The sequence below is a fragment of the Apodemus sylvaticus genome, chromosome 1 (assembly GCF_947179515.1).
Source record: "Apodemus sylvaticus chromosome 1, mApoSyl1.1, whole genome shotgun sequence".
NCBI classification, from domain to species: Eukaryota; Metazoa; Chordata; class Mammalia; order Rodentia; family Muridae; genus Apodemus; species Apodemus sylvaticus.
Genome location: NC_067472.1, coordinates 24101501 through 24389858, shown reverse-complemented (window position 1 = coordinate 24389858; position 288358 = coordinate 24101501). Strand labels below are relative to the sequence as shown.

General features: G+C 43.7%; 3 protein-coding genes, 1 long non-coding RNA gene and 1 other non-coding gene across 9 annotated transcripts; 4 read left to right on the top strand and 1 right to left on the bottom strand.

Moving 5' to 3' along the window:
• Positions 1–19611: 19611 nt before the first annotated feature.
• LOC127687709 (uncharacterized) lies at positions 19612–33036 on the bottom strand. 4 transcript variants are annotated; one of them, XR_007978489.1, is made up of 6 exons: positions 32689–33036; positions 32097–32301; positions 31088–31598; positions 22435–23971; positions 21924–22124; positions 19612–21827 (listed from the first exon to the last, which is right to left on the bottom strand). It is a non-coding gene; the product is annotated as an uncharacterized LOC127687709 (long non-coding RNA). The 4 variants fall into 4 exon arrangements; XR_007978486.1 differs by having other exon boundaries at positions 21924–23971; XR_007978490.1 differs by having other exon boundaries at positions 21924–23971; positions 31088–31527.
• A 72264-nt stretch (positions 33037–105300) lies between these two features.
• On the top strand, positions 105301–248822 carry Exoc6 (exocyst complex component 6). Of its 2 annotated transcripts, none has more exons than XM_052186626.1 (22): positions 105301–105464; positions 128906–129077; positions 130108–130155; positions 130316–130406; positions 132218–132263; positions 137632–137836; positions 139194–139349; positions 142857–142925; positions 146093–146176; positions 148289–148335; positions 148469–148589; positions 150479–150550; positions 153627–153724; positions 158819–158924; positions 161771–161880; positions 163546–163657; positions 164799–164933; positions 177123–177302; positions 199902–200043; positions 213382–213455; positions 246374–246486; positions 247639–248822. In XM_052186626.1, exons 1-22 carry the CDS (start codon positions 105364–105366, stop codon positions 247769–247771), a joined length of 2415 nt encoding a protein of 804 aa, XP_052042586.1. In that variant the 5' UTR covers positions 105301–105363; the 3' UTR covers positions 247772–248822. The 2 variants fall into 2 exon arrangements, with proteins under 2 accessions (XP_052042586.1, XP_052042575.1); XM_052186615.1 differs by lacking the exon at positions 105301–105464 and adding an exon at positions 119335–119440.
• LOC127676690 (U2 spliceosomal RNA) lies at positions 162858–163053 on the top strand. Its single transcript, XR_007976127.1, has one exon. It is a non-coding gene; the product is annotated as a U2 spliceosomal RNA (small nuclear RNA).
• Positions 248823–250448: 1626 nt separating the features above from the next.
• LOC127685235 (cytochrome P450 26C1) lies at positions 250449–258104 on the top strand. The gene is given in 6 exon segments (XM_052182190.1): positions 250449–250683; positions 251200–251424; positions 251889–252164; positions 253688–253843; positions 255552–255875; positions 257727–258104. Coding segments are annotated over 6 exon segments (1563 nt in total). The 5' UTR covers positions 250449–250479.
• Positions 258105–262674: 4570 nt separating this feature from the next.
• On the top strand, positions 262675–266249 carry LOC127677346 (cytochrome P450 26A1). Its single transcript, XM_052172434.1, has 7 exons — positions 262675–262924; positions 263117–263341; positions 263602–263892; positions 263971–264129; positions 264759–264893; positions 265431–265583; positions 265845–266249. The coding sequence occupies exons 1-7, from the start codon at positions 262736–262738 to the stop codon at positions 266184–266186; spliced, it is 1494 nt and encodes a 497-aa protein (XP_052028394.1). The 5' UTR covers positions 262675–262735; the 3' UTR covers positions 266187–266249.
• The last annotated feature ends 22109 nt before the right edge of the window (positions 266250–288358 follow it).

The following is a 288358-nucleotide window of genomic DNA, read 5'->3' as shown; positions in this document are numbered from 1 at the left end:
AGGCTAATGTCACATGTACACTCACCCCAAAACAAAACAAAATCTCAGTTCCCGCCCTACCCCCAAAACAGAATTGGATCATGAAATGAGGTTCAAAATAGTTAATAGTAGCCAGTTTGGACTGAAGAGATGGTTCAGTTAATAAAGAGCTTGCTTTACAATTCAGGTCCTTGAATTTGATTCCCAACCCCACATGAATGAATGAGGGTGGAGACTTGCACTTCTAATCCCATTGTTGGGCTTCAGAGACAGTGGGTATTTCTGGCCAGCAGATCAGCCTAACTGTTGAGCCTCAGGATAATGAAAGACTTTGTCTCAAAAGAGATGAAAACAACACCCAAATCTGTCCCTATTGCCTTCACACGTGCACGTACATGAGCTTGCGTATAAATGAACATGACATGCATTTTAAAAAGTAGTCTGGAAGCTGGATGTGGTGGCACACACCCTTAGTTAGCCCTAGGACTTGAGAAGCAGAGGCTGGAAGATCTCTGTGAGTTCGAGGCTGTTACTCAGGGAAATATTGTCTCAAAAACAAAAACAAACAAACAAAAAGTCAGTCTGGGTGATGAATACCTAACAAGCAGTTAGAAAAGTCCTTCCAGGCCCAGTATACCTCAAACAAACAACAGACTAAATGTTGTTATTCAATTCACAAATGCCAGTTGATTGGTTCACGTTAATCCTAGCCATGATTTAAATCAAAATGGGCAAGTGACACAGTGCCCTTCAGGGTCCTCCTGTCATCCCTTTGAGATCTACACACTCTATTCCAATTTACTCTGCTTTCTAGAATCTCCCTTCCTCGAGGGCCTAATTTTCTATGGTTCCCAAAATTCTTGCATAGCCTGCTTGACCTGTGATATTAACAGCTCATTGTAGCTTACTTAATTTGAATTCTTAGTTCTAAGCACAAACTCGGTAGCATACTCTGAGTCTTAGATCCATGACTCTATGTGTGTGTGTGTGTGTGTGTGTGTGTGTGTGTGTATGTGTGTGTGTATTGGAGGGAATTGGAAGACAAAGGTTATTATTTTTCAAACTACACGTACAATGGTCAGCTTTAATTGTCAACTCAGCAGAACCTATAATTACTTGGGAAGGGGGTCTCAATGGGGATTGTCCACTTTGTGTTGGCCTGTGGACATGTCTGCATGTCTTAATTGATGTGAGAACACCAAGCCACTGTGAGTGGTACCATTCCCTAGGTAAACTGGGCAAGAGTGGGGAAATCAATGGGTGCATTTATTTTTCTCCGTTTGTGACTGTAGATGTGATGTGACTAGCTGTTTAAGTTTCTGCCTTGACTTTTCCACAGTAATAGACTGACACCTGGAAGTGTAGGATGAAATAAACCCCTTTCTCCCTTTAGTTTGCTTTAGGTCTCATCGACTCCCATTTAACGGGTTTTCTTTACACCAAATAACTTTCAAAATACGTTCACCTTCAAAGAGAACTCTACCCAATGACTATAAGCTAGACACCAGCATGACTCATCATAAACAGAAAGTAATCATAAAAAGAAACACAATGCAAATAAAATAGCATTCCTCCACTCTAGCTGGATTCCCCGGGGAAATCTGTCCGCTGGGAGCCATAGCGTGTGCCTGGGTCCTGCTTGGGTGGCAGAGGTGGGAGAATCACTTATTTTGTTTCTAGGAGTTTGAGATCAGTCTGGGTTAGTCTCATGGGAAAACCATTGGGAGAGAAAAAGGGTTGCTCTTTGTTATAAAGTAACCGGGTGCTAGATTCAGCAGCACATATGCAAAAAATTCAGTAACAGAGAGGATAAACAAAGTCCCTGGGCAAGGAGAGCATGCAACTTTATAAAGTGTCCTTTTGCTCTAACTCTGATAGACTTTCAGCTCCATATGTAGCTAGAGATGACCCTGAATTTCTTTTTTTTTCAAAAGATTTATTTATTATTATATGTAAGTACACTGTAGCTGTCCTCAGACACTCCAGAAGAGGGATTCAGATCTCATTATGGATGGTTGTGAGCCACCATGTGGTTGCTGAGATTTGAACTCAGGACCTTTGGAAGAGCAGTCAGTGCTCTTAACCGCTGAGCCATCTCACCAGCCCAACCCTGAATTTCTGATTTTCCTGCTTTTAATTTGTGATTACAGGTGTGAGTCACCACAATATCAACATTTTTTTTTTGAGACAGGTGTAGTTGTGACTGTCCTAGAACTTGCTCTGTAGACCAGCCTGGCCTTGAACTCAGAGATCTGACTGCCTCTGCCTCTGAGTGTGGAAATTAAAGGTATGTACTACTACCTCACCTGGCTAATATCTACATTTCAAAGTTCACCTCAAAATTTATGCCCAACAATGTCAGATATTTTTCTACTGGCTTAGTACAAAGGGACCAGATCCCAAGAGATATCAATCTCTTGATTTTCTGTTAACACACGAATGCCTATATTGATCCATTACTGCACAAGTACCCACATTCCACACATCCAAGGTCTAGAACCCTGAGGATGGTCCTTCAGTCAGTCAGACTGCTCAAATCTCTGCTGCCTGACCCCAGTGTCTAAACCACTCCCTTCCTTACTGGTTTTTGGCTTCTTAAATTCTCTCCTGGTGCTTTGGACAAGTCTTGTGGTCTTAGTAAACCACCTTGCCTGCCACGCACTCCAGTCTGCATACAGGCAGACTTTTATAGCATTCCTCCTAACTTCTGTCTCCACAGACTTCCTTCCCTCATCTCCAGTTCAGAGATGGATAAGCAAACTGGTCTCACAGGCTGTCGCAAGGATTAAGTGAACCAAAGAGAAATAGTGTCTTGCACAGTGGTCAACAGTGCTCAGTAAGGAGCAATGGCTCCTGAGAGCCACTGACATATTAAGTCTGACCCCAGTGCCAACTCTTTTCAAATGTTCGGGTCTTTTAAAGTATTATTACATTAATTACGTGTGAGCTTAGGAGTGAGCGTGCGCATGCCGCAGTATAATGGAGAGGTCAGAGGATAACCTTTGGGGTTGGGGTTCCCCTTCCACCATGATGTGGGTTCCCAGGATTGAATTTGGTGGTCAGGGTTGGTGTTGATTTATTTTTCGGAGCTGAACCATCTCACAGGCCCTAAAATTCTTGAGAAAGGCTCTCAACTATGTAGCTCTGGCTGGCCTAAAACATACAAAGGTCTGCTTGCAGGGATTAAAGGCCTGCACCACTATGCCAAGCATATGTTCTGTTCTTAAACCACCCCCTTTCAGCCTTGCTACACACCAACGGCTCTTAAAGATGCTGCCGAGCTATTGAAACTCCTGAAACTCCTGATTTGTGCTAGCTGATTTTCTGGAATGCCATTTGTGGTTGCGCAAGTCATCTCAGGCCTGCATTAGCTACCACAGTCAAGTAGTTCTGAGAGAGACTATTTGGAGAAACATCCTAGTACTCCTACCTGCCCCCTCCCCTCCCCTGCTTCTGTGTTCTTGGCTTCATGGAAAGATCTTTCCATTTCCTCTCCTATCTGACGTGAGCAGAGAGGCAGCTTCTAAGAAGGGATATGCTTTACGTCCTGAGGGGCCCCGAGCCGGGGGCCACAGACTCACGTGGAAGATTCAGTTCCTTCAAGTATCATCCCTTGCTTGAACTCCGAGATTCTTGGAAGCTAGGCTCCTCCCCCTAGAAGAAGACATCCAAGAGAGTCCTCTAGTAGCAGGAGGCAAACATTCTTTTAAACAAATTTATCAGTTTACCACAGCGTAGTGGTGTTGAGCTAGCCAGGGTCAACAGGCAGCAGTCAGTCCTCTGTTGTTTGATTGCTGAGACGCATTCACGAAGAAGAGCCAAGACAAGTTTTTGTTGTTTTAGGGTTGCTTTGTGTGTGTGTGTGTGTGTGTGTGTGTATTTGGGAGGTGCTGATGAAGCTCTTTTTGTCAAATCTCCCTGGATGGTTGCCCATGTGAGTGGACAGTGTTTGACTTATCTAAAGGGGCATTGGTGAGGAGGCTTCTGGGCCTGGGATTTTTATCGTGACGTCACCGCTTACGTAGCTGCTCCTGTTCTTCGTCTTGCTTCCTTTCCCCTTTGAAAGGCATGAGGACATAGGCGAGTGAGTGGGACCCCTGAAGGCGATGGCAGGAAGAGGAGACACCGTGGTGAGTTGAGTCTGAGAACACTGCTTATTGTAAAGGACAAAAGTATCTAAAAACACTGAAAAGCTCTTCAGTGGACAGTCACCATTTTGGGACTTCCTACCCCAGTGGCACTTGGGACTGGACAGCTCTGTTATATGGGGGGCTGTCCTGTGCAGGTAAGATGTTGATTCTTTGCCTAGTGATACCAGAAGCCCCTCTCCCCATCTCTAATTATGATAAAGATCTTTACATGTTGTAACATGTTCCCTGGGAACAAAGTCTCTAGTTGAGAAACAAATTCTAGATGTACAATTATGAATCTCAAATAACGAAGGATGGCTTTCTCCCCAGCTTTGTCCATGACGTCATTTAAGGTGACTGAACTCTGACCTCCTCTGGGGATCTTCCTCATGGATGGCGCTGCCATCTGACTTTCTGAGTAAGATCTTCTGTTTGCACCGTCCCAGAAGCACTGTAGCTTCTCTTTTCTCCTCCTTCTCCTCTTTCTTAGTCTATGCACACAACACTGTTCTGAGCAGCCATTCAAAGATAGCTTAAGGATCAACACGGAATTCTTTTTCCCTGATGTCTGTGACTCTTTGGATGAAATCCAGACAAAATTTTTCTAATCATCCCAGAAGAAAATGAGTGCTTTGTTTCTTCCCTGGGGTCTTACTATACTGCCTAGGCTAGCCTTAAAACTCCTGGGCTCAAGTCATCCTCAAGAGTCAAACTCCTGAGTATTAGGACTAAAAACATATGCCATTACACCAACAGATAAGTATTTTTTTCAATTGAAAGAGAAATCTAGGTTTGAGAAACATCTGTGAATCCTGAGATCCCCAAGGAAGGAATGGCAGAGTCACTAGGTTAACGATAGCTCCGGTGCATGGTACACTCTCCACCGATGCCACGGGCACCATTCCATCCAGTTCACGCTGTCACCACTTTGTCGCTGAGGGCACAAAGGTTTAATGAAGTGATTTATTTAAGTCTCCAGAGCTGAAGAGGCAGCATGAAGAGTTGAACGAAGGCAACATGACTCTCAGGTGTACTTTGACCCCCCCCCCAATCTTTTAGCTGTAGTCCTTAAGGGATGAAGGGTCCCGACTGAGACCTGAGCACAACGGGAGGGGTGGCTTTTCAGGAGTTCTGAGAAGGCATTGGCTGAGTTCTGAGGCTCCAGCTTGCAGTGTCTGGCCCTATGCAAATCACCAAGTGAATGTGGTCCCATTTCTGTTTCCATCTGCCTTAGCGAAACTGCCGCTGCTTATCGGGGTGGAGTATTGCTTTCCCAGTTTAGAAAGTTAATCTACTGAGGGCAGCTGAAGTGAAGAATATGGTTCAAGAGGGTGACCCAGCTAGCAGGTGTTGGGGGCAGAAGGTGGGGGTGGAGAAGGGAGGGCGCAGAATTGAGAGAAAGTTGAACTTTTGAATCATTTAGGAACACGGGGTGGGGGGAAGGGGAGGGTGGGAGAGGAAAAGGGGTGGGGAAGAATCCAAAACCTTTGTAGCACCTACACCTTAGCTTTTCTAAATTCTGTTTGAGGCTCATTTTGTATTTTCAATAGAAAACCAGAAAACCATAGTTTCTAGTTTTTTGGTGGTGAGCGTGCACGCACGCACGCATGTGCTCAGCTCCCCCCCCCAAACAAAACAAAAGATTCACACAAACTTGAAAAGGACCTCAGCATCCTCCACCACTGCAAAAGTAAGCGTGTGTCAGAAATAGAGAGAAATGGGGAAGAACCAAAATATAACCCACAGTCCCACCACCAGCGAGCCTGTCGAGTTCTTGTAAGCCTTATTCTTGCAGGCCACAGAGACAATCTTCACATAAGTCACCATCCAATAATCGTGTTGAATAAGATGAGAAAGAGGAAGGAGGAAAGTCATCGAGCAGGTCACCAAGAACAGGTTAACCTCGGTGCCAGCTGCTGTCTCGAGGTTCATGAAGCAAAATGTTATTTACTAAAGATGGAGCTCCCACAAGGTCCCTTCTTCAGAGACTGTGCCCACTCCAAGCTTGGAGCAATGCCCCCATACGTCCTTGGAAAGCCCCGCACCCACCCTAGAGTTCCCTCTAGGAAGCAATCATCCATGCAGGCTTGGACACACTCCTAAAATTTGGTCATGGGCAGGGCCTCAAGAGCACGGTCTTCACAGACTTTCAAAACTCCAGCATCCTCTGGGACTCATCCTTCCTGGGCCATCTGGAAGGCCATGTTTCTAAAGGCAGAAGGGGGATGAAGTCCAGCAATCACTAGGGAATACTGGATTATTCTGAAATATGTCATGTGTCTACCTTTGATTTGGCTGCTATATAACTCAGTGGTGAGTGAGTGTGTGTGTGTGTGTGTGTGTGTACATATACATGAATATATACTTGTGCCATGTGGCTTAAATTTTTGGTGGGGCTTTGAGAGGAGGAATCGTTATTCTCTCTCTCTCTCTCTCTCTCTCTCTCTCTCTCTCTCTCTCTCTCTCTCCTCTCTCTCTCTCTTTTTGGTTTTTTGAGACAGGGTTTCTCTGTATAGCCCTGGCTGTCCTGGAACTCACTGTGTAGACCAGGCTGGCCTCAAACTCAGAACTCCGCCTGCCTCTGCCTCCCAAGTGCAGGGATTAAAGGTGTGCGCCACCACTGCCTGGCTGTTATTCTCTTAAAATGAGTTATTTTATTTTATTTTTTATTTCAAAAGAAAAATCCATCAACAGAAAACCCAAAATGCCTAAGGAAAAGAAGACCATGGGAAGGTTCCTCTAGCTTCTCTGTAGTGAAGAGCCAGTGGCCGTGGGAGGCAGATTCTCTTGCTTGAGAAAAAGCCCAAGAATTTGGCATCCAACAGGCCCTTAGTCCCCAACGGACCTTACCTGCTGTGTCAAATGGCCACTACACCTGGGTCTCCTCCCTGGCTGGCTGAAAGAGTGTCCTTGAGATTCAGTTCTTATCCCTGGCTTGGGGCCACCAGGCACCTACTCAGCCTCCCGAGCTGGCCAATAAACTCAGGCCAGAAGAGAAGTGACTCTGGTAAGAAGTCACCTGGCGGCCAGCATGGTGTAGTACTGTCCTCACCTCAGAGAACCAGAGGCTGGCACCTGCAGGAGTGTGCCTTCTGTCTGTCTGTCGGTACTCCTCTGCCTGCGGGTCCACAGCTGGGCTCCCTGCTGCATCCTTAAGGGGGGATCCAGAGGCAAATACCTGGGGAGTCAAACACCAGTGCTGGTTGAAGGCTCTCTGGCTAAGCTGATTGAAGCTCTTTGAACTAATACACTAGGTGTGGGGTTACACGCCAGTCACCCCAGCATTTGAGAAGCTGAGACAAGAGAATGGTCACAACAAGGGCAGTTTCAGTGATAGAGTGAGACCCCCATGAAAGAAACCAAGGAACTCAGAAGAACAAATAAAGTAACAGATACAATAAATTTTGCTGCCCCTAGGGAAGGTGAGTGTGTCTAAAATCTGTGCCTTGCACTGCCTGCTGGGAAAGGAGTCAGGGTAAAGGGCCTGCCACTGACTTGGGTTAAGTGTATGTGGCTGAATTATCTGTGTGCAAAATAATCAAAATTATCCTTTACGGCCAAGCACACAGCATGAAATGGCAGCATGAAAATTAAGCCTCTCTCTAACCTTATCTGGTTTTCCAGTTCCCACACCCAGAGGCCGCTACTATATTGATTTCGTGTGTATCCTTGTAAAGAAGTCCATTCATATACAAACATGCCCCTTCTGTCTGCTCTCTGTGATCAAAGAGCTCTCTAATGGGCACCTGGGCCTGCCATTCCCCTTTGAGGCTTTTCAGCAGATTGAGAACAAACAGGATCCCCAAGGTGCTCCCTCTTCCCCCACTCACTCCCACACCCGTGTGTGCACACACGCGCGCGTGCTGAGGATAGCCTTGAACTTCTGATCTTCTTGTCTGCACTTCCCCAAATGCTGGGATTTCAGCCATGGACCTGAGTGCTGAGGGCTGATCTTAGTGTATGCTAAGCAGGCACTGACCACTGAGATACCTCCCCAGCCCCTCTAAGGCATCTGTCTCTTTAGTCCTGAACCACCCAGGCACTCTGTGTCCTTCCTTTCTGTAATTCATCTCTTTTCAGGTCTCAAAGGAGCTGTCTCTAAATGTCTTCAACACTATCAAAGCCTTTCTTTGAAGTATCCTATGCAAATTATAGTGTTTGCATATAATGGCATATGCATTTGTGTGACTAGTCCAACTAGATTGAGTGTTTACTATATGCTGGACATTGTGCTGAATGCTTTGCCCATATATTGTCGTCTTATTTTCTCAATAACTCTACCAGGTGACATTCTTAGCCCTATATTAGTGACAAAACCCAATATAACTTAAGTCAGTTTATTCTGTGTCCCTCAGGTGGGTATCTGGTATATAAGGCTCATGTTTAAAAAAAAAGATTAATTTGTGTGTGTGTGTGTGTGTGTGTGTGAGAGTTTATGTGCACTCTGTGCATGGAGATACTCTAGGAGACTAGAGGGAGTTAGATCTCTGGAACCAGAGTTACAGGCATTTCCAAGCATTGGGAACTGAACCTTGGTCCTCTACAAGATCAGTGTGTTCTCTTAACCACCGAGGCATCCCCTGGAAGCCCAGGTTCTCAACGATAAAACATTGCTTGTCATAACTTGAATCAAACTTCCTTTCTATTGCCTTTTTTTCCTGCTTGGTTCTATGGGTTTCAAGAAAAACTGAAGAATTGTTTTGGTCTAAGGTATGAATGAAATGATTGTGGAAAGGAAGCTATTATTGATGTGTTGGAATGGCAGTTCTCGTCTGGACAGACCACACCAGACCAAAGCAGTTCCACATGGCACTGGTTTTTTGGGGATGGGGTGGGGTGGAGAACGGAGACAAAGTTGGGAAAGAAAGACAAAGGAAAAAGGGTCAAAGGTGAGGTAGGGTCTGCCTTTTATTTAGGTTGTGACATGCCCTGCTCACAGGTAGGTGTGGGAAGTGGACCCTGGGAATGAATGTGGTTGCCATGGATGGAGAGGATCTGCCAAGCTGGTTCCCGATACCAACAATTATTCCCTTATTAAAAAATCAATTCCCACATCTTTAATCCCAGTGCCTGGAAGACAGAGGCAGGCGGAGCTCTGAGTTTGCAGCCAGCCTGGATACAGAGCGCGTTCAAGCACAGCCAGGGCTGAGAACAGACTCAAAAGATAAAACAAAACAAAACAGAAATCAATTCGAGTGAGCTGACAATGCCACCCAGGTGGTAAAGGTGCTGCCAAGTGCAACAAGCCCAATTCAGTGCCCAGGAGCCACGCAGTGGAAAGAGAGAACTTATTTCTGCAAGTTGTTTCCTAACCTCCCTCCCCGCCCCCCACCCCGCCCTGAATACACACTGTCAAGTACATCCCGCCCACCCATCCCCAAATACACAGGTAGACAAAGATATGTAATAATTTAAGAACCAACTCTACAGCCGTTATTGAGACCTTTATTTATTAATCTTCACTGGGATCGGGAAATAACTGTGCATCAAATCCACACTGTCCTGGTCTCGTAGATCAAAGATGAGCCCTGTTGAAGCCATCTTGCTTAAACATTCTTTCGTCTCTTGAGCTGAAGTTGTGGATTTAGAGTGAAAGAATATGGAGCAGCACTCAATAATTGCAGTCCCTGCCTGGACGCCAGAGCGCCGAGGAGAGGGCTCCTTCCATCTTCCCAGCCTACTAGGTGGCAGAGCTCCTGGCACCTCGAGGCTTTGCTGACACTGAGAACGGAAAGACTGGGTGCAGCATAGGAAACATGCATGATGGCTCAGACACAAGCTTTACAACGCTGCACAGAAGACTTCCTGCCAGTCCCCAACTGAAAAGAATGGGAATTGGTGACAGTTTCCAGCTCGCTTATTTCTTAGACTTCATTTCTAGAGTTATTGTGTTTAGTCAACTTACAACGATGAAGAAAACAATACCACCTGTGAAGCCCTCAAAGAATAAACCCAGAAGGCTTCCGTACAAAACACACTCACTGTTTCAGTTTTGCATACAGAGTATTAATAGCTTCCCCTTGGCGAGCACACACATGTGTAGGCGTTGTCCTGGGTCGTTTGCACACACGGCTTTGCTTTATTCTCTTCACAGCCCTATAAAGTAGGAATATTTATCTCACTTTTATGCAGAGGGATGCTGGTAGTTGCGTTACCTAAGGTCATAGAAGAAGTGGTAAAAGTGGGCCTTGAACATGTGCCCGTTCAAATAACCACCATCTCACCCATGTCTGTTTCGGATGGAAAGATGTGTTCAGCCAGGTATGTCTCCTAACCCACAGCCTAAGTGTCAGGCTATACTGTTGTTAAAATATTTCCACACCTGGTGTGGTAGACCGTGCTAGCAGTCTCAATACTAGAGGTAGGGTCAAGAGGCTCCTAAGTTTAAATTCCAGGTCAGTCTGTGCCAGATGGTGAGACCCTGTCTTAAAGGAAATAAAGGGATGGAGGGGTGGGGTGGGGCTGGGAATGTAATTCATTGGTAGAGTTTGTCTAGCTTGGACTAGCTCCTGAGATTGATCCTAGTACTGAGAACAACCTTTTCTAGTCTCCTCTAGGTTGGAATTGTCCTTAGTTTTTTTTTTTTTTCTTAAATGTCAGCTGCTCTCATCATATGTGACTGACTATTGGGAATCTTCTTCTTCTTCTTCTTTTTTTTTTTTTCTTACTCAGTAACTTATGATTCATGCTCCTCCCCTCACAGCTGGCCATAAAGAAGGACAGTAACCAGGAACAAGAAGGTGGGGCATCATGGGATTTTGGAGAATCAAAGATCCTCACTTTAAGGAGGTTAGAGAATAGCATTCTGTAGAAAGCTGAGGTGGGAGTAGGGGGCTCTGGGTTATGGCTTGGATCTTATATGTTCCCCAAAGTCCCATACACTAATGACTTGACTGACTGCACCCCTGGGAAGTGTGGGACCTCCAGGAGGTGGGGCCTCACTGTAGGAAGTTAGGTCATTAGGGGTGTGGCCCTTGGAGGAGTCGCTGGAACCCTAACCCCTCCTTTTTACTCTTTTATGGACAACATGAAGTGAACAAAATTCCCCTGCCGCGTGCTTCTGGCATCCTCAGCGTAACCCTGACATCTCTGAAACTGGAATCAAAATAATATTCTTCTCCTTGTAATTTCTTTACTTCTGGTATCTTATTATAGTGACAAAAAAACCATCAGAACACACTCCAACAGGCGATGGCCACAGTCCAAAGATCACAAGTATCACCAGGACTTATTTTTCAACTTATGTTCAAGTAAAATAATGGTTTTGTTAAAAAAAAAAAAGCATTTGTTAAAAAAAATGCTTTGTAACAAAAGCATTTGTAAAAAAAAAAAAAAGGGTTTGTAACTCTTAGCTAGCATTGGATTTTCTTTCACCTTTTAATAGGAGGAGCCTATATGCACCCCTAAATTGGCTTTTTATAAGACAAAGTCACTGAACTCACAGCAATAAAACTCATATTTGTTCTTGGACCTTACCATTTGCTATTTTAAGCACTTTATAGATGTTCTTTCCTTTAATTTCACAATCAGCCGGTGAGGGAGGTCCTGTCATTACTGGCTTTTTACAGGTAACAAGTCAGAGGCTTTCGAAGGGTACAAAGTTACAGTTACCGTCCAGTGAGCTAAGGTGCAACAGGAGAAATAGAGGTATCAATGCCCTAGTACATGCTGGCATTTCCTGAAGAGTAGGTTTTAGATTTTTTTTTTTAAACACATGCTCCATCCCCTCCCCCAGGCACACACAACTATGAAACAATAGATACATTGATTTGTTTGACTATAATCATCATTGCATTATGTACAACAAAAAACATATGTCAAGCCGGGCAGTGGTAGCACACGCCTTTAATCCCAGCACTTGGAAGGCAGAGGCAGGTGGGTTTCTGAGTTCGAGGCCAGCCTGGTCTACAGAGTGAGTTCCAGGACAGCTGGAACTACACAGAGAAACCCTGTCTCGAAAAAACAAAACAAAAAAAATAAAAATAAAATAAAAAATAAAAAAGAAAGAAAGAAAAAGAAAGAAAGAAAGAAAGAAAACATATGTCAAGACGTCACTCTGCACCTTAAAGAAAGGCAGCAAGAAGGAGGCAGGTATGCGAATTTCAGACCTTCACCTCTCCCTCTGCTCCTCCAAATCCAATTCCAGTCTCACCCCCACCTCCCGGACCACCTGCCGACACCTCCCCCTCCTCTGCTCCCACCTCCAGCTGATCACACAGATCTCCTCAGCCATCTTCCTACTCATCCTGTTATCCTGGCTCCCAACTAGCAGGTTTTCTCTGGAAACCCACCAGCCAAGCCTGCCACCGGAGCAAGCAGGCCAGTGAAGCAGGTAAGGGAGCTTCAGATTGTCACTCTCCATCCCCTCCATATCCAGTCCCCAGTCTCATCCCCCCAGGGTTGTAGCTGACTACATGTTGTGGTCGCCTTATTCTCTGTCTCTACTCTCAGGAAACTAAGAAGATCCTTGTGGAACACCCTGCTTTCTTCCCTCCTGTGAACCTCCCCAGCTTCCCCCAGTCCATCACCATTCAAAGGTGTCAGCTCCCAATACCTAGAAGCACATTTTAACCAGAATCCCCATTGACCACCCCTATCAGGATCAAAGAAGGATGTCTTACCAGGCAAAACACATCTTTCACACCCTCCTAAGAACCAGAGAGGGCAATAGAAACCAAGAAGCAAAACACCTACCCAACGAAGACAAGACCAGATATCAGCACCTAGAATTATAGACTTCCCAAACCTAGCTGCCTATATACCAACATAAAAATACAGTCAATAACAGCCAGGATAATGTGTCTCCACCAGAACCAGCAACCCTACTGTGACAGGCCCTGAGTATTGCAACATAGCTTAAACACAAGACAAAGACCTTAAAATAGTCTTTATGAATATGATAGATGTCCTTAAAGAGGAAATTAATAAATAGCTTAAAGAAATCTGTCAATAAACACATGCACGCATGCACAAACACACACACACACACACAGACACAAACAGGAAGTGAATAAAAAAATTTTAAGATCTGAAAGTGAAAATAGAATCAATAAAGAAAACCCAAACTGAGTAAAATATGGAAATGAAAAATTTAGAAACTTGACAGTAACCTCAGAGGCAAGCCTCATCAACAGAATACAAGAGACAGAAGGGAGACTCTTAGGCATTAATGTTAGGATGGAAGAAACAAAAAATACCTCTGTCAAAGAAAAATGTTAAATCTGAAAAAAAAATCCTCTGCAAAAAACATCCAGGAAATCTGAGTAATTATGAAAAGGCATAAACTAAGAATAATAGGAATACAGGAAGGAGAAGAAATCCAGGTCAAAGGCAAAGAAAATATTTTCAACAGAATCACAGAAGAAAATTTCCCTAACCTAAAGAAGGAGATACGTGTCAAATACAAGGAGTACAAAGAACACCAAATAGTTGGGATCAGAAAAGAATTCCCCTCAGCACATAAAATCAAAACACCAAATGCATAGAACAAAGACAGTATTAAAATATGCAAGAGAAAAAAGACCAAGTAACATAAAGGCAAACCTATTAGAATTACACCTGTCCTCTCAGTGGAGACTCTAAAAGCTGGAGGGCCTGGGGAGATATTCTATAGACTGTAAGAGACCACAATGCCAGCCTAGACTACTATATCCAACAAAACTTTCAATCACAGTAGATGGAGAAAATAAGATATTCATGCTAAGCCCAAATTTAAGCAAAATCTATCTATGAACCCAGCCCTACAGAAGATGATAGACAACAAAAACAAACAACCCCCTTTAACCTAAAGAGGTTAATCACACCCATGAAAACATGAGAAACAACAACAACAAAAAATCCCAGACCAGCAAGTCAAAAGAGGGTACACACACACACACACACACACACACACCACAACAAAATCACAGGAATTAACAAACACTGATCATTGGTATCACCTAACACCAATGGTCTCATTCCCCAATAAAAAAAAAATCACACCAACAGAATGGATGTGAAAACAGGATCCATCCTTCTGCTGCATCCAAGAACCAAACACATCTTAACATCAAGAACAAACATCACCTCAGGGTAAAAGGGTATGTGTGTGTACACTGTCCCTCTCAGGACACACCAGAAGAGGGCATCAGATTGTATTTCGGATGATTGTGAGACACCATGTGGTTGCTGGGAATTGAACTCAGGACCTCTGGAAAAGCAGTCAGTGCTCTTAACTGCTGAACCATCTCTCCAGCAGGGTAAAAGGATAAAGATATTCCAGGCAAATGCACCTAAGAATCAAGCTGACAAAAAGACTTCTGACAAAAAGACTTCAACCAAAAGCTACTTAGAAGAGATAGAGAAGGACACTATGTATTCAAGGGGAAAAAAATCAACCAAGAAAACATTCCAATAATATCTATTCACCAAACACAAGGGAACCCAAGTTCATAAAAGAAACACTACTACAGCTTAAATCACATATTGACTCTCACACACCAGTAGTGGAAGACTTCAATACTCTGCCCTCATCAATACACAAGTCATCCAAACTAAAACTGAACAGAGAAATGTTGAAGCTAACTGATTTTAAAAGCAGAATAGGCCTAATAGATATTTACAGAATATTTCACTCAAACACAAAAATTTATACCTTCTTCTCTGTACCTTAAGGAACTTTCTCCAAAATTGACCACACACTTGAAAATAAAGCAAGTCTCAGCCGGGCATTGGTGGTACATGAGTTTAATCCCAGCACTCGGGAGGCAGAGGCAGGTAGATCTCTGAGTTTGAGGCCAGTCTGTTTTACAGAGTGAGTTCCAGGACAGCTAGAACTACTCAGAGAAACGCTGTCTCGAAAAACAAATAAACAAATGCAAATCTCAACAGATACAAGAACATTGAAAACAACATCCTGCATCCTATCTGACCACCACAGAGTAAAACCGGATGTCAACGACAACAGAAATCTTACAATTGAATGGGAAATGAACAATTCACTAAGGAATGAAAAATTGGTCAAGATCAGAAAGAAATGAACTTGATTTATTTATTTTTTTAATGTGCATTGATGTGTTTGGCTGGCATGTGTGTCTGTGTGAGGATGTCAGATCTCCTGGAACTGGAGTAACTGTTAGTTGTGAACTGACATGTGGTTGCTGGGATTTGAACCCAGGTCCTCTGGAAGAGCAGTCAGTGCTCTTAACCACTGAGCCATCTCTCTGACCAGACCTTTTCATTCCTGACAGGCCGTGAACATCACTACCCATTTTCTGTCCCTTATTGAAACATTTGTGAGCAATAACATCTGATGTCACAACAGAGTCTCCCAGAACCACGTGTTATGGGGCAAACACAAGACAAGCATGCGTGGTAAGAAGCCTCGGACAGAGACATCCCTGGGAGCAGAGGAGGGGACCAGCACTGGGTAGAAGCATAGACATCATGGAGAGGAATTTTCAGCCATTCAGCTGGTATATGCTTGGTGACAACAAACACAGCTACCACACATCTGAGAGTCAGAGACTTTTTTTTTTTTTGCACAACTTGACTTTTGCACTTGGTAAATCAGTTTCAAAAATCAAACAAAACAATAGCAACAACATGGAAATCACGTCCATTTTGTAACAGAGGAACTGCCCTGATATGCGATGGACTCTTTCCTGGGCAATGTTTTGGGCTTGTTCTGCTAAGGCTATGAAGAAGATCTAGCCTCTTGTCTTTAGTTAACTTACATGTTAACTACACTCGTCCTGCTGTCGCCATGGAAATCACACTGTTGCCATGGACAGAAACAACTGAAGGAAGGAAGAACTCGTTTTGGCTTATGTTTTAAGAGGATTTTGGTCCTTTTGGGGAGAGGAAGGCCTGGTGGGGTAGTTCATATCACGGCAGTGGGAATGTGTGCATGAGGTTACATCATGGAGGACCAGCAAGCCATGAGTGCATCAGGAAATAGGGGCTGGCTGTGGCCTCCAAAGACCCAGCTCCAGAAGTCTGCTTCCACTGCTAGGCCCCTTCTCCTAACAGTTACACATCCTCCTGCAGTCGCTCCATCAGCTAGGAAATAAGTGTTCAAAGCGTGAAAACAGTAGGAGAGATGTTAGAGTCAGTCATAACAACCGATAACAAGAAAGAGTGGTTTGGTTTTCCAGACCATGATATCTTTATTTATAAAGTGCTTATGTGTCCTACAAAGTTTTGTCTTGAAAAATTTACATCCCTCCCCCCCTCACCCCTGCTCCCCACCCTCCTTCCCTCAGCAAGGCAGAGAAGAGTGGCCGGTCTCCTCCACTGGAATTCCTGGCACAGAGGGATTGGCCACTAAACGTTTGATGACCTGAGTTAATCAAGGCGATGACACCAGCTGAAAACTAGTTCCTCCCGTGAAGGCATGTCCTGTTTGCTATCATCTTTGCTTCATCCTTCATCAACTCTTGTGTGTGTTACAAATGTATCATTTCCTTGCTGAGAAAACCTCTCCCCTCATAAATGATTTCACCTCTTTTTTTTTTTAAGAGGGTGTGGTGCTTCGAACTCAACCAAGAACTTTTCACATATGCCAGGGAAGCCCTCTACCACTGAGCGCTAGCTACCTTGGTTCATTCCTAGTACTCTTGATTAAAAATAATTACTATTATCATTATTATAGGTAAGTGTGTGTGTGTGTGTGTGTGCACGCGCACACATAGATTGGAGGATAATTTATGAAGTCACTTCTCTCCTTGCACCTTTATGTGAGTTCCAGGGTTGGAACTCAGGTCTTCAGGTTTGCACCTTGAGGGCTATACTGAACATCTTACTGAACTCTTGTATTGCGTTCTGACTTCTTAGCTCACGGCATAGTTGACCAATGGAGAGTCTTCCTTGTTCTCTTCCTAGCTAAACAAGTATCTGCATGAAGAATGGCAAGGAAGCTACCCACTCAAAGAGAAACACTTCTAAGCAACATGCCTTAAACACGTTCCCAAGTTTCCTCCTGAGCCACCTTCCTGAAAGGGGATTCTTAAGACCAAGTGTGAACGGTAACAGGAGCAATATTTCAAGGCAGAAAGCTCTTCCACATTTGATTTAAATAGATAGAAATGAGTTACAGATATACCGACCACCATTTATTTGATGGAATACTTCCATTTTTTATTTGTTTGGCTTAGAAACACACACACACACACATACATACACACACACACACACACACACACACACACACACACACAGATGCATGTAAACACTCACAGAGCCTGCATCTTTGAGGTACAGAAAACAAAATCTAAGTTTGAGAAGTGATCATTCCCTTGTAAGCTTCTAAGATGAGCTAAGCTTTGGAATTGAGTTGGCGTGTCTGCCTGAGGCAGCAGTGTAGTACACACTCACAACGGGCCTGCCTTGCTCACTACCAGAGCTCTGGCCGTGCTCGGGGTTGTGCACACACCCTTTTCAGAGCAAGCATCTCTCCGAACCTCGTAAATCTGGAATGTTCACAGTCCAGGTCTGGTCAGTGAGAGATAAGTGGAAGCTTCCTGTGTGGGGCGCGTCCAGGAAAGCTATTGTTTTCTTAACAAAACGAAGAGTGCAATTGGCACATGTGTTCTGTCCTTTACACTTCCGCTTCTTCCTGCCTGGAAATGTGGACGCTGTGAGTGGGGTGCCCCCCCCCCCCCCCACTGTGGAGGAAGAGAGCCAGGCACCAAGAGTGACTGGGGAAAGAAGCTACAGGGTGGTGTGAGGCCTCTTCCTTAGACGGTGTCTTCAGTCAGATTTGAAGACTTTAGATACAAGAGAAAAACTAAAGCCCTCCTCAATGAAACCCATGGGTCAGTTCAATGTATTCCTAACCCACACAGGTAGAAGAGACAGGAGGAGATGACTATAGGCTTCAAGAAAAACAGCATACCTTTGAAGATACTGAGAATCAGATGTGCTATGCTACAATACCACTAGGCTTTGGACCATCTAGATTTTGTTAGCAGTTTATTATTTTCCTCCTCCTCTGCCATTTCCCTTTCACTTTTCTCCTTGCCTGATTTCTTTTTCCTTCTGTAATTCCAAATTTTGTTGACCAGCTCTTACAGAATTCATAGGCCATAACCACATAGCCAATCTTTCTGCCCTCAAATGATTATATATTCCTTAGTGTCCTGGATAGTTTTTTGTCAGCTTGACACAAGCTAGCGTCTTCAGAGAGGAGGGGGCCTCAATTAAGAAAATTCCCTCCCAAGATCAGATTGTAAGCATTCCTGTGGGGGGCATTTTCTTATTCAGTGATTGATTGAGTGAGGGCTCAGCCCACTTTGGGTGGTGGCATCCCTGAGCTGGCGGTTCTGGGGTTCTATTAGAAAGCAGGCTGAACAAACCATGGGGAGCAAGCCAGGAAGCAATGTGGCTCCATGCCCTCTGCATCAGTTCTTGCCCCCAGCTTCCTGCCCTGTGTGGCTTCCTACCATCCTGACTTCCTTTGAAGATGCACAGGGACGCGGAAGTGTGAGCCAAACAAACCCTCTCTTCCCCAGGCTGCTTCGGTCATGGTGTTTCATCATCACAGCAATGGAAACCCTAATGAAGACACTTAACATACTTAGGGCATCAGGCCAGTGGCAGGAGGCACAGAGAAGTCAGCGAGAACATGAGTGATGCTGGTGGTCAGGGCCTGGTCTTCGGAGGTTGGAGGTTATTTTGCATTTGGAGCTGAGGTTCGATCTGAGTCTAGAGAGATGGACGGGAGTTTGTTTTGGCAAAGGCAGTGGATTGGGTGAGAGGCACACACAGCAAGCGTGGGACGTTGAGGCTGTGGGGCATGGCACTTTTAGGGAACTGAAAGCTGTCCCCCTGTGACAGAAACACCGAGAACAAAGAGGTAGCACAGAATTGGTCTGGGGTGGGGGCAGACGAGGTCAGTTTGTGGTAACTGTGTGTGCCTATATCTTAAAGACAACGGGAAGCAGTGGGAAGTACCTCAAGATTCCAAACCTGACCATACGCGAGATAAAGAATCCAAAAGCCAAGCCGTCTAGCCTTCTAGCTGTAGTTTATATTGAGTGAAGGGTGTGTGTGTGTGTGTGTGTGTGTGTGAGAGAGAGAGAGAGAGAGAGAGAGAGAGAGAGAGAGAGAGAGGGAGGAGAGAGAGAGAGAGAGAGAGGAGAGAGAGAGAGAGAGAGAGGGAGAGAGGGAAGAACCCACTGAAGACTATTGTGAAGCAAGAATAAAACAAGTTAGATGAGTGGAGGGTTGGGCTTCCAAGTGGACAGAATGACTTGGTGAAGGGTTTTGGAGGCTGAAAGCGCAAGCTACACAAGGACATCAGGCTTTTATCCACACGGATGGAAAGAGGGCAGCGATGGAAAGGTCTGCGCAATTGGACAGCGGAAGGTTGCTCCCCGGAATGGGGAAAGGCAGGGAAGTGGGGAGGTGACTGCAGAGAAGACTCCTTAGGTTTCACAAGTGGGGCAGGGCACAAGCTGCAGGCAGGAGACCACGGATGATCTATCGGAGATTGGTTGCATTCAGAGACCAGAGCTGCTCAGCCAATTAGCGTAAGTAAAAGGAGGCATCGCCAGCCTCATGGTGTGCAACCCTCCAGTCCATTTGGTCCTTATCTATCAATCTGCCTCTGCGTCTCTCTCTCTCTTCCTGGACCCCCCTACACACACACACACACACACACACACACACACACACACACACGTTAGTTTCTGCATGCCATTTGCCAAAGTTAGTGGGACGTTTGGGCTGCCGTGTGTGGTAGCATGAATGAGAACGGCCCTCACAGGCTCAGGTATTTGAATACTTGATCCCCCAGTTGGTGGAACTGTTTGGGAAGGATTAGAGGGTGTGGCCTCATTGGAGGAGGTGCGTTGCTAGGGTGGACCTGTGCCACTTCTGTACCTCTGCCTCCTATTTGTGGATCGAGATGTAAGCTCTCAGCTGTTCCCACCACCATGTCTTTGCTCTAATGGAATGCAAACTAGAAGCCCCAGGTTAAACGCTTTCTTTTATAAGTTGCCTTGGCCGTGATGTTTTACCACTGACCCGAACACACTGGATTTTACAGCTCCAGAGCCCACGACCATGGGGCAACCTCTTTGCTTGTCATAATAAAACGCCATCCCACTTTCTGGCGACAAAATAACTCCAAAGCAATTTTCTAGTCACAACCAATATAGTTGACACAACAAAACCCACCCACTTGGTGTTGGCAGGAAGTCCTAATGTTTTAGATTGTGATATTAGAATCAAATAGACCAGGTCGTAAATACTGCGAAACTTTGAACCATGTAGACTCTGTTGGTGTTTATTTGATTATTTTCATTTTCTGCCATTTCCCTGTTTCTTGCTGCCCCCATCCCTGCTTTACTCTTCCTTCCTTTCAGTATTTGCTGGATAGCATCACTCACATTCTTTCTACATTTGTTCAGTAACAGGTTATTATTATCTGTTGCCAGAATGAGGACAAGGACCATGTTTATCTCATCTCTTGGTGTGTCTACTCCTGTCTAATAAATTACCTCAGAATTTAGTGAGTTAAGACAACACCAGATGACTCAAGCCAAAGAAGCAGATGCATCCATGGCTTTGCTCAGCAGGCGTTAGAGCAGAGGCCTCCTGCAGCTGGATGCAACCAATACAGAAATTCACAGGTAGCCGTTATGCAGAGTGAGAGATCTGGAACACTCAGCTCTAAATGGGATGTCTCCATAAAACCCCTCCCCTCGGGGCTTAGAGAATCCCTTGAAGAGGTGGAAAGAATTTAAGAACCAGAGGGGATGGAAGACACCAAAAAAACTAGGCCCTCTGAATCAGCTGGGCAAGGCTCATATGAGCTCACTGAGACCTCCTCACAAGGCAGCATGCACAGGGCCTGCACTGGTCTGTACCAGGTCCTCTGTGTATGTATTATGGCTTCCAGATTAGTGTTGTTTTGTCCTGAGTGCGAGAATGAGTGGGTCTGTTTCTTGTGCCTTCTCTTGGGCTCTTTCCCCTCTGTTTGCTTGTTTTGTCCAATTCCAATGTGTTAGCTTTTATCTTATTATATTTTATTTTATTAAACAAAGAACCAGACATTCAATAACCCCTGTAGGTTGGGAATTGTTGGCCTGGGTGGTTGTGCCTTCGGGGTCTGTCATGAAGTCAGTCAAGATGTTGGCTGAGGCTGCAGGTATCTGAAGGGCTTCCAGGATGGCACATTTTCGTGCTGTTGGATTACCACATGGCCATGACCACAGAGCTACTTGAGTATCCCTATGATACGGTAACTGGTTTCCTTAGAGCAAGTGGTTCATTACTGGGAAAAGAGGAAGATGGATTCCTTGACTTTTATGGCCTATTCTCAGAAGTCAAACATGGCCTTTGCTGTATCTGCTTGTCAGGAGTGAGTCATTAGGCCTGGCCAGCATTGAAAGGAAGAGGAGTTAGGCTCTATTGTTTGAAGAAATGATTGTAAAATATTTTTAAAATGTTTTTTAGAAACTACCACAGCTGTTCTGACCTCATTACTCAGGACAGTGCCTGCCAGCTACTGGATGTTTATTAGTAGTTTGTAAAATATCAGCCTTTCTCTTAGATTTTGGTACTAGCAATGGGACAATGGCCCAAAGGCAGATAGTTACAGTAGGGAATTGTCACTTGAGCTCTAGTGCCTTTCTCACAGGTCCCAGCAGGAAATGGCTTGAGCAGGCAGAGATGTAAACTGTTGTTCTTCAGGTCTTGACATAAGCTTGATAGAACTCAGAGAACTCCTAGGGTCTTGAGAATAGATAAGGCTAGTGAATTAGAATTCTACCTCCATGTTTATAACACAAATCTGTAATTATTATATTGGGGCACAGATAATTTACATACCTACTTTACATATCCCTGAAGACTTGTGGTCTCTGGCTCAAACAGATCCAGGTTAGAGCGCGACACGCATGCCGTAGCTGGGGAATGGAAGAAGAGGATGCTCCAGAAAACTCTCTTTTCCTTCCTTGTGATTCTCTTTGGCATCTTCTCCTCAAGCCTTGGCTCAGCTGCTTATGGTGGCCCATATCTGTAATCCCAGAACTTGGGGGTAGAGGCAGAAGTGTCACAGTTTGAGGCTGCCCTCAGCGATGTGAAACCCTTTCTCAAAGGGCAAGCAACCTTAGTCTTCCAGCAGTCATTTGCCCTCACCATGAAGTAGTTACACAGAGACAAGCATGACAACATGCACCCGTAGCCACAACTACATAAGCTTAAATAGAAGGATGACTTGAGATCAGGGGTTCAAAGTCAGCCTGGGCAACACCTCGAGACTGTGCCTACGGAAGTAGGAAGGGCGGGGAAAGAACACAACACAGTAATCCCGCACTAACTCCATTTCAATTCCTCTTACCTTCCACAGAGTTTTGCAAAATTTGACTTTCTTCTTCCTAGCCATCTGGTTTCCACTTGTACTCTTATAGCCTGTTCTTCTCAAGGCCGCCGATGACTCCATTACCAGAGCCATTTTTTTCTTCGTCACACTTGTCAGCTGTGACCTTTGAAGGTTTTTGGTTTTGTTTTCTGACTTGGTGCTGTCACATTTTTCTGGCTTTCTCCAGCTGCTGTCACTGGAGGTCAGAGGAGGGAGTCGACGGGACTGTGCACTTGGTTCCTCCGCCTTTAAAATCCTTGCCGGGATCTCTGCCTCCATCCTCCAGTGCTGCTCTCTGAGCACATGCCTCTGTTCCAGTTTTCTCTTTGTAAGGACACCAGTCAGAGTGGATTGACCCTTTCCCGAGAGCTTTGTCTCAGTTGATCGATGCCGGATTCCTTTTTCCAAGTAAGTCCATGTGCTGACATTCTGAACGGTTATCAAGCAACCTTCTAGACTTCGCTTTCCCTCCATCCTGCCCTTGGTCTCTGCTGAGAAAATTCACCTTTTATATCACCTTTCAACTGAGGATACCCAAAGGCTTTTTGCCTGGGAATTTTGGAGGGACTGATCTAGTAGCCCAATCGATAATATTCAGATGTTTTTAGGCCCCTTTACATTTATAAGGATCAAACTGGATTTATCTTTTCCTCAGAGCTGTTGTTTCTCATGAGTCTTCCAGCCTCAAACTGGTCCCATGGTTCATTTGGCTATGGGGGTCTAGCTCACTGCCACCACTACCACATCTTCTTTTCTTCCTCCTCCTTCTCACCCAATTCTGTTAATTACACTGCTTCATAGCTACTACATAGCTCTTTCTCCTTTTTTCCCCTGTTGTCACTTTGTGCATTGATTTTTCATCCCTTTTAGCTCAGATTTATCATCGTCATTGTCGTCGTCATCATCGTCATCATCATCTTACACAACATTTCACAATGTAGTCCTAGCTGGACTCACACTCAGCAAACTTCCTGCCTTGGTCTGCTGCGCTCTGCCCTACCTGGAGAGTAAGAATTATTACGACTAATAATGATGACAATAGTCAGCCTTTATCGTGAACTTAGTGAGCAGCATGTCCTTACATGAGAGCCTTCTTGCTTTTGCCCTTTTCAGTCCATCCTGCTGGTGTGAACGTACAGGCCCCTTGTCCGACGTTGAGTGTGAGAGGACACTGACAGAGAGCACGTGGGGAGGACGGGGTCTATTTGGTTTACAGGTTGCAGTCCATCATGAAAGGAAGCTAGGACAAGACCTCAGGGAAGGGAGAGAGGTGCAGACTGTGGAGGAACACTGCTCACTGGCTTGCTTCATCTGCTTCCGTTTAGCCTGCTTTCGTCGACTACCAAGGACCATTTGCCCAGGGTTGCAATGGCCGTAGTCAGCTGGGTCCTCTCCCATCCATCAGTCATCAAGAAAAATGCCATGCAGGCCAAGCTGACAGAGGCTGCTCTTCAACTGATATTCTCTTTTGCCAGATGTGTCAAGTTGGTGACCAGGATTAACCATCATACATCCCCTGAAAGTCAGATGATCAAGAAAAATAAATTTATCTTTTTCTCTATTATTAAATTAATGATTGATTAAGACTTTTATTCCATCTGATGGCAGAAAACACAATTTTATATAATTTTGAGTAAACAAATTCCCAAACTGATTTTTTTATTAAGATGTTATACATCTGCAATTTTATGTTATAATAATTGAGACTATCAACACTTTTTGTGGAAGCATATATTACAGTGTATGAACTTTTGGCCAACTCATTATTTATGAGATCCTACAACAGTTTCTTTCATCTAGCCTTTGTGAGAGATTCTTATATGTCAGTCTACTATATATTCCCATATAGGAATTGTAAATAGGAAGTACATCATAAAGTTTGATAGGAGGGGCTGGTGAGATGGTTCATCAGTGAAGAACACTGAATACTCTTACAGAAGACCAGGGTTCTGTTCCCAGCACCCACATGACAGCTCACAACTGTCTGTAACATTCAGATCCAATGCTCTCTTCTATGGGCACTGCATGCATGTGATACACAGACATACATGCAGGTAAAATACCAAGATGCATAAAAAAATCTCAAACATTTTTAAAGCTGGATAGTTGTTAGTCAAGTTGTGTTTTAAAGAGTTTGTGCCAATTTGTATTCTCAAGTAGCACATTAAGAGGCTCATTTCCTCACATCAGCACCAATGGCGGTTGTCATCAAACAATAATAGTTCCCCTATTTTGTCTCTGTTGTATTTTTCTAAGTATGGATAAGAAGATCCTTTTTAATTATGTTATCTTATATTATAATGTTCCCTTGCTTTTTATTCTCACCTATTGAATTTAATAGAAATATTTTTTTTTCATTGAGATAGACACCACTTTCAGGAATTTGGTTTCTAATTACAATTTGAGACAAAATCATTTGGAAATTTCAGGTGGAACTTTACCTAAAATTACTATCTAACCAGACAAGAGTCTAAACTAGCGCTACCATAAAAAATATAATTGGAACTTTGAATGCAAAATATTATATGCTATATAATCAACATATAAATGTTAATGAGACCTCTTTTCTTTATACTCTTTGATATGTTTGTGCATGTGTGTGTGCAGGTGTGTACACCTGTGTGAGAGTGTGCCATCACTCTCCACCTTCCTGCTTTGAATCAAGGACTTTTACTGAATCAGAAGCTTGGTGTTCCTGCTTTATCCTGGACAGCCAGTGTGGCCCTGGGATCTGCCCATCTTGCCCCCCCCCAATGCTGGGCTTATATGCACACACATAACCATAGCCCTGCCCTCCTTTTTATGTGAGCAGGGAAGATTTGAACTCAGATCCATGTTTTCACAGTAAGAGCTCTTATCTACTGTTCTCTCTCCAGCTCCTCCCCTTCTGCTCAACTCCTCCCATTCCCATTTTGAGATTGGGTCTCCTGTTGCCCTCTAACTTGGATGACCTTGAACTTTTGATCTATCTGACTGCTTGTCCCCAGGCCCATTTGTATCCTATGCTGATGAACAAACCCAGGACTTTTTCTTACATGCTAGGCCAGCACGTGGCCAATGGAACTGCACCCCAGATCGTTATTTCTTTTCTTATAAATTTTCTCAACCACTGAGCATTTAACACAGCCACAACTCGAGTGTTCAACAGTCCCAAGTGGCAAAAGATAAGGTGGCGCAGACTGGCCGTTCTTAAAACCTGGATAGAGTAGCCTGGGGCATGCATAACAATTTGCGTGTGTGTGTGTGTGTGTGTGTGTGTGTGGGGGGGGGGGGGGTTCCTTTTTTCTCTCTAACCCCCCACCCTTGCCCCCAGGCAAAGTTCATTGCCTTTTAGAGAGGAGGTACTTAACCAAGGTTTGTTTTTCTAATGGAGTTATTTTCATTCTGTTGAAAGTTTCAGTACTTGTTTTATGTAGATAATGGCTAAAATACCTCCCTGCAGCCAGGAATCATTTTGTTAGGTCTTGAAACAGAAAACCATTCATACATTTTACTTTGTTTCTCTGAAATGAGAGATGCTTTAAGAATGTGTTTTCATAAGATTTGGCAAAATTTTTATCTCACACAATAGCTCCTTCCCTCATTCTTTTTGGAGGATTGATGGGTGGATGAAACTTGGAACAAAAGAGCTGACAGTGGTTAAGAAGATAGCAAAACAATGTGGTTTGAAGAAAAGGCTTCAGGGAAGTGACACTGCAGAACTCTAGCTGTAGGAAGTGTTCCCTCTTCAGAGGATGCTGGGATTTATGTTAATTAAGAGTGGACGGAGTCTGAGAAGACTGACAGTCCTGTAGGTACTCACAGGCCATGTTAGAACTGGACTCCTCCAGGTGGTATTTCCTAGGATCTGCTGCTCAAGGTTTGCCCCAACAAGTCATCTCTTAGGCAAATATTAACCCCACTTAACTTTCTCTGATATTAATGCTCCAAAACTCATTATTTTAGGAAAGGAAAAAGATGTTCTGTAAACTATGCCACTTTTTTATTTTTTTTTTTTGACAGAGACTTACTTTGTAGCCACTGCTGTTCTGGAACTCACTATTAAGAATAGGTTGGCAGTCAGGCGGTGGTGGCGCACGCCTGTAATTCCAGCACTCTGGGAGGCAGAGGCAGGCAGATTTCTAAGTTTGAGGCCAGCCTGGTCTACGGAGTGAGTTCCAGGACAGCCAGGGCTATACAGAGAAACCCTGTCTCAAAAAAAAAAAAAAAAATCCAAGAAAAAGAATAGGTTGGCATTGAACTCACAGAGATCTGCCTGCCTCTGCCTCCTAAGTACTGGGTAATACTTGACTTTATGTTTTTCTTTGAGGCAGGGAATTGCTAGCTAGCCTGGACTAACCCTTAACTTGTGATGCTGAAGACAAGCCCCACACTCAACCTGTAAGTGATTCGTAACAAGATGTGAAAAACCCTTGTTGTGTGTACCTTTTGCTACCCTTACCTAAGCTCTGAGAAGACTGCGCTACCAGCCTGGTCCAGAGAATATTGGATTTGCACATGAAAAACACTGACACACTTGTTACTCACTTTCAACTTGCCCTATTGGCTCAGTTGCTGGGCATTATTAATCCCCTGCGGCTAGCGTGCCCTCCCCAACACTCTTAGCTCAGCACCCTAAATCTGTCCTTAGCTGTGGCTGCTCAGTTATCTGTACACTCAGCACAATACCTCATCCTCCTGCCTGGAGATATCTTTACTGACAAATCAAGAACCAACTGGGAAACAGAACCTTAGCATCAGAACCACCCCTACAAACCCTTTTTAACAAAAATAATTCAGTTTGGACATGGAAGCACTAACGGATTAGAAATATCTGCAGAAGCCGGGCAATGGTGGTGCATGCCTTTAATTCCAGCACTTCCGAGACAGAGGCAGGTGAATTTCTGAGTTCGAGGCTAGCCTGGTCTATAGAGTGAGTTCCAGAACAGTCAGGGCTACACAGAGAAATCCTGTCTTGAAAAACCAAAAAAAAAAAAAAAAAAAAAAAAAAAATCTGCAGAAGATCAGCTGGGAAAACCCCTCAAACCATTGGGTTCAGTTGAGTTTGCTCTTAGAAGCAGGCAGCCAGATTGTTCACCATGGACATAGGGAGATCTAGGATCCAGATCTTCCAACACCTGTGTCAAGAGTGTTCCTTTGTTAGAAGCAGAACCGTGTTTATCAAATACTGGCTGATAGGTGATGGGTTAAACACTTTTCACAAATTTCAACAACTTAAAAAAAAAATCCTAGCCAGGCGTGGTGGCACACACCTGTAATCTCAGCACGTAGGAGGCAGAGGCAGGTGGATTTCTGAGTTTGAGGCCAGCCTGGTCTACAGACTGAGTTCCAGGCCAGCCAGGACTACACAGAGAAACCTGTCTCGAAAAAAAAATCCTCCAAATAAAAAGCATTTTAGGTTTAGAGGAAAAGGCATGACTCTATCAAATTTTCTGTTGGCATTTTCTTCAATTTCCCAAATAAAAGTGGCCACACAAGATGGTCTCCCATTTCAGATTGGTGGTCTCTGCCTGGCTGTGTTTTGAAAGCTAAATAAGCCTCAATTCACAACAAAAACCTCAAGGCATTGTAGGTAGTTAAGATTGGAAATTACCTCCCCAGCCTACCTTCCTTCATTTCTGTTCATTAATTATTTCTCTTTTCTTGTTTATTCTCTCTTGCCTTCTTTCTCTCATCTCATTTATTTCCTTTTTTTCTTTCCTCCTTCCTTTCTTTCCTCCTTCTTTCCTTCCTTCCTTCTTTCCTTCCATCCTTCTTTCTTTTCTTCCTTCCTTCCTTGCTTCCTTCCTTCCTTCCTTCCTTCCTTCCTTCCATTCTCCCCACCACCTCCTTTTCTCTTTCAGAGAGTGTGGTATTAAAGGCCACTTCTGTTGAGACTCCAAATGTTTTGACTTATGAACCATGTGGGGACCTGGACATCATCTAAAGCAGTGTTTCTCAACCTGTTGTATCCCTTTTGTGGGTCAAATGACCCTTTCACAGGGGTCACATATCAGATATTCCACATGCTAGATATTTACATTATTATTCAAAGCAGTAGCAAAAATCACAGTTATGAAGTAGCAACAAAACTTGGGGGGATTACCACAGCATGAGGAACTGTGTTGAAGGTTGCAGCATTAGGAAGGTTGAGAACCCCTGCTCTAAAGGGAAGTTGAGGCTCAGAGCGGGTAAAGGATTGTGCTCTAAGGTCAATTGAATAAACTTCCTCGATCAGATCAGAAAGCTGCTGTGAGGCTCTGTGGAGATGACTCAGTGTTTGCCATTCAAGCAAAAGGCCCTGAGGTCAATACCCAGAATCCTGTAACCAACCTTGGTTTGTTAGTGCATAGTGGGGAACAAAGACCTGAGCATCCCTGGAATTTGGTGAGCAGTCAGCCTCATTATCAAGTTCCAGACCAAGTGAAAGACTCTCTCAAAAACAGGGTGGACAGCTCCTAAGAAATGACAGCTGAGGCTGACCCCTGGCTTCCACTTGTGCACACTGAAATGTGTGCACACACATCCAACACACATGTGCAAAGCAACCTGAGCAGCAATGGTAGTATGGCCTCTGTAGGTGTCGGGCCTTTTGGCTGTTTGTTCATTCTCAGTCTTTAACCTTCCTTGAAAGTGTTCGGGGGCCACTGGTAGCAGTCTTGGCATGAAAAGAAAACCTCTATTCACACTCTGCGATTCGGAATCCCTTGAGGTGGGGGACAGATTGCCTAAGGGCCTCACACAGAATACATTCTCAGGGATAGAGGGGTCTCGACTTGGGAATCATAGCAATCCACAGAGAAAACTCAAGATGGTAGTGCTCGTATCAGGATTTGCTTTTGGACACCCAGGTTTCTCAGGCTTTCTGGGAAAGCATTGCCACAATTTTCTAGCACAGTGGCTTCAACAGAGGAATCTCCAAAGGTATAATACAGAAGCTTCACCGTCAACAAAGGCAGTCTCTGCAGGAGACTGGGGGAAGGCAGAATCAGACCAGGGCCCTTTCTGGAAGCCTCAGTGAGAGGGTCTTGGAGGCAGGGATGGACCAGAGGCCTCTTAACAACCTGTGCAGACTGTCAGCTCTAAGCCTGGGCCTCAGGCTTCGACTTAGACATTTGTTCTTCAGAGACGGCTATTTGATGTAGAGCATGACCTGGGCTAAGACAGCGTGCTTTCAGGCTCACCATTACTTCCCTTGTAGAATGGGAAAGAATGGCTCCCATGACACCAAACTCCTGCCTAGATGCAAGACTGCTATAACTCTCGAATCACATTAAAATAATAAAATAACCTGTCATTGAATTGCTTCATTTTTATAGCCCTACATTTCCCCCCCATCCTACCTAGAGGTAGACTTAACCTTAGTGGAAAACTTTGATGTCCTAAATTCCTGGAGGAATTTGATTTCAAAACGAAGGACGTCGAAGCCGCTGCATGCTTTTTGGAAAGAAGAACACCAAGAGAGGTAGCAGACTTAGTGGGACACAGAACTGGGAAGCTGGCTCAAATGCGGGCAGTGAGACAGCCTGCCTGGCACCCAGGAGGTATAGACAGGGGAGCAAGCTGGCTGGCTACATGAACTGAATTAGCAAGCTCTGGATTCAAGTGAGAAACCAGACCTCAGTGTGCAGTATGGAGAGGGATCAGGGAAGATACTCTGTCAGTTTCTGATCTCCACATAAAGGTGTGTGCATTTGTGGAAGCACATCAGAACACACGCACATACACACACGCAACCAACCAACCATACATACATATATACATACATACATACATACATGAACACATCACACACATTTAAAAAAGAGGAGAGGATTAGTGGAATGTTCACCAGATCTTAAGACTAAACCCCAGTTCCTACATGCGGTCTACAAGTCCTGTGAGCCTTGGCTTCTCCGGACTTTCCAGCCTGGTGACATCCCCTCTGTCTCTTCATTCATTCGATTCCTCAAAGGCAGAGACTTTCCCAACTTTCCCTGTCCTGTCGTAGTTTGTCCCCTGCAGCTCTTTGCTTCTTTCTTAGCTTGCCTAGAGGATTCAGGCCTGAGCATTGATTGCATCATAGCTTAGGTCTCTGCTGGCTCCCTCATCAAAGGCAGACCATTTTGTCCTTTTCAGAGACTGCATAGTGTTTGGGTTATACATTTATTTGTGATTTTACCCTAATGTTTGTCTCCCTATGTATGCTGAAAAATTCTAAATTTTTTGTTTAGATTTTTTGTTTTCTGTATTCACCACTATTTCCTGGCACATAGTAAGAACTCAGTGAGGATTTGCTGTGTAGGGGCAGCAGAAGTTACTTAGTTGGCAAGCTGAATTTGATCCCCAGCATTCAAATAAAAGAGCCAGATGTAGTGGCCTGTTTGTATTATCAGCAATGGGGAGAGAAAGAGACAGGCCACTGTGAGACCTTGCTTCAAAAAACAAGGTAAAAGACATCAAAGGACACCTGAGGTTGACCTCTGGTGTTTGCACTCATGTATGGGCACATATACCCGTACACACACATGCCCACGAACACAGATACACACATATGCAGAGATACGGCACATGTGGAAAAAGTAGCATTAGTACTGAAATAAAATTAAATGAAAAAAAAGTTAGGTTAGTTAGTGAAGGAATTAGCGGATGTGTTAGCACATTCTCCACTTACTGGTTGTTTGGTTGTTCTGAGATGTGGTCCTGCCCTCTGTCCCAGGCTGGCCTTGAATTCGGATCCTCCTGCTTTTCCCTCCAGAGAACTGGGATTCTGGATGTTTACCACCACACCTGGCTTTTACTGGTTGTTTATATATGACACAACATACACAAATACTCGGTGAAATCGCCCCTTTGACCCCATTTTGGCAATGTGGAATCTGCTATCAGTCTCCAGGCAAGTTGGCATTAATTCCAACATGTGTTTATTTAGACCAAACAGGCCTCTTTAGTGGCTCAATTAAGAAAACCACCTTGTGGTGTTCTTGCCAGTTCCTGCAGCCTTGGTTCCATCCGTCTGAATTTTTGCTACATCTCGGTGAAGTTTGTGGGGCCAAGAAGTTACCTGAGACTCAGCTCTGATATCATTAGGAGAGGAATCTTGAGCGACTCTGCCTAGGATTTAAGTTCAAATCAATCGTACACGCAGTTACCACAGGGTCACCCAGCTGTAATCTGTTTTGTTGCTGGGACCACATGAAAAAAAAAAAGAAATTATTTATTAAGGACAGAATAGTTCCTTTTGAATTCTGTAGCAATCATGCCCAGCTCTCCTCTCTCTCTTTCCCCTTCCAGTCCATGGAAAGTGTTATCTCAGACGGCTTTGTGCAGGAAGTCGGGTTTATCACTTCCGCACAGTTGCAGTTTGTCTAGGACTTAACTACATGCTATCAGATTACATCAAAACGTAGGCCTTTGTGTGCTTAACTCATCAAAGGCGACGTAGACCCTCAGGACCTGCTATCACTTCGCTGCATACGCAGCCGTGTAGCAAAACAAAGCCTATCTAAACAGGACGTGCCCTTTCTGCCTTGCAGGGGCTCTGCAGGCTCTGGGCTTGCAGCGGCGCTGGGGGCTCAGGTGTCTGCCCCGTTTCACTTCTTGTTTTTATATTTATCTCCTCTTAGAATTGCTGTCATTTGCCTGATTGTGTTCAAGGAAGGAAAACCCAAAATACGACTTACCAGGAGAGGAGGCGAGATGACGGCCGGTCCGCAGTGTCGGTTGTGCCGGCAAAGCTTTCCCTTAAGGTTAGGGCTCTTGGTTCTTAGTTTGGAGAATGGAATCAGTGAAAACCATCAGGACTTGTGGAGCCCGTCGCCCTGGTTTGAATCCTGGCTCCTCTACCGCTCTCACTGGTCCACTTCTCCCGTCTTTCCTTTTTTCCAACTGAGAAATGGAGGTAATTATAACACCCATTTCATAACTTATTTGTTTGTTTGTTTGTTTATCTAGCTAGGGCCTTATGTAGCTGAGGCTGACGTGGAAACCAGTATGAAACTGAGGATGACGCTGAATTTTTGACCCCCTGACCTCTACATCCTCGTACTAAGATCACTTAGGTTGATTTTAGTTAAGAGAGAGTCTCACTGTGTAGCTTGGACTGGCTTAAAACTCAATATGCACGTTCAAGTCTAGACTAGCCTCGAACTCAGAATCTTCCTCTCCCAAATTCCCAAGGGACAGACAACAGTCATGCGACCAACACAATCAGCGCCCTACCCCCCTGACACAGAATAAATCACGTACAGCCAAGAACATGTGAAAAGTGCTTACAGAGAAGGCTTCCTCGGGAATGGCTGCGACATTGTAAAGAACAAGTATGAGGTGTCCCAAGCCCACAGACTGGGCAAGACTGTAAGACAGAGCTCTGGTCCCAGGCTGGATACGCTTCTACCTCTCATGACCCATTACTAGCTTCTTCTTTTATTTTTGTTTTTTTGAGACAAGGTCTTGCTCTGCAGCCAGCTGGCCAGGGACCAGCTGCTGATATAAAACTTGCAACAATCCTCCTGCCTCAGTCTCCTTAATGCTGGGATTAGAAGTGTAAGCTGCTATGCCCTGGGTTATTTTCTTCCTTAGTAGTTCCCTCTTCCCTCTTTAGGACAGCTGCCAGATGCTGCCTCTATTGGCAGCCACAAGAAGCCAATGCAACTGTGAAGTAATACTTCTGCCCCAGGCTGGCTCCACCCTATTGACCAAGGGTTTTTTTTTTTTTTTTTTTTTTTTTTTTTTTTTTTTGTGCTTTGCCTAAAAAGGAGTTCTCACCCAACCCTGCTATAGTGGGAAATGGCTGACTGCCCTAGAGTTTCCGGACCCAGAGCTCTTTCGGGGGATGGAAATGGCGGCACAAGTTTTTCACTTCAGGGAGTTTGAGGGTTCTGCCTGGCAGTGGTTGTCTAATACGAAGCTCCTTTCCCAAAAGCAGATGTCAGAGGAAGAACTCCATTCTGTACAAGATCCTCTAGCTGGTGTCATATGATAAGGCAGTCTTAGCAAATATTTGCATGGAGGAAGTTTGACAATTTTCATAGGCCTTTGACCGGAAAGAAATTGAAGTTACACCTAAAAACCTGAATGCTTTAGAAAGGTAATTTTTGTCGTTTTCAACATCCAAGCCCATCTAAAATGGGATATTTAAACAAGTCTCATGCCTGTTGCTTCCTCTTCTTCTTTCAGTTGCTTTGATTGGTGTTTGTTTGTTTCTTAGAGTCATGGTCCTACGATACAGCCCAGGCTGGTTAGAACTCACTGTGTTGCCTAAGCTGGCCTTAAACCCTTGACAAATGTCTTCGCTCAGCCTCCCAAATAGTCAGATTACAAGTGCAAGCCAACACACCTGGCTTTTATTTTGTTTTGTGAGTATACAGTCACGTCTGTATACACACATTCAAATGTATGTGGGTATATATGCATGTATCTGTGTGCATGCGCAATGCATGTATGCATGCACATGTGGAGGCCAGCTCTGAACTGAAGCTTAGCTTTTTGCCTTATTTATTTATTAAACAGGATCTTTACTTTCTTTCTTTAAAAGGATCGCCTAAGCTGGGCGGTGGTGGCACACTGGGAGGCAGAGGCAGGTGGATTTCTGAGTTCAAGGCCAGCCTGGTCTACAGAGTGAGTTCCAGGACAGCCAGGGCTATACAGAGAAACCCTGTTTTGAAAAAACCAAAATCAAAAAAGAAAAAAAAAAGAAAAAAAGAAAAAAAAGATTGCTTTTAGTTCTAGCACTTGGGAGGCAGATGCACCCAGACCTCTGAGTTCAAGGCCAGCCTGGTCTACAAAGCTACTTCCAGGACAACCATGACTACACAGAGAAACCCTGTCTCAAAAAACCAAAGAAAAAATATTTTTTACTTGTATGGTTATTTTGTCTGCCCATATGCAGGTATATATTTGTGCATATATGTACACCATGTGTGTGGTGCCCTGAGAGGCCTGAAGAGGGCGCTGGAGCTCCCGGAACTGGAATTAGACGGCCGTGAGCCACACAGCAGGTGCTTAGGATGAACTCTGGTCCTCATTCTCCAGCAGCAGCCCAGGGTCCTGCCTCCCTGCTTCTTTATGTGGCGGCTACTCGCGGCTCGTTCACATTCTTCATGGCTTCATCTCAGGATGTGGGGATATCCCTCTCCTGGGTGGACCACTTCCGAGCCGCCAATCACCTCCGATTAGTGCGAGCTGGTTCTGTGTGCCAAGTGCCTTCCGCTTGGTTTACATCTCTGCCTGGCTCCTTGGAGGGAGCTCTTTGGCCATTTTTAAATTTTTCGCCCGTAGATGCTGATTCCCCAATTTCTCCACAACGGCTACAGAGCGAATCTCGTCCCACTCTCAGACACCACAGAGAATATATTACCAGTGTCCGGGCAGAACTGAGTGTTCCCTTGTCTGGAAGGACTTGGGATGTTTGCCTGGAGCCCTCTTACAGTAGTTGTAAATGCTGAGTGCAGGAATCCGCATTTCCCGTAGACCGATATTAAAAATAATCTTTTCTAATTACAGAAGTTATAAAATGTGTTTTATTAACACAGATGCCTACCTAAGCACAGAAATGTAGAAATTTTAAAATTTGTTGCAGGAGTGGCGCAGTGGTAGAGAGCTTTGCCGGCTTGTACAAGGACCCGGGTTTTGTTCTCAACACAAGAAAGGAAGGAGGGAGGGAGGAAGAAAGAAAGGATAAAATTCAAGGTTTTTACAGTGACATCAAATGGTAGTTATTACATACTGTTCCAGTGTTCACCAAAACATCTTACTGTTTTTAAAAAAAATGAATGAAGCCAGGCCTTGGAGACTCTCACCTTTAATGCCTTTAATACTCAGGAAGCAGAGGCAGGGGGATCTCTGTGAGCTGGAGGCCAGCCTCATCTACAGAACGAACGAGTTCCAGGACAACCAAGGTTACATGGAAAATCCCTGTTTGGAAAAGCAAAACAGACAAACAAGTGGAACAAAAAGCTAAGACAGCTGGTTCAGATGCTCTCCTGAAACCTGCATGTTTCCTTAGTGGTCCATCTAGGATGATGGTAAGACAGCAATACAGACGTGTTTGTCCCACTGTTTCCAGTCGCTCCTCCAGCTTATAGAAATCCCAAGGTATAATGCACTATACATTACTTACATAGTTTGCTGCATTAGACTTTAGACTATTTCAGTTTGGGTTTGTTTTTAGTGTATGGGGTTGGATTAACAAACAACGCAGTACTGAATATCCCTGTGCAAACATCATTTTGCTCATGTGTTAGAATTTCTGTAGAATTGCTGTCATTGTCCCAGGATGGCCAGGGCTACATACACAGAAAAACCCACAAAAACAACAATGACAAAAAGCAAACAAAACCAAAATAAAGGATGTACATTTTACATTTTAATAAGCTTTGCTGAACTGGGTGCCCATGTACCCTTTTGCAATCCACACAAAAGTCCAACAGGTTTTGCTTCCCCAAACACCTATCAGCATTGATATGGTCCAGTTTTATGGAGTTTAGTGTCATTCATGTTTCTTCTGCTGTTGGTAAATCTGAGTGTCTTGTTTTTTTGTTTTTGTTTTTGTTTTTGTTTTTTTTTGTTTTTTGGGGTTTTTTTTGGATTTTTCGAGACAGGGTTTCTCTGTGTAGCCCTAGCTGTCCTGGAACTCACTCTGTAGACAGGCTGGCCTTGAACTCAGAAATCCACCTGCCTCTGCCTCCCAAGTGCTGGGATTAAAGGCGTGCGCCACCGCCACCACTGCCAGGGAGATAGCTCAGGGGGTAAAGGTGCTTGCTCAGCAGGCCCGAGGGCCTGAGTTCGATTCCTGAACAGGTAACAAGCCAGATTCAGTAGTTTACATCTGTGATCTTAGCATTCCTATAGTGAGATAAGAGACCGGAGAATCCTTAAAAGCTCACGTATACAGTGCCGCAGCAGAAACGAGAGACTTTGCTCAAAAACAAGGTGGCAGTCTCTTGGGAACAGTTGTTCTTTGAGCTCCACACTTGCGCCATGACATGCAAATTCTTGTGCCCCTAAACCTCCCCACACCAAACAAATAGACGTAGGAAAATATTTTTTTCTTACTGTCATATAGGTGTTAGCTGTCACCTTTCATCAAAGAAACTTCTCTTTGCAGGAAACAGGTCTCTTCAGAAAGCCACCGCTGGTTAGAACACAGAAAACAAACAGACAGACAGACAGACAAACAAACAAACAAACTGGTCAAGGGGTGGACAGCCCTAGTGGACAAACCTACAACATAACTCCTAAACCTAGAGTTTAGGGAACATTACAGGAGCGGTAATAAAAACAGTCTGAGTGCCAGAGGACCAGGACGTCTGCTGTGAGGTCTCAATCTCTTAGAAACAACAGGGATACTTTACCTGTGATAATACAACCATTGTGGTTGTTTAAACCAGACCTGAACAAGGACAACACCAAGGGGGAATCTCACCATGCCCTACATGGGGAGATTAGACAAAGAACAACAGGCAACTAAGGACTGTTGGGAGTGGGAGAATTAACCTTTGCCAGGGATGAGCCCCTACTTGATTATCCAATACCAAGTGGTCAGTCTGGAAATCAGGCCTTTCTACAGTCTTTTTGAACACAGATAGTTTGTTATTGTTGTTTACAATGGCAATATCCCAAGAGGACACAGCTGTGCAAGTAGCCAGCTTCATCAGGTTTAGCTTCTAGAACAGGCAGGCCTCCTCAGTGGGTGAAAAGCCTGGGTAATCACACCTAGGGCATTTTCTTGTCTTTTATCTGCTGGACTCTCTGTTCATTCTGGTTCTTGTCCTCGTTGAGAGCTGAGTCTGGGGGCATAGGCCTGTGAGCCCACCTACTTGGGATTCTGAGGCAGGAGGACACACAAGGTCAAAGCCAGCCTGGGGGAATTTCTTGAGACTCTGCCTCAAAATAAAAGGCAGAATGTGGGGTTTGGTGGGGTGGAACTTAGGGATGGAGCGCTTGTTCCCGATGTGTGCTGCCCTGTGTTAAAGACAGGGACGGGGAGACGAAGGAAGGGAGAGAGAAAGAGAGGAAGGAAAAGAGGGAGAGAGGAAGGGAGGGAGAGAGAGAGGGAGAGAGGGAAGGGGGAAAGAAGGAAGGAAGGAAGGAAGGAAGGAAGGAAGGAAATCACTGAGCATAGCTCAGTGGTAGAGTTGTTTGTCAGACATATACAAAACTCTGGGTGACAATCCAAATCCAGCATCCAGCACACACACACACACACACACACACACACACACACACACAGAGAGAGAGAGAGAGAGAGAGAGAGAGAGAGAGAGAGAGAGAGAATGAATTAAAGTCCAGGCTTTCTTTCTTGATTCTGACTTTAAATGAAAACTGGTTCTTGCAAGTTTTTAGTGTCTCTCTTAATTTCCAAAGTATTTTTCCTCTGGGTTCAGGATAAACCTGTCCTTCTTGACTCTCTGACCACCTTAACTTTTCCATTTCAGACTCACCCTCCAAACCCATAGACTCACTGGTGTTATATCTGTGAGCTGGCCCTGTTCTGCCAAGTGACTGACTGGTCACCAGCTAGTGATCTGGCGTCTTTTCTCATCCCCACCCTTCCCCACCAGTGATGCCTTTTCTCGGTCACTTGGACACTTGCTTTGCCTAAATATTCTATTATATCCCCCTTAATCTTTTTTTTGGGGGGGGGGTTCGAGACAGGATTTCTCTGTATAGATAGCCCTGCCTGTCCTGAAATTCACTCTGTAGACCAGGCTGGCCTCGAACTCAGAAATCTGCCCACCTGTGCCTCCCAAGTGCTGGGATTAAAAAGGTGTGTGTCACTACTGCCCATTTATCCAGTTTTAGGGTTATTTCCTTTTATTGTCTATCTCCTTTGCTAAAGCAGAAAAAAACTAGTAAAACACCAACTCTACAATAACCTTTAGAATTCCTTTATGGAAACGAGGGTCTGAGGCCCTTTCGATGCACTGGGACTTTGCTTATTGTGGATTATGTTCTCATAGTTATTAAGGACGGAGACCCGAGAGGACTGGGATGGGAACCAGAGGGAGAACCACTCTCACGAGCTGAGCTGGGGCTAGCTGGGTATTTGTTGTCCCTATCACACTCCAGCTTGCTTTGTGATTTTTTTCCATATATTTTTATACTTTTTTTTTTTTTTTTAAGCAGGAACTTGCTCTATAGCACATGCTGGCTTGAAATGCCTGGCTTCGCTCTCGGCACCGCCCACTCGGCCCCGCCCCTCGGCCCCGCCCCCTCGGCTCCGCCCCTCGGCTCCACCCCCTCGGCTCGGTTCCAGGGATTCTGGGAACCTATGGATGAGCCGCCAACCTATCTTTGCTTTTGCTTTTGCTGAGGTATATTCACTTTCCTTGAATCCTGCTTTGTTTTGCTTTTGATAAACGGAAGGGACACGGACTTTGGACTATAAACAGACTCAGGTTTCAACAGTACCTTTCCAGGTACTGGACATGAGTCCTTGGGCAAGTTACCTTTTCAATTTTTCCCTCCCAACATCGGAATTTTAGAATATAAAGTGTATTTGTAAGGCATGGTGCTTTCTAGAGACGCCCAATAAGTTTCCTTATTATTTTCTTCACACCTCTGACTTCCTTACATTCTTTCTCTGGTCACTTCCCTCTTGCGATAGGGTTTGGATGAGTCAAGATCCACTTAGACTCTTTGAAAACAGCAGTGTCTTTCTTCCACCTTCTCAATGTAAGGTGTCAATGGGCCGCACCTGCTGAAAGCAAGTACTCTGTGCAGTCCTAGGGTAAGTGCTCCTTCACCGGAAGGAGTGACTGTGACTGTGTCTAGAGACATGCTCTTAGAACCTGGAGGCGTCGTTGAAGCCAGCTGTGCGTGAAGTCGGTGCAGCAAAGATAAGCAATTTGGTCAAACCCACAGTGGAGGATCTGTAACTCTTAAGGCTTCCACTTGGCATTAAAGTACTCTATATTTGTGTTCTCTCTCTCTCTCTCTCTCTCTCTCTCTCTCTCTCTCACTGCCCCTCCCCCACTGTGCATGCATGCTCGCGTGCGAGCATGTATCTGAGCATGTGTGTGTGTGTGTGTCCGTGTGTGTGTCTGTACATGAAGATGATGATGGCACTGGGTGTCTCCCTCCATGGCTTCCCCACCTTTTTGTTTTTTAAGACAGTCTTTCATTGAACCTGGAACTCACCAACACAGCTGGACTCACCAACACAGCGTCTTTCCAGGAACGCTCTTACCTCTGCTTCTGAAGTGCTGGCTCTGATGCCACACACCCTCATGCCAGGCTCTTCATGTGGGCACGGATGACCTGACCCTGTGTCTTAATGCTCGTGCAGTAGATATTTTGTCGACTGAGCCATCTCTCCAGCCCCGAACAGTTTTTGAATCGAGGCCCAATTTATATAAGATAAAATGAACTATTTTTTTCGATATAATTTATTTACATTTCAAATGATTTCCCCTTTTCTAGCCCCCCCCCCACTCCCCGAAAGTCCCGTAAGCCCCCTTCTCTTCCCCTGTCCTCCCTCCCACCCCTTCCCAGTTCCCCATTCTGGTTTTGCCAAATACTGTTTCACTGAGTCTTTCCAGAACCAGGGACCACTCCTGCTTTCTTCTTGTATCTCATTTGATGTGTGGATTATGTTTTGGGTATTCCAGTTTTCTAGGTTAATAACCACTTATTAGTGAGTGCATACCATGATTCACCTTTTGAGTCTGGGTTACCTCACTTAGTATGATGTTCTCTAGCTCCATCCATTTGCCTAAGAATTTCATGAATTCATTGTTTCTAATGGCTGAATAGTACTCCATTGTGTAGATATACCACATTTTTTGCATCCACTCTTCTGTTGAGGGATACCTGGGTTCTTTCCAGCATCTGGCAATTATAAATAGGGCTGCTATGAACATAGTAGAGCATGTATCCTTATTACATGGTGGGGAATCCTCTGGGTATATGCCCAGGAGTGGTATAGCTGGATCTTCTGGAAGTGAGGTGCCCAGTTTTCGGAGGAACCGCCAGACTGCTTTCCAGAGTGGTTGTACCAATTTGCAACCCCACCAGCAGTGGAGGAGTGTTCCTCTTTCTCCGCACCCTCTCCAACACCTGCTGTCTCCTGAATTTTTAATCTTAGCCATTCTGACTGGTGTAAGATGAAATCTTAGGGTTGTTTTGATTTGCATTTCCCTAATGACTAATGAAGTTGAGCATTTTTTAAGATGCTTCTCCGCCATCCGAAGTTCTTCAGGTGAGAATTCTTTGTTTAACTCTGTACCCCATTTTTTAATAGGGTTGTTCAGTTTTCTGGAGTCTAACTTCTTGAGTTCTTTATATATATTGGATATTAGCCCTCTATCTGATATAGGATTGGTGAAGATCTTTTCCCAATTTGTTGGTTGCCGATCTGTCCTCTTGATGGTGTCCTTTGCCTTACAGAAACTCTGTAACCTTATGAGGTCCCATTTGTCAATTCTTGCTCTTAGAGCATACGCTATTGGTGTTCTGTTCAGAAACTTTCTCCCTGTACCGATGTCCTCAAGGGTCTTCCCCAGTTTCTTTTCTATTAGCTTCAGAGTGTCTGGCTTTATGTGGAGATCCTTGATCCATTTGGATTTGAGCTTAGTACAAGGAGACAAGGATGGATCAATTCGCATTCTTCTGCATGCTGACCTCCAGTTGAACCAGCACCATTTGTTGAAAAGGCTATCTTTTTTTCCATTGGATGTTTTCAGCCTCTTTGTCGAGGATCAAGTGGCCATAGGTGTGTGAGTTCATTTCTGGATCTTCAATCCTGTTCCATTGATCCTCCTGCCTGTCACTGTACCAATACCATGCAGTTTTTAACACTATTGCTCTGTAGTATTGCTTGAGGTCAGGGATACTGATTCCCCCAGATTTTCTTTTGTTGCTGAGAATAGTTTTAGCTATCCTGGGTTTTTTGTTGTTCCAGATGAATTTGATAATTGCTCTTTCTAACTCTGTGAAGAATTGAGTTGGGATTTTGATGGGTATTGCATTGAATCTGTATAGTGCTTTAGGCAAAATGGCCATTTTAACTATATTGATTCTACCGATCCATGAGCATGGGAGGTTTTCCCATTTTTTGAGGTCTTCTTCCATTTCCTTCTTCAGAGTCTTGAAGTTCTTGTCATACAGATCTTTCGCATGTTTGGTAAGAGTCACCCCAAGATACTTTATACTGTTTGTGGCTATTGTGAAGGGGGTCATTTCCCTAATTTCTTTCTCAGCCTGCTTATCCTTTGAGTATAGGAAGGCCACTGATTTGCTTGAGTTGATTTTATAACCTGCCACTTTGCTGAAGTTGTTTATCAGCTGTAGGAGCTCTCTAGTGGAGTTTTTTGGGTCACTTAGGTAGACTATCATGTCGTCTGCAAATAATGATAGTTTGACTTCCTCCTTTCCAATTTGTATCCCTTTGACCTCCTTATGTTGTCGAATTGCCCGAGCTAGTACCTCAAGTACAATATTGAAAAGATAAGGAGAAAGGGGGCAGCCTTGTCTGGTCCCTGATTTCAGTGGGATTGCTTCAAGTTTCTCTCCATTTAGTTTGATGCTGGCTACCGGTTTGCTATATATTGCTTTTACTTTGTTTAGGTATGGGCCTTGAATTCCTGTTCTCTCCAAGACTTTAAGCATGAAAGGATGCTGAATTTTGTCAAATGCTTTTTCAGCATCCAATGAAATGACCATGTGGTTTTGTTCTTTGAGTTTGTTTATGTAGTGGATTGTATTGATGGATTTCCGTATATTGAACCAACCCTGCATTCCCGGGATAAAGCCTACTTGATCATGGTGGATGATCGTTTTGATGTGTTCTTGGATTTGGTTGGCAAGAATTTTATTGAGTATTTTTGCATCGATGTAAAATGAACTATTTTTAACCATACAGTCTGGTGCTCGATCGCATTTGTCTGCCCTCACACCAGCTCCTGCCAATCACTAATCTACTTTCTGTCTTATTGGGTGACTTTTCTGGATACGTCACGGAGAAGGAAACCATGCAATGTCTGTTCCTGTGGCTTTGGCTTCTTCCACTTAGTTTTTGGTAATCAATAAAAACTATTAACAAAATTCAGGTATTATAGAGGAGCAAAATGAAGAAATAAAACATTCTGTAGTGTGCCCTTCCCAGCCTTGAGCAGATATTTTCTAGCCTTGAGCAGGCTGAACAGACCAGAGCGCTTGCCACAATGGGCCTTAACGACCAAGGTGGAGTCGGCTGCCTCAGTTGCACATGCAAGTTCCCACAGGAATTTAGAATAGACTGCCCGGATGACCTTGCTTGCAATGTAATCCAGTTGAAACAAAAGATGGGTCTTTGGGCTCTCTCTCTATAAACGCAGTGCTGAATATTAAACTTGAAGCTGTGATCAGAACCTTGCCTTGGCTTCATTCCCACCCCCTCATCTCTTTTTCATTTCCAGCCCCCCTTTCAGATAAACCCAGTTTGTCCATGGCTGCTGGAAGGTTACACTGTAGTCTCACTGTTTGCAGTGTGGGCTGTGTCGCTAATGCCACAACCTCCTGTATAAACAGGCTGACACAGTTTGTCCTCCCACCGCCACCAGCTTAGTGGTTCAGTTAACACTCTGTACACAACTTACTTTGTTGATGCGTGTAGGTTGCATCCTTCTCTTTAGTGGAAATGTAGGGTTTTATTATATGGGGGTGGTCTAGGTGGTTTGATAAACCTATAGATGGATATTCTTTCTTCTCTTCTTTCCCACTTATTTGCTAAGTAAAATAATTTGCATCCTAATCTGTCACATGTTAGTGATCCTGAAATCCTGCTATTGGGGAAATAAATGTGAAAGGTTTGTATTTTAGGATAGTGCTGTATGATAAGACTTTCCTCAGGGAGACACAACACACACACACACATGCAACACACACACATACAACACACACACACCACACACACAACACACACAACATACACAACACACACAACACACACACAACACACACACATGCAACACACACACAATACAACACACACACACACCACACATACACCACACACCACACACACACACCACACACACACCCCACACACATACAACACACACACACACCGCATACACACACACACCACACACAACACACACACAACACACAACACACACATACAACACACACACACACACCACACACACAACACACACAACACACACAACACACACACAACACACACACATGCAACACACACACAATACAACACACACACACACCACACATACACCACACACCACACACACACACCACACACACACCCCACACACATACAACACACACACACACCGCACACACACACACACCACACACAACACACACACAACACACACACAACACACAACACACACATACAACACACACAACACACACACAACACACATACAACACACACATACCACACACACACACATCATACACACACACACATACACCACACACACCACACACACACCACACACACACCACACACACACACACATACCATACACACACACACACACACCATACACACACACACCACACACACCACACACACACCACACACACACACCACACACACACACATACACCACACACACCACACACACACCACACACACACCACACACACACACACACACACACCACACACACACACATACACACACACACACACTATCCTACAAGTTGGCCTTTGGTGGTATCTGTACTTTGGTTTGTCATGGACTCCTCTGTGGAGCAGGGGTGGGGTGGGGTGAGGTGGGGTGGGGTGGGGTGGGGTGGGGGGAGTAGTTGTGTATGTATTGTCTCCTCCCCAGGAAAAAGCCTGTTGCACCAGTTAAAGCTCAGTAAACCTTGAGGCTGTTCCTAATTTGAGATCCATTTGTTATTAGAATCCAAGCCAAAATCAAGGCAGTGCTGAGTGAGAGATGCAAAGTAACAGCCCGAGACTGATAATTAGGAAGCCTTGACTCCATTTTCTCCTTCACCAATGGCTGGATCTGGGCCTTTGGAATGCGGTTCACTGGTGAGCTTGAGTTGACTGAAATCAGGTCTGCGGGCTGGGTGGTCAGTGTGATGTTAGGCTTCGGTTGATATCATCACTCATGTTACCCTGATTCTTCCTCGGCCTCAAAAGGACTGGCTCCCCTGGAGCCTGCTGTGGCACAAGCCCTCCCTCCCTCAGTTGTATCTGATTGATGTTGAGGTAGTCACTCGTGACAAGTCAAGTCTGTCAAAATCTTTCTCTAGGACTTCTGAATGTGAACCACAGAATGTATGAACAGTTCCTCTCTTGTGGTGGGAGACTGCGAGAAGTGAAACTTGGTAGCCATTGGTAACTGTGTTATCAGAGTAAGAGTTACTAACGTGGACAGGACAAAGACTGCCTTCCCTGCCCTGTGGGGAAGTAGTCACACAAAAAGGAGCAACCTCTAAATTCGACATTTGGATTGTATCATGCGACAGAATCAAACATATTGGGGGGGAAAGTGAAACTTCGAGTCATTTCATGGGTCAACTTGACTACACTCGGGATGCCGGGATACTTGGTTAAGTATCATTCTGGAGACCGCTGTGAAGGTGTTTATGGGTGAGACTAACATTTGAATGGATACATAAGCAAAGTAGCTGGCCCTCACCCAGTGTGAGATGAGGCCGGAAGAGAACCAAAGGGGCAGCTTGCTCTCATTGCCTGCATTAGAGCTGTAGTGCTGGTCTCCCTGTCCCTTCAGACTTCTTCTCAGACCAGGAAAGCACTCACGGGCCCTGCCAGGTCTCCAGGTGGCTAACCTTTTCAGACTCCTTAAGTGTGTCATTGCTTCGGCAATCTCCTGTCTGTATGACCAGCACTCAAAGGCAGAGACAGGATGGCGGGGTGTTTGAGGCTAGCCTGGGCTACATAGTGAGACCCTGTCTCACAAGCCAACAGCCTGTAACTCAGTGGCAGCACTTGCTTGGCTTGAGCACAGCGTTTGGTTCTGTCTCCAGGATTGCCAGTTGAAGGACTATGGGTGGCTTTGAGTCTTCGAACACATGCTCTTCCTATGTTAAACTTCATCTTTCCTATGCCACACCTTTAGTATAAAGTACAGTTTGGCTGTAATGTGGCACCAAAGTTTTAAAACATTTATATAGTTTAAGAAATGGTTTGGGGGGCTGGAGAGATGACTCAGCAGGTAAGAGCACTGACTGCTCTTCTGAAGGTCCTGAGTTCAAATCCCAGCACCCACATGGTGGCTCACAACCATCCATAAAGAGATCTGATGCCCTCTTCTGGTATCTGAAGACAGCTACAGTGTACTTACAGATAATAAATAAATACATCTTTAAAAAAGAAATGGTTTAGACTGGAGAGATGACTCAGCAGTTAGGAGCACTGACTGCACTTCCAGAGGTCCTGAGTTCAATTCCCAGCAACCACATGGTGGCTCACAACCATCTGTAATGGGATCCGATGCCCTCTTCTGGTGCGTCTGAAGACAGCTACAGTGTACTCATGTACATAAAATAAATCTTAAGAAAAGAGAAATAAATAAACGTGTAGTCTTATTCATAAATAAGACTACACATCCTAAAGAACAGTTTTTCTCTTTCCTCCCCGTACTCCTGCCAGAACTATCCTTCCTTTCTGAGTGATTATGGTGGACTTTCATTACCACAGTTGTGATTGCCAACCTGACACCCTTGGGAAGAGTAAACCTCGTTTGAAGAACGGACTCTATCAGCTCGGCCTGTGAGCATATTTGTGGGGGATTCTCTTGATTGATCACTGATATAGGAGGACCCAGCTTGTTGTGGGTGGTCCTAGCACTGGGCAGGTGGCCCAGGGTGCTGTAAGAAGCTTCTATGGGGGAGCAAGTCAGTGTTCCTCTCTGGTTTCTGTTTCAGTTGCTGTCTCCAGGTTCCTGCCTTGAGCTCCTGTCCTGGCTTCTCTCAGTGATGGAGTGTGACCTGGGGGCCAAAGAGACCCTGTACCCCCACCCCTGGTTGTTTTTGGTCACGATGCTGTAACAGCAAAGGAGCAACAAACTAGGAGAGAAACTGGTACCTGGAATGTGAGGACCCTGAGCATGCTGAGCTTGGGGGAATTGTGGGAGGAATTGTGGGAGCTTTGGACTGGAGAAGCCATTGAGTACTCAGCTTAGTGGCTGCTTTGTGGGAGCCAGGAAGATGCGGACATTGAGAGAGATACTGTTGACGGAGGCCTGTGAAGTTTCAGACAAAAGCAAAGCCTCTATCAGGGCCATTTGCAATGCTATGTTTGAATTAAGAATCTTTAGAAGTGAAACCATTGCTTTCTGAGGCAATTGCTATCGATTAGTTGGCACTGAAAAATCAGTGATAAGAGAGCAGCATCACTGAAGTGAAATCGTCTAGGATCTTATTTCTTCGGGATCAGGCACAAAAGGCGTGCTTCAGTGGGGCTAAGCCTATGGCAGTGGTCTTGGTAATGTGTCTGACTGACCCACATGGTGCTGGCGTTGAAGGGATGAAGGAGTCACTGAGAACAGCTGAAGCTTTGCGGGATTTGGCAGGGGCGGGGTCCTAAAGAGAGGCCAGGAGGCCAGGAGGCCATTGGTGAATGTGCAGCCTCTGTAGTCGAGGAGATGAGGGTATTGGAGATGCCAGTACTATGGGGTAGCCATCAAGGACAAAGGCAAGGTGTGGTTTGGAGCCAATCTGAGCCTACCAATTAGCTGTGTGCTTTGGGAGAGGTGAGTTTACCCAAAATCATGCCTGGCCTCAAACTCAGAGATCTTCCTGCCTCAGACATTAAAGGTACCACCTGCCTCTGGCATTAAAGGTACCACCACACCCCGGACTGTGTTCCACATAGTGATATTAATATAAGACCTGGGGACATGGGAAAAGTTCTGGCTTTAATAGTGATGTGTTCAGGTGTTTATCTACAGAGACAACAGGAGATCCCTTGAGCACCACATGTGGGACACGCATGCATGCTCGCACACACATGCACATATGCATGCAAGCATGCACAATCTCTTAAAGTCTTATGAAAACCCAGGAGAGGGCTGTGAACATAGGTCAGTTGATAGAGTGCTTGCCTAGCATACCCGAGGACCATGCACTGAATGGAGGTTCAATCCTCAAGACAATACATAAAGTCGCCCCCCAAATTTTATAACAAAGATTTCCATGCTTAAAAGAGAACTCATTTTCCGTGGCTGCTTAGGGAGAAGAAAGCCCTACTTAAAAATAAAAATTGGGCCAGTGAGATGACTCAGTAGGTGAGGGGGTCTGCCCCCAAATCTGATGGTCTGAGTTCAGTCCCTAGAATACACACGATAGAAAGAAAGGGCAACTTCCGTCAAGTTGCCCTTTGACCTCCACGAGGATGCCATGGCACAATGCTTCTCCCAAATAAATAAATAAGTATAAAAACTAAAAATAAGAATTAAGCTAGCCAGGCGGTGCGCATGCCTGTAATCCCAGCACTCTGGGAGGCAGAGGCAGGAGGATTTCTGAGTTCGAGGCCAGCCTGGTCTACAGAGTGAGTACTAGGACAGCCAGGGCTACACAGAGAAACCCTGTCTCGAGAAAACCAAAAAATTAAAAAAAAAAAAAAAAGAATTAAGCTGCATGCGGCGCATATTTGTGTAATTCTTGCACTTGGGAGGTGGAGGCAGGAGGGCCAGGGGTTTAAGGTCACACCCTCTACTACAAGGTGAGTTCAAGGCTAGCTGGGACTAGGTTAAACCTGTCTCAAACCTCCAAACAAGCTGGGTGTGGTGGAGCATGCCTTTAATAATGCCTTTAATATTAGCACTGGGGGAGGGGGTCAGATGCAAGTGGGTCTCTGAGATTTCCAGGCTAGCCTGGTCTACATAGCAAGTTCCAGGCCTGTCAGGGCTATATATTTAGAACCTATCTCAAGTGAACAAACAAATCTCCAGTATGTATGTATGTATGTATGTATGTATATATATATATATATATATATTTATTTATTTATATATATCCATCATATATATATATATATCCATCATATATATATCCATCACATATATATATCCATCATATATATCCATCATATATATATATATATCCATCATATATATATCCATCATATATATATATCCATCATATATATATATATATATATATATATATATATATCCATCTGTCTGTCTGTGTCTGTCTGTCTGTCCGTCCATCTGTGTCTGACTGTCTATCTGTCTGTCTATCTGCTGATGATTATGTGCTAGACAACATAGCCATAGACCAAGACACTCCTTTCTCTTCTATTGGTCCAACTCTGAGCTTCTACAATCTTTCACTAGGAACTTAAAAAAAAAATAAAGTTCTCTCCATGTAGCTATAATTTTAGCTAAGGTTGGCCTGAAATTTTCTATGCAGCACAGGCTGACCTTAAAATTCTGATCCTTCTGCTTCTACCTCCCGAGTGCTGGAATTATAGGCATGAGCCGCCACATTCCACTTCCCTGGGATTCTTCCCAGCTGCCTATGGTACTCTAAGCTTGGTGTGCTCTGCTTGTAACTCTTCTATGACAGACTTACACAGCGTGTCCCTCCTTCTGGTTAAGTTAGCACAGACCCTAGCTCCAGCGGAGAAAAGTGACTGGATGCGTTGGGAAACCGAGGGCAGATGCGCACTGGGGCTTCACATTGGGGCTTCGTTGGGGCCCGGTTCTGCTGTTCCCGCTGCTGTTTCTGTGAGGCTGGAGCACTGCAGATGAACAGTCCTCTGGCTGGTGGAGGGAAGAGGTTCCCAAAAGAACTTCTGACGAGAGAGCTGCGGCAGGTGGGAACCTGTCCCTGTCAGCAGGAGCTCTTCCCTCTGCTCTTCCCTCTGACCTCCCCACAGCCTTGGCAGCGCCCCGCCTTTCTTCCTGATCTCTCCCCCACTGGATCCCTTAAGTGCTACTGAACCTGTGTCTGACCTCTCCCCCTAGATTTCCTCAGTTCCTTGATTTAATGAGAATCTTTAAATGGAGGAGCGGAGCCAAGAACAATGGCACGGAACACCTGTTTCCTGACCTTTTCGAACTCAAGGACGTGGGACAAGGAGTTTCACTACAATCAGCGAAGTCCGCTCTGACCTGCGGTTGTGTGCTGGGTAATCCACCTTCCCCGCCTGCCCTGGGTTCTTCCTAATGAGGTCGTTCTGTCCATGATATTTTGTTGAGAACAAAAATTAAACGTATTGGATTTTATTTTTTCTTTTGTGGCAGGATTACCACATGGCTTTTAAAAATTGTCTTGAATTTGAAGACATTTTGGGAGAATATGTTTTATATAATTATGATACTTATTGAATTAAAATTATATAAAATTTTATAGTAATGTTGCTACTACCATTTATTAAGCAGCAGTAGGTGTTATATCAAGAGTTCTTACATTATCTTATGCTATTATTCTATTACACAGATCATATTAATTAGCTTTTATTGTATGAGTGTTATCCTTCTAAACACCCACACACACACACACACACACACACACACACACACACACACACAGAGTTTCATTTAATTTCTTCAACCCCATGGCAAGGGTAACATTATCATCTCAATTTTGCAGATAATGGAGCTGAGGCTTAGAGACAGGTGTTAGTCTGCTTTGGAGACAGTGAGAAAAAATACAGGCAGGGACTTATAATTAACTGAATTGATTTTTCTCATAGTTTTAAAGCTAAAAGTCCAAGCCAGGGACTCACTGGCTCCTGACTTGGCGTCTTTTCACGCTTTCTTGTTTCAAAGACCTTATTCTCTGCCAGGACAGCTCTCTGATGCCTCTTTCCCTTCTTATAGGCACATCAACACAATCCTACAGCCCGCATTGACACAGGGTCTTACTATACGACCACGGCTGGCCTAGAATGCCTTCTGTAGCCCAGACTGGCCTCAAACTCACAGGATGGCCATACCTCTGCCTCCTGGCATGCTGGGCTGGAAGGCAGGAGCCAGAAAGCGCAATTACACATTCCTTTTATGTAAGTCTTTCTCTTTCTGTTTCCGTTCTCCAGAAAGCTTCGTCTTGCTCACTGGCTTCTCACTAGCTGAAGCAAATGGAGCTGACTTTGCCCCTGTAGACTTCTCCTAACATCTGGCTTCTGCATCTCTTACGTGGTCAGAATCCCTGGGAACCCGTGCACATGAGCCTCCAGGGTCTCACTTTTGGCGGACCTTGGAATCTGTGTTTTAATAAGCACCCTTCATTCCAGTAATATTTGGTATCTCGGGGGACTGCTCATTGGTCCAGGTCCACCTGGTCTAGGTGAGCTCGAGGGTGAAGAATATCAAAACTACGTGTTCTCCCATGGTTGTCCCTGACTCCGTCTTTGGAATTCTTGCTTCTCTGCTCTAGTTCCATGATTCACAACGAGTTACTACTACTATGTCTGGTTCTGGGGTTCCCCATCCCATTTATCTTGAGGACAGACAGATGCAAGATGTCCTTAGCCCTATGCCACGGTGACACATGCTGATTGTTTCTAGCTCCTATGATTGATTTCTCTGCTGCTATGAATTGGCTCACACCAATTATGACTGCACAGTGGAAGAGGCCCATGGAAGTTGGTAGGTATGCTCTTAGCTGTAGACGCTGGGTGATGTGCCATTAAATTATTATTATTATTATTATTATTATTATTATTATTATTAATCTTTTGGTTTTCATACAGGGAGTCTGTCTGTGTAGCCATGGCTGTCTTGAAATTCACTATGTAGACCAGGCTAGCCTTGAATTCAGTGATTCTCCCTGCCTCTGCCTCCTGGGTGCTGGAATTAAAAGCCACCATACCAGGCTTAGTGACCTTAATTTTTTTTAAATTTTTAAAAATTTTTTTTTGGTTTTATGGATTTGTTTTTTTCAAGACAGGGTTTCTCTGTATAGCCCTGGCTGTCCTGGAACTCACTCTGTAGACCAAGTTGGCCTCAAACTCAGAAATCCGCCTGCCTCTGCCTCCCAGAATTCTGGGATTAAAGGCGTGAACCACCGCCGCCCGGCATGACCTTAAATTCTTAACTCAGTACATGGCTGTGTAATTTAAGTCTCTTTGGACCTCTACTTTTTGACCTGTAAAATGGGTTGGGAATGTTTGCTGTATGAATACCAAAGAGCAGAGAAATGGGATGCATGATGATACAAAAGTACATCTCACCTTAAGGGTGTGTGCTATAAAGAAACATAATAAAATTAATTGTAGTAATGGCACAAATGATAAGATTTGAGTATTTTTAATAAGGAGATAAGTCCCCCCCCAGAAGTCTGCATGTAGAGAAAGAGCAGACGGGGAAGGCAGTCTTTGTTGGAAAGTTTTGTTTTTTTTTTTTTTTTTTTTTTTTTTTTTTTTTTTTTGGTATTTTCGAGACAGGGTTTTTCTGTGTAGCTCTGGCTGTCCTGGAACTCACTCTGTAGACCAGGCTGGCTTTGAACTCAGAAATCCACCTGCCTCTGCTTCCCAAGTGCTGGGATTAAAGGCGTGCGCCACCACCACCCGGCTGGAAACTTTTAAAAGTGTTAAAACTTTCATGGTCCAGTAGAAGCTGACCACCTGCCACGGAAGAGGAAAGCCACTCTCTTAAATATAAAAGGAAAAGTTAGCTTCTCCTGTTAGTCCTTCCTCATGCGCGGTGCTTGCTAAGGGCTCGCCTCTAGATCAGTGGTTCTCAACCTTCCTAATGCTGCGGACCCTTTAATACAGTTCCTCATGTTGTGGTAATCCCTAACCATAAAGGTATTTTTTTTTTGTTGCTATTTCATAACTGTAATTTTGTTACTGTTATGAGTCGTGATGCAAATATTTGTGCTTTCCCGTCGTGGCCCCTGTGTGACCCACAGGTTGAGAACCGCTGTTTTAGCCTGCTAAATTAGAGACCAACTTCGTTCATGCGCTAGGTCGCGTACAATAATAGGAGAAAACTGGATACAGAGTTCTGGTGGTCCTCTCACACTGGTAGGCAGAGCATTGGCACCGGGCTCTGTCTGCTGTGAAGAAGGCTCCAGCTCTCACACTAGTGCCACTGAACACAAGGCTCCTTAACCCAGCAAGGTGCTATCTTGGCTTTCTCAGACCTGGATCCGCTCTTCCCGGATGCACCTGCTGAGGGCGCCCTCTAGAGGTCGACCCGCTACTCTTGCTGCATCATGTTCTGCCTTCAACAGCGACAAGCTACACACAATAGGGTTCTGCTGTATGTTGTGGGTGTGACCTGCATTTGCAATACTGAATTTTAACTGTGTCACAAGATTTGAAACAGGCCTTTCCTGAGCCGGTAGTGTACAAGGGAAATGCCTTGTAGATAGGACTCACAATAGGGATATCCTCTCTGGAATACCCTGATTGGGGCAGCAACATTTTAGAAAGGGCAGACAGAGCTTTGAGGTATTTTAAGAGAGAGATTAACACGTATTGTAGAGGCGCTAATCACTGAACAAAATAATCAGGGTCTAAACTATAAGGTGTTAACGAAAAGATTAGAGAGTTGGGGTGTGAATATTCAAAACTGGGGATGGGGACCCTGGGTACATAACAGGGGGGGGGGGAACTATAAACATAAAAGCCTGAGGAGCTGGTGTCCCGGGAGCAGGGCTCGGGAGTTATCATTAAAACTATTAAATGCCAAGTTCTGGCCCAGTGCTAAGTTTGTATCAGGCACACAATAAATAAATATTAAGTTCTGCCACCTCTTTTGTTTATTAAAGTTCATTGTATAGGATATTAAGAGGACCAGAGAGAGGGAAAAAAGTGTTTCATTGTTATTTTAAGAAAATAGAGGAGAGTCTAGCTTGTTTATTTATTTATTTTTATTTATTTATTACAAATTTGAGGAACAGTTTGCCTGTAGGAATGGGTCACTCCCAAGCCAGGAGTTTCTAGAACTTTTACAATCGAGGCCTGGCGTAGCTCAGATTATTTTCACTTTCTTTTTTTGGAACAAGTCAGAGAACCCAAATAACCCAGGACGGAGAACTTGAAAATGAAATCAGAGCACAGGAGGAAATGGTTTGATATCCAAATCACCAGTGCTGTGTGAAAACCTAGACGGTTTTCTAGGAAGCTGGCATTTGCAGAGAACACAGTAAGAGGGCGGAGAGGAGGGCAGGCGCAGGAGGAGGCTTCTGGGAGTATGCGGAGTTCCAAGAACTCCGGGTCAGAAGAAGTCCAGATCAGAGGTTTAAAAAAAAGAAGTGAACACTGTATTCAGTTAACATGGGGGAAAGCCATTTAGGGGCTGGAGAGATGGCGCAGCGGCTAAGAGCACTGACTGCTCTTCCAGAGGTCCTGAGTTCAAATCCCAGCAACCACATGGTGGCTCACAACCATCTGTAATGGGATCAGATGCCCTCTTCTGGTGTGTCACCAGCTACAGTGAAGACAGTTACAGTGTACTTACATATAATAAATAAATCTTGGGGCGGGAGCGAGTAGGCTGGAGCAAGAAGGAAAGGAGAATAAAAAGTCATTTAAATTGACTAGAGCAGTTCAGAGTTGAGAGCTTGTCTTTCTTGTGGCTGAATTGAGGAAGTGGAGGGCGGGAACATTTACTGGCCTTCCCCAGGGCTATTGAAGGGCAGGGAGGGGTAATTGCTGACCTCTGTTGGAGAAGCTTCTCTGGCCTAGATTGAGAGCAGTACTAATCTATGGGAACAAACCTAAATATTTAGAAGCAGTTTGAGAATGTGTCCATTTAGTAAAACATCAGAAGAAGGTTCCCTTAGGGCCCGTGACCTTCCTATACATGGGCTTTTGATTAAGTTTACAGTACCAAGCAGGAATTCCCTCTAGTAGAGCAGGCCTCAGATCAATCCCATGTGGTTGGTAGTCCCCATAACAGTCGTACCACTGTTTTACCAGTAACACATCCTGCCTGGGATGTCTGTATTGTAGTATTCAGGATTTGCTGTTGGATACCACCGAGGGTGTTGGAGTGGGTGTGGCCTTGTGTCACTGTGGGGGCGGGCTTTAAGACCCTCCTCCTAACCACCTGAGAGCCAGTCTTCTCCTAGCAGCATTCAGATGAAGATGTAGAACTCTCAGCTCCTCCTGCACCATGCCTGCCTGGATGCTGCCATGCTCCCACCTTGATGATAATGGACTGAACTTCTGCCTGTAAACCAGTCCGAATTAAATGTCGTACTTATAAGAATTGCCTTGGTCATGGTGTCTGTTGACAGCAGAAAAACCCTAAGACAGCCACCTTACCTTTACTCTCCTGAGAAATAGCTACTGCTATCATTGTAGGGTCCTTAGCTCCAGCTGCCTGCTTTCATGTGTATAATGCTATGCATACCCAGAAGGGCAACTTTGATATTTCAAAACAAGTTAAGTAAGGGCTGGAGATGTAGTGCAGTGGGAGAGAGTTTACCTTGCACACTTAAGGTCATGGGTTCCACTCCCAGTAGTGCAGAAAAACAACAACAACAACAACAACAACAAATCAGTGACATATATTTCTTCCAATCTGCCTTTCTTGTTTCAACCTGCCAAATTATGACTTTCGTGGACAGACTTATCAGCCTCATTTTTTTTAATACTGTCCTTAGTCTATTTAGCCATCTCATTGATGGAGATTTAGAATGTTTTTAATTTAGGACCATTATTGTGAAAAAAACAACCTAAGAAAGTCTTTTTCTAATGATGGAAATTATATTATTTTCAGAAAGGAGATGGCATACCTCTCAGAGTTTGGAAAATTAAACCAGTGGTTTAAACAGCCTGCCTCTGATTTCTTCTGACCTACACCAAATCCCTAGTGGTTCTCAAAGTGAGTTGTGACAAGTATTATTTGCTAGGGGACATGGTGGCTTTTCATGGGGTTGAAACTAGAGTGGAGGCAGAATAGAAAATGTTGTTCTCTGTGGCTTAGGAGAGATAAAAGAAGGCGCAACACTGACATGGGGGTGGAGTCACGGGGGTGGAGTCATGGGGGTGGAGACACGGGGGTGGAGACTCCTGTAGTAGAGTGCTCCCTGCTTGCCCAGCCAACCCAAAGCCCTCGGACCAGTACCTGCATCGCATAATCCGGGCGGAGTGGCCCAGGTTAGTAACCTCAGCTTTAGGAAGCAGAAGCAGGAGAATGGCATGTTCAACATCTGGCTACAGCATGAGTTCAAGGCCAACCTGGGCTACATGAGAATGAAATGAGAGAGGGAAATTAATAACAATAATAATTTTATTAATTTTTATAATTATATATAATTGGCATTATATATAATGCTGTAGAATTACTCAGCACTTCAATCCTCTACAGGTGAAAGGAAATAAATAGCTCATATCCACTGTATTAAGTCCACTCTGCACCACTATACTAAAATGTTGTTGTTGTTGTTATTATTATTATTATTAAGCTATGCGGTGTGGCTCATGCTTTTATTTTGTCGAGATTTATTTATTTATTATATGTGAGTACACTGTAGCTGTCTGCAGACACTCCAGAAGAGGGCGTCAGATCTCATTACAGATGGTTGGGAGCCACCATGTGGTTGCTGGGATTTGAATTCAGGATCTTAAGAAGAGCAGTCAGTCCTCTTAACCGCTGAGCCCTCTCTCCAGCCCTCTAAAATTATATTATTTTAACTTAGAAAAAGGTTATTTTTATTCATGGCTCAGAGGCTAGATCTCAACATAGGACTGCCTGTTGCAGTTCTGCCTCTGGAAGACTACATATTATAGTAGAAGTACATGGTAGAATAAACTAGCCAAGTCAGGAGCTAGGAAGCAAAGAGGAAGAGTGTCAGAGTCCCATAATCCTCTTTGGGGACACGCTCCTATCAGCTGAGGACTTCGTAGTAAGCCCCGCCTCTTAAAGGTCCACAGCATTTTCCAGTAGTATTGTTCTAGTTTCGTTTGTGTTGCTGTGATAAAACACTCTGACCCAAAACAACTTGCGTAGCGAAGTGTTAATTTGGCTTTAGTTGAGGTCACAGTCCACCACTGAAGGATGGCAAGGCGGGAACAAGAAGTGTTTTACTATTTCACACAGCAAAATCTATGATCTGGGAACTCACTCACATCCAAGTAAGTACCGCAGAAACCGTGGAAGAATGGTGCTTGGTGGTCTGCTCAGGCTCTGGCCTAGCCAGCTTCCTTATACAGCCCAGGACCACCTTCCTAGGGAATGGCCCTGCCTACAGTGGGCTGGGGCTTTCTGTATCAATTGACAATCAACAGAGCAACCTGCTCTGGGCAATCCTTCCGTGGAGCCTCTCTTCTCAGGCAATGCTATGCTGTATTAAGTTGACAGTTAAAGCTCACTAGGATACCTGGGCATCAAACGTTTAAAGCCCTTTGGGGATCCTACTCATATTTAGGCCACTGTACCCATTGATGACAGTAACAATAGTCTCAATCCTTGTAAGAAAGATCTGTACTTTAAAACATATATAATAAATTGATAATTCTCTATTCTCTCTGTCCATGCATTTAATACATTCATTGCCTGGACCACTGAGCTCAGTGAGTAAAAGTGCTTGAAGTGCAAGCTTAAAGACATGAGTTCAATTCCCACATCCTACGGTAGAGGAATTAAACTGACTTCTGACTTCTGCAAGAACACCATGGCACCTGCATGTCTGCACACACATACACACACACACACACACACACACACATGAACTGATAAATAAAATTAAAAATAAATGTAATGAATATGTACTATAGGCCATACACAGGATTAGACTCTGAGCATGCCAAGATGGATTTAAACTTATGATGTCTGAGGATTATTCTAGAAGGTTTTGCAGAGTCCTCCCTTTCAGCTGTTGTGCAGGTGTGCAGCAGTTAGTGGGGTGATAATGTGAGAAAGCCTTGTAAAAAGGAGGCATTTCAGGGTCTACCTAATATAGCATTTACAGACAGACCTGAGTAAAATCTTACAGAAAGGTTCGAGTCCACTTAAGGGTGACAGGAAATGAAAAGTTCGCTTTCCCTCAAATCTTATTCCTAAGGCTTTTTAATTAAACAATTAGTATGTATGTATGTATGTATGTATGTATGTATGTATTTTTACTTTTTAAGAGGTCTCATTCTGTCACCCAGGTTGGCCTCAAACTCATGATCCTCCTGTCTCAGCCTCCTGAGTGCTGGAATTAGAGGTCTGTACCACTAAGCTTGGCACTGAGTCTGGAATTTATTTTTTCCATCTGTTGCTTCTGTCCTCTGTGACCAATCCAGGCCATGAGGATTTTTCTCATATCACAGCACAACTGCCTTTCACTTCAACTCAGAAACGACCCCAGCGCGTCAGAGCCTCACAGACGGAAACACTGCGTCTCTTGTGTGAGCCAGGGTTCCAGCAGAGCGGAGAGCGTGATTGGCGACTTCCCCACGACAACATTTAGTAAAACCACGTGCAAAATATGTACTGCAACCAAGTAGGTAGTGTGCCATCATTCTATGCCAAGACGTTTTTAAATAGATTCCCCCTTCTTCCTCTCCCACAGTGACCACACAGGCCTGGCACCGACCCAGAATGCAGTTTAAATTAGTGAGTCATTAGGCTGTGTTAAGAGGGCTAATCTTGTGTAAAGCTCCTGCCGCCAACAAAACAGAAAGGCTTTCGTGACCACAACTCATTTTAAGGAGAGAGTAAACATTTTAGCTGGGGACAGTGCCCTAATTCAGCAGGTTTTTCTTTATGTCCGAATGCAGTGTGCCGGCCATGAAGAGCGACTCAGAAGTCATGACCAAGAAGATCATTGTGCAGGGCCCTCAGGGTCCCCCGTAAATTTCTGCTGGTGACCCGAGAGCCAAAGCTTGACCACATCGCCAAATATTTGTATTAGGTGTTCCTGTGTTTAACACACTAATTAGAAAGATGGTATTCTTTGACTCCCTCTCACATCATTGGACTCTTAATCTCTTTCTAGAAACGACTGCTGGATAAATGGAAGCAAGGGCGTGCTTTCTAAAGAGAGACTTTACTGTGTTGCAATAAATCCAGGGACTGGGGACATTAATGCACCTGAAGTGCTCTTAATGTGTCTATGGTGGAGAATCATCCTTCAGGCCCTGTTGCAGAGAACTTTACCTTGAGGGTTATAAATCCTTTGATAAATGACCCTAATGGGAAAAGCTTCACCAAAGGAAACTGGACTCTAAACATAGGTAAGTTCATTGGCCCAGAATGGAGACTTCAAGGCAGGTGGGAAGCCCTGATACCTCAGGGGATAAATTCACAGCATTTATCTCTGGTGAGGCCAATGACTGGCTCTGAGAGGTATCTAGGGGAAAAATAAGACACCAGTGGGTCTCCCCATTCCCAGGCCCTAAAAGAATGCATTTCTCTTTCTTTTCAGTTTATAATCCAGAATGCAGTACAGACAGCAGAGCTAGAAAGCTCCTGTCTAAAGTGAGTTCTGAGGGCTGGCGAGGAAGCTCGGGATAAATCAAAATAAAGCAAACACTTCCAGGGTGAAGCTTGTTCCTACCAGGATCTTTGGTAGTGATGACGGAGGTAGGGAAGTGACTTCACTCAGAACCTGTATTTTAATTTTTAAAATATTATCTATCATAATATTAAATATATTTATTATAATTCATTTAACTTAAAAATAGTATTTATTGTGTTTTAAAATAGCAACAGTTGGGCAGTGGTAGTGCACACCTTTAATCTCAGCACTTGGGAGGCAGAGGCAGGCGGGATTTCTGAGTTCAAGGCCAGCCTAGTCTACAGAGTGAGTTCCAGGACAGCCAGGGCTACCCAGAGAAACCCTGTCTCGGGGGAAAAAAATAGCAACAGTAAGATTATTTAATGTTAACACAGATATCTGGTGAAAATAGATATACTTTCCACAATAACAATTTGTGAGAGGAGTGTTATTTATTTATATATATTTTTTGCAAATATCTTTAGTATCTGTCCTGACAGACAACAGGTGGTGCCTCCTGTTGGCACTGCATTGACCCTCCAGTGATAGGCTGTCTTGGTAGGAAGTCTACTTCTAGACAATTACAAAGTTAGAAAAAAAATTGGATTTTTTAAAAAAAAAATGTAACTATGTGTTTGTTTATTGATCGATTGATTGATTTTGGTTTTTTTTCGAGACAGGGTTTCTCTGTATAGCCCTGGCTGTCCTGGAACTCACTCTGTAGACCAGGCTGGTCTCGAACTCAGAAATCCGCCTGCCTCTGCCTCCCAGAGCGCTGGGATTACAGGTGTGCACCACCACCACCTGGCCCATGTGTTTATTTATTCTTATGTTCATTGGTGTTTTGCCTGTGTGTATGTCTATGGGAAGGTATAGGATTCTGCCTTTTTTTGCAATCTACCTTTTTGGTTTTCTTCCCTACCTCATCTCTGTCTCCAGAATCTTTTCTCCTTGGCTTTCATAATTAGATGGTGCTCCTGTCCAATCACAGCCCCTCACATTCCTTTCTGTTGCTATGCATTCTTTCCCCTGGTCCTAACCGGAGCTCTTCTAGAGTTTGGACCTTGGACTAATTTCTTTATTTTCTTCCTGGTTTTACCTGAAACGCTGCCACAGTATCAACCTTCACCTTCATGCTGATAACCCTGGCATCCATATCTCTAGCCCTGACCTCTCGCCTGAGTTCCTGCCTCTTATCTCTGTCTGTCACCGCTGGAGAGTTCTGCCTGGATTTCCCACCACCTCACACCCAGAGCTGGCTTCCCAAACTCCTGCTTATGAGGAAGGCGTGTATGTCTATGTGCATGTAAGAAAATAGAGCACACCAAACACCCAAGGCTCATAGAGAGCCCATGCACGCCTACGTGAGACTTGCCCTTACTTCCACTGCAAACAGCAGTGCCACGTTGTAACTGCCTGCTAGATGTCAGAAGCATCACACCGATGCCTCAATCAATCCTCAAGACAATCTTGTACTATGGGAATTGTTTGTTCTTTTACATGACAAGGACACTGAGACATGAAGAAATTCAACAGTTTGACCTATATTACACAAACTACTAAGTGGACAGACTGTGACTGTCTAGCCCCACGCTCGAGTGCTTTCCATTCCAGTCACGACTACCAAAATACTTTCATTCACAGTTAAATTTCCTGAACCACGGGGGAGGGGCAGCAGTTAACTCTAGGAGTTTTTGGCATTTGGTGGAATCTTATTTTTATAGACAAGGTTTACCTATAATAATAGGTGGTGACTGAATGTGAACGCTTTGGATTCAGCAGACCTGGGCTCTCTCCGACTGCATGTTCAATGAAGTATGAACCTTCACCTTCATGGGAGGAGGATTATCCATCTGTAGAGTAAAGACACACACATCTGCCCCTCGGGAGTATTGGAAAGAACGAATGAAATACCATTTGTCGGTAATCAACCCCAGTTGTCAGATGTGGCAGTGTACTTGTACCCTTGTAACTCCAACCTTCAGAAAGTAGAAGCAGAGGATAAGGAGCTCAAAGCCAGATCAGGGGGTAGCCTTGGGTACATGAGGCCCAGTCTCAAAATCAAAACCAAAAACCCCATCCTAACTATTTGGGAAGAGGAAAAGACCTTTGGGAAGGCAGAGGGAGAGTATGTGGGGGGCTGACTGTCAAAATGCCTGGTATATGTATATGAAAATGGCATGATTCGGTATAATTAATACATGCTAATAAAGAAATTGAAATCTGCCCCAAATATCCATCCACTGATAAGTGTCTATATGGGATATGCCATATCCATATGATGGAATATTATCTGATGATAAAAAAGAATGAATTCTGTGTGGGCCTTGACAATATGCCAAGCAAAAGAAGCTAGGCACAAGGAGCCATATTTTATTCCATTTCATATCAAGTTCTCAGACTAGGAATAATCAGTAAGATCAGAAAGTAGGAGGTGGGGCTGCTAATTGGGGGTGGAGGTGATGAGAGGACTATGAAGGCATATGGGCTGTTGGCTGTACAGTTCTGTGCATCTGTTAAAGTCCATGGAAGCATGCACTATAATTGGGTGAAGTACGTGGAATATGAGTTACATCTCAATAAAATGGTTAAGGAGCAGACTGAATTGCAAATGTTCCATCCGTCACTGATGTTTAACCAATTCTTATTGGTGACGTTTCCTCCCTTGCCTGGTTTGTCCAGTGCCAATCGGACATTTGTCCCTTCTTAGGATGTCCTGACTAAAGCTCAACCGTCCTTCTCTGTCTGCCCTTGTTAAACATTTAGTGGGCTAGATCTGCAGTCTTTTAGGATGTTTGAAGATCTGGGGGCTGTCTGCCTCCTGCTTCTTATGTTTTGACCTCTGTTTGGACCTGGGCTGTCTGGAATATGCTGCTCTTCAAGCAGGTGGCCATCCCCTCCCCTCCCCTCCTAATCTACAGCCACTTAGGGGACATAGCAAAAGGGAGACATGACACAAACCTGCTAAGTACCCAGATGTATAGCTCTCACTTGGGTGCTGACAGAATTTACTGAAGTGGGAAACCATTGGTTGAGAAGTCTTCCAGAAACAATTGACCTTTAAGGTATAAGAACTTTTGGCAGATGGGGGTTGGGATGTGTTACCAAAGGCTGGGATTGGGCTTCCCTTCTTCATGCCCTGTGGATCAAGCATAGAGGACATGCTAAACTCTGGGGTATTTTTTTTTTAAGCATTAAAAAAAAATCTGAACCAGGTGCGGTGATACATGCCTTTAATCCCAGCACTTGGGAAATAGAGGCAGGAAGGTCTCTGAGAGTTCCAGGCTAGCCTGAACTATGTATTGAGTTCCAAGACAACCAAGGCTACATCATGAGACCCTGACTAAAAACCAGAAAACTCCACAAGATTAACTCCAGCCCTGCAGGGGCTTATAGCAATGGGTGGTTGGACACACAAAAATTCCTAGGAATCCCTGAATATAAGGAAACTTGGATGAAGGAGTCTGCCAAGGATCTCAGAGAGCTGATGTGTGGATTTGTAGGGAATTTCCTGTTAGGAGGTGAGGCAGCAGGCGGCAGGAAGTTTCAGAGGTTGGCCTTGGTGTCCACTGTGAAGCAAGGACAGGTGGTTCTAGGCCCAGTACAGTGGGCTGAGACTGCTGGTGAGCAGAGGCTTCGTGGCCATAGTTCTGAGTTTTGTATTGAACAAAGTATGTTTTCTATGGAAGCAACCAAAGCTGAACATCCTCTCCATTTCTCTCAGTCTTGCTGTCTTCTCTTGAACGCTAGCCTTCTTCCTTCCTGTACTTTCGGCTACAAGTCCCTTCTTGCTTTGATTGAACTGTGAGGCTGTGTAAGCCATGATTCCTTAGATCCTGGACTTGGAGATTCAGAAGGGAGGAATACTTTCTCCAATTTGTCCCTCAGAGAAGGAAGCCACATGACAGCTCCCTGACCACGCGGCCGAGATTGCCAAAATCACAACCAATACAATGTAATGCTGGTCCCACGGATCAAACACGCTGATTGACTACCTCTACCAAATGTTCACTTTGATCTTAGCATTTTAAAACATGAGCCTGTTAGTTGGGAGGTAAAGATTGCCAGGCATAGAGGAAGATCTTGATTTGATCTTCAGCAACAAAACAAAACAACAACCAAAAAAAAAAAAAACCAACAAAAATAATTCAGATATGAGTCTCTTATCATATCCTTACAAGTGTTCCCAAAGTAGATACACATCTACAGAATTGTCTATCTGTGAAAGATTGAGCATGTCTTCCTGGGGATGCATAAAATCCCTTTGCAGGTGATTGAAAGAGCATAGAAATGTGGATGACATATTCAAATAGACTAGCGTATTTTTAACTGAGTGCTAGTCAGATAATTACATCTACAATCTGTAGGCGCAAAACAGAAGATTGTGGCCCCCCAAACAAAAAGGGCAAGTTTGTTGACTGAATTAATACTCATTTATCATCCTTTTCTGTACTGTATTAGTATCTTTAACTGGCCAGTCAATCATAAAAAAATTCAACTCTCAGTAAATCTTATCAGTCCCCAAATAATGGGACCTGTGTTTACAAGCTGCTGATTGTGTCCAGTCTTTGATAAAGACTACAGACAGTCAATAAACGCGGAGACATTTACATGGCTGGTAGGAGCCTAACTCAACTATCTAATCTTTAAGAGACAGCCAACACAATGAACTCCAAACTTAATCCCTTCAAATACTAGAGAGACAGGTTAGTGCTTAAACTGAAACCACCCTGCCCCGCAGAAAATACCCATTAAAACTTTTCCCTTTAACTTCCAGAAAAGAACCCTGATTGCAGTTTGTTCTCTGAAGGCAGGTCTTTATCACCCATGTACAATGATTTCTAGAACCCAGGCTTGGGAAGGGGAATGGCTATTTAACTGTTGGATGAATGACCTCTGCAGTATTTGACAGGAACTTTAAAACTTGATAGGAACATCTCTCTTTTTGCAGAAACAAAAACACATTGCTTTCTGGTTTTACTTGTCTTAGTCAATCAAGCAAGTTTCCATTTGTTCAGAATTCCTGGATATTAGTACCTTATTTACTGCTTGGAGATTCCTAAGAAGAGGCTGGACTGAAAGACTATGAATTAGCCCGATGGTTCACATTATCTAACAAAGGAGAAAAGTTTAAAAATCCTGGCCAGACGCTTTGAAGAAGACAGGTTGTGAGTACTTGAGTACAGAGACATCCATTTAGATACTGAAAGAAAATTTGAGTTTTCCATGGTGGGAGAGAGGGAGGGAAAGAGAAAGACGGAGAGGAAGGGGGAGGGAAAAAGGAGGGAAGGAGGGAGGGAGAGAAAGAGAGAGAAAGAGGGAGAGGGAGGGGAGGGAGGGAAAGAGAGAGAGAGCACAGGAGAGAGAGAGAGAGAGAGAGAGAGAGAGAGAGAGAGAGAGAGAGAGAGAGAGAGAGAGAGAGAGAATTAAAGCATGTTTGTACAAGCGCTCTTTTCGGTCCTCCAGAACTTTGAATGCCCATTACACACTGCTGTTGTCTGGAAAAGCCAGGCCTGGCCTCCCACTCACTGCTTCAGCTGAGACGCTTAGCTTTGTCTTCCCTCTACACGCTGAGTAGAAGGAGGTTTGGGTCATTACTCCATTCCATGTCCTGGGCATAGAGGTAATCAGGAAGGCTCAGCCTTGTTACCCACGGAACTTCTGAGATACTGGGCCCGAGAGCAGAGCCACACCGTGGGCTGCAGAACGCTGATGTTCCGTTCCCCACCGGTGACGAGGATCTTCTGGCTGGCCTGGCCAGACATGCCAGAAAGCACACTGGAATCTTGATTCTGCGGATTAAAAAATGGCAGGAAGTTTACAAATGTCCGGAGTCCAGGAACACGGCTTTACCTTTCAGGTCAGCAGTGGGAAGTCTTGGATGAAGGCTGACATGCTCATTTTTGCATAAACTTTGACCTGTTAGGCTGTCAGTAAGGGGCAGATTTGGTGTGAGGAGGGATGGTTTGGGAGACACTGACCCACATTCCTTGACCCAGCTCTGGTGCCGCCGTCACCCGCGGATACTCCTTTCCTAGCTGGAGTCGAGCCTTTGGCCCCGTGACCCTGCTCATCTGTTGAACTAGACAGAGCCTTTGCTCTGGTGGACTTTCTCTACCCCATTCCCACAGCTGGACAAAGTGCGACACAGCACAGAGCCAAGCTGGCTTTGTTTGATTTTTTCTTTTGTTTTCTCTCTCTCTCTCTCTCTCTCTCTCTCTCTCTCTCTCTCTTTCTCTCTCTCTCTCTCTCTCTTATTTTGTCTCCCTTTTCTCCCCTCATCTACAGAAACTGCTTTTGTAAGACAGCAGAGTTTTCCATCCTGAGGTAGCCTGAGATTTGAACCCACTGTTAGGATAGGGAGTAGAAGGACAGACATAGTCTGATGACGGTGTCCCCCCACCCCCCCCTACATTTCCCCCCACCCCTCCACCCCCCCATCCCTAAGCCCTAGCCTGCTTTAGTCACATCTAGAGGTGTTTGAGAGCCTTCTTCGATTAACAATATAATTTGTATTGAATAGAAAATTTGGTATAAAAGTAATGAGACTATTTGCATAGGTATCCCCTAAAGATAAACTTCATTACATCCAGGTTCTGAGGATGAAAACATTGTTACTATGCTTCTTTTATTTACTGAGATGACATCATCGCCGCCACCACCATCATCATCACTGTCACCATCAGACATATTTCTGTGAACACAACTTCAGATCTCTACAAAGACTTTGAGGCCTGTTACCAACTCCACTACAAGAGCAAGAGAACCAGAAGTCTTTCTGAGGAATCAAATGTGGCCGACATGATGCTGACTTCAAAGTAAATGATACACTAAGTTTAGTCTTCATCTTTTTCTATATTTGGACTTTTAGAACTTATTTTTAAAATCGTATATATGCACGAGTGTTTGTGTGGAGGGGTGTGCACACGCGTGCAGGTGCTCACAGAAGCCAGAAGAGGGCACTGGATCCTCCAGAGCTGGAAATAAGAGGCCACTCTGAGCTGCAGGATTGCACTAAAGGGTTCTCTCTACAGTTGTGGTACCTGCTCTTAGCTGATGAGCCATTTCTCAGCCCTGAGGATTTGGTTTTTTTGAGACAGGGTTTCTTTGTATAGCCCTGGCTGTCCTGGAACTCACTCTGTAGACCAGGCTGGCCTCGAACTCAGAAATCCACCTGCCTCTGCCTCCCAAGTGCTGGGATTACAGGCGTGTGCCACCACCACCCGGCTGAAATACAGTCTTAAACCTTAAATTTCACTTTCACCTCCAAGGCTATTAATTGTAAGCCTGGTTATAAAGAGCGACTAGTTATAGGTGTGGAAAATTGGTTGCAAAATATTTGTTCTGTGAAATTCGGGCCAGGACATGTGGACACGGCTCACTTTTAAGATGAGTTTTGATTGGTGGAAAGAGCACGTCCCTTCAAGTGCTGCCGCTCACACTAGCTTAAACAGTATATATGTTTTTCTTAACTATTTGAGAGTTTCCTATAGTGTATATTGATCATATTCACCAATCTTCTTACTAACTCTTTCAAAATCTCCCATCTCGAAATGTATATGTATATATTGTATGTGTGTGTGTATATATATATATGTATATTATATGTATATATACCTATATATTGTATATGTGAAGATATATATACTCCTTGTATATGTATATATTTATTTATTTACTAATTTAATTATCCATCAACTCAGTCATGTGCTGTTCGTTTATTCTTCTGGGTGTGACGCCATCCCCTGAAGTGTCACATTGGTTTTGGAAAGCCATTTAAACTCAGCGTTTGTTGATGGCATGGGAATATCGTGGAGAGTGGGCGTCAGGGCTGTGGAGAGGAAAGACTGAGGAATGAGGAGTAGGCTTAGTTGACATTCTACAAACACTTGGGCGTTTTGAAACGTGCTCTCTTTCTGCAAAGGTTACTGTCAAAATACCACACTTCCTTCGCAAGCCCCTGGATGCCTGGGCTCCGATTGTTTTAGGATGTGACCAACTTTTGTGGAGTTGAGCTCGTTGGCTTCATTATTCCCTGCAGCGTTTCCTCCACACTCATTGATTTCCATGGCTACACGATGATTGCTTCCTGAGAAACAAAGGAACACATGTGTTTAGAAGCGAAAAGGAAGTATACGGATCACCTATTGAACCTCAGCCCCGTAGAGCCCGGTATAAATGGAAACTTTTCTTTCTTTTGTCGTGTGTTTGAAGGGAAAGGATTCATAACAGCCATTCTCTTAAGTTTTATTCTCCAATTGTTGTCCTTGGGAGGGGCCAGATTGTGTCAGGGACTGCAAACCAAGCTTACTCCCACAAGTTCTGTGGGATAGGCTGTCCGCAGCATCAACATTTCTGAGCAGTGGCCGATTTGGAGAAAGCGATAGCGGGTAATGGGAAACTTGAAGAGATAAAGGGTAGTGAAACCTAGTGTGGTCAGACATGTCTGCAATCCCAGCATGCATAGCGCTGAAGCAAAAAGATCATATTCAAAACCAGCCTGAGGTATTGTGAGAGCTATCAAAAAAAAAAAATCAGATAACTAAGTACCCAGTTAACAAATCAACCAAAAGACAACAGCATGGTGCAGGAAGAAATAACTCACCATTTAAACTGATTTTATTTTATTAATTGATGATATCAACAAACATTCACAAAGACTTTCATGTAGGAAGTTCTGTATCAAATGCTCTGAGGACAAAGGTAAAAACACCTAGAGATGAAAAAATTTTGCTCGGCGTAATGGCATACACCCTTAATCCCAGCACTCGGGTGACAGAGACAGGTAGACCTGTGTGAGTTCGAGACCGGCCTGGTTCAAGGCCACTCTACAGAGTGAGTTCCAGGATACTCAAAGCTACACAGAGAAGGCCTGTACTGAAAGAAAGAAAGAAAGAAAGAAAGAAAGAAAGAAAGAAAGAAAGAAAGAAAGAAAGAAAGAGACAGAGAGAGAGAAACAGAAGAGAGGGAGAGAGAGGAAGGAAGGAAGGAAGAAAGAAAGAAAGAAAGAAAGAAAGAAAGAAAGAAAGAAAAAAAAAAAAAGAAAGACAACTTTTAGTTTAGTATTGCAGATACAGCCTCTGAGTCTTGTCTAAATCTTCCTTATACAATTTGGGACCTGTAATGACTTTGAGGAGGGGGTCAGGGCTGTGTGTAATGAGCCTTGAACATGCAGAAATTCATTGACTGAGTAGGCATCTAGAAGCCCATTCTGAATAACAAGATTTGCATCTGCCAATGCCTACAGACACTCAGGTGGGGGCCGGAGACAGACCAGGGCTTGGTGGAGACCGACTTGGAGAGGGAGAATCCGGTGAGTATCTCCATGTTGGGAATATTGCTGTTAGCAAGTGGGTGTTCAGTGCATGGAGAGGCCTTTAAAAAGAGAGGAGAGGGAGCCTGGTGTGGTGGCACACACCTTTAATCCCAGCACTGGGGAGGTATAGGCAGGTGGATTTCTGTGAGTTCTAGGCTAACCTGGTCTACAAAATGTTCTGAGACAGCCGGGGCTGTGACATAGAGAAACCTAGTCTCAGAAAACCAAAGGAAGAGAGAGAGAGAGAGAGAGAGAGAGAGAGAGAGAGAGAGAGAGAGAGAAGAGGAAAATGTACCAGTTCAACTTTAATTCTGGTTGGATGGGATCATGGAAATATTAGGAACAATAAAGTTCGGAGCTTAAGGAAGAAAGAAGTGCAGGTGAGAAATCTAGATTCAGGACTTGCACACAGGGAACATGAACACGCAGGAATCTACAGTAAGGAGGAAAGAAAATTTAAGAAAGAATTTTAAATCCTTGGGAAAACAGCTACATTTATAAAACAAACTAACAAGAAGTAACAAGAGAAGGAAACTGAGGAGACAGCAGGGAGCTCCAACAAAAGCCACAAGCACACAGTAGCCATCTCTGCCATGGCATAGCCCTTAAGTGCTTGTTGAAAGAATGTCAAAGCAGAACAGGAAACTTAATCAGACCCCTTTTCTACTCATGCTTCCCCCCTAGAATTTGTAGCTATCTTTCTAATGTTGTTCCTATCCTTTGTTCCCAAGGATAAACTGAAAAAAATGGGCGATTTCCTCTGGATTGTGTAGTGAAAGTTCACCCTTGTCAGGTGATAAGGACTTGCCCTGTGCTTGTGCCAGGCCAACAGTACTGGTGTCAGCTTTGGTCGGAGAAGCATCTTTTCGTAGCAGTGACAGTAACTGTGGAGACCCACAGCGATCAAAGTATAAAGAAGAAATGACTGTTGGATGTCGGGCCATAAACAAGTAGTCTATATCATCTCCTCAAGGCCCAGGGGACATTCTGGAAGTTGGGGTGAAGAGACTGCAAAAGCCAGAGGAAGTGTGGGGGCGGAGAGAGTGGTGGAACTCTGGGGATGACACGTCTCATGCCCTTTGAACCCTTAAGCAGCTGAGATCACTTGCAGAAGATCTCCACAAGATTGGACCCATCAACACCTTAGCATGGAAGAGGGAGAGGCTCCTGGGACACCCCCACCCAGTGAACATTTATACAGAATTAATGGTTGACTGGGGAGGGACATTTCTAGCCGTGTAGCCATTGGTCTGTGTTGAAGTCCTGCAAGCAAATCCTTATCCACACTTCTATAAATATTCCCAGTGAGAGAGATGGTTTGGGAACACGCACACACACACACACACACACACACATACACACATGCACATGCATACACACACATATATGCACACACATACATACACACACATACATACATGCACACACACACACACACATACACACAGAAGAAACACATGGAAGTAGAAGGAGGCAGAGCTAGTTGAGAAGAAAGAGATAAGATTAATGAGCGTGGGAAGGGGGGCAACAAGATGAATGACTAAGTTTGAAAAGTAGAGAACTGAACATAGGAAATAACTGCACCTGAGTTTTATCTCCCCTCATGTTCTTATGGGTCTCTGACTTATTTAAAGACTTGGACCTAAGGGCTTTAAAGATTTATTTATTTATTTTGTATAAGTACACTGGAACTGTCTTCAGATACAGCAGAAGAGGGTGTCTGATCTCATTACAGAGAGAGCCACTGTGTGGTTGCTGGGATTTGAACGCATGACCTTGGAAGAACAGTCAGTGCTCTTAACTGCTGAGCCATCTCTCCAGCCTGACCTAGGGCTTTAAAGAAACATCTACAGTACTTATTTCAGAAAAACAAGGGAATAATGCTACTCATTGGAACAAAAATAAAACGTCTCCTTGGGGTTGAGAGATGGATCTGTCGGTAAAGTGAGATGCAGGCAGAATCTGAGTTAGGATCCCCCACACTCATTTAAGAGCCGGGTGCAGAGATGTGCATCTAACATCCTAGCACTGGGGATGTGTGTATGGAGACAGGAGGACCCCTGGAGGTCATTGGTCAACCAGTCTAACTGAAAGTTTCAGTGAGAGACATTGTCTCAACAACTAAAGCCAGGGAGATGTCTCCTCAGGCTTCGAGCGACACTTAAGTTTGAATCTGGCACCCCTTGTGTGGAAGGAGAGAACTTATTCCTGTAAATTTTGTCCTTTGATCTACACACACACTCACACACACACTCACACACACACATGCATATTCACAGACACACACAGATACACACACATACACATGCACCCACATGCATGCACGCACACACACATCCACACAGCTCTTTTGATAAAGCTATCTTCAATGGTACATAGTAGCAACTCATTAAGTTGTAGTTTAGAATTGACTAGCACTTCTATGGTGTATTGCTTTTCCTGGTACTGATCAGAAGACTGCATGCAGTTTCATTAGTTTGCTGAATCTCTCAACAGATTTATGGGTATGGTCTGGTATGTAGAAAAGGAAACTCCAGACACAGAGATACATACTAAAATCCACATAGCCAATAAACATCGGAGGCGGGATTTCAGCCCAGGCACTTCAACATTAAAGTCTCTAACATAGAACAGTCACAATACACAAATGCTCTGTGTGTTTGTGCTCACACATGCACACATATGCCTGTTGTGTGTGTGTGTGTGTGTGTGTAGCTCAGACTGGTCTCAGACTTTCCCTTCTCCATCCCAGCCTCCTGGAAGCTGGGATAGCAGGTGTGTGCTACTACCATGTCTGCAAAAGTTTATTCAACGGCTGGCACCCGACTTCATCTCTTAACAGTTTGCTCAGTGCCTAGGAAGAAACCTGCATTGTGCCTGTGAAATGAACCCTCCTCAATGGGTATCTCTTGGCCATTGTGGAAGCTGTGTTTGTGCTAAGCCCTATGATAAGCTTGATACTTATTTACACTAACAGAGCTCATAAGCACACAGGGAGCAGCTTCACGGTCCACTTCTTCAGCCTCATGGTCAAGTAACTTCACAACCTTGTCACAACCCTTCATTCACAAGCTGGAGGAGCTCAGCGCTTGTGGGCGAGGCCAAAGGGGATAGCCAGGAGCTCCTTGTGTAGATAGTCCATACCTTAGTGGGCCACACCTACCTCAGAGGTAACTGAGAAACAGCTAAAGCAATTAGAAAGCCTGGCATGGTGGTTCACGCTTGTGATCTCAGTACTTGGAGGGTGGAGGCAGGGGGATCAGGAGTCCAACATAATCTCCACCTCTATAATAGGTTTGAGGTCATTCTGGGTTACAAGAAACACTGTCATAACATTAAAAATGAAAATAAAATGTAAAGCAAAAAAATAAATTCCTATGTAACCATTTAAATGATCCAGTATTCATACTAATAAAGTCCTGAGAGGTGTAAACTGAGGTGAAAACCTGCTGGTGCTGTGAGAGGACTATATTTTTTCAACTATATACAAAATATCTAGTTACAAGCCTGATTCTACAGCTACAGGGCTAGCTCTTTAGAAATCTCTTTTTAGTTGGAGAGATGGATCAGCAGTTAAGAGCACTGACTTCTCTTCCAGAGGTCCTGAGTTCAAATCCCAGCAACCACATGGTGGCTCACAACCATCTGTAATGGGATCCAATGCCCTCTTCTTGTGTGTCTGGAGACAGCAACAGTCTACTTACATATAATAAATAAATAAATCTTAAAAAAAAATAAAAATGGAGAAATCTCTTTCTATCTGTGTCAATCTGCAGAGGTAGTCTCCCTTTCTCTTGAGCTCCTCCAAACCCAGGAGGGCTCCTGAGCTCTTTCCTAGAATAATGCTGTTGTTCCTGTGTCCTGCCAGCTGCTTCTCTGTTGCTCCTGAAAGCCCCCAAAGAAGAAAGTCTCTTCCCCCTTCCTCTTCCCATAAAGGCTCTTCCAAACTGAAATAGGGCTCTATCAAAAGTCCAATTGCTTATAAAAAGAAATCTCTAGCTCCCTCACTCCACCCCTACACCATTGGCAGGCTGAACTATGTCACTGTTATGGTGGTGTGGTGGTGGTGGTGGTGATGTTGTTGTTGTTGGTGGTGGTGGGTGTTGTTGTTGTTGTTGTTGGTGGTGGTGGTGGTGTGGTGGTGGTGGTGGTGGTGGTGGTGGTGGTTTGGTGGTGGTGGTGGTGGTGGTGTGGTGGTGGTGGTGGTGGTGGTGGTGGTGGTGGTGGTGGTGTGGTGTGGTGGTGATGGTGGTGGTGTGGTGGTGGTGGTGGTGGTGTGGTGGTGGGGGTAGTGGTGGTGGTGTGGTGGTGGTGGTGTGGTGGTGGCGGTGGTGTGGTAGTGGCGGTGGTGTGGTGGTGGTAGTGGTGGTGGTAGTGGTGGTGGTAGTGGTGGTATGCTCCAAGTGAAATCTGTAGGGGCAGAACTGTTTCGCCTTTATGGTGGGGTAGCCTCAGGTCACCCAGCTGACTTTGCCTCAGGTCCTAGAGCAGAGACCAGGAGACCACAAGGCCTCTCCCAAGCAACTTGCCTTAAAACAGGCAGGAGCTTTCCTTTCCTTAGCATTCTTATCTAAGGAGGCTTCCGGAGGCACACCCAAACCGCACCTCTACAGCACATCTGACAAATGTATTATCTATTTTAGCTTTTATACTTTGCTAACAAATAGGCTTTCTATGTACAAGAATTAAAAATCCTGTCAAGCAGAAGGGGCTACGGACCAAGGACTGCAAGCAAGGATTGCAAGCATGGCTGCTTTCTTGAAGGAAACGGAAATTCAAAATGGTGGTTTGCAGTCACGCTAAGGAGCATTATGTTTTGTATTGTATATTATGTTATCGAATATAGCATATATAATATCTACCTACCTACCTACCTAAAGGTAGCTATAAGTCTATCTATCTATCTATCTATCTATCTATCTATCTATCTATCTATCTATCTATACACATGTGTATACACATGTATATTTAAAGTTCAGGGGTAGATAAATAAAAAGTAGCAAGACTACTTTCAAAATAAATGTCCAAAAAAATTTCCCCATGTTATACACTCTGAATGAGGATATTTTACAGTTAAATAACTCATATTTAATAATATTCAGTATCACTTACGGAAGAAAAGAATTCCAAATCCATAAAAATAAACCTGATGAGGCTTTGTCTTTTGATTAATGTTTTTTTTTCCAACCCAGCAGGAAAACATTTATTAACAAAAGTTTTGAGAACAATAAGGCAACTGGAGGTTATTAATATGAAAATAGTGTTGATTGTTTCTTCTGAAGAAATCTCCCTGGGCAGCCCGTTTCCTGAAAAATGACTCAGCAAAACCGCCAAGAAGAGCTGCTGGTGTTCAATACAATTGTTAGGTCAGGCTTATTTCTTATCTATAAAGTCTCCTTTTGATAGATGACTTGGATTTCTTTTCAGTGAGGGGCTTTGGATGGAAACGATTTCTAAATGTAAACAAATGGCTTTGGTATTAAAAGGAAAACATTTCCGTTTGTTTAGTACTATTTCCTGACTCGGTGCTTGAAACTATTTTCGATGGAATTGTTTGGTTTCAAAAAAAAATGTGAAAGAGAATGATTGTTTAGAATGAAGTGTAGAAAGGAGGGGTTCCACGGCCCTGGGCAAATGGCCCAAAGAAGCAGGTGTCCTGAACTGTGGCTTCCATGCAGAGGTCCCTCTGATCTTGTGGGAGGAAGGGAGTCTTTTGCACTTTGTGTTACTATAGGTCTTGTTGCACGTCCTTAACTTCCCAGCTCTGTGGAGGAGATCTAACGGAGACCAAACGATGCAGAGAGCCATTGCTTAAAAGACTAGAAAGGTCTGATGTGGTTTCTAGCGATAGTTTACTATTGCAAATGTAAACAATAGAATGAGTGGCCCACGCTGAGGCGTATCTGTAATCCTAGCGTTGGGAGCCTGAGGCAGAAGGATTCTCCAAAATTCCAGGCTACTCTTGGCTTCATAGCAAGTTCTGCCTCTCTGAGATAAAAGAAACTCGTTCTTAATATAAATTCATGTCAGCCTAGAGAAATGGCTCAGCCGTCAAGAGCACTTGTTGCTCTTGCAGGGGACCCTGGTTTGAGTCCCGGCGCCCCCATGGCTGCCGGCAACGATCTAAAACTCCCTTCCGTTGAGGAGCCAAAGCCCTCTTTTGACCCTCTCACACACCAGACACGCGTGTTGTACATAGACATACACAAGCAAAACACTCACATGCATAAAATAAACAGAGACATGAGCAAGATGAAACTTTATTAAGAACAGAAACTAGTTTCGGGAATAAACTGAGCCCCACGCTCCCGCCTCCGGGTTAAAATAGTTATTGGCTGCCGTTTCCTCTGGTTCTAGTAGATGGCCTTATACGCAAACCGGGTGCACTATGTGGACTCAGAGAACATGAAATTATAAAGGAATGGTGGAAGGGAGGAGAGGGGAGGAATTCAAGGATGGATTTGGGCAAAACACATTATATCAGTGGTTCTTGACCTGTGGATCGCGACCCCTTTGGGGGTCACCTGAGACCATTGGAAAACAGATATTTACATTATGATTCATAATAGTAGAAACATTAGTTATGAAGTAGCAACAAAACTAATTTTATGAGGCTGCACTGTGGACATCCTGTCACACTACAGCTTCTACAATGAGATTTTTTTTTTCTTTTGTAGGGTAGGGGCGGTTTGCAAGAGCAGATACAAAGGGTTGGCAGATGAGTGGCTTGAGGTACAGGATGTGAAATTCACTAAGAATCAATAAAAAATAATAAAAATGGTTTAGGGTCACCACAACATGAAGAAACTGTATTAAGGGGTCACAGCATTAGAAAGGTTAAGAGACATTGCATTATATGCATCTACGAAATTCTCAAATTAAAAAAAAAAGTAAATTGTAGAACGTTTTTTTAAAAGTGCTGAAAGATGGCCACTAGGTGGTGCTGTAACCAAGCTCTGTGACCACAGACTTGGCAATTTGTATTGATTAATTAAAAAGTGGAGACCACCAAGTCTGGCTTGAAATTTTTCAATGAGAAAAGCCTAAAATAAATTGAAGCTATATAGAGCTCGGGTATGTATTTGGTGAAGCTATTTCTATTCTAGCAATTTCTTCCACTGAGAATTCAGATTGAGGGAAGGCTATTGTAGAAAAGATTTGAGCTGCCTCTTAAAAAGTTTAATGTGTGTACGTGTGTGTGTGTGTGTGTGTGTGTGTGTGTGCGCGCGCGCGCGCGCGCGCGCGCGAGTGCATGCATACATGCCTGCCTGTCTTCAAGAAGGCTTTATATCCTCTGGAGATGGGGCTATCATCGGAGGTTATGATCCATTTGACATGGGTACTGGTAACCAAACTCTGGTCCTGGTCCTCTGTACAAGCTGTAAGTGCTCTTCCCCCCTCCCCGCCCCCCAGGAGACATGTCTGTCCTGGAACTTGCTCTGTAGATCAGGTTGGTCTCGAACTCACAGAGATCCGCCTGCCTCTGGACTGCTGAGATTAAAGGCATGTGCCACCACTGCTGGCTGCAGGAAGTTCTCCTAACACCAACCCATCTCTCCGGCCTTGAGTCTTCCTTTAAAGAATCCCAGATTTGCACTAAAATGGACAAAAAGAATAATCATAATGAATACTGACATTTCAAAACGTTACTGTCAGATTAGGGAAAACTTATCTATTCAGTTGAGGAGCGAACAGTCCTCGTGTTTGTTTGGAGCCAGTGCTGAGTGACCACTCCTGCTCAGCCTTCCACCATGTGTCTGCTGCACACTGAGTATCCCGCGGTGTGCTCTGAACCGGAAGAAGTATTGGAACAGCAGACTAAGGAAGATGGCAATGAATTTCTCTGTGAAACAAGAAACTGTAAAACAAGAAACTTTGTAAAATAAGAAACTTGTCTTATAAATCGAGTAAGGGGCTGGAGAGATGGCTCAGCGGTCGAGAGAACTTTCTTCTATTCTAGAGGGATCCAAGTTGTTCCTAACACCCATATCTGGTGACTTACAGACTCCAGTAACCTCTAGTTCCGGGGAATACAATGGATGCTCTCCTCTGTCCTCCCCAGGCACCCCACACACCCAGCGCACACATAGGCACATAAACACCCCCCCACCCCGTTTAAAAAAATGATGAGAAGTTGTAACAGTTAGCACTGACTCTTAAAGGTCTAACTCTCTCCTAGATGCATTTCTAATATATGACTGAAAGCCGGATCACCCTCACAACTGTTCTTCGCTGTTAGGGTACCCACCTTATAGATAAGAAAAGCAGTTTGGGAAAGGTGTGTGTGGGGGGCTAGACAAAAGAATCTAGGTGTAAAAAGGCTCAGAGACACATAAAACCATAGCCTACCCCAAGGAGCAGCTGGGCCGAACTATCAGGAAGACGAGAGCATTAACAGAAATGCTAGGTCTAATGTGCGTTTGTGAAAAATCTGGGGAATTATGTCAGAAATTAAGGAGAAGAGTTTACAAAGTTCTTATCATTTAGACATTTTGATTATTTTAACCTATGTGTATGCAGTTTTGAGGTACTTTGGGATATTTTTGAAGTATTTTATTTTCTAAAGGACTGTGGGCATATAGTGAATTGCGAAAACGGATCAATTGAACCATCACAAACCTCTCACAGTGCAATATATGCTGATGATAGGAAAATATAAAATGGCTCCAGGGGAACACACAGACTTATGCCATAGCTCTTTGCTTAAAGAACGGACTTCCAAATACCAAGCCAAATAAATAATGAACCATATCTCCTAAAAGTAATATAATGCTCTGCAGGTTTTTTAAAACCCAATTAATATCTTGAAAGATCTCCTAATGTTGAAATCCTATCAGTACAATGCAGCTTTTAACTATTTTACGTTAGATAGCCTTTGTAAGACAAACTGTGATATCACAATTAAATATTTATTAGTTATCCATTACTTACAAAGCACCGTGGGCTTCTGTGTCAAGATTATTTATTGAACAAATATTTATTGAGCACCTGACTTGTGCTAGTCACTCGGCTGAAACAGCAAAACAGCAGGGCCGATCTCCATGGCTACCCTCGTCTGAGGCAGGCATCCCCTTGGTTACCTCTGCAGGCACACTCGCTTCCCAGGACACGCCCTCTTGTACCTTAAGGATCCCTGTGTTCATCAGCGTCTTTGGATGGGATTTAACTGTAACCTGCTATAGTATCAGAAAGAAGCCACTCGGTAACCTGCAGGCCCAGTGGCCGGCCCTTAACACACTCTCGTGTCGCTTGAGCTTCGCGCACTAAAGCTGCAAACCCCTAACTTAACCAGTTCTGCGTGTAGGGCTCGGAGGGCTGAGTGAAGCCGATGCTCCGGCTTCCGGTCTCGCTTTGGGCACCGGATATCCCGCCTTCTGTTTCTAGCATTTGCCTTAGGATGCCTCCTCTAAGTGAGGATTTGTGACTATTCGCTTTGCTTAGACTAACTCCTCAAGGTGCTTCATTTAGGAGGATTATGTCCTTCCTAAGACTGAAAAATAATATTTCATTGCGTGCTTATAGCCCGTTTTAAATAGGTTCATTCATTCGCATGCCAGCGGGCTTGAGATCTGCTCTTCTGACATTTTATTCCTTCCGTTTTCATTGCTCATTTCTCCTGTTCAGGGGAAACCATCTGAGTACGTATTTTTTTTTTCCTCTTCTCATCTGTTTGTCTCTTCATTTATTTACCAGACAATTATTTGTTGACGGTCCTCTATGTGTACAAGTAAGTGTAGGTACTACGAATATATCATCAACAAGCAAAGAAGAAACAAAACTTCGTCCTCGTGTATCTCACAGTTCAAGGGAGAAGGCAGACAAGATAGTTGAGTGTCCAAAGCTGGAGAACCTCTGGTGATAGAGGCGGGAGAGGAGAGTCACATCAAACGTGACACCTTTGTGTCCAGGAAAGATGAGTCTGGAAGGAACGAGCCAACTGAACACCAGATAGAAGCTTCGAGAAGGAGCAGAAGCCAAAGCCAGGGAGTGGGGTAAGTCGGACCCACATGAAAACTCGGAAGCTAAGCAGGAGGCCAAGGGAGCCGGGCAGCAGGCATGGAGACTGGGGCAGAGGTGGGTGAGTAGGGTAGAGGGTGAGGCAGTGGTGGAGGAGGAAGATGAGTCAGGCCGGGCAAGCAGCAGGAGGTCTGTGTCATTCCGAAAAGTGACATAGGCATTTCATGCAGACATAACACTTGAAAGAACATTTGTACAAGGACTAGTCTCCACTAATGAATTTGTGTGTCGCATCTCTCTTAAAAGATGATACATGTGGGCTGGAGAGATGGCTCAGCAGTTAAGAGCTCCGACTGCTCTTCCAGAGGTCCCGAGTTCAATTCCCAGCAACCACATGGTGGCTCACAACTATCTCAAAAGGGATCTGAGGCCCTCTTCTGGGGTGTCTGAAGAGAGCCACAGTGTGGGCAAATACATAAAATAAATAAATCTTTTTTTAAAAAAGGATGATACTAAGAAAAACCTGCCATGTTGAGTTTTGTCAACCCTAAAAATAAATTTAATGGGGGTATTGCCTTTTTTCTCTGACCTCTGTACTGCTTGCTGTTGTGGTGGTGGTGGTGGTGGTGGTGGTGATGATGATGGTGATGGCGATGGTGATGATGATGATAGATATCCAGGCTGTCCTTAAACTCTTTACATAGCTCTAAAATGAACTTGGGGGCTGGAGAGATGGCTAAGTGGTTAAGAGCACTGACTGCTTGTCCGAAGGTCTTGAGTTCAAATCCCAGCAACCACATGGTGGCTCACAACCATCTGTAATGAGATCTAACACCCTCTTCTGGAGTGTCTGAAGACAGCTACAGTGTACTCACATACAATAAATAAATCTTTAAAAAAAAAATGAACTTGGACTTCTCATCCTCCTGCCTCCACACGCCTGAGAGTTGGGATTAATGGTGCGTGTTGTCACCACACTTGGTTTACGCAGTACTGAGAATCAAACTCAGGACATGCACATACTAGCTAGATCCAGTCTCACTCTGTAGTCCCGGTTCTGGACCTCATGTCAGTCCTCCTGCCTCTCCTGTCTCTCTGGGCCAGGATGGCAGGTGTGAGCCCCACAGGAGGCTTTCTGTTCTATGCCCAATATGATGACTGTAGAGGGGGAGAGTTGGGGTGTACAAGTTTCTTAGAAGCTTCCGGTCACGAGCTTTGGTGTGTGTCTCTGTTCACGCCCTTCTCTCTGAAACACCCTCTTCCCTTTCCCTCCTTCACTTGGCCAGCAGTCTGGCTTTGAAGCTCTGAGATGTTATTCTTTCTCCTATCTGCTCCCAAGGCTGGCTAGGTGCCCTCCTCTGAGCTCCCACAGAGCAGCTGGGGAAGTCTCTTTCATAGAACTGATTATACTGTATAAAACAATGTCACTTCCAGAAGGGACTGAAAGTTCTCAGGGGAACAGCATCTATTAATATGTAACTGTCCCCAAGTGGGTATTTGATAGTGGAAATAATGAATGTTCTCAGGTTTGAGTTAAACTGAGGGACTTTCTATTTTCCCTTCTAATGTTAATGGGTTAGAGTTTTCTTTCTTTACTAGCCAATACTCTAGAGGTGAATTAAAATATCACTGAAATGATTTCCGAAGCCATTTTTGCCACTTGCTGACTCAGTAGTCCAGGGCAAGTTACTCAGTTTCTCTTTGCTCATTATTTTAAATTGCTCTAAAATGAAGTTAGTGATACCTACCTCCTGGGCCTAGAGAGATGGCTCAGCAGGTAAGAGCACTTGTTACTTTTGCAGAGGGACCAAGGTGACCCTCTGTAACTCCAGATCGGGGGTGGGGGTGGGGATCCAGACAAGGACGCCAGACACACACAGAGTGCACTTCCATACATGCAGAAGAAACACTCACACACACAAAATAAAGAAATCGAAAAACATTTTTTTTTAAACAAAGACAGATCACACTGTTAAAAAGCAGAACAAATCGGCCTGCTCTTGCGATGCGAGGGCGGGCGGAAGATGCCCAGAGCCCTGGGTGAAAACTAGGATAAGCAGGTAAATGACGGGGAGATGGGAAGATAGAGCAGCGTGTGCGCCACGAAGAGAGGCGGAACTGGAGAGTCGAGGGTGGAGAGAAATAGTCTGATGTGAGCAGCCAGCATGGCCTCCTGCCGTCATGGTGAGCTCCAGACCATGCCGCCCTCGAGGACCATGCCTGGGTCTGTGGCCTTGCAGCAGTGAGGGTCTGTGGCCCATGATTCCCCCAAAAGGCCATGCAGATGTCCCTGGTTTGGGCCACCGCCCTCTGGGACCATGTCGATGTTTAAGGGCTGTGTAGAGCCGGCCCCGCCCCTCACCAACTGTAGCACTGGGAAGATCTTCCCCCTCCCCTAGCCTGGACAGCGCAGTAGAGCTGGCCCCGGTGGTGTGGGTGAGGGAGAGCCAAACAGAAGGGTGAGGGCAAGGTGGAGATCTGGCCCCACCCCATGTGGTCTAAGGGAACAGCGGTGAGCTGCCCCTGCCCCTTGATGGGGCAGTGCTGGAAAGCGGGCCCAGATGGTGTGAGCGAGGGAGAGCTAGTGGGCCGACTAACTCAGCTACCACCCAGATCCAGCTCTAGGGCTTCGAGGTGATCCGCCCCGACATCTGCACTATCTATGAACCACTGGAGCATGGTTCTGCATAATCCGCAGATCCAAAGCTGCAGGATCGCTAGACACAGGGCAACAACAGTATATCTGCGAGGAATACTGGTGAGCATCCAGTATTGACAGTGTAGCAGAAGCTACAAGAGGCCTCAAACCAGACTGATGCCTCACTGCAATGGACATTTGTGTGTAAAGCTGTTTGGGCAAAATGGTACTGTGCGACACACCATGACACACCGCGCTTAGACAACAAGACTTTATTATTATTATTATTATTAATTTATCTTATTATGACTATTTTTTAAAGATTTATTTATGCAAGTACACAGTTGCTGTCTTCAGATACACCAGAAAATGGCATCAGATTCATTTACAGATGGCTGTGAGCCACCATGTGGTTGCTGGGAATTGAACTCAGGACCTCTAGAAGAACAGTCAATACACTTAATTCTCCAGTCCAAAATATATCACATATGTGGCTCGTATGGGGATCGAACCCGAGACCTAGGTGTTATCAGCACCATATTCTAACTGAGCTAACCGGCCAGACTATTTTTTTTAATTTTATTTTACTTGTTTTCTTTGGGGGAGGAGTTTATAAGGGCAGGGGGTGGATACAGAAGGGTAGGAAAATGAGTGGGATTGGAGTATGATGTGAAATTCACAAAGAATCAATAAAAAGTTTAAAAAAACCCAACAAAGCAAAACAACAACCCACAGTTTTAGGGAAGGTGTGTGCACATGTGTACATGGGCCTGTGTGTCACGGGGACTATTTGGATAGAAGAGAGTAAAAGCAGGGAGGGGTGACAAATACCTGATGTGTCTGAAAGATGAAAGGAGACAGAGAAGAAAGGAGGATATGGAGAGCTGAGCTCGGCCCAAGACAGCTTGCCCGTTAGCCAGAGAAGACGCCAGGAGCGTGCGTTCATGGTATCAGAAGGTCAAACGCTGAGTTTCATGGGGAGGGAATTGAGAACAACAGGGCACCTGCTGAGCAGATCTCTGAGTGTCAGGGCACAGTGTCTGGTGGGCACAGTGTGACCTCATGTCAGAGGTGAGAGATAAATGACACTTTGTGACTTATGGACAGCTGCTGTTAGCTGTAACATGATCCCATCCCTAAAGCTGGGCCAGTCCCCCACTCACCAAACGTCCCGAAAAGCTAAAAGTCATGCTAGATCCCGGACTCTGAACCTGTTCTAGATTTTCTTGAACTTTTTCTTGCTTGATAGACCCTCACCTCAGTGCTGACCTCTGAGTTCTAAGTGCTGGCCATCTGGACTTAAAAGCTCTCATCACGCCCTTCAGAAGGGACCTTGTCACTTCTTATTGTTTTAGGACTCCAAGAGCACTTTTAGTTATGATCCAAAGTATCCCAAATTTAGTTAGGCAGCATATCATATACCCAGATATTTGATGGAGGTGAATACTATTGTATATGGTATTGATTTTGTATTTCATTTCTTTTTTTCTGGCTTTTTGGGACAACTTTTCTGTGAAGCCCTGGCTATCCTGGAACTCATTTTATAGACCAGGCTGACCTCAAACTCACAGAGATCCTCTTACCTCTGCCTCCCAAGCACAGGGACTAAAGACATAAGCCACTACCACCTGGCTTTGTATTTCATTTTTAAATTACCACAATATGCAAATATATATTTGAAATTTACCTAAAAATCTTCCACAATATGCAAATATATTTGAAATTTACCTAAAAATCTTCCTGTATTCATTCATCTATCTAGATTTTTTAAAAATATAGAGAACCATATGTTTTCCATATAATGCATTTTTTTTCTTACCATTCCACATAGTTTGTATCTTTGCTATATTGCACTGGGATAATTTTTAATAGAACTAGTAATTAATGTTTTTTGTGAACAGAGAAGCCAATGTTTGACATTTGTTCAGCAAACACATCATCATGGGCTTTTGCATAGACTTTTATTTGTAAAATAGCTGAGTTCCTACTGTCCTTTATGAATCCATAGAAACATATAAGGTCAGAATTACACAGAATGAAACTCTGACTCCACAAGATTGAGTGGAACTCTGTTCCGGGTGATATATGCTTAAGTTGGGTTGCCTTCTTTGGGAACCCTTCTTCTTCCAACTGGGACACCCTTGCTGTGTTCCCAGATGTCCCCAGATGTTCCCTAAAGACTTGCAAGCTGTGGGTGCAGCCCCTGTGCCAGTGAAATCGTGACAGCCAAGTCTAGTCGTGATGGGGACAAAGGGCCAATGGAATTTTATTTGAAGAGCTTGTTTTGCCTTGTTTTAAAATCTAGAGGCCTGAGGGCTCTTAGCAGACCAACAAGACAGAGACTTAGTAACAGAGAAGGAAGAAAAATCCCCAAGCAGCCTCAGGAACAGACACGGATCCAGAGTCTCACATCCTGATCCTAGGACCACATGAACTTCCATCAAGTATCAGGCGTCCTCCTAGGGAGCATCAAAGGCAGAGACAGCACCGTACTGAGAATACAAACCACACTCAAGAGCAGCCCTGATGCCCAGACATAGATGCCAGGTGCAAAATGAGCTCAGTGATACTTCTGGAGACTTTGTCTCATAGTGCTTTGTCTGGCCACCCTTTTTAATCTTATTCATCTTTAGCTCATATCTTATGGTTTTGATTTAGTGTTTTTAGGGCATTTCTATGTGTGCATCTCTGCATCTGTATGTGTTTCTTCTTTCTTCTGCTTTTTCTCTGGTTCATATTCTCTCTCTTTCTCTCTTGTCTGTCTTTCTCTTTGCCTCTCTCTCCTCTCTCTGCCTCTCTCTTCTGATTGTTTTGTCCTTGTCTGTTTTTTTTTTCTATTTGTTTTCTACTGAATGAGAGAAAAAAAAATGTATGTGTATTTGTGTATTTTGGGTAAGTGGGGAGGTGGGGAGGACCAGGAAGGAGTTGGGGGAGGGGAACCACGATCAGAATATGTTGTATAAAAAGCTACTATTTTAATAAAAATTAAGTTTATATTAAAAAGAAAACACTGAGGCTGGAGAGATAGCCCAGTGGCTAAGAGCAGGGACTTCTCTTCCAAAGGTCCTGAGTTCAATTCCCAGCAACCACATGATGGCTCACTTATAGCCATCTATAATGGGACCTGATGCCCTCTTCTGGGGTACAGATGAAGCACTCGTATACATAAAATACAGAAACAAATAAACCTTTAAACAATCTTTAAAAAAAGAGAATGCAATAAACAGTAATAGACACACACACACAAACACACAGACACACACATTGGAGACAGAACATTCCAGCCCCACACCTTTTTTTTTTTTTAAAGTGGATGTCTTGGAATATGACTGCTGAAAACTTTCCATTTTCTCCTTTTCCTTTCCTTATTTGGTGAATTTGCCATCAGCACATCATTCGCACAGGAGGTTGTTTTTCTGACTGACTTGTGGGAGGAGAGCCTCTTCTATTGTTTCAGTGTGAGTGAGTGAGTGTGTGTGTGTGTGTGTGTGTGTGTGTGTGTGTACACGCAGGCACTGGCAGGAAGTGAACTCAAAGAAAGTTCTAAATAAAAGGAAGATGCTGGCCGGGCTAGTGGAAACAGGAAGTTGTTGCTTATGTCTTCTGTAGAGTAGAGGAAAGTATGGGGTGGAGGACATTCACTTCACAAGTGGGAGGAGTGAAGACAGTGGAGTTAGAGAGGAGGGATGGTGGGGGAGCACTGCGGAGAAAGTGGCGAGCAAGCCAGCAGCTTAGAAGACCTTGACTGTTAGGGTGGGACTGGCAGCTCCGGAGGAGACTGGTGGACCTGGGCGGCAGGCCCAGGGTTGTTCCATAGTATAATTCAAGGCTGCAGTTACTACAGAATAGTGGTTTGTTAAATAAACTGCTTGACACTTTGTTTCTCAAGTACTCTATTTAGATCAGTAGGATTTTGCATTAAGGACTTATGCCAATGTCCTAAACTCCCCTCTGGTGGATGTAGCAACATGTAACAAATGGAGAACTGTCACCTTTCTTCTCAGGACTCTTTTGTAAGTTTGAAAATTTTGGATAAGTGTTTTTTTCACAAGGTCTTACTATGTAGCCAAGCTGGCCTCAAGCTTTGCTTCTGCACGCCCACCCCAGCCCGGGATGCTGCCTCATGGCTGGGCAAAATAAAATCCTGACTGTGTGGGAGACGAAGCAGTTTTAAAACCGTGTGGTGTTTAAGGCAGGATCTGCCCTTTCAGGTGTATGTTTGTGGCTTTATCTATGTATGTGTTCTTTGATATTCATATGTAGTTGTATGTGAATTGTATGATATTTGTATTCGTATTTGTATGTGTTCAATGTAATATGTTAATGTATGATAAGAATGGCTTCTCATCGGATGCACTTTCTGGTTTTAATACATTTACTTTGAAGTTGTCATATTTTGCATCACTTAGACCAACGCTTCCCTACAGAGCAAAAGTAATTTCCAGTTTTCACATTCATTCATTCATTCATTCATTCGCTAAGCATTCCTTAAGCATCTATTATGTAAAGGATGTAGACAAATATAACTGAGATGGCACCTGTTCATGAATAGTCTTAAGATGTGGTGCAAGGTAAGAGCCTTGCATACCGATGATCCAGGTGAGAGGGTCTTTGTTTTCTGTCTCTGGAGGTCATTATTACTCCATGCTATGGGCGGAGCAGTGTTAGGCACATCCTCCCTGCTGTGGAAGGAAACCAGGACTGAGCTATTGGTGGTGATGGAAGAGCATTGCACGAGGCTGCTACTGCTGGCCATTACTCTGCGATTAAGAACAGCGGTCAGCTTTGCTCTTGTGGGCTGGCTAGTCCAGTCTGCATGGGCAGCCTCCATCCAGCCTGTGATGGCCGCATGAAAATATGTGCTCTTCTCTGTAGGTGTCCAAGGTAGGGACGGCTCTATTCCATGTATCTCTCAGAATGTTTTTCTCGGATGACCAAAAAGATGCCAGAGAGCTAGCTGGGTGGTGGTGGCCGAGGCAGCTGTGGTGGCCCACACCCTTAATCCGGAGCACTCTCTCTCTCTCTCTCTCTCTCTCTCTCTCTCTCTCTCTCTCTCTCTCTCTCTCTCTCTCTCTTGTTTTTTAGTTTAGTTTTGTTTTTTTGAGACAGGGTTTCTCTGTATAGCCCTGGCTGTCCTGGAACTCACTCTGTAGACCAGGCTGGCCTTGAACTCAGAAATCCACCTGCCTCTGCCTCCCAAGTGCTGGGATTAAAGGTGGTGTGCCACCACCACCACCAGGCTGAAACCCCATCTCAAAAAACAAAAACAAAAGCAAACAAAAACAACTCCCCCCCAAATGAGACAAACAGGCAAGAAGGCCTCGGGGCTGGAGAGATGGTTCAGCAGTTAAGAGCACTGACTGCTCTTCTGAAGTCCTGAGTTCAAATCCCAGCAACCACATGGTGGCTCACAACCATCCATAATGAGATCTGATGCCCTCTTCTGGGGTGTCTGAAGACAACTACAGCGTACTTACATATAGTAAATAAATAAGCAAACTAATAGCTTCATATGAAAGAACATCGTTCTCATCTCTTTAAATACCCACCATCTACAAACCTAAGGAGAAACTCAGAGTTGGGGAAGACCAAGTGCAAAGGCCTGTTTAGCTTTTAGGGTTACACTTTCCATGCATAGTTTTGGATATCTAACTCCAGTACTCTTTCTTCCTTTCTGTGACAACCAGCATCCCAAATCCTGGTATCTTCATGTTCTTTCTTCTCCTTATTAAAAAGAAATCTGCAGAAAGGATCCCACCCACTCCCCCTCAGGGGAGTAAGCATTAGGAGGAGGTTTAAATCAAATAGAGGAGCAAGGAACCGACTATCCAGAGACCTCAAATATCGTACTTCCTAGGACATCACATTCTTCCTAGACAAGTTGCCTCCCGGGGCTCATCAGCCAGGGCAGAGTTTTCATGAATAGCCAAGAACATATGTTAACATAAGCATTATCGCAAATAATGTCATCTATTAGCATACATAGCATTTAAAGCACGTCATGCCAAATTAAGTGTACATAATTAATTTTACGAGGTAATGGCTCTGATTTCATCTCAGCGTTGCTGTCTGAGAGAAGTAAGCGAGCACAGAGCCAGCAGTGGGCAGGAGCTCACTGAACTGGGTCAAGGTTAATAATAAGTAAAATGTTGTAAGTAGAGACAAGACAGTGACAGCTGTGCAGCATTCTTGGCGGCAGGGACCTTGGGCATGGGGACAGGCAGTGGGCTTGGTTTTTGCTGCTTCTTTGGGTGAACAGAGAAGACTCACAACAACAGCAGGGAAAACACCATTCATTGTTTACGTCGTAGTCATTCCCGTATAAAGACAGATGTCTACAGCAGGGCAGCCAGGGGTGGAAGGAGACATGTCGGAAGAAGACACAGAGCGAGCCTATGAGAATGTTCTCGTGGAGATTCAGTCTTTCGAGCTGCCCATCGAAGCTACTTTAAGGTAGGGTGCTTTTATGTTTTGCAGTTTATATATATATATTTATCTTCATTTCTCTTTTCCATTTTAACTTTCTCTCTCTCTCTCTCTCTCTCTCTCTCTCTCTCTCTTTCTCTTTCTTTTTCTTTTTTTTTTTTCTTTTTTGGTGTCCGGAGACAATCTCACTCTGTAATTCAGTTTGGCCTCAGATTTATAGGTATCCTTTGCCTTGGCCTGCTGAATGATCCTGCATACCTCCAGCTTTAAAATCTGTAGATTTTTAGAGGCTCTGAGATGATCTGTGTATTCCTTCTTTCCTTCCTTCCTTCCTTCCTTCCTTCCTTCCTTCCTTCCTTCCTTCCTTCCTTCCTTCCTTTCTCCCTCCCTCCCTCCCTTTCTTTTTTTTTTTTTTGTTCGTTCAAGTTTTTTTGAGACAAGGTTTCTCCGTGTTACAGCCCCGACTGTCCTGGAACTCGCTTTGTAGACCAGGCTGGTCTGGAACTCATAGAGATCTGCCTGCCTCTGTCTCCCTAGTGCTGGGATTAAAGGTGTGCGCCACTAAGCATGACCTCTTGTATGTTTTCTTAAAATAACAGAATAAAAATATTTATTAAAAAATCCTAGTTCTCTACATACTAGGTATCAAAGTTTCTTATTTCTTCAGATATTATAAGAATCAACCTACCTTCTCTTTGTATTGTGTTTGTTTCCTGATGCATGATCACAAAGATAAAAAAATCCAAAAGACTCTTAAGTGACTGAATGTGACCCAATATTATCTCCTTATAGATATTTTATTTACATTCAATTGTTTTCTGTAAAATATCTCAGTGGAAAAAAAAAGACGAGAAAACTAGACATATCATTGGATCCAGTTTGTACTTGGGTGGATCTGAGTTACAGAATAACACAGTAGAATGTTTGCTTTGTATTGTTCTCTTGGACGTCTGGTGGTCTCTTAGCTACACGCTTTTTATTTCCATGCAAAACCTAAAAATAGCTTCTGTGGTAATGTGAGCATTCCCTTGAACAGTTCAAGCCCGGAATTAAGATGAAAAACCAAGTGTCTCTGTGCTGAAAGGGTTAGCTTTAAACATTGTGTCATCTCTGCCTGTCTGCCTGTCTATGACACTATCAGTGTGGGAACAAGATGCCGGTTGCTGCCTGTGACAGTGACAGTCAGTAAATATTTGTTGACAAATGTTTGTAGAGTAAGTGGGAGGACACTTTTTAATGTCTTCTCTTTATTCTCCAAAACAATCTATTGATTAAACGTATGTACGTTTCTGCTGTTTGTTTAAGCTTTTTTTTTTTTTTTTTTTTTTTTTTTTTTTTTTTTTTTTTTAGCACTATGTGGTTCGAATCTCTTTGAAAAGTTCAGGGCAGTGTTGGGCCCACAGAAAACGACTGTGTCTTACTCTCTTGGATTAGAGGCACTGGTTCGTGGATCAGCAACATGTAGTTTCAAAAGAACCTTCTCTGTGTAGATCATACTGTGCCCTGAACTGGCCAGTGCTTTCTGAAATGCGTGCCTTTGCTTGTGGAGGCAGTAGGCATATTCAGTTACTGCGGTCTCTGCTGCCAAAGCTGCTCAGACTCCTTGACCTCCAACCCCTGATCCTGTCCACCTCCTCCCTGTTGTCACAGTTCTGGGCCAAATCTTCAGACCATGTCCATCCTTGTGAGGCAAAAGAAAATAGGCAGTTGAAAGAAAATGTCACTATTTCAACGAAAGGAGGGAGCAAGTGTCATCGTGGTAGCAAATGCCTATAATCTCTACATTCAGGGACCTAAGCCTAGAGGATCACAAGTTCTAGGCCAGTCTGGGCTACATAGTAAGACCTTGGTCTCAAACAAAACAAAAAACAAAACAAAAACCCCTGATGATGATGATGATGATGATGATGATACAAAAACTCAAAGCAAGTACAAAAAAACAATCCTCAAAAACCAAGCATGGGAGGCAAAACTATTTTAAAATTATAAGCGCTAAGGGCAGAAAGGAAGAATTTAAATGGAAATAGGTTGCCTGGAAGAGACTAAAAGGTCTTGTCATGATGTTCTGGAATGGACAGTGCAGTCAGGGTTAGGATGCTGAGCTGTCGCTGACAGGGATCGGGACACCTTCCTGGGGGAAATGTCTGTGTGTGAGAGAGGCAGGGAGACCAGCTGAGAGTTCTCCTACTCCCTTTCCCTACCACAGGAGAGAGAAGGCAGTCTCAGCAAACACCATAAACTCCACCCCAGTCTGGTCCCTGCGTACTTTATTTTTCAGGCAGGAATTTGGGGTGCCCTGCTGAAGAGCTGTGTGACGATCAAGGCCCGGTGGGATTCGATTCTCTAGCAGGGTGAATGGAGAGATCTCGTAGGCTGACTTGTAGCTCACATGATTTCTAGCAATGTCACTTAGGGGTGGCACAAAGCAAGCCAAGACTCCTGGCATACGCCCTTGCCCCACCACATCCTACCGGAGAATGCGGCTGGTCTGTCTGGGGGTCATGAGTGGGTCCTTGACACCAGGAGACATGTAATGTAGGCAGAAATCATTGATGACTTGTCGTGCCTTGTGCCCTGCCAAGGCTGTATTACCCCCACCTCCCTGCTTCTAACTGTCCCCAGATCAAGTGCCTTCCATGCCTGCTGCCCTCAAGAGACCCTTGGGCCAGCACCTTTAGCTTTCATTTTGGAAGAATGGACAGGAACCACACACGGTTGATTTCATTCCATGTGTAAAACAAGGCACCATGAGCTGCTGCCCTGTTTGAAGGAGAGTTTAAGGAGAGAGCTGAGATACTATGTTTTTTTTCCCCTCAGGATTTGAGTTACCTGTGAAACACCCATTAAAGCTGTACAAATTGAGTCAGAGAATAAAATTCCAGGGTGAGAATTAGCCACTATTAGCCATTGTGGTGGTTAATTTCATTGTCAACTTGACACAATGAAGAAAGAGTCTGGGAAGAGAGTCCCAGGAAGGGACTGTCTAGGTCAGCGTGTGGCGGGGCCCTGTCTATCTGTGGGCGATCGCCTTGATTGTTTTAATTGACGTGGGATGCGCCCACACTGCAAGTATGTGGTTCCATTCCCTGGTTTGGGGGCCCCAGGCTGTATAAGAATAGAGAAAACAAGCTGAACTCTAAGCAGGCATACAGTCATTTCTCTTTTCTCTTGTCCGTGGGCGTGGCTAGCTGCTTCAAGCCCCTCCCACTGCAACTCTGCAATATGAAGGACTATAACTTGGAACTGAAAGCTAAACGAAGCCCCTTCTCCTAGGGTCGTTTGTGCTTAGGGATTTTTGTTAGTACGACAGAAACAAAAATAAAAAAATAAAAAACAAAACACCAAAACAACAGCAACAGCAACAACAACAGCCACAGGGATCGTGACTAAACCGAAGAGAGGTAGGGGAGATGGGAAGGAAAACCTGCATCCACGCAGGCATTGATCTGGCGCAGCCCTGAGCATCTCCAAGCAGGAATCCCCACAACCTGGCATCCGGTTCACCACCAGGTGGGGCCTCCAATTCATTTTGCCGGCCCTGTCCTCTGTTCCGGGCACACTGCACCATGCTACAGCCAGACACTTAATTTCACCGAACAGTTTCATTCCGTCAGGTTCCTTGATTTTTCCTCCTATTTCTCTGTTTGGCTTAGAACACCTGGTTCCGTGCCAGCTCCGCCTTCTAGGGGACACGACCCCCTCCTCCCAGGAGGCTTCGTGGCTGTCCCCAGGAGGCTGAACCATGTGAAGTCCTAGCTATGTTAAGAAAACTTAGTACCTGTTTTTCTAAGCCTTAACAGTCAGTAGATTTCAACTAGCATATCCTTTGTGCCAATGGTTGCCTAAATCCTCATCTTGAGACTAATAAAAAAAAAAAAAAAGGCAGCTATGGTTTTAGGAAAGGACAACTGCGTTGTTTGCAACATCTGTCTACCAAGCACATTCACACTAGAAGTTTTTGACACCAGGCCTCATCCGCTAGACACACCCTGCATGGACCGGATGTTCCCTGGGGATTCTTAAACCTCCTGTGGTTCTGCAGGTGTGTTCTTAGCTCTTTCGAACAAGCTCTGAGAATAGGTCTGAGCCAATTTGGTTCAGAAGTCAGCCTATGTTTTGGAGCTGGAGTGGAACCTCTCTGATAAGAGAATCGGGGGAGCTGGAGGGTGAAGGTGCGGGCACAGCCACAAAAGGGCCTGCAGGAGGCTGGGGAAAAATAGGAGGAAAAGGGAATTGTACGGGATGACGTACCAGAAGAAATTTTTGTAATTGTTTTGTGATAACATAATTGTTTCGCACTTGTATTCACAGACTCCCTTGGGCACGTTTCCAAAAGCTGACCGTGAAGTTTTACCAGTTTGAGAGCAAACAGGATATCATATTTCTTTGACTTTAATGTTTTTAGGAATAAAGATAACAAATACGGTTTTAGAGAAGGTTTTTTTTTTTTTTTTTTAAGCTTCAAGTTAAATATATTCCCAAATCATAACATAAAAGGTTAACTAATTAAGGTCAACTTCAGAATGTTCTTGCTGTTTGTGTTTTCAAAAATGTAAGATTTCTACTTTATTATTAACTATATTGATCTAGGTTAAGGTCTAGGTTTCAGTCTTGACCATATACATCCACTGCTTGTATGATTTTGGTTTTAAATTTTGGAACTGAGATAGAAAAGTATAATGCTGTCTGTTTCACATGATTATCAACCGTGGAGCTTAGTACAGTGCCTGCTTGGCACATAGAAAATGCTTAGTTATATACATATACATACATATACATACATACATATACATACATACACATATATATATAAATAGTTGTGTAACATATATGCTTTATTTTAATAGGTAATTTAGAGTCACAGTAAACAAAAACAACATCTTGAAACTCTGAGTACTTGGGAAATATTAAACTGTCAACATTTTAAAAATAAGTTTTTTCTTTTTTTCTTTTTTTGTTTTTTGTTTTTTTTTTTGTTTTTTTGGGGGGATTTGGTTTTTTTTTTTTTTTTCGAGACAGGGTTTCTCTGTATAGCCCTGGCTGTCCTGGAACTCACTCTGTAGACCAGGCTGGCCTCGAACTCAGAAATCTGCCTGCCTCTGCCTCCCAGAATGCTGGGATTTCAGGCGTGCACCACCACCGCCCAGCTTAAAAATAAGTTTTAAAGATTCATTTATTTAGCTTGTTTATGTATATGAGTATTTTGTTTGCATCATGTCTGTGTATCATGCACATTCCTGGTACCTGCAGGGGTCAGAAGAGGGCATCAGAGCCCCTGGAATTGAAATTACGGACAGTAGCTGTGAACAGCTATGTAGGAATTGCTGGGAATGGAACCCAGGTCCTCTGCAAGAACAAGTGCTCTTTTTTTTTTAAATTATTTTATTTATATGAGTACACTGTAGCTGTCTTCAGACACAGCAGAAGAGGGCATTAGATCCTATTACAGATGTTTGTGAGCCACCATGTGGTTGCTGGGAATTGAACTCAGGACCTTTGGATGAGCAGTCAGTGCTCTTAACTGCTGAGTCATCTCTCCAGCCCCAAGAACAAGTGCTCTTAACCTCTGAGCATGCTATATCTCCAGCCTCAAGTCATGAGAATTTTTAAAAATAATTTTTAGTCACAAGGCAGGGTACCTTGAATGTTGGTATTGACCATAGAACCTTATGAAAATCTCTTTAGATATTATCAGGCTCAGAAAGTCGTGGATATATTTGACTTCCTTGTGTTTCTGAAATTTGTATTTTTTTAAGATTTATTTTTACTTTTTAAATGTGTACATGTGTGTATCTGTGTAAACCACATGAGTTTGGGTACCCACAGAGGCCAAACAAAGGTACCAGGTTCTGGAGAGCTGGATTTAGAGGCAGTTTGTGAGCTGCCCAATGTGGGTGCTGGGGAACTGACCTCAGTTCTTCTGGAAGAGCAAATACTCAGCCGTGGAGCCATCTTTCAGCTCTGTAGTATTTTAAAGGGAGTCGTTGAGCTGGAAGGCCCAAGGTTTGATTCCTAGCACCCATGCCATCTGAGTCTAATCTCATGGGAACTGATGCTTTCTTCTGCCTCTCTATAGGTAGCAAGCAATATGGTGCATAGACATACATGCAGACCAAGCACTCATACACAATAAAAAAAGAAAGAAAGAAAAAGGAAACAAAAGAAATTGTTTCATTTATAGTGGGGCACCCTAGAGCCTCAGAGGCTTGTAGTTATGAAAGTTTTATTTTGGTTGTGTAACATTCAAGGGAGGGAGGTGTCCCTTTTAAAAATCATATGCACTAATACTTAATATTTAGGGCAATACTATAACCTCTGTCTATTCTCTAATCGGAGTTGTATATTATACTACATTTTATGGGTGTAAGATGGAATTCAAGAAAACTGTTTAGAAAAAAAATTACGGTAGATCAGGGATATATCTTGGTTGGTAGAATTACCCAGCATGCATGAAGCCATGAGCTCTATTCCCCGCACTGAGTAAGACTGGATGTGGTGTCGAAGCTGCAATCCAAGTGCTCGCTTATGTAATGAGTTTAAGACCAGCCTGGGAGAAGTGGGGCCTTCTTTTGTAAATAAACAAACCAAGCCGAGATTTAGTTCCATGCTTGGGTACTTGCATGTGTGGCCTTGGGTTCAATATATAGAACTTCAATAAGTAAGTAAATCAACAGGCGTTAAGGAAGAAGGAAGGAGGGGGTGTTGGAAAGATGGCTCTGTGGTTAGGAGCATCGGCTGCTCTTACAGACACCTCTGGTTCAATGTCTACTGAGGTGGAGGCTCCCAACAATCTCCAAGTTCAGTTTCAGGGGCTCTGATGCCCTCTTCTGGCCTCTTTGGGCAGCAGCCACACACTTGGTGAACAGATGTACTTCAGACATTCAGGCAAAACACCTAGATAGGGTTTTTTTAAAAAAATCGTTGTTTAAAATGGAAGGGAGAGAGAGGAGAGAGAAAGAGAGGAAGGAAGAGAGGAGAGGGGAGGGGATCGGAGGGAGAGGAGAGGAGGGGAGGGGAGGGGAAGGGATCGGACGGGAGAGGAGGGGAGGGGAGGGGATCGGACGGGAGGGGAGGGGAGAGGAGGGGAGGGGAGGGGAGGGGAGGGGAGGGGAGGGGAGGGGAGGGGAGGGGAGGGGAGGGGAGGGGAGGGGAGGGGAGGGGAGAAAATGGCTTGCCGGCTTTTCAGTACCTTGGCAAACCTTCGCAAAGTCGAGGCTCCTTGCTCGGAGTGATCTTTAGCCTCTCATTGCTGTTTGGCTGGAGATGCGGCTCAGTGGCCAAGCACTTGCCCAGCACTGCAGAAACCACAATGATAATAACCAAACCAACGCAATAAAAACAGCTGATGAATGAAGCAAATTTGGGGCTGATTACTTCTGAACTCCTTTGAGAACTGGCTCATATTTCATGAAAACCTGGTTTGGTTTGGCTGCAATGCCCAATTTCCTGCGATTGTTTTCCACAGTGGGGTCCTGAGTTTAATGGGACTGTGGTTCCTGTGCAAGTCTTCGCAACAGGGATCCACCCTGCCTCCAGCTTTGTTTTCTCTCTTGTACTTACAAGGAATGGCCGCTTGGGGTCACTGCACTAAAATGTGTAAGCTGGAAGCTCACCCTTGGGACTGGCTGCGTGGAAACATCTAGAAGTTGATTTTACATTTTGTTACAGTTCGAGAATGACATATCTTTTTTTTTCTTTAGTGTTAATAATGTCACATCTTCATTTGTATAGTCATAGTCATGGATGAAAATTTGTCAGAATAATATTCTATGACATAAACATGACAGAGTCCAACCATAGGGAAAGAGGAAGGGAAAAAAAGGCAAAAGGAACAAGGAAAATAGAACTATGGGAAATATTAATATCTATGAAAAAATCATATGTGAACTTTGTTACAAAGTAACTATTTTTTAAGCAATGCTGACTGTTTATGAACCCGCCGATGAGCCCATGCTCACAGTAACAGTTCTTTGTTTGTTTGTTTGTTTTGCTTTTAGTAAAGTTTAAAATCTTGGCTCTTACTGTGATACAAACCCAAAATAAGAACAATCTTTAGACATTGGAGTTCATTGTCATAAGGCTGTACTTCAATGTCCCTCACGTCACCAAAGATTTTACCTCCATAGTAGCTAAGAGTTGACAGTTCTGCTGCGCCAAGGAATGAATTGTAGGCACAACTATTTGGCCACAGATTTCCTGCTGTGATCAAAGCTATTTGACTTGAGTGATTGTCATCATTCTCAGCCCACAGGGAGCAGGTTACATTCATTTAAGAAATGGTGTGTGTGTTAAGATGGTTTATCCATGACGTCATTCATCAACTGTGTCAGTGAACAATGGTTCTGCTTGGAGGGTGGCACAGACATTAGGTGAGGGTAAGATTCTGGTTCATTGGCTGTGATGATTTTGAAAAGCATTCATCTCAGAAAAAGAGTAACTTATAAGGTCATCTTCTTCAAAACTGATGCAATAATTATAAATACCAAGCAAAACATTCAGTCTCACTCCTTGTTGTTCTCTTACAAGTCACCTCCCAAATTGTCTATGTTTCTTTTGACTGTATAAATAATTTTGAAATATGTAAGCTGTTCTGAAAACCATAGTATAGTGTAAAACCATCAAATAAATAATCCTGCTAAAAGAGAGGCTGAGATAGGAGAAGCATGAAGTCAAGACCATTATGTAGCACAATAATATGTAGCAAGACACTGTGTCAAGAACAAACAAGCAGAAAGTGTATATGCATTATACAATATTGGACATATTTCTCCAATTACCAGTTAGAGAGACCACTGGGTGACTGCCAACAAATTTCTAATTACTCATTTTTTGAATTTCAATCAATTAGGATATATTGGTAATACTAATTTTCATACTAAGAGATATTAAGCAAAAGTGATTATTACTTCCTGTTATTTTTGTTGTTAGAGGTGGAATTATGTTTGTGTGGCTATCTTCTTTTGGGGTTGTTGAAAGATTATTTATTGCTTTTTCTAGGGTATAGTTTCCCTCATTGTGTTGGTGTTTTCCATCTATTATCCTTTGTAGGGCTGGAGGTAATTGAGAGTTTTGCTGGGTATAGTAGCCTGGGCTGGCATTTGTGTTCTCTGGTGAGAAGTCTGGTGTAATTCTGATAGGCCTGCCTTTATAAGTTACTTGACCTTTTTACTTTACTGCTTTTGATATTCTTCCTTTGTTTAGTGCATTTGGTATTTTGACTATTATGTGATGGGAGGAATTTCTTTTCTGGTCCAGTCTATTTGGAGTTCTGTAGGTTTCTTATATGTTCATGGGCATCTCTTTCTTTAGGTTAGGGAAAACTTCTTCTATAATTTTTTTATTGAAAAGGGAAGTAAAAACACTTTATGATAAAATTAAAGACTTACATGGAAAATATTTCAGATAAAATAGAAGAGATCCATAGAAAAACACATTAAAATTTTCATGGAAAATTAAAGAGTAAAGTGGTAAACATGTAAAACATTGCTAAATTAATTGAAATATGAAATAGAAACATTTTATGGTAGAATTGAAGATTTAAATGGAAAATATTTCTGATAAAATTGTAGGAAAATGTAGAAAACATTTTAGAATTGAAGATTATCATGGAAATTTTATATAGATATAATAATGTAGGCATAAAAGTATTCCTAAGTTGATTGAAAGTGGAATTATAAATATTTTCTGATAAACTTGAAGATTTACATGGAAAATATTTCTGATGAAATCAAAGAACTATATAGAAAAACATGTTAAAATTAAAGATTATCATGGAAATTATACAGATAAAATGATAGGCATAAAGATAATTCTAAGTTGATTGAAGGTGGAATTATAAACATTTTCAGATAAAATTGAAGATTTACATGGAAAGTATTTCTGGTAAAATTCAAGAAATATATAGACAAACATGTTAAAATTGACTATTTCATGGAAATTTTTACATATAAAATGGTAGATATAAAAACTCTTTCTAAATTAATTGAAGGTGGAATTAGAAACATTTGTGATAAAATCAAAGATTTACATTGAAAACATTTCTGATAAAATAGAGGAAATATATAGAAAGACATTAAAATTGAAGATTATCATGAAAACTAATGCAGATAAAATGGTAGGCATAAAAAACATTACTAAATTAATTAAAAGGGGAATTACAAACATTTTCTGATAAAATTGAAGATTTATATGATAAATAATTCTGTTTGTCTGTCTTTTTATTAGGGAATTGAGTCCACTGATATTAAGAGATATTAAGGAATAGTGATTGTTGCTTCCTGTTATTTTTGATGTTATTTTTATGTTTGCATGGGTATTTTCTTTTGGATTTGTCGGAAGAAGATTACTTTCTTGCTTTTTCTAGGGTATAGTTTCCCTCCTTGTGTTGGCATTTTCCATCTATTGTCCTTTGTAGGGCTGGATTTGTGGACAGATATTGTGTAATTTTGGTTTTATCATGGAATATCTTGGTTTCTCCATCTATGATGATTGAGAGTTTTGCTGGGTATAATAGCCTGGGCTGGCATTTGTGTTCTCGTAGGGTCTGTATGAGGTTTGCCCAGGATCTTCTAGCTTTCATCGTCTCTGGTGAGAAGTCTGGTGTAACTCTGATAGGTCTGCCTTTATAAGTTACTTGCCCTTTTCCCCTTACTTCTTTTAATATTCTTTCTTTGTTTAGTGAATTTGTTGCTTTGATTATCATGTGCCGGGAGGAGTTTCTGTTCTGATCTAGTCTGTTTGGAGTTCTGAAGGCTTCTTGTATGTTCATGGGCATCTCTTTCTCTAGGTTAGGGAAGTTTTCTTCTATAATTTTGTTGAAGATATTTACTGGCACTTTAAGTTGGAAATCTTTGCTCTCGTCTATACTTATAATCTATAGGTTTGGTCTTCTCATTGTGTCCTGGAGTTCCTGGATGTTTTGGGTTACCAGCTTTATGCATTTTTCATTTTCTTTGACTGTTGAGTCAATGTTTTCTATGGTATTTTCAGCGCCTGAGGTTCTTTCTTCTATCTCTTGTATTTTGTTGTTGATGCTTGCATCTATGACTCCTGAATTCTTTCCAAGGTTTTTTATCTCCAGAGATTTCTCACTTTGTGATTTCTTTATTTTTTCTACTTCCACTTTTAGATCCTGGATGGTTTTGTTCAGTTCCTTCACTTGATTGTTTGTGCTTGCCCGTAATTCTCTAAGGGATTTTGTGTTTCTTCTTTAAGGGCTTCTACCTGTTGACCCATGATCTCCTGTATTTCTTTAAGGGAGTTTTGTGTTTCCTCTTTAAGGGCTTTTACCTGTTGACCGATGTTCTCCTGTATTTCTTTAAGGGAGTTATTTAAGTCTTCTTGAAGCCCTCTATCAGCATCATGAGATATGATTTTTAATCCAACTCTTGCTTTTCTGGTGTGTTGGGGTATCTGGGACTTGCTGTGGAGGGAGAACTGGGTTCTGATGTTGCTATGTGGCTTTGGTTTCTGTTGGTAGAGTTCTTGTGCTTGCCTTTTGCCATCTGGTTATCTCTGGTGTGGGTCTGTAAGCCTGTGTCCTTACTCTTCTGAGCTCAGAAGTGAAAGCACTGCTGGGAGATCACTCTCTCCTGGTAGGATATGCACAGAAGGCTGTGGAGTTTCCTGGCTCCCTCGTGCAAATGGCAGCGGGAAGACTTCTGTCCCTGCTGCTCCACTGATCTTATGCCCTGTGTGCTCCTAGCTGTTCCCCTTCAGAGAGAAGGTGGAGATCTCACCTCTGTGCTCAGAAGTGGAAGCACTACTGGGAGATCACTCTCTCCTGTCAGGCTGTGCACAGAAGGCTGTGGAGTTTCCCAGCTCCCTGGTGCAAATGGTGGCGGGAAGACCTCTTCTATAATTTTGTTGAAGATATTTACTAGTTCTTTAAGTTGGGAATCTTAACTCTCTTCTATACCTATTATCCTTAGGTTTGGTCTTCTTATTGTGTACTGGATTTCCTGGATGTTTTGGCTTAGGAACTTTTTGCTTTTTGTGTTTTCTTTGACTGTTGTGTCAATGTTTTCTATATCTTCTGCACCTGAGATTCTCTCTTCTGTCTCTTGTATTCTGTTTCACATCTATGACTCCTGATCTCTTTCCTAGGTTTTCTAACTCCAGGGTTGTCTCCCTTTGTGGTTTCTTTATTGTTTCTATTTCCATTTTTAGATCCTGGATAGTTTTGTTTATTTCCTTCGCCTATTTAATTGTGTTTTCCAGTAATTCTTTAAGGGTCTTTGTGTTTCCTCTTTAAGGGCTTCTACCTGTTTACCTGTGTTCTCCTGTATTTCTTTAAGGGAGTATTTGTGACCTTCTTAAGGTCCTCTGTAATCATCATGAGAAGTGATTTTAGATTTGAATCTTGCTTTTCCAATGTGATGGTGTATCTAGGACTTGCTGTGGTGGGAGAGTTGGGTTCTGATGATGCCAAGTAACCTTGGCTTCTGTTGCTTATGTTCTTGTGCTTGCCTCCTGCCATCTGGTTATCTCTAATGCTACCTGCCCTCGCTATATCTGACTGGAGCCTGTTTTTCCTGTGATCCTGGTTGTGTCAGAACTCTTCAGTCACACTGTCTCTGTGATCCTGTGATTCTGTGGTCCTGTGATCCTGAGATCCTGGGTGACCACTGGTCCCAGTTACTCCGTATAATCACATATCTTTAAGAAGCAGCTGAATAAGGTTTGCATATCTTCAGAGTGTAAAGATTGTGTACCTATTAAAGGGTTCTCCACCACAGAAAGGGATGGAGGTTGTATGTGTGGGGTGGGGTGGAGAAGCAGAAATATACCTACCCTGGTAGAACAGGTTTTTACAGCATTAAAGTTTACCTGGATGTTGCTGCACCACTCACGTAACAGCTACCAAGTGCATGCAAGGCCCTGTTTTGGCAGTGAGTGTTGATCTAGTGCCTCGAACATTGCCCAGAAGTGGAGATAGATGCTTTGATTTGTTGTTTGCCACCACAGTACGTATGGGATGGGCACAGACCCCAAGGACAGGAAGAGATGTGTGCCTTCCTAATGTTAGATCCAGAGGGCCTGCTGAAGGGGTTCTGAACCATGAGCCTAAAACAAAGACATATTCCATTTTCCTCCTCTGTGATAGCAGGAAACAGATATCACATGGTCTCCACCAGCTGAGCTTTCAGAAAGGTCAAGGCTCCAGATCTGGGAGGCCTGATGCCCACCCGTGTTGTTGTGTGTTGTTGTAGCAGTGGGTAGAAAAGAAGAACAAGTGTGGCTTCTTTTTAGTTTTATTTTATCAAAGAGGAAGTTATATTGTTGCCCTATACAGTTTACTGAAAAATACCTGGTAATTTTAGTCTCCAGTGATAGAACTCTAAACTACCCTTTATACATAGATCGTCTCTAACCCACACACAGTTTGGTGAGCTCAGGACCCTTATTTTACCCAACCCACACCTGAACAAACTGAGACTTAGACTAAGCCCTCCCTGAAGTGGAACACCTAGTAAGAGGTGACTTGGAATTTGACCCCAAAGCAGTAAAACCTCCAGACTAGGTCACCTGCTTTCTGTGTTCTCCTCCCAAAGGCTATGTTTTCTTAAGCCTGGCTATTAGTCCAGAGCCAAGTGGTTAAAGTGTAAGTTGTTGATGACTACAAGTTTTCCAAGTCAAATATGGTTCGTTTCAACTGGACAGTGAATGAGTTCCTGCCCTGACAGTCTTCCTGGTGCATCTCTTTTTCATGTATCTCTTACCTCCCTGGGGAGAGACTTGGGGTGGGTCTCTGGCCGTTAATATCCATTGCCCCAAAACCTCAGTGTGCATTCTCAGAGCAGACTGATGAAACCACTTTCATCATAGCCCACCCCACCCCCTTTTGTATTAAAACATGCAGATGAGATAGTGGACTGAGGATGTAGTTCAGAGGTATTGTTTCTAGATGACTCAGGTCTGTAGCTGTAACTGGACTCTCAGGTTCTTTACTCACAGGAGAGAAAGATGGCCGTATGAGGTCCTAGGCCTGCTGGGGGAGAATGTGAAAGACACTGGAGCTGGTCTAGGAAGATGGCTGGGGGTAAAGCGTTTACTGTGCAAGCTTAGCATCTAAGTTCGACCCTCACCTCCAACAGATGTAAGCTGGGCCCAGTAGTGTGGCTCTGTAATCTCGGTGGTCCTATTGTGACATGAGAGGTAGGGGTAGGAGAAGTCCTGGAAGCTCACAAGCCAGCTGACCTGGTGTATACAACAGTGAACGACAAAGAGCTGCCTCAAAACAAGGCAGAAGGTGGGGACCACCCACACTCCGGGTTCTTCTACAGCTTCCACAGGTATGCAGCTGTACCCATATGATCTCTCTCTGTCTCTGTCTCTCTCTTTCTGTTTCTGTTCCTCTCTCTCTTTCTTCCTCCCTCCCCTCTCTTACCCTCTGTCTTTCTGTCTGTTTCCCCCTCTCTCCTCTTTCCCCCTGTCTTTCTGTTTCTCTCTTCCTCTCTCTCTTTCTCTCTCTCTCTCTCTCTCTCTCTCTCACACACACACACACACACACACACACACACACCACACCACACACACCACACCACACCACACACCACACACACATAAGAAGGAACCAGGGGAGACCACAAATCAGTAAAAAAGAAACTGGTTCTATTATAGTTTGGCCAGACCAGGGCGAACACAAAGCCAAACTTCCTCATTTCTCGCCGGTTTTCCCATGGCAGTCTTACAACTCACAGAAGAAGGGAAGCGAAGCTTTGGAAGTATATACACTTTAGCTGTGAGATGCTTACTGATCTTCTCTGGGGGTTGAAGGGTGGGAAGTGATGAGCTTTTCCATGGCCTCCATTTTCATCATGGAGAGTCTGTTAGACTGTGAGAGTGTTAACACTTGCCTAGCATGCTCAAGGCCCTTAATTTAATAAGGACCAACCAATCAACAACCACCAACTAAGCAAGTAACCAAAACAAAGACAGAAAAAGTGTAGTTATAAACACATTTAGATTTAAATTCTTAGACACACACACACACACACACAACCTGTAGGTACTAACAGAACTATCAGAAAGCCACAGAGAGGAAATATCAAAAACTGCTTTTGATGGAGAAGTGGTCACTGGACCAACTTCCCTTTGTCCTGAACTGTGCAGAAGAATGCCCAGTGCTGACAGCCAGGCAGCTTCTCTGGGCAGGGGACTGAAAGGGGCCCAGGAAGAGGCATCTTTAACCAGCCCTGGCTTCCCAAGGGAAACATTGGAAACTGGCTTTGGGCAGATGGTGTGAAGATTGTGAAGAGGAGGGGAAAGGTCTGTGGAGCCGACGCTTGGGAGAGGAGTTCCTTGGCAGGACAGTTGCTAGCTGTAAGCTGGCCAGTTCGCCACGCTGTTCCTACTCTCACAACTGTCTTTACTCTACAGAGCCATGCATTCTAGCCTTGCCTACTCTCCAAGCTCTGTAATTTGCTGTAGAAGGAACCAGATATTTATTTCTTTGTAGGAGAGAGAAAATTTGTCCTCATTGTTTTGTGATTCAGTTTTCAGACTTCTTTTCTCTTCCCCTGAGCTGAACCTGCAAGTAGGGGGTGCTAACACCAGATAGAGCTGCCTCAGGAGTTGGAGAAGCAGTCAGAAGAAGGAAGTCTAATTTATTTTTAATAAAGTCCCATTTGCATGAATAGTCATAAGATTTATGTCCTCTGACAGAAGTCCATAAATACTGTTTCTCACAGTGAACTCTTGACGGATATGAGTGGAGGGACTTGCAGTTGACCTACACTGGGTAACTAAATACAATAGTGTTATGGTATATTTAATGCCAATGCACAAAAAGCAATTTTGAAGAAGCTACTACTAATTTCATAGTTTAAGATGGCTGTGGTGGCATATGCCTTTAATCCAAGATCTCAGGAGGTAGAGGCAGACAGATCTCTGAGTTTAAAGCCAGCCTGATCTACAAAGTGAGTTCCAGGAAAGTCACAGAGAAACTCTGTATCAAAAAACAAGCAAACAACAACAAAATAATAACAATAATACTTTCATAGTTTAAATTTCTAATTGGTACCAACACAGGGCACCATATTCTACCCTTCGCTTAGACCTGTTCAGACTAGTTTCTAACTCATCTTCAATTTTTCAGTTAATTCAGAATGACTTCAGCGTTCTTTGGTTAAAAATTAATCCCTCAGTTTTCTGTGCTATGTTTAGAATTCTATGAGGAACTATCATAGTTGTGAATTTAAAAAAAGAGTTATCTGAACTCAAGAACCTTAAGACATGGGGCAATACTGTCAATCTGAGGAGATACACTTTTTTTTTTGGTTATTCATATTCTGAAAGTACAAATAAGTGGAATTTTCCAGAGAAGGCTTGATTCCCTTGTACCAAAGAAACAGTTGAAGAGGGGTGCGGCTCTCACGGCTTTCCTCTGACTTGTAATGGGATTGGGTTCCTGGTGGAATGCACAGTCTGATGTAGTGGATTCTCTGGTTCTCCAAGCCAGCAGGCACTGACATTTCTGGGACTCAGGGGTGCAAAATAAAGAAAACTTGGCTGGAGAGATGGTTCATACCTTTAATCCCAGCATGCATGAGGCAGAGGAGTTCAGACATCTGTGAGTTCAAGGCCAGCCTGGTCTATGTAGTGAGTTCTAGGCTACCAGAGTCACGCACTGAGAAAGCCATAGGCAAAGAATATGATAGCATTTAGAATTTGCCAAAGCAAAGGAACAAATCCTTTCCTAGAATCTGGAAAGAAATGCAGTTGTGCTGCCATGTTGGCCATAGCTCAGTGAGTATTTCTTTTTTTTTCTTTTTTCTTTTTTTTCTTTTTTCTTTTTTTCCCCAAGACAGGGTTTCTCTGTATAGCCCTGGCTGTCCTGGAACTCACTCTGTAGTTCAGGCTGGCTTTGAACTCAGAAATCCGCCTGCCTCTGCCTCCCAAGTGCTGGGATTAAAGGTGTGTACCACCACCGCCCGGCTTCAGTGAGTATTTCTAAGAGATTACACTTGAGTCATTGTACGCTCTGGCATTTGTGGTAATTTGTTACAGAAATAACAGAAATTAATATAATATAGGGTAGCAGTACAAGGTAGATACCGCAGTTATTAGCAGTCACAACTGGGGAAACTGAGATAGAAAAGTATTAAGTTTTGCCTAGTGTCACACACCTGTGAAGTGGCATCGGTCAAGGCGTGTGGTTTAGGATGCTTGTCTTCAGAGGGCGTGTTCTTAGCTGTTTCTCAATATCATCTGTCAGGATTTCTTATGGGGAGGAGGAGGAAGAGAAGGGGGAGGAGGAGAAAGAAGAAGAGGAGGAAGAGGAGGGGAAAAGCTGGTAGTGGAGGCCCTGGGAAGAGAGTGCCTCTGGCAGCTGGCTAGTGCAAAGCCTGCCTGATTCACAGGGAAAGCTCAGAGCTCCTGGATTAATGGAGAGGAGAAAATTAGTTGTCCCTCAGGCTAGGTTTGAACTCTTCTCTGACTAATCTTCCATCAGTGCTTTGATCAAGACAAACTGGTTTACACGGTGTCCTAGAAATGGTTTGTTAAGCAAGACTGTTTTTCTACATGTGTTCCTTTCTTTGCTCAAGCCACCTGCTATTTCCTTCTACCTCACTGTTATCCACTCTTCTCCACCCCCCTCGTCCCCCTCCCCGAGTCCTATTCCCACCCCAGCCCAGTTTGGGTTCAAGAGCTTCAGCACGAAATCAAACGTAGCCTTGGGCCTCTTTTGTATGTTGCCAGCAAGTACCTTAGTCTCGTTCTCATTTTCCCCCTGATGTTTATGTCCAATAAGACTAACCTCGGTGAACTTGCATCCAGCAAGGGGACACGATCTTTTCAGAGCAGTCGTGGTATAGACTTTTTGTTTGTTTCTCAAAATAAATCTCAACGACAGACACACTCGTTTTTTATTTTCCTGGGAGCATTTTGCCTTTCTCTGACTTCCCACTATTTAAAGCCCATCAGGTGCACCGGTAGCTTCTATTACTGAGTGCCTGTGACTGAGGGTCACCTCCGTCCTTGCTAGGGTACCTGCAGTGCGCAGCAGCACACACCGCACTAATACGTCTCTAGATAACTAGTGGCGGGTCTCGAGGAAAGATGGAGGCGGTGGTTGTTCCCCGCCCGCCGCCGGGTCCCCGTTGTCCCCCCTCCACGGTTAGCGTTACCTCCCCAGGGGCGGGCGCCTCCCCAGGGGCGGGCCCCACCCACTGCGCCCCACCCCGCCAGGCCCCGCCCCGCCGCGCCGCGCTTGCGCCACCTGCCGCTCGCTCCTGTGGTTCGCGCGGCCCCGCGCCCGGCCGGCGCCTCCGCTTCCAGCCAAGATGGCGGAGAGTTGCGAGGCCCTGGGCACGGTCCCCGAGCACGAGCGGATCTTGCAGGAGATCGAAAGCACCGACACCGCCTGCGTAGGGCCCACCCTCCGGTAAAGTTCTCACATGCCCGGGCTTTCGGGCCGCCCTGACCCGGGGCTCCTTAGGAGCCGGGCGGGGCGTCTGCCGGGTGCGCGCGCGTCGACCCGACAGGTGGTGCGCGCGGGGGCGGGCGCTCGTGGGCTGCGGGACCCGGAGGACCAGGGCACCTGTCACCGCGCCGCCTGTGGGTGTGGCTGCCAGGGTGTCTCTGACCCGGGGAGCCGCCCCAGCCTGGGGCCTTGATGCCTCGAGGCCCTGACCCCTTGGCAGAGGCTGTCTGCTCTGTGCTGGGCACGAAGGTCACCTGCAGGTGGCTGGAGTGACTGATCCGGGTGCCAAGTTGCACGCTGATGGAAACCCCGGCGCACTGACTGCTCCGGGCGTGGGAGAATTGAAATTGAGCGGGAGACGCCAGCATCCTTCTCCCCCGCTGCGGCACCCTTCTCCCCGGGCGAGACGCGAGCGTGGGCTGACAGCCCGGGTTCATGCTGGGGTGACGATGCTCTTGGGACAGGAAGCCTTTACTTATTGACAAACGTTTTGTTGATTTTGTATTAAAATTTCAGCTTATTTTAAATGGATCCAAACCCACTCTCTTTAGGAATAATAGTACCAGTTAATGAATAGCCCATACCAGCCAGACGGAATACTTGCTGCTCCCATAGACTGGTATTGGTACAGAGCCATTAGCCATTAACACTAGGTTAGATACATCAAGGATTACGATTTCATCTTTCGCAATTAGGATGAATGAACTTGTGGTTCATTAAGGGAATTTGAGACAGATTGTGCTTTGTTAGTAGTCTTTCTTCAGGATACACTTCCTGGAAATGGAATTCTGTTTTCTCGATGTAAATGTAGATAAAATGAAGTCAGTTCAACTTGTAAATTTACTTTACCCCAGGGAGCCAGATCATCTGGTGTGTTTCTTGTTTCTTTCTCATAAACCTGACATTGATGACTGGAAACATCATTTAACCTCCTTGGCCTTGTTTCTGTATTTGTGGGGTGGGATGGAGGTTGTTTAGAATGTGAGACACCTTGCCCATTTATTCTCTACCTCCAAGCACTTACTAGGTAGGTTATGTGTTTTTTTGTTACAGAAAGTTCCTGCTATGATATGGAAAGGCCTCATTAGTATCTTTTAATTTTCTTTTTCTTTCTTTTGTTTTTGTTTTCTAGACAGGGTTTCCCTGTGTAGCCCCTGACTGTTCTGGAACTCACATTGTAGACCAGGCTGGCCTCAAATTCAGAGGCTTACGTGCCTCTGCCTCCCAAGTGCTCCCAAATCCCTCCCAATCCCAGGGATTAAAGTTGTGCATCACCAATGCTCCTTTTGTTAATTTTCTTACATGAATCTTTTCATTAGATTTTAATATACAGTAGTTGAAAATAGGAATCAGACTCAAAGAAAACTTTGTGACATCTAGATTCCACTGAAGGACCTCTCCAGTCTCATAGGACAGCTATTCCTTAACGCGTTCATGAAGCAGTTTATTTGCGATTTGGTACTGCGTTTATTTACCAGGGGTCAGGAAATGCACTTTTGCCTTTGGTAGCTGCCCAGCCAATATGGAATAGAAAATGAATCCTCATCTTGGTGTGTTACTCCTGGTCTTCAGGAGGCTGGAAATCAAGTCCCTTTCTTGGACCCTAGGAATGAAACACGTCAGGACTGGCCATCACCCAGTAGGAGTAGCATGAAGCAGAGGCTGGCAGTTTAGACATTTTTGAGACTATTTCACTATATCGCCTTGGCTGCCCTGGAACTCACCATGTAGATGAGGCTGGCCTTGAACTCACCATGTAGATGAGGCTGGCCTTGAACTCACCATGTAGATGAGGCTGGCCTTGAACTCATCCAGATCTACCTGCCTCTGCCACAGCTTGTTGAGATGAAGGATCTGTGCTACCATTCCCGTCAAGTTTTAAATTATATGTTGTATAGTTTAAGTAGAAGGGTTTTTGTTTTGTTTAGTTTTGTTTGTTTATTTTGTTTTGTTTTTTGAGACAAAGTAACTATGTTTGTGGCCTGACTGTATTCAGCTTGCTAAATAGACCAGGCTGGTCCTGAATTTGTAGCATCTTTCTGCCTGTTTCCCAACTGCTGGAATTATAGGTTTGTAGTGCCATGCCTATCTTAGAGGGAATTTAACTTTAAAATATTGTTTGAGTGTGATGGGCTGTGATCCTGACACTTGGGAGTCTGAGACTCTTACCTCAAATGAAAGGATAGTGTGCCATCCTCTTCTTTGCTGCATTGACTTTCTTAGGATGCTTGGGTGAGGTATCCCAATGTCCTGACATCCACTATGTGCAAGTGCATAGCACAGCATGTAGGGTATGGGATAGCAGGGTTACTTTAGATTCTTTTTCTTGTGGAAGAACTAGATGATAGGCAGAGTTGTGATTCCTGCCTTCCTTAGTTCTCTTTACCTCAGCAATATGGGTGTACTTCACCTAACAACCTGAGCAGGGTCTGACAGAATGAAAGAACAGAGGAAAGGGGTCCCCCCTCAAAATTATTTTTATTTTATTTTATGGGTATGAGTATTTTTCCCGCATGTGTCTCTGTACTATTTATGAGCTTGGTGCTGAGGATGTCGGATCTCGAGGAGCTGGTGTTACAGACTCCATGTTGCAAGGTACCACGTGAGGACTGGGAATTGAACCTGGGTCTTCTAGAAGAGCAGTCAGTGCTCTTAACCACTGAGCCCTCTCTCCAGCCCCGAGTTCTCCCTTCCTGTGCCGGAACATGGATCTTCTCCTGTCTTTGGATACTGGAACTTCCAGAATCCTTCAGTACTCTGAGACTTGGGTTTGAGCCCCCGTGGTTCCCAGATTTCTGATTTCCACAGAATTGTGTCCTGGTTCTGGTTCTCAGCCCGCACAGTCGTCATGGCTGCTCTTACCTTCCAGAACAAACGACCTAATTCTACACTACGTTCTTTTTTGTTGTTGTTTGTTTGTTTGGTTGGTTTTTTTTTTTGTTTTTGTTTTTTTTTGGATTTGGTTTTTCGAGACAGGGTTTCTCTGTATAGCCCTGGCTGTCCTGGAGCTCACTCTGTAGGCCAGACTGGCCTCGAACTCAGAAATCCGCCTGCCTCTGCCTCCCAGAGTGCTGGGATTACAGGCATGCGCCACCACCGCCCGGCTTACTAAGTTCTTTTTTTAAATTTCTCCCTTCCCCCTTCCCTCTTTTCCCCCTTCTCTTTCCTTCTTTCTTCTTCTTTTTTTAAAGATGGAGTCTCACTGTATTGCCAAGAATGATCTCCAACATCTTGGACTCAAGTAATTCTTCTGTGTCAGCCTTCCAAATGCCGGGATGTGTGTGTTGCCATGCCCTAACATGGCTTTAATGTTATGTGTGGTGTGTTTGTATGTGTGTATGGTATGCCGGTCACTGTGTATGGGTGTGTGTGAGTGTGTGTGTGTGTGTGTGTGTGTGAGAGAGAGAGAGAGAGAGAGAGAGAGAGAGAGAGAGAGAGTATGTGTGCGAGACTGTGTATGAGTGTGTGAGAGTGTGTGAGTGTGTGTCGGTGTGTGTGAGAATGTGTATAAGTGTGTGAGAGTGTGTGTGAGACAGTGTGTGAGAGAGTGTATGAGAGTGTGAGAGAGAGTGTGTGTGTGTGAGTGTGTGTGTGTATGAGAGTGTGTGTGTGTGAGTATGTGAGAGAGTGTATGTGAGTGTGTGAGAGTGTGTGTATGCATATGCACGGGCGCATGCCATGGTGTGCGTGTGGAAGTCCCAGAACTTTCTGCATTCCACTTTCATTTGGATTGCAGAGATTGTGCTCAGGCTGCCCGGCTTGCGCAGCGAGTTCTTTTACCCACTGAGCCATCTCGCTGGTCCTCAGTTTAATTTTTAATGCAGTGATATTGATAACCGTAATCTATGTAAACCAAAGCTTTTTGGACTTTTTGGTAAGTTTTTAAAGTGTGAAAGAGAACAAGAAAATGGAGAATTGCTTTTCAACTTTCTTTTTCTTTCTTCTGGACCCCCCTCTTTGCTTCAAACTTCCTATGTAGCCCAGGCTATCCTGGAATTCACTATAGTTTTCTTCCATCAGCTTTCTGAGTGCTGAGATCCCAAAGATTGGCCACCAACTCTGGAAAAAAAAAAAACCACTTTAAAAACACGGTTGCGTTCTCTGTCACTGTTTTTTCGAATATGATTTTAACTACTGGTTATAATGTCAATTTTTAGCCAGTGAATATGTTTCACTTCTAAACCCCTGGGGCAGAAAGCTCTCGAGCTCACAACCTTCTGTAGTTAGAAGCATCTATTGCTCCACTTTTAGAAAGTGGAGCAAACAGAGTGGAGTCGCTTTCAGCAGCTGTCAGGACCCACAGGAAGGGGAACAAAAGCATCCAGTTCACTTGTGCTGACAGTCCGTCTCCTGGTGTTCTGCTGTACTCAGCAATCAGATGATTAAATGATTATTCATTAAGTATCTAGATTTTAAAATTACCTGAAGTCTGGTAATTATTTTTAGACATGTTAAAAAGTGTCAAAATAATGATTCAGTTTATTTGAGTACAAACTTGCTGTCTTAGGGCTTTACTGCTGTGAACAGACACCACGACCAAGGTAACTCTGTAAGGACGACATTTAATTGGGGCTGGTTTACAGGTTCAGAGGTTCAGTCCATTATCATCAAGTTGGGAGCATGGCAGCATCCAGGCAGGCATGATGCAGGAGGAGCTGAGAGGTCTACATTTTCATCTGAAGGCTGCTAGGAGAATACTGGCTTCCAGGCGGCTAGGATGAGGGTCTTAAAGCCCATACACATAGTGATAACACTTCCTTCACACCTCCAAATAGTGCCACTCCCCTGGTCCAAGCATATTCAAACCACCTCACTTGCCTTTTTATAATCTTAAATATTATTAGAGATATTATTAGAGTAATGCTAACGTATGGGTCAGCAAATACATACTTAGGAAAATCTTGGTTGAATAAAATGACCAAAACCAAGAAATAGCCAATTTTATAAAATAATTATCAAACTAGGGTTGTTTGCCAAAGCTCTACTCTCATGTCATCTCGAACATTTAAACATTTCAGAGTTAATTTCTGTAGGAAGACTTTTTTTTCCAGCTAGCACATTTAATGTTGTGAAAGTCCAATTTCCTTATTTTAATGAAATTTTGAAATGTCCATTAAGTTACTTTTTTTTTTCTTTCTTTGAGACAGTTGTAGTTCAGGCTAGTTCTGAACTTCTTCTGTAACACCCCCTGCCTCCGCCTTCTGAGTGCTGGGACTAAAGGTGTGCCCTCCTGTGCTTGCCTTCCCCTGTGTTGTGTCAATTGTTTATATCAGTAAGCCAACTGGAACTGGGCTCCTTTAAATCGAGACTTCATAATGTAAATCGTCGATGGTCTCTAAAGATAAGCCATTTTACAGACAGAATCATAGGTAAAACCGTTCTGATTATAAGCTTGTTTCAGTAGCTTCAGTCAAGAGACATAAGAATCACAGAGAAAAAAGATTCAGAGAGCTAGATAGCTCAGTGCAGTGCTTAGGGACTTAAGTTTAGAGCACTAAATGACTGAACTTCATGAACTAAGGCGGAGGACAGCTAAGGAGGTCGCCTGATGTGGACCTCTGGCATCCCACAGGTGCACGTGCACAGGCGACAGGCTCATCTATGTACATATTACTGCCTCCCTCCCCACAACATACACATGGAACAAACAAAATAAAACCAACTTACTGATCCTGACACCAGACTGAGGTCCTTGGTGGATTTAAACTCTTTAACCAAATTCCTGGAAAATGTCTGCTCTTTCCTAGAAACAGCACGATTGTTCTCTCCTTTAATTAGCCAATCCATTTTCTTCACTTCTTTTACCCTTCCTGTCTCCCGACTCCACTGAGAAACTGATTTTCAAGTCTGTTCCCCACGTGTCTCATTCTTGATCGAGGCTTCTGTTTCTCGGTGCTCGGTCTTTGTTACTGGTTCCATAATTTTGAGAGGGGAAAGGTCATAGTTTGATGGAAGTAAAACAAAAACAAACAAACAAACCTACTAACACTTCAGAGCTCTCCAGAAAGTTCTATGTATGGCTGTGTTTTACGTACCGTGTGAATTCATTTCCTCCTGTGGCGCAGGCCTCAGGTCAAGCAGGGTGCCCTCCGTAACCCTGCGTCACTGTCACAGCACTAGGATCCGCTTGCCTGGCAGGTTGGCATTGTAGTTTTTAGGGTTCGTATGTAGTAGAGGTCATTGGTGTCCTGACTTCTTTTTCTGCATAGCATCTTCTGGTGCTGTGAAAACCACCTGTCAGAGAGGATGCTGCCAGCTCAGTCTAGCTTGCAGTCCATTTTTACAGCCGGCACACAAGGTGTCCTCAGTGGCAGGGTCTTATTGCCCAGCTCTGGGGGGTAATCGAGAGAAGTAGAAAGTAGCCTGTGTTGTTCTGAGGGCTTCCGGGGCTCCCTGACCACACAAAGACGGACCCCATTGTCTAATACTGGAGTTTCTGTTGGATAAGCAGTGGCTTCTAGGAACAGTGTTATCTAGAGTCACGCGGGTTGTATCTCTCTTGAATTCATTTTCTTTTTACTTATTTTTTAAATTGGCTTACAAAGTTGTGGGTTCCATGTGGCTCTTTCATATGTCTTTCAGGTCACCTAACCTCCCTCCCTCCCTTCCTGATCCTTCTCTTCCTCGGTCTCCCAGCCCCCATTCCTGACTGACCTTGTCTACCTTCTGTGTTCCCTCTTTCTGTTTTTAAATTACCAGTGTTGTCTACTGGCCACGCTCCTGGCCCCTGCCGCACAAAGCAGACTTTCTAGATTTTCTTTTCTTTTTTTCTCTTCTCTTCTCTTCTCTTCTCTCCTCTCCTCTCCTCTCCTCTCCTCTCCTCTCCTCTCCTCTCCCCTCCCCTCCCCTCCCCTCCCCTCCCCTCCCCTCCCCTCCCCTCCCTTCCCCTCCCCTCCCCTCCCTTCCCCTCCCCTCCCCTCCCCTCTCCCCTCTTCCTCGAATCTTCTTCTCCCCTTCCTCCTCCTCTTCTTCTCCCTCTCCTCTTCCCCTCCCCTCCCCTCCACTCTTCCCCTCCCCTCTCCTCTCCCCTCCCCTCCCTTCTCCTCTTCCTCTCCTCTCCTCTTTCGTCCCCTCCCCTCCCCTCCCCTCTCTTTCCTCCCTCTCCTCCCTCTCCTTTTCCCCCTCTCCTCCCCCTCCTCTTTCCTTCTCCCTCTCCTTTTCTCCCTCTCCTCCCCCTCCCCTCTCCTTCTCCCTCTCCTTTTCCCCCTCTCCTCCCCCTCCCCTTTCCTTCTCCCTCTCCTTTTCTCCCTCTCCTCCCCCTCCCCTTTCCTTCTCCCTCTCCTTTTCTCCCTCCCCTCCCCCTCGCCCTCCCTTCTCCCTTCGCCTCCCCTCCCCTTCCCCTCTCCACCTCCCTCTCCTAGTTCCCTTCCCCTCCCCCCTGCCCCTTCCCCTCCCCTTCTCCACTGGCACTCCAAGGTAAATACATACTAGTAAAGATTCAAAGCTAGGGTCCGTTTATCAGAGAGGTCTGTGGGTTTGTTCTCTTGTCTTGGGTTACGCTGCTTAGTATAACTTTCCTGGGTAATTTCACTACTGTGGCTTAGCTAAACTGTCATGGCACCAAACTGCAGTCTAAATATACTTGTAGACAGATGCTACTCTGATCCTTAGTTACAGAAGCTTCTTTTTATAGTGACTGGTAAGTGTTCGTGATGCTCTGATAGTTCAGTGCCCAGTCAGCTGGGCATACATGTTACCTGTGGTAAAGCTCAGGAAACTTTGTGGAAGATGGAGTGGAAAGGATGTCAGAGTCTGTAGATGGGAGATACTGGGAGCATGTCAGGGCTGTGCAAACATGATCTTATCGCGGCTGGGGTTGCCTGAACTGGGCCTGGACAGGTTGGACCTGTCAATAGCCCATCCTGGATTGGGAGGGGCTGAAGGACCCTACCTTTCCCTGCTGAACTGGCTACTGATAGATTCTGAGAGGACAGTTGCTGCTCCCTGTTGTGTGCCAAGTGGGAAGCCCACCCCTGAGGCCACAGAGACAGTAAAGTCTGAGGGTCGCAGAACCGAACAGAAAGGCATGGATGAGGGAAGGGGACCCGTAAGGAGGAGGGTAACAACAGGAAATAAGAAAGTATTATAGACATAGGTGAAATCATCAAATAACAAATTTAATAAATATTAAAAAAAAAACCATAAGCCAAAAACTTCTGTTCTATTAGTTGGGAACAGGGTTTATTTATTTATTTATTTATTTATTTAATTTTATTGTTTTCCTGTAGTTACTTTTTTCCCCTCATGCAAAAGTTTTATTTTTGATTTTTGTTTTTTTGTTTGTTTTTGTTGTTTGAGACAGGGTTTCTCTGAGTAGCCCTGGCTGTCTTAGAACTCACTCCGTAGACCAGGCTGGCCTCAAACTCAGAAATCCGCCTGCCTCTGCCTCCCAATTGCTGGAATTAAAGGAGTGCACCACCACTGCCCTGCAAAAATTTTATTTTTAAAATAAACTATTTAAATACAACTAATTTTTAGATTAAAATCCTTTTAATCTAAAACTAATTTTTAGATTAAATCCTTTTTGCTTTTGTATTTTGTCATAGTGTAGGAGTCTGTGCCTGTGTTAGGGAATTCGGCCGTGTTTTCTTTTGTTCCTAATATGGTTTTATTTTTATATTCACATCAGATTCTTGTTCTGTATTCCTAAGAAAGCAATGGCTCTAGTTTTATCCTATATCTCTAGCAATCCAGATGCCTTAATACTAACTAGTAAAAGTAGATTTGTTTTCCACATTGACCCCGGATGTTGCCATTATTGGGTATTTAATTTTCATACACAGCAGGACTGAGTCTGGTTTCTCTGTTGTGTTAATGTTTCATGTCTGCGGCCATCCGGCCATCCGATAAGGACTCCTTTAGTTATGGAGGCTTTGCTGTGTGTTCTGATTGATTGGGCTATCTCCACCTTGTCACTCACTGTTCTTTGTTCTAGCTGGTTGGGCTATCTCCACCTTGTTACTCATTTTTTAAAGTGGTTTCCTGGTAATTCTTCTAGGTCATTCTTCAAGTGAACTTCAGGATCAATTTGTCTAGCTCTTTAAAAAAATCTTGCGAGTATGTCTTTGAGATTGAGCTAAATTTATAGGTTAGTTAGGGAGGACATATATCTTGGCAATTTTAAGACTGTCTAGCCGAGAACGTATTTGTGATTTAAGAGTTTTCCATGAATAAATTTTAGAGTTCTTAAGATTTTGTATAGTTGTAGTTGTGTGCTTTGTAGAGACATTTTGATCAATGACCAACATACGTGATGGTGGTCCCGTAGATTGTAATAAAGTTGGCAGTTTTCTATTAATGATGTCATAGCATCATATCATGACGTTTGTGACAAGGCTGTGGTAAAAAAAATCTGCTGTTGGTCATATAAACGTGAAGCCTGTACAATTGAATATTTTATAAGTGGTTATTAGTGGTTTATTATTTATACTTTTGAATTTTATTTTATTTTTTAAAGAGATTTGTTTATTTACTATTTATGTGTATGTGTTTGTGCCTGCCTGCGTTTAGTGTACTACATGAATTGCAGGTACCTGCAGTAGCCAGAAGAGGCCATTGGATACCTAGGACCTGGAGTTGTAAAGCGCCATGTGGGTGTGGGGAACTGAACCTGCATCCTCTGGATGAGCAATACATTCATAACCCATGAACCACCCCTCTAGATCCCAGATGACCATTTTAGATTCTGCCTTTTCTATTTAAAGTTAACTGTAAGACAGCTCTAGGTCCTTTTGGAGGTCACAGCATTATTGTCATAGGAGATGACAGCTCTGTCCATATTTTTGCCCCCAAAGACCTTCCAGTGGGACAGGATGTGGAGGTGCAAGATGATTTTGATACGCCTAGGGTCAAGTGTATGCCTTTTCTTTTCGTGTGTGATAAAGGGTATTGAATCACGGACTCCTGCTTGCTGAGGATGTGGTCTACCATTGAGTTTTGTCTCCAGCCCTGTGTCTTAGGTGTCTTAGTTTCCAACAAAAAAGTAAAAGAAGAAATTAAAAAAAAAATAAACGTCTGCTATACAGCTAGACATAGACTATACAGCTGGTTTCATGTAAATAAACTCTGAGGCGGTCTCAGCACTCAGTGTCACACTCATCCAGTGATGCATTTCTTAGAGCATAGTCTGTGGCTTGGGGATATAACTCAATGAGAGATGTTTGCTTAGTATGCGCTGAAGGCCCAGGTTTGGTCCGTAATACCACTGAAAAGAAAACAAGCACAAACAAGAAAGCGAGGGAGGAGAGGATGAAGACCACGGGCCCGTCATTAAGCAGTGTTGTGAGTGTATTTGATTTTCTCTATTTTAATCGAGTCTTTTCTTATGTTTTGAAACTGGTTCTATACATACACAAGTAAGCATTGAGATGGCTCAGTTTATTCGTTAAAGGATTTTTTTCCTAGGGTGGTTCTTTTGGAAAGTGGTGAAACCTTTAGGAGGTGGAATGTGTTAGTCAGAGTTCTCTAGAGAAACATAACTTATAGACTGTATATGCATATGTACATGTGTATGTTTATAGACTGAATATATATGTGTATGTGTGTATGTATAAAGGGGGTTTATTAGAGTGGTTTATAGGCTGTGGTCCTGTCAGTCCAGCAATGGTTGTCTACCAGTCAATGGAAGGTCCAATAGTCCACAAGGTTGTATGTCTTGGCTGGTTTTCAGTATACTTGGGAATCCCCAAAAAAGTAGGCTCTAATGCCAGTGAAGGCATGGACTTGCTATTCAGAACAAGCAGGTAAAGAGACAGCAAACTTCCTTCTCCCACGCCCTTATATAAGCTGCTAGCAGAAAGTATAGTCCCGATGAACGGTGGATCTTCCCACTTCAGAGATCTCGATCTTCCCACTTCAAATGATTTAATTAAGAAAAAAATCCCTTACAGGTGTGCCTAGCCATTTGGGTTTCTGTTAATTCTGGATACATAGTCAAGTTGACAACCAAGAACGACACTTGGGGTGTAGTGGGAGGTACTTGGGCCACTGGGGACATTCCCTAGAAGGGTGCTGTGGGACCCACCTCTTCCTCTCTTGCTTTCTGGATGATGAGGAGAGCAGGTTTGCTCTGCCATGTTTTCCACCACAAGCCCATGTTTGCCACAAGCCCAAGGCAGTGACCTCTTATACTGAGCCAAACCCTTCTTTAGAGTTAATTATTTCAGGTATATATTTATAGTGACAAGTAAATAACAGAGCCACACACACCTAGACAGACACAGACAGACATACACACACAGACACACACAGACACACACCCATACACACTCTCACACACCTCTACAAACACTGGTGATGCTTGGGTGCTTCCCCCCATCTCAGTCCTCAGTGCTGGAGATTTAACTCAGGGCCTTGTGTAAAGTAGGCAAACTGTCGCTGAGCTGCATCCTCAGGCCTGGGTGCCAACGGTTTGACTGTTTCATCATTTGCAGTTAAATTGTTAAGTTTCCCCCATTAATTGTCTGGCTTTATAAAGTTACCTTTGTGGTCCTGTGATAAAATATGAACCAAAGCAACTTAAGAAAAAAGAAAGGCTTTATTTTAGCGTATGGTTCCAGAGAGGTAGAGTCCTCTTGGTAGGGAAAGCATGTTTGGCTGTAAGAGCAGGAAGCTGGGTGATCACACTTTACCCACACACAGGAAGCCAAGTATATAGACTGTATACTTACTATATACACACAAGGCTATAACCCCAAGCCCAACCCAGTGATATACTTCCTTCAGCAAGGCTGCACCTCCTAAAGATTCCATAGCCTCCCTAACATTAGCACCGCCAATGAATGGTGATCAAAGGTTGAAATGCAGGAGCGGTGGAGGCTATTTCTCATTTAAACTACCATAGGCCTTGGAGACAGTGTGCATGTGTGTTTGTTTGTTTGCTTTCTGGTGCCTTAGCACAGTATTGGAGAACAACGAATGGGAGGAAAAATTGGTTTTGCCTCCTGGTTTAAGGGACTTCAGGTCATTACGGTTTCTTAGGGGATACAAGGTAGAGCCTCTCGGTCCATTGCAGTAGGAATGTGTAAAAGCTCCTCCCAACCTGCAGGGCCGGAAGTGAGGTGCAGGCCAGAGATCATCTTCAGAGAGCCACTGCTGTGACCTACTAGGTCCCACGTGAATTAAAAATCATATTTATTTATTATCATTGTTTCTGTGGGAGGTGTCCGTGTACTACAGCATGAGTGGAGGTCAGAGGACAACTGTGTGTGGTCGCCGCTCCCTCTGACCTTCACATGGGCTCCAGGGATGGAACGCAGCTGGGCAGGCTTGTGTAGCAAGTGCCTTAGCCACTGAACCACCTCACCAGCCCTAGGCTCCTCCCCTAAGAAGTTCCATCAGCTGGGGAATCTGTGTACAAAACGTCGGCCTGTGGGAGACATTTCAACCTGTAGTTAATAATTATGCAGTTAGAAAAGTGTTTTAGCTTTTTCTTCCCATTTCTTAAATCTTAGATTTAACCCTCCCCCTTTTCTGACTTAATATTCTAATGCACAAGTTGAACACAGTACAGGTTGAGTGTTTCTAACCTGAAAAATCTGATCTCCAAAACGCCTCCCAGCCTGGGACTTTTTGAGACCAACGTAATGCCACAAGGGGGAGATGCCACACTGTGGTTTGTTTTACTTGCAGTTCTAGAAATAGTGCCGGGTTACAGTTCTGCTCTGTGCAGGTGTAAAGAAACCTAATGCATCTCATGCCCCCTTCTCTAAGACGAGTTGTCATACGTATGTGCATGTTTCTCAAAATCTGAAGGAAGACGATATCAGACCCCTTTGGTCCTGAGCACTTTGGTTGGAGCTGAGCTGCCTTGTGTGCTGTGCTGAATTGAGAGTCAGCATCTGTCTGTTCTCTAACTGCCAGGGAAGCTCCTAGTGGCGCCCCCTGCAGGACAGCTCTTGCCCTGGGGCTAGGGAAGTTTTTAACAAAGGCTGCTGAATTGTGCCCTGTGTTTTTTCTGCACCTTTGGGTGCTTGCTTGCTTGCTTCACCAGTGGTTAAATTGGCACTGGATTTCCTGTTAACTGAAACATCCCCTCCATTGCAGAACAGCTGCCTAGTGGTGGTGATGGTTCTTAATGTGCTGTGGGATTTGGTGTGCTGTGCTGTGGGCTTTTAAGGATGTTGTGTCTTGGTAAGGTGAGTTCAGTATGTTTGCTTCCTTGGGACAGTCTTTGAGTCAGTGCAGTGTCTGTTTCATGAAGCCAGACTGAATATCTCCTTCAGTCTCTGTGCTTTGCATAACCATTAATTAACTAAGCCTGCTGCCTGCAGGGTAGGAGACCTTGAGACATCAGCCCAGAGGAGTCTTTTCATTCTGTTTCTTCTGCAGTAATCACTCTGTTTGAGGCTTTCTGTCTCTAGATGGTCAAGATGTGGTCTTTTATTAAATTATCTGTCTAATCAAGCTAGAGTTAAATATAATTGTATGACTTAATAATTTGTTCAGTTTAAGTAATTCTTTCATTAGTTCTAGTTTTGGGTAATTACAGGGTCAGTCACTGGCACTCGCTCGGACTAGTGGCTTGTCTGTTGTTGATTTATACGTGTGCATTTGTGCGTGTTTGTGTATATGTGTTCGTGTGGAGGCCAGAGACCAGCGTTGATTGTCATTCTACAGGCACAGCCACCTTTTTCCTGGGTCAGGGTCTCTCACTAGTCTAGAACTTGCCAATTAGGGTGACCTGGGTGGTCAGCTAGCCCCAGGGATGTGCCTGTCTCTGCCTCTTCCCCCTGCTACTGCAAGTGTGCGCCACTGTGCTGGCTTTTAAAACGGAAGGTTCTAAGGATCACACTCAGGTCGCGATGAAGCCGTCCCTTGGCCTTGTTCTGCTGAACTTTTAAAGCCCGCCTTTTGGCGTGGTGGCGGATGACCTCCTGCCCTCCTCTCTGCTCTCCTGACTGAGGAGTCCTTCCTCTCTTCACTTTCTGGCCTTTCAGGTTTGGACCCTTTGCTTAATTGATATAATCATTTAATTGGTAAGTTTTCCTCCAGCAAGTTTGGTTTACGGCTGCTTTCTCCTTGACTGTAGTTCATATATTCTGAGCTCTCCTTTTTACTGTTTCAGAGACATTTTGCTGTTTCAATTTTGTGTTTTTCCTGTTGGCACAACAGCTCTAAACAGCAGGTTTTAAAGAGGTTCCACTCTTTGTTCTTATGGTCTTTCTGGTCTTTTTGCTGTTTCGATGAGAAGCCAACTCATTTCTTCTTAACTGTAAACAAATGTTGCTGTGAGGGACTTGGCAGAGTGTTACAGGTCAACTCTAGAGCTGTTTGGCAAAATGGGTGTTAGGTCTGCCCTGTACCACCTGGGGCTTTTGTTAAATTTTCTAAACTGTTCTAGGGAAGCAGTCTCCATCCACAAGCATTAATCTATTTATTGCTCGAGGTTTTTACATTTAAAATGATGTTAGCAACTGTTTATTCTAGAGGACAAATAAAGTGGCCGGAGTTGGGTGCTGCCCTTTCTCTCGCCCTTTGCATTTTACCAAGCAGTCCAAAAGTAAACAGGAAGAGACAGCTCTGTGGTCAGGGATGTGACAACAGGAAGGAGGAAGTCTATTGCCAAGTCTGTGCTGGCTGATTACACCTCAGCTCGCCCACAGGATGTCCATTAGTAAGCGTGCCGTGCTATTGCCCAGTGCTGGAGAGGGCGCTAATGCCAGTCACTGGAGTGTCAGCGCTGGGTACAGGAAGCAATGTTAACTAATGTTAACCAATGTTTCCTGTTCGTGGGGATCGGGTACTGTTAGTGAGAGCAAATTACAGGAACTTCACGCAGAGGAACACAAGGCAAATAAATTCAACGTCAGAAATTTAAGAAAATATCCCTTCATTTTTTGGACTTTGCTTCTTAAGGGAGCTCAGGCAAGCCAGATAAGTCTTATAATGTGTTTCCTGTTCTGGTGGTGCAGATGGGCAAAACCAGAGGCCGGGTCCCAGCACTTCTTACCTTAAAGTGGGCTGGGGTGTGTTAGCTCTGTTACAGAAGAAGAAGTTTTGAATATTTCAAATTTCAAATGAATGTGAGGAATCGGGTAGCCATTATCTTATAAAGCATTAGAACTATTTTATTAGATGTATGTGTGTTTCGTCTGCTTGTATGTTTGTGCACCACGTGCGTGCGCGATGCCACAAGATTCAGAAGAGGGCCTGGCCCCGGAGTTAAGCATGGTGTTTAGCCATCGTGTGGGTGCTGGGAGCTCCGTAAGAGCAACAAGGGCTCTTCACCCCTGAGCTTTGTCACCAGCCTCCTTATAAAGCATTTCAAGAGCACGTGTAGCAAACTAGATAAACTGTTTCCTGGGCAAACATACAAAGAATGCATGTGTTTTGTAAACTAGAAATATTTTCCAGGATTAACAAAAGAAGTCGGCTCTTGTGTTTCTATAGCCCCTCCTACAGAGTTCTATAGAAACTCTCCTTTACAGTCAGAGAATACCTCATTGGTTTGAATACCCAGCCAGTTTCAGGATACCTTAATCTTTATTTGTATTATTGTTGTTATAATAATTTTTAGCAGGACAATATTATAGATGGTTTGGGAGGAAAGCTTGCAAAATCAGCATTGCAGTCCTGGGGCTGGTTGGGACTGTTTTCCCATAATCTTCCCATGTTAATTTGGCTTTAGAGACATCTCTAGATTATCATGTGGTACTTCCCAGAAGTTTTTAATGCACAGATGACTGATGAGATGGCTCAGCTGGTGAAAGGGCTTGCGGCTAAGCCTGTTGTCCTGAGTTCAGTCCCTGGGATCCACACAGTGGAAGGAGAACCAGCTCCCTCCAGCTGTTGTCTGGCCTCTCACAGGTGCATCATGCGCATGCACACACACATATATCCCAGTGAATACATAAAGATGGAGTAGATTAAGCAGTTCATACCTCTGTTAGAAAGCTTTGGTTGTTTTACTAATCCATGACTTTCGCATCATCCACACACAGCATGAGTAAATTACAAAGTATTTGTAGGTATTCAATGCTGATCTAGAAAATGAAGCACAGTTTGATATTCAGTTCATTTAATTAAAGTCAGTGCTGATTTTTATCAGCCTTTAGTATATATAATACACATACTTTTTATACATTTATTTTAAAGCCAAATAGTGACCTTAATGTAACATTTAATAAAATTGTTTTCATATGTGTTTTCTCAGTACTATATGGTAGGTAACTGTCAGGTTGTGTGTAATAGGTAAGAGTGCCTCCTGTGCTATGCTGGCTGCTCTGACAGAAGCTTGAGTTTGGAGAATTGTGTTTATAGTTCTGTTTCACCACGTAAATGCTTATTTTAAAGTAATAAGCAACAAGATAAAAATAGCTTTAAAAAGAAAAATCTACGGGCAGTGGTGGCACACGCCTTTAATCCCAGCACTTGGGAGGCAGAGGCAGGCAGATTTCTGAGTTTGAGGCCAGCATGGTCTACAGGGTGAGTTCCGGGACAGCCAGGGCTACACAGAGAAACCCTGTCTGGAAGAAAAAAAAAGAAAGAAAAAAAAAAAGAAAAAGAAAAATCTAGCCAGGCATGTCTTGAATCTTAGCACTTGGGAGGCAGGGGCAGGTAGATCTATATGAATTGGAGTAAGCCTTGTCCAGGACAGCCAGAATTACATACAGAAACTATATGTCAGCAAAACAAACAAACAAACAAACAAAAAACAAAAGAGAAATCTTAATTTTATTTGGCTTTTATACTTCTCAGAGGTCAATTAGACTGTTGGATTGATGTACTTTGATCCAGCTGTGAGATTGCTGGTTCACCTGGTGGTGAAGAGCGCCCTCTGGTGACTAACTCTTTTTATTAAGATTTTATTTACACTTTGTATCATCACCCTTCTGAATTGAATATAAACATGGAAGATCTCACCATTTCTCAAGTAACTGAGAAGATAAAAGTATGCTAAGCAAAATTGATGTGCTCTATGAATGTAAAAGATAGTATATACAGTGTGTGGAAGGCTTGGCAAAGTTTCATGTAATTGGAGAGTTGTCTAGTGTAAAATGCTGAAGAAGCTGTCTTGAGCTGAAACTGGAAAGAAATGTAAGCTATCTTGAGGCATATGTAGGTAAAGCATCTTTGGAATGGAATGTTCCCCCCTGAAATAATTAGTTTCTTAAGCAAATGTTTTGTTAATTTAAGTTAGATGGGTCTGATATTTGTTTAGAAGGAAATAATTCCAGATCATGTGATTTAAAAAAACAAACCAAAAAAACCAAAACTAAATAAAGAGCCCTTCTCCCACATGGCCTCTTCTTCACTATTTTTTTTTTTTGAGATAGGATTTCTCTGTGTAGCAGTGACTTCCCTGGAACTCACTCTGTAGACCAGGCTGGCCTCGAACTCAGGAATTCTTCACTATTTTTAAATGAAGCGTTATCTCATTGGTTTTTTACATAGTTGCTCCTGAAAGCCCAGAGCCTTAAGAACATTGGAAAAGACTTGTGGTTTTCAGGCCCATCTCTAGCTGCAGCTCCAGGGTCTTGGGGATTCTGAACTGCTTCTGGAGAGGCAGAGCCACTGGAAGACTGAATTATTCTCAACTCATAATAGCCAAGAATGAAAACTTATGGTATCAATAAGAGTGGTATTCAGAATCTGAGAATTAAATTCAAACCTGAGATTACTTAAAGAGAAATGATAAGTAATTTCATGAATATGAAATATTAAGTGTAGGGCTGTAGAGATGGCTCAGCGGTTTAAGAGCACTGACTGCTCTTCCGAAGGTCCTGAGTTCAATTCCCAGCAACTACATGGTGGCTTAAAACCATCCGTTGTGGGATCTGAGGCGTGTGTCTGAAGACAGCTACAGTGTACCTTACGTATAATAAATAAATAAATCTTTTTAAAATAAAGAAATATTAAGTGTATATTAGAAATATACTAAGAATGGTAAGCTGGGAAGGAAGCTCGACTTGGCATCTGAAGAACTAACTGGCCGGAACGTAGCAAGCCGCCTCAGCTGGGAGGATGAAGGCGAGAGACCTGTCTTCACTGCTCGATGAGAACCGAGGATCTGGCTCGAGTGCCCTTGAGGCTGAGACTTGAAGAGGTAGCAAAGGGAGTCACGGGCCTCAAGTGGCTCCTACAGCCTTGTCAGAGAAGAGTTTGCGAAATTTCTTCTCAAAGGGGTTCTAGAGAGACTTGACACCACAAGCTGAAAGCGGGCCCGCCGGTGCCCATGGTCCCTGAGAGTGCTCCTTTGGGTTTCCAGCATCTGCGAGTCCTTTCCTTGCTAAGCTCCTCTTTTTCCTTTCTTGAAAGCAATTAAAGTTTAATAAAAGTGCATTTTTTTTGTGGTGGCCATCATAGTGTCTTTCGGCATAATGACACTGCAGACCTAGGCCCGGGCCAGCAATTTCCTGACTGTGCATCTCATGTATCAAAGTAGAGAATGAAGTATTCTGGGATACAAGAAAAAATGCTTATTTGTACTTGGAAAAAAAAAACTATAGTTATTTCAGTAAAAATAGGTAATATGTGGACTCTAGGATTAAATGCTTTGAGATTATATTTCCTTTTTGAAAGACGATTTTATTTATTTTATGTTTGTAAGTACACTGTCACTGTCTTCAGACACTCCAGAAGAGGGCATCAGATCCCATTACAGATGGTTGTGAGCCACCATGTGGTTGCTGGGAATTGAACTCAGAACCTCTGGAAGAGCAGCCAGTACTCATAACTGCTGAACCATCTCTCCAGCCCCTATTATATTTCTTTTTACAAAAAGTTTAAATGATGTTTTAAGAAAAAAATTATGTTTTGGGAGACAGTACATTTTATTTTCTTCCTAGATATTGTGTGATGGACTTATTCTTTATAGTGAAGACACAGTGAAAGAAAAAATATTGAAAATACTACAAGAATTTGTGCTTTATGATTAAAAATTATTATTACCAGAAATGAGTTCTTTTTTACATTTCTGGTGAATTAACTTTTTTAAAATCACCTTTTCTTTACCAAAATAAAACTGTAAAGTATTTCTAAGTAACTTCAGTTACAAAATGGAGCACCTATCAGAACACAGAAGCGTGTCAGCTTATCAGATTACAGTTGGTAATAAAAGCATTAATTTTCACTTCACCCTTTTATAGCATTTAGATGGTAATTTTTCTTATTTTCAACCACTAGGTGGAGTCCTATACAAATAATTCAAAAAGGCATCGATGAAAGCTAATTCTCTTGTTTAAATCCCCAAAGCCCCATAATGCTAGACAACTAAATATTACAGAGCATCTTATAGCTCGACGCTTGGCGTTGGCGTGTGAGATACAGACGGGGTGGATTCTGACTGTGCTTACAAAGTTAAGCTATGTGTAAGAGACTGCTTTTGTGCACTCCTAGTTGCTAAACTTAAAATATGGGAATAAAATCTTTAGCGTAGTAAATCATGTTTACTTTCAAATCACAAGGAGTTTTTAAAATTTTGAGTTTTGCACCTGTGTTACTGCTGTGTAACATAGAACCTTGCTAGAAGATCTAATTGTGTCAAGCACTTGAAAGGGTGACCTCGCTGTCTGTGTGTGGGGCACTGAGGTGCCACCTCAGTGGGCTGGAGCTTAGGAGCACTGGCTGCTCCCCCAGGGACCTTGCTTTGGTCCCTAGCATGGCTTCTCATAACTGTAACTTCAGTCCCAGGGAATCTGACTCGCTCTTCTGGACACCAGGGATTCTGCACTCACATGGTACACAAACATACAAGCAAGCTAAACATGGATACACATACAGTTATAATAAATGGTTAAATGTTTTCGAAAAGAAGATACCTGCTGCCTTTAGAAAAGGCATCCTGTTAGTGAATGTGGAATCCACTGGCATTTATTAGCATGCTCAGGTTTTATCTTGCGGGGTCTGTCATATTTATGAATGTGTGTGTGTTTATAGGAACTTGGTTAAACTTCTCTGTAGATATTAACAATCCTGGGAAACAGCTTTTTAAAAATGGTTTAATTCGAGCCCAGCATGATGGTGATCACCGTTACTCTCGGCAGAGATGGACCTCCGTAAAGGCCAGCCTGGTCTACAAAGAGAGTTCCCGGACAGTTGAGGCTGTTAACATTGAGAGAAACTCTATCTCGAAAAACAGACAAACAAGCAAAAACAAACAAGCAAAGTTTAATTAAAGCTGTATGTAAGTAAAATTTCTAGAATAGTATATCTTACACTGATATATGAAGCCAATATGGTAACCAACTTTGGGTTAAAAAGTGAATAATATGTCGGCTCCTTTTTCCTGCCCTCACACATCACAGGTTCAAAGAATAATCCTACACAAGTAGGGGACTGGAGAGATGGCTCAGTGGTTAAGAGCACGACTGCTCTTCCAAAGGTCCTGAGTTCAAATCCCAGCAACCACATGGTGGCTCACAACCATCTGTAATGAGATCTGATGCCCTCTTCTGGAGTGTCTGAAGACAGCGTCAGTGTACTTATAATAAAGAAATAAATCTTAAAAATAAATACACGAGTAGTTCAGGGACAGACAGTCAAGTGGGTTTTTCCGAGACGCGCAGTGTGTGTGTGGGGGAACCTCCTCCATGTCTCCTGCTCCTCATTTTGTGCGGTTTGTAACTTCATGCCGCCTAACAATTAGCCACGCCCCAGTTCCCACTGCCTATCCCTGCCCACTGGCTGATTGCCCATGATGGGTGCTGCGGTGCGCGTCGAGGATCCCCTACTGGGCAATCTCAGTCGCTGGTCTTCAAAGGCGAGCTGCCAAGGTTACCTTCAAAGGTTAGGAGGCAGCCCTGAGCGCGGCTTCCCGTCCCTCTCCATGGTGCTGAGCACCACGGCTGACCGGAGGGAGTCAGATAAAAATTATACCGGGCCCGGTAGATTTGGGGTTAAGTCTTGGCTGTGGGTTTTTTTTTTTTTTTTTAAATGTGACTTCAGACTCATGTGTTAATCTTCTTCAAGTGCGTGTCAAGCCTGGGCTGCTAGCAGAGTCTGTGCTGTAGAGGGGCAGTGAATGAGGTCATGCGTGAGAAGCACTGAACTGACTGCACTCGGACGGCATCTGTATTGCCACCGTACTAAGACAGATGCACAGTCCTGACTCCACTCCGCACCACGCCTGCCCAGCGTTTTACAAGGGTTCCTGGGACCCACACCCCAGTCCTTGTGGGGTGCTCTTACTACTGAGCCACCTCCTCAGCCCCCCGGAATCTGGATTGTGAGGGCTACTAGACTGAATATGTGTCACAGCATTGGGCTCAAATGCATCTCTCCTAGCCCATGGACCTTGAAACAAAATGGGTGGCAACCCATTTCAATTTGCTTGTCCCTAAGGGGTTTCTTAGGATATAAGATTTTCAGTTTAACCCCGAGCAGCAAACAGGGCTTTGCAAGGCTATTGCTAGAGAAAAAAATATTTGTAAGATCTTATAGTTTAATATTCCCATTATTCTTTGTGTGGCTACTGTGACGATACTGGAAGGGGGAGGCCAGGTAAAGTCACACCAGTTAGGAAGCAGTTGGTGATGATTTGACGCAAGACACGTCACTGACAGAGATGCTGGTGATGTCAGTAGAGCTGCTACATTAGAGGTGGCCAACTTAAAAAAAACATTTATTTATATAGGTGTAAGTATGTATGTACACATGCGGTGTGTGCACATGTGTGTATGTGTTCCGTGGTATAGTTGTGGATGTCAGAGAACAGTTCATGGGAATAGTTTCTATCCTTCTGCCATTGGGGTTCTGGGGTTCTAACTCAAGTTGTCAAGTTTGGCAGCAGGCAGACCTGCTGAGGTCTCACCAGCCCATCTAGTATGTTGTCAGTTACATATGTGCTCGGCTGCCTGTGTCACTGTCTGGGCTGTAGATTGGATATGCTTGTGGTTAATTATTTGTGGTTAGAAGAGGGAGAAACGTAGTGAGGGACACTTTCAGGGTGTTTGCCCGAGAAGCTAGACACGTGGACTTTACTAAGATGAGGAGGAGGATGGGAAAAGCAGGCTTGGGGGAACAGGGCAGGAATTCACTTTTGAGTAAACTGAAGATAAATGCTCATCAGGCCTTCATGTGGAGAGATTTGACTGAAGTTTGAGGCGAGGTTAGTGGTGGAATTTTAAATTTGGAAGATGTCTGTGTGTTTGTAGAAGCAAGCATATGTGTGTGAAAAAGAAGCTACCAAGACCAGACTCTCATTCTAAGGAAGCATTAAAGAGCTCAGGTTCTTAATTACCAACCCATATTGTCTCTACTGCTGGTAGCACTCAGAGCAGAGGCCTGAAGCAATACTCAGGCTTTGGTGTGTTTGGAGAAACAAAATATATAGCATATACAAACGTTTAAATTACAATACAAAATAGTATATGATTACATCCAGATTAACTATCAAGGACCACAGCTTTATCTGCCCGACAGAGGAAAAAATTACCTCACACAGGAATGATTGATGAAGACCTGGTGGCAAAAACCAGAACTCGTACTGAACCTCCTTTAAACAGGAGGGAGCGGCTGGGGGACGCAGCCGGCTCTGTCAGAGGTGCTGTGCTCACAGTCTGCGGTCTGCGTGGTCCTCGTGGTCCTCGCTGTAGTTAGCAGCGGGGAAGGCACACTGGGCAGAGAGCGAGCAGCTTCCATTTGTTTCCCTTAGTGGTATTGTGTGGGCAGTCTTTGCCCTGTTGTCATTAGTGATATCCCCTCCAGCCTTGCTGCTCCGAGCTTTTCAGGGTACAGTCCTGTGACTGGGACTCACCGCCTGTGTGGACCGGCTCACTGGCCTGTCGCTGCCCTTGGTTAGTGTTCATTCCCAGAGCCAAGGGCAAGTTCACTGCATAGTCAAGGGGCGCGCCGCCCTTTCTGTGGAGTTAGCGTGAGCTGCGCTTTCGGACCTAGCTTGCAGATGTGCCGTTGCTGCAATCTGATCTTGGACTTGAGGATGTAAACTTTGGAACAGACAGCCAAGATGCATATTCCAGTCACCAATCTTGAATTGTGAGATTCATTTCAAATGAATATGTATTTGGAAAGCAAGGGTAATAACAACATCCACCTTATAGACTTATTGGGAAGATGAAAGAGTTCATTATGTAGCTTTTAGAACATTCTGACACATAGTAAATGCTATAAAAGCCAGGAGATTCTTCCTATATTTCTTACTCGCAATATTGATTCAGTTTTGAGCCTTCATATGTTGGAGACTGGTATTTGACCCACATATCCCAAGCCTCAGGTCTTTATTCCCGGATACATAGGGATATGTTTAAAGAGCTTTTGAGTCTTTGAATATTAGCATACTCAAAAAGAAATGAAATATTTTCCCTTAAAATTATTTCTGTGGAAGTAACAACTGTCCAATTCATTTATTCAGAGATTAAATCTGTAGTTGTTGCAGAGATTGAGCTTAATAGGAAAACCTTTTGCTGTCTGAGAAGTTCATTTTAGTTTTCTTATACATACAGATCTGTATATGATGATCAGCCAAATGCACACAAGAAGTTTATGGAAAAGCTAGATGCTTGTATCCGCAATCATGACAAGGAAATTGAAAAAATGTGTAACTTCCACCACCAGGGCTTTGTGGACGCAATCACGGAACTCCTCAAAGTAAGGGCAGGTGCGGAAAAGCTGAAGGTAGGAATACGTTCGACTGCTTCTCGCCTCTATTCTCATTAAATTATATAATACTATAGTGTATGGACCATTGGGTGCACTTTCAGAAAGGAGATAGACAGTGAAGGGTCTATTTGCAGTTTCAGGGTTTTCAAACGACAATAATACAATGGTGTTAAAAGCTGTCCTCTAATGTGAAAATTTATTATAAATCATTTTCAATATAATTCAATTTATATTGAAAAGTTATTAAAGTCCCTCTCCACATTTTGCCACATCAGAGGCATTATTTATTAAACTATGTCTGGATTTGCAGTCAGAATATAAAATAATTATATGAATTGTCTTGTCTTTTCATTTAAAGTGCTTATCAGACAGAATGCAAAGATTGTGATTAGAGAGACCATCATGTGAAGGATATTCAGATAACAAGAGACCAGAGACGGCGTCATGAGGTCACTGAGCACCTCTGTTCTGCAGCTAATGAGGTTTTTAATAAATGAGAATGTGCTTCTTCATACGATGACCTAATGAGCCATTCACTATGTGGGAAAATCCACGCTGAACTTCTGCTGCAGCTGCGGCCTGAGCATGTTGCTGTGGATTGGGAGTTCTGTGTTTGATGTCCATCAGCCTCCCAGGGCTTGCATTCAGAAAGTATGAATGTTTAATTACCGTAAAATGCAATCGCCATTTCCTGTGACCGTGCATGGCACATAGACCTCATTGAAGTTGTCACAGAGGGACCAGTGGTCAATTGGGTCAGTGATTTGAATTGTTTGACAGACTCAGAAAAGCAAGTAAAGTTCAAAAATCCAGAGTAAATTTGAGAAGTTTGCCACAGAATCTGTTAAAAAGAACTGTCATAACCAATTGAAGTTAACAAAAGCTCCTTTCAATCAGAAGTCCAAGTTCAAGCTGTAGAGTTAATTTGAATTTGCGCTACTTTGTTCTGAGTTCCTCATGAAGCATGATCTGATTACAAGGGTGAGCAGTCCCGGCAGGGTGGCTTTGTCCGTGTCTGCCTAACTGAGGTGAAATTATTTTTAAGGTGCAGGTTACTGATACCAACCGAAGGTTTCAAGATGCCGGAAAAGAGGTAAGAAAGTGATGGATGGATGGATGGATGGATGGATGGATGGATGGGTGGATGGATGGATGGGTGAGGAGGGAAGGAAGGAGGGAGGGAGAGAGGGAGAGAACACAGTACATGGATGTCATTTAACTGTTCAAAATTGTCAACATTTTCATTTTCTAAGGTGATAGCACAGACAGAAGATATAATTCGGTGTAGAATTCAGCAGAGAAATATTACAACTGTCGTAGAGAAATTACAGTTATGTCTCCCAGGTGAGTCAGCCTTGGGTATCATATGATGTTTACTGTGGTAAAATTATATTTTGCTAATGCCATGTAGTTGTCTTTACTCTGGGAATTACACATTCACCGTGGCGGCTTCCCAACCAGGCCTGCACTTGTCTTCATGTTTGCTCTGGACTCTGTATTTCCAGGAGTTTTAGAAAGTAAATGTTCCCAGGTTGCCTCTGTTTCCTAAACATCTCCCTCTCCTCTCTGCATAGCTGGCCAACTGGGTCATTCCCACTACGACCCGACCTCCTGTTTGTCTGTCTGTATTTTCTTCTGCATACTTCCCCTCAGGGAGAGTGTCTTTACATTACACTTTTTTCTGGCCTTTATCTATTTGCTAATTTTCTACCTCTGGTTTTTGTATTGTTTTCTGTTTGCCACTTAACGGGTTGATTTTGCCTTGTTCACAATCTCACTTTGCTGATGAGACAAGAACACATCAAAAATGCTAGGCAGGCCTTCTCCCTTTTTGCCTTTTCTCCTGTATTTTGGAAAGACTTAGTTTTTGGTCTGGCTCAGATATTACTGGGATATCACATGCATTCTGAAGAGCTAGCCAGTAGTTTCTTTACCCGACTGAATGTTTTAAGTTGGATGTTTCCTGTTCAAACAAAACAGAGCAGGTGCATGCTGTTTCTTTTTCTTCGTATTGTCAGCAAAATGTCAGTGCCTGGTCTAATGTACTTTCTCTTTAGGAAGAAACCTAACCCAACATATGCAGGGAAGTAGAGTACCTTGTATATTGTGTATGTGATATAAATTTAGCTTAGAATATAAATGACATTGTCAACATTGTCGGTAGTTTGTATTGGATGAGATAAATGTATTGTTGTTTTCTCACTAAAGAGAATAGCTCTTCTTATAATTCATAGAAGCCTGCTCAGTTGAGTACATGGTGGACCAGGGATTTACATATTAACCTTGAATAAGTAAAATGCCAGTTTTCCAAAGGTTTCAGGGTTGAGGAACACTTTGAATGGGGTTTAACAGTCCCTCTGCCACCATTAAAGACATTGGATGAGTCACAGAGACAGTTCCTTTGTTGAAGGCTTTGTCATTGTCACTTTATAGAATAAGTCCAAGGGTGGGTGCTGGTAGAATGACAGAGAGCTGGATTAACACATACCGTAGTGGGCCATGTAACAGACAGACATTTGCACAGCATCTCCGAGCGCATGTGAGTGCTTTCCACTGCCACACCCTTCCCCTTCCCCAACCTGCCCTTTTGATGAGCAACACGAACATTTTCCAATGTGCCAGGCGTTGGAGAAGGTACCAGAGTTATACATCTCAAAGTTTATTGTTTTACTGAATAATTATATTTCTGGGGAGTTTGTAGAAGGGTCACAATAAATAAAGATTCTTTGCTGGATCCGTTTCCACTGTTATAATTCACCCCACTGTTAACATTTGACAGTTTTCTTTCTTTGTAGATTCTTTGTAAATTTCCTCATGGAGTTAGTTGTATTACTGCTGTGCTATTTACGTTGAGTCACATGAATCCCACTGTCTCCTAGTTTTCTTTCTCTAATTTCACTTCTGAAAAGAGATGTTAGTATTTTCTGAATAGACTAATTCTTACTAGGTTCCTGTCTCATTGCAGGTGTCAGTGTATACAAATGAATGTTAATGTATCTGATGTTCAATATGTGAAAATTAAATGATTTTTATTAATTTAACACATAACTGTTTTTGAAACCGTTAAGTATATACCCAGTAGTATAGAGAAGACTAATGAATGTGTTATGTCGAACATACTTTTCTTTAAAGCTAAAATGTTGTTTTTAATGCAGTGTTGGAGATGTACAGTAAGCTGAAGGAACAGATGAGCATGAAAAGGTGAGTCCGCTTCTCTGCCCTATTAAACTTTATTGGTAAGCACAGGCCAGCTCTCATGGGGCCGGTTCGCACGGGGCCCGGCTCGCACAGGGCCGGGCTCTCAGAGGCCGGGCTCTCAGAGGCCGGTTCGCACCGGGTTGGCTTGCACGGGGTTGGCTCGCACGGGGCCGGCTCTCACGGGCCAGCTTGCACCGGGCCGGCTCTCACGGGCCCGGCTCTCACGGGCCAGCTCGCACGGGGCCGGCTCTCACGGGGCCTGGCTGGCACGGGGGTCAGCTGACACGGATGGTGGGGATTACAGCCAGTCTGAGTTGTGCTTTCCTCCTTACCTCTAACCCTTTCGTGCAGTGTGCTTACCATTACCACACAGGAAAGCAGCAGTAGGCACACTTAATTACACATATCAAAGTTTATCGTTTTACTGAATAATTATTTTTCTTGTAAAAGGGTCGCAATAAATAAAGAGTCTTTGCCGCATCCGTTTCCAAGTAATATGAAGTGTATGAAGGATACATAGGCAATCCAAAAGGAGTGGACAGTGATCATTTGGTGAAGGGGAGATGACTACCAAATCTGTTTTTAAAATTAGCAATTGACAAAAAAGCCAGGGGGATCCCTGAGTCTGAAGCCAACCTGGTCTACACAGAGTGAGTTCCGTGACAGCCAGGGCTACCCAGCAAAACCCTGTCTTGAAACACACCCCTTGGAAAAAAATTGCAATTAATGAGTAGTAATTAGTAAATACTTTGAGTCATGTTTTCTAATAACTTTTCACCTAGTAGTTTGAGAACTTAATTCTCATTGAAGTTATGAAATAGTGACTTTAAAAAATGTTTCTATTCCATTCCTACTATGACTGGCTGTTTTAGTATGGAGAAGGGGTTTCAGTTTTAATCTGTTATCTTTTCTTTCTTTTTTTTTTTAACCTTTTCTTGATTGTTTTTGAATTTTACCTCATGCACCCATCCCATTCATCTCCTCATCCCTCCATATCTGCCTTTGCAACCTCCCTATCAAAATAAAACTGACAAACAAAAACAAATCTCACTGGAGCTGCAGTGTGTTGTGGTGTGTCCCACAGCACACCCTTCTGTCCACGTGTCTTTTCTTACAAATGTCCATTGCAGTGAGTCATCGGTCTGCTTTGAGGCCTCTGGCTTCTGCTACACTCTCCATACTGGATCCTCGCTGAGACGTCTCAGGTCTCCTGCTGTTGCCCTGTGTCATGTGGATTGCAGCCTTGGCTCTGCAGGACAGGCTCATCACTTGCTCCAGCACTTCATCAATGGGGTACATGTCGGGGTGGGCCAACTCAACACTCTGGACCTGAGCCTGGGTCGTAGCTGAGTTGGTCATCCTGTCTGCTCTGTACCCAGGCCACTTGGGCCAGCTCTCCAGCATTGTTCAAGCGAGGGGCGCACACCCTCAGGGCTGGCTTACAGGTGTCCCCTCCACCAGGGCTAGCTCTCCTGTGCTTCCCAGGCAAGGTACAGGCTGCTCTTCCAAGTGCTGTGGCTAGCTGGCAGCTGGCTGGCGGCTGGCTGGCGGCTGGCTGGCGGCTGGCTGGCGGCTGGCTGGCTGGCTGGCGCAGTGTGGGGTGAGCTTTCAAACAGGGAGGAGGCAACCCCACCCCCAACTCACACACCAGGAAAGGCCAACAAGGGGCAGGCAGGCAAGCTCTTTGGTTCTCACACACTCAGGGATAGCTCACCTGCCAGCCCCCTTTCCTGAGCTCTGCTGCCATTGAGGGCCTTCGGGGTTGCTCTCCCAGGTTGTCCTAGTAAGGGGTGGGGCCAGCTCTTCAAAATGCTGCAGCTGGTGAGGGGGTAGAGCCAGGTCTCCATAGCCCTCGGGTATTGCGTGACCCCAGACCATAGCCCAGTCTAGGGATGTCTGCATGGCCTTTGGTGGTAACCGTCCCCACCCCCCTACTGTTGCAGGGCCATGGACCCAGACATGGTCCTCGGAGGTGGCTTGGGCCAAGACCTCACCCTGGCCTTAGGTGACATCACAGGCTGCCTATTTCAGATTGTTCCTCACTACCCTCAAGTCTCCATCCAGCCTGCCTCCCTTCACTGTGCACACCTCCCTCTGCTTCTCTTTCTCTTCCATCTCTCCACTACTTCCTTGCTCCTCAGTGGCCTCTGGGCCTCTGGGTGTCTTCTGGGTGGGGATTGTCTTGGGCTCTGTTCTGCCCCAGCCTCTGCTTTCTTTGCTCCTTTTTCCCCCTTCTGATTATTGCTGTGAAGTCATGATTATTTAAAAGTTAAACATGTTAGCTTATTCTATTTGATGTACAGATTGGGTGCACGCCTGTAATCCCAGCACACTGGGGGGCAGAGGCAGGCGGATTTCTGAGTTTGAGGCCAGCCTGGTCTACAGAGTGAGTTCCAGGACAGCCAGGGCTACACAGAGAAACCCTGTCTCGGGGGTGGGGGGTGAAAAAAAAACCCCGATGTACAGATTATTCCCTTTTGTCTAGAGAAATCCACAGTCCTGTTTGTATCCTTGTTTGGATGCCCATTTTGTCCGTCATTTGCTTTTGTGTGCTTTCCTGCTATCTAGTAAGATGCCCAGGGCTCTCAGTGCAGTTTTCTGCTGTACCCAGGCTCCTCTAGGCAATAATAGTATTTAGACACTAAGATTGGTCTACAAGCTGGGCTCATTCCCCCCCCCCCACGTGTGTACACACACATGTACGCACACGAGCGCGCACACATGTACACACATGCGCGCACTCGTCATGTGTGTAAGTATGTACACATACATGTACACACATGTGTACACACACACAGGCACATGTGTGAGCAAGCCGATGGGCTTGCTTCTCTCCATGTGTGTTCTCTGATGTCTGCCATGGTTGATATAGGGAAGTTTGAAGTCACCCTCATTTTTTATTTTCCATTTATCAACTTCACTTAAAAAAAAAAACAGCTTGTCCTCTGTGTTCTGTGAGTTCTTCAGTCTACTGCTCTCCCAACTGAGCTATTTCAGCAAAGGGATTCTCAAAGTTCTTTTTTTGTTTTTTTCGAGCCAGGGTTTCTCTGTGTAGTCCTGGCTGTCCTAGAACTCACTCTGTAGACCAGGCTGGCCTTGAACTAAGAAATCCGCCTGCCTCTGCCTCCCAAGTGCTGGGATTAAAGGCGTGCGCCACCACCACCCAGCTCTCAAAGTTATTTTTTTAAGATTTATTTATTTATTTAATGTATGTGAGTACACTGTCACACTGTCTTCAGACACACCAGCAGAGGGCGTCAGATCCCATTACAGATGGTTGTGAGCCACCATGTGGTTGCTGGGAATTGAACTCAGGACCTCTGGAAGAGCAGTCAAGTGCTCTTAAACACTGAGCCATCTCTCCAGTCCATTCTCAAAGTTCTTTATGATGTTTTTTATTGGTCTTTTGGATTACAGTGTACGTAGGTACTTTCATGTATGTGAGTGTTTGTCTGCACCTTTGTATGTGCCTGTGTGTGTGCACTGTGTGTGTACACTGTGTGTGTACTGTGTGTGTGCACTGTGTATGTGCACTGTGTGTATGCACTGTGTGAGTGCCTGTGTGTGCACTGTGTATGTGCCCGTGTGTGCACTGTATATGTGCCTGTATGTGTGCACAGTGTGTGTATACTGTGTGTGCCTGTGTGTGTGCACTGTCTATGTGTCTGTGTGTGCATTGTGTGTGTGCCTGTGTGTGTGCCTGGGTGTGTGCTTGGTGCCTGCAGAAGCCAAAGGTGGATATTGGATTCCCTGGGACTGGAGTTACAGATGGTTGTGAACTGCTGTGTTGACGCTGGGAACTGAACTGTGGTCCTGGTTCTCTGGAGAGGAGCAAGCGTCCTTAGCTGCAGACTCCCTGCAGCTGCAGGAACCATCCTTTGACTTGGAGACTCATCCCCAATTTCTATGTGATAGGGAATTTGCTTAGAACACTGATCTCGTCCCCCTTCTCCTTTCTTGCCTCCCTCCCTCCCTTTCTTCCTCCCTCCTTCAGAAATAGCATCTTATTGTAGCCCACCATGTTCTTGAACTTAAGACCATTCTGCCTCAAATGCAGCGTAACAGACATGAGCCATGCCTTGGCACAAGGGTTTTTTGTTTGTTTCTTTTTTGTTTTTGGTTTTTTCCGAGACAGGGTTTCTCTGTGTAGCCCTGGCTGTCCTGGAACTCACTCTGTAGACCAGGCTGGCCTCGAACTCAGAGATCTGCCCGCCTCTGCCTCCCAAGTGCTGGGATTAAAGGCGTGTGCCACCAAAACGTTTTGATATGTTCCTTTTCCATTATCTTTCAGTTTAAAAGTATTTTCTAGCTTTTCATTGGATCTTTGAAACTTACTTTATTCATATATATATATATATGAATATTATATATATCTATCTTATATGATATATAATTCAACCTAAGTGTGTTGTTTCTACTTCTGAGTCCTGGATCCAGTTCATTGTGATATGTTGTCCAAGTTCCATACTATGTTTCAGTGTTCTCACCTACAGAATATAAGTAGTATTGGCTACCATTAAATTGTACTTCAGAGGGTTGAAAAAATATATTTATGGGGGCTGGAGAGATGGCTCGGCGGTTAAGAGCACTGACTGCTATTCTGAAGGTCCTGAGTTCAAATCCCAGCACCCACATGGTGACTCACAACCATCTGTAATGAGATCTGACTCCCTCTTCTGAACTGTCTGAAGACAGCTACAGTGTACTTACATATAATAAATAAATCTTTTTTTTAAAACCTGATTTGTTCCATAGGAGCTGATACATAGTGACTTTAAGAAAATACTTGTCAAATTGAAAGAAATCACTCAATAAGTGATTTTTATTGGACTTTTGAGGCATTTAGTTGTAGTTCTAATTAAATAGTAGTATGAAATTTTCTAAAAAAAAGTTAAATAAATTTTATATTTATTTAGAATGAAACATGTACTGTAGTTTTTGATGGTATGGATAGATGTTGTGATAGGAGAGATAGTAAGAAATCACCTAGTAAATAACTAAGTAATATGTTGTGACTTGGAAGTTTATTTACAGTTAAGGTATTGCAACGACTATGATGATGTTCCTAATGTTACAGATTTGGAAAGGAACTAAGTAAAGATCATGTTAGTAGAAGCCGTGGGTGTTCACTGGCAATGTGTGTACAGTGTACACAGTGTGTTTAGTGATAGAGATAGAGAGATCGAGTGCTAATTTATTTCCCTCCTGGTGCTATACGTGGATCCCAGGGCCTTGTGCATGCTAGGCACACATTCCGGCCCTGAGAACCCAGCCCTAACCGGGAGTGTCTGACTCATTACCTGCCCTTGCATAAAGTCAAAGACATAAAGACATGAACTTTTTATTTACGTTCCCCTTTAACCCCTCGCAGGTATTATTCTGCACTTAAAACAATGGATCAGTTAGAGAACGTGTACTTCCCCCGGGTTAGCCAGTACCGCTTCTGTCAGCTCATGATGGAAACTCTCCCTAAACTCCGGGAAGATATCAAAGACATCTCCATGTCTGATCTCAAGGACTTTCTGGAAAGCATTCGAAAGCATTCTGACAAAATAGGGGAGACAGCCATGAAGCAGGTGAGTGTAACAGTTTGGTTTATCCAGGGAGTCAAGTGTGTCTTGGGGTGCTCAGCTGTGGTCAGGCTTACCTACGAGCCCTGGTCCCCCTCTAGAATGGATTCTGCCAGTACTTTCTGTGGACTTAGAGCTATTTTAAGAATTTAGGTAAAGCCAGTTTAATGGAAGTCCTTGAGTCCCTCACCAGCCCAACTCTTCTTGCCTCCGCACGGTTTTATACTCATGTTTTCTAGCCAGGTGTGCCTTAAAATAAATGTCAGCCCTAGAAGTGGAAGAAATGTTTTGCTAAGGTCCTAACTGTTCCTTTTTAAAGATTGATCTTATTTTTCATTATGTGTTGCACGTGTCTGTGTGTAGGTGTGTGTGTGAGAGTGCCGTGCCTGAGGCAGCCAGAGGTGCTGCATCCCTGAAGACCCTGTGGGAGGTGGTCGGGAGCTGCCTGATGTGTGTGCTGGGAACTGAACTCTAGGCCTCTGCAAGAGCAGCCAGTGCTCTCAACTGCCGAGCCATTTCTCCAACCCCGACAAATTGTCCCTTTTAAAGACATATTAAAAATACAGTCAGAATTAAAACCCACAGTTCAATAATAAGATCAGAAACAAGCATAATAAAAGATAAAATGCAGTGTGGACGTGACAAAAGCCAATAATTGGATCTTAATCTTTTCAAATAAAATTGACAGTCCCTAGTGAGAGTATTTTAAAAGTACAAATCAGGAATTAAAAAGAGGGCATTGCTGCAAATCCTGCACCCACATTTAAATAATTAGAAAATATTGGGGTTGGAGGTGGCTCAGATGGTGAAGGACTTGCGCCTCAAGCCTGAGGACCTGAGTGTGATCCCCAGAACCCACATAAAAAACCCAGACGTGGTGTTTGCTGCAATCTCAGACCTGGGAAGGCAGCTGTGGGCAGAGCACTTGGTCAGCTCCAGGTCCCAGTGAGAGATCTCATCTCAATAAAACAAACCAAGACTTGATTCCTGAGGAAAGAGGCTTAAGTGTGACCCCAAAAGCACGTGCCCCCTCCACTTCTGACACATCTAAGAAAAATCTAATATAAAAAAGGAATATGTTGTAAACAAGTTTTTAAAAATTTTTTAAACACTGCACATGGTAATACACAACTATAAACCCAGCACTTGAGGAACTGAAGCAGAGGTCTCAAGTATCTGGCCAGGCCACGAAGCATAGTGAATTCCACTTCAGCCGGGCTAGACAGCAAGAGTTGACCAAACACAGAAGTAGGTAGATAGGTAGGTGGATGGACGGACGGATGGACAGATGGATAGTAAAGTTGGATCAGCGTTGACTAGAACCAGTTTTGAAATAATATGAATCTTGTTCTCCCGAAAATAGGCACAACAACAGAAGAGCTTCAGTGCTGCTCTGCAGAAGCAAAATAATATGAGGTTTGGGAAAAATATGCATGTAAATAATGACAGGACTCTAGAAGAGAAGAATGACATCGTATTGAAACATGCCCTTGAAGAGGAGGCGGAGAATGACGAGGAGGTACTGGGCTTCTTCCTGCCTTTATTATTGAATGCTTTCTTGTCCCACAAGTGATGTGTCTTCTATGCGCAAATTGATTTATGTTCATCAGCCCATAGTGCACAGTGGATGATCTGAAATATTAGACTATATAATAATAGACAAACAGGATATACTGCAGATTATGTGTTTATAGATAGTAGAACATTGCGGTTTGGCATAATTAGTAGTAAAACTAAATCTATTCTCTCTCTCTCCTTGTTAGTAATGGTATTTGAACTAGCTAAGACAAATTTTTATTTCATAATTTTTTGACTTTGTTATTTGGTCTGACTTACCCTACCCTACCCTACCCTACCCTATCCTATATCATATATGTGTGTAGTAGTTGTTTAATGTGCATATGAATACACAAGAACACATAGATATGAATGCATGTTTGTTCATGTAGATGCCAGAGGTGAATATCAGGTGTGTTCTTAATCATTCTCTTTATCTTAATATTCTTTTAATTTAAATTTAGTGCATGCATGCATGTGTGTGCAGGAGTGTGTGTGTGTGTGTGTACACATACACATGAATGACTTGTGGAAGAATGTGTGTTGTACAGTGGGTGTATGGAGGTCAGAGGACAACTTGGTGGGGCCGATTCTTTCCTTCCATCTCTTACATGGGCTCCAGGGATCAAACCCAGGTGGTCAGGCTTGCGTGACAAGCACTGAGCCATTTAACTGAAGCCACCTCAGGTTTTCTGATTGGCTAGGCTGACTGGGGAATGAGGCCCAGAAACCCACTTGTTCCCTTCTGTGCAGGAATTATAATTGTATGCTACCGCTCCTTAAGTTCTGGGGATCCGAACCCAGTTCCCCGTGCTTTGCGACTGAGCTGTCTTCCCAACGCTCTACCATTTTATTTCAGTTTGTATTGAGGTGCTACAGAATAAGTCCGTTTTAGCCTCTGTTAAACTTAAAATTTTTTAACTAAATATTTGAAAAAGCCATAGAGTGTATTTTGAGCATACCTGCCGTCCAGCTCCTCCCTAACACCCTTTCAACTCTCCCGTCCCTTCCCACCGACTTTGAAGTTCTGTCTTCCTTCCTTCCTTCCTTCCTTTCCCCTCCTCTTCTTCTTCCTCTCCCTTTTTCTTCCTCCTTCCCACTGAATTCAGTTTGTGTTGCCGAGCTAGTCCTGGGGATGGGACCTACCCTGGCCTGTGGTTGACCTACCAGAGATCACACCATCAGTAAAACAAGCAGAATGCCTTCCCCTCCCCCAGCAGCTATCTAATGCCAGTAGCTCCTCAGCTAATAGTGGATTCCATGTGTGCCTTCTGTGCTGGGCCTCTGTCTGCCTGGAGCTTGGGGTTAGCACTGTGAAAGGATCTCCAATTTAGGGGTGAGCACGCCATAGCCTTTTGTTCTTGGGATGTTGAACAATTGAATGGGGGAGGATATCTGTGATTAATTGTCGTCTTTTAAATTTATTTATTTATTTATTTATTTACTTATATTTTATGTGCATCAGTGTTTTGCTTGCATATATGTCTGTATGAGGAACGCAGATCCCCTGAAAATGCAGTTACATTATGTGCTGCCTTGTGGTTGTTGGGAATTGAACCCTGGTCCTCTGGAAGAGCAGTCAGTGCTCTTAACCACTGAGTGATCTCTCCAGCCTTGTTGCTAGCTTTTTTTTTTTTTTTAAATCTCCAACTGTCTAGAAATCTTGAAATTATCTTTAATTTTTTATTTTTCTATCCAAATTTATTCTTTGATCCTATTGTTTCTTAAAATTTTCACTCTGCCACAGTCATCTGCTGAGTCTGCCCTGTGTTATTATTAATATTTTGAAATGTCCACTTTTATAATTTATCTGTGTATGTTTCTCTGTGTGGTTGTGGATGCTCTGGAGGTGGCTGTGCAGTCCAGGTCTGAGGCTGAAGACAGGGAGGTCGCTGTCTGCTCTGGTCACTGGGGCAGGGCCTCTCAGTTGACCTCCGAACTGCTCAGCCGCCCGGCCGGCTAGCTCTGGAGATACCCTGTTCCCACAGTTTGAGAGGAATGCTGGGACTACCCGAGGGCTGCCACACCCATCTGGGGCTGGGATCTGAACTCTGGCCTTCACGCTTGAGTGACAAGGCAAGCAATTTATCCGCTGAGCCTTCTCTCCAGTTCCTGTCCTTTATTTCAAATGAGTGGCTTAAAAGTAGAGCTAAGGACGCAGGCGGCTCAGTGGTGAGGGGCCTGTAGAAGGCCCAATAAACATGTGTTGTAAGGCCGGGCGGTGGTGGTGCATGCCTTTAATCCCAGCACTTGGGAGCCAGAGGCAGGAGGATTTCTGAGTTCGAGGCCAGCCTGGTCTACAGAGTGAGTTCCAGGACAGCCAGGGCTACACAGAGAAACCCTGTCTTAAAAAACCAAGCCAAAACCAAAACAAAAAAAAAAAATGTATTATAAGGAAGAGGGACAACCCATGTTGCATTTCATTCTGAGAAACCCTTGAGTAGCTGAAGTTGCTTTCTGTATAGGTTGTCATCGAAGACTGTTATATTATATTATACTATACTATACTATATTATATTTAGAGGAATATTTAGAGGATGTCTGTGTTCTTTTCTCCTTTGGAGTTGTGGACGGTAGAAACAGACCATTCTGTCCTCAGTTTCCCCAGCCTGCTTTGCACGTCTCTAACTGTTGGTAACGTTAGAGTCATATGCTGGCTCTGAGTCCATTGCTTAGGGTTCTTGGGTTGTTTCCTGTTCTTTGGATCTCTCTTACTATTTCTATATTTTGTGTTCGTATTTTTTCCCTAACAAGTAAGAGTGTAATTCAGGATTTATAAGAATAGAAATATATTCTTTTTATAAAGGGATTCACAAACTTCTGAAGTTTGAGAGATTTTTATACTATTTTTAATGAATTCTGAGAAATAGTTTTTGTCATCACAACATAATGTGAATAATTTCATATATTCTAGAGGCTTCCGTGTATCTTAAAATTGATAATCCTAATTTTAAATAGCATGAGCTTTTTTTTTTTTTTTTTAATGGTACATGGGAAACAGTGAGAGCTTTTAATTTGGAGCAGTGGTGGGAATCACGATTTTGCTACTTCAGATGGAACTTTGTTCAAAGCTAGAGTGTAAACTCAGGAGTTACCTTTGCGCAAAGCAATACTGAATACGTAGCTATCACAGCCGTGCTCTGAGAGTCTACCCGGCATGATCTGTTTCTAGCTGAGGATGTAGCGCCGTGGTGGTGAGCCTGCCTGGCACCCCCTGGAATCTCCTCACAGTACAGGGCGGAAAACTTATTTTTATTTTTGTAATCTATAATAGTCAGCAACTGTAGTAAACACTTAAGGAATAAGCTATAAAAACACCAAAGTGAAATGAAATGGGGTTGCCTTTCTATGGTATGCCTTCTATGGGAGCATTAAATAAAATCATAAAATAGTCTGTGAATCACTGTCTTTAACTCGGTATTATCTCATAGTTTAACCTATCATTTTTAAAAATAGATTTATTTTTCAGGTCTTAACTGTTCAAGATCTCGTTGATTTTTCCCCTGTTTACCGATGCTTACACATTTATTCTGCTTTGGTGAGTATATGTGTTGATTCTGACCTTGTGTAGACCCAGGGCGATTGTGTACTTTTGATATGCTAAGTGTATCATAGTCTGTACCATCTAGGACTGTGTAAGCACACCCTCTGATGTTCACAGAATGACAACTTTAGTGCATATCTCACAACAGGCCTCCCAGTCTGTGAGACTGTAAGTGGAGGAGTTACCCATTTTAAAATAATCGCTTTACCGAGATGCAGTTTAGGGCTGAGGATATAGCTTCACTTAAGTGTCTTTGTAGCGTGTGTGAATCCCTGGATGTAGAGTTGGATATATTTGGTTCTTTGGTGGTTCTCACAGGTTCGTCTATGTCTCCAGTGTGTGTGATTGCTTTAGCACGGCGCGCAGTGCTAGATTGGTGGTTGTGGATTGCTTTTGTTTGTGCTTATCTTGGAGTTTCCTATTTCTCCCTCCATTTTAGAAGATGCTTTTGCTGGGTACGGAGGATTGGTTGACAGTTTCTTACTCTCAGGGCTTCAAGCAGATTGCTCCAGCCTTCCTCGGCTTTTAGGGTTTTTTGCTGAACGCTGTGAGGTAACTCTGGGTTTGTTTTTGTGACTGAGTTGGCGTTTTCCCCTGTGACTTTCCTCGTTCCTTCTTAGCCTAGAGTCTCAGCATTTTCTCTATAATGTGGCATGGATGGATTCCTTTTTGGTCATGCCGGTTGAGGCCTTCTAGTTTCTCCCATGCTTTGGTATCTGTCTTTTCATGGTTGGAGTTCCTCTTGGCTGGGATTTCCTTGAAAGTGTCCTCTGTGCCTCTGGCTTGCCCTTCAGGTCCTCCTTCACCGTGGCTGTTCAGGCTTGTTCTTCTGACCGTGCTTGAGAATTCGGGAATGTTCTGGGCATATTTAAGTTTTATTTTTTTCTTTATTGCTGTTTGAGGTTTTCTCAACCTTATCTTAATGCCCTGTGCTCTCTGTCCTGCTGCTGTAGTCTGTCTGTCCTGAGCTCCAGTCTGTTCAGGGCCACGTGCTCTCTGGCCTGTCTAGTCTCTTGGCGGCACGTTCCACTAAGTTACTTGATTTATTGAGCTTTTCATCCCGTGAGTTTATGTTTGCTTCTTTCCTGACTTCTGTTTTTTTGATGAAGGCTTCATTCATGCTGCTGATTCGCCAGCCCCAGGTTAACAGCTTCGCCTCACCCGGTGCTTGCCGTAACCGTTTGCTGAGGTCATGGTCCTTGTAAAGACATTCCCATGAAGTATTTGGCACCTCATCCATTCAGATATTTGGATCCATTTTTTTTTAAGGAATTATGGCCTTCTAGAGAAGTCATTCTGTCTTGTGTCATAGCGTTTCCATATCATTTCTGTGCCATGGTTTGTGTATTTGTTGATATTTTTTTCCTCACCACTGTTACTTTATGGAAGTCTTCTTAGTAGATAGCCTTCTGGCTTCATGATCCCCAGTAAAGGACATTTTTTTTTGAACATTATAATCTAATTAAATCACGTATAGAGTTTGAAGTGACAAGCTAATATAGTAAAGTCCTTATTAAGCTGTTCCGTTCCAGCCGTGTGTAGCGTGTACACGCTCGTTCTCTGAGCACTCAGAAGGCCCGGAAGAGAGGGCTGCAAAGGGGAAGCTATGAGGGCTGCCTAGCAAGATAGCGAGGCTTTGTTAAAACAAAACAAAACAAAAAACAAATGGTAGAAAACTTTAGAACTTCATGTCTAATAGCAATAAACATTAAATATTAAAAACCATTGAATTAATAATAAAATGTTAACCTGAAAAAAATTAAGAAAGAAATCAAACATATTTAGTATTATAAAAATGTAAAAGATATTAATTCTGAATACAGATGTGTGTTTTTAATCTACTCATTATCAGAACATAGCACATGTTTATGCTATTTGGATCCATTAAGAACTAATGAGAATAATTTATTCCTGAAGTAAAATAATAATTTTAACACCTAAGTCCTTGTACTCTCTAGAAGAAAATAAACATCAAAACATTTTACATTAGAAAATTCATTTGGACAAAGTATGCTAAGTCAGTAAAGTTGTGTAAGGGCGGTGAGTCGGGCTGTTCAGAAGTGAAGAGTGAGTGTCAGCGGGGTGGGGCGCTCCTTGTACGTGTTCTGTGTAAGTGAGGCCACAACACTTTGTTTTAAAATTCTAGCACTTATATTATGCTTCATGTCTCATCTTCTACATTTGTTCAGACTTTTAATTAAACACTTTCACTTAATGTTTCAGGATTAGATAATCAGTAACATAGCTACTTTGTAGTTCTCCATAGCTGGAGCATAAGAACATTAGAAGGCTTCCCATAGGAGAGACAATTTTTCTGCATTATGAATTTAATTTCAGATGACATTTAAAAGAGTAATGGTTTTGTAGCTACTTATAGAAAATAAATCAACTTTTTCTGCTGAAAATTTTTTTCTATCGTTAAATTTTCTTTTTTGTTGTCGTCGGTGTTGTTTTGGAGTCTTAGATGAAGAGGTGACAGTGACTCCCAACTTTATTTTTAACTGAGAGGATTCTTACTAAGCAGAGAGGCTGCGGTGTATCCGTCTGCGTACTTGTGTTTAGCAAAGCTCGTGTATTTGCTGCATGGTGCTGTGGTAGGGAAGTATGAATTGTTATAGAAAAACTGGAACTGACCTGCGTTGGGACACTAGGGAAAGCTTTCTTCAGGATGAGACATCCGGGAGGGGTCGTGAAAGATGAGTGAACATGTCATAGAGACAATGTGAGCTGGGACCCGCCCACCAGGGAGAGCACATGTCAGAGCTGGAAAGTGGACGACGGATGGGGGCCGTGCCTGGAGAGAGAGGCAGGCTATAGTCTGACAGGCATTTTCCTTATTTAACGACTCTAACTGAGGACCATGTTTTAGTTGGTCCTCCGTGAGAAGCCTGTAAAGGTTAAGTGGTAAATTAGGAAAATGTTTAATTGTTTGAACTTTATTTTCGGTAACTTCCAAATAGAGTTGCTACTTTTGAGCTCTCATGCCAACCCCTTTTTTTTGACCTCCAGTATGAAATGTCATCTGTCATTTACATTCCAGTTTGGAAAAGGAACGTAAATCCTAGAGGATGAGGAGGGAGGGCTGTCTCAGCGGGGGCAGGGAAGGGATGGAGGGAGGTGGGAGGGGCCATCGCGATCATCATTCTCCTGATGTTCTTTAGGGTGATGAAGAAACATTTGAAAATTATTACCGGAAGCAAAGGAAGAAGCAGGCACGCCTGGTTTTGCAGCCTCAGTCAAGCGCGGTGAGTGTGGTTTCCTGTGTCCCGCACAGTGCTTGCACCTGCCTGTCCCTGGCGTTAGTTTTTTGAGGACAAATCACTGCTCATCACATGTAAATATTTATTGAACACCTACTACTTCTAGTCATTGATTTAGGTGCCAAGTATACACTAGTGAGCAAAACTGGGCCAGGCTCTTCTCTCGTGAGTTTACATTCTATAAGGAAAGACAGACACTGAATTAAAAACAGGTAAGCAAGCAGAATGTCAGGGAGTGACAACTTGTTTCTGACAATATGGGAAACTGTACGCTGTGATTCTTTGTCACATTGAATGAAACAACTAAACACAGTGGACGGACTGTTTCTTTGTATTTTTATTTTCAGTTATGTGTATGTGGCTGGGGTAGCAGAGGCCAGGAGAGGGCATTAGATCCCCTGGAACTGGAATAACTGGTGGTTGTCTGTCTCTTCATAGGTGCTGGGAACTGAACTCAGGTCCTCTGTGGGAGCAGCAAGTACCGTTTTTCTAGCCTCAGGATAGACTTTGTAAAAAAAAAAAAAAAGAGAGAAAAGAAATAGATTTTTCTTAAATATATTGAGGATCTGGCAGAAAAGTATAATTAATCCAGAAACTTTGGCTGTGGTGACATTTACATGACTAAATGTGTTTGTAACTCACAGACACTACACATGCAAAACCACCTCAGAACCCCCATCTGCTGTGACCCCAGTGAAGGCAGAGGCCCAGGTAGCTTTGACGAGGAATGAGTGCAGTGTGTGTGCGATAGGAGAGTGAGTTCTGAGTAACACAGGGTCAAGCCTCCAGCCCTGCTCACTGAAGCAGGAAGTCACGGCCTCAGGGCTTGAGAGAACTGGTCACATCACATCCACGTGCAGAGGAAGAAAGCAGTAGATCCAGGCATGCCTGTGCTCTGCTCCCCTTCTTTTAGAGTGAATGAATGAATGAATGAATGAATGTGAATGAAAATCCAGGCCTCAAGTGCCCACTTCTAGAGCAGCTCTTTCCACAATGAAGCACTCAAGACAAATCCTCCCAGAAATGAGCACAGCTAATCAGAGGTAGATGTCTTCTCCCTATGAGGCTCCAGACTGTGTTGTGTTGACAAGAAAAACCAGCCATCACCTAAAACTTGAAAGATACGTGGGCATGTGCATATATGTGCACACATGCATGTGCTCGCCTGCGCGTGTGAATGCATGCATGTATGTGCTGGTATTTATGGGAGCTGGAGGCTAATGTGGAAAATTATCTTCAACCTCTCTTTCACTTTATTCGTTGGGGGCGGGGGTGTCTCTGTTCAAACCCAGAGGTTACTGCTGTAGCTGCTCTTACAGCCACCTTACTCTTCCTCCCGGTGCTAGAATTACTGGTCCACCGGTGTGCTCACGCAGCATTTATATCCATTCTGATCACTTGCCGAGCAAAGTCTTAGCCGCAACTGTCTCCCGAGCCCCACCCCATAATATTACATTCTTCTGGTATTTGACTTGGGTTGTAAATGGCATAAAAGTGTTATGGGTGGCACGTAAAAGGTTTTGGTAGAGGATATGATGTTCTCGTAGCTATTGGAGATCTATCCTCTGATAGTTTGGCGAGAATAGATCACGGTGGGCAAGCCTAGAACCTGGGACGAGGTAGGATGGAGGGGCGTTAGCTCAAATGGAAGGTATGTTGGCTTCAGCCAGTCAGAAGTAGGCTCGGAACGCCTGTTTACCTCTTAACATTTTTATCGTCTCTTTCCTTTTGAATACACATTCCACGAGGGTGGCAGGGTGGCTCAGTGGGTAAAGCTGCTAGTGGCTGATCGGGCTTCTGTGGGGGTGGGAGGAGACAGCCAGCTCCTTCAGGGGTCTCGACTTCCCAGTGCCTACTGCAGCATGTGTCCACACAAATACATGTCATGTGTTCACATGCACAGCAGTGAAACGTTTCGAATGTACAATCCACAGAGAAAGGACTTTTTGTTATTTTCAAGTATATCCCTGATACCTAATTAGTAAGCAGAACTTTGTAGGCTCTCAATAAATATTTATTAATCAAGTTATAGTGACTTAAAACTTTTATGTTACTGTATTTATTGGTTTAAATTGACTTTTTATTTTTCATTTGAAGCATGAAACAGTTGATGGCTATAGAAGATATTTCACTCAAATTGTAGGGTATGTATCTAATATGGAAAACAACTATTTACTAATTTTATTCAAGTTTGTTAAAAGTCAGAAATAATTATTTTCTACTTGCGCTTTCTCCCTTTCCCCTAAACTCATGCTGTGTGGGTAATTGCCATTTTAGGTTCTTTGTTGTGGAAGATCACATTTTACATGTGACCCAAGGATTAGTAACCAGGGCATACACGGATGAACTCTGGAACATGGCCCTCTCAAAGATAATTGCTGTCCTCAGAGCTCACTCAGTAAGTCAGACCAGTTGTGTCAATAATTGTAATTTAATTTGATTTGTATAATATGGAAAACTGCACCTTTATTACTCTGTATTTTTAGGCAATTGCTCAGACTTGTAAGTAGTAATATCAAGGTTTCTTTATGGTTACATGCGGCTATGGTTGTAGCTGACTGGGGCTTCTAGAGACACTTTTACTTGAGAAAATGAGAAATTAGGCTGGTCTCATTAGACTCGACGGACCTCTTCATTAGCTCACCAAGCAACACTGTGAAGAAAGGGTTTTTAATTATGACAGATTATTTTTGTTTCCAAAATCAATTCTACCATTAAAACTCAGCAGAGCTTTTTTGAGAACATTTATAGTTTTAAAAAAAAATTATAATTTTTACAGTTTGAACTCATTTGAAATAATAAACCTCCATATAATGAGAAATCATTTTTAACTGGTAAAAATTAAATGATCAACTACCTTCTTAATGCCCTTAGTGGAAATAACTAGTTTTAGTTGTTTGCCTTCAATAAAGTAGCCTTATACTTAAAATTTTGTATTCAGTTATTATAATTGTTAATTAAGATTTAAAATAGGTGAAAAGGGGAACTTTATGATATTTAGTTTATGAGTATATTATATTTATACTTATTAGGATTATAGATTTATAGATTTTTGATACATTGGCAATAAAACTTTAAAAAATATTTTGGTAATTAAAATATTTTGAGGGTGCTGAGAATGAAATCCAGGGCCTCATGTATGCAAGGAGGTCCTCTTCCACTGAGCTAGCCCAGTCGAAGAATGATATAGTCTATTATGATTTATATTGAAATCAACTCCAAGTACATGCACATATGCCATATTCCTATTAAAACAATGACATTAAATATGAAATTGTAACATAGTAACTATAATATTACATTCAGAATGTATGTGTTAATATAAAACTATAACATAGTAAATGTAATATCACATTCAAAACCTTAAGTGTTATTAAGAGACAGTGAAGACACAGACAGTAGATACAGAACCTTGGGGAGTCTTATGGAAGAGTTGGGAGAAAGATTGGGGGACCCCGAGAGGGCAGGGGCTCCATAGGAAGACCAAAAGGGTCGACTAACCTGGACCCTTGGAGGCTCCCAGAGACTAACTCACCAACCAAAGAGCAGGCCTGGGCAGGACCTAGGCCCCCTGCACATCTGTAGCTGATGAGCAGCTTGATCCCCCAAAAAAGGAGTGGGGTGGGGTGGGATCGTCCCTGGATCTGGTGCCTGCCTCCTGTGGATCCTGTTCTCTTAAATGGACTGCCTTATCTGGCCTCAGTGGGAGAGCATGTGTCGCATCCTGCAGCAACCTAATGTTTCTGGGGGGGGGTAGCAGGAGGAGTAGTGTGTCGGGGGTGTTACCGAGAAGTGGGCTGTCCCTTCTCAGAAGAGGAGAGGGGAAGCTGATATTTGGATGTAAAGTGAATAAATTAAAAATAATTAAATTTAAAAAAAGAGAGACTGAAATAATTGCTCTGTCTTTTTAAAAGTTATTTTTTTTTTTTTGGCAAAGTACTAAGAAAAAATTAAATTGCCATTCTTAAATTGGGAAAGGTAATATATCCTTTTAAGATGGAGAATAGATACATAATGGAACTAGACATGTGTGGTATAATGTAGACCACTGTTAGAGTTTGTAACTAGTTTTTCAAAAATGTAAAGATTTACTGAGATACAAATATCCTTTCTTTCCCATGGAGAACTTGTCTTACATGTTTACATACCGTAGTCTTTTCTTAAATGTCCTGAGGAGAGGAAAGTAGCCTTGGATCTAATTAACCCAGATTCTAAGGACAAAGGTTCAGGTTCTCATGTCTTAGTTTTAACTTCTGTTTTCGGTGTTTTGTGCGTCTTCATTTGCAGTCTTACTGCATTGACCCTGACCTTGTTCTGGAGCTGAAGAATCTCATCGTAATTTTTGCAGATACTTTGCAGGTAGGTGATCACCTAACCTTCAGACAGTGATGATTTTTGAGTATGTAAAGACATACAAAATATAGACTGTGAATTTTATTATATTGTAGATTAAAGGTAGTAAATCAGTAATAATAAATGCTTATGTATAAATATATTGATGTTCTCCTACTGAGAACTATGTACAACACCTCCTTTGCAGTTTTCAACCTTGGATAGAACTCAGGAGAGAAACCTTGTCTTAACAAAAGAAAACAGTCAAACCAAACCAATAAACAACAAAGAGGCTGGACATATGGTTCTGTGGTATATATCTGTAATCTCTGTAGCTGTAGAGGGGCTGAGGCAGGAGGATCTTGAGTTTGAGACCAACTTCAGCCACATAGGGAGCTCTTGGGATCTGGGTAAGGTAATTACTCACAACTGCCAATTGACCCTAGGCTTGCTGAGACGGCTCAGCAGGTCAAGACTAATGACCTGAGTTCCATCCCTGGGGCCCACACAGTGGAAAGAAAAACTGACTCCGGCGAGCTGTCCTCTAACAAGTAAATAAATAAATGTAATAAAAAAATAAAAAAATTAAAATAAAAAATTAAAAGGGTGCAGCTTTAAAATATTTCAGAAATGTTAAATGAAATAAAATAGTGCCTTTCTCAGAATAAATGTATATCATAAGGTTCCAAAGGGACACAGTTATGCAGTATCCCCAGTACATGTGACTGCAGTACCCCCAGTACATGTGACTGCAGTATCCCCAGTACATGTGACTGCAGTACCCCCAGTACATGTGACTGCAGTATCCCCAGTACATGTGACTTCAGTATCCCCCAGTACATGTGACTGCAGTATCCCCCCCAGTACATGTGACTGCAGTATCCCCAGTACATGTGGCTGCAGTATCCCCAGTACATGTGACTGCAGTATCCCCCCCAGTACATGTGACTGCAGTACCCCCCCAGTACATGTGACTGCAGTATCCCCAGTACATGTGACTGCAGTATCCCCCAGTACATGTGACTGCAGTATACCCCCCAGTACATGTGACTGCAGTACCCCCCCAGTACATGTGACTGCAGTATCCCCAGTACATGTGGCTGCAGTATCCCCCAGTACATGTGACTGCAGTATCCCCAGTACATGTGACTGCAGTATCCCCAGTACATGTGACTGCAGTATCCCCAGTACATGTGACTGCAGTATCCCCAGTACATGTGACTGCAGTATCCCCAGTACATGTGACTGCAGTATCCCCCAGTACATGTGACTGCAGTATCCCCCAGTACATGTGACTGCAGTATCCCCCAGTACATGTGACTGCAGTATCCCCCAGTACATGTGACTGCAGTACCCCCAAGTACATGTGACTGCAGTATCCCCCAGTACATGTGACTACAGTATCCCAAGTACATGTGACTGCAGTATCCCCAGTACATGTGACTGCAGTATCCCCCAGTACATGTGACTGCAGTATCCCCCAGTACATGTGACTGCAGTACCCCCAGTACATGTGACTGCAGTACCCCCAGTACATGTGACTGCAGTATCCCCCAGTACATGTGACTGCAGTACCCCCAGTACCTGTGACTGTGCAGTATTCCCCAGTCATGTTATTATGCAATATTCCCAGTTCATGTGACTCCTGAACATTTTTCTTTCTCTTAGAACATTTTTTAAATCTGTAGTTTCAAAAAAAAAATATGCCTTGGGGGCTGGAGAGATGTGCCATCAGTTAAGAGTGCATACTTTCTTTCCAGAGGACATGAGTTTGGTCCCCAGCACTCATGTCAAGTGGCCCAGCTCTAGGGAACCTGGTGCCCCTGGCTCTGTGGGAACCTACACACATATGGCACACACATACAGACACACACATAATTTTAAAAGATAACAGAAGTCATGCTTTGGAAACTGCTGGTATGAGCTATTTGCTTCATCATGGAGTCTTCTCATGGTTGTTTTCTTTCTTCTTGGAGCTAAGGAAACTACTCCACCAGCTTCTTTGTAGATATTGTATTACCTTATATAGTTATTAATTTGAATGGTCTATTTGATACCATAAGAGTGATATGGAATGCCTTGGCTTTTTTGTTCATAAGTTTTGTGATACCTATGCCTCTCATACTGATGTCCTTGCATTAATAAATTTTATTTGGGGCTTCCTTAATTTTAGGGGCCCCTTTGTGAGCAAGTCAGAGAAGCAGTCGTCAGTTTGTCAGTTGCTTGCGAGGGTCTTAAGGAAATAAAGCGATGGGATCATGGAGCACAAAGTTCAGCTCAGTTGGCATCCTGCTGTAATATGCAAGATTTACCGCATTCTAAGCTGGAGCTTGGGTATATATCCTAGTTCCTAGTGCAAACTCCTTATCTCTTTGTAGGCTTGTTACAAACAGTTCTGGGACCAGTGTTTAATTAGAAACAATGAATTCATGAAATTCTTAGGCAAATGGATGGAGCTAGAGAACATCATACTAAGTGAGGTAACCCAGACTCAAAAGGTGAATCATGGTATGCACTCACTAATAAGTGGTTATTAACCTACAAAACTGGAATACCCAAAACATAATCCACACATCAAATGAGGTACAAGAAGAAAGGAGGAGTGGCCCCTGGTTCTGGAAAGACTCAGTGAAACAGTATTCGGCAAAACCAGAACGGGGAAGTGGGAAGGGGTGGGTGGGAGGACAGGGGAAGAGAAGGGGGCTTACGGGACTTTCGGGGAGTGGGGGGGCTAGAAAAGGGGAACTCATTTGAGATGTAAATAAATTATATCGAATAAAAAAAAACAATAAAAAAATAGGTGAATCTGGAGTATTTGATAAATTCCAAGAAACTTTGTAGGAATCAAATAAAAGTTAAAGGTAGTATTTAAGTAACGGAGACATTGGAAGAGCAACAGTGTTGGTTATGTAAAAGTGTCGAGTCAGGTGTGTGGTGTGGAGGTTATGAGGGCCTGGCTGACTTCCTTGGCGGTGTGGAAAGCTGTGGTGTAGGAGTCTGAGGAAAGATGTCCAGATTGTAGTGTGAAACCAGTGAGAAGCTTGACTGCCATCAGTGACTGTTTAAACACACTTGACTCACCCATCTTTTTCTTTGTATCTAGGGTTATGGCTTTCCAGTCAACCGACTCTTTGACCTTTTATTTGAAATAAGAGATCAATACAATGAAACCCTGCTGAAGAAATGGGCTGGTATTTTCAGGTGGGTCTGAGCTGTGGTGCCTTAGGGTAATGAACAAGTTTGTTAAACTCTAGCCAGTTGGTTTTGCATGTAGTAATAAGAATGCTTGTAGTCAGTGTCTGTTGTGGTAAACAGCACACAACATTTATAACCGCAGCCGTGTGAAGCACATGCACAGTGTTGGCACCCCACGGCTTCTCTCCAGAATCCTTGCATCCCAAACAGAAACTCCACCATTAAACAGTAACTCAGTCCATCTTCCTCCAGCCCTGACGACCACTGCCTGATCTTGCCTCTAAATTTCACTACTCTGGAATCTCATGTTAATGGAATCGAGGGACACTTGCTTATTTGTGTCGGCATCAGGTTACTTAGTGAGTCATTGTGGCCCGTTTATGCAGCGTGGGGGCCAGAACCGCATTCCATCTTATATCTAGGTCATATCACATTTTGTGTCTGCCACATTTCCTTTGTAGTGGACCCATCCATGGCCACCACTGACCCCATTTTGTATATTTCAAAAATTTCATTTACATAGGCCGCACTGTACCAGTTTCTTGTATCTAAATGTCTTCACTTAGAATGTGTTTTTAAAAATGTATCCATGTATTTGTGTGTTTCTCAGTGAATCCAAACACAGTAATATGTTTATTCATAATGATGTAATTTGTCTACTAATGAGCTCACAGACATTGAGGACGGTTGTTTTATGGGCTATTTTAATATTGTTGTAAGCACAAGTGTGCCTGTAGTTGAGTACCTGCCTCAGATATTTTGGAGTTTATACTGGATCATATGACAATTTATTTTTCATTCTTCTGCCATACTGTTTTCCATAGTGGATGAACCATTTATAATCTATTTATTTAAACTTTAGTTTTAGTATCTGTAACTTTTCTAGTAAATGCTTAGATATTTATAAGGCTATACATATTTCAAGGTATTTTACATTGACAGACATTTATGCCTTTTAAATCTGGCTTGGGGAGGGTGCTGTTTATATAACATAGCTACTGTAGAAATCCTAAGGAGGACGAGTGCTTTTGTGTAATCACTTTCTTGAATGTCATGGACTCAAGTTTTCGAGTATCTATGGGAGTTTGCATTTCCATTAAAAGAGAAGTATGCCTCCTTTGTGACTAAAACATTTCCCCTTCTCTTTTTCCTGTGTCCTTCCTGTTCTTCCTTCTTTGCTTCTTTCTTTCTTTCAGAAAAAAAAGTCAGTCTCAGTTTCTTACGTATGGGTTGCTACAAATAAGATAGAATTAATATAATACTGTTATTAAAATAAAAATATGTCAGATGATTTCATATGAGCTTAGTACTTACTCCAGCAGTTTTCAAAACTGACAGTTAACCCTCTGAATTCTGTAATAAAAATGCTTCGTAAATCTCCAAGTGGTCTATGAGGTCGAAGATCTGCATTAAGTTTAGCTAAGCAAATCCCTATTTAGCTAAACTTACCATACTAGCATTTATTGTTTTTATTTATTACTCGGGGGAGTTGCAATGCTTCAGATTAAAGGCAGAGCCTCCACAGATGCTAGGCAAATGCTCTGCCACAGACTGCATCTCCAGGCTGTTTGACTTCTATTTTTTAAATATTTTCCATTTGTTTATTTAGTATGTGTGTATGCACACACACGTGTGCACCCATGCGTGTGTAGGAGTTAGTTCTTTCTTGCCACCGCGTGGTTTTGGGAGATCATGCTCAGGTGTCAGGCACCTTTACCCACTGGGCTCTTGCTGGCCCAGGCCTTTTTATTTTGGAACAAGAACCTGCTGAGTTTCCCAGGCTGAGTTCACTGTGTGGTCCGCGTAGGCCTTGAACTTGTTTTCTTGCCATGGCCTTCAGAGGGATGGAGTTGTAGGCTTAATAAGATTTGGGAGCTTTTCTTCCTCAGGGTACTGACACAGATGAGTAACTGACAATATTTGTGTATAACTAACATCAGTTTTTTATATCAAGTATTTGAAATATAGGTGGTACATATGGCTAGAGGCAGTGATCTCTGACATAGCCCTGTAACCTAATGTGATACCTTCATACATATAAAGTCCTATGTTGATGCTGTGCATTTTAAGGTTCCTTTAGAAGTTTTTTTTTTTTTTTTTAACTATGATTGTCTAAGGTCTAGCAGGGTCATTCCTCCCCAAGACTAGGCAAACTGAAATATTTTTCTCACTGAGAAGCTAAAGTGTTTATCCAAATAGAAATAGAATAGATGCCAATAGAATAGAATAGATTTCGTCATTCATACCAATTACAGAGGAAAACAAATAACATTTCAGCTATAATAAATAATTTCCAAATACATTTTAGTGTCTACTTTTAACACCATCCTAAGTAACGCATTTTGCCTAAAATTTTAAGTAGTAGGACTTAAGTTTTACTCATCCCTGCCACTGTCTTCAGATGTCTGACATCTGAAGCCGTGAGCTGACACTTAACAGTAAGATGGGAGAAGTTACACCAGTACTGATAGTCACAGTTTGGCAACTTCCGTGATAGAGTTTATCATCTCACTATTGTTGTTGTATTTTATCTGTGTGTAGTTCAAGTTGTGAGCACCAATGTCTTATTTAATTTAGTTTTTTTAATTTTATACACTGTTTTTTATTTTAATAGACAAATATGAAGTAATATATTTCTGCAAATGTATTTGACATATAGATATATTTATAGAGCACAGATTGTAATAAATCCATGCATTGTGAATGACAAAACCAAACTAATATATCACATATTGGTAAAAAAAACATTTTTATTGATATATTCTTTGGATTATTAAAGGGAATAAAAGAACAAGAAAATATTGGCCATTTCATAATGACTGTAAATTCAACAACCATGTCTCTGACTTCCTTATCATAATGTCAGACATCACATAGGATGCTGAAGAAGAAATCTGCACTGCACCAAGTGCAGTATTCACAGGAGAGTCCTGTGAAGCAGCAGCAGCAGCCTGTCTTACTAGGGAGTATCTCACTGAGATTAAGCCGTTTCATTTGTTTATTTCTTTTTGTCACTACGAAGCCAGTACGTTGGGGAGAAAATTAATAAATTGTCATCCCATTCTTTCACTGTAGTGCAGAATTTAGGTTTAAACTCTCTTGGCAGTTGTGAACTGCAGTCATCCTACTGTGCGACAGTTCTCATAACCTATGTCCCTAGCCGGTACTTTGGCTAACATTTCTCTTTGCTCTCAATCCCCTGTTAACCACCAGTCTACTTTCTCCGTCTGTGAGTCTGACTTTTTCAGGTTCTGTACATAAGTCATAGTATTTGTCTTCTACACCAGGCTTGTTTCATTTAGCATGATATCTTCAAGGTTCTTCTGTGTTAGTGCAAATGATAGAGTTTCCTCATTTTTAAGGAAGAATAAACCATTATGTATGTGAAACATGTTTTCTTTATCCATCTATCATCCATCCATCCATCCATCCATCCATCCATCCATCCATCCATCCAACAGAAACTAAAGCTGACTCCAGATCTTGCACACTGCAGCTATTACAGCTAATGCTGCATACCGTAGCTATTGCAGATAGTGCTGCATACCGTTGCTATTGCAGACAGTGCTGCATTCTGTAGCTATTGCAGACAATGCTGCAGTGGACCTGGGACAGCAGATACCTTGTCACTGTCCTAATCTCATATCCTCTGCACAGATACATGGTGGTGGGGCTGCCGGCTCACGTGGGTGTTCTGGTTTCGGTCCTCTCTGTACTGTTGGTCCTCCACAGTCTTTTCTGTAATGGCAGTGTTAATTTCTATTTCCACCAAAGGAACACAAAGATTTCCTCTCTCCACATCCTTATCAACACATTCATACCTTTCTTTTTCAAACAGTTCTAATAGGCTTGAGATGATATCACATTGTGTCTTAAATTTGCACATTCATTGTGGTTGTTGATATTGGACAGCCTCTCATATGCCTGTACTTTTGCCGTTTGAGTGTCTTGTAAAATAACTATTTAGGGCCTTGCTAGTTTTAATCTTGTGATTGTATGTGTGTGTGTATTGCTGTTGAGTTCTTGGCATTCCTTATTTTTTATGTTAATCCCTTATCAGGCATATCCAGTGTATAGGGATTAACTAATGGGATGGAATTAATGGAGACACCAGTGTGGCCGCATACTCCTTGGCACCTGTGCTTATCCCCCTTAAGCTTTATGTCTCTTCTGTGTACACAGTGTCCTCCTGTAATCTCATCACAGCTTCCATGACCTCTCAGTAAGACTATCCGGGAATGATCTCCACCTACTCTGATAGGTTCTTTACCTTACTCTGTGTGTAACAGACACCATCTTGGAGTAAAGAGTTTTCATTACAGGTCAGAGTTACTACATAGTAGGTATTAATGAATGTCAGTAAATTGATGCTGGGTGTGGTGGCTGGTATACCACTTTAATCCCAGCCTAGGGAGACAGAGGCCAATGGAAAGTCAGTCGGTGGGAAAGCAGGCCAGGACAAGTGGGCTATGACAGCCCTCCAAAGCTCAGTGGGTGGAGTCGTTTGTGTTTTACACAGAAGTCAGAGACTGAGGTACTTCATTTGTGACTATACTTTTTGAACCTGTTGTCTCCAGGGAAGGAAAGGTTGTCACATAGTTCAGACATGCTGACATGCTTTCAACCCAGAACAGTTGGCATCTCTTCCACTTTAAGCCCCGTGGCTAAAACTGAGTAGTCCTGTGGCCTGTCTAACTGCAGGAGGTCTGCCCAGGCAAACAAGCAGCTAGGAAGTGAGCTTTCCAGTTACAGTGACTGAGGCTGAGTGATAAACACGTTGTGCTGGTCATCAAGAACTTGAACTTCTTCAGAGTGTACTGTCTTGAGAGATGCTCTAGACAGGAAAGTAAAAAATGAGGCTCTTTATGTAACCAGAAAGAGGACACTGGCCGCGAACCGTGAGGGATGAGACCTGCTTGATACTGGATTTTAGGATTCTGGGGGATGAATGGTTTCCTGTTATGACTTTTAATGTGACTTGTACTTTTAAACAAAACTGTAGGAACTGGTTTTGTTTTGTTTTGTTTTGTTTTGTTAAGATACTGTTCTACCGTAGTCTAATGGCACAATCCTAAGATTTCAATTTTTCTTGTTTAACAGGGACATTTTTGAAGAAGATAATTACAGCCCCATCCCTATTGGCAGTGAAGAAGAATATAAAGTAGTTATCAGTAAATTCCCCTTTCAGGATCCAGACCTTGAGAAGGTACAAGCTGGTTTTTTACTTAAGGATTAAGAAAAAATAAATCAGTATATTTATTATCATATAAAACTTATATAGAATTACTATATAAATTTAACATTGTAAGTTTAGAATGACTTCATTAGAGGCACAGCTTTTTGATGTCATTTGAAAAAAGCAATTTTAACCTTTATAGATTATGTTATTGTTAGTACTACTACTGCTATTTAGATGAAGTAGGAATTTCTTGGGGATTTGGGGACAGCTAGAAACTAGAAACTGTTGTCCCAAATGGGAGGTGGATTCCCAGCGCAAGTAATACTTGTGCTGTGTGCATTCCCAAGCACGTGTTAGATATTGAGTAGATTGTAGTAATAAGAGCACTGCCTTAGCCAGGGTTTCTGTTGCAGTGATAAAACACCATGATTGTAAGTCGGTTGTGCATCTTCTTCACGGTCCAGCATTGAAGGAAGTCAGAGCAGGAACAGGGACCTGGAGGCAAGAACTGTTGCTGTGGCCACAGAGGAGTGCTGCTTACTGGCTTGCTCCTCATAGCTTGCTCACCTGCTTTCTTATAGAACCCAGGACCACCAGCCCATTGGTGGCAGCATTTCCAGTGACCTTGGCCCTCCCACCTCAATCATCAATCTAGAAAATGCACTCTAGGCATGCCCACAGGCCAGCCTGATGGGGAGGCATTTTCTCTGTTGAGGCTCACTCTTCTAAAATGACTCTAGCTTGTGTCGAGTTAACATTCAAACTAGCCAGCACAAGTATGCTGTGGGCAGAGAATGTCTTTGACATATTTGTCACTGTGAAAGATCTTATTTTGTGGCTTAACACACACACACACACATTTCTATAAGAGTTTATTGGGATTAAATACAAGATATATGAAGGTAGCTATTGTAGATTTCATCGAGAAGAAAGAATATGCAGTTCAGAGTCAAAATGACAAATGTAAGGAACTTTGGAAAACACGCGAGTGCACATGTGCATGTATACATGTACAGAAACATGCATAGTCACACATACCTGTTATCTCTGAGTAGAATCAGATCCCAAAGGAGAAGAATATTATACTTTGCAGCAATGGCGGGAAGTGAGGATTGATACTGAGGTTGTCCTTTGACCTTAACACTTTGCACTGTGAAATGCATTGCCCCATACTTATGCAAATATGCACATATTTATCACATATATATAAAATCTAAAAAAGGAATATATTTTGTATAACAACCACTGTTTATCAATTTTTATTTTTCTTTGTTTTTCCAGCTCTGTGATTTATTAGGGCAAAGCTATAAGTAATAGCAATAATCAAAGAATGGCTGAGTATGAGAAGTGGAACAGGTAGAGAAATGTAAGGAGAGCCAGGGTTGGGCAGGAGGGAGGCGAGATCATTTCGGAAGCAGAAGAGGCCAGCTGTACCAGGTCTTCAAAGAAGCCGGGTGCTGTGAAGAGTCAGAAGCACCCTGACTTAACTAGGTGGTGGTCTAGTGGGGGTACACTCAGACAGAGCAGTGTCCAGTTAGCAGGAAGGTAGACGTGTAGATCAGACGTCCTAAAGTGTAAGTCGTGGGGTGCTTTGGGGTTAAAACTTTGGAGGAAGTTTCCTATTTGGAGATTGAGAATTTTCTAGTGAATATTAGCTGATAAAAATGGTTTAGAAGTAAATCAATTCTCCATAGTTTTTGGTAAAGTGATTAGAATATTTCTGTAAGATATAGTCTGAAACTTGGGATAAACTTGGAATCACGCCTTTAATGAAACTTAAGTGAAAGGAATCTTACCAAGATTCAGCAGTAAGAGTGTTTACTGCACAAGCATGAGGATCTGAATTCGGACTCCCCCATGCACACACACAAAAGCCAGATGAAGCTGTGTGTGTCTGTTACCCTCGTGCTGTTACATTGCAGAGACAGGAGGATTGCTGGTTGCCAGCCGTGCTCCAGAGTCAGTAAGAGAACCGTTCTCAGGGGACTAGGTGGAGAGGGTCGGGGCAGGACGCTTGGGTGCTCCTTTGACTTTGTGTAAACAGACATATCTGCATACATACATTATATACAGCATATGTACCCACTCCACATCACATGCACATATGTGCCCACTCCACATCATATGCACATATGTACATATCAAAGCACAATGAAACAACAATCCCCTGCCCCCATCAGGTCAGGAAACCGGCCTCTTCTTTTCCTGGCCACCCTGACCCTTACGAATAGAAAGAAGCAAGCAGGTTGCCTACGTAGTTCGTATTCATCAGAGCATAGAGTACTGACACGTGCAGCCTGTGCTTGACATAGTCTGCTATGGTCTAAGCAGAGGATTACATGGCTGTGGGGTGTCTGTCTGTCTATCTGTTGAGGCAGGGTTTTTCTCTATAGCCCTGGCTATCCTGGGACTCTGTAGACCAGGCTGTCCTCAAATTCTGACATCCTCCTGACTCTGCCTCCTGAGTGCTGGGGTTAAAGGTCTGTACCACCACCTCTTGTCAATGGCTATGCTTTGAAAATTCAGGATTTGTCTAAAATTAAAAATAGGCTAGACTTGGCTTGGCAGCACGTGCCTGTGATCGTAGCCCTTAGGAATCAAAATCAGGAGGGCCACAGGTTCGAGGCCAGGCAGGCTACCTAGTGAGATCCTATCTCAAAACTGCTACCGACCTAACTAACTAAATAGATGAAAGTTTTAAAAATATATATATAAGAATAATGTAGAAATATAACCATAGAATTTTGTACAATCTTTACATTTACTTGTGAAATTATCTTACATTCATTTTTAATCTTTATAAGAGACTAGAATGTTGTTTTCTAAAAACAAAAACAAACCTCAAATGCAATATTAACTTTGTCTTTTTACAGCAATCTTTCCCAAAGAAGTTTCCCATGTCCCAGTCAGTGCCTCTTATTTATATTCAAGTTAAAGAATTTATTTATGCCAGTCTTAAATTCTCAGAGTCGTTACACCGAAGGTAAGCTCCCTCACATGGAATCTGCTTTCTAGGAAACATTAGCACTTTATTTCTTGACATGAACTGTCATCTCAGTGGAAAGGCTTTTGTATTTGAGTTGTATTAACTATATCTTATTTCTTCAACTTTCTGTTACATTAGTGTTGAGACACATATGCTGTAGATGATTTGTTAGGAAAGTTCTTTGCTCTCGGCATCTAGACTTAACAGTAGTAAATATTGTGCCATATCTTCTTTCCCCATTTATTATTAGTAGTAGTATTTTATTCTGTGAGTAAGGCTGTTTTGCCTGCATGCATGTCTTTGCATAATGTGTATGCCTGGTGCCTAAGGAGGCCAGAAGAGGGTACTGGGTCCCCTGGAACCAGAGTTACATGCAGTTGTGAGCCACCGTGTGGGTGCTGGGAATTGCACTTGAGTCCCCTGGAAGAACAGCTATCGGTCTTAACTGCTGACCCAGCACTTGGACACCTTTGTTCATTATTTCTTATTAAGACATTCAAACCAGGTGTGGTGGCGCACGCCTGTAATCCCAGCACTTGGGAGGCAGAGGTGGGTGGATTTCTGAGTTTGAGGCCAGCCTGGTCTACAGAGTGAGTTCCAGGAAAGCCAGGACCACACAAAGAAACTCTGTCTCAAAAAACTAAAAAAACAAACAAACAAACAAACAAACAAATAAATAAAAACATTCAAAATAAAATTTCAGAAGTAACGACCTTTAACCTTAACTGTATCACTCCCCCCACTCCTGTGCTCCACCCAGTTTAAGTAACCCCTAGTTACTTAAAACCACAGAGCTAAATCTGAAGCATCGCCAGCCGTGATGTTGTATACTTTGGTAATACATACAATTTGAATGTTTTTACAAATATTTATGTCTATGCTAAATGCTAATTCTTAAAATACAGAAATTCATACTCAACACATTGTTAAGTTTGGAGAAATTATAGAAATTTAACATTTTAGAATTAGCTTTTATCGCTTCTCGGCCTTTTGGCTAAGATCAAGTGTAGAATTAGCTTTTATGTAAAGGCTGATAAGATTTTACCCTTGTTTAGGGCAGGAGTTCTAGTGGGATAATTTTGGTTTTCTTTGCTGCTTACTATCCCGCCCCCTGCACTTGGCAATGCTTAGAGACAGTTTTGGTTGTCACAGCTGTGGGTCGGAGTTCTACTTGAAATTAGCTGAGATGCTGCAGCGTAGAGCACGTAGCACTTGCCCTGGCATATGTATGACATCATGATGCCAAGTGGCGAGCACTTACCACTGAGCTGCACAAGCTAAGCCGCTTGTCTTATATTTGAAAAGTATGATTGTATATAGAGTACTTTACAAAGTCACTGTTCTACAGTGGGATTATAATAATGCTTTGTACAAAGTATCTCATTTTTTTATCTTGATTGATTTGATTCGCTTAAATTATGTCATAAATGAACATTCTGCTTTGTGGGAAATGATCCCTTTTAAAATGAAATTGAAGTTTGTAGCTTAATCAGTCACTGCCATTTATAAAGAATATATATATATATATATGTTTATACAGGTACATGATTTATATGTGATATAAAAGGACAAAAAATTACTTAAGTAAGTTATATTACATTCTTGATAATGTTAAGTAATTATATTCTTGGAAAGGTTTATCATGTTAACATTTGTTTTTAGCTCAACAGAAATAGATGATATGCTTAGGAAATCAACAAATCTGCTGCTGACCAGAATTCTGAGTAGCTGTTTACTGAACCTTATTAGAAAACCTCACATAGGTTTGACAGAGGTAAGAAGAAATAATAACCAAGTGTTTTACTATGAAAGAATTGGGGCTGGAGCGATGGCTCAGAGGAAGAGCACACACTGCCTGTGCGGAGGACATGGGTTAGCTTTTCAGCACAAATGTGGCAGCTCATAACCATTTATATAACATCTGGTGTCTGTGAGCCCCAGGCACCCTTCACATGTCTTGTACAGACACCCATGCGGACAAAACACCCATGCACATAAAATAACAAAAAAGTTATAAATTGCTGTAAAATATTATCCTGGAGAGCTAGCTTTGTACTTAAAATTTATTAACGTAAGTAGAGTTTCAAAGAACTGAGAGGGAGGAGCTAGAGAGATGGCTAGGTGGTTAAGGGCACTTGCTGTTCTTGCAGAAGACCTGGGTTCATGTCCAGGCATCTAAATGGCAGATCACAATGTCCTTTACTCCAGCTCCAGGTGTGTGACACCCTGTTCTGGCCTGTGCTCATGGTGTACAAACCTACATGCAAACAGGACACACAGATAAAAAAATCTTAAGAAGAAGAAAGATGCCGGGCAGTGGTGGCACACACCTTTAATCACAGCACTTGGGAGGCAGAGGCAGAGGCAGGCAGATTTCTGAGTTCGAGGCCAGCCTGGTCTACACAGTGAGTTCCAGGACAGCCAGGGATACACAGAGAAACCCTGTCTCAAAAAAAAGAAGGAGGAGGAGGAGGAAGAAGAGGAAGAAGAGGAGGAAGAAGAAAGAAAGAAAGAAAGAAAGAAAGAAAGAAAGAAAGAAAGAAAGAAAGAAGAAAGATGAGGGGAAAGTTTCCCTGGAGAATAGTAGACAGCCGGAGGTCTGAAGGGCATAGACCTCAGACTTACATACAGTTGTGATCTGCATTTTGTACTTGTTAAGTGTATGAGACCTACAGTTTGCCATAGAAAATAATTTAGAAATAGTTGGCTGTGGACTCATAAAGTGTAAATATTTTAAGACAACATAAAATTCTCATGAGCAGTATTTAGGGCAGAGTTTTTTGAAATCAGTTGTATTCTGTCTTGCTGGAATTATACAGAACTAGTACAGAGGCAGGCCAGAAGTAATGACTGAGTTCTTTTTAAAATCCTGCACAGGTGTGACCTGTATTTACTGTGACTTCCATGTCTTTTAGCTGGTGCAAATTATCATAAACACAACACACTTGGAGCAAGCTTGCAAATACCTAGAGGACTTCATCACTAACATTACAAATATTTCTCAAGAAACCGTTCACACTACAAGGCTTTATGGACTTTCTACTTTTAAGGTAAAAATCTGACTAAAACTTGTCATTCAGTTACTGTAGGAAATCTTTAAGACATTAAAGATAGTTTTTATGATATTCTAAACATTGAGCATTACAGGTAATCGATACCTGTGATGACTATCAGTTGTGAGTTCCTCTTGGCAATTAAGGATTTTGTTTAAAGTATTGGTTTTATGTAATAGAGTTTGTTCACGTTTTGACAACAAATGGCAGTGCTGAATTAGACTAACTGAATTTCCATTAATGTTTCATAGTTTAATAATGGTACATGAATATGTGTGTTTGGAAATTAAAAATGAAGTGCAAGGCTTGCTTTCTGGTTCTGATCTGAAGGAAAATAAATGCAAGCCTTCCCTTTGGACGGAAGAGCTCTGTTTGAGGCCATGGGATGGATATGCTGAGATTCATCTCTTCAGGGTGTCTTGAGATGAATGCAAGACTAAGTAACTTCACCTGTGTTTTATAACCCATTTTCTCACTCCATCAATCTTGGGCTGTAAGTGAGACATTGGCTGGGGTAGCTAGCTTTCAGCTGCCGTGATAGGTCCCTGAGGCCCAGTTAAAGCAGCAAAGGCTTAATCTGGGCTTGCAGTTCCTCAGCTGCAATCCAAGGTTCCTCGGCTTCATTGCTTTGGGCTTAAAATGAGGCCAGGCACCATGGTGGTGACCACACGGTGGTGCAGCGGCTCCCCCCACCCCCTGGTAGCGCCAATGAAGCTCTGTGCTGCCAACCTTCCTCCTCCTTCTGCTTTTGTCGCTCAGAGCTCCAGGCTGTGGAGGGTGCCACCCACTCTACCCTCAGGACAGTCCCTCCCCCACTGTTCCCTCAGCTGTTCCATACCAGATGACATCAGCACCTGAGCTCAGATCCCAGAACCCACAAGAAGCTGGGGCAGCAGGGTGTGTAATCCCGCACCCCTACAGCGGCGAGGCAGAGACAGACAAGAGACAGCCTTGTTACTGGGAGCATCAGGCTCTGTTTCCCATGTCACTGTAGGATCTCTGGGATTGCAGATGCGTGCACCCACCCACTCTCTATGGGTGCTGGGGACTTGAACTCTGGCGCTCATGCTTGGGAGCAAGTAGACGCATCTTCCTAGCCTTTAAAAGACACCACTTTGCTGGGCATGGTGGCGTGCGCCTTTGATCCCAGCACTTGGGAGGCAGAGGCAGGCTGATCTCTGAGTTCAAGGCCAGCCTGGTCTGTGGAGCTAGTTCCAGAACACCTAGGGCTACACAGGGAAACCCTGTCTCAAAAAAAAAAAATTAAAAATAAAACACACAATTTTGAGATGACTTATTGCATTGTTCAGAATGTTTTAAGTATTTGAGTCTGTCACTTTTTAATGATAAAGTTATACTCACTGTAAGGAAAGGAGCGGCATGATCTTGTCGCCCTGACTGAACAGGAAACTGCACGACTTTGAAGTTGGCTTCCCTCTATCCCTGTCCATCCCACTGTCACATTCCTCATGACTGACATCGGAATTTACTGTGTGGTCTTCATCTGTTTCCCTCTGTCTTTAGCAGTGCTGCCATCCAATAATCAATTGGATGCTGTTTGCCATGGAATTCCAATTAGAAAGTTCAGAATCGGATCAAATGATCTATGGCATATTGTTTCTTGAGTCAGAGTAAAAACCACCTAATGGGGACTCGCGCTGTGGTGTTCAGCCTTAGCCTTACTGCTATTCTTGAGGTTTCCATAAGGTCCTGGAACTGTTGTTCTAATTCAGTGGTTTTCAACCTGTGGGTCCCTTTGGGGGTCAGATGATCCTCTCACAGGGCTCACAAGTCAGATATCCTGCATGCCAGATGTTTACATTACCATTCATAGCAGTAGTAAACCTACAGTTATAAAATAGCAACAAAATAATTGTATGGGTGGGGGTCACCACAGTATGAGGAACTGTATTGAAGGGTCAAGGCATTAGGAAGGTTGAGAACCACTGATCTAAATGATTAAAATTAATGTAACCCCTTTTGTCCCTAAGTGTTCATAAAGTGTTTCAAGTAAGATACTTGTGTTAGTGACTTGAGCAGAAAAATAAAAGACAAGAAAAGCCAACTCAAACTTTCTTAAACAACAGTGAGCCTGGGTGTGCTGGCCTGCCCCTGGAGTTCTGACTGTGTGGATGCTGAGGCAGGAGGATCATTTGAGCCTGGAAATGGACTAATTTGGGCAACAAACCAAGGCCCCTTTCTAAAAAAGCAACAGAAAAAAAATTACAACAATGGGAAACATTTTTGCTCATTGTGACAGAAACATCCAAGGATTGGACAGATTTCAGCTGTGGTTGACATTGGCTGCCTGTGGGGGCGGGGCAGTCCTCAAGGACCCCGGATCTCTTCCTCTGTTACCTGTGACCTGCACAAGTTTGGCTTCCTCTCCACACTCTATGTGGTGACCAAGTGTCCCTTCTAGGCTCTCCCTGCTCCTAGAGTGATCACCTAGCCACAGCGCCAAACACACTCCCCAGCTGTTCCAGATTCTCTGCGGGCAGCGTGAGAATTTCTAGTTAGCATACCCGCAGGATCCATCCTCGGAGCTGCCGCTAGTCAGCCCTGCCCAGCCGACAGATAGCTGTGGTTGAAGCCAGGATGATTTTTCAAAACATACTTGGGGCCTTTTTAAAGAAGGACCAATAAATGGATACTACAGAGAGTCATAGCTATTTACTAATGATGTTTAGCTGTTACTGCTTAGCTTTTATTCAGAACACAGGTGCTTACAGTCCAGGAGGTGAGGAACCTGTGTATGTTAAAGCTTTCCTCAGGGTTTGTGCCTTTGGTTGTGAAGCCCTGGTAATGGTAGGAGAGCTTTTTCATACATTGCAGTAGAGATCAGTACCCTATGCTAGTTACGGTTCTGCCCCTAGAGGGCACTGTTTCTTTATCAAGCAAAGGAGGAACTTATATTTTACAAGCTGAAGCTTTACATTTTAATGAAGAGTATGAAATAGTGTGTCATTTCATGCTGGGTCAGGGGCAGATGTGCTTCTTGGTGGTTTTACTTGTCTGGATTATAAAATGCTGAGACTCCCTGGTGCTTAGCGACATCGTTCAAATGTCTTTCCTGTTCCTTGTTCTTTCCTCCTCTGCAGTCAGGAGTTTTACTCAGAGCGCTCAGCTTGCTGTTACGCTCTGCGGAAGGCGGTAGCAAACATCTTAAAATATGCTTTTCCGTCATTTAAAGGAAGTCGTGAGGAAAGTTTGTTTTAACTTAGACAGTATAGGAGAAGCTAAGCTTCTCAGGGTCACCAAAGTTCTTGATAGCAGCAGAGACGGGGCAGTGAGTTTTATACTCTCCGCTTTGTTTCTACTTAGCTCCTTGCACCCAAACCAAAATGAAACAAACAGCTATTGCAGTCTTGGTCGCCTTTTCTCTGAACACTAAGTCCAGAAAGCACACACTGTTTTTATTTGAGACAAGGTCTCACTGTGTAGCCCTGGCAACTTGCTCTTGTGTACATCAGTTCTGGGATCAAGGTGTGCAGCGCCACGCCCAGCCCAGAAACCACACTTAGTTACTTCATTTGAGCAGAATGCATGTCATTTATTTTCATATATTTTCTGCCTTCAGATTAAAACTTATTTTTTTTTCTTCGTAGCCTCAAAATGTCTAGGTATTTGGTTCTTTAACTTTTTGTGATTTATTTATTTACTTATTTATTTGGGTTTTTGGATGTGGTTTTTTTTTGAGACAGGGTTTCTCTGTATAGCCCTGGCTGTCCTGGAACTCACTCTGTAGACCAGGCTGGCCTGGAGCTCAGAAATCCGCCTGCCTCTGCCTCCCAGAGTGCTGGGATTACAGGCGTGCGCCACCACCGCCTGGCTTTTTGGTGAATATTTTAATCATCCCATATTTAAAATTTTTCAAGAGAATGTGAACTAATAACCTTCTTTGTTTTATAGTTATAAAACTACAAGATTTTTAAAAAAGGAAACTGTTAATTTTAAAGCTAGATTTAAAGTAAACTCTTAAAAGAACAGCATTTTAGTGTGTGTGTGTGTATATATATATATATATATATAAAATATATTATATATATATATATTTTTTTTTGTATGAGTACACTATAGCTGTCTTCAGACACACCAGAAGAGGGCATCAGATCCCATGACAGTTGGCTGTGAGCCACCATGTGTTTGCTGGAAATTGAACTCAGGCTCTCTGGAAGAGCAGCCAGTGCTCTTAACTGCTGAGCCGTCTCTCCAGTCCCAGAATAGCATTTTTTTTAAAATAAAAATGTTAGTTTTGAGGAGCCTTTTAGAACTACATTTTAATTTTGTGGATGGAGTTACTGCTCAGTGCGGATCGCTGGTCTCTTCCAGCCAAGGATGAGAAAGAGAAGCTTGCTGCATTTCTCCCTCTCCCCGTGCCCGCATCAGGGGCGCCAAGGAAATCCAGGGCTTCGAGGGTAGGCGTGTGAGTGTGTGTGGAGGATGGAGTAGAAGATGGGAATAAAGTCTCCTGAGTTCCCCTGCTCGGTGACAGCAGGAGGGAGTGGCAGGCTAGCGAGGACCCGAGTGCTGGCTCCAGGCTGCTCTGGCAGTGCTGGTCTCTGGGGTTCTGGATTACTCTGCAATGGTTTCATCTGCTTAGGGCCAATCTAAAGGTAAAAAGACATGAAAGAAGGGACTGACTGTGAATAATGCAAACTGATAAACATTTTTATGTCACTCTGAGAAAGCGACTTCCAGGTCATATCGCTAAGGTGCGCTATGGTGTAGTTCTGCGATTCACAAGCATTTGACAGCCTGCCTCTCCCTAATGTAGCAAGGAAAGTTTAAAAAAAAGGGGTGTGTATTGCTGTTATAGCTAATATATAACAAACAAGACTCATCTGTCCATTTACTAATGCTCCATTCCAGAATGTTATTTTGTAATTGTTCAATTGCAAATGATGTCAGGAAATGAAATAGTGTAATTCGGAAAGCTTGATAGTATGATATATTAATTATCTTACCCAGCATCATTACTTCATGAGTGATCTTGCTGATCTTCAGGGATGGCACCTGTTTAAATGAAGACCAATTTCTCTGTAGTACTCTCATGAAGCAGTGGAGGAACTGTGGCCTCTCTCGAGCTTGGCAGAATTGTGCTTGCTTACAGTAAGAATCAAGAGCACAGTGGAGAGGATGTAAGACTCTGACAGGACAGAAAATCCTGGCCTCCCGCCTCATCTCAGGCTTGGAGAGCCTCGTACTGCTGCTAAAAGGCCAGTTACCAGCAGAGTGTGCAGGTGCAAGCCCCTAATCGCAGGGGAAGAGCTTGAGTTTGAGCCAGCCTGGAGCCCAGAGTTGAGCCGTGGGTCCCCAAAAGCAAGTGAGCAAGGGGAGCCTGGTTACACCATGAAGGGTGTTGGGGAGCCCGGTTACACCATGAAGGGTGTTGGGGAGCCCGGTTACACCATGAAGGGTGTTGGGGAGCCCGGTTACACCATGAAGGGTGTTGGGGAGCCTGGTTACACCATGAAGGGTGTTGGGGAGCCTGGTTACACCATGAAGAAGCCAAGGCATGTGGAGAGCCCACCCACCTCAGATGCCAGGGACCCGAGCGAGAGACTCCAGATGGTGCTAGCTTCCAGATCCTGGATCTTGTTCCCCTTCTTTAAGTCATCCCAGGGAGCTCTGACCTTCTAGAGCAAGGTCTTCCCTGTCCTCTAACCAAGGACACTGGGAACTTAGTAATCTGCTCATGGTAAGCCACTGAGTTCCGAGGTACTGTGTTACTCTGTGGTGTTTCGCTGGGACAGCAGCTGACATCTCATGCTTCTTCATGGGCCTCTGTTTCCATATCACCGGGAGCTTGAGGTCTGTGACGCTTGGTTCTGGCTGACAGGGGTCTCTTTTAACTGTACATGCCATCTGTACGAATTTGTTTTTATTTACTCATTCTATGGTTCTTTTCTTTTTTTAAAAAAATATTTTACTTGTTTACATTGTAGCCACTGCCTCACCTTCCAGTCACCCCATACAGTTCCTCATCCCATTCTTCCTCTCTCTTGCCTCCAAGAGGGTGTGCCCCTCTATTCCCCCAACCCCCAGGTCTCCCCCTTTCCTGGGGCCTCAAGTCTCTCCAGGATTAGGCACATCTTCTCCCACCGAGGCCAGACCAGGCAGCCCTTTGCTATATATGTGCCAGGAGACCAGCTGCCTGGTTGATGGCTCAGTCTCTGGGAGCTCCCAGGGGTTCAGGTCTTCCTGTGGGGTCACTCTCCCCTTCAGCTTCTTCAGTCCTTCCCCTAATTCAACCATAGGGGTCCCTGACTTGAGTCCAGGTTGAGTGTGCGTGTCTGTGTCTGCCTCAGTTAGCTCCTGGTAGGGCCTCTCAGAGAACAGCCATGCTGGGCTCCCATCTGTGAGCACATCATAGCATCAGTAATAGTGTCAAGCTTCGGTTCCCCTCCCCCCATGAGCTGGACCCAAAGTTGGGCCAGTCACTGGACCACCTTTCCTTCAGTCCCTTCTCCATTTTTGTCCCTATAGTTCTTTTAGACAGAAACAGTTCTGGGTCAGAAAGTTCGACTGTTGGTTAGTAACCCCATCCCTCCACTTGAGGCCCTGTCTGTCTACTGGAGTGGACTCTTCCAGCTCCCTCTCCCCACTCTTGGGCTTTTGGCTAAGGTCACCCCCATTGAGTTCTGAGAGTCTCTCACCTCCCAGGCCTCTGGGACTTTCTAGAGGGTCCCCCCACCTCCTGCCTCTTTGGTTATTTTCTTTGTGGCATTTTTGTATATGAACTACATCACAAACTTCTCCAGTATACTGTTTTCTCAGCTGCTTGTCCATCATGTACTGTGTGCAAGTACTGTTCTCGGTGCACGCAGCTATGTGAGCAAGGCAGATGAGAACTTCCTTCCTTCATGAAGCTTTCATTTTGGGGGTACTGTTGTTGGTTTGCTTTTGAGCCATCGTCTCCCAGCCTCTGTTCTTAAATCTTTCTGCCCCTTCTTCCCATGGTCCTGAGCCTTGAGGGAGAGGGGTGTGAAACAGATGCCCCTTTATTGCTGAACACACCCAGACACTTATTCTCTGCCCTTACTGTGTTGTGAGGTTTTGCATTAACGGCCATCTACTGCACAAAGAACCTTCTCAGATGATGTCAGTGAGCTGCGTGCATCTAGGCTTGTGTCTTTGAACAGTTCATCTGCACTGTGTCTTTACGCTGATTGATATGTCTGCACTTGACCCTTACGGGTGCCTTTCTCTGTTGCAGAGAACTGGCCACGGCTGTGAAATCTGTGTTTGGCCTTTAAGTTCATCTTTTTTTTTTTTAAATCGATATATTTTTTATTTACATTTCAAATGATTTCCCCTTTTCTGGCTCCCCACTCCCTGAAAGTCCCATAAGCCCTCTTCCCTCCCCCTGTTCTCCCATCCACCCCTTCCCACTTCCCTATTCTGGTATTGCCCTATACTGCTGCACTGAGCCTTTCCAGAACCAGGGGCCACTCCTCCGTTCTTCTTGGACATCATTTGATATGTGGATTATGTCTTGGGTATTCCAAGTTTCTAGGCTAATATCCACTTATCAGTGAGTGCATACCCTGATTGATCTTTTGAGACTGGGTTACCTCACTTAGTATGATGTTCTCCAGCTCCATCCATTTGTCTAAGAATTTCATTAATTCATTGTTTCTAATGGCTGAATAGTACTCCATTGTGTATATATACCACATTTTTTGTATCCATTCCTCTGTTGAGGGACACCTGGGTTCTTTACAGCTTCTGGCTATTATAAACAGGGCTGCTATGAACATAGTGGAGCATGTATCCTTATTACATGCTGGGGAATCCTCTGGGTATATGCCCAGGAGTGGTATAGCAGGGTCCTCTGGAAGTGACAATCCCAGTTTTCTGAGGAACCATCAGACTGATTTCCAGAGTGGTTGTACCAATTTACATTCCCACCAGCAGTGGAGGAGTGTTCCTCTTTCTTCACATCCTCGCCAGCACTTGTTTTCTCCTGACTTTTTGATCTTAGCCATTCTGACTGGTGTAAGGTGAAATCTCAGGGTTGTTTTGATTTGCATTTCCCTAATGACTAATGAAGTTGAGCATTTTTTAAGATGCTTCTCACCCATCCGAAGTTCTTCAGGTGAAAATTCTTTGTTTAGCTCTGTACCCCATTTTTAATAGGGTTATTTGGTTCTCTAGGGTCTAACTTCTTGAGTTCTTTGTATATATTGGATATTAGCCCTCTGTCAGATATAGGGTTGGTGAAGATCTTTTCCCAATTTGTTGGTTGCCAATTTGTCCTTTTGATGGTGTCCTTTGTCTTACAGAAACTTTGTAATTTTATGAGGTCCCATTTGTCAATTCTTGATCTTAGAGCATATGCTATTGGTGTTCTGTTCAGAAACTTTCCCCCTGTACCGATGTCCTCAAGAGTCTTCCCCAGTTTCTTTTCTATTAGCTTCACTATGTCTGGCTTTATGTGGAGGTCCTTGATCCATTTGGAGTTGAGCTTAGTACAAGGAGATAAGGATGGATCAATTCACATTCTTCTGCATGCTGACCTCCAGTTGAACCAGCACCATTTGTTGAAAAGGCTATCTTTTTTCCACTGGATGTTTTCAGCCCCTTTGTTGAAGATCAAGTGGCCATAGGTGTGTGGGTTCATTTCTGGATCTTCAATCCTATTCCATTGATCAGCCTGCCTGTCACTGTACCAATACCATGCAGTTTTTAACACTATTGCTCTGTAGTATTGCTTGAGGTCAGGGATACTGATTCCCCCAGAATTTCTTTTGTTGTTGAGAATAGTTTTAGCTATCCTGGGTTTTTTGTTATTCCGGATGAATTTGAGAATTGCTCTTTCTAACTCTATGAAGAACTGAGTTGGGATTTTGATGGGTATTTGTTGAATCTGTATATTGCTTTTGGCAAAATGGCCATTTTAACTATATTAATCCTGCCAATCCACGAGCATGGCAGATTTTCCCATTTTCTGAGGTCTTCTTCCATTTCCTTCTTCAGAGACTTAAAGTTCTTGTCATACAGATCTTTCACTTGTTTGGTCAGAGTCACACCTAGGTACTTTATATTGTTTGTGGCTATTGTGAAGGGTGTCATTTCCCTAATTTCTTTCTCAGCCTGCTTATCTGTTGAGTATAGGAAGGCTACTGATTTGCTTGAGTTGATTTTATAATCTGCCACTTTGCTGAAGTTGCTTATCAGCTGTAGGAGTTCTCTGGTAGAATTTTTTGGGTCACTTAAGTAGACTATCATATCATCTGCAAATAGTGATAGTTTGACTTCTTCCTTTCCAATTTGAATCCCTTTGACCTCCTTATGTTGTCTAATTGCCCTAGCTAGGACCTCAAGTACAATATTGAAAAGATAAGGAGAGAGGGGGCAGCCTTGTCTAGTCCCTGATTTTAGTGGGATTGCTTGAAGTTTCTCTCCATTTTGTTTGATGTTGGCTACCAGCTTGCTGTATATTGCTTTTACTATGTTTAGGTATGGGCTTTGAATTCTTGTTCTTTACAAGACTTTAAGCATGAAAGGATGCTGAATTTTGTCAAATGCTTTTTCAGCATCCAATAGATCATCTAAACAGTCCCATAACTCCTAAAGAAATAGAAGGGGTCATAGAAAGTCTTCCAACCAAAAAAAAAAAGCACAGGACCAGATGGTTTCAGTGCAGAATTCTATCAGACCTTCAAAGAAGACCTAACACCAATACTCTTCAAACTATTCCACAAAATAGAAACAGAAGGAACACTACCCAACTCCTTCTACGAAGCCACAATTACACTGATACCAAAACCACACAAAGATCCAACAAAGAAAGAGAACTTCAGAACAATTTCCCTTATGAACATCGATGCAAAAATAGTCAATAAAATTCTTGCCAAGCGAATCCAAGAACATATCAAAACGATCATCCACCATGATCAAGTAGGCTTCATCCCAGGGATGCAGGGATGGTTCAGTATACGGAAATCCATCAATGCAATCCACTACATAAACAAACTCAAAGAAAAAAACCACATGGTCATTTCATTGGATGCTGAAAAAGCATTTGACAAAATCCAGCATCCTTTCATGCTAAAAGTCTTGTAAGTTCATCTTCTTGTACTTTTAGGACGTGATGTGTGGCCGGCTGCTGTTGAGTGGGGCGTTCTGCAGGCTTGTGCAGGTCTAGTTGCTGTGCAGTGCTCATCATCGATGTCTTCCATCTGCTACTGAGCCTTTCTAACGAGCCTTTCCCACCTCACTTAATACAGCTTATAAATTTGACTATTTATACTTGCTACTTACTGAGGTCTTTTCCTCATTTTTTAAACCACATTTTTAAGGCTTCCTTTTGTTCTTTGGACACATTTTGAATAGTTTATGTGAAGTTTTGTCTTGTAGGCCTAGTAACTGGGCTTCCTTAAAGATTCTTCTAATGATTACTTTTTCTTCCTTGAAGGGGGCGGGTCATAGGTTTCTATCTATTGCATGTTTTTGTTGATAAGCAGACATTTAAAATGATGTAATGTGGCAACATTGGGATCAGTATCTCATCCATCCTGGGTTTGTACTTCTTCCCATTGCTACTTCATTGCTTTCAGGTTTTTTTTTTTTTTTTTTTCTGGACTGGATTTGTAAGTCTGTTTTTTTTTTGTGTGTGTGTGTGGCCATTAAAGTCTACATGCTTAGCTTAATGGTCAGCTAGCTATTAGATACAGATTTCCCAGAAAGCCTAGAATCATTAAACCCTGTCTTTTGGAAGAGATTCTGTGTGTGCTGGGGCATGCCTTCAAGATGGAGACAGAAGTTAACAATTCTGCTTTAGCTCTTGTTTCCTGCTTCAAGGTCAGTCATAAGTAAGAGCTGTGACCCTCTCCGGCCTTTTCTGAACATGCACACTGGCCCAGACATACATATGGCCTTCCAGTTTCCCAAGAGTATGTCAGAGGCTTTTCCTCGTGTGTTTGTTTTGATTGTTTTTGTTTGTTTTCTTCAGACAGGATCTCATATGTGTCCTTGGCTGACCTGGAACTCGCTGTATAGACCAGGCTGGCATCGAACTCACGGAGATCTGCCTCCTGGGTGCCAGAATTAAAGATGTGGGACACCAAACCCAGCATAAGTTAGAGTTTTAAAAAGATGCCTCTGGGCATGTTGCTTTCCAGGATTTACTTTTTCATTTTTGGTTAACCATTTATGGGTCACAACTATAATCTACCACTGCAGGTCTTCTCTTCATTAAAAAAAAAAAATGTCCCAAATGTTTTGACTACACATGGAGAAAGGCATTTTTGCACCGGAGAAGCCCTCACTTAGGTCAAAAAATTATATCTCTGAAAATGTGGTTGGAGTTTATTTGCATCTATTTTTACATTGTCTTATATATTATACATAACATAGAGATGACCAAGTATACAAGAGAATGTATAGAAGTTATAAGTACATGCTATGCCATTTTATAAGGGACCTGAATTTAGTATTTATAAAGGGAGGAAGATTCTGAAACCAATTCCCCGTGGATCCAGAAAGACAACTCTGTTCCATTTCCTCTGTGAAGGTCCAGCTTACTTTCCCTTAGTGAATCTGTGTGGTCTCTGCACTCTCTGCTTTCTGGGTCTGTTCTTTATAAAGGTCGTTCTTAAGCTGTTAGGAGAACAAGCATGGTGGTTCGTAGTATCAGCTGCACAGAATCTAGGCTTGTCTGGGAGATGGAGCCCTGGGTGTGCCTTGGGGGTTGTCTTATTTGTGTAATTGAGGAAGGAAGGCACGGTGGTGGCACCTCTGCCCGGCTGGGATCTGAGATTATATCGGCAGCGTTAGGCGTCCATGCGTCTCTGTGGTCCCTGCGGATGAGATGTGGCCAGCTCCTGTCGTTCTGACTTCCCCACCGCGATGCGCTAACAATATCATGATGAACAGTGAGCCAGAGCAAGCCCGTTCTCCCCTAAGTTGCTTTTGTCCAGACAGGTTTATCACAGCCACTGGAAGGGGAACGAAGACAAGTCTCATGAAGGCCACAGGCTGTGGGTGAGATCGGAAAGGACAGCAGATAGGAAGCCGGTCAGGTCTGCTTTCCAGTGCCCACAAAAAATGACACCGTTTCTGCATTTTGAATAAATGGCTATAATGTTAAGCCAATGAAGAACTTCAAGTAAAATTTACAAATGTAAGGCCACTTGCTTCTGTAATCGCCTCTCACTGCTGTGTTTTACGCTCTCTCAGGATGCTCGACACGCGGCAGAAGGAGAAATATATACCAAACTGAACCAAAAAATTGATGAATTTGTTCAGCTGGCCGACTATGACTGGACCCTGGCCGAGTCGGACGGGAGGGCAAGCGGCTATTTAATGGACCTTATTAATTTCTTGAGAAGCATCTTTCAAGTGTTCACCCATTTGCCTGTAAGTATAAACAGTTTCAAAAAATTGTAAGTTTACTTTCTAAAATATATTTTACAACTTAATTTTTGGGTCCTTCCTTGTTTAAAACAATCTTTTAATTTTCATATTTCTGTGGGCTTGTCCTACGGCCAGGACTACGAGTCTTCAAGGAATGCCCAGCTTACCCTACGCTCTTGGCTTTGGGTCCTCTTATCCAGAAAGCCAGGGTGGGAACTGCAGGCTGTTCCCCACTTTTCTTTGCGTAGCCTTTGGGTTCCCCGTTTTTTTTCAGCTCCTCTGCCTCCTCTTCATGATTTCAGATGCTCTTCTGTTTCTGTCTGAAGTGTGTCCCTTCTATCTCCCTATTTCTGTGTGTATTGCCTTGCTCAGGGTTCTCCTCGACACAAGCAGGAATGGAGCTAATCATGCGCTTATGATTCACCCTTTTAGGGATGATTTCTTTTTTGAAGATTTTTTTTTTGTGTGTGAATGTGTGTGCGTTTGTGCATATCCTGGAGCCACAGCTATAGTCTGTTGTTAGCTGGCTAGTGTGGGAGCTAAGAACCAAGCATGGGTCTGTATAAGAGCAGCTAGTGACCTTAACCACTGGGATATCTGTCCAGGCCGTGGAGCCTGTTTCTTCTGCAGTTTCAACTGCAACATGTGCCCCAGGTAGAAGGCTCCTGAACGGGATTTGATATACTGCTGTCATTAGCGTCATGTCCACAATATGTATAGATAAAGGGCTGCGTATTATTATTTTGTTCCGACTCCCTTCTTTTCATATACCTACATATTCATTCTCTCTCTCTCTCACACACACACACACACACTCTCTGTCTCTCTCCTCTTTATCTTCTTACCCTCTTTTTCCTTTCTCCCCTTTTCTTCTCCCTATATCTGCAGCTTCAGCTCTCCTCAGATTGCTCTCCCTCTCCCTCTCCCGCTCTCCTTCGTGTCCATTCCCTCACTCCCGCCTCCCCTGTGCCTCCCAGCTGCCGTGCAGCAGCTGTGCAGCAGCTGCGCTGTAGCTGTGCTGTAGCTCTGGTAGTGAGTGACGGGCAGTGACTTTCTCCGCTTTATTCTGTAGCTTTCTGTCTTCTGGAAAGCAGTTCTTTTTCCCCTGTCTTCATCTTCTCTGCTTTTGAATACTTTTTCCATTTAAAAAAATCATATAAGAGTAATATAATGAGCTGGGCATGGTGGCACACACCTTTAATCCCAGCACTTGTGAGGCAGAAGCCGGGCGGAGCTCTCTGAGTTCAAGGCTAGCCTGGTCTACAAAGCCAGTCCAGGACAGCCAGGGCTCTGTTAAACAGATAAACCTTGTCTCAAAAAACAAAACAAACAAACAAAGAAGTAAAAAGTACTATAATATGAGCTATAATGAAAGTAGCATGCATTCTATGATTTATAGGATCGTCTTGCTGTTGCCTTGATTCTGTGACTTTGGTATGTTTTCCATTATATCTGTATATACTTTGAAGGATTATGAAAGGTAGTTAAGAAAGTAAGTATGATGGTGACATTATACCAATCAAAACAACATCTATTGCAGGTTACATGTAGGCAGCATTTAGTGGTTGTCTAGGGTTGAGCCCAATCTGAAGGATGAATTTCCGAGCTAGCACAACTGTCAACTCATTAAGTAGAGGCTCTGTTAGGTTGCTTAGCTTAGGAGGTTGGGTTTGCCTGTGTCTTTGCTTGTGTATTTAATGGAAATGCCCAATCTCCTCTCTACTAGAAGTTCAACTTCCACTAATACGAGGTCTGAGTTTCTGTATTAACATGAATTTGAAACACGTTTCTGAGTCAGTCAATATCTTTTTATTTTTGAAAGCTTTTAATGATATCTAAATTATGCAGGTATTTTTGAAGTGTAAATGATGATACATGCCTGTAGCCCCAGCAATTAGGGAGATTATAAATTAGAAAATTTATCTGATTACTATGCCACATAGACTCTATCTCCAAGAGAAAAAAAAAAGGTACGAAAAATAAAGTAGTTGATGTAAAAAATAAGCAGTGCTTTAATTCAGTCCTCTTAAGAAATTGATATTTTGTCAATCACTGAAATTTTAAAAGAAGTCATCAGAGGTTTCTGTGCAGTTAAGTTGTGACCATTAATTGGGTTTTCACCTTGGCCTACTATTCACTTCTTAGGGAACAAAATTATTTAAATAGCTGTTAGGTGTGAGCCTTCCTCCCTTAAGGAATTAGTTTAGCTACATGAATTTTGTTTGAACATAGTGACTTATCCTTTCAGAGCTGCCTCAGAATTGTGTATTCTCTGTAATGTTCTGTTATTTGTGAAGAAATAGAAATTGTACTTCTTTCTAAATTAGAATCATCTGAAGAAAGACTACTTGTTATTTGTCTAGGTTACATGCACGCTATAGACCTAAAATTTCTGGAGCTTAAAATCTGCATTTTATGTACTACTTAAAATTTAATAATAATATTATGATTGTTATTGTTGTTGCTTAAAGTTTGAGACCCAGTGCTGTAGAGCAAAGAACCCTGTCTAAAGTTGGCTTTTGCTAAATTTGCCAATTCAACACCCTGCTAAAGCTCAGGATTTTAATGCTGACAGGCCAGCTTCATTATATGCACAAAAGTTTGTAGAAAGAGTTACCTGATTAATGTGTATGTAAAACTCACCTACAAATCTTCGAAATGAAATGATTGTCACATGCACGCACTGACTGGTGCCTTTTCATTAGCAGCACACAGACTCTACTTGTTGTAGCGCGTATTTAGTTTTGCTGCCTCGGATATCAGTTCTCTTGTAATTAGAATACATTTCCTTTTTTCATTTGATTGCCTTGCTCACTTCCTTCTCAGACTAAGGCAAACATCAGTGATTATGCAGCCATGCCGGTAAGCAGATACAAGCTAAAGTTAGTATGTCAATTAGAAAATGATGAGCTTCCTGCAGGCTTATTTTTCCCAGAGAAAAATAAGTATTTAACTTATAATTATTTTGACATTGCCCTTGATATATTTGCAGTCCGTGGAAACATCAAGTCTGAAGGGAACGTTAACTGTTTTGGTGAGACGGGACTTTCTGGAATTGATTATGAAAGTCAATGGAAATCCATCTTTGGGCAGGGCAGTGCTTGGGGAACCTCTCTGAGGTCCTTGCCCTGAAAACTGATGCTAATGAGAGCATGGCCGACATGGTTTCTTTGTGAGGATTGTATGAAATCATAGCACGGTGTTTAGAAGAATACCTGGCATCTAACTGAGTCTCAGGAACTAGCAGTTGTTACACCATCTACTCTGAAGACTTTATGCTCTTCCTGAATGCGTACCACCATACACTGTGAGAATTAGCCAAAGGAGTGTACAAGCTTATACAGTGCGTGAGTGCATGTGATAAGTGAATCCATGCGACACATGGGTGCGCACTAGTCATGAGTCCATGTGTTGTGTGACAAAACTTTTCCTGGAAGATGCAACACACAACAGCATCTACTCACCCCAGGAATGGAGGCCTCGCCGATCTGAATATGGATTTTTATGGGTCTGAGGTCATTTAGGGATTCTCTAGTCTGACCGTGAATCAATTATAACAAAGAAGATACTTTTATTCAGATGCTGGTGCCAGGTCTACATGCCGCACTGGGATTCCCCAAGGCAGTGGCTCACCACCCCAGTCAAGGGTGTATAAAGGCAAAGAGCAAAAGTTATACAGTTTGCTGTCTTGAAAGCTGGAGGTCAAGCCGGGCAGTGGTGGCGCACACCCTTAATCCCAGCACTTGGGAGACAGAGGCAGGCGGATTTCTGAGTTTGAAGGCAGCCTGGTCTGCAGAGAGTTCCAGGATAGCCAGGGCTTTACAGAGAGACCCTGTGTGGGGGAGTGGGGGAAGGGAGAAGAAAAAAAGTAAGCTGAGGGTCCTCCCATGCAAAATAGGCTTTTGTTTACAGAAGCAGAAACAGCAGTAACAAAGTAACTCCTGGCAGCCCTTAACATTTGGAAGTCTAATTTTGCTTTATAGTTCTCTTAAGTGAAGAGATTTTAAACTTCTAAACATAAAGTTAGCCCTCACATTCCCTCCTTGAGTTATACTCAGAATCAAATTCTTGACTCTTTGGTGGGTACCTGTTCATATTGGGACCTAATCACAATCAGCTTAATAGTTCCTAATCGTGAGTCTATGTATCTGGTTACAGCATTGATAATGCAGGGGGCAACAGTAAGCCACAGGCCCTGTGACAACTGACAGAATTACTAGTCAGGACGCATCTGAGAATGAGAATGGGAACCTTTAGGAGGTGGGGTTGGGTTGTTGTTGTTTGGTTTTTCCATTTAGGGCCTTTACCCATTCTGTTTGGTTTTTCCAGAGCACAGACAAGTTATCTAATGATTTCCGAATGGTTTACATAGAAACAACAGCTTTCCTCTAAAGTTATACAGTAACCTCTTTGCTCCCTATCATGTTGTAAGACTACCTCAGGTATGTGTGGTGATGGACCTGTTCTTCTAATTTTGCAATAGAATTTTCTAATGCAAATAGATTGCGGGTTATTTGAAATCCTAAGTTTTATAGTTGACATGGGCCATTGCTGTGCCTATTGCCTCTAGAGTGGCTGGTGCAGTGGTTCCTAACCCTAAGCTTGTCCCATGATGCACTTGATCTGAGAGTGATGTATCCAGGTGCAGACATAGTCTACACTGGCAGCAGTGGGGTGGTCAGGATGATGGGGTGTGGTCTTTTCCAGCAGGGTCACAGCGTCCTTTGGATCTAATAGTCCAGCCCTTTGCTGAGGATAAGGGGTAACAAGCTCTCTTCCGTAACTGCTTCTCAGCTGAGACTTGTCAAGATTCTTGAAGGCTGGAATGCCGGTCAAAGGCAAGGGTCAGGCAGTGGGGTTTATTCATCAGAAGCATCTGGTTTGCCGACCCAGAAGGAGAGGCAGGGGAAATCACTTTGGCTAGATGGTTACATCAGCTTTCAGCAAGTCTGGGGCTTGTAGCTGTTTGGAAAAGTTTGTAGTTCACAGCTGATTTCGGGATGGTGTCTGTCAGCTGAGTGGAAATCTGCTGAGATGACTGGGGACAGAAGTTAAGTTTTAGGAACTTAAAGGAACACTTCCCATTTAGAACTTCCGCCTCGGGAATAAGCAGTGGGTGGGAGCTTAGGCTTTGGTCGACAGCAGTAATTATCTGCAGTCCATTTGACCCACGGGTAGATCCCAATCACAGCATCCTGAAGCTTACATGAATTTAAAGTTTACAAAAAGAGATAAAAGTTTTAAGCTATATTAGCATTAGCATTCTTTGTAATCTATACAGAAATCCATATTGTAGAAAAAGCAATAGACTATACCTTTGAGTCATAGTAAAAGTTTAGGGACCCAAAAAATGATTTTTGGTTTTAAGAGCGTTAATACACTTTCCTCTGTCCAGGGGGGTGGGTATGTACAGATGGGTCAGAGGATGTTTTTATCATGATGAGAAGCACCTTTGAGTCTATACTTAGAAAACAACCAAAGGAAATTTAAAATTTTGAGCTTGTGACTACTACAGTAGTCAGTTCTTTACAAGAGCCAGATTAATAGCTAATCTGAGCTCCATGATTAATATGTTAAGACTCTGAACCTTTGAAGTGTCAACATTGTCTTTAGGTTTTATTATTTTTTTAATTATTTTCTCAGACCCTTACAACTTTCCTAAGCCTTTTGTTTTTTTTCCAGTCATTTAAGTGAGACACAGTGGTTGATTCCTGAGAGCAGTCATTGCAAAACAAGTCTTTTAAATAGAAGAATAGTAAAAAGGTTACATTGAAACCTGTTCAATGAGTTTGCCTCTCTTTACTAGGAGACCTATTAGCTCTAGAAAAAAATGGCCTGATTTTCACATACAAAGCAGCTGCTGCTAAATAAGCTACATTTAGCCATTTACACACCACTGGAGATCCGAGGATAAATCTGAGCAGAAAGTATAAACCAGATGACCTCTGTAAAACAACAGAGACCTGCTACCTGACCAATAAATAATCCTGAGCTCCTCCCGGAAAATTCCAGCCTAGTGACTTTAGTTTGCAGCAGTCACACAGGAGAGCATTAACTCTTTGATGGCCATACAGGGCTGCATCAGCCCTCAACTGCTAAACCCAAAAGATCGGAGAGACTTTCCTGTGGGTGAGGAACTGGCCTATTTTGGTAAGGCAAAGAGGGAGCTTCAATCCTTCAGTGTCTTGTTTGTCCAGTCTTGGCGGGGTCCTGGAGGCAGGTGAGGTGTGGGGAAGTTTCATTCAATGGTTAGTTAGCATTACCAAAGTCCAGAAGGAGTCCTAGTCTTTGGAAGAGATCTGTGGAATGCTGATAGGAACTATCACTTCCGTCTTTCTTTGGAAGCTTTTTTCATTGAACACTTTAAATGCAAACCTCTAAAGAATTTTTGTGGGACATCTATTAAACGTATCTGAATTTAAATAAACTTTACTTGGTTTGTTTTTAGTTACTTAATTTAGGCTTAACATTGAAACAATATACAGAAGGTTAAATGAAGCTTATCCTTGTCACTTATGTTCTTAGTATGACTACTGGCACAGTCCTAAGCAAATCAAAGAATTTGATCCTTTTTAAAGTGACTATTAACCTGCATATCTTAATTATAGCCTTAAAATTACAATCCAAAATAATCAAATCCAAATACCAAAATAAAACTTCAAGTCATAAACATAGCCCATAGAGAGATTGATAATCTTTTGTTTGTTTGTTTGTTTTGTTTTCAAGACAGGGTTTCTCTGTATAGCTGTGGCTGGCCTCGAACTCAGAAATCCATCTGCCTCTGCCTTCCAAGTGCTGGGTTAAAGGCATGCACCACCGATTGCCCGGCTAATCTTGTTTCTTTATTTATTTTTGGTCTTTTTATAGTGTATCATTATAGCGTATCACAATTAATTGTATGACTTGGTTTATCCAAATAGCTAAAGCTTAACAAAGTTAGCAAAGTCAAAGAGGCAAAATACATAATTTCACATCAGTTTCTGTTAGCCTAAACAGACTACAGGTAAGGAGAGACATTCCACAGACTCTTGCCAAACTGCTTGGGCCACTGTCTTGCTATATTATAAAATAGTTATATCTTAGTTGGCGGTGCTCATAGCTGTGGTACTGACTCCTTAGCTTCTCCTCTCTTTCCCACACTTTTAATTTTTCTTCTAACACTTTTTATTCAGCTTACCCTGTTTCTCAAGCCTGTTATTTTTGTTTTGTTTTTTTAAAGACAGGGTTTCTTTGTGTAGCCTAGCTGTCCTAGAACTGACTCTGTACACAGGGCTGACCTTGGACTTACAGAGATCCACCTGCCCAGTTGAGCCTCTGTTATTCTTTATCTAGAATAAATTAGATCTCTGCCATCTTAGTCTATCCAAAACCCTGACCAGATCCCATCTCATGACATTTTACCTGTTGGTCTCTTTTTTCATATCATGCTTTCAACCTGAAGGAAGACCCGGCTACAGATACCAGTCCCTGAAAGTGACTCTCAGGTTGGTATCAAAACCCGGTCAAAGGCAAGCAGCCCTAAGCTGAGAGGTAGCCTGGGCAGTTTTGTTTTGTTTTGTTTGTTGAGACATCTTTCTGGAGCTTCACGTGGTTCTGCTTCTGGCTGCATTGTCCGTCTTAAAGGTTTTAAACAGATTTTTCAGGTCTAAGTCCTCTGGGTCTGGCTCTGGAGTATTTGTTAAGAGTAATTATTAGATCTCTGTCAGGAGTTTCTACCCTGCCTTAGATCATTCAATTCCCAGATAAAAGACACACACCCTTTATATTTTTAATAAGCCTTTGATGCACTAGAGATGGGCAGATAGCTGTCCTCTAAGCTGTTAGAATCTACTTTCCCATCAACGGCCCTGAGTTACAACTCGCCACGTTTCATCTGGGCAGCTCTTCACTCCAGTCAGCCAGTCCTCGTGGCCATGTGTTCAGTATTCACTTACGCCAGGGTGTCTTCTCCTCTCAAGGCTTTCTCCTCCTCCTCTTTCCTCGTGGTCTCCTCAGACTCCAAGCCAAGGAACTGAGCTCCACCTGCCTCTCTTGTGCCCAGTTATAGGCTGCCTGCGTCTTTATTCAACCAGTAGTTAGAATTTACGAAGCAAGGGCACACAGAGTGTCACTTTGTGCACTCTCTCACCCCTCAGGCAGCCAGGGCTAGTGTTTAGCATCATAATACATAGCAGCCGACCAAACCTCCATATGCAATCTGTTAGCTCAGTTATGTATCTGGCTGTAGTGAAAACTAGAATTGGCAGAATTACTAGAATCTTTGCATATATCAAACTAGTGACATTTGTAGGTTCAATGAATTTTGGAAGTATTCAAGGACATTTGATTTTTGGATTAATTTATGACCTTATTCTGAGATAAAGCTGACCTCCAGAAGACCTGTTATTTAGCCTTTTTTTTTTTTTTTTAAAGAGCAAGAGCTATTGAACACAGTAGACAAATCCTCATTTTGTCACCTTCATGATTGAGGACTAAAAATTACTACATTTTAAATCATCATAGTCTTTTCAATGTTGTTTTTTATTTTCTTCATAAGCATTGTTTTTATGATTTTCCCCGCTTATATGTTATTCTCAGGACAAGAATCACTAAATAAAAATCCATCCCAATCTTATGTATCATGAAGACCTGCTGTTATTTAAAAACATCAGTTTTCCTTCAATAGGAGTTGAGTCCAAGTTACACATGCAGTATGCTGTAGCAAATTAAGATTATCTATGTATGGGTTGGAGAAATGCCTCAGTGGTTAAGAGCACCACCTGCTCTTCCGAAGGTCCTGAGTTCAATTCCCAGCAACCACATGGTGGCTCACAACCATTTGCAATGAGATCAGATGCCCCCTTCTGGTATGTTTAAAGACAGCTACAGTGTACTTACATATAATAAGTAAATAAATCTTTGAAGAAAAAGATTATGTATAAATTTCTAACCTTCAACCCTCCTGCTATAAGTTTTAAGTAAACTTTTGTTACAGATTTTATAGAATTTTAATGATATCCAATAAACATACAATTTTGAGGTACAGAAAGTTTATTTAACAGTCTTACAAATCTTAGATAAGATTTATACTTTAGCAAAGTTTTAGGGTGTTAAGCCAAAACCAGAGTATGAGATGATGTCACACAGTCAGGTGGCCCACCTGACACAAGACAGAGATTTTGGAGGAAACCTTTGGACAAACATGCTTGGGTATAGAGGGGGAGCCATAACCCAGCTCCAGAGCCAGCTTTTTGTTAAAGTAGAACAGCATAAAATAACATTTTAATATTTTCCATACCTAAAAGACACCTGAATTCACTAACTAGAGGGTAGGAACCAGAGTAAGCTGCAAACAAAAACTGCTTAGCAATAAGAAATGTTTGAGCCCTGGCTATCGCTAGGGGCTCCAGCAGGAAGGAGCTGAGATGCACCAGCCAGGGTGGAGTGTGTGCAGAGTTGTGCATGCCACAGCTAGTCTGTTCCTTCACTCTCTCTCGTACCTGCTCCCAACTCTGGTCTGGCTCCCAGATTCCACACCTGCAACTATCTTACAGACATATCAGAAAGCACAGATCCATCAAGCTTCAAAAGACAAAACATCCACACAGTCAGTGGAGACCAGACAAAAACAAACATTTGGTAGCTACCTGCCTTCAAATACTCAACAGCTGATTTGCCTCTTGGCTTTTCCCACAAGGGCCAGTGGTATCCCAGTGGACTCGGGGATTAACACTGCATCTATCCACCAGTCCCACAAATGTGAGCTATAGACAATCAGGATCCTGGCTTATACCTCTGGAAGTTTTTTGATGCCCCTTTCTCACAATCTAGGTGTTGAGAACTTTCAGTAGTTCCCTTCAAAGGCTGGGCCTATCTAGTTTCTCTGTTCCTAATACACTGGGAACCCTCAGGGATTCAACACTCGTGTGAAGTCTAAGCATTAAAAGTTGGTGTCTCCCTTTGAACTCTGGGCCTGTGTGATTACTTAGCTCACAGTATACCTGAAAGTCTCCAGGGCCCCAAGCCAGAAAAAGATGGTGGATATGGCTGAACACCCAAATCCCAGACAAGCCCCCAAACATCACAGGTCTGGGATCATTCAGATCCACTAATCTGACTTTGAATAAATTTTAACAAAGAAGAGGCTTTTATTCATACATTGAACCCAGGTTTACACCCAGGACTTGGGATTCCTGATTTTAGCACCCAGCCACTTCAGTCGGGGGTTTACAAAGGTAAATAAAGTTTCTTTGTTTCTTTGTTTCTTTTCTTTCTCTCTTTCTCTCTTTCTTTCTCTCTTTCTCTCTTTCTCTCTTTCTTTCTTTCTTTCTTTCTTTCTTTCTTTCTTTCTTTCTTTCTTTCTTTCTTTCTTTCTTTCTCTTTTTTTGTGCAAGCAGGAAATCATCTCATTCAAAATAAGCTTATGTTTACAGAAGCAGAAACAAATACAAAATTAACCCTTAACAGCCTTTAATATTTCGTGGTCTGCTATTGCTTTCTAGATCTCTTAAGCACAGAGATTTTAAGTTTTTAAACATAAAGTTATCAATCAGCATAACTTTAGCCATCTGCTGGTTTCTGCTTCTTCTAGGAGCTGGTCTGGTTACAAATGTCCTCTTTGCAGCTTGGATCTTCTGAGGCTCTTCTTTGCTGCTTGTCTTGTCAGAGAGTTACTCTCCACAGCTTGTCTTGTCTACTCTTGCAAGAAGGGGCCTAGGGAATCTAGTCAGTTTCAGGGACTTCCTGAAGCTATTTTGAGTTGTTGACCTTCCTACCTAAGGAAACTGTTATGTATTTCCTTCTTATCCCTACCCAGGGCTGTTCTTATGAATTGCCTTAACTCTTACTTTTAAAAGTAGCTTTATTGAAGTTTTTATTTTTACAGTATTTGTCCTTTCTATGTCTAGTTGTGTGTCCTTGACAGAATAAGAGTTAATACATTTTCAGATAGCGAAATTTCTTAAGGGAACAATTTAATTTAGCATGTAAAATATAAATGTTTCTATCATGTATTCTCCCTTGTCTTTTGTCCCTGTCTCCTGATGGGTCTGTACCACTTCTCTTTCCTTACCTCTGTTTGTGACCCACATGTATTTTCTAAAGCATGGCCTAATCTTAGTTTCCAAACTGGCATTTATTTATTGTGTCTGGACCTGTCTATATTAGCTTCATATATAGCTAAAACCTGCCCGGATCTTTCCCAGAATTCTATCTGATGCCACCTCTTCACACAGCTTTTGCTGATTGCACTTAATAACTTAAGTAACATAAGGTTACTTTCCCCTCTCTTTACCCCTCCCTTTCATATTTTTTTTTTTTTTTTTTTTTTTTTTTTTTTTTTTTTTGGTTTTTCGAGATAGTGTTTCTCTGTATAGCCCTGGCTGTCCTGGAACTCACTCTGTAGACCAGGCTGACCTCAAACTCAGAAATCCACCTGCCTCTGCCTACCAAGTGCTGGGATTAAAGGTGTGCACCACCACTACCCGGCTCACATTTTGTTTTTTATGTGCTGTTTGTAGACTCTATTTTTTCTTGTTAGAATTCTATCCACTTAGGAAGAAATGTTCACCTTTGTATTTTCTGTCATATTTAATACAGAGTTGTTAGTAAGCATTTTTTAATTAACTGTAAGAGAAATAGTGGAGACATGGATTACACTAAATTCTTTCTGCAGGCTGGCCAGTGCTAGAGTTGGAACCTGTGTCAGGAAAACAAACCAAGCCGGCCAGTGGTGGTGCACACCTTTAATCCCAGCACTTGGGAGGCAGAGGCAGGTGGATTTCTGAGTTCGAGGCCAGTCTGGTCTACAGTGTGAGTTCCAGGACAGCTAGGGCTACACAGAGAAACCCTGTCTCAAGAAACCCTGTCTCGAAAAACCACAAAAAAAAAAAAAAAAAAAAAAAGAAAGAAAGAAAGAAAGAAAACAAACCAAAATAGAAAATGCATTTCAAAACTGTGTATGCATTTTCCTTTATGTGAAGGATATGAATGATCCATTTGTTGGTATTTATGTGCAAACTTGAAACATCTTAAGGACATGACAAATTATTTTCTTTTTTAGAATGTGCCTTAAGTTTATTATGTAAAAACTTCATATTTTTTTCTTTCTTACTCTTTTTGTTCCTTAAATACTTTTACTTTTCAGTGACTTTCTGCTCCTCCTCAGAATATATTTTCAATGATATTCTGATAGGATAGACAGCATGTGCTCTGCCTCAGACACACTTAGTACACATGGGATCACTGTAGGCCCCGATGACCACTTTGTTTTAGACAATCTCATAGAGACATTGGGCATTTATAACACAAACCGTATCGTAGGAATGCGTACAATGGTATGCCTGTGCAGCATCCCTGGAAGACACATGACAATTCTAAGCACACTAAATTCATGGAGCTATTTCAGTGTCCTTGGGAATGGTGAGCTGTCCATCTGCCTGTGGCTGTAGTCTACTTGAACTTCTGTGCTGAGGGTTATTTTGTTGTTTGTTTCTTTTGTTATTTTCCAGTGTTTGCTGAGGGTTGTGATGGTACAAGATGGGCAGGAAACTGTTTCCACCTCAATTTCTGTGCATCCCCAGCACTTCTTTAATATGTGAAGGGTGCTCTGCTCTTTACCCAGGGCCTGTAGGCCTTTAATTCCCCGTGCCTGTCCTGATGATGCTGAATCACTTTTGCCAAAACAGTGTGTTTGGAGAGGGTTTTTTTCATGTTTGTTTTGATTGAAAAGAATACTTTTTTCATTTAGCATTTTTTCCGTGCACTTCAGCAATGCCTATCTCTTTGTATGGTTTTCATAATTTTCCATTTTCCCAAGATGCATATCATATAATAGCAAAGGTTTGCCAGTTGAAAATTCACATTGAGACCATGAGCTAAGTATACATTGGTTGCTGATGTCTCAAAACACTAAATGCTTAAGTTGTAAGTGTATATGATGGCATTCTCAATTACTTCCCAGATGTTAAACTCTATAGAAAATATAATTCTGAATTGCTCCTGGTCAGAACTTTATTAGAAAATGTGGTAGCAATAGTGGAAAGATGTATTAAATCAAATAGCCAGGAGGGTTTTCTAGGAAGGCAGTGGATTAGGATAGGTCTGAAGACGTGGCTATACGGAACCAGTGAGAAGAATGTAAGTGAACATAATTAGAGCAGACTCTTGGTCTTCAGACTGAGTGTCTGCATGTGCACTGAGGGGTCTGTAGCACTCTGTAGCAAAAACCCTTTCCGTTTAGTTTTTTGAGATAGGATGTTGCTGTACAGCACAGACTGGCCTTGAACTCCTCTTTCCCTTTTGTCTCCTATAGGACCCTAGGTTTTATCCGTATAAGATTAGAAAAAAGCTTTTTGGCTGGGAGTGGGCATGCCTACAATCTCAGTACTTGGGAGGTAGAGGAAGAACAATCAGGAGATCAGGGTTCCTGGCTAGACTGGGTTATAGTCTCCTCGCACAAACAAATGACAGGTTTAGACGTGGGATAATAACTCTGTTTTACTGTCTTTCCTTTTGTGCAGGAATCATCAGGTGGTATAGGAAAATTGTTTCATAGTTTTAACTCTAATGTCTTTTATGTAAATCATTGTCATGGACAGTAGCATTGAGGTTAAAAGCCTCTGTTGATGGCTTGGAAACAAAAAAGAAGCAATTGGCAGATATGCTGGGTGTCTGTAAGGACCTCCTCCTCATATGAACGGTATTCCACATCATGCTGAAGGCTATTCTTAGGGGGAACAAAAATAAATTACACGGATCATCCTACCTGACTTGGGTGGGCACAAACATATGTATGTGTGAGTGTGTGTGTGAGTGTGTATTTACTGATGATTGAACTTGGGGCATTGCCCGTGGTAGGCAAACACTCTGCTGTTGAGTTTTTGTTCTGAGACACAACCTTGCCAACTTGCCCAGGGAGGCCGTGATCCTCCTGTTCAGTCTCCAGAGAGACAGGATTCTAGGCCTCTGCCACCAGGCCCAGCTTTTTTTTTTTTTTTTTTAATGTGTTTGGTTTTTTGATACATTTTTACTCTTCTTTGATACATCACTTATTTATTTTTTATGTGGCTATTTTGCCTGTGTGTATGTCTGTGCACCACACCCTTGCCTCTCCAGCCCTCATTTACACTTTTACGATTGGGTCATCTTAGATATTCAGATTTGCTCTGGTGTAAGTGACTGGTAGTATCCACCCTAGCTCTAGCTAGGGCTTAGACTAGCACTGTTACCTGGCTGGAAATCTGCTGTCACCCGGAATAAGCATCTGCCAGCATCCTTAAGTTTGGGGATACTATTATGCAGTATAAGTTGGTTTTTTTGTTTTGTTTTGCTTTGTTTTGTTTTGTTTATCCTAAAGTCAGGGTTTCTCTGTGTAACCCCGTCTGTACTGGAACTTGCTTTGTAGAACAGACTTGAACTCAGAGATCTGCCTGCCTCTGCCTCCCAAGTGCTAGGATTAAAGGCATGCACCACCACTGCCTGGTTATACACTCATGTGTACGTGTACACACACACACACACACACACACACACACACACTGCAAAATGTAATTGAAAACCATAGACCTTACTGGAGTCACTTTGTGTCACCTGCTACAAAGCCACACAGTTTATGGAGAGGCTGGGCCTCTGACTGCCTAACTCCTCGGCTGTGATTTTCTTCTTACCATGCCATTCCACAGGTTCTGTCATTCAGATGTGTTCCTCAGCAAATGAAACCTTATCGCACTGGGCTCTCAGCAAATCTTAAACAGCTAACTTAGGTGAGCATGGTGGTTTATATCTGAATCCCCAACAGTGGTGGAAGTAAAAGGATCGGCCAGCTCAGCTGTGTCTCCTCAGCTGTGGATTGAGGCTAGCTTGGGCTATATGAAACCCTGTTTTTAGAAACCAAAAAAGAAAGAAATTGGTGGGGGAGGGAGTCGTAGGACCTTAGAGAACAGGAAGAGAAGTTAAGGGAGAAAGTAAAGAAAGGTTGAAACCTAAACAGACATTTCTGAATGACTGCCCTGTGCCTTTTTTGTTTCATTTTCTGAGAGACAGGGTTTTCTGTAGTCCGGGCTTTTCTAGAACTTGTTAGCTAGCTAAGGATGGTCTTGAACTTCAGATTTTCCCACCTCTGCCTTCTCAGTAGTGGTATTATAGTTATGCATTTAGCTCGTATTATATTTTCAGTAAGAGACCCCTGCATAGCTAGAGCTCCCTTTCAGACCCTGGATTGGGCCCAAACCACACTCAAACACCTTTTTTTTTTTTTTTTTTTTTTTTCTCAGAGAGATCCTTTATTAGGCAGGCAAGAAAAGTTAAAGTGGCTGCTTTCTGACTCAGGCAGAAAAACAGCAGCAAATGACCTTAACTTTTAAAAAGAGAAAACAGGAGGTCTGGGTTAGAGTGGGCTAGGGTGCAGTGGTGTATCCTGGTTGGGCATGTTAATTAGAGCAGCCGAAAGGTCCTTGATTGCTAGACTTCAATACTTTGATAGCTGGACCTTGGAAGTCGGCCTCAGGGGGAGGAAGTAGCCAAATAAGGGAATAGACCCAGGCAGCTAGCTTGATTTTTCTATTTTTTTTTTCTTTTTTTTAGATATATGTATTATGTATGCAGTGGCCTGCCTGTATGTATGCCTGCAGGCCAGAAGAGGGCACCAGATCTCATTTCAGATAGTTGTGAGTCACCATGTGGTTGCTGGGAATTGAACTCAGGACCTCTGGAAGAGCAGTCAGTGCTCTTAACCTCTGAGCCATCTCTCCAGCCCCCAGGTGGCTAGCTTTAGGAATGTAATTTAATGCTTTTTTTTTTTTTTTAACTGTTTCTTTTTTTTTATTTTTTTATTCGATATAATTTATTTACATTTCAAATGATTTCCCCTTTTCTAGCCCCCCACTCCCCGAAAGTCCCGTAAGCCCCCTTCTCTTCCCCTGTCCTCCCACCCACCCCTTCCCACTTCCCCGTTCTGGTTTTGCCGGATACTGTTTCACTGAGTCTTTCCAGAACCAGGGGCCACTCCTCCTTTCTTCTTGTATCTCATTTGATGTGTGGATTATGTTTTGGGTATTCCAGTTTTCTAGGTTAATAACCACTTATTAGTGAGTGCATACCATGATTCACCTTTTGGGTCTGGGTTACCTCACTTAGTATGATGTTCTCTAGCTCCATCCATTTGCCTAAGAATTTCATGAATTCATTGTTTCTAATGGCTGAATAGTACTCCATTGTGTAGATATACCACATTTTTTGCATCCACTCTTCTGTTGAGGGATACTTGGGTTCTTTCCAGCATCTGGCAATTATAAATAGGACTGCTATGAACATAACAAGGCAGAAGGACTGGGGTGAAAAGGCAAGGCTAGCCTGCCCCATGCTGGCCAGATTCCTTTCAACTGTGCCTGTGTAAATATGTTGGCATGGGTTGACATGTGGCTAATTCACTGAAGAGTATATGGGACTTACCTCAATAATATAACCTAGTAGGGACTCTGGCACTTCAGGCATTTTAAACTGTAGCATCACTGTAAGATACTGAACTCACATTTCATATGTTGCTGGAACCCTGGGCTATATGCCTGCACAGAGAAATGCAGACATGGCCCAGTTCTGGAACAGTTTCTGCTTTGATAATAGTTTCTGGTGTGTTTTAATTTCTCAGCCCGCTTTTGATGCATTGGCCATACTGCAGGTCAACTGCAGGGAGAATTAAGTAAATCTTTACATCTTTTGTTTTTTAATATTTGCCGAGAGAGAAGAGTTTTAGGACCACATTAATTAATCAAATAAATCTCCTATTTGAGGCGTGAGACTCTCAACACTTGGAAGGTAGAAGATCAGAACTTCAGACCCTCCTTGGATATGTACTGGTTTGGAGGCTAGCCAGGGCTACAGGTGTCCTGGTCTAAAATAAATAAATAAACATACAGTAAATCCAAACCAAGCCAAAACAACAAAAATACAATCCCCATTTAAATATCTGTTTTGTAGCCCAGAAATCCATAGCTTGGGAACAGGAGGAATTTCTTCTAAACTTTAACCTTTCAGGACTCCTTTAATGTGTCCTTTTCTCTCTCTGCAACTGCCAATGATAGCAGCAAAGATGCCTGCCAGAAAGCTAATGCATAGCTGTGATGTGCCACTAAAATCCATTCAAAGGCTGCTAAACACTTGCCAAGTGAGATGAGCAGAGACTGGGGTACAGAAGTTAGAAACATGTGCTACAGGTGATCACCTGGGGAAGCTTCGTTTCAGTTTTAAGAGAATCGTGTTAGTTTTATTCATATCTCTCCTCACCCCAAAGAGCATCTCCGAGGCAGTCTGGACTCTGCGTGACTGGTGAGCATTTGAGTGGAGGAAAGGGTTTTAAAAGCCTGAGAGGAGAGAGTGAGCATTGGTAGTTGATTGTGGGAACTGGGGTGAGCGATGTAACCATTTCCTTCAGGGATAGAACCAGATGAAGACATGAAGTTGAGAGAAACAGGGGTGTGCAGGGCTGAGTGTGTAGAGTGGGGATGTTTGGATGAACTGAGCGTGTCTTGGCACAATTTCAAACATCTGTCTTCAAGGTGGTATTAAAGTCATTATTGAAACTCACTAGAGAAAGCCATCTTGATAGTTAAACCTTTATAACTCCCCCATTCCGTATTATTGGGAATTTGAGACATTTAGTGTGTTCACTTAGGAAATGCTCTAAAACCCATCTTGATGGCTAAAAGGACCTTGTGCATTATGATGTCATCTCGAGGGGATTTTAATATTCTATACTATTTCAGGGCCTTTTTCTTTAATAACATTTTTTGCAATTGAGCAAGATGTACTTTCACATAGCCAAACGTGCCAGTGGTTCTTCTTTTGAAATAAGGTTTCTCTGTGTATCCCTGGCTATCATGGAACTCTGTAGACCAGGCTGGCCTCAAACTCAGAAATCTGCCTGCCTCTGTCTCCTAAGTGCTAGGATTAAAGGCGTGCGCCACCACTGCCCAGCCAGGTCAGTAGTTCTTAATTGTACAAATAGAAGGAAGAATTATAGAGTTCTTGAAGTAAATGTTTCCCTTTGAATTATCTCTTTATATTTTAATTTAAAAAATTTATTTATTTACTTATTTACTTATTTACTTATTTATTTATTTATTTATTTATTTATTTTCCTGAGACAGGGTTTCTCTGTGTAGCCCTGGCTGTCCTGGAACTCACTTTGTACACCAGGCTGGCCTTGAACTCAGAAATCCACCTGCTTCTGCCTCCCAAGTACTGGGATTAAAGGCATGCGCCACCACTGTCCAACCCAAAAAATTTATTTCTAATTTTAATATTTAGACCACATTCTTTCAGTGTATACATTTTTAAAAGATAATGCACTGTAGCTCTTTAGGGCATTTTCCAGTTCATCAAAAACACTTTTCCTTTCTTTCTGCATCTGAAAAAGCTTACTTCATAGTCTGGTAACTCAAGTTTCTGTAGCAAACTAAGAGTTTTAGCTTGTTTGTTTAAAATAGGAACTTGCTGTTGAACTGAAGTGACTGTAAAGAGCCGGGCCAGAGTGAAGAGGTTCACTTAGCAAATCCACTACTCCTTTGCTTTCTTTTTTACTCCAAGCCCTTTAAAACAAAACCTGATACTGATTTAAAGAATAACACAGTATACAGTATATTTGCCCCTTTGTATTTTTATATAAGGTTAAAAAGTAGTTCTTCAAGGTTAACGTGTGTGTGTGTGTGTGTGTGTGTGTGTGTGTGTGTGAGAGAGAGAGAGAGAGAGAGAGAGAGAGAGAGAGAGAGAGAGAAGATTAAAAAAAGGAAAATGGATCCTTTTGGGGTTGTTAGGGATGAGTAGATCATTATAGAAAGAATGGTTGTGGTTTCAAGAATTTTACATCATCTGTATTTGTGAGGATGAAAGCAGCTTTGAAAAACACTTTCAAACGGTCACTGTTTAAATAAAAACTTTCTTAGTAGATGTGTGAAATAAGAGACTGGTGAGACAAATACAGACTTCAGATGAGAATTTGAAATGCCAAATTAGTTTTTGAGATGTCAGTGTTTTGCCCACTATGATATTAGACCTATGAAAACATTACTTCAAAACCAAAACAGTTTGAGCCATAATCTAATAAAATGTGTTGTGTTTGTATGGGTTTCTTATTTTATATTTCAAAAGAAACAGTATTTTTAGCCCAATCTGCAATAGTAAATTATTTTGGAAATTTGGCTTGACATACAAACAGATGTGTTGCCTTGATTTCTTTCAGCTGAGGTTAGAGGTTTATTGTTCTGTGATTGGCACTGAAAGCCTTATTTCACAGCTTGCAGTAAGGAGCTGTTGGGTAGAGAGTGGTGTGTCCCACAAACGAGATTCAGAAAGTGTCAATCAAGCTCTTACACAGGTTATTCAGAGAATGAGTCTTCTTATTGATTTCACTAAACGTAGCCTCATGCTGTCATTGATTGGCACAGCCTGGCAGGGAGGATGGATGAATCTGTCACCGGCTAGTTAATTGTGTTGTTGAGCTCAGTCTGACATCAGGTCTTTGACTCCTAAGTGGCTCAATACAAAACAAATTAGCAGATTGTAGTCATATTTCTCCTTCTATATGCTCTGACTTTGCTGAATGCAGTCCATAAATCATATTGACTGACACACAAGCAGACGATGAAAGGTGCTTTGGAGACGTGTGTCCAGAAAGCAGCCCCGAGAAGGTGCATGCAAGGATGCTTATGGCCGACCCTGTGGGAATTTCCTAGGAGCCAAATGTCTCTTTGCCACAATTGTTCTCAGAAGAAAAGCTTTGGGGTAATGCAAAAAGGATCTAATATGTCAGCAGATTCTCTTTTACGAGTCCCTTTGAAATATAAGAAGTTTGTCTAAGGGTTTTCTCTCTCGGCAAGTTGTTTTTCAGAAAAAAAAATGCGAAAGTGTGGCGAAAAAACATAGTTACCTTTTTTAAAGTTTACTTATTGAACTTTGAGTTGTTAAAGAGAGAAAAAAGAGCTGCTAATGTTGCAAGTAGTTTTTTTGATCAGGGCAGAAAATATGTTTGGTTGCTTAAACTGTATTAAATGTGCACTGTTTTGTCGATTATTTTGGCTGTGTTATCCTGTTCATGTCTATTAAAATCTACTTTTTAAAGACGATTATGAAAGTGTCTAAATTTTTGTCTTAGGATGATGAATTATTATGAGAATCAATGTTCCTAGTTGTAATAGTGTTCTGAGACGTGTGTTTGGTTTATTAAAAAGGGCCAAGGTTCTTAGGCATGAGATATCAGTTGCAAATGTGTTTTTGAATGTGTAAATATTGAAGACATTAAAATTCTTCTATATAAAATATGTAGATAAAATTTAAGAATGTTCCTATGCATTCTGAAATTAGGCAGTCGACATCTCGAGAATAGCATATGTTCTTATAAAGCATGTTTCATAAAATTTCAAAATTGTGAACCTTTGATAGTATTAAGTTTGATATCTTAAAAGGGATAATTCATTTTATTTAAAAACATTTATAAAATTATTTATTCTGTCAGTCTTTAAAATGCTTATCTTTGATAACAACAAGCCTGTATTCAATATTCCTAATCAAAAGAAATTTAATGTTAAGATTTGCTGTTATAAATATTATTTAACTAGAAAATAAGTTTGCATATGCTTTTTTATTGCCTGCTTCTACCAGATTTATGAAATAGCTTAAACTCTTGCCATTGTTGGCTCCAGTGCTATTGGGCATCTATTTGTCCCTCTGAACCTATGTTAAAATAATACCACTTATGACGTATGGCATACTTATGTACAAAAGAAGCTAAATAATTTTTTGATGATTTATCGATCTGCTTTTTCAGTTAGTACATTGTCAAGGAATGATATAATAGGACCATAGAGCTGGACTGATGGGGAGGGTCACTGGGCTAAAATGAACTAGTGTTCCTTTAAGTCAACACATTTTCATGAAGTTTTTACAAGCCTATCACCCTGAAATTAAAGGATGTCTATTGATTTCTCTTTTCTCGGCTTTTATCCCCTCCCATTCATATTGATAGTGTTCTGCCTGGAGACTGGAGATGCGGGGCCCACAGGCTGGCTCCTCTTGGGTTTGGGGGCTTTTGAACATGCTGGGTTTTCATTGTTTGCTGCATTCCTTTTTTGGTAATTCATCAGTATCTGTCAAATTTATTGTTTGCATTGGCTTTTATCTCTGCAGTTTTTGATTGAGAAACTGACACTGCATATCAGATATTTTGTTTTCTGCTATGCATAGTGCCTAAATGCTAAGAACCCATCCATAAGCAGTTTGGTTCTTAGAATAGAATGTCTTAGACTAGAATTTTTATTGTGTAATTTAAAGAACAAATATCCTAGTAAGTTATGAACTGTATTTGTTGTTCTTGTGGCCTTTCCCACTAACTCTGCATAAGCACTTTTGCACTAGTACACTGTAGCATGTATGTTTGGAAGATAGATTTCGATCATTTTCGTCTCCCAATTTAACTTTGTGATTAGTAGGAAGAAAGAAAACACAGTTACCAACTATCACTGGGTAAATATTTGTTAATTAAAATAAGGCAAAACATGGCATGTCCCCTGAAAGTCATTATTTTCCTAACCATAAATCCTAGATCTTTGACTCCCACCGTGGGAATCAGCCCATCGCCTAATTATAATCGTTTGCAGGCAGCCACCCTAGAAGGATTACGCTGGGAAACTTTGACCTAAAAGAGTTTATGTAAACTCTGTTAAACATCTGCTTGAGTTAGAGATAGGGTGGGTGCAGGGGCACAGGCCTTGAAGGCCAGTGTTCAGGAAGTAGAGGCAGGAAGGTAGATCTCTGGGTGTTCAAGGCCAGTCTGGTGTACATAGTGAGTTCCGAGGCAGCCAGAGCTACATAAGACACCTTCTCTCTCTCTCTCTCTCTCTCTCTCTCTCTCTCTCTCTCTCTCTCTCTCTCTCACACACACACACACACACAAGATTCAGCTGTGCAATCTGTAGGGCAAACATTAAAAACTTGGTGTTTTAAGAAAATTGAAGTAAGGCTGTCAGTCAATTTCATATCATGTATCTCAGTGAAAGAAAATCTCGAGTATCAGTTTCCGTAGTTAGGTAGCTTGCATTTGATTGAGTAGAAATAAAGCTCAAGTGGAAGGGACCGGCAACCCTTCCCATGGTAACTGTGACTGTACCACAGACCAGCATGCGGAGTGGAGGCGAGGACTCCAACTCTAGGGGGGTTGATTTGTAGGTAGAGTTTAAGTAGTAATAACAGCAAGAGCTCAAATTACACAGTTGACTTCCTTTGTTCTGTCTTAGCTGAACATACAAAGGAGAATAAACTGCTTTGTCAGTATTGTGATTCAGTGTAATAAATGCCATAGTTTCATGTGCATTTAAAAATGTTACATTGTTTCAAGAGATCTGAAATAAGTCCTCAAAATTTATAATTTTCCTTGTGCAGTTAGCACTTTTAGTAGTAATATTGTGTCCTGAGAAAGATGAGCTTTAGTTCTCTGTAGAATACAGAACCGGAAAAGCCAACAGTCAATATTATACCAGTAAGAAGAGTGCCAGGTGTAAAGCCTTGTGATAGATATTTTCCCATCTGTTTCCAGGTTTGCTTGTTTACGTTTTGTGTTTGTTTGCTTTTGCCTAGGGGAAGGTTGCCCAGACTGCTTGCATGTCGGCCTGCCAACATCTGTCCACATCCTTAATGCAGATGCTGCTGGACAGTGAGTTAAAGCAGGTCAGCATGGGAGCCGTGCAGCAGTTTAACCTCGATGTCATACAGTGCGAACGTAAGTACACACTGTCCAGCTCCCGCGCCTTCTCCACAAACCTACAGTTAAATGCTATGGGAGGCTGTCTGTAGTAGGTCAGCTTGAAAAGAAGGAAGACAGCCCAAGGGCACTGGACTTTTTTTGGCAGCTTTAGAAGTAAAGCTAACTCCTTCCTAGGAAGAAAGATATCTCAGCTTCACATAACAGCCTCAAAGAGGTTCACTGAAGTGCTGCTCTACATCAAGGTAACTAAAGAAGTGCTTTCTTCCCTCTGGTCATTCTTGCCTCTCTGGGACTCTCCTAATGCCTGCTATAAGTGAATGAAACAGTCCCCGGCCTGTCACTTTTACTTTTTCTGAACGTGTAGGTTATTGCTGAGAGACCTTGCATACCAGTGGCGCCCTGCAGTCTGTTCCTCATTCCTACACTGTTTTCCAGCCTTGACAACTGCAGTTGTTTTTCCACATCGCTGTGTTCAGATGATGCATTTTGCATCTTCTGTGGTCTCGGGTTGATGTTCACGAATGAGCCTTAGAACTCCTAGGATTAGCCTTGTGACACAGGCTTCAGACACGGGGTTTTATCAAACCGGCAGTCTAACTCGCTGCCTGAAAACTTTGAGTCATTTTCAGGCAGCATTCTTGATGAATGGGTCCCTGGTTGACCATGAATGGTTAAATGATGAAGAGCCCTGGTTGACAAAGGGCTTGGACATCTCCATTGACCATTAAGAATCACTGAGGCACGAGACAGATTACAAACAAGTTTCTGGGGGAAAAGTTACAATAATATAATTACTTAAAAAACTAAAAAGATGTCAGTGGTCTTCAACTAAAATAGAAATAGCATATTTTTCCAGCAATAAGTATAAAGTATTTGTGCATCTACTATGTATAATGTATTCTGCTGGGGCGGGGGGGGGGGGGGGGGGGGGGGGGAAGGTCTGCTTTTTACTTGAAAGTGATTCTAACTTTATTTTACCAGAAACCTTTTGTTTTTATCAAAGTAAAATTCTTATTTGTAAAATATCTATTTTGTATTTATAAAAGTATTTGACTCCAAACCTTAGAACTTCCTAAGTTCACATCAGTTATTATTCTCCTCCTACAGATTATCTGCCCCTCCCCCCCCTCCATTCTTTCTTTTCCCCCTTCTTTTTTTTTTTTTGAGACAGGGTTTCTCTGTGTAGCTCTGGCAGTCCTGCAACTCACTCTGTAGACCAGGCTGGCCTCAAACTCAGAAATCCGCCTGCCTCTGCCTCCCAAGTGCTGGGGTTAAAGGCTTGTGCCACCACCACCTGGCTTTTTTCCCCTTCTCTTCATTTCTTTCTTTATTTTTAATTTGACTTTAATTAACATACAAAGTAGTAGATTTCCTTACAGCATTTTTATGCACACCGAGCTTTGGTGGAGTACTCTACCTCAGCCCCTCCTCACCCTCCCCTTCTGCTTGTACCCTTTGACCCCAGCATTTCATTTTCCATGTCCTTTTCTTGTGCTGAGAACCAAACCAAAGGTCTGGTTCAATTCTAAACACATGTTCTACCCCTGAGCAACACCCCAACTTAAACTGGTTTCTTACAGTTTTTAAGAAGTTGTGTTTTGAGATCATTACAGTCTGATATTGCTTATGTCAATATTTTATATACATATTGCTTGATTCATTTTTTATTTTATCTTTAGTATGGCTTCAAAATAACTAGGTATTTGGCCAGCTAGCTGATTCACTAGGTAAAGGCAGTTTCTGCCAAGCCTGAGTTTATTCTGAGAACCCACATGGTAGAAGGAGGAAACTAAGTCCTGCAAGTTGCCCTCTGACCTCTGCATGTGTGCTGTGGTGTAAACATGTGCTCACCTTTGTGTATGCACACACAATAAATAAATACAACAAAACTTTAATGATAATCAGCAGTTGAACATCTTGTTGGGTTAGGTTGTGCCTTGTTACATATATTGCTGAATGATAGACATTGCTGTTTGTGTAGGCAGGTTTCTGGTATCTTTTTGTTTTGTTTTGTTTTGTCTTGTTTTTCCGAGACAGGGTTTCTCTGTGTAGTCCTGGCTGTCCTGGAACTCACTCTGTAGACCAAGCTGGCCTCGAACTCAGAAATCCGCCTGCCTCTGCCTCCCAAGGACTTGCATAGTCCTTCTCCAAGTCCACCTTCCTCTTCTCTTTTGAGAAGGGGAAGCCCCCCTCTGGTGTTACCCACTCTCCCACTAGCCAAGACCGTCCATTTAGAGGCAGGCAGGCACCAGACTCAGGGATAGCCCCTGCTCCTGTTGTTGGGGACCCACATGAAGACCAAGCTGCTCATCTGCTACATGTGTGCAGAGGGCCTGGGTGCAGCTGTTCTCACTTTTTCATTGGTGGTTCAGTCTCTGGGAGCCCGCAGGGGTCCAGGTGAGTTGATCTTCCTGTGGTGGATTCTCTATCTTCTTCAGGTCCCTCAGTCCTTCTCCCAACTCTTCCAGAAGATGCCCAGAGCTTCATCTAAGTTTGTGTGTGAGTCTCTGTATCTCCTTCCATTGGCTGCTGGGAGGAGCCTCTCAGAGGACTTATGCTAGGTTCCTGTCTGCAAGCATATCAGAGTGTCATTAATAGTATCAGTGGTTGGTTCTTGTCCATGGGATGGGTCTCAATTTGGGGCAGCCATTGCTTGGCCATTCCCTCAGTCTCTGCTCTATTTGTGTCCCTGAACATCTTATAGGAAGGATACATTTTGGGTCAAAGGTTTTGTGGTGGGTTGCTGTCCTTATCCCTCTTCTGGGAGTCCTGCCCGGCTACAGAAAGTAGCTACTTCCCACTATAGTCGACAGACCCGAAGAAGCCAAATAACAAGGAGGGTCCAGGGGAGGATGGTTGAATCTTGCTTAGAAGGGGAAACAAAATAGATATCGGAGGTTGATGGGAGGGAACTAGATGGGGAGGGATGGGGAAGGGGTGAGGAGCTAATAGGTAGGGAGAGCAGGGGAGAGAGAGAGAGAAGGGAAATGGGGGGAGGGCAATCCATAGGATGTTCCAGAGACACATCCTATGATGGGGGTGGGGTGGAGGCCCCAGGAGGTCTATGGGGCAGCTCTAGCTGATGGTGTCTCTGTTTTCTTAACTCCCTGTGGAGGACTATAGAAAAGCATGGGCTGTGCCCCCATCCCAGGCCTTGCCACTCTAGGACATTTTCTACCTCTAGCCGGCCCTTTGGGCAGTTACTAAAGGCACCATTTGAATCTCTCAGAGAAAACCAAGAAAGGAAATGCAATCTGGCATCCTGTGCAAGAGGGACAAACCTTACTCTATTGAGCTGAGTCTCTGTCCCCAGAGACGTGGGAGGGAGGGAGGGACTTGCTTTAAGATTTTGCCTTTGATTGTCCCTCCCTTTTCAAGTTTATCATGCATGACTGCTGTAATCATTACATTTTTCTTGTTTTTTTTTTCTTTTTGGGCATTTTCTTTTAAACTTAACTAGTTTCTGTATGTGTGCGTACACATGTGTGTGTTTGTGATGGCATGCATGTGGCGTTCAGAAGACATTACAGGAGTTAGTTCTCTCCTTCTACCCTGTGGGTTTCAGGGATCAAACTCAGGTCATCAGGTTTGGTTGCAAGGGCCTTTGCTGCTACACCATTCCCCTGATGCCCTGTAACTGCTACTCCTTAATACAGTATCACATATTCAGTACTTACTGAACAAATAGAGATGACCTTTGTGTTTATTTTACTACCTCCAATGTTAAATATTCTTTTCCAAAGTGTATCTCTTAACTTTAAACAGTGAATTTATAGTATAAATAATGTTGAACTCTCTCATACTTTTTCTGGTAGAAAAAAATATACACTCTCTCCCATCCACTGGCAAGTTTGGGATTGTTGTGTGTATTAATCACGTGAAAGCAAAACTTTCTCTAATACTGTAAGTATGTTAAGAGAATTAAAAAAATTAGTTCTTAAAAAAATAAGTTCTTATGTTTTAAGTAATCATTTTTCAAGTCTAGGGAAATGTAGTTTTAAAATATAAAGCTTATTTTCGGTTTTCTGCATATTGGGACAGGGGAAGAAAAAAGGTAGAGAGGAAGAGGAGTTTAGCCAGATGAGGAAGGGGAGGCTAGAAGGCTTGATGAGCTGTGCCCATCTTAGCATCATGGCATTCGCCTGGCGTATGAAGCGGAAATGCCGGCGGTCAGATGAAGAATTCTTGAAGTCAGTCGCTGGGCTTCCCCACCCAATGGTCATGGCACACAGACTTTCACACTCCTCCATGCTGAGGTCATCCGGCCCTGGAGACAAGAGCAAACTAACTGTACGCTGTGTGTAGAATGATCCCGCTGTAGAGTAGTCCAGCCCCGCCTTGAACATCCGATTGGAAGGGTTAACTGTATTTCAGAGAATGTGTTTCTATGATGAGACACATGTTGATGGGTTACATTGACCTGAAACCACTTGCTTTCTGAACTTCTCTTAAGTGAGAATTTGAGTCTTAGAGCTAGAGTGCCCACTGGTCTATGTTGTGTCCTTTTGTAAGAAATGTTCTCACCAAAAGGAAAATGTCCCCCTAGAGCTGTCTTTATGGACATTAGAGAAAGTTTGCCCTTTCTACTTGGAGCCAACTCCTTCCACAGCCCATGGCTGTTCAGGTGAGATACAAACTAGATTTCTGTTGCCTGCATCCTCCTGCCTCCTCATTTGGTCATATGTGTAGAAGAAGATGTGCCACAATTTTTCTGTGGCATATCTGCTTAGAGTCATGCACCAAAACTTTCATCCTCAAGTTAATTCTATAAAAAGTCTCTTTATCCCCTAACATTCTGTCCATTAATTTAGCTCTCTACACTGCGTTGCATTGTCTGATGCTATAGTTTAGGGATACCACTATAAACATGTAGTCAGGCTGTCATGCACACCCTTCTGTATGCTATATTTTCTTAACCTAAACTGCAGGGCATAGTGTCATATACTTATAATCCTGGCACTTGGAAGTCTGAGGCAGGGGGATTGCCATAAGTTCAAGGCCAGCTTAGGCTACATGGTGAGAGCCCTCCAGTGTTTTAAAAATAAACTATAAAGAAGCTCAAACTAGTCTTTCCTATTGTCTAAAATGTACTTTGAAATAACCAAAGATATGGCATTCTAAAATCTAGTAGTGATGGGTCTGGGAAGCTGGCACAGTTTCCGAGCACGAGGACCTCAGTTCTTATTGCCAGCACCCATGGGGAAAGCTGGACACAGTGGTACACAACTACAGTCCTTGGTAGAATCCAGAGACAGGTGGATCCTGCAGCTTATTTTATAGCCGTACTAGCAGAATCAGTGAGTTCCAAGTTCCTTGAGAAACAAAGTCTTGGAAATAAAATGGAAAATATGTGTTTTTCTGTGTGTGTGTCGTATATGTGAGTGGAGGTCAAAGCAAAACTCATGGGAGTTATTTCCGTCCTCCCTCCATGCCCAGAGATCAGCCTCAAGTTGCCAGGCCTGGTGGCAAGTATGTTTACCACTGAACCATCTCTCCAGCCTTACTGAAGCTCTAAATCAAGACTTGATAGAATCTGTATTACAAAAAGTTAACCTTAATGTCATGGAAATTAAAGTGGATGCCCAGAGAGGCTGAAAGCAGGGAGACAATGCTAAAAGACTTAAGCTTTTCCTTTTCGAAGATAAACAGAACCTGATATTAGAAAGTAGAAATAAAAACTCAGGAAAATTGATTGCAGACATTGTGGAAAGGGGGATATATGAAATTAGTGAATCAATTGAATGTGATTGGATTAAGATGATTAGAGTTAGAGACATACACAGTGGAGAGACCTACAGAATACATGTTGTAGTTAAAGGGGGGTATGAAGGGGGCAAAAGAAGATATTTGTGTATATAGGATGGATTAATGAAATTCTATGCCCCCCATGGCAGCTTTATGAAAGTTGCACAGTGTGTGTTTATTTGTTGAAGAGACAAACAATAAAGCAGCCGTCTCTGTCTAAGGTCACTTGAGGCAGTCTACAAGGCCGCCTGGCCGTGCTGCACTTCAAATCCACACATTTAACTCTTTAATGTAAACATACCTGATGGTTATTCCTCTTTGAACACCTGGTATATTGCAGAGCTGTGGATAAATGGCCGTTTGCTGTTCGGAGCTAAACAGCCAGGGTTTCCTGGTTCCCTGGTGGGACCAGCTTCCCCCATCTGGTCATTTTTCTTTGAAACTTGTTCTGCTTTTTTACTACCTTTTGTGGCAACCCTGAGTCAAATCTGATTTTAAAATGTTCAGGTCCAGGAATGTGGAACTGTGTGTGGACTTAGGAAGAGTGCTTTCCTCCCTCTTTCTAGTGGTCTTACTCGGTAGCTCAGGCTGGCCCTGCCCTCAGTTCCAGTTTGGACTCTGCCATTTGATTATCAAGACGCCTCAGAATTTCCTCTAAAACACAGAATTTAGAGTTTAGGATTTCCCAGATTATCCTCCGAGAGGCCAGAAACTTTCAGGCAGATGGAGAACGCAGAGTACTGAGGCCATATGTTAACTGGTCCCTTCATATTTAGGAGGTACGTGGCATGTAGAAGATACAGCACTAAACAAGATAGAATGGTGGCACCCTTACTCCAGCGAGGAGGCAAAACCTCATTAACGATTATTTAAAAAACTGTTGAATTCTGTAAAAGTAGTTGATACTTTTGAGAAAACAGACATTTAAATATGAAATCTCATGAAGTATCTAGTAGGGTCAGCGCATGTCTGTGGTGGGCGTGTTTGCTTATCTTGATTATAACCACAGTACTGGCATCGCTCCATATTTAGTTAGGAAGATAACCAGGGATGCATACGTGGGAAATGCGGAGCTGAGTGTCCCTGAGAGCCGCAGTGAGTGTCTGAACCCTTTCCAGAACAAGATACATTTCTTCTTGATTGGGGCTGATTTGCCATGCTTTTCATAGGTGTTCTAAATCTGTACATATATTCTGCTTCATGTTTATTAGTATGTTATGCCTCAGTGTAGGTACCTTGCAGATAGAGGCATATTGAAGAATAGCTATATCCTCTTACTAAATTGTTAGAAAAGTGTCTCAGAAATCCTTTGCACTACTGACAAAATACAGGATATTACCAAAGCATCGGGAAACCAGATTCTACTCCATATTAAAAAAAATCCAGACTAGATATAGGATATATATGTTCTAGATTTAGATTATATATTCATATTTTCATAATTCTACATACATATCTCATGAGCTTATGATCTATTAAGAGTTTAATATCTGAAATACCTAGGTATTAGAGAAGCACTGTATCAGTCTGGGCAGTGGTGCTGCACACCTTTAATCCCAGCACTCAAGAAGCAGAGGCAGGCAGAGCTCTGAGTTTGAGGCCAGCCTGGTCTGCAGAGGGAGTTCCAGGACTACAGTTCCAGAGCAACACAGAGAAACTCTTGTCTTGAAAACTGCCTCCCAAAAAAAAAGAAAGAAAAGGAGGAAAAAAAGAAAAGGACTGGAGGGAGGGAGGGAGGGAGGGAGGGAGGGAGGGGGAAGGAGTGAGGGAGGGAAAGCTGTGTATCAGAGCGTGGCCCCTCCTTCTCTTGTACTGAACCCTCAACAGGGCCTGTGCTTACTCAGCTAGCGCTCTCCCACTGAGCTGCAGTCCCTGGCCTTTTCTGCTTTGAGACAGCATCTCACTAAATTGTCAGCCTGGCCTCAAACTTCTAGACCCCTGCTGGGATTACAGGTGTGCCAGCATGGTGGCCGGCTTGACGTCTGCTCTGATGGTTCAGTCATTGGGGTATGGATAAATCTCCAGGCAGTTCATCATTTTGGATAAAGACTTAACACACCTAAAAGCTAAACAGAACAAAGCAAACAAACAAAACCCACTAGCGGCAGAAATCTTTGTATATTTTTGGTTTTCCTGGTGGAGGCCATGGTCTTAGGACCTGATTTTAACCTTGGTGCTGATCCTCGTATTCAAATAAGGGTATTGAGAGCAAGTCATGGGCTGATGTAAGCAGACTACTTCAGTGTCAGCAACAGTTGCTGAATGTTGCTATGTTGTTTGGGTACCAGATTTCTTCCACACTAATAGGGCTCCAAATGTTGGTTGAGGGTACCTTGCGTAGGTTTATGTCCAAGAAGTGGAGATGTCTAGATATCATCACTGTGTATCAGATGGGATGATAAATATCGTTAAGGCTCTCATCTCTCTGCTGCCAACCACTTGTAATCTAATACAAGTCAGGCGAATGCTGACTCCTGACACCCCACTGCGGCTTCTGTGTGAGGAAACCACTAGAGGGCGCCATTAGTCACTCCGTACAATGCATCCACACAGGTACCTGGCCTACCCAAAGTCTGATCTCAAATCAGCTATTTTAATTTCAGCTTTACCAAGAGATGTGCATCTGTGCATGCATGTGCATGCACACACATAGATAAAATGTAAGAGAAACATTTTCATAAAATTTGACATTTTTTTTAAAGAGAAAGGGAATAAAAACTGGGGTTGACAAGTTGACCTGCAAATTGCCCTCTGGCTTACATGTATGCTCAGTCATCACACGTGCACACACATAGAGACACACATGTACTAATAATGAATGTAAAAATAAAGTCAACTTAGGGGCAACAAAAATTATGTTTGGGTTGCTTGTTTGTTTTAGTTTTAGTTTTGTTTTGTTTGCATAGCCCTGGCTGTCCTAGAACTCAGTATGTAGACCAGGCAGGCCTGGAACTCAAAAGATCCCAAGTGCTGACTGGTATATCATCACCTTCTGGCTTAAGATTATGAAAGGAGATATTTAGAATAGCCTTCTTAAATTTTTTTTAAAGATTTGTTTATTTATTATATGTAAGTACACTGACACTGTCTTCAGACACTCCAGAAGAGGGCGTCAGATCTCATTATGGATGGTTGTGAGCCACCATGTAGTTGCAGGGATTTTGAACTCAGGACCTTCAGAAGATCAGTCAGTGCTCTTAACCTCTGAGCCATCTCTCCAGCCTCTTCTTAAATGTTTTAAAGCTTAAAATCTATTAAATGCTTTTGAAAGGCCAGAATCATTATATGTCTTTTGAAAACACCTTTACAGGAACAGAGATGGCCCCACAGTAGGGGCAAGCACTGATTGTTGTTATTACTAACTGATGGCCTCAGGCAGAGCAAGGGAACCCTCAAGGATGGCAGACAGTCTGGCTGAGCTGAGGAGTTTAATCCATCGGGGATGTCCAAGTGTTTAAAAGACAGGACTGTTCTTCAGGGGTCCTGAGTCATTGATGGCCAAGAATTGTCCAGTGCGTGGTCTTCCACCCAGCATTTGTTTAATATTTCCTCTACACCAGACACAGATATCTAAAGCTAAAAACAAAAAACAAAAAACAAAAACTCTGCTTTCTGAGAATTTTTGTTCAATGGAAAAAAAGAGCTCAAAATTTCAGTTTTGTTGAAAAATGCATTAGAAATATTCTCTTACCCACTCAGTTATCCGGTGTCTATACCCCAAGTATGATAGGATTTTGTGTTTACACCACATGTGGCTATTGAATTTAAATTAGTATGGAATAAAACTATCTAGTCTGTGCTATATTTAAAAGTCATTTCCATCATCGCAGGAGGTTCTGTTGGACCACATTTTCCTAGATTGAATCAACAGTCTAGGTAATATGTTAACTACAGGTGGAATTTATTGCTCATTTCTTTTCCCACTGTTTACTTATTAAACTTTGATCGAATGTTTATTATTGGGTGGTAGGGAAGAGAGTATGCTCCTTACCATTGGGGAGTTCTGGTTTCCTGGGAGAACCCAGACAGATAAACAATGAGAAGGCAGCAGAGTGGGCAGTGTGGTAGGATTCACACAGGAAGTTCCAGTAAAAACACAGAGGGAACAGCTTACAGTCTGCAGGGATAATGGGTGTCTTCCCCAGAAGGTGATGATTGAATTGAGGGATAAGTAAGAGTTACACAGGTGGGAGGAAAGAAGACTGCTCCAGGCAGGAGGATCAAAGGCATTGTGAAGAGAGCCTGTTGTGTGCAAGGAAACGTGGGGAACCTTGTTTGGAAAGAGTTTCAGGAAAGTCTTCAGAGCTGAGGCCAGAGACTAGGCAAAGGCCACTTATAAAAGACCTAAGTCTTGTTTACTGTGCGGGTGACAGCCATTGAATGCTAAACTTTGAAATGCTGGAGGAACAGTTACATCTGACATAAACCACACTGGAATAAGAGCAAAGAGAAGCAGCCCAGAGAGCAGATGAAGTATTTAGTGATCCAAGCAAGATGGCGATAGCTTGAGCTAAGAGAGAAATGGCCGAAACTCAGGAAAGACTGTAGGGTTGACTGTATTTGTGTTTTAAACAAACAAATGACAAAGTATGAAGCTGCCAGTCAAATTAAGTAGCCTATTATTACAAATGTCCTCTGTGTTGTGTGATTTGAGGTTGCTAAATCACTTTCTATCTCTAAGAGATATTTGAGGAAAAAGCCCTGAGAGTTAAGTCACCTTCTGTTCCTAAGAAATATTTGAGGAAAAAGCCCAGAGAGTTATGAACTGCTGGCGTGCTTTGCCTGCAGTCGTGAAATCCCCTTGAGGAAAGGACGCAGTCACGAAGGCTGACGACTGGATCAGTGGATCAAGTACCCAGATGCCCAGTTAGCTGTGTGGCCCTAGACAACTCATTTCACTTTTAATTTTTCTATGCTAGAAAACGAAGGGCTGGGCAGCTTTTAACCTGAGCTGACTGTGGGGACGTTCAGAGTGGGTATCTCTTGGCTTGAAGATTTCACAAGCCAAGGATGGATTTCATCCATGTGTCCCGTTTGCCAAAACCAGTTGTCATAATGATCAAGGCAGATGGCAGATGAGAAAGTGCTTTATGAACTGTAAGACGCTATACAAATTTATGATATTATAATTTCAACACTAAGCTTTTGGGCTTAATGCCAAGCCAGTAAACATTTAACTGTCATGTCTTAAACAGGAATTGAAGGGGAAGGAAAAGAAGAAATTCATTCTTTTTTTAAATGACTTCTGGTGCTAGGAATCTTATCAGGGCCTTGTATACCCAGAGAACTGCTCCACCACTGATCTAACTCCCCTGTCCTGATTGCTTTCTGTGTAGAAACATTCTGGCAGCCAGAAGTGATGGCATACACCCATGATCCCCACATCTGGGGGGCTGAGGCAGGAGGACCATGGGTTTGAGAACTAAGTACATTCGGATTGCAGGCATAATTGAAATTACGCTGCCTTCCGTGCCTTATAGGTAAAGTTAATGTGATTTATAGAAAGGGATTATGTGATCCTAGACGGTTTTCTAAAGTTAGAAGATGTTCTTTTTTTTAAAGGATTTTTATTTTGGGGAGTGTGCATAAGTGTTTCATCTGTCTGTCTGTCTGTCTGTGCACCATGTACATGCCTGGTGCCATGGAGATCAGAAGAGGGGACCCGACCCCTGGAACGAGAGTTTCAGATGATTGTGAGACACCATGTGAGCATTGTGAACTGAGTCTTGGTCCTCTGCAGGATCAACAAGTGCTCCTAACCTGTGGGCCGTCTCTCCACCCTCTTAGAAGACCCTTACTTTTAAGAGGCATTGCAACTTCTCTTATCATTCTTCAATTAAAATCTAATAGGCCTAGAGAAACTCAGTTATCTGGGACTTAGGAAGGCGAGGGGGCGTTGCCACTGTGTGTGGCACATGCTGCTTTCCATGGTGGGAAGTAGGGCTGATAGGAGAATATTGTGCTGTCAAGGGTGAAGTGGCTAGATCTTATTATTAAAAACTGCTCTTCTGGTACTAGAGGGCCCAAGAAAGATGATTCAGCATCTGTTTTCTATCTTCACCTGGACCCTAGCAGAGGACCAGGAAGTTTGTGTGTTGGGAGAGTGGCAGCACATCTCGGTTAATTATATTCTAAAACTACACATCAAAGGGATTTAACACCCATTAACTAGCCAGGTCCATTTGCAGTGCAGTACCATAGCATGGGAGGCTGAGGCTGGAGGATCACTTGAGCCCAGTATGGACAATATAAGGCAGCACTGTCTACATGGGGGGGGGGGGAGGAGAAGGAGGGAGGAGGATGGAGGAAGAAGAGGAGGAGGAAAAGAAAGGAAAGAAGGAAGGAAGGGAGAAAAAAGAAAGAAAGAAAGAAAGAAAGAAAGAAAGAAAGAAAGAAAGAAAGAAAGAAAGAAGAAAAGAAAAATAGGATACACTTATATGGGCAAGAAGGGCAGAAAGACACAGAGAGATACAGACAGACAGACAGACAATCAGATGGGTGAGCCATGGTTTGTGGGAGAGGCCCTGTCTGTATTTTGCTTGCCCTTACTGTGAGCCTAGCCTGTAGCTGGTCAACCGACAGAATAAACAGACAATTCTGAGTTTTTTAATACAAAGAGAGGGGGGGAAAGATTTTTAGTGCTGTTCTAGAGAATTATGAAAAACTTTTGGTGGTCTGTTCAAAACAGTAAAAGAAAGACTGATACATTCAAGCTTTTCTGAATGCGCTGCAGTCTCTCATGGCTTTAATATCAATCCTCACCCCTTGCTCCCTCCCTCACCCCTTCTTCTTCTTATTCCTTTGTTTCCTGAGCTGGTAAATCGGCTAGCTGGTCATTTCCTTTCTTCCTTTGTCTTTCTTCTCATTTTCAAGAACTCACTGAGGCCTTGAATTATTGTCAGTGTTCCTGCTTCAGCCCCCTAAGTCGTTAGGCTGTTAGGATTAAAATTCTTAAAGCACAAAAAGTATTGAAAAATACCTTGAATTTTAAAAAATTGTCTTAAGATGTTCTTTCACTTTGAAGAAAAAAATGACTAAAGTGACATAAGCAGACGTTCTTGAATTCGTCCTGATGTTGCTGCTGAGATGTTGTACCTGTGCTCTGCTTGTGAGGCTGACTTCTTACCGTGTGTGTGGGGGGGGGGGGGAGCGGGGGGATCATTGTTAGCTAGACTGCTAGACGTGTGATTTCTACAGTGTCTGCTGTGTAACTAAGCCGATGTTTTGAAATGCATTTACACCCGTGGAATTGGTAGTTCAAAGTGCTTCTGTAACCGCTCACCCAAGGCCACAAAGAGTCAAACACTTTACTTTGATTGAAGTATATTACTACTCCTGAACCCTGTGTAGGATAACCCTTCTATATTTATTTTGGCTAAGGGTTACAGATTAAATGGTAGGCTAGAAGGTTAAAATTATTAGAATAGTTGTGGTAATGCGTTCAGAGAGCATATTCAGTAGAAATTGAAGGTCGTAAGTGGTCTTTGAATCGGTTGTATATAAACATTACAGTGTGTTTGTAATGAGTAGAAATGTAGCGATTGTATACTTAAATATTTTTCAATCTTGTTCTAATTCCTTTTTATTTTCTAAACTTTTAAACATTAGTGTTTGCCAGCTCTGAGCCTGTGCCAGGATTCCAAGGGGACACCCTGCAGCTGGCCTTCATTGACCTTAGACAGGTAAGCTGTGCTGATGCTCTCCACTGCATCTCCTGCCTTGTGTTAGTTTATTCTTAGTGGTACCACAATGCTTGTTTGTTCTTTAGAAGGTGCTTCTTCCGATGGCTGTGCACCTGGCAGACTCTGAACTTGCATTCCTATGGTGTCTCAACTTTATGGAGTATTTCCACAATGAGAATTTCTTGGAAATATTTTTTAATAATTTCGTGGTCGTACGTAACAATCAGTAGTAGTGACATTATTGTTACAATTCAAATTAAATGCAAATTAATTATCACTAGAAAATCATCCCTTGTTTAACATTTCATTAATGGTAATGTTTATAAGTTTTGTATATCACCAGAAAAAGGTTTTTAAAAAATAGTTATTCATTCTTATGTATTTTTCTCTGGTAAAAATATTCTAAGTCTAGTAACAAATGTGAACTTCTGTTTCTGCCTCTTACTCAGTTTTCAATGTTGACATTTCCGGTCTGTTGTGTTCTTTATTTTCTTTCCCTTTTCCATCTCCTCTGTGTGTTTTCTTCTTAGTCCTCTCTTCCTCTTTCTTCTCCTTTTTCTTTTTCTTTCTTAATCCTAGGATTAAAGAGCTTAGTAAAACTGGGGAGTCAGGGGGATCCCTTAGAGGGTCCAGGAGTGTTGGATTGACAGAGACTGCTATCCTTGTCAGGGACCATATGGAGACCAAACTAAAACAAAGGTATTGTGCTAGTGCGCCAACAGTGCCCTTCCCTGTGGGGACGGAGGTGACCCGTGGTGAAGTTCCACCCTTGTTATGAACAGGCCCTTACCACACGATGCTTGCAGTAAGACCTAGTTGAGCATGAATGTTTGGGGTTAGAGCTCTTTTTGCTATTCTCGTGCAGTCAGAGTGGAGAATGCATATTGATGCTTGTATATTCGTTGTTTGGTGAGCAAGTGTGATTGAGGTAGATACAATGTAGTGTGAGGTAATTCTGTGAGTGGAGATTAAGGGTTCTTGGGAGAAGACAGGAGCTTACCATGAGTCCTGGGGAAGAGAACACTACTTCACTACTTCAAGTCAGGGTTACAGGGCCGAGAAAGCACTTTCTCTAAAGCACTAACTTTCACTGCAGACAATCAATGTTTAGGTCTTATGCCAACATGGACCATGTTCTGGGCAATGTGAATCTATAGACAGCTGTGCTAGGTTGGGAAGAGTAGCAGAAAACCAGGAAGTTAGGCTGAGCACCTGCTCCCGAGGACCAGGGGAGATGCTACTGCAGTGGGTCCTTTTGAGGGACTTCTGTTGCTTACATTTGGTCTCTGAGAAAGGTTATCTAATACAGCAAGCTGGAAATAGGTTTCTCTATGTGTTCGTTTCTCTGGGAGGTTAAGACCACTCATTTACTAGGTACGCTTCTGTGTTGGAAGGACTTGAATGTTCTTCAACCCAGAGGACAGGACCCACGGGTGAGTCCCCTAACTATGAGTGATCTCTTCACAGAGATTTCCCATTTCATCTGAAGGTAAATGGTGCTAACTAGTTTATACAGTAACTGGTTTGTAGTCTATAGGATTATGAATAAGGCCACACAGCTTACAGAACTGAAGATAGATTGTTCCGAAGGGGATGAGGATGGAGCTTAGCTGATAGTTGAGGTCCTAGGTTTAAAAAACAAACAACCACAACCAGGCAAGGGAGCGAGGTGATATGCTCCTGTAATCTTAGCTAGAGCCTGGCTCAGCAACAAACACCCTCTTCAAACCAAACCACCACTAACCAAAACAGGCTCTCCTGTTACTGCCCGGCATACTGCCCTCTGCATTGTGCTGAGCAAACTGTGCTTTCTCCTCAAAAAAGAATCCATTCTTTTATTTGCATAGATGTATTTGACTCCAGTTACCTCCTTCTTTCAAAGAGCCATTTTTGACAGCATAGAAGACCACTTTCTAAGGCATGTAGCTCCCTAGGGGATTGCATTTATATTTACAAATATTAATTAACATAAGTCATGATTGAATATGCTTTTAAAATATGTGCATCTAGAAGACTTGAAGTCCTAGTTGGCTTCCCCCTTTTAAATTTGAGAGATGTTCAGGTGGATTTTAGAGACCTATGATGAATATGCATAATCATGAGACCCGTATGTATAGAGAATTGTTAAGATGCCCACTTTCCAGGAGAGCTGTGAAGCAGCCACCACTGCTGTACCACTTGGTGGTCAATATTCAGTAGAAGAGATGAATGCGGAGAAATCTCCAATAAGCTAGTTTATTTGTTAAATTTTTTTCTAGTCTTAAAGGGGAATTAAATTTTGTTCTCTATTAATGTTGAAATTTAGTGATTCACTATTCCTATACTATTATGCTCTAAAATGAAAAGAAACAACTAATTCTTGCTTTTGGCTGCTATGTGACTTTCAGCTATGTGATATATGTTAAATTTTATGATTTCAGTGGCTTAGATTTAATCAGTTCAAAAAGGTAGTCGTATTTGCATTTAAAATTAATTTGCAATCACGCTATAAAATGTGTAATATGAGGATTGGCAAAAACCCAAAATTGATCTTGAAATCGAAAGTCTCCCATGAGATGATCCATGTTCATTCTCCCCAATGTTATTGATTATTTAAATACGAATGCCTTAAAGGCTTGATAGTACTTTTATGTCTGACATTATAAATAAGTACTATAGTATTTTACATTTTTGTGAAGGAGTTTGTCACCAAACATAAAGAGGTGCAAGCACCTTTGTTTACATTTTAGTTGAGTTTCTGCACTTCTTCTTTTACCCCTCTGGTCTGTGATCCATTTCTCTCTTAATAGGGTAGCTGACAGTTCTTTTCAAGTGTACTTAGAAAGGCAAGGAACTCTTTTCATAGTATGTATAAGGGGTCGTGCTTCTGGATTTTAGCCTGAATTTGATACTGCTTCATGAATTGCTGGGTATGAAAGATTAGGAAGTAGGTCCAATGGTCACATTTTACCTGCCCACCCGGACTTTGCCCTGAGGTCAAACTCCTGATCTTTGCTGCACTGAGTGGAGGAGTTGATGACAAGTGGGAGCTGATGCAGAAGGAAAGTTAAACCAAATCAAAGCTGAGGGCGAGCGAGCTGCGGCTCAGAAGAGACAGAGCATCAGGCTGCCCTCCGCTAAGGAAAAGGAAATAGCTGACCTGCGAGTGAAAAGACTTTATCATCCTGCCAATCACAGACTTGCTAATGGAAGCCAGTTATCTCAACAACATCTTAAGACCCACGAGCCTAACAGACAAGGCAGGGGATTAGCAGTCCTGGTGCTGCCATGGGGGTGCCGGCCCCAGTCAATTTAAACAAGCCATTTAAACACAATTTGTACATATAGTTTTCTTACAAATAAAAGTTGTCATCTTCCTGTCTGAAATTAAGACACAAAATGAGTGGTATTTTATATACTTATAGGTCTCACCATTTTTTTTTTATTCAAAGGCCACTTTACAAAAACATTAAGTGGACTTAAATATGTGACATTATTTTGACAATATATAAATGCTTCAAGATTTGAAAGCTACTTTACTATAAGATTGTGTGTCTACTATATAGTACCGAGAGGCAATCCATACTTAGTACGGTAGCAATATTTTACCAAATATCACTGGAAAATGTAATACCTCATACAGGGTAGCTAACATTGTATTTTAATCACAAAACTTAAAATTTTCCCACTGTGATTAAAACGTTGAAAATATCCAGTCTGTGTGGGTTCTGTGCATATCTCTCACAGTGGGGCGTCCCTGGCCTCCTGATCCTGGAATTAAATCTTACTCAATGGGTGCGGTATAGCTTTGCATTGAGTTGCTTCAGCTGGTAAGATACAGCTTCCTTTGATGTTTTGACTCTCCTTTGGATAATATGTGCAGTTTTAAATTGGTTGGGTGGTAGAGCGGGAAGATGGGGTTGTACCTAGCAAAACAATCTCTTGCCTCAAAAACAAAAAAAAAAACCAAATAAACAAAATGCTTTTGAGCACTATTTCCTGAAGTGTCTTCCTGGGAACATTGATTTCTTATGATGAAATATTTCTTCAAAAAAGATTTCCAAGCTGGGAGTAGAACTCAGTTGCAGGATGCTTGCCTCGGATGGATGAGACCCTAGGCTGGGCACCAGCACTGGGAAAGAGAAATACTTCCGACCCACATCAGCTCGAGAGGCACAAGAAACACTTTACCCTTTAATTATTCCTTTAGAGACCAACTTGGTCCATTAGAATTTTAAAGATAAAAATTCTGCAGCAGCCTAGCGCTTTCTAAGCACTTTGCAGAACTTTCGCCTTGCTCATTTTGCGATGTATTACATAAAACATCTATGGAAAGGCTGCCTTAAGGATGATTCCACAGATGTCTATCGCTGACTGGGGCCAACATATTTCTAAACTAATGACTTGGTCAGAAATATGAACTAGATTTATTGTTCCAGAAAGCTTAAGTGAGTTACTATGATGACAGACTCAGAGCGCTCAGAACTTTGGAGCCCCCAAAAGAATACAGTCATTAGTTTTGGTTGCCATCATAGCTGGATGAGAAGGCCGCACCGCGCATGTGCACTTTCATGCTCTTAGGTTGTGGCACACAGAGAAATCAAGCCGAACTGAGCTGATAGCCTCCGCCGCTGGCCGCCTGTGTGGTAGGTACCTTGAGGTGCGGTGCCTGTAGGCTACTGGGAAAGAAAGGTTCTCAGCTGTATTCCCCTAGGAACCCTGTGAGCTACAATACCAACCTTCCAGGCAAGAGGTGTCCTCTGCTACAACGGGGCAAGAGCATTTGCTGGCGAGGGGCAGTAACTAACCACGTTTGGAGTTTTGGCTGCTGTTTCGGAGGACCTGGGATTAATTCCCAGCACCTACATGGCTGTTCTCTTGTTTAACTCCAGTTTCGTGGGTCTGATGTCCTCTTATGGTCTCTGTAGGTAGCTAAGGATCCTATTTTAATCATGCACATACAAAAAACAAACTTTACAATTTTGCCATTTTGATGAAAACATTAAACATTTCCAAGCTTCTGAGCACATTTCTCACAACAAATTGAATGTGTGTGGCTTATCCCTGTGTGTCAGAGAGGGCACTGGATCCCTGAAACTTTGTGTTAGTTTAAAATATTTTGTTCTTATTTAAAAATGTGTGTTCTGTACTGTACTGACTGATTTTGTGTGTCAACTTGACACAGGCTGGAGTTATCACAGAGAAAGGAGCTTCAGTTGGGGAAGTGCCTCCATGAGATCCAGCTGTGGGGCATTTTCTCAATTAGGGATCTAGGGAGGACCCATTGTGGGTAGTGCCATCCCTGGGCTGATATTCTTGGGTTCTATAAGAGAGCAGGCTGAGCAAGCCAGGGGAAGCAAGTCAGTAAGGAATATCCCTCCATGGCCTCTGCATCAGCTCCTGCTTCCTGACCTGCTTGAGTTCCAGTCCTGACTTCCTTTGGCGATGAACAGCAATGTGCAAAGTGTAAGCTGAATAAACCCTTTCCTCTCCAACTTGGTTCTTGGTCATGATGTTTGTGCAGGAATAAAAACTCTAAGACCTGTACAATTAGTCAGATATGCTATTTTCTTCTCTAAATAATTCTAGGCCATAAAATTATGATTTTCCTTCTCCTCTAGGATTAGGTCCTGTTTTCAAGTGCTTGGTTTGAGGCAACAAGGGAAAAGGACTAGGTATTGGTTTGAATCGTGTTTTGAGGGATTTTAGAGGGAATATGAATTGCATAAAATATATCTAGATCTCTTAGCCCCTTTCTTTTTACTTTTACTAGTATTAGTATTGGTGTTTTGCATGTATATATGTGTGTGCACCACATACATGCCTGGTGCCCAGCAAGGCCAGAAGAGGGCATTGAACCCCTGAAACTGGACTCAAGATGCTTGTGAGCTGCCTTGTAGGTTCTGGGACTCAGACCCAAGTCCTCTGGAAGAGTAGCCGTTGCTCTTAACCTCTGAGCCATCTCACCAGACCCTAACAGTATCTTTCAAATGTATACCTTTACGTTATCTTAGTTAAGGTGTCTGTTACTATGATAAAGCACTATGACCAAAGGCAACTTGGGGAGGAAAGTATTTTACTTACACTTCCACATCACAGTCCATCACTGAAGGAAGTCAGGGGAGAACTCAAATAGGAAAGGAACCTGGAGGGAGGGGCTGATGCCGAGGCCGAGGAGGGGGTGTTATTCACTGGCTCGCCCCTCATGGCTTCTTCAGCCTGCTTTCCACTAGCACCCAGTACCACCAGCCTAGAGGTGGCCCCGCCCACAGTAAACTGGGCACTCCTGCCAATCATTAGTCAGGAAAGTGCACCCAGGCTTGCCCATCTGGTGGGGGCATTTTCTCAACTGAGGGTCCCACTTTTACAACGTCTCTAGCTTATGTAAAGTCTCATAAATCAGTATATATCCAGGAAAATCGTGGGTATCTGCTGACTTTTTCCAGTGTGACGTTTTCATGTCATGAATGAAGGTTTGGCCCTTGCTTCTCACTCACTGCGCCTCAAGGCAGTTGCGTGTGACCCTTCCCCCTCAGACCACTGTCATTTCAGATGCTACTTATCTTTGGCCTGGTTTTGAACTTTGTGTGAGACTGTATGACGTGCCTTTTGATTCTCTGCATCAGCGTTGCGTGTGTGCAGTGTGTGCTTGCTGTCATGTGCAGCTGTGGTTTGCTCATTCTCTCTGCTGTGCAGTTTGTCCTTGTACAGATGCTTCTACCGATCCATACATTCTGTTATTGGCAGGCCTATGATTGATTCGGTACTTGCTTTCATAAGTAGTACAGACAGATACGTTGTTTTGTAGGCAGTGCACATATGCACACATTTCTGCGGAGGCATTTGTCTAGGAGTCACTGAGCCACGGAGTGCACAGATGTGAACAGTTTTAGTGGGGCCTGGAGAGGGCTTTTCTTACGCAGTTGTGCTAGTTCACTTTCCAGCCTGTGGCACAGAAGTCGTTCACTCATTGGTCATCACTTGATACTGTCTGCTGCTGCTTCCTTTATAACCACTCCCAGGACTGCACAGATACATCACTAAATTCTTCTCAAAGCCAGCATTATTCTGATATTGTGCTGGTTACTTTTACATCAACTTGACTCAAGCTGGCATTATCTGAGAGGAGGGAACCCCAAGAGGAAAATGTCTCCATGAGATCAGGCTACGGGCAAGCCCCAATATGAGGGGCTCAGCCCATTGTGGGTGGTGCCAGCCCCTAGGCTGGGGTGCTGGGCTCCATGAAGAGCAAGCCACTAAGCAGCACCCCTTAGCCTCCACATCAGTTCCTGCCTCCAGGTTCCTGCCTTGTTTGAGTTCCTGCCCTGACTGCCTTTGATGATTAACTGTGATATGGAAAAAAGCAACTTGCTTTTTATTACAGTGTTTCATTATAGCAGTATAAACCCTAACTAAGACAGATATAAAAATTAGGTGAGGACATAACAAAAAATAAAAAGAAAGAAACTATAGACCAGTTTCCCTGATAAACATAGATGTAAAATTTTCAGATATTATGTTTGAAAATTGAATTTAAACACATATTATTAAAAACATATACCACAAACAAAATAGTTTTTTTCCAGGGATGCAAGATTGGTCCACCATCAATAAATGTGTAATAAAGCATATCAATAAACTCAAGGACAGAAAGCATCTGAGCATTTCAATCATTAAAGAAAAAGCCTTTGTCAGGTGGTGGTGGCGCACGCCTGTAATCCCAGCACTCTGGGAGGCAGAGGCAAGCGGATTTCTGAGTTCAAGGCCAGCCTGGTCTACAGAGTGAGTTCTAGGACAGCCAGGGCTGTACAGAGAAACCCTGTCTTGAAAAAACCAAATCCAAAAAACAAAAAGAAAAAAAAAGAAAGAAAGAAAGAAAAAGCCTTTAACAAAGTTCAACTTCCTTTCATGATAAAAAAAAATAATCTAAATAAGCCAGGCAGTAGTGGTGTGTACTTTTAATCAAAGTCCTCGGGAAGCAAGAGCAGGTGGATCTCTGAATTCAAGGCTAGCCTGATCTACACCCTACAAAGTAAGTTTCCAGATAGCCAAGACTACAGAAATCAATCAGACAAACGAATTAGGACTGGAAGGAACGTAACTCAATGCTATAAAGGGCTACATATGATACACTGACAGCCAACCTTATACTAAATGGGGAAAACTGAGTGTATGTATGTCTTCTCTTTAATATTTAAAGTTTAATTCTCCCTAAAATTGAAAGTCCCCTAAAAAAGGATGCCCACTCTTTCTACTCAGTCTAGCACGTGACATTTTAGCCAGAATGATAAGCCAGAGAAGAAGAGAACCTAAGAAGCCATTGCTTCTGCTCGCAGATGATATTACTCTGTACACTAAATCACTAAGGGCTGCGTCAGAAAACGCTTAGACCTGATACAATGCTTTCAGGGAAGTAGCATAATATAAAATTGGCATATGGAAATCAGTAGCATTTTAGTAGCTTTTTTATATCCCAGTAGTAAGCTTGCCAGACAAAAGGTCAGAAGAAAGAAAGGTCAGGAGATGGGGGCAGGGGAAGGCACAGGACGACAAACCCACCCACCTTAAACAGGACAACAAACCCACCCACCTTAAACTAACTAAAGAGGAAACGGACTCCTGCGGTGAAAACATAAGAAGCTGAAGAAAGAAACTGAAGAAGGGACAGAGACCTTCCATACTCACGGGTAGGCAGAATTAATTTTATGAAATATTGCCAAAAATGATTACATTTGGTTCAGTCCCCACCAGAATGTCAGTGATATTCTTCATGGGAATAGAGAACAATTATAAAATCGTATGGAAGCAACAAAAATCACCAAAAAGCCAAACTTAATCCTTAGTAGAAAGAGAAGTGCCTAACTGGGCAGTGGCGGCACACGCCTGTAATCCCAGCACTCTGGGAGGCTGAGGCAGGCAGATTTCTGAGTTCAAGGCCAGCCTGGTCTACAGAGTGAGTTCCAGGACAGCCAGGGCTACACAGAGAAACCCTGTCTTGAAAAAACCAAATCCCCCCCCCCAAAAAAAAAGAAAGAGAAGTGCTGGAGATATGCCAATCCCTAATCTCAAACTACATCACAGAGACACAGTACGAGACAGCATAGCACAGCACTGGCACAAAAATCTGACGTGTAGTGGGAGAGAAAAGAGAATTCAGAAACAAGTGCACAGAGCCACAGCCACTGAAATTCCACAAGGGGCAAAAACAGCCTCTGGGGAGAGGAAAACTGCTTTAACAAACGGTGTTGGGAAAACTGGATTTCTTCATGTCTGCAAATGAACGAGGCCTATACTGCGCACTTGTGCATGAATCAGTGTGCTGTCAGAGCCCTTCGTGTGACACAGGACTTTGAGGCTACCAGAGGAAGCATGAGAGACTGAGGATGGGGACCTAGGTAAGGACTTCCAGGACAGGACTCCAGAGCCCAGGAGATGACTGCAAGGCCTGACAAATGCGACCACATGAAACTGCAGAGCTTCTGCACAGCCAAGGAAATAACCACCACAGTGAAGAGCTACTTTACGTAGTGGGGAAAATACTTGCCAATTAATGTCAGTGAGTGATACTTAGTGTTTATAAAGAACTTCAAAACTCAAGCTCCAAGGGCTGATGAGATGTCCCAGCAGGTAAAGGCACTCGTCCTAGAAGCTTGTTGCGTTTGATCATTAGAGCACACACACACACACACACACACACACACACACACACACACGCACGCGCGCACACACACACACGCACGCGCGCGCACACACACACACGCACGCGCGCGCACACACACACACACACACACACACATGCACGCTCGCTCGCATACAACTAAAAACTAAATCATCAACTAAAAACTAAATCATCCAATCAGCAAATTGGAATACCAAATTTTATAAGCAGTTTTTAAGTAAAAACAAAACAAAAAACAAATGACGAGTAAACATTTAAAATATTCCATATCCTTAGCCATTAGAGCAGTGGGTCTCAACCCTAATGCTGTGACACTTTAATACAGTTCTTCATGTTGTGGTGATCCCCCAACCACAAAATAATTTTTTTTGCTACTTTATAACTGTAATATTGCTACTGTTATGAATCAAAATGTAAATATCTGATATCCTGGATATCTGATATGCAACCCCTGTGAAAGGGTTTATTGATGCTCCCAAAGGGGTCATGACCCACAGGTTGAGAACCACTGCATTAGAACACTGTAAATTAAAACTGCTTAAAGAACTTTACTTCCCTTTTCAATAAATAAAAAATAAAAAAATAAAAAAATAAAAAGACAAAAAGAACTGCCCTGGCCCTGTAGGACTCACAGAGACTGACCCACTGCCACCCAGGGAGCCTGCGGGGCGCTGCCCTAGGCCCTCTGCACATATGTAGCAGTTGTGCAGCTTGGTCTTCATGTGGGACTCCTAACAAAGAGCAGGGGCTGCCTCTGACTCTGCTGCCTGCCTTGGGACCCTTTCCTTTATCCCCTACTGGGCTGCCTCTTCTAGTTTCAATAGGAGAAGGTGGCCTAGTCTTACTGCAACTTGATCTGTCAAGGTTGATGGATGCCCAAGGGAGGCCTCTCCTTTTCTGAAGAGAAAGGGAGGAGTGGATGTGGGGGAGGGGAAGGCTGGAAAGAGAGGAGGGTAAGGAAACTGTGGTCAGGATGTAAATGAATTAATTATACATACCTTTCAACAAAACTGCTTGAGCATTTTTTTTAAAGATTCTATTACACCCCAACTAGAGTGGTTAGCATTGTGATGACAAAGAGTGACAAATGCTGACAGGGCTTTAGGTCAAAAAGGAAGCCTTACACGTGGCTGGTGGGCACGGTACTGGCACAGCCGCCATGGAAATCTCACAAAAGTAAACTCAGAACTACCATGTGAGCTACTCTTTGCTATATGCTGAAGAACTCCAAAGCCAACATACCACAGAGATACTTGCACTCTTCACAGGGGCCAGGAAATGGAGCCAGCCTAGATGCCTATTAATAAAGGAGCAGATAAAATTGTGTGTGTGTGTGTCTGTAATGAAATATTATATATTCATAAAGAAAAGTAAAAATCAGATTTGCAAGAAAATAAATGGAATCAAATATAATGAAGCAAAATAAATTTACCTAGAAAGATAAATGGTACATGTTTTCCTTCATATGTATAGGAGTGGGTGGAGGCCATGGGACTAGAAAGGGGATTAAATGGGTGCCAGCACCCTGGAGGCGCACCTCCCTTCCACTGCTTTGCTGTCTTAGCATGAGGAACAGAAGGAGGGTAGTGGGACACATGGGACATGAAAACTGAAGCTGGGGCTACAGAGGAAGGAAAGAAGCCAGCCAGAGGGGGCTGAGAGTAAAGGGCAGGGGAGGAGATATAGAAGGACAAAGAGTAAGTGACAAATAGCCACACAACGAGACCATTGCTTTGCATGCCAACGTGAAAGCATTAATTTTGGAAGAGTGCTGAGCAGGGACTGAATACAAAATGCGTGTAAAGCAGCATTCTGAAACGTGGTTTGGGAAATGACTTGTGAAGACCAGGCTGTGTCAAACCAGGGCCAGCACCCGGGAGGCCTCCCTCGCTCCCTCCCTCAGCTTCCCTGAGTTAGCAGGTCAGTAGAGGCTTGGGCAAACCTACCTGCTCTCCCAGACTCATTTGGATGTAAATTTTTCTGTGTGCTGAGAAGCAGTGTTTTACAGTGGCACAGTTTGAAAACAGACTTACCTAAACAACTGTTACATACAGGTCTCTAGAACCTCTCACCACTGAGGCTCACAGTGCTGGGACTGGTGCACTTGACCCTTAGCTCCAGCACTCCATCTGAGGCAGAGGCAGGCAGAGCTCTAGACCAGCCTAATACATGGTGAGTTCTAGGACATCCAGAGCTGTATAGAGAGACCCTGTCTTGAACAAAGAAAAAAACAAAAACAAAAATCCAGTTATAATTGTAACTAGATGTGTTTTTAAAGTGAGAGGTGAACTTTTCAAGTATTAAAGTGCAAATAATACGGAAAGGATGAAAATGTTTTTCAAAAACAATTTGTTGAACTTCCGTTTTCTAAGCATTCAGATGGTTTTACGATAGGCAGTAATTGCTGCAGGATTAATGCCGCTTTGGAGCAGCCCCCCAGGCAGGCAATTACACACAATAACTCGTTTTTAAGAACCTCAAAGTGGCAGCGCAGGATTGCTTGTGAAGAATGATGAGATTTAAGTGGGAAATTAAAATCCAAGTCCACGTACCCTTCAAATCCCAAAAGATTTCAGACTCTTCCCTGAATCACCAGACTGCTGTTATTAAACTACATTACACATGCTCAGAGAGAAATAAAGAATATGTTCGTTAGTATGTTACGTGTTTTCCCATACTAATATTCTTCATATATTATAAATGAAATGGAAAAATGGGTCAGATAGATGTTTTTAGAAAATGATCAAGGTGGTTTTATATTTTTCTCATCATTAAAAAGAATGTCATATATTGTTAAAAAGAGAATCTGAAGTGATTTTTTTTTGAGGGTAATTACATATTATTGCCGAATTTAGATCCTTAAAACAAAACCAGAACTTCCAGGAAGAAACAGTACTGCTCTCTGAGGGTGTCATAAAGAGGATGAAAAAGCAGCTAAACATGTTGAGAACTTCCAGACGTTCTTTGTCCCGTTGGCTTCTTTTGCATGTTAACTTAGCTGCCTTAGCTGCCGACACCTAAAGATGGAGCAAGAGGAGACAGAGCTTTGTTAGCGGATCTCTATACCTATCCCAACTCCTCTTGCCCTCCGTCAGCAAGCAGCCCTCCCCAAGCCCACCAAAACCTCAGCTAATTTCAGTAGGACATAGCCAGTCTCTGCAAGGTTCTTCCTCACTTGGCAGATTTGTGTTGTTCACATGACAACAGTGGACATTGTTTTGCTTTGTTTCAAGACAGGGCTTCTCTCTGTAGCCTTGGCTGTCCTGGAACTTGCTATGTAGCCTGTGCTGGCCTCAGTCTTGTGAGTGTTGCCATTATAGTCATGTGCCCCGACGCCAAAGGCTTCGCCCGTCTGACAGCTCTCTGTCTTACTGCTTTACCGAGTCTATTGGGAATGGTTTGTGAATTGCTATTGCTTTATTACTTTAGCTTTTATCTCATGGAGAGAATCGGTTGTAAGTTGGATCACATTAGAGAGTTCTTTGCATGCCTTTTGGCCATGGATTCTAACCTGGAAATGATGAATTGCTTTTAGTAGGTTCATACAGAATTTTTTGTGTATCTTCTTTCCGAGCAGAAAGCGTAATGTCTCTATGCCAGAGGAAAAATGTTTGACCTAAACGTTATAACTGACTACTGTTACTCTAGTGTAGTGGTTCTCAACCTGTAACTCACAACCCCTTTTAGTCAAACGACCCTTTCACAGGGGTCACATATCAAATGTCCTGCATATCAGATATTTACATTATGATTCATAACAGTAACAAAATTATAGTTATAGAGGAACAATGAAATAATTTATGGTGGGAGGGTCACCACAACATGAGGAACTACATTAGAGGGTCACGGCATTAGGAAGGTTGAGAACCACTGCTCTAGAGGCACTAAAGGCTGGTCAGATTAATCAAGATCACCAAGAACTGCTCTAGTTTCAGATGTTTCTTCATGTGTTTACAGACAGATGTTAGAGTACATGCCCTGACCGCTGTTCAAGTGCTGGGAAACGCATGGTGACTAAGACAGGCAGAAATGCTGTTCTCATTGTTTCTACTGTTTTCAGAATTGCATCTTAGAAGGAGAGACACAACAGATAACGATGATTTCAAATAGCTTTAGATGGAAGGTCAAAGAGCTTCCTGGTGGTGTGAGGAATTAAAATGTATCCATGTCATGGTGACTGGAGGTGAAGTGGGCAGCTCAGATGTGTTGATCTTTCAGGAAGCAACCTTTGAGCAGGTACCTGAATGAACTGGGGAGATGAGCAGATGTAGAAAGTGCAGTCTTAAGATGTGCCAAGAACAAACAATGGTAATAGCTGTGGCTAGTATGTAACGAGCCGAGCAAAGAGGTGCAGATGGTGCAGGAGGATTCCCAGCACAGAATAGCCATGCAGCACCTTGGAAAGGGGTCAGGGATAGTAAGTGTGGTGGGGAATGAGCCAGGGAGCTTGAATGGGTATCTTGTTCTAGTTGACACTTTGAAAGATTATTCTGATTGCTTTAAGAAGAGTAGATATTTTAAAAAGACAACATTAGAATCAGAAATATCAATTAAGATTGCTTTGGTAGTCTCAGATTCAGGTGTTTGAAGTGGTGTTGGATATTGTTAATGTGATTGGCACAGTGATGTCCTCATATAGACTCAGAATTGTTATATCTTAAGTATTGCATACAGTTGAGTTTGTCTTGGAACAACTGGGTTGCTTTTATCTCAGGAATCCTGCATTTTCTAATTAAGTCCGTTTTTGAGCTTAAAAACATGGGTATGTAGTATAGCATCATTTGCATCCTGGATACTCTTCCCTCCCGCCTCACTTTCCCTAGGTTTTCTTGGTTACTTCATTGTGTTGGTTTTGTGCCTACCTTTGTAAGTTGCCATAAAGCCCTTTGGAACAATGTGGTTTATTGTTACAGGAATCCTAAAATGTTTTGCAGTCAGAAGTACTACATATAGATGGATTTTCTTTACCTGTTTACTAAATAAATCTTTCTTGATTTCCTCAAATAGCCAAGCAGTAAAGAAGTACAGGAGCTAGTAGACGCGAGCCGGGGCAGTGGTGGGGGTGTGTGCTGTAACCGCAGCACTCAGAGGCACACTGAAAGGCTGTGAGTTTGAGTGTTATCCTGGCTAAAGGACAAAAGCTTGAGGAGTATGTGCCGGTGAGACTACTGTTGAACAGGACTGCAGACACTAATGGGCTCCCACCTCACTTGAAAAGTGTGGCGTGGGGCCTTGGAAAGCAGTTTCCTGCACTGTGTCCACTGTTCGCTTTAATAGGAAAGGTTGTATGGTTTACTTCTGGGAGAGGTTTCTTTCCTGACATGGTTGTCATTGTTACAGTTGGTGACTTGTGTGGCACTTATGGAGGCCATCAGTTGAGTATCAGCTGCCATCACCCTGTACCTAGTATATTTCATCAGAACAGTGGCAGTATGGTGGCTCTGCTGAAAATAATGGACAACTATTTGGACCTGGCCTTTCCACCAATGCTTGAGAAAGGACGCCCCTAGTTCTTTTTATCTCTCTTGCCTACTCTCTTCTACTTTTCTATACATAGACCATACCCCCAAATCACTACAGGTTGTAAATTCTAGGAAAGAGCTTTTGTCAATCAACCAGAAAAAATAGGCGACCCCTGTAACTTTGCAAGACTCAAATTGCATTTGACTCAAACAACCCTGGAATCTGTCTTGGGACATGAACAAATCTTGGAAGTTGTGAAGGAAGTATTTGGCCAGAATTCTTGCCATGGAGACTGGGTGTCTGCCAAGATTTCACTTTGAAATTTCTGTCTTCTGTTTCTAGTCTTAAGGCATCATACCATACCATTCTTTTGCCACTAGTCTATTTTATTCTTTTATGAAGAAGTCACTTTTAAATAACAATTATTTCCACTATAATTAAACAAATCTCCTTTTGTTTGCATTATTTTTGTTACCATATTGTATATATACCCTGCTTGCTTAAACTTGCCCACATAATTCCTTCACAGGAACTCTATTTAGGAGTTTCAAAGTCTTCGACTTCTTAAAGTATTAACGAGATTTGCCGAAGTTGTAGTATCCGCACACTTGACTCGCTCCAGCAGCAGGACAGTAAGCTTGTCCACACAGCTCCTCCAGCAGGCTGGCTCTTCTTTAGACAACTCTAAATTCATCTGAAGTGCCAGAGACTTAAAGGAAGAGGTATTGTGGTTTATTCCTGAATAAAACAAGACCAGACATCTCAGAGAGTTTCCCTTAAGGTCCAGATGTGAGGAAGGTGTGCTGCCCTTTGGGAACCTTAGATCATGAAGGCTCAGTCTGAACCTCAGTGGCTTTTACCGTTCTCTTCTTTGTGTTCTGGTGCTGTAACCATAGATGGTGGTTTATGTTTAAATATGTAGGTGGCTTGTGCTCATACCTTCAGTTATTAATAACATTTTGGACTCAGGTTTTTAAATATTATTTTAAGAATTAAGTTGAAGTTGCTTTATGGTGTGGGGAATTATTCTTTAAAATAAAGCATATTTTTTCTCTTTCTCCATTGAAGACTGAACCAAGGGCTTTGTACATACTAGACATATGCTTTACCTATGTCTCCAGCCTAGTTTCTCATTTTAAAATAATTACACACCCATAAGAAGTATAGGACCCCAGTACACTTCACCTGGCTTTCCCAGTGACAGCTATCATGTGATTATCGGGACCAGGGAAGTGTTTAAAACATACCAAACAAATCTCCTTTCTCCCCTTCTCTACAGTCTGTCAGAGTAACTAGTCTGTTTCCTTCGGAACCCTTAGTTATTCACACATACATGTGAGTTCACTTAAGTTCATGCATATAATGACACTTCGTTTTGAGATCTGCTCTCACTGTGTGTAGCCCAAGCTGGCCTTGGGTATGATCTTCCTACCGCAGCCTCCTGAGTGTTGGGATGACAGCCTTGTGCCATCACACCAGGCTTAGTTATTTTCTTCTTGCAGAGTGGCTGGGGTCATTTGTGTTACATTATAACTAACATTTTAAACGCAACATGCTGCTGCCTTATGTTGATAAATATGGATCCACTTGATTCACTGATTTATCCATCCCTCTCTGTAGTATGAACACACCATAATTTATCGAAGCATGTGTCCTTGTTGTTAGACATGATAGAATCTCAAGATTTTCACTATAAGTAATACCACAGAAAACATCCTTATATAGTAAGCAGTTGTGGTTATTTTTGTAGGCATTTAGAAGTAATATTTCTATATACTGTCGAAACCATGCTACTCATTTTAAAAGAGGTACTCAGTAATATGACAAGAAAAATTAACAAATATGTGGGAAAAAAGATGCACCACATAAATATATAGTTGGGCAGACATAGACCGTTTTCTTATTTATGATGTAAGCATTATAATTCTTCATTGTGGCATGAGTTTTTGTTTGATTGATTTGTTTGGCTTTTGTTGTTGTTGTTTTGGTGGGGAAACAGTGCTCTCAGGATACAGACATGGCAGGCAAGCACTCTCTCCTAAACTATACTCCCTAGCTGGCTTGATTGATTTCTAGGTAAACTTTCAACATACCTCCACAGAACGACAGTTATTAAGGCAGTATATAAAATATAGTCTCGGATGTAAATGGATCAACAATATTCTTACTGTTTTTTTTTTCCACTGAAAGAAATAGCCTAAAGTTCCTAGAACAGTCTGCCACAGTAAAAGGTAGAAATATCCTGGACTTTGATGACTATTATATATGTTATTATAATTATTAAATATTAACCCAGTAGTCACAGTATTGGACAAGGTGGGGGGAGGGGAGGGGAGCACTCCCTGAGATAGGGTTTTTCTGTCCTGGAACTTACTTTATAGACCAGGTTAGAATAAGAGCTCTTCTGCCTCTGCTGCCCAAGTGCTAGAATTAAAGTACCACTAACACCTTACAGGAAAGTCTTTTAGAAATGAATTCACTTTGGGGTCAAAATTTCTAGTATTCATTTATAAGTACTTTCTAGGGCTAGTGAATGACCGCTGTGTTCAAAGTTAGATATCTCAGAGAGCTGCTCAGACTCCACTAGCATTTTGTTTTGTTTTGTTTTGTTTGAGACAGGATCTCACTGTGTAGCCAAGGCTGGCCTGGAACTTGATTTGAAGACCAGGCTGGCCTTGAACTCCCAGAGATCTGCCTGCCTCTGCCTCCCAAGTAGTGCTGGGATCAAAGGGCTGCACCTCTATTCCTGCCCCACTGCTGGCACTTGAAAAACATGTGTTCCTTCTCATCTATGCTGGTGTGTGAGTGAGTGTGTGTGAGTGAATGTGTGTGTGTGTGTGTGTGTGTGTGTGAAAGAGAGAGGGAGAAGGGGGGCATTGTGAAAGAGCTTTTGATTAATGATGTTTAGGGAGAGAGGGGGGATTGAGACAAAGGCCAGGCTAACCTCAAACTCAGCAATCCCCCTGCCTCAGCACATTCAGATACACATACTTTGGAAACTCTCGCAGTTTCTCTGTGGGATGCGGTTGGACACTGCCTTTTCAGGCCTCATTCCCTGTGCATCCCTCACGTTTGCTGATTGAAATAGCTGATTATTCTGTGTAAGTGATTTCTCTCCCAACTCTGGTTATCCACTTCTTTTGGCCTCCTGATCTTTTTCTTGTGTGAAGTATATGTTATTTCCTTTTGTTTCTTCTGTGCCCTTGCCATCTGAAATCCCCCATTCTGATGGAAAATGGCCCTAGCCATTAGCAGTTTGGCCGAAAGATTTCTTTTCTTCCTCTTCCTATTGTTGTGAGCACCCTACCTAGGGCTAGCTTTCTTCCTGTAACTTGCTCTCCTGCACCTCTTGTCTTTCACCCCTGTTGCCAGCAGTCCCTTGCTTTTAACTTCTACAGTGACTCTGTTTATACTCATGTGCCCTTCTTTTCTTCATTCTGAGGTGATAGCCATTTTTAATGAGTTCCTGGCACTCCTAGAAAGTGTAACTTGTCTACCTCTCTCATAGTTGAGTTTGAGGCCAGCCTAGTCTACAGGGCTAGTTCCTGGGAAGCCAGGGCAAAAACAGCCAGGGAAGACAGGGGAAAAAGAAAAAAACACAAATGAACAAACAAACAATCAAACAGACAAAAACAAATGGATGAACAACACAACAAAATGAACCACACTAGAAACACAGATGGACATGTCTTTGTCTTTTCCTAATGTCACAATTCATTGAGTAAATTCAAAAGCCATGCCAATTTTGTAGGGTACAGTTTACCAGGTACTCTCAGTTTCCATAGATAGGAGCTGCAAGCACAAGATCTTTTATTCCAGTCTTAATCACTAATATGAGCTCAGGTCACCCCTCTGCTTCTACCTCCCAAGTGCTGGGATTAAAGGCATGAGTCCCCACTGCATGGCATGAAGTACACTCTGAACAGTTCCCAGACTGTGTGTAGTGTGGGGAGTTATCAAACAAGGGTAGACGAATTTTAAGGAAATGGGACCCAGAGAGGTACCCAGTTGAACATCTGTAGTGTACATGCTTTGTGTGTGTGTGTGTGTGTGTGTGTGTGTGTGTGTGTGTGTGTGTGTGTGTGTAGACCTTTCTGGAGGCGGCAGAGGCAGAAAGCTAAACAGAAGCAAAGGAAATGACTGCTGTGGTTAGATAAGGTAGTAACAAGCCTGGGTGAAGAGGTGCTGGATGCACACAGAGCCGGGCTTTAGGACCTTAAGGTTCAGTTGAGCTGCAGAGTTGAAGTACAGGTAGACAGGAGGCCATAGAGGTAAAGACCATGGACCACGGACGGTTGGATGGATGGATAACTAGAGTAGGCTAGATTAGCAGTCTGTGAAGCTCCACCTTCCTCACACAGTTATGAGTGCTCTACCTCTCGGTCACATGGCTGGTCAGATGACAGGTAAGAATCTAGGTTCTCTCAGTCACAGTGTTCGCTACTCCCCGTGTCGAAGGGTTCCAGGTGAGAGCGTTGTACCATTTGTTAACCTAGTATTTCTAGGAGTTTTCCGGCCTGCTTTTTTAATGTAAGGTTTTAATCTGTTCTTGTGCTTATACATTCCCGGTCTCCTTTGATCAGTTTATAGGTGGGATCATTTTATTTTCTGAAATACACTGTATTCACCAGACCTTTCCTTGTGGGCAGTGCTGAACAGGTGGTGGTGCCTACATATCCAACAAGGTGTGTGAGTCACCCTTCTACATTTGTACTCAAAGTGAAGTTAAATGTAGAGTCATCCAGAAAGTTCTTGCTTTCTGCTATGCCGCGTGGAAAATGTAAAGCAGGACACAGTCTCGCCTCTACAATTCCACCCAAGATACTTTCGCAGGTCTTCTTTCTACCCAGAAGTGTGCTCTCATAATGCTATGAATGGCACTGTTGATGTCATTGGCATGTGGGCTGGTAGCTGTTTGCATGACTGTCCCAATATACTTATGATTTTCCTGAATGCAAAGACTGGGTCATCACAGTGTCAAGAGTAGTGCTTGCCATGATCCCTTTGCTACAGAAGAGGACGTCGAGATCAAGTTAGAGCTCCTTTAAATGGTTAATTCAAAGTGCAGGTTGCTTTATTTCTTACAGCTTGGGTTGGATGGGACCTTAATGAAACATAGTAAACAATATTGATGTTTATTATAGAATGTTTCCAGATTTGTGAGAATAAATACATTTATTTATTTATTTTTATGATTATTTTTTTAGGGTTTCTCTGTGCTACTCCTCTGGCTTATGTTGTGTTTTATTTTGATGTGTATACCCTCCGCACCTGAAATTTTCACTACAAATAACATAAGAGACAGTCACTCCAATAATACCTCTCCTTTAGAAAATGAAAAGGAGTTGTGGGGCAGTGGGTGTGCCTGGTAAGGCTGAGCAGGTTGGAAGTCCAGGAATACAGAGGGATCTGGTAGGAGCTTCACCTGCTTCTGGCAAGGCCTCTGTCACATGACAACACTCCCACATAGGGACAGAACAGAGTCCTCCATGCTGAGCTATCCTAGAGGCCATGAGAGTTGGCAGATAAGCCTCCCTTCCCAGATCTTTCCTGCAACAGCATTTAATCTGTGGTGCACCCTGAGGAGGTGGTGTGCACCCATTTTCCACAGTGAATAGTCAGTAAGCCATATGGATAAACATGGACTGTCTTGTTCACTGAGAACTGTCATGAGGAACATGGAGGAAGTCTTTGTCTACAGAGCCGCGCTGTCTAAGGCTCCCACACAAGGCCAAAGAGCTAAGCTGGAGTTTTCTATCCCACCACCACCACTCCTCAGCCTTTGGGCCAAACTCCCCAAGACCTAGCAGCATCTGGATGTCTAGAAGTATAGGCACCCCCGCCCCCAAGTTCCTCCTCACAGGCCGGTGGACCCCTGACCCTCTGTTCCTGACTCTTGTGCACGGTTTCCATTGGCAAGTGGATGCTCAGGAGTCAGGGAACCCAAATAATGGCCTCACACACCCAAGGCTGCATTCTCCCACCCCATGAGCAATGTATTGCACTTTCCTCAAGCCCAGCACCTGATGGTAGGCATAGGGTAAATGCAGTCTAGCATCTCTGCCCTTGTTCCCACACAATCTCAGGGCAAAATGTACAACTACGTCTTGCTAGACAATATTGATGATTATTATGGAATGTTTCCAGATTTGTAAGAATAAACATTGTATTTACTTATTTATGATTTTTTTTTCAAGATAGGGTTTCTCTGTGTAGCCCTGGATGTTCAGGAATTTGTTCTGTAGACCACCAGGCTAGCCTCAAACTCACAGAGGCAGATCCTCCTGCCTCTTCCCCCTAGTGCTGGGATTAAAAGTGTGCACTACCACTACCTGGTTAAACCTTAGTTCCTAAGAATTACCTTATTCAAGTGAAATATAAGATTGTTACTTGTAAGGGGACAGAAGCACAGCTAAATGGTGTTACCCTCAGCAGCCTGAGAAGTTCCTCAGACCAACCTGGGATTCATGGCTTTGGTGTAGAGAAGACTTTCAGGATTATTCAGTATGATAGAGTAGAGTTAAAGATGATATCGAAGGCGTTTTTATATTTAATATAAATGTGAGGGTTAGGAGAGACAGAGGCACTGAGAAGAAAGATATATCCAAGTATGGCTTAGGCTTCCCAGAGGACAGAAGAAGGAAAGGAGATGCGCTCAGGTGTGGGTGTGGCTCCTCAAGAAGGAGTAGCAGTCAACTGTCCTAAGACTTCCCTTAAATACCATCTAACTCCCAAGTTAGATGTCAAAAGTTGCTAAGAAACCCTTTCAGTAAACAAGATTCTAAGGGGGCCATGGGAATTGTCAGACTGTAATCTGCTAGAAGCCACTAACTAGGCTTGCACAAGGGCCATGAGGTCACACATATCCCCTTGAAAGGGTTTCTAGAGGGAGTCCTAGAATATTGTGTTTGTAACTGGCGAGAAAGAAAGGCCCTGTGCTGGGACCTTGTTTCTCTGCTGGCTGAGGGGCTCCTTTCCGCCTCTCACAGCCCCTAATTTCCCTCTTTCTATTTTGCCTCAAGATAAGTAAGTAAAGGGAGGGCTTGATTTTCTAAAAAACGTTCTCTAATTTCTAACATTCTGGCATGGCACAATTAAATACAAGATACTTCAGAATTATTTCCTAAAAAAATGCTGGCTTGTTTTAAGATGTCATGTTCATCAAGTCTTTCCTTAAACCATTGTCTCTTAATATTCCCAGATTCTTGCCAAGAAGTTTTACTTTTAATATCTTATGAAAATTTTCAGCCAATCTATAAAATACTTAGAAGATTCCAACTTCCTATATAAATATTCATATTCTCTCTCTCTCTCTCTCTCTCTCTCTCTCTCTCTCTCTCTTTCTCTTTCTCTTTCTCCTGTTCTTTGTTCTCCTCTTAATTATCATGAACTAGGCTTTGCCCCCTCACCTGTGTTGAAGGCACTGGGCCAGGCATTGTTTCTGTTCTTACAAAGAGACTAGGGTTTGAGTTTTTTTTTCTGTTGGCCTAGTGTGAGCTGTTTATGCAAGGTATCAATGGAGACAATTATCCTAACAGGATGACACAGCCTATTAGGCTTAGAATGTCCCGATTTCCTGTTTAGGTTATCCAGAGGTCAGATGCAGGTTCCTTTTCCCACTCCAGTTCGCAAAGTAGAGTGTGATAGGACTTGGATCACAGTCCATTGATCATTTATCCTCCCAAGGAAATAAGTTGCTGGTTGCTACTGTTTGTTATTTTATAGCTACAGCCTTAGTAAGAGTGGGATGCCAGTAGCTACTTCCTAACAGTGGGTCCTCAAGTACTTTGTCACAATGTTGCAGTTGTCATTTAACTTCTCTGGAATCTGTTACTAAGCTCTGAGGCCCAACATAAGCCTCGCCTTCATGCTGTGAACCCCCTCCCCTCCTTAGTGAGTCAGGAGGCTTCTGGGTTTGCTGTCTGCCTTTTTACTCCTCTAATTATGCTCCAGGCTATGGGAAGACAATTCTCTTTAAAACAGATTAAGCAGCAAGTGTTCTGACATGTTTTTCTACCAAATTATTATACCCGACAAAAGATAATTACATATACAGTCAGATCTGGAGGTAAATGGTTAATTAAAGTGCCTTTTAGATTCAAGAAAAATAAATACATATTTTAAATAGCCTGAGTAAAGATGATAAAATCTATTACAGAAAGAAAGAAATGGCTGAGAATACAGATCCTCTTAAATACAAAATCATAGCATATTTATTTGTGTGTGTGTGTGTGTGTGTGTGTGTGTGTGTGTGTGCGTGCCCTACCACCGTGCTTCAGTGCCAGCCATAATACTCTTTCTGTGAAATGGGCACCATGAAGCGCCCACTTTGGGGCTGGAGGGATGGCTCCGCTGTAAAGAGCACTGGCTGTTCTTCCAGAGTTCCTGAGTTCAATTCCCAGCAACCACATGGTGGCTCACAACCATCTGTAATGGGGTCCGATGCCCTCTTCTGGTGAGTCTGAAGAGACTGACAGTGTTCTCACATACATAAAATAAAGAAAGAAATCTTTAAAAAACAAACAAACAAACAACAAAAAGTGCCCACTTTGCTACTGTCCATTACGCTGCCTTTGCTAGTCCAGTTCACTTTGCATTGCACTCCCAGGCAAATAGTAAAGGCGCCTGCAACTCCCTAAATCAGAGAGTCGTCTGGGCTATGCCTTACCACTGAGGAGCTGGTACAAGGGTTAGAGCCAGCGGCTCTCACAGTAGAGATGCACCCTCTTCTTTCTAAAGCAGTTGGGATTTGTTTTACTTTGGTTCATCTACTGTAAATGCCTTGAGTGCCACTTTGTTTGTTTGTTTTGTTTTGTTGTATTTTGAGGCAGTCTCGTAGCCCAGGCTCGTCTCAAAGTTGCGGGTGCAGCTGAGGGTGGCCTTGGCCGCTTCATCCTTCTACACCTCCCTCCGTTGGGCTGGGATTATAGGCATGTGCCACCATGCCTTGACTCTAAGTTCCATTTCAAATAAGGAAATGACAAGATTCCATTTAGATACTTCAGTGTCTAAAGTATTTAGTTTTAATTTCAATTTAGTTTAGTTCCTTAAGCCAGAACTAGCAATCATATGACAAATTATAAATCTTATTAGACTTACTAAAATTTTAGAGTTAGACATACACGGCTAATTTTACTAGAGATTAAATTAACCCAGGGATTAGATTCCCCACATTTTCTTGTACTTTATTTTAAATCACAACCATTATCTCCTGTGGGAAGTGAGGTTTAATGGGACACCCACTTAGATTTTCTTACATGAAAAAATGGTTCTCTCTGCCCCATCCCCACTTCTCGGCAGTCACACCAGGAAGTGTCTAGCAAGGTCTTCAGTTTAGCTGTCCTTGAGCACAGAGATGTAGGCAGTGTCCTCCCTCAGCTAATCTAGACTTTTGTCTCTTACTGCTTGATTTCTTCCAAACTCAGTTCACATGAGTCTATCATATTTCTTGTAATGAAGCAAAATGACTCATCAGAAAGAACCGCAAGTCTCATAAGCGCCTCTCGAGGTTCAGGGTTTAACCCCTTACTACTGGGAGCCTTTGAGTTTCGCCTGATTACATAAGTGCATCAGGTGATGTAATGAATCCAGGCAGAAAATTAAGTGTATGACCGAGCGTGTTTATGTGGTGTGTTAGGTGGTGCCCTTATGGGTTTACAGAAGGAAACTTCAGAAGCAGAGCTTTGGTTTAGAAGTGCCCTAGACATCTATGGTACATGTTAAAACATCAAATTACCTTGCATAGCCTAGCTTTCAGAATGATAGATATTATGAAAACTTCAGAGGTGTAATGACTATTTTGATTAATATCTCTCTGTGTGTGTGTGTGTGTGTGTGTGTGTGTGTGCAAGCAATATAATTCATCAACAACAGGCAGGGAGTACTAATAGATGCTACAATATGATGAACCTTGAGAATTTACTAAGTGAAAAAAGCCAATTACAAAAGACTGCCGCAGGATTGCCATTTGGGCAGTGATTATGGTAACTATGGGGGCTGGGCAGCAAACTCTAAAATGGAACGAAATGGCATCAGACTTTGTGAATGTACTGAAAACCATTGATTTTAACTGAGTAAATTGTGCAGTACACCTCAAAGCTGTTTTTATTTTATTTTATTTTATTTTATTTTATTTTATTTTATTTTATTTTATTTTATTTTATTTTATTTGGTTTTTGGAGACACAGTCTCTCTGTGTAGCTCTGACTGCCCTGGAACTTATGCTCTGTAGACCAGACTGGCCTCAAATTCAGAGATTCTTCTGCCTCTGCCTCCCAAGTGCTGGGATTAAAGGCATGTATCCCTTAATGCCACCAAACTGAACAGGAGTTAGTGTGTGTTGTGGTAAATCTCCAACCCCAGTAAGCCCGTGCAAAAACACAAACTCAGTTACAGTCTTTACAAGCTGCATGCCTAGACTGGGCAGATTTATCAGTACACTCCTCTGTTCCCCAGCCCTGAGAGCCATTGCTATTGGCAGCTTCTCCAGGCCACGTGGCTCTGCTCCTTCCCTCTCCTCTTCCTCTGTCTCCCCCTTTCTCCCCTGTCTTTTCCAACTCTAACCCTTCAGCCCCAACCCTCCCTTCCACTGCCCAATCACAGGCTCTAGCCTTCACTGACCCGTTTACTTGAAATCACCCGAGTCTGTGATCCACTCTTTTTGAGGAAGCAGAATTAACCTCAGAATACAAACAGCCCAGGGCAACCACAGCAGTGCCGACCTTCTGAGAGAGGGCAGCTGTGATCTCTGTTCTACGATATGCTCCGCCTGGTTATTTGCTATGTATTATTTTGAAAAAATTTAATTTGAGTAATTAACATACTCACATAGCAGTTTCTGTATGCTACTGTAGCCCCAGCAGCCGCAGCAATTTGGCAAATGTGAAGTTTACAAATCTGATTGTGTTCACTGCTGTTATTTGCCTCTTTCTCTGAAATCCCAAACCTGCCTAATGGCTGCCTCTCACTGTCATACGGCATCGCTTAGCACTGCAAATCCCTTAAGGAAGGCCTGGTGTGGGGTTATGTTCTTTTAATCTCAGCACTCAGGAGGCAGAGGCAGGCAGGTCTCTGAGTTTGAGGCCAGCCTGGTCTACATAGAGAGTTCCAGGCCAGCTAGGGCTGCATAGTGACACCCTGCCTCAAATAAAGAAAAAAAAGGGAAGAAAGGAAAATTTAAATAATTAAATAATAAAAAGAAGAAGAAAGAAAGAAAGAAAGAAAGAAAGAAAGAAAGAAAGAAAGAAAGAAAGAAAGAAAGAAAGAAAGAAGCCAGGCGGTGGTGGTGCACGCCTGTAATCCCAGCACTCTGGGAGGCAGAGGAAGGCAGATTTCTGAGTTCAGGGCCAGCCTGGTCTACCGAGTGAGTTCCAGGACAGGACAGCCAGAGCTATACAGAGAAACCCTGTCTCGAAAAAAACAAATCCAAAAAACCAAAAAAAGAAAGAAAGAAAGGAAGGAAGGAAGGAAGGAAGGAAGGAAGGAAGGAAGGAAGGAAGGAAGGAAGGAAGGAAGGAAGGAAGAAAAAGAAAGAAAGAAAGAAAGAAAGAAAGAAAGAAAGAAAGAAAGAAAGAAAGAAAGAAAGAAAGAGAAAGAAAGAAACTTCAAGAATGTTTTGCTTCCACCACGGCGAATGAAGCAAAGGCGGCTGTCCGTGAGCATGCGCAGCACCCAGCACCCTGAGCTCATCCACAGTCCCCAGGGGAGAGCAGAGGCGCTGGCTGAAAGCTGGCTTGGAAAACGGACATTCGACTAGAGAAGGCTGGGGTAAAGACAGCTTAAAGGCCGTTAGCACTTGGAGACAAGAAAAAGAGGAGGCTAAAGGAACGTGTGTGTGTGTGTGTGTGTGTGTGTGTGTGTGTGTGTGTGTTTGATTTGTTTTTTTCGAGACAGGGTTTCTCTGTGTAGCCCTGGCTGTCCTGGAACTCACTCTGTAGACCAGGTTGGCCTTGAACTCAGAAATCTGCCTACCTCTGCCTTCCAGAGTGCTGGGATGACAAGTGTGCGACACAACCACCCGGCTCGCTTTTGTGTTTTAAAGCAGAGTCTTGTAGTGTAGGCTTGAACCGCTGCCTCTCCTGCGCATGTGCAGGGGTTACAGGTGCCACCACCATGGCATCTTTTTTGAGGTGTTCTGGTTGAATCTAAGGCCTCAAGTGTGAGGCCAGCACTCCACCGGCTGAAGCACACCACTCGCCCTTTGTATGGATTTTGATGAAGTTCTGTTTTGCCTCTATCTAAAATTCTCTCCTAAGCTTCATTCAGAGTTTTCTTAATATGTTATTTTCACAGAAAGAGGAAAGTCTGGTGCTTTAGAAAGAAGATGGTACTCATTTGATGCCATTTTCTAGAAAAGACAGGCATTCTCTCAGTGTGGCTTACTCAGTAAGAGCTTTCTTCTTCAGTTCCCAGTAGCCAATTACTGGGGATTTGTTTGAAGGGCAAGTGTCTGTCCTCAGCGATGTCCTGGGCTTTAGGATTTGTTAAAGTCTCTGAAGCGCTCTAGGAACCTTGAGTCAGCTCTGGGTCTTGAAGGCGAAGGAAAATCGATCTTCTGGTTTACTTTTGGATTTTGCAGAGCAACCCTGAGGTCCCAGGTGGATTTAGTGTTTGCAAAAGGGAACTTGGGGGACTGCTGCTGCCTGAGCCCCAGGTCACCATTCACATTTACAAAAGCAAAACCGGTGTCCCCAGTTGCTTCTCTCTTGACTCTTATTTATCTTCTGTCTTGGGTCATTGCCCCTGAGGTGCTTCAAAAGCAAAATCCAAAAGACCCAAAACAAAGAAAACTAAGCCAGATTCGAGGAAAATGACCGGGCACCGTGGATTTGGTTTTCAAAGGCTTTCTAAAGGCAGTCTACAAAGCCCCGTAGATGTCTTTAGGTCTGCCTGCGTTCGCTGTGCTCTTTGCACAGGGTGACCACAGGTTTGAGACCCCAGGAATCTACAGATTCCGAACGAGGCTGTCGGATGGGACACTGCTAGCAGCCAGTTGGATCAGCATGGAGGATCCAACTGTTCTGAGCGTATCAGTGGGACCACCTGTGCCACCATCTCACTCCTTAAGCTGATCTTGTTGGCTGCACACACAGGGAGCGCTAAGGAAGGAGAACGTAGAACTTACTTACAGACATTGGCAGGGATCCACTTGATGCGGTACAGTTGTTCTCAAGGGTAACTTGGACTCCTTACTGAGAAAGGGATGCTCGTTTTAAGCGCTCTTTCAGATCTGCTTGAGATGGAACTGAAACATGCTATTTTGCTACTTGATTTTATGTGATCCATACCCTGATTACTTTCCAAAAGACTTGAAGGAGCATTTTACTTGGCTATTGGAACAAACCCGCTTACAGAACTTGATACTGATCCTTACTACCATGTGCCCTTGCTTTATCCTTTGACAAGTGTTTGCACAGTGGTGATGTTTTGTTTTTATTCATGTTCAAGCTACATCTTTGAACTCTGTGAATCCGTGGTAACTAATAAATTCACGTGTTGAGACCATGTCTTACTGTCCCCCCCCCATTGGACTAAAGGATTTTATGTGATTACTGTAAATATATTGTTTGTTCACTGCTCTCTGAAAGAAGCAAAACTTGAAATGAAATGATATTTTCTGTAATAGCGGCTTTAATATTAAAAATGCAGCATCCTGTGAAACCTGGACATCTTGGAGAGGGCATCCCCAGGGACAGGGTGTCCCCAAGGTCTCTGGGTATGGAGTGAAGGCCTGAGTGGAGCCCTGTGGGACCTGGAATAAAGCCCTGGTCTTGTTAACACAAGACCCTTTCATTTCAGTAGAGAAGTATTTTTAAAAGGGCCAGGCACAGTGGGGCAAGGCCTTGAATACTAACCCTCGGGAAGCAGAGGTGGGGTGATCTGCTGAGCCTAGCCTGATGTACAAGCTCTGGGCCAGCAACGGCTACATAGTAAGAAGATATCTCAAATCAAAACCAAAAACAAAAAAGATAAGAAAGGACCTGGGGATTGTTAGGGATGAGGTCATTGTTAGGGATGGGTCGTCGGTAAGCCATCCAGCAGGCTAGCGCTGCTCTCTCGTGGCAGATCCGTTCAGTCATTTCACCCAGTGCTCTGAGGAGATCCGGAGGGAATCCACCCTCTGCCAATGGCCCAGCAAAAGCCTGGGAGAGGCTGCGGAGGAAAGTTGGTTACCAGCATTGCCAGGATTTGTTTGTATGCTCCTAGCCCGGCAGCATTATGGGTTTGTAAAGGCCTTATGTTCCTGGAAAGGAGACATTTAAGTCTGCGATCAGTGTGCTTCCTGCCCCCTGCTTCCCCTGCCCCCCCCCAACTGCGGCCCGTGTCTTTTAAGACATAAACACTGAAGTGGTGTTCAGGGACCGAGAGCAGCAGGCAGTTGTGGTTTCTGTCATTTTCGGTTTTCCTGCTAAGCTGACAGTAGCTTCCCCTTGGGTTACCAGAGCTCAGTTACTAGGATCTGTGTGGATAATGTTTTTAAAAAATAATTTCTCTGTTAGCATCACAGTACAACTCTTTTGTTGTTGTTGTTGTTGTTAATTCATCACCAGTTAACAATGTACACTCCTTGAGGAGAGGGACAGCGTCTGGTTTTTGTACTGTCTTCTCACGCCTGCTGTGGGATGTAGCACATTGTAGGTGGGCCATAAACGTTTGCTGAATGGCTAAGTTTTATCTAGATATCTGTTGTTGGTGCTGAGTTCCTTAAACTTAAACTTTAAAGCAGGTGGTTTCCATAAATATCCACAAATTACATGACACATATTTTATAAAGTAATGTTAATGTGAAATATATACATTAGACTCTGGCAGCAACATTAAACTTTATGTTTCCTATAATCTCTAGTGATTTGCAGTGATTATCTGCATATGATGTCTGGTCGTGTATACAAATTATCAGCAAAGTATTTCTATTTAGGAAAGACTTTCTGTGCTGGAGAAGGATCATGTGTCTTCACAGTTGGAGTTGGTTTGGTAAATAGGTTCCTTCTCTCTCATGTGGAGGTGGTAGTTCAGCCTTGGAAAGGAAAAGCCTCGTACAGATTCCTTCCTCTCCCATATCCCAAAGGTCACTCGCTAGTGCCCCTGAAGAGTAAGGGATGTTTCACCCAGTATACAGTGATAGAGTGGTTACTTTCTGCAGATACTGTGCATGACCACAGTCATGTGTGGAATCACATCGATCAGAAAGAGGGTTCTTCACTGTGAGACTATTCTGACAGCTCCGTAGAGACTGTTTGCTAATGGAGTATATTTGAATAAATATATAAATGGTCTTGTGTGTGTGTGTGTGTGTGTGTGTGTGTGTTTGAGACAGGGTTTCTCTGTGTAGTCCTGGTTGTCCTGGAACTCACTCTGTAAACCAGGCTGGCCTTGAACTCAGAGATCTGTTTGCCTCTGCCTCCCAAGTGCTGGAATTAAAAGCATCTACCAACAGCAATTGTAAATGTTACTTTGAACTCTAGTATTAATGAATGTCCACTGTAGGATATTATAACAATAAAGAAAATAGCCGGGTGGTGATAGCACACACCTGTAATCCCAGCACTCTGAGAGGCAGAGGCAGGCAGATTTCCGAGTTCTGAGGCCAGCCTGGTCTACAGAGTACGTTCCAGGACAGCCAGGGCTATACAGAGAAACCCTGTCTCGAAAAAAGACAAATCCAAAAAAAAACAAAAACCAAAAACCAAAAAACAAAAACCATTAACGAAAATAAATTACTGTAACACCTCAATAAAAGTAAGCATTCTTAACATATTTAAAATTTCTTTCATGTATACTATTTTCCATAATTAAGTAGCATCATAACTATCTTCCTAAACCATTTAAATTCTGCGTAAATCACTTTATTAAGCATGTGATAGTCACCATAAAGTTCTACAGCACTGTTTTACTACAGTATATATTTTTTTTTCTTGTAGTGCTAGGCATTGAACCTAGAACTCATGCACACCAAGCACAAGTTTCTTTTTTGTTGTTGTTGTTTTTTTGAGACGGGGTTTCTCTGTATAGCCTTGGCTGTCCTGGAACTCACTCTGTAGACCAGGCTGGCCTCGAACTCAGAAATCAGCCCGGGCACAAATTTCTTGATATTGACATTTAGATTGCTTTAATTTTGTCTGTAACCTAATAAAATATTGGAGATTACTATCTCTGCGCATAACTTTTTTGTCCACTTTTATTATTTTGTCCTCTAAGTCCTCTCCTGTAAGTATGAGTACCCATTCAAGTAGAATGGCTGTTTTGGTCTGTAAACCTGTTGCAGAATAATAGTCTGTCAGTCACACCATCACCATCTGAGGATATGAAGTTAATGTTCCTTGGAGAAATACAGGAAGATGTATGTTACCAAAAACAATAAAAATATGAACATATTCTCTTTCCGTTTCTATACAGTATCCTTTCTATTTTGTTTCATTAGCATTTCCATAACTGTTTCAACTTCTGTTATGGCTTAGAATGTTCTCTTGACTGAAAATAAACCGAGTGACCATTGGTCATTCATCTGTCCATTATTGTGGGGGATAGAGAAAGGACTCAGTGGTTAAGAGAGTGTGTTATGTTACAAAGGACTTGGGTTCAATTCTCAGCACCCATATCAAAGGTCATCCCCTCTGGGCACCAGGCACACATACGGATGGTGCATAGGCACACATACAGGCCAAACACTCTTACACTTACATACACATAAATATAGGAAATTTTAAAAAGCACAGTTTTCCACCGTTTATAAGGGTCTGTCTGTAAAGCAGTTGCAAATTGATGGAGAAAAGTAAAAGTCAAACAAGTCCCTTGCCTTCCCAAGAAAAGTTGGTTTTTCCTAATCTTTCTTTGGATGGCTTTAATCACCTTAAAGGTTTTTATTCCTCTTAGAGTGGCTGCCCCCCCTCCACATCCTGTGAGTAAATATTAATGCTTCCTTCATGTGAGAGCAGAAGCAACAGAACCCTTATTTACCGAGTATTTTTTTTTAAGTAATATTAAAACTCGGGAGATGGTAAGTAAAACATCAGGCTTTCTGCAGGAGCTCAGGCTCGGAGGGATAGGAAGTTAGCTTTAAATGGCTTAAAGGGTTAGGGCTTAAAGGTGGGTAAGGACTTTGATGCTTTCGGTTGGCCTTGCATGGCTTTTAAAAGATTATAACAATATTTGACGACGATTCTAAGTGGAGTTTATAAAGCAAATAAGTCAGTTTTGAGGCAGTACGGAAAACAGATGTCTTTTGTTGTTGTTTGTTTATACAAAATGATTGGCTAGAGTTACCTACCAGGTGGAATCCAGGTCTCATCCTGATTCTGAGATCTATCACCCGAAGAATCCAGCAGAGGTTGCTCAATGCACTTAATTGTGATTAACGGGGCTTTTGCTTTAAGTTATGTTAGGAAAGTCTGGCTGCAAACAGCTTCTTCGAAAGGTAAACACGGCTCTAAGAACTCCACTTCCAAATACAGGCGGCGCGAGCCTGCCTGTAGCCTGGACACCCGGTAGTGTACAAGGCAGAACAGGCGCCGATGTGATTTCCAGACAAATGGTTTTATGACAGTCACGTGAAATTGCCATAAATTGTTAGAACAGTGACCACTGACAATGTTAACAATTCCAAAATAAAAAAAAAAATAAAAAAAAAAGAATGCTATTTTGGTTGTGAAGGCTGCTTGATATATTCTTAAAATGAATTTTATTGTTTTATTGTAAAAAGGAAAACCATGTGGAAATGAACCAAGAAACATATTCTTGATTTATGTGAGTGAATGTCCAAAATCCAACCTGATCTTTTCCTCCTCCTCTTCCCCCCCAGCTCCTTGACTTGTTTATGGTTTGGGATTGGTCTACTTACCTGGCCGATTATGGGCGTCCAGCTTCCAAGTACCTCCGTGTGAACCCACATGCCGCCCTTACTCTTTTGGAGAAGTGAGTGTGTTCTCAAAACAATTCTTTTGTTTTTATTTTGGAAGGCATTTGACACAAGTTATGAATCCCAGCTAAGCCAAATGTGATGGCATGTGCCAATAATCCCAGTCAGTCCTGAGGCAGGAAGATCATGAGTTTGAGGGAGCTGATGCCTTACTGAAAACAGGGAAGGAGGGAGGGTGAGAGGGAAGGAAAGATGGTCTGTCTCTCTTGAGGGAAGGAAAGATAAGTTCCTTTCTTTCCTTTTAGAATCCTTTTGATTATATATGTGAGGAGAATGTTTTTCCTAATGTATCCTGAAAATCTCATGCACAATTTGCTTTATAAATGTGTTAATGGAAGCCTGGAATGTACAGCACAGCTGTAGAATCCTTTGTGCTAGATCCTGAGTTCCTCCCCTCTACTGGAAAGAAAAGGGTTAACTTGGAGATACAGGAGTCAATCGGAGCTACTTAAAAATAAAACAAAATAAGATAATAAAATAAAATAAAATAAAATAAAATATGGCCAAGCATTGGAATGCTTGCTTCGGTGGTATCTAAGTCTGTGCAGATAGAGGAGTAGGTGATTTGAAAAACTGTATTGTGAAAAATGAGACCACAGTGCAATTAAACGGTTGCTCCCTCCATTTCTCTCATTATGTAGCAAACTTTCTCTTCACTCAGTCATACTTTGTTTAAAGTGTCACTTTTAAAGTGTACAGTTTTGTGTTAAAATGATAGGTTGTTTTCCTAGATGTCAAAATATCTGTGATTATTTGATTTGAAAAGATATAGGAAGCTATTCGCTATTTATATAAATTTATTTTATAACACCATGAAGCAAAACTGAAGCAAAACTGTAGTATTTTAACATCTATCACCAGCGTGTTCACTGCCGCAGAGTCCTGCTGTGGATGTGAGTCGAGCTGTGGAGGGCACTCTGACCAAGCTCATGACTCATGTTAGGGAGGCAGCAAGTCTTAGGTTCCTGTGCTTGTGCAAGATCATCACTTTCTGTCTCTGTTTGACAGTACTGATTTCAAGCACAGAGTTAGTGGTGGATAATTCAGAGCATGATGAAAGGACAGACAGACAGACAGATGGACAGCAGGAAGGAATCCTGGAGGCATCAGTTTTCTTTCTCTGAGCATCCACTTTTGTTTGTTTGTAGGATGAAGGACACCAACAAGAAGAACAACATATTTACCCAGTTCCGGAAGAACGACCGAGACAGACAGAAGCTGATAGAGACGGTGGTGAGGCAGCTCAGGGCCTTGGTGACTGGTATGTCCCAGCACGCCTAGACCAGATCCATGCCCCAGTGCTGCTCTGGGGCCAGCACTGGTCATGAGACAACAATTTGTTTACAGAAGCCAAAAACCTGTAGTAGAGGAAAGACACTGATGAGGGCTTAAACAAGCAATGGCAACAAACAACATTTGTATGGATTTTTAAATAACTGAATACTATTTTATATATAAAAATATAACAACATTTTTCAATTTTAGAAAAGTCAAAAGTGTAATATACAAACCCAATAAATTGTGTATGAAACTGATTGCAAATATTAGAAAAACATGTCTCTGCTTGCATTTTTTCCTCCTATTTAGCTTGAAGGAGTTTGTGTTGTGCCGGTTATAGTTTGGGGTGCAGCCACTGCTGATAAGGAGGGTTCACTGTAGGACTTTTAGCTTTCCTTTTCACCTCAGTGTGACTTACATGGCCCAGAGGGTTTTTTGTTCTGCAGAGTCTGAGGAGAAAGCACAGAAATCTTGAAAGTTCCTGCGGTCAACTTACCAGGACAGCAAATTATTTGTTCTGCTTAGATAGCTTAATCATCCTGGAAGTGAGGAAGAGGGCTGGGATTTCCTTAAGATGAAGTGATGTTTTGCTCATGGAAGTTAATATTGCTGTCTGTATTTTTTTGTAGCTGAGCCCAAGTTTTAAAGTTTTGGTTTAAGTTAAAGAAAAGGCAGTAAAAGGGGCTGTTTGTGTCAGGTGTAGCCTGTCCTTGTTTAGACAAGTTCGTTCTACATAATGAAATTACGACAGGCTTCAGGTTAACGCTGTTCAGATAGAAGAGCTCAGTGCTGTGGAAACAAACCGGATCAACTGAACTCTGAAAATCCACAGCAGATGTACATTTTCCTTCCGATAAATCACAGTGACACCAATGTCGTGTAAGCCTAACCTTTGTTTTCTCTCCTTTGTAACTGAGCTGAAGCGCACGCTTTGCATTTTTCCCTGGATTTATGCCTGTAAGATTACCCGACTCTGTAAAATAAGTGTGAAGAGCTATGCTTACATGTCTGGATTTTGTGATAAAATATTAAAAAGGTTGCGAGTTGTTGCGGATGCTCGTTGAGCCATTCGGAGCTGCTCATTTCAAGCGGCCCTCAGCCTCGTAGTCCCTAATTATCTATCGGAATGGGCGTGACACAAAACAAAACCTGCTTGTTCTCTTGACAAAATACTCAAAGTATTTCGTAGTTTTAAATTATTACACGAAGAAATACAATGATTCTTAAGATGCAGTGCATTCTGGATATTAGGAGCTGTGCTCAGGCAGCCCCGAAGACTCTGGAATGCAGCTGTTTTTAGCTCTGGGGTACTTGGGAAACTCGGGGCGTGGGCTCAGGCATCTGGGGATTTGGAAAGAGGAACCACCATATCGCCTGGAGCAAACACCCCTTGGGCTCCCTCTGTACCCTTTCCAAAATAACAGGCACCCCACCAGTGCTTCCCTGCACTCCCCGCCCCCCCCCCAGATTGGGTTCCTTAACTGGTAGGCCAAAAGCCCAGAGTGGGCCACAAAGCCCAAGATGCACGCTGGAAGACCCGGGGAGGGGCGGGATTTGGCAGACTCCTGAGTTGGGCAGTGAAAAAGAAGCCAGAAATTGATTTGGTCCTAAGACCAGAGCCCGCAGCCAGGCGACCAGCTTCTGGAGTGCTTTGGGTCCTCTCCCCCCTCCCCCACACCCCCATTCCCCACCCCCACCCGCACCAGAAGTTTGGGAGAAGTGAAATTACCATCACCTCCTGAGGGCTGCTTTAAAGTGGGAGGTCAGAGAACTAGGAGCCTGCAGAGGGGCCGGGAACCGGGTCCCAGCTATCGTCCCTCTGGAGTGCTAGTGTCACAAGCCATTTTCCCAGAGAGAGACCGAGCTCAATCCCTGCCTTTCAACCTTAATGTGGCGAACAATAGAGGTTTGGGGTGGGGGAACTCAAGGATGGGGGGAATCAGAGAAGGAGTTAATGGTTCCGAGGCAGGTGGGCCTAGAGCATAGCCAGGCACGTGGGGGGTGTCTACTTCGAGTGAGCTCCGCATGCTGGCGGTGCTAGGTGCTCACACCGGGAGAAAGGAAATGAAGTGCAAAACCGCAGGCCCCGCCCAAGGATGCGAGTGGGGCGCGCCCCCCCACCCCCGCCCAGATGCCACTCCCTATTTGGACGCCTAGGTGAGCCCGCCACTACCCACTGCTTCCAATCATTACTCTGAATGGGACGCTTTAAATATGCGTAGACACGTCCTGTTGTGCGACCCAGTCGGTAGGGAGGGAGGCAATATCTATATAAACGGGTCGAGGGTGGGTGGAGAAGGGTTAAGGGAGGGAAGGTAGTGGGCAGGGGTCTGCAGCCCTGCAGCAACAGTGGCTGGCCGCGCCTGGTGAGGTGTTTCTCCCAGGCTCTATCAAGGAGCGCTGAGCCGAGAAGGTGGGAGCATCCTAGAGGAAAATGGCCCACCGTGGATGGGATGACACTTTTTAACTGAAATCGGGAGAAATGCCCTGGGTCTTCAGCCTCAAGGAAGGCAAATTCTCTAATCGCTCAGGGTTAGTACCGCCTTCCACTGAAAGTCCTTTTTAAAGAGCCGTAGCTTTGAATTTATTAATCTCTGGCTCGGCCCCTAACCCTGAGCCTTTTCTGGACTGCGCAGGTGAGCTCTGCACAGTTCTTGAGCCCCCTGCCTTCACAGCGGCCTAGCCCACCCCCTCAACCCTGCAGTCTCGCCATGTTTTCCTGGGGGCTGAGCTGTTTGTCCATGCTGGGGGCTGCCGGCACCGCTCTTCTGTGTGCCGGTCTGCTGCTTGGCCTGGCCCAACAGCTCTGGACCCTCCGCTGGACTCTGAGCCGTGATTGGGCCTCCACCTTGCCCCTACCCAAGGGCTCCATGGGCTGGCCATTCTTCGGTGAAACGCTGCACTGGTTAGTTCAGGTGAGTGGTTTTATCATTCGGCAATGATGTTTTCCTGCATCTCCCATCGGGCGCTCTTGGCCCTCAGCACAGTTCTTAAGATTCCTGACCCAAGATTCCGGAGATTTCGCAAACTCGACTCGCCATTGCCTAGCTGTTCTGTTCCTTCTAAAAGACCCCATGTCCCCGAATTTTACGCTCATTTTAAACTGTTCCGATTACAATGTTGGGGCTGTAAACTAGGGACTTAGGAAGGGATTTGAGGAATGTGGTACCCACATCTTGCAAGCATAGCCTGAAAAATCAAGCCACATCTCAACCATTCATCCTTGGGCACTCAGATTCCCAATCTAAGCCTGTATCTCACCAGCTTCTACAATCCCATCGAGTAGCTGAGAGGCCCGTTGGAGATCTTGTTTTGTAACAAATGTGACAACCTAGGACAAGGGAGTTATTAGGAAGAGGCAGTTGGGATGTCTGGGACAGACCCCCAGCCCTGCTGACCCAGAGACCCTTCTAGCTCCGCCTTGTTTGCAGGGCTCTCGTTTCCACAGTTCTCGCCGAGAGCGCTACGGGACAGTGTTTAAGACGCACCTTCTGGGCAGGCCGGTGATCCGGGTGAGTGGTGCTGAGAACGTGCGCACCCTCCTGCTGGGCGAGCACCGCCTGGTGCGGAGCCAGTGGCCGCAGAGCGCTCACATTCTGCTAGGTTCACACACACTCCTTGGCGCGGTTGGCGAGCCCCATCGGCAACGGCGTAAGGTGAGGAGAAAACCTTAAAAAACAATCTTAAAAGAACCGTGGACCCTGCATTCCCGCAGTGAGCCAGGCCAGGGCCTGGTGTTCCACATATACTGAGAACTTGGGGTCCGGGCTAAACTAACAGGTGGCCCAGAGTAAGTCTCCTTACATTTCCGGGTTTTGAATTGTAAATCCAAGGCAAGGCTACAAGTCCTTTATTCCAGATCTTCTGTGACTTGCCAGCAATTTTTGGGATTCAGATTTAAGAGGGTTCAGGGAAGACTTTGTGGAGGGAGCAGCTAGCAGCATTTGGAGTCTAGTGGATGGGAGGGACTCTGTACATCAAAGCGGTAGAAACAAGGCCAACAAGTTTAGGCCTGTGCGGCTCAGAAGAGGAAGAAGGGACTGGACTTCGCCTTCAGGCTGCGGAGTCGCAGGGCACAAGGGGCCAGCCGTCCCTGCGCTGATCCGCGGGCTCCCTACAGGTCCTGGCGCGCGTGTTCAGCCGCCCCGCTCTGGAGCAATTCGTGCCACGGCTGCAGGGGGCGCTGCGGCGAGAGGTGCGCTCCTGGTGCGCTGCCCAACGACCGGTGGCTGTTTACCAGGCGGCCAAAGCGCTCACCTTCCGCATGGCCGCGCGCATCCTGCTGGGTCTGCCGCTGGACGAAGCACGATGCACCGAGCTGGCCCAGACCTTTGAGCAGCTGGTGGAGAACCTCTTCTCGCTGCCCTTGGACGTACCGTTCAGCGGTCTGCGCAAGGTAACGCCGCCCTAGACCTTAGCCCGAGACTCAAGAGGGTCTCCCAAATCAGACAAGGTCCCTTGGACCCAGGGCGTGGCCCAGCATGCAGTGGGGTGGTGGTTGGTGGGGACTAGGGCTGAATCTCTCAGTGTGACCCGGGGCAGGCCACACACCCTTTATAGGATGCTCCCGACTCACGCTCTCATGCCAGTGTAGCTTTCTTGAGTTTGGGGGTCTTAGTGGCGAGCATCCAGGCAGGTGGTTTGTCCTTTCGCAAAGTGGTGCCTCGCAGCAACCTCTTCCAGCACCCTTTGGAAGGTTGGCGGCGGAGTGCGCGGGAGCTAGCTGGAGGACGGCAGACGAAACCCGGCGCCAGCTCTAGTCTAAGGGATGGGTGTCGGCTCCCAGCCCGCGGCCCTGGGCCCGCTGGTTTCTGGTTTCCGGATCAGAGAGAGAGAGAGAGAGAGAGAGAGAGAGAGAGAGAGAGAGAGAGAGAGAAGAGAGAGTCGTGAGTCGTGGGCGGGGCCCTAGAGCTAAAGGAAGCTGGGTCCTGCCTTCTTTCTCCCTTTGCCCTAGAGCATTCAGACGCTTGAATAAAAATAATACTTCTGAGAAGGAATCTGATTGTGCGCTGGTCACCTTGCGTACGTTTTTTGGTTAGGTCCTTGCAACCTGCAAAGTGTTCTTCTCCTTTTATTGGCAAGCAGGCCTTTTTGAAGTCAGGCGCGCAACAAGCAAGAACACAGTCAAGATTTAAACAAGATACTTCTGGCTACAAACTCAAGTGCTTTGTTTCAATGCTTCCTCCGGAGGGATGTTTTGGCTGGGCTTGCTTCCTGAATTCTGGAGAGCCATCCCTGCCCTCTTTGCCCAACCCCTGGCTGAAGCTAACCTTTCAGAGCATGCGATAGTGTCCTCACTGGAGTTTTTTTCCAAGTGCCCCTTTTCTTAGCACTGATGCTCACTGTCTTATCTTTGAGTCTGGTTCGAGGACAGGGTGATGGCTAGCTGGACCTTGACGCTTCTGTGTCGGGTATGGGCACTGGAAGCTGTGTAAGGGAACAAGTGTTTGACCACTCGGGGGCTTTATGTTCTGTCCTCTAGGTGACAGCAACTGCCTTGCCAGAGGGGGCTGGTAATGATTATCATGACAGGGATGTTTGTAGACAGTAGACAAACGTAAGACCACTTATTGAACCACGCCTACATGTAATTAGGTGTACAGCTAAGAGTAACAGCAGGCTCTAGGCCACCTGTCCTGATGCTTCAATCCTTTTGTCCTAATGTTCTAGTAACCCCCCAACTATAAAATGGTTTTTTGTTGCTACTCGGTAGCTGTAATTTTGCTACTGTTTTGAATTATAAATGAGAATATCTGTGTTTTCCAATGGTCTTAGGGAGACCCCTGTGGAAAGATCATCCATGCCCTCAAAGGGGTCTCAACACACAGGTTGAGAAACTGCTCTAGGTGGATGTAGTTAGTCAAGCCTGTCCCTTCTCTGGCCTTCCTACCCTAACTGCCCTCTCTTCCTGTAAATCAGGGCATCCGGGCCAGGGACCAGTTGTATCGGCACCTGGATGAGGCCATTGCTGAGAAGCTCCTGGAGGAACAGACAGCAGAGTCAGGTGATGCCCTGCACTTGATTATTAGCAGCTCTAGGGAGCTGGGCCAGGAGCTGTCAGTGCAAGAGCTGAAGGTAGGTGACTGACGGGAGGCCCCTTCTCCCTCCCTGACTCTCTTTCCTCAGAAACCACACACAGTCCATTCCCAGTCATATCCTGTTTAACACCGCCTTGAGGCACAGACATAGCTCAGGATGAAAAAAAAAAAAAAGGGGCTCTCTCTAGTCATGACCCTACCACGCCCACCAGCTGTGAAGCCTTGGACTGTAGCCCTTCTTCCCCAGGAGTATCAGATCCTAAGCCTGGCCCTACAGGGTCTGGATCTAGACAGCTCCCCTCTTGGCACCTCCTATATCCCATCTCTCAAAGCACACCTTTGCCATCCTCCTACCTGTGCACCGTGCTCTTCTTCCCCCCCCCCCACTCTCAAGCCCGCGATCAAACTCCTCCTCCTCAAAGCTACATCTTTTCCTCCCCAAATCAACACTCCTTTTTTTTATAAGCCACCCTTACACTTGGCACCTCAGCACCTGGCACCTGCCCAGGTTGCCCTTGCTGCAAAGCCTCCTATAGAATTGGGATTCCTGCCCTTGTAGGTAGAGCATGTGTGGTAGGCAGGAGGGGCCTGCTTTGGAAGTCAAGACACAGTAGGAGGGCCAGGGACAGTTAGAAACATGAAGACTTCAGTCTCCCATGAGTCGCTGTCTCCGACTTCACTTCCCCAACTCCTCTTCCACTAAACCACTAAAAATTAGGAGCCCAGTGTTCTCCTCCAAGAATGGAAGTATTAATCTTGTCTCTTGATGGGTGTGAACTTCAGAAGCAACAAAGGATTTAGGAGAGAATGAGCAATAGAATTTGCGTCCTGGGGACCCGAGTATCCAAGTGAGTGCCAGGCTATGAAGGGAAGCGGTGAAGAAAGAACTGAGTAGCTTGCCCTTTGACAGAACTAGGGAGTAACATGGCTCTGTAGAAGGGACCCATTGGTCAGGCTGAACAGAGAGGATGTCTGGCTCTGGGGTCTCCATCTCAATTTCCCTTTGTCCAAGGTAGAACCAGCTGTGAGCCTCCAGCCATGCCAGGATTCACTCCACAAAGATTGTTATGTACCTGCTCAATGCCAGATCCTGTGCCACATGCAGGATAGCTGTGTTGTTTCAAGCTCTAGGCTGGGTGGCATACATTAACCCTGTGGTCACTGAAAACAGCTTGCAGGCATAAATAGTGGTGCTGCCCTGAAGGAAGAAGGTACTGGAAGGGCAGGTTTAAGGCAGGTGATGGATGGGGCCTGGGGAAGAGCCCTCAGCAAAACAGGGCAGAAAGGGTAAGCAAGAAGGCAAAGGCGGAGAGCAAGGCTGGTGGTGGAGGAACAGAGGGAAGGGGGAAGGGGATCGCAGGCGCGCATACCCCCTCCCCACCTACCTCCACCCCACCCCAGACTCACTGCTGTAATCACTAGTTCTAGGGACTTGGAGTGCTTTCCAGAGCTTTAGTTTCCAATTTCATAAGCAGTAATTGCTCCCCACGAGGTGAAGGTGAGAATCTATCTAGGATAAAGCACAGACCAATATCCCCATATCACCTCCAAAGCGGATGTACATAGATGCTGCCTATCGTTCAATGGGACCTTCCCAAGGGACAGTCCTGAGTTTTGACCGATTTAGGAGCCATGAGCAGGGTCACCCGGGGCAGGACATCAAGGCACTCTTCTGAGCACAAGAGATCGTTTGGATGCTTTATACACCTTCAGCATAGGTTCAGAGCCTCCCGGCTGTCTTGCAGGAGTTGGCTGTGGAGCTCCTCTTCGCGGCCTTTTTCACCACGGCCAGCGCCAGCACATCCCTCATCCTGCTGCTTCTGCAGCATCCATCAGCCATCACCAAAATCCAGCAGGAGCTGTCAGCGCAGGGGCTGGAGCGCGCGTGCAGCTGCGCTCCCAGGGCCTCAGGATGTCGACCGGACTGGGACTGCGGCTGTGAGCCGGATCTTAGCCTGGCGGTGCTGGGTCGTTTGCGCTACATCGACTGCGTAGTGAAGGAGGTGCTGCGCCTCCTACCGCCGGTGTCCGGGGGCTACCGCACTGCGCTGCGCACCTTTGAGCTGGACGTAAGTGCGCCGCACCGCGGGCCTCTAGATGCTCGCAGCCAGCGCAGGGATGGGAAGAGAGAGCAGGAGGAATTAGAGCAGGGCTCTCTTTCCCTTGCTGGGGCCTCAGTGTTCTCTCCTGTAAAATGGGTTGAGTTCTATTCTATTTCCTGGACTCTTTCTTCCTCCGACCCCAGTAGACACATGCAAAGCCTCGTGCCTGAAGAGCTGGTAAGGTTAACAGGTTTATATACTTCAACTTTTATCAGTGATCCAGCTAGGTCAATTCAATTAGAATTGAGTTTTAGAATGCAAACATTTTTCTCTGAGTCGCATTTCTCCAGTATGTGCTAGAAAGCAAAGGCGGTGCCTTACTTCTCTGATTCCTTCACAAGACTAAATAGCCACTCATTGTCACCTGTCCAGGGGCTCAGGCTTAGGGTATATTCCTGGGAAATGCAACAGCCTTAATACAAAGAACAAAGTCTTAATGTTTTCTTCATCCGGCTGTCCTTGGTTGGACGAGGTTAAGAACCGGCCCAACTACATCTCAAAATAACGTCGGGCAGTTCTCCCTTTACTGCAGGACTCAGTTTACCTTCCAGGCTCAGATACTCCATATGAGATTGGGGGTGTTTGAGGAATTGGTAACTTTGAGGTTTGGGGAATTCACACAGCAGAACTTGAGGGCTTCTGCCTGAAGAGCTTTGCCGCAGGACCCTGAGCAAAGTGTGTGTGTGTGTGTGTGTGTGTGTGTAGGGGTGTCATTGAAGAGACTGAGAGCTCCTTGCAGAGAGGGAAGGGGCCAAGACCATGGAGTGAAGCAGGGAGATCTCTCGTGTTGGATGATACCAAATAAAGGGATGAAGTGCCCAGAAGGGGAATTGCCCAGTCTAAGGCTGTACTGAGAAGTGACTTGGATACTGGATACACTTGATATTGCAGGGCTGATGTGCTCAGAAAAACAGAAGAGAAATAGGACCAGGCAGCTTCCAGGGCAGTAGATGGAGCACAGGGAAGGTCCTACTCATTACCCTCTGTTCTACAGATGGGGAAACAGAGAGCAGAGAACATCCCCAGTGAGAACTTGAATAGTAATGACCTTCCACGGGCTTCAGGAAATGGCAATCTTTTGAGTGACAGGTGGCGTTATAGTTCAGGAACTGAAGACTCGAACAAGCCTAAGAGGACAGGAATGTAGGTCAGTGGCAGGAGCTCATCCCTGGCTTAAATGAGACCCTGCATTTGCAATACCCAGCAGGAGGTAATGGAGGGCAGAGGATGGTTAAAGGGGTTGAGGGTGGCGGTGGGCAAAGAGGCTGTGCATCCTCTTAAAGCAGTAACCATAAGGTTATTCCGAGGTGAGCGAGAAGGTGAGAAAGTCTTTAGTTAAATGCAAGAAGAACTTAAAAATTGAACTGTCCCAGAGGTGTGACGATTCCCAGTCAGTTTGGACGATTCCCAGTCAATTTTAGCTTAGACAGCTGGTAGCTGCAATCTTACAAGCAAGTCTCTCCTTCCTGTGTCAGAAGAAAACAGGAAGAGAAAGCCAACAAACTCATAGGTAATTTTCGATCCCATGGGTACTAATGCGTGCTAACCTCCTCTTAAAATTCCCTCAACAACGTGGACATTTTTTATTCTTACTTTTCCCAACTAAGAAATGGGGGTAGGAGGAAGCAGTCCAAAATCTTACTGCTCACCAGTCGAGGCGCCGAGGAGATTGCAACGCAGATCTTCTGGCTTCAGGATTAATTAATCTCAGGCCCCCGGAGGTTTATTTGGCGCTCCTGGGGTGAGGCGCGCGGGGCGGGGTAGGCTCCAGCCATTTCCCTGTGCTTAGCGATCAACACGGGCCCCCTCACTTCGCAGGGTTACCAGATCCCCAAAGGCTGGAGCGTGATGTATAGCATCCGAGACACGCACGAGACAGCCGCAGTGTACCGTAGCCCGCCCGAGGGCTTCGATCCCGAGCGCTTTGGCGTGGAGAGCGAAGACGCGCGGGGCTCCGGTGGCCGCTTTCATTACATCCCGTTCGGCGGCGGCGCGCGCAGCTGCCTGGGCCAGGAGCTAGCGCAGGCGGTACTGCAACTGCTCGCCGTCGAGCTGGTACGCACCGCACGCTGGGAGCTGGCCACACCTACCTTCCCTGTAATGCAGACCGTGCCCATCGTGCACCCGGTGGACGGGCTGCTGCTCTTTTTCCACCCTCTTCCGACTTTGGGTGCGGGGGATGGGTAACCCTTCTGACTCGCTGCTTCTCATAGCCTTGGCTCGCCCAGTAGCTGCTGCGCACACGCCGCCAATCTTCAGCGCCCTTACAGGACGACTCTCCTAGACTGGAAGCAGTAGAATGAGCCACAGATACCGCAGTGGAGAAGCGCTGGGGAAAAAAGAGTAGAAGGCACCGTAGACACGTCCCAAGACCTCAAAGCAGTCAGCGACTGAGAGACCCTATTTCCACTAAATGAAACCTGGCTTTACCTTACAGTGGCAAGTCTGCAAGGAGTTTAGATTTGGGGCCTTGGCTGCGGCGGCAGCGGCGGCAGCGGCAGCAACAGTAGTGAAGGCGGTAGTTAGGTGTTTGTATCAAACTAGAAGAGAATTTGCAACTTTTTAAAGTTAGCAGAGATACCAAGATGGTTACCAGACCTACCTGATGTTTGTCCAAGAGACACTGATAGTGTCCCGGAGCTTCTGCTGGATCAACATAGCAGATTCGCCTGGAGCCTTTTGGAAAGAAAAATTCCTACTTGATGTCCTCATTTATATAGAAGATGCTATGTTCTCTGGAGAAGTCTCTAAGTCTAGTTTATGTGAGGTTGAGACATAAGCCCTTCATGGGAGAATTGATATAGATATAGAGATAGAGATAGATATATAGATATGAGATAAACAAGAAATTGGAGATATTTGTACCAAAACAGGAAGGCCAAGAAGTAACATTTCCTGCCAGTGGCTGAACGAGGAGCTTGGGACTCAGTTGGGCAGCTACTCCCCTGGTGTGATGGCCAAGGGTAGTAAGGATGGGGTACAGAGACATACCTGAAGGACATACTGTAGCCTGTATCCAGGGGGTCTAGAAGTTGGTTAGCCTCAGTCCTGTGCTTCCCTCTGGACCACAGATCTGTATGCTGGGTTTGGAGCATCTCTGCCCTGTCTCTGACCGCACAGTTGTTCTGCTTACCGCTTCACCCCCTTCACTATTATGGAGGAGAGACTGAGGAGAGGCCGATGAGGAACCACTGCTGTCTGGTACCCTCTTCCATCGCTCAATCCCCCTGCCCCACCTCTGAGCTCATGTCACCTGTGGAACTCAGCCCGTTTGTTTTTTATAGCTATCTCTAGTCTAAAGGACTCTCTGGTCTCTCCAATCCGGAGGGTCCTAACACTGTTTAAATCAAAGCCGCTATCATCTGCCTTCATTCCCCAAAGCCCGCTCCAACCTACTATCCATATTCCCACACTGCCGGGCAAGAGGAGAGGGCATAACCGGCGAGCCAGGGAAGCGGTAACCAGCCTAGGCTGACCTAGTAGGAGGAAATCGGTGGCCTCCTGACCTTATACTTGAGAACCGACTAATAAAGTAGATCCTGGGGCTTGAAGACAAGGGGGACATAGTAGCAATTGGGGTTAACACCACTATAACCCTAATACTGCACAACTAGTAAGCCACAGCTGGTCAGAGTAGGGGCCCGATTGAGCTCTGCAGGCCCCAGAGGGGGAGCAAAGGTATCATGGTGCAGGCCTACAACCTTGAGCATCCCGGAAACCTGGACCTGGATGAGGAGGTCAGAAATCCTGCTCCCCCCACCCTTTCAGGTTGATTCTGATTGGGGGTTGGGGCAGGAATTAGGGCAGCACCTTTCAGAAGCCAGGACAAACTGGTTCAAAGAGACTTGTTTGCTTGCTTTGGGGTCTGGACCAACTCTAAGCATGTGGAAGTGGCTCTGATTTTCCTCTCATTTCCCATAGCTGCTAATATCAATACCATTGATCTGAAGGACCATGCGGGCTCTGGGGTTTAGTAACTCCAAGTTTGCAGGGAAAGGGCAGATACAGTTCTTGCTCCTTGGACTTCTGTCCCTCGCATAAGGAGGCAGACAATGAATAAATCAGCAACACAAAAACCCAAAACCAACCAAGCAAGCAAACATACAAAAGCCACCGAGAACCGCCCAGAGGTGAACAGCATAGAGAAGTTACAAAGCAACAAGCCCTTTAACACTGAGTGCCTCCGACCTGAATTCCAACAGCTGGGCCAGGGAACAGGTCTGAGGTGACATTGGCAGGGATCAGGCACTTTGGCCTGGGTTCCCAGCCAGCATTGGGAACAACAGCAGGTATGGAACACAGAGACCAGAGAGAAAGCTAGAGCTGGCTGAAGAGAAACCCAGGGGCTCATGTGGGCCACCTGATTGCTGCGACCCTTGTCCACTAGCAAAAACAAAACAGCAGAAACAACCACCACAAGAAACCTGACCCCACAGCTCTGACCCCTTAGTAATAAGAAAACTGGCCAACATTTTGTTTCTCAGCCAGCCAACCTTCCTTCCCCACCGACCACTACCCAATAAATTTTGGTGATGTTCCTAGATCAAGTTCTTATTGGGCTGGTAATTTATTGACCTCCCTCGCCCTTCAAGAAGATTTTAAATGATCTTACACGCTAACATTTAATGTTTTCCTACCAGGAGGCCCGCGGATCTTGATGGCCAGTTAAGATTTCGTATTTTTTTTTTTTTTTTTTTTTTTTTTTAGTATTGTTTTTTCCTCGCGGCCATTTCCCGAATGCTCTAGCCCCGGCTCATTTTGTAAACAGGCAACAGGCTGAACTTGGTGGGGTGGCTCGGCAGAGTTCACTGAGATGTCACGGTCCGGCCTGCAGGGGTCACAGGCGGGTCAGGCTAAAGGATTGGGAATGGGCCCCAGGTCACGCCCCCGCTGGCCGGTTTTGTACACCGGCCGGAGGCGCTCTCCAGAAGGGGGCGGACCGAAGTTTCTGAGAATTACCTCCAGCACAATTCGTCCGCGTTCCTGCCGGTGCCAGAAATCGGTTCGCATTCTTTACAGTAACCAAATCATTACAAGATATGACAGTGGGAGCACCCTCCTCCCCAGAGCCTCTGAAAAGCTGCCCAGAGATAGTTATGGGGAACCACTGAGTCCCCGAAATACAACCCACGGGCATCCCGACTTAGAGAGTTGCTAGGTTTGTGCGGTCCTCACGACCTTTGAGGACATTTTATGACACCCCCAGCCCCAGGTAGGAAGTTTAGGAACCAACCCGCAGGAAGGCCACACGTATTGAACAGCTTTCAGAAAGCAAGTTTAACATCTCCAATGGACACTTCCCAAGGGCTGCGGGTGTGCTTTCGCTAGAGCCCATGTTCAGTTCTAAACAAACACACGTCATTCTGTTAGTTTTCCGCGCCACTGGTGCATTCAGTGCCCAAACCAAGGCAGTGTGTGGCGCTGGCTGGCCGAAGCCGTGTGGCGGGAGGGAGGACGTGGGAAGCGGAGTATGTGTGTGTGCGCGCGCGCGCGCGCACCACGCAGTTCTCCTGTGCCCGTTATTAGCTGAAGGAGCTGCGGATGGAAGTTCCACAGTCTCTGGACTCACTCCCCAGTACGGATTCCCACAACGTCCCCAGTTCCCAATAGCTGGTGACAGAAGCATAGGACCAAACAACCCTCTTACCAGGCTCCGTGGCTTTAAAGTGGGTGGGATCTGGGAGAGTAGAGGGAAGGTTCTAGAGCCCTGAAACCAGACCACCCTATTAGCGGAGCCTAATATGCTATTTGGAAGCAGGAGCCCCCTTTGGGAACTCACAGCTGCCTTTAGACGTAGACAGAGTAGAAACGATCGACTTTGTCCTAAGAGAAACAGACAGCCTAGTGGCTCACCGAAGACACAGGCAAGCCAAGGTTTGCTCCTGGGTTTCCTCCCCGTCTTCCTCCCCATATTTGCTTGGGCTGGGGGTCCTCTTCCCGGCCGGCCGCTTGGCTGGGATTGCAAACCCCAGGCCTATAGGAATTGGACCCCCTTGGCGGTTAGGGGTTGACTTTGGAGCCTCTGGTCTCCACCGGACCAGGGCTTAGAGCAGGGAATCAGGCTCGTGCAAAGCTGCACCTGGGGTCCCAGCGACCTGGAGGCTTACTTGCTTTGAACTCGAAAGCAGGATTTTCCAAGGCTTCTTGCGCCGGCTCGCCTGTGAGGCTCTGGAAAGCTACGGTCCACGATCCGCCAGTCGTACTTGACCTCCTAGACTGGCTAGGACCCTAGCCCTGGGATTTTCTTGGGATCCTCCCAGATCAGGAAGCGTTTGGGATCTCATTTACTCAACTGGTGGGTCAAGTCCACTGAACGGTGATTCTTGAACGGGCTTCCCAAACAAATGGAAAAGAGCCCAGGAGGCGTCTGTAGATGGAGAGCTAGGAAGGCTTCGGACTTGGGCAGCTGGTACGACCCAGCGCGAGGCTAGGAATCACAGGACTCCAAATTCCTGTTTCTTGGAACTCTGATCCACAACCCACTCCCCCATCCCGCCCCCCAGCCGCTCCCTGTTAACCCGGAGCTGCGCACACCTAGGACAGGGAAGGAGGTGTTCCTAGCCCCGCACCCCCAGGAGGCGCGCTCAGAGGGAAGCCGCCAGTGCGCCGCCTCTGCCTCGGCGCGGAACAAACGGTTAAAGATTTTTTGGGCAGCGCCTCGAGGGGGGAGGAGCTAGGGGCCCGATCCGCAATTAAAGATGAACTTTGGGTGAACTAATTTGTCTGACCAAGGTAACGTGGGCAGTAACCTGGGCGGCCTTATAAAGAGGGCGCACGGCGGGGTTCGGAGCGAGGGCGGCAGGTGGCGCGGGAGGCTGCTGCGTGCCATGGGGCTCCCGGCGCTGCTGGCCAGTGCTCTCTGCACCTTCGTGCTGCCGCTGCTGCTCTTCCTGGCCGCGCTCAAGCTCTGGGACCTGTACTGTGTGAGCAGTCGCGATCGTAGCTGCGCCCTCCCCTTGCCCCCTGGTACCATGGGCTTCCCATTCTTTGGGGAAACATTGCAGATGGTCCTGCAGGTAAGGGAGCTCGGGAAGGGACCTGACGCTTCCCCGGAGTCTGCCTCAGCTCTGGGCCTGGGCTGAAGGAGGGATAAGTGTCCTCGCGAGGGAGGCGACCACAGCTTGGAAGAGGGGCTAGACCGGAGGCCAGATGCTCCCCGGCGCCCCCTCATGCGGGTTGCGGGTCTTTCTCCTCCACCTCCCTCTCAGCGGAGGAAGTTTCTGCAGATGAAGCGCAGGAGATACGGCTTCATCTACAAGACGCATCTGTTTGGGCGGCCCACGGTGCGGGTGATGGGCGCGGATAACGTGCGGCGCATCTTGCTGGGAGAGCACCGGTTGGTGTCGGTGCACTGGCCTGCGTCGGTGCGCACCATCCTGGGCGCCGGCTGCCTCTCCAACCTGCACGATTCCTCGCACAAGCAGCGAAAGAAGGTGAGGGCGAGGCGGCAGCTCCTTGGCTATCAGGGAGACCTCATTCTATGGCTTGGTTCAGGCAAATAGATGTGGGGCAAGGGCTAGCCCTATGTGGTGGGGACCAGAACCCTCTCTATCTGAGATCCACTTTAGCTTTTCTGCCAGCATGTGCGTTAGACCTGGAGGGACTGAGATTCTTGAAAGGGTACCCGGGAAGGCGAAAGAGGGTTAAGTGGGGAATAGAGGATTGTAACGCTCTCTGCTCCGGGGATGCTCAGGTGATTATGCAGGCCTTCAGCCGCGAGGCGCTCCAGTGCTATGTGCCGGTGATCGCCGAGGAAGTGAGCAGTTGTCTGGAGCAGTGGCTAAGCTGCGGCGAGCGCGGCCTCCTGGTCTATCCCGAGGTGAAACGCCTCATGTTCCGCATCGCCATGCGCATCCTGCTGGGCTGCGAGCCGGGTCCAGCGGGCAGCGGGGAGGACGAGCAGCAGCTAGTGGAGGCTTTCGAGGAGATGACCCGCAATCTCTTCTCTCTCCCCATTGACGTGCCCTTCAGCGGCCTGTACCGGGTAAGGGCGGTTTGCCGAGCCGGAGGAGGGGAACGCAAGCTCGGCGTCCGCTCACCTCCAGGCTCTCTCCTCGCTCAGGGCGTGAAGGCGCGGAACCTTATTCACGCGCGCATCGAGGAGAACATTCGCGCCAAGATCCGCCGGCTTCAGGCTGCGGAGGCGGATGGGGGCTGCAAGGACGCGCTGCAGCTCCTGATCGAACACTCGTGGGAGAGGGGAGAAAGGCTGGATATGCAGGTGAGGAGCAATTTCAAAAGGTGCCCAAGAGCCGGGAAGCGTCTTGGACTTTCCAGACACACTTCCTCGGAAGTCTCCAAAGCCCTGTCGGGGCCCCCAGTTTCTTCCAAGTGGTCGTTGATGCTCGGTCTAGAGCAGCAGTTCTCAACCTGTGGGTCGCGACCCCTTCGCGGAGGGTCCACGAAGAGCACCCTGTAAATCCGATATTTAGATCACAAAACATAGCAGTAGCAAAATTGCCGTTATGAAGTAGCAATGAAAATAATTTTATCGTTGGGGTCACCACAACATGAGGAACCGTATTAAAGGCTGGCAGCATTGGGGGCCATTGGTCTAGAGAGCGGTGGAAGAGGGTGGCCGAGCAGCTCAGAAGGTCCCAGAGTTCAAAGGGCAAGTCTCATTTACAAAGGTTAAAAGAACGTTGGGAGGCATTAATAAAATCCCGACTTTAACTCTCAGAAGAGTAGGATTAAGGGAGTTTTGCATTTTTGTTTGTGGTCTTTTTGATTTCCTATGAGCAAAACATTTTTTACCCTTGAAGTCTTCCGTGCAATATTCTCAGGTCAGGTCTTTGTCACAGTGTTGTGAATTGCACGCAGATCTGTGTAAACTTCCGGTTTTATCCTTAGGCACTAAAACAATCGTCAACAGAGCTCCTCTTTGGTGGCCATGAAACTACAGCCAGTGCAGCCACGTCACTGATCACGTACCTAGGACTCTACCCACATGTCCTCCAGAAAGTTCGAGAAGAGATGAAGAACAAGGTAGGATTCTAGAGGTTCCCTATTTGCCTAGAACATGTCTCTACTGCCCCTCCCCCACTGTGTGTAAGTTTGCTCGTGACAGTGAAGATCCTTGAGGTAGGTAGGACTGTGTGGGGAGACTCCACCTGTGAATTTAAAAAGGCAGCTGTTGTTACTGGGCTCTCTCTTGGGCAGTTTGACCCTGTGCTCCTGCTCCTGCTCCTTCACCACCTTTTGTAGAGATTGCTAGATTCTCCTTTCCCTGTTCAAGAACGTGAATAGTGTGGTCAGAGCCAACAGCTGCTCAGGGCGGGCAGTGCTGGTGAGGGTTCAGGGGCTGACCCTTTGTACCTGGTGAGGAACATGGCCTGGATGAAAACAGATGCTGGGCTTAGGCTGAGGAAGTGTGGAAGCAGATGGCCCTTAGCAGCTATTTCCCCTTTATTCTCTCCCATCCGGAAGCCTGCCTTTGGGTTTAGTTAACAGGTGAGTCCTGCTGGGCTGATTTTATTGGAGTACCCACAGATCAATCACTCACCTTTGTATCTGTCCCAATAGGGTTTACTTTGCAAGAGCAATCAAGACAACAAGTTAGACATGGAAACTCTGGAACAGCTTAAGTACATTGGGTGTGTGATTAAGGAGACCCTTCGATTGAATCCTCCGGTTCCAGGAGGGTTTCGGGTTGCTCTGAAGACGTTTGAGCTGAATGTGAGTGCTTCTCCTACCCCACCCCACCCCCACTCACCCCACCCCACCCGTCCACTCTGCTTTGGTTCTGAGCACCAGCAGCCTGGAGCAGTGGCTCTACTGCCCTTGACGCTGCCCGGCTTCCTATGGTAATAGAGTCCTGTTTGCCCATTTGCTCTCCTTTCTCCCGCACCCATACTGGCGATGAGTTTTTGTCGTTGCAAGCTCAGGGCCTGGATTGTGGGTTCTCGGGACTTCACTTTTTTTTTTTTTTTTAAACAGGGTTACCAGATTCCCAAGGGTTGGAATGTTATTTACAGCATCTGTGACACCCACGATGTGGCAGATATCTTCACCAACAAGGAGGAATTTAATCCCGACCGCTTTATAGCGTCTCATCCAGAGGACGTCTCCAGGTTCAGTTTCATTCCGTTTGGAGGAGGCCTTCGAAGCTGCGTGGGCAAGGAGTTTGCAAAAATTCTTCTTAAGATATTTACAGTGGAGCTGGCCAGGCACTGTGACTGGCAGCTTCTAAATGGACCACCTACAATGAAGACAAGCCCCACTGTGTACCCTGTGGATAACCTCCCTGCAAGATTCACCCACTTCCAGGGAGATATCTGATGGCTAGTTCAACTCTTGGACTTATTTAAAGTGTACATTGTTTGTTTTTTTAAATAGTGTCATGTTGCCTTTATTTAATTTCTAAATGTATAGTATAATATTTATGTGTCTCTACTGCAGTTCATGGACTTAAAATATTAAAATAATGAATTTGTATGATTTCTCAATAAAGTAAAATTAAAAAGTACTTTTCTCACTTTTTAAGATTCTTGTTGCAAAGTTGCCCATGGTGGTACAGGCTTTAATCCTAGGACTTGGAAGGTGGAGGCAGGAAGATGAGGCATTCAAGGCTAGCCTGGGCTACAGAGATCCTGTCCTTTTTTTTTTTTTTTTTTAAAGATTTATTTATTTACTATATGTAAGTACACTATCTTCAGACACACCAGAAGGGGGCATCAGATCTTGTTATGGATGATTGTGAGCCATCATGTGGTTGCTGGGATTTGAACTCAGGACCTTCTGATGAACAGTCAGTGCTCTTAACCTCCGAGCCATCTCTCCAGCCTAGAGATCCTGTCTTAAAAGAGCAAAACACTACAACAGAAAGTCCTGTCAGGAAGTCTGACTGGTTCAATGCTTGTGCTTTGTGTATTTAAAATGATTTAGAGTAAAAACCAACCAACCAAACAAACAAAAAAAAGCCAGGCGATGGTGGCACAAACCTGTTGTCCCAGAACTCGGGAGGCAGAGGCAGACGGATTTCTGAGTTCCAGGACAGCCTGGGCTACACAGAGAAACCCTATCTCGAAAAAACAAAACAAAAACAAAAACAAAACAAAACAACCCCCAAAAAACAAACAAAAAGACCCCAACCAAACAAATAAAATGATTTAGAGTGAAACCACAGATCTCTCCTCCATGTCAGAAAAATATGTATTATTCTGTGTGTGCTCCTCCAAATGTATCTTTGTAACTTCTTCTCAGGTAGTTGGGATTTCATATTTTGAAATCGTATTGAGCTTAATTATATTACATTTATTTATTTACATTTTTATGATGCCAGGGGTTGGATCCAAGGTCTCACACCTGTAGGGCAAGTCGTTTGTCACTAAGGCACAGCCCTTCTCTTTCAGCCCAAAGTTAAATTCTAGATTCTCTTTCTTTGGTGCTTTGGGAGTTGAACCTGGGATGATTCAGTTATTTGGTGGTGGTGGTGGTTGGTTTTACTTTAGAGTGAGGCGATTCTGGGAAGGTAATACTGCTGGTGCATCAGGAAGCACCATCCCAGAGCAGCAGGGTCAGCATATCTAACACTTAAATCAGCATAATTAATCCACGTCATACCGAGGCAGAACTCTTCTTTGAAGTTGATGTTTTAGATAAGACAGAGCCAGTCTCTCTGGTTATGGACAGTTCTTGCCCAAAATGAAACAGAAAAGAAAACCACTGGCGTCTCACCTTTCCTTAGACGGTGCTTCGAGAAGCACTGCCGGGAACGCTGGCTTAGATAAGCTGAGCCCAGGCTTGCTTTATTCAAGATGAGGCAGCAGGAGCAGCTTTAGCCGGCTGACAGATAAAGTTTTTATCTATCTCTGGCAATAGGGTTGAGTCTGACATGACTGATAAAATGACCCAGTCATGACCCTGTGAACCTTGGCTAACCTCCTCGAAAGCGCAGTTTTGTCACAGTTCTGACCCTGGCACGGCCACGTTCTGAACTGGAGGCCGGACTCCATCCAGAAGGGTTAGCCACGGTGACTGGCTTATGCAAGCACATTCTCCGTTTTGAAATGGCACAACCTGCTCACTGAACCTCCTCTGACGGCTTTGTAGGTTTTGGACTTTAAAGTTTTCATTACAATCTGAGAATTTGGCCATGTCACGGGAACCAGGTGGTCTGAAATAGGTGTTTGACCAACTTTCTGTCCACAATCGGACTTGCATAATCTACCTGACTTTAGTGCTCGGTAGAACATGGGTTGTACTTGTTGTTGGATACTTCTGCTATTCAGAGAGCTTACTGAGTAACTTACCATGCCCTGCCGTAGCCTTGTGCTACAGCCTAGAGAAATGAGATAAGGTGCCAAAGCGTCAGCACTCTATACTGTGAAAATGAAGCCGGTCCTCTTCAGAACATCTGCCCTAGATCTTTGCAGAGAGATTGAGCTAGCCCGGGGCCCTCGACAATCGTAGATTATTTATACAAGGCCATTTTAGGAAGGTTTCAACACTCCGCACTTTATTGAGGAGCGATTAGCTTTCAACACCATGTCTTTGGTTACTGGAGGACCCTGGATCTCCATGAACTCTGTAAGGAACTTGAGCCATTTTAACATATAATTCAACTTCTTAAAAGCTACCTTAAGTTTTCTCCCCCTCTGGAGAACGTTGAGGAAGGTGCTCATGGTTTATTTCTCAAGGCTACCCTATAGCCCAGTTATACCGTCCAGAATCCACCTCAAAAATACATCTCCGGTGCTGTCTCTGATAGTGCAGTGGGTGTCGAGTGAAGGCAGTTCAGTGCGTGGCATGAGACTGACCGGATGTAAAGTGAGCCTGGGTCACACTTACCTGGGACAAGCATGTTTATGGTACCAGTACCAGTGGGTCAGCACCCACATGATGGAGAAATGAGGTAACCTTGGCCAAAACTGTGGAAAGAGCAATGACTGTAGGAAACAGCCCCTGGGACTCCTGGAGCTCCGTGCGGTGGGTGATGGGAGCCAGAATCACTGTGTCAGTAGGTGGGCTCACCACACTGGGTTGGAACCCTCTGCCTCCTTCAGCAGTGTTTGCCTGTGCCTTTGTCTTCAGTCAGAGGTGAGGTGTCACCAACCACACAGATCATTATCAGGACAGGGTCATGAAGGGAAGGGCTTCCACATTCTGAAGGACTGTAGCCTTAGCAGGCTCTGGAGACCCAGAGGAGACACACCAGGAGTTTTGGAATTAGAAAAGACTTCCTGATGCCTCTTCTGCCCACCCACCCCCCTCATCTAACAGCCAGTAACACTTGCCTAGTATCTTCCCAATGTAGCTGAGGGCTGACTATCTCCTAACTACATTTCCTGTATCCTGCTACACCCTCTGTCCCTGCCACAGGAACATAAACAACAGGTGAACTGGAGCCATGAGACAACACGATGTTGGGGTGTTGGCGTTGACTCCATCTTTCCTCTACCCCCTGTGGTGGTCTCAGGGCGTTTGCACCTTGCAAACCCGAAGAGGTCCACAAGGGGGCGGGCTTCTCCCTTCTATACCAAGCCCAGGGCACTGGTTTTTCCACCAGTGACCATGAAATCTAAAGTTGACACATTCTGGTTCAAGGCTGCTTTGACCTCTAGATAGTGAGGAGCTGAAGACAACCCAATAGCTTAGCAAGTATGCCACAAAAGGCCTGCCCCCTGGCCCCTGGCCCCTGCCCCATGCCCCCTGCCCCGGGTCCCCTGCCCCTTGCCCTGGGTCCCCTGCCCCCTGCCCCAGGCCCCCTGCCCCCTGCCCCGGGTCTTCTGCCCCCTGCCCCCAGAAGGGATCACATACTCCAGGTTCACCTAGACCATCACACAGTTCCAGAGGTAGCCAACCTGTGCACTCTGGGTTCTAGGATTTCCCACATTGTCCACATTTTGATCTATGCTGCGTTACCCAGTTTTCCAAGTAAACATAGGCAACCTAAATTAGTGTTTAGATGGCCTGAACTCAGTTCTGGAACCATCCCTTGAGAAAAAGCACTGTAGGAGCTGGAGAGATGGTGACACCATTAAGAACACTTTCTGCTCTTGCAGAGGACTCAGTATGGTTTCCAGCACCCACACTGGGCAGCTCACAACTGTTTGTCTCCAGCTCCAGGAGATCTGACAGTATCTTCTGACTTCCAAGGGTATCTGTGTCCTCTCTCTCTCTCTCTCTCTCTCTCTCTCTCTCTCTCTCTCACACACACACACACACACACACACACACTCACACACACACTACACAACATTAAAAGGACAAAACTGTTTGTTTTGAAGCAGGGTCTCACTATGCAGCCCTCGCTGGCCTGGGGCTCACTGTGTAGCTGGCGTCCAACTCAAGAGACCTGCCCACCTCAGCCTCTGGAGTGCCCTAAAGGCAGGCACACCTGGCAAAATAATAAAATGAAATCTTAAGAAGAGAGAGGGCTGTGGACGTTAGAGGGGTTGTGGTGGCTCCTATAATCAACAGGTCAAAACTGTTGTAAATACAGGTTCAAACCTGTCCTTCTAAACAGAGCATTTGCTTAGGGGGTTAGCCAGAGGAGGCGAGGTTATCAATACCTTGCGTGAAGGAGTAGCCAGAATCTTTGGTGATGAAGCCTGTGACTTCCTGGGGAGGGAGCAAGCTACCTGACAGCAGGGCCTTCAAACACAAGCGGGGTGGTGAAGACGGGCTAAATGGCTTTCCCACTCACTTCCCAGCGAAACAGTTGCAAAGCTCTAAAACTCCTTCCTTTATTAGTTAGTTCCTTCCTTTGAAATACACACTAATAACAGTCTTGGGAGACAGGTTCCTCTCCTCTCCTCTCCTCTCCTCTCCCAGTTCCTTCCACAGTCCTCACCTTATGCCCAGGTGGAGGTACAGAAGTACCTGTTACCCTGTGATCTGTTGCTTTCAACTGCGATTTCTGTCTATTTCAACACCCAACTTCTCTCAGCTGTCTTGTGGCAACCATTTGGTCCACTACGCCTCAGAGAATTCTTCTCTCCTGTCTTCCCACAGTGCCATGCACAGGACTCTGTCTGCCCCACCATTCCCTTGGTTTTACCTCCTGAAAAGCTTCCTAAAGTTAGGAAATGCTTTTCGTCATTTTAATTATGTACATTTTTTAAGTCAACGCGCATAATTTTTTTCTGTCTTTCAGGATATGCTCACACGTAGTAGGTGTCCTTTGGGTGAGAGTGTTTCTGGACACTGCCTACTTTGTGCTTCTTTGACTTACATGGTGCCATGTTTTTCTTTGAAAAGTGAAACTTTCATCCTTGGAAAATCTCAGTGGCCGCAAGCTTACACGGTGTGGTTTAACAGCATGTCACATTCCTGAAACCAATGCTCCGTGGGTATTTGGCCAAACAGGCTTTCCTTTCTTTGAAGTAGAGTCAACTCCAGTTAGAACCCCGGGACAGGGGTAGAGGCTGAGCTCTGGACTGCGTGGTGGGTTTTCTGGGTGAGAGTTATCATGTTGCAATATTTGTAACCACATCACTTCAGTACCAAAACTGCCCCCACATTGTAAGATTTCCTTCAGCTGCCAAACTCTTAGTCCATTGAGGGCTTAGAAATCTCTGTTTACTTGGTAATGGTAGATGCTTCCAGACTGTTAACTTGAAGTTGCTAGAAGATTCATTTGAATTGGAAAGGAGGTTAAGGTGTGTTGCTTATAAGGTGACAAAATGAATTCGATAAAGACAGACCCATGAGTTCATGAGGTACAGCAATGCCACCCAATGCAACAGGGACCTATTTCATTCTTGATGAGGGAACTTGGTGTTCTGAAGTGAAAAGACCATTTAATCAATAGTCGATGAGTTTTAGGGCTGGAAGGACTACAGATGTATACTCTTGAGTGCCGGAGACAACAACTGGGAAATTCAGGGTTCCAAGAACCCTTAGGTTATGACAGAGAATATGAACTAGAGTCTTGTAGAACTTGCTCAATTTGAACAAGAGCAAGAACAAAGAACAAACCCCAGCACATCGGTTATTTGTGTCAGTCAGAGGCAGGCGAGGAGTCTCTTCCAGACTGAAGTGTGCACGGATTCTCGCTCCTTCCATACCTCAGAGAGCTACTCATGACAGCACTGTGAGCAGCTGGGGTTTTGCAACCACAGTGAATTTTACCCGAAGCCTAACATGAGGTACAGCTTGCTAGCTTTTCGGTGAGGCTAGTGACTGAACCTGCTCAGTGGTAGAGCTATGCCCTCACACATTCTGGAGCTGAGTGTGGCGGTTTGAATGAGAATGGCTTACATAGGCTTATTATATATTTGAATGGTTGGTCCTCAGTTGGTGGAACTGTTTGGGAAGAATTAGAGGGTGTGGCCTTGTCAACAGATGTGTCTCTGGGGACGGGCTTTGAAGTTTCAAAAGCCATTTCAGTTGACTTTTGCTCTGTCTCCTGCTTGTTGTCTCAACACATAATCTCTCAGCTACAGCTCCATGCCTGCTGCCACGCTTCCTGAATCTGTAAGCAAGCCCCTAATAAACCCTTTCTTCTCTAAGTTGTCTTGGCCAGGCTGTCTCCTTATGACAATGGAAAGGTAACTAAGACACAGAAGCAAGAAGGCTTGCTTGTGAGATGTGAGTATACAGCAGGATACATGCCCACAACGGCTCGTTGAAATACAGATTGGCTCCACCCTAGGTTTTCTGCATTAACTGCTAGTCCCTGAGTGATGCTGATGCTGGTGGTCCAGAAATCACACCAAGCTTCATCAGGGAAAGCAATTATGATTTGTGAGTGCAAACTTGGCAGGACCAGCAAGTGATGTGATGTACCCAGAGCCAGGTGGTTGATATGCAGACACGGGGAGCACAGGTACCATCTGGAGAAGGCAGTTACTGCTCAGCCCTGATCTGGTCTTCATCTGTAGGCATGAAGACCTCAGGGTATAAATCTGTTTCAGTTATTTCAGGTGTTGGGCATTCTGATTCGCTTGGGAACAGCTTTTCTTTTTTTTAGAGTTTGGAGTCAATTTTCTTTTCTTTTTTTAATGTGTAAGCAAAATGAAACTTGTTTGTGGCCTTATTAGCTGCTAGTTTGAATCTTCTTGGATCTTAGTTCTTAGAGGGCTCTGTCAAGGGTTCATCTGAGGGTCTGTAGGGATGGCTGCTGTGAAGAGCACAGGCTGCTCTTCCAGAGGACCCATGTTCATTTCCCAACATTCCCAGGGCAGCTCACAACTGTTTGTGACCTAGTTCCAGGAGACCTAACAACCGCTCCACACTTCTGAGGGCACCAGGCACTCAGGCAGTGCATTATATATGCAAACAGAATACCTGGCACCCATACATATAAAGTAAGTAAAGCGAAAACTTTATATTTTAAAGAAGAGTTCATTTGAATGGTTCCATTGGTTTCTGTTGGCCAGGAATGAAGTTGCTCAATCCTTGAGTACAGCTAAAGGGCGTGTCTTCTGAGACGACACACTCACACGGCTGGCTGTTGACAGGAAGGCTTTGCTCCTCGCTTTGATTCTCCACAGAGTGACGTGGGTTTCTGTGACACATGGCAGGTGGCCTTGCCCAGAACCAGGAGCAAAACAGAGGCCTTAACGTCTTTTGTTACCTATCTTTGAAAGCCACACTTTATTATGCCAACAGCATTCTGCTGATGACACAGGTGAGCTGTCTCCTTAGGTGATTCTGTATCTGGGAACCTCGAGGACCATTTGGAGGTTGGTATGTTCAAACGAAGGCCTGGGTGCTTTTCCCTCTTTCTCCTTCAAGTGTTTTGCCTTGTTTCTGAGAAATCCTTTATTGCCGACATCATTGCCACTCATTGCTTACTGATGATGCTGATGCTAAGGAAAACCCTCATCTGAACGGCGTCTCAGGAGTCATATGGTCCAGGGTTGCAGATGAGAATCCCGGGAGATGCCTAAGAGACTAGATGCTTAAACTCTTCAGTTTCTCAATGTTTCCAACAAGCTAATTTCACTTGGTTATTTTGTTCAGGCCTCTGCGTCCCTGGGCTCTGATTTAGCTAATCCAACCACTGGGTGGCAAGTTGTCCTTCCTGGTTTGTCTAGGACTTATGGATCTCTTGGTACTTAAGACTTTCAGTGCTAATACTTGGGCAATCCTAAGTATTTGTGTGTGGTGCATGCTTGCTACACGTGGTGTGTGTGTGTGTGTGTGTGTGTGTGTGTGTGTGTGTAAGACAGAGGACAACACTCATCTTCCTCTTTTATGTGGGGTCTAGGGATTGAACTCAGGTCTTCAGCCTTACGCACCAAGTGCTTTTGCCTGTGGAACCATCTCATGGGTCCTCCTGATCTCCATCCCATTTTCCATCTGTTTTAGGGGCCAGCAACTTCAGCTCCCTTGGTCACCTGGTGCTGTAGCTTTTCAGACAGCACCCCAGACTTCCTGAATCCACTTGTGTTTAGTAAGAGTCCGAGGCAATTCGATGCACCTTGAGGCTTAGACATTTCTAGGTAGAAGCAAAACTTGACTTGAGTTTTTTCAGGAGTCAGGTTCTCTGGTTTAGGGGTAAAACAGTGATCTGCCTATGCTTCATTTAACTTGACCTTGATACACCTCTTACTTTTAGTTCCTACTTCTCCTCCATCACCATTACAAAGACAGCTAAAGTTTCCTTGCTGGAGGTAACCTAAAAGTCCCAGCTTCCCCCACACCCCCACACCCCATACCTCCTCCCCACACAGAGTGCCATAAGCAACAGATATAAGAGATATTGCTGAACATTTAGGTTGTTTCCAGTTTCAGACACCCTGAGCATTGTTTTCCGAAGTATATTTGTATATGAGCCTTATGGGAAAATGAAGGCTTGGTTCAGGAAAACCAGTTCGCCACACCAAAGAAGATGTTTGAAACGGCAGTGGATATCTAAAAACATGCCTGAGCAAAAAAAGATTGAAAAAAAATAGTATCGCATTTATTTTGTGGGAAAGTATAGAGCTTTAGTAGGGTGAGTGTAGAGATGCCATCTCACCTGGAAGGATGGCTTTGACAGTGTGTTTTATTAGGAGAACAAGGTGCAGAAAGGACCTAACCAACTCTGCGAGAATGGCTAGCAAAGAGAGTATTCTAGTTTACAGAATGCATTTTGGAATTCCTTCTCGTTATAAAGTACATGCACTGATTTTATAATTAAGAATTTGAGGGTCTAGGCTGTAGAACAATTGAAGTTGGCAAGTTTATGCTTGCTTTGTATGCAATAAAGCCCTAGGTTTGATGCTTAGAACCCAGGGTCGTGCTGGGTCTTAATGTTCTATTGCTATGAAGAGACACCACGACCATGGTAATGGAAAACACTCAATTAGAGAATTGCTTACAGTTTCAGAAGTTTAGTCCATAGTTCATCATGGTGGGCACCATGCAACATGCAGGGAGACATGGTGCTGTGAGGTAGGCGAGAGTTCTACATCTGGATCCACAGGCAGCAGAGAGAAACACCGGGCCTGACTTGAGCTTCTGAAACCTCAAAGCCCACCCTCTGTGACACACACTTCCACCAAAGAGGCCACACCTCCTAATCCTTTCAAACAGGTTCACTCCCTCGTGACTAAGCGTTCAAATCTATAAACCTATGGGGGCCATTTTCATTCAAAGCACTGAAGAGTGAGTCAGATAGATTAGAAGCCCAGGTGCTGTGGTCATTTGAGCCTCTGGTTGAGCTGGCCTTTGAGTCCAGCCTAGCTTCTCTATTTTCAAGGGCAAGCAATCAATCATCTTGTCACCACAGTTAAACACTTGATTGGCAGATTCCAGGTCACGTGCTCATTCTCTGGTAGCCAATTGTGGGAAAGGGAATGTTTTATTTCCTGTCCAAGGAGCCTGTGGCTCAGGGTGGGGCAGACAGTTGTCACCTGGCCAGAGGATGTGTGATGTTTTTGGACCCCTAGTCAAGAACTGAAATAGAAAAAATCCTTCAGCTCTACTCTTTTAAAACCTCTTCTTGTCTGTGGACACGTTTATGAAGTTATTCAGCTTTAACTTTGTGGCATTCTAGGAAAAACAGCTAAACTGTACAGAGTGGCCACTCCAAGTGATATTTCACATCACCTCGCTTCTGATGCATCACAATATCTGGGACGCAGATGCAATTATCTAATTTTTGAGACAGAGTCTTCCTATGTTGCCCAGGCTGTTCTCAAAATAGTGGCTTCAGGCGGCCCTCCTGCTTAACCTGACCCACAGTGCTTGACTCTGGAGCTTTGTGTTTTTTAAATATCTATTTTTGTGTGTGTGTGTTTTGTTTTTTGTCTTGTTTTTGTCTTGTTTTGTGTTTTGTTTTGTTTGTTTTGTTTTTTTGAGACAGGGTTTCTCTGTGTAGCCCTGGCTGTCCTGGAACTTACTCTGTAGACAAGGCTGGCCTCGAACTCAGAAATCCACCTGCCTCTGCCTCCCAAGTGCTGGGATTAAAGGCATGTGCCACCACCGCCTGGCTAAATATCTATTTTTAAAAGTATGTATTTTTGTGTGTCTGTGTGAAGGTATGTACACATGAGCATAGGTGTCCTCAGAGAAGCCAGGGAGTTCAGTCCCCTGCAGATGGAGCTTGTGAGCTGTCACATGTGTATCCTGGGAATTATACTCAGGTTCTCTGCAAGATCAATACTTGTAGTTAACCACTGAGCCATCTCTCTAGATTTGTCGGGAATTGTTTTTATTATTTTATTATATATGTAATATTATATATTAATAATTATATGATAATGATAATAATTATTATAGAATAGTTTTATTATTTATACCATGTCAGCAGTCTTTTTTTTTGTTTGTTTTTGTTTTTTTTCCGAGACAGTGTTTGTTTTTCTGGCTGTCCTGGAATTTATTCTGTAGACCAGGCTGGCCTTGACCTCAGAAATCCACCCGCCTCTGCCTCCCAAGTGCTGGGATTAAAGGCGTGTGCCACCATTGCCCGGCATCAGCGGTCTTTTTTAAAGTTAAAAAAATTATTTTACGTTTATGGATGTTTTGTCTGCAGATATGTCTGTGCATCATGCATGCTTGGTGCCCTCAAAGGCCAGAAGAGGGTGTCAGATTCCCTTCACCTGGAATCATAGACAGTTGTGAGCTACCATGTAGGTACTGGGAATCAAACCTGGGTCCTCTGAAGTAGCATCCAGTGCTCTTAACTGCTATCTCTCTCCCCTCCCCCATCCCAGGCACAGTTTTTTTTAATTAGATATATTCTCTATTTACATTTTAAATGATTTCCTCTTTCCTGTCCCCCTCCCCAAATCCCATAAGCCATCTCCCCTCCCCCTGTTCCCAATCATCCCTTTCCCACTTCTCTGTCCTGGTATCCTCCTACACTGCTGCATTGAGCCTTTCCAGGATCAAGGGCCTCTCTTCCCTTTGATGTCCAATAAGGCCATCCTCTGCTGCCTATGCGTCTGGAGCTATGGGTAACTCCATGAGTACTATCTGGTTGATGGTCTTGTCCCTGGGAGATCTGGGAGTACTGGGTGACTCATATTGTTGTTCCAGGCATAATTTTTAATGCTTGTTTTAGAAGATGAACTTCTGAAGCTCACAGCAGTGGAGTCACCTTACTAGAGTCACATAGGGAATAAATACTAGAGCCAAGACCTGAACCAAGGCTCAAATATAAGATATGAATAAATATAAGGTTCAAATATAAGACATGAATCCTTTGTTATGTCTGTTTCCTAAGGAGAGAGGAATGGACATCTCCTAATGTCAGATAGGGCATCAACAACAGACCAAAGAAAAAAATCTACTCCACCAGTGTGTTGGATAGTTTTATGCCAACTTGACGCAAGCTAGGGTCATCAGAGAAGAGGAAACCTCAACTGAGAAAATGCTTCCATAACATCTGGCTGTAAGGCATTTTCTTAATTAGTCATTGATGGAGGAGGGCCCTGCCCATTGTGGGTGGGGCCATCCCTGAGCTGGTGGTCCTGGGGTCTATAAGAAAGCAGGCTGAGCAAGCCATGAGGAGCAAGCCAGTAAGCACACTCTTCCATGGCCTCTGCATCATTTCCTGCCTCCAGGTTCTGGTCCTGTTTGAGTTCCTGTCCTGACTTCCTTCACTGATAGACTATGATGTGGAAGTGTAAGCCCTTTAAATCCTTTCTTCCCCATCTTGCTTTTTGTCACAGTGTTTCAGCAATAGAAACCCTAACTAAGATATCCAACTGGATAAAACAAAGACTTTAGTTACTACATAATGAGAGACTACTTAACAGACTGCTCTACTGTGGAGTAAATTTTACCCCAGCAACTGTTAAGTGCTTATGTGACCCCAGGGAGGGGTATGGTCTCCTACATGGTCTCTTGGGTATTTTGTGGGCCAGAGTCTTGGAACAGGAACATCTTCACACTAACAAAGTGTATGTTTTCTGCCTCAGCAACTCAACTGATTTTGTATCTTCAGGAGTGCAGCCTCCTGTAAAAAACATTAAATATGAGTCTTTTCTAAGCTGGGCAGTGGTGGTGCACACCTTTAATCCCAGCACTTGGGAAGCAGAGGCAGGCGGATTTCTGAGTTCGAGGTCAGTCTGGTCTACAGAGTGAGTTCCAGGATAGCCAGGGCTATACAGAGAAACCCTGTCTCGAAAAACAAAAAACAAAATGAGTTTTTTTCTGTCAAATACTATAGAACTTGTGTTTATGATAAGGAATTCAAGTCTTTTTATATTCCTCATCTTGGAAGACTTTCATGCAAATGTTTCAATGCTCCCTTGGTCAACAAAGCCTTTATTTATACAAAGGCTCTGCTACATTCTTGGATTAAAGTGGTTGATTCTCCCTCCTCCTTTCAGTTTCTTACCAACAAGTCTTTTAAACCAGCCAATCAAATAAGACTATGAGGTCAGTCCACAGTCAATGGGAAGAAGACACAGTCACCACTTGTGTCAGCTTCTGCCTCTGGGTGCTTGTCTTGCTGAGTGTACCTTCTTGGCCAAGAGTAAAGTTTCAACTTGAGTGATTCTCCTCTCTCTCTCTCTCTCTCTCTCTCTCTCTCTCTCTCTCTCTCTCTCACACACACACACACACACACACACACTCTCTCTCTCTCTCTCTCTCTCTCTCTCTCCCCCTCCCCCCCATCTGTTTCTCTGTCTATGTCTCTGTCTCTCACTCTCTGAGACAAGGCCTCTCTACATAGCCCTGGCTGTCCTGGAACTCACTTTGTTGTCCAGAATGGCCTCAAAAATGACAGTGATGCACCTGCCTCTGCCCACCAAGTGCCGGGATTAGGGACATACACCACTATACTTTGCTGGAGTGGTGATCTCTTTCTTTGAGAATGGAAACTTAATTCTAACACTCTCAATTGGCCTCATGAACCTTTGAACCCTCTGCTCTCTTCATAAGGGAATGCTAGTAGGCACAGACTTATGTCTTGTGTGGCTAATCATAGCTGCTCCAATTTCAAGATGGCAGTTGCCACATTATACCCAGAGAGTAGAGTTCCTCAGCATAACTCCAGGTTATGTTTGGATCAGGTGTTGTTTCTACTCAAGAGAACAATGACTCCTATTCTTAGGATTTAGTGAACACCAATGAGTGTCCTCAGTGCTTTCCATGAATTGATTCACCAAGTCCATACAACAACATCAAATCAGAAAATGGAACTTCAAGACAACAGCTGTTTACGCAGGTGTGTCCCCTGGTAAGGGACTGAATACCTAGGGTTCATACCCAGACGGAGATGTCCAGCCAAGTGGCTCTCCTGGTAAGGCACAGAACAACCAGGGTTCACACCCAGACAGAGTCCACACACAGCACGTGAACTTTCCCCAAACATCTGCCCACTTACCAACACACAGGAATCCTCTCCTAGTCTCAACTTGTTTCCATGGAAGGTCTGGAAATCCAGACAATCATTCTGATAATGTAGCCGCAGTTAAGATTTGATTTTAGCTTTCTGGTTTACTCTGGTGCTGGTGTTCTAGACCAGAGCTGGTGTCAGATAAAATAATTTAATTTTACTCTGACCTCTGTCATTGGTAGAGATTAGTTAGAAAGAATTCAGACAGAGGAAGTATGTGTGAGAGTTGTGTGTATGTGTGAGCATGTATGTGTAGGAGTGTGAGTGTGTGAATGTGTGTATGTGAGAGTGTTATGTTGGGATAATATTATTGTGCACTGTAAATCAGCACCTGTTAATAGAAAGCTGATGACCTATTATCAAAAGGCAGGAAGTAGGTAGAAGTTCCAGTAAAGAGACTGGAACTCTGAGAGATAGTCAGAGGCAGGAGATTCACCCCAGACTCTGAGGAAGTCAGACACATGAAACTGAGGAGAGGTAACTAGCCTGTGGTATATTTAATACCACATAGACATCGAATAGTTTAAATGGGTTATATAAGTTACAAGCTAGTCGGGGGATCAGCCAAAACTAATGACAAGCATTTATTCTTAAATAAGTAGCTTCCAAGTCATTATTTGGGAACTGGGGCACCAGTGGAAAAGACCACAGTTACAGTAGGAGTATGTGTGTGTGTGTGTGAGAGAGAGGAGAGTATTATTAGAGGGAGGATGTGTATATGTGAGTGTGTAAGAGTGTGTGAGAGTGTGAGTGTGTAAGACTATGAGTGTGTAAGTGTGTGGGTATATAAGAGTGTGTAAGTGTGAAACAGTGAGAGTATGTGAGTGTGTAAGAGTGTGTGTAAGTGTGAGAGAGTGAGAGGGTGTATATGTGAGTGTGTAAGACTGTGAGTGTGTAAGTGTGTGAGTATGTAAGAGTGTGTAAGTGTGAAAGTGAGAGTATGGAAAAGTGTGTGTAAGTGTGAGAGTGAGAGGGTATATATGTGAGTGTGTAAGAGAGTGTGTATATATAAGAGTGTGCGATAGTAAGTGTGAGAGTGTGTGAAAGAGTGTGAATGTGAGAGTGTGTGTATATATGTGAGTGTGTAAGAGTGTGTGAGAGTGAGTGTGAGTGTGAGAGAGTGTGTGAAAGAGTGTGTATATGTGAGTGAGAGTATGTGAGAGAGTGTGAGTGTGAGAGTATGTGTATATGTGAGTGTGTAAGAGTGTTGTGAGAGTGAGTGTGAGAGAATGTGTGTGAGAGAGTGTGTATATATGTGAGTGAGAGTATGTGAGAGAGTGTGAGTGTGAGAATGTGTGTATATATGTGAGTGTGAGAGTGTGTATATGTGAGTGTGTTAGAGTGTTGAGAATGTGAGTGTGAGAGTGTGGGAGAGAGTGTGAGTGTGAGAGAATATGAGTGTGAGAGAGTGTGAGTGAGAGATGTGTATATGTGAGTGTTTAAGAGTGTCTGAGTGTGAGAGTATGTGTAGTCTATATGTGCATGCATGTGTGGGGGGGGGCTTCATGCTCTAAATTTGTCCCTTTAGAGATTCTGGAAGAATATGAGGAGAGAGAGATCAATAGCCTTTCCTTGTTCGGATCCTCGGTATGAAACTGTGGCTCTTTAGCAAGGGAAATATTCAAAAACTGGAGTTTCACTGCTGGAGAAATGTGTTTTTCTAAGTGTAAAATAGAGTTTAGCCTCAATTTGAATTGCAAATCCTTTCAAAAGCAGATTGGAAAGATAGAGCAGGGCAGGAAGGAGTTCTTTCTACTTTGCTTTATAAAAATTTCCTGAGACAAGCTTTAAAAACACATACTCTCACACTCACACTGTTACACACTCACATATACACACATTCTCTCACACTCACGCTCTCACACACACTCTCACACTCACTCACACTCTCACACTCTTACACACTCACATATACACACACTCTCTCACAATCACACTCTCACACACTCTTACTCACCTATACACACACTCTCTCACATTCCCACTCTCTCACACATTCTCAAGCTTTAAAGGCAAGCAAATTTTGTTGTCGAGCTGCAACAACAAAGTCCTAATTATTTTTTTTAAATTCTGCCCTCTTACCTATACTAATGTGTTTTAGGTGAATTAAAACAACCAGATAATTTTATACAGTATCAACTTGGTTTAAGATGAAAGAAAACAAAACACTCATTACCATTGCTGCTGTGGGTTATTGGAAGCAGAAAATTGCAGGGTATGTTTGGCAGGCTGTGTCTCTAAGAGTTATCCCGGAGGACAAAGCACATGGGGAAGCAAGATTCGAAGTGGCAGGACAGTCTGTGTGGCATGGTCCGCTCTGTGCTTGGGAGCTGCAGGGTTTGAACTAGTTGTGTCCAGCGCAGAGAGCATCCTTCTACCTAGTTTTCAGTTGAGAGTAACTGACACTCAGAGAAGTAAACCAGTGCAGACCGTGTTCTGAGTCGCAAGAATGAACCTGGAAAAGTGAGGGCGTGCTTGGATGTGTTAAGGAGCAGACGTGGACGTGGATATTTGGGGTTCCATTATATTACATCCTCTAGAACTTAGAAAATCCTCTGACGCAGAAGTCCTGGATGGGGGTGATGCTCAGTATTTGGAGCTGGGATGATCAGGTGCTGGGCAATGTCCTGGAGGGACTGCAGAGGGGGTGCAGGGCAGAGGCCAGGGAGAGGATGTTGAGTTCTATGCAGACCTGTGGACTGGGGACCCAGGCCAGGAAGTAGGAGGGTGCAGGTAGGTCTAGCTTCTGGAGTTGGATGGGTAGAATAGTGATCTTCAGATGTCACTGGGCAAAGTGTGGGAGGGAGGGAGGGAGGGAGGCGTGTAGAGGCAGCAGAGAAGGGGACAGGCCAGAATGGAAGTAAAGAGATTGGTATCTCAGAGGATGGGGAGGAGAGAGACTTTTGTCTCTCTGTTGTTTTTAGGGTTCTAAAACTAAAATACTGTTTTAGTATCCTCAGAGGGTATAAAGTTGATGCATGTTAGAGAAAGGGGCGAGGGGAGGAGAGAGAGAGAAAAAAAGGGCAATGGAGAAGGGATAATGAGTTCTTTGCAGAGCTTAACGTGTGCCCGAGAGACAGAACAGCTAAAGGAAGCTGGGAAACGTGCCACCCACAGACACACATATCACACAGACACACATACCACAGCACACATGCATATGCATATACTTCATACCATTCTCTCTGGCATACACACATCTCACACACACACACACACACACACATACACACTACATGCATACTCACACAAATACCAACTCACACACACATACCACACACATCACACACACATCATATATGCCCGCATATATGAACCACATACACTCACACCACACATACACACACACTACTCACAACACACACAACACATGCTTACCCATACACATATACTACAAACGGCATAATATGCACACATCACATACGAAATCACACACATATACGTATGGGACCTAATGCACCCCCGATCCTCACAGGCAGCATGAGATTTTGAGAAAGCTTGCTATCCTATTAAAGCCCTGAACTCAGACCTGCTTTCTAATCTGTGTTTCCACTTAACAAACACAGTCCAGGATGAGTGAGAACACCATGTGACAGACGAATGGGTGCTTCAAGAGCAGAAGTAAGGAGGCGGTGAGTCCGGTAGATAAAAAGGAACAGGGCGGGCGGGGCATCTCCTGTGTTAATTGGTGTGATAGGGGCTGGTTGTCAGAAGCCACAGCCAGCCCCCTGCTCTCTCCAGGGTCTGGTCTGCCGCTTACTTCACATCACAGCAGGAGACCCTTGGAGGAAGGGTTGGGAGCTGGTTACCTTTGGCCAGGCTGGGTCTCCCAGCATCAAAGGCGCTTCCCATTTGCCCCCTTGTGGGGTGGCTGGGGGTGGGGTGGAGGGAGGCGGGAGGGTGGGAGGGGCTTCCTTTGCTGCTGGAAAGCTGCAGGGACAGGAAGTTGAGTTCTGCTCATAGTCTCTGGCATGAGTTTTGTCCGTTCCCTGATCCTGGAGTCAGGGCTGGGGGCTGTGTGGGTTTTCTCAAAGAACGGCCAAACTCATGCCTCTTGGGTATAAAGATGATGCATGTTAGAGAGAGGGATGAGGGGAGGAGAGGGAGAAGAAAGGGGAGATGGGGGAAGGGACAAGCCAGTTGGGAGCAGTTAGTGTCTCAGTCTGGGGTGAAGGAGGTCAGAGAGAGCGGCCACTCCATACCACCATTCTACACTAGACAGCAACAGGAGAGGCTGGGTGTGTCTTGCTTCTGCACATGCTCAATGCCAGGGCTAAGATGTGCACTCCACTCCCAAGGCAGAGTCTGAATACCCTGTTCTATTATTTCTCCACCCAGCACTCACAGGAGTCAGCAGCCGAGGAACTGAGGGACACTCCTGCACACTGTGAGACAAAACTAACAAACTGCGGAGCCCTGGCTGATCTCGGAGTAGTAAGAAGTGACCGAGTGCTGGGACCACAGGCATGTGCCAACCCTGGAGCCGTTTCTGAGAACATTGGAAAGTGGAACACCGGTCTAGCACTCTGCTCTAGACGCCGACTGCTCAGTGTCTGGCTCCGGAGTACCTGCTGTTGGGTGTGTCATTTCCACTGGAAAAGGTTGGGCCGCCTGAAACCCCTAATTAGTGTCAATTTTATTATTCATGTGGCAGAATTCAAGCTGCCTGTAATCACTTGGATATAAAAAAAATTCTTTGGCTTGCCTTTAATCCCAGCACTTAGAGGCAGAGACAACAGGTTCAGGAATTCAAGGTCATTTTCAGTTACATAGTGAATTTGAGGCCAGCCTGAGCTGAATGAGACCCTGTCTCAAAATCTGAAAATATAAACACACAAAACCCTTTGTATTCTGGTGTTGGTGAGGATGTAGAATGTATAATTTGGCCTACTTCTGGCATTGTGTGTCAAAAACCTTAAAATTATGGATATGCTACAAACCAAGAATTCCAACTTACTATTGTAGCCTAGATTAGCCTGGAGCACAATATGCCTCAAAATATTGACCCTCCTGCCTCTTAACAGACCGGTGGTACCTTGCTTGCCAGGATTTTGCTCTGATTGGTACACATGCTTTGACCCAAGGCTTCCAAGCTTAGAAGTTTCCTTTTCTTTTTCCTTCTGAACATAACCTTAAAATTATTTTATGAAACAAATTTGCTCTTTGATCGATAATTTTACACATAAACACACTGACTACTTTCACGGCTCCAGCTCCCTAACATCCATCTGGTCTACCTGCCTCCCACAGATCTTTCTCATTCATTCATGTCTACTCGTTATGTGATCCAGGAAGCCAACTGTGTGACCATGAGTTTGGGGTTATTTGTTAGAGAGCCTGGCAGACTGAGCGGAGGTACCCAACTGAAAACAATAACTCCTTCCTCAGATTTATCAAACAGTTTGGCAGGAAGAAATAGGGCCGTTGAATCCCTCCCTCCTCCATGACTGACGGTCTTGCACCAGTCCAGTGCGTGCAATTGTACTTGTGAGTTCATGATTGCAATGGCTGTGGATAACTCGTCCCAGTTTTCACCATACTTTATTATTATTATTATTATCATTATTATTATTATTACTATGAGATAGGGTTTCTCTGTGTGTAGCCCTGGCTGTTGTAGAATTCACTCTGTGAACCAGGCTGGTTTTGAACTCACAGAGCTCCTCCTGCCTCTGCCTCCTGAGTGCTGGGATTAGAGGTGTGCACCACCCGTTTTCTGACTCTTATGCCCCTCCCACTCCCTCTTCCACTATGGTCCTTAAGCCTCACACTGAGGGGATGGTATAGGTTAGGTTGAGCCCCTAAACAAGACATTCATACCTTATTTTAAGACATTCTCGGGAAGCTGCTTGTTGGAAAAAGTATTGTAGAAGACATTGCAAACAACCCACTGTTGTCTGATACAGATCGAGGAAACCTTGATGCATTTGAACAGTCAAGAGCTCTGTGGTCATTAAAAATAAACAAGGGCCAAGATCTGAGGAAGGGAGCTGGCAAAATGGCTCTGCAGGTAAAGAGCCATCTTCCCACAAGATCTTGACTGAATCCCTGGAATTCACATAAAGGTAGAAGATGAGATCTCCACACAGTTATCCTTTGACCTCCACCTGTGTTTTGTGGCACGTGGGCCACCCTCCCTCCCAACATGCACACACACACACACACACACACACACCACAATAATAAAAGAATGAAAGAAAGGCATTTGTAAGCTGTTTGGTTTCAAAGAGAGTCATTCTGGAATGTCAGCCTCCATCATATGACTGGTGAGTGACTTAGACAAGGAAATGAACATCTTGAAGCCGTAATTTCTATCTATCACGTGGGGCTAACCATCACGTGACCTCCCAGGGTTACTGTGAGCATCAGAGGAGATAACTCAGCGTGGTGTGAGCACTTGGGCAATTTTGCGTTTTGCTGTTCCCGATCCTCGCTTTTGAGAATGTCCATAGGGAAGGGACAGAGAGACAGGAAGCCATCTGAAGTTGGACCTGTAAAGGAGAGCCAATGTCCTGCCACATGCCTTCCCTCCCTGGCCTGCTGCCGCCCAGGGAAATCTCACTAGCAGGTGTGTGTGTGTGTGTGTGTGTGTGTGTGTGTGTGTTTAGGAAGCAAACACTTGAGTCTGGATCAAGCTTGGAGAGTGATAACATTTCTCCTGCAGTACCGTGATGAGATGCCTGGGGTGTGAAACCCACCCCCACCCCAGGAGATACCTGGGGAGAGGAGGCTCAGTGGAGCCCATGAGACGGAACTCCACTGATTAGTCAGCCTTTATCAGCCCAGCACCAGAGAGAGTTCTTTTGTGTCTACTCTTCCTCTTCCATCCCTGAGTCTGCTCTGTCACAGACAGTTCATTAGTACTTGTGGCAAATGTCTCAAGGCAAACAGAAGGGCTAACCGAGGACCAAACTGTTTCAATCTCCGGGGAGGTGGAGATGGGTGGGTATGTCTTTCCCAGAATTGAAATGCCAGAGAGGATGGGGCTGGGGCTGGGGCTGGGGCTCCAGCTCCCACCAGGACGGTGCACACAGAACCTGCAGCAGAAGGAAGGTTTCCGGTTCCCAGTCTCCAGTGCTGCTTGGGGACCGCTCATCAGCCTTGGGCAAGGCAGACAGAGCACCTAGGAGATAGCAACAGTGCAAAGGGAGGAGCTGGAGGTTTCTCCTTTCCAAGAGAGTGTTCAGAGACGTGGGTCATGGAACTGGGGCCTGATATTTGCTCATCAGATCCATCAGAAGCTCAGTGCTCATGCTTTGTATAGCTTCGCTGAAAATAAGCTTATAGATTTAATCTTTATTTTTTTGAGACAGGGTATCTCTTTTTTAGTTCTGGTTATACCAGGCTGGCCTCAAACTCAACGAGATCTACCTGCCTCTGCCTCCCCAGTGCTGAGGTTAAAGGTGTGCACCACCACTCCCAGCCTCAGATTTAATTATTGAGAAGATGTATTGTATATGCATGTGTTACATGGTATCCATCATATGACTGCTTGGCCTGTATGTATCACTGTGTACTACTTCACATGTGCCTGCTGCCCTCAGAGCTCAGAAGATGACTCTGGAGATCCTGGATGGTTGTGAGCCAACATGTGGGTACTGAGAATCAGCCAGTTCTCTTAACCACTGAGCCAAATCTCCAGACTTAGATATTTTTTTTCTTAATGGGTCTCACTCTTGCATCATATCAATGATATTGTTTTTTTTTCTTGTGGTGTGAGACCTGAACTTCACTTGTCCTTACTTAGCATATGCTCCACTCTATGAATATACTTCTAACTCTGGAAACTTTCGCCTAATGCAAAGTTCCCAAGGTTTTCTCCTAGAGGCTTTATTTTAAATTAACTAAGTAATTTTTGAGACAAAGACTCTCAATAGCCTAGGTTGATATTAAGCTGTCAAAGATGTGAACAAAATTCACCAGTGAAAGACCAATCTTTTCAGATAGACTGCTGAAAAATGAGAATCCAAAGGCAGAAAAATTAAACTTTTATCTTGATAAGTTTCTATCATTCAGCTTCTGTTTGCTTAGTTTGTTGGTTAGATGGTTGGTTGGTTGGTATTTTTGAGAGATGCCCTTAATATACAGTTTGGACTGGCCTGGAATTCATGATCCTCCTGCCTCAGCCTCCCACACACTGGGATTTCAGGTGTGTACTTACTACCAGGCCTGAGAGGATCCTGCTTGTCCAGTCGTATTTCTCAGAACTGTCAACTCTTCATCGAATTCAAGCATAAAAATAGTTTTTCCTGAGTTTGCATCTTCATTTCTAAAGCCTCCCGTGAATGTAAAACAGATATGTTCTATCAAGCAGAAAGGGGAAGGCTGATTTCAAATCACATACAAATTCTGTTCACAGTGCTTGACTGTGTGGGCTCAGTGGTCCAGAGCTCAGACACGAGGCTCTGGGATCCACCCAGCACTGAGCGTGGGTAAACTTGATTCACACTTTGAACCTGTACTAAATGCAGAAGCTAAGACTTCTAGGAGAGCTGGGATTATAGCTCTGTTGGTAGATTGCATTCCTAAAGCCCCAAGCACAGTCCCTAGTACTACATAAGCTGGATATGTGGTGTGTGCCTGTAACCCTGGCAGTCAGGAGGCAGAGGCAGGAGGATCAGGAGTTCAAGGTCATTCTTCTTACTGAGTCTAGGTTAACCTGAGGAGAACAATCTTAACAATATTGTGGCTCCCTAAGAATGTGGGCTGCTCTTCCCATTAGTTT

Excerpts from the sequence above, each read along its gene's own strand:
- LOC127677346 (XM_052172434.1), top strand. The coding sequence starts at position 262,736 with ATGGGGCTCCCGGCGCTGCTGGCCAGTGCTCTCTGCACCTTCGTGCTG. Across the intron at positions 263,893-263,970 it reads CCTTCAGCGGCCTGTACCGG|GGCGTGAAGGCGCGGAACCT; the intron begins GTAAGGGCGGTT and ends CTCCTCGCTCAG. Across the intron at positions 265,584-265,844 it reads TGAAGACGTTTGAGCTGAAT|GGTTACCAGATTCCCAAGGG; the intron begins GTGAGTGCTTCT and ends TTTTTTAAACAG.
- Exoc6 (XM_052186626.1), top strand. The coding sequence starts at position 105,364 with ATGGCGGAGAGTTGCGAGGCCCTGGGCACGGTCCCCGAGCACGAGCGG. Across the intron at positions 129,078-130,107 it reads CAGGTGCGGAAAAGCTGAAG|GTGCAGGTTACTGATACCAA; the intron begins GTAGGAATACGT and ends ATTATTTTTAAG. Across the intron at positions 246,487-247,638 it reads GCCCTTACTCTTTTGGAGAA|GATGAAGGACACCAACAAGA; the intron begins GTGAGTGTGTTC and ends GTTTGTTTGTAG.